The following is a 288,358-nucleotide window of genomic DNA, read 5'->3' as shown; positions in this document are numbered from 1 at the left end:
AACACAAAATAGATAATTTTGATTACATTAAGTTAAAAGGATTTTGTATAAACAAAATCAATGCAGGCAAGATTAGAAGGAAAGCAATATATTGGGAAAATATTTTTATATTCAAGAATTCTGGTAAAGGCCTCATTTCTGAACATATAGAGAAATTACTCAAATTAAGAAGAATTCAAGCAATTTTCCAATTGATAAATGGTCAAAGGATATGAACAGACAGTTCTCAGATGAAGAAATTAACAACATCTCTAGTCATATGAAAAGGTGCTCTAAGACACTATTGATCAAAGAAATGCAAATTACGACAACTCTGAGATACTACACACAGGAAAAGATAATGACAAATATTATAGAGAATTTGGGAAAATTGGGACTAATAATATTGTTGATGGAATTCTGAAGTGATCCAATCATTGTGGAAAGCAATTTGAAACTATGATCAAAGGCCTATCAAACATTTATCCAGTAATGTTTCTACTGGGCTTATATCCAAAAGAGATAATAAAGGAGGGAAAGAGACCCACATGTTCAAAAATGTTTGTGTGGCAGCCTTTTTTGTAGTGGCAAAAAAACCTGGAAACTGAGAAAATGCCCATCAGTTGGAGAATGGCTGAATAAGATAGTGTTTATGAATGTTATGGAATATTATTGTTCTATAAGAAATGATCAGCAGGATAATTTCAGAGTGGCCTGGAGTGACTTACATGAACTGATGCTGAATGAAATGAAGAAGAGGAAAAGTGATATGGAATGTGATAAATTACATTACATGAAGAGACCAAAAAGACCTATTACATTTGAGGGAAAGATGGAAGGCAACAAACATTGTTTGAAGTTTAATCTCATCAGATTTGGCTCAAAGAGAGAGTATTATATATATACTAAGTTTAGTATAGAAATTTGTCTCACCCCAAAGTGAAGTAGGAGGGGAAAGGGGAAAAGAAAGGGGGAGGCTAATAGAAAATAGGGCAGAAGTAAAATGAAAAAGGGATAAGAAAAGAAGAGGAGTTGAAAAAAGAAAGAATAGGTTAAGGTAGGTGGCAGTCAGAAGCAAAACACTGGTAAGGTGGGAAAGGGGGAAAGGAAAGAGAATAGTATAAAGTGAAAAGCAGGATGGCAGCAAATAGAGTTAGTAATTTTAAATGTGAATGGAATTATCTCTTCCACAAAACAGAAGCAGGTTGCCAATTTTAAGGGAATTAATGGGGAAAAATGCAAAGTAAGATGGCTTAGCTGTACCAGATTTAAAAATATAGTATAAAGTAGTGGTCATCAAAATCAATTGCTATTTCTAAGAGTAGTGGATCAGTGGAATAGATTGGTTCTCAAGACACAATAGTAAATGACTATAATAATTGGTTCACAAGAGACAATAGTCAATGACTATAATAATATAGTTGTTGGGAAACCCAAAGACCCCACTTATATAAGAACTCACTATTTGATAAAATCTAATGGGAAAATGAGAAAATAATAGGCAATGACCAACACCTAATACCTTATAGGAAGACAAAGTTGAAATGGGTTCATGATTTACACATAAATGGTGATATTCTAAGCAAATTAGGACAACAAAAGATAGTCTGTCTCTCAGATCTGTGGAGAAGAAGGAATTTATGGCCAAAGAAGAACTAAAGAACATTATGAAATACAAAATAGATAATTCTGATTATCTTAAATTAAAAAAAAAAGTTTTGTACAAACAAAACAAATGCAGTCAAAATTAGAAGGGAAGTAGAAAATTGAGAGAAAAGTTTTACATTTCTAATAAAAGTCTCATTTCTAAAGTACATAGATAATTGACTCAAATTTGTAAGAATACAAGTGATTCTCTAATTGATAAATGGGCAAAGGATATAAATGGACAATTTTCAGTTAAAAAAATTAAAGTCATTTCTTGTTGTATGGAAAAAATGCTCTAAATCACTGTGGATTAGAAAAATGAAAATTTATACAATTCTTATGTATCATTTCAATCATTTTAGATTGGCTAAAATAATAGGAAAATATTTGTCATTATATGACAAATGTTGGAGGGGATGTGGGAAAACTAGGGACACTAATGCATTGTTGGTGGACTTGTGAACTATCAAACCCATTCTGGAGAGCAATTTGGAACTATGCCCAAAGGGCATATCTTTTGATCCAGCAGTGTCTCTACTGGGCATTATGTTCCCAAAAAGATCATAAAAAAGGAAAAGGACCCACATGTGCAAAAATGTTTGTAGCAGCCCTTTTTTGTAGTGGCAAGGAACTGGAACCTTAATGGGTACCCATAAATTGGGAATAGCTGAATAAGTTATGGTATTTGAACATTTTAGAATATTATTGTTCTACAAGAAATAATCAACAGGCCAATTTCAGAAAGGCCTGGAAACACTTATGTTATTTGTAGTAGAACCAAAAGAACATTGTACATCACCACAGCAAGATTATATGATGATCAACTTGATAAAGTTGGCTCTTTTCAACACTGAGATGATGAGATGATTTAGTCTTGTGATGGAGAGAGTCATATTATGGAGATACATGTTATGTGTGTCACATAATGTGGATTATAACATATTTTTACCTTTTTATTGATGCTATTATTTGCTTACTTGTTTTTCTTTTGCTCATTTCCCCCTTTTTATCTGATTTTTTCTTGTGCAGCATGATAAATGTGTAAATGTGTTTAGAAGAATTGTACATTTTTAACCTATATTGTATTACTTACTATTTAAAGGAGGGAAATGTGGGGATAAGAGGGAGAAAAATTTGGATCACAAGGTTTTACAAGTGTGAATGTTTAAAACTATTGTTGCATGTATTTTGAAAAATAAAAAAAATTAAGAAAATAAACATTTCTTTTAAAAAGAAAACTAACAATGTTAAAAAATAAAAATATTTACAACAAATTAAGAAGAAATCATTAATTATTTTGTCCACTTATAAGCCAATTAAATTGATAGCAAATGAAATGGTGACTATTTTAATGTAAAATACCTAAATTGATAGAAAAAGAAATAGATAGTTTATATCTCAAAAAGTCAAATTGAAAAATAAATTGATGTGTATCTAATTTATATTTTAATATATTTAACATCTACTGGTTATCCTGCCATCTGGGGGAGGGGGTGAGGGGTAAGAGGTGAAAAATTGGAACAAGAGGTATGGCAATTGTTAATGCTGTAAAGTTATTCATGCATATAACCTGTAAATAAAAGGCTATTAAATAAAAAAAATTGAATAGGGGAAGCTAGGTCATATAGTAGATAGAGCACCAACCTGAAGTCAGAAGGATCTGAGTTCAAATCTGGTTTCGGACATATAGCACTTCCTAGCTGTGTGACCCTGAGCAAGTCACTTAACCCCAATTGTCTCAGCAAAGAAAAAAAAAAATATATATATATATATATATGTGTGTGTGTGTATGTGTGTATAATGGAATAACTCGAAAAAAAGTTGGACTTACAAATGGTAATAATTTAATTCATTTCAATGAGAGTGTACAAATGAACTCTCTCATTGAAATGAATTAAATTATTATTATTCAATTCTAGCATTATATAAAATGAAAAAAATTAAATAATGTATATTAGCAAATTATGTCTTCATGAAGTAAGCAAATATAGTCCTGATATCTAATCTAGGTGACGGTAAAAGAGAGAACCAAAATGAGAGAATATTATCTTTTTTTAAGGTATCAATGCAAGCATAATAAAGAAAATTTCACCAAAGAAAATATAGTAATTTATTTTAAAATATACAAGTATAACTAATTTAGATTTAAACCAAGAATACAAGTTTGATCCAATATTCAAAACTATAAACATATTTATTATTAATAGCAAAAACCAGTAAAATCACATTAACATTAACAAATAGATGTAGAAAAAAGTTATGAAAAACAATATTGTCATAAAAAGACAAAATCAAAATAATAAATTCATTATTCATTAATATGGTAAAATGAATCTAAAAAATCAACGGAAAGATTTATAACATAGCAATACTAAGGTCTTTCTAGCAGCAAATATTCCCTTTATTGCCACATATTTTTTATAATTCAGGAAATGCTACCAATATCACTGAGACACCCTCCCCACCAAAAAAATGGAGAAAAAAAATCAGTCCCTCTAGAAAAAATAGAAGCTATGTTGTAGTCTAACTATCAGTATACTCAAAAATTATACAAATACAACTATAAAGCATTCTTTACATAAACACAGATCTATATACTTGGGGAGAGTAATTGCTCCTACTTAGACCTTACCAAAATAATAAAAATAACAATATTATCCAAATTAATGCACAGATTGTCAATCAAAACTACCAAAGAGTTATTTTGTAGACTAGAAAAATAATAAAATTTATCAGTAGGAACAAAGGTCAAGAATCTGAAGGGAAATAATAAGGAAAATTGGAGAAAATGGACTACTGATATCAGATCCCCAAACTATACTACAAAGGTTTATTATTGCAATGATTTGGTACTGGCTAAAAAAATATCACTAAGGCAAAAAAATTCAGAAAAACAAGTAACAAATCACCAGAAATTTGAATACACAAGTATTTTGCATCATATACCAGAATATACTTTAAATGGAATACATGTTAAATAGACATAAAGGTAATATTATTTTTAGATAGAGGAAGAAAAAAAGATATGTTTTTCATAATTGTGGATATGCATATAATTAATGAGAAAGAGCTAAAGGAGATAAAATAGACAATTTTAATTTTAAATAATCAAATTATTTTGCAAAAATCAATACAGATATAATTTTAAGGGTGTGCTAGAATAAGGAGCAATCTTTGTAGTAAGTTGTTCTAATAAAGATCTTATAGGTAGTGAATGAAATGATGCAAATATGAAACAAGATCCATTCTCCCAAATAAAAGTTATCAGAAAATATAAACAATGATTCTCAAAAGAGATTGGAAACACTAATGGCAAAGAAAATTGGCAACTTCTGAAGGGGTTATGACAGAACATACACATAGATCTATTAGTAGAGCTATGAGAATGGTCAAACTATTATGAAAATAAATTCAATACTATACCAATAGTTTCTAAACTATGCCTAGAACTTTGATTTAATAATGTCTTTATTAATCTTATACACCAAAAAGAACAAAAGAAAAAGAAAGAATCCATATTACAAAAAGAATTATATCAATGCTTTTTGCTATGGCCAAAAATAGAACAATGTAGATTTCCATCAACTGGCAATCTCTGAACAAATTATAGTATATGCATGCAAAGAAGTATTGTATTTTAGAAAACAATAAAAGTAATAGAATCAGAAAAAAACTGAGAGGACTTAATTTTTTTTAAGTCTTTTGGACTGCAACAAGCAAAATTATACAAAGACTACAACATTGTAAAGAAAAACAACTTTGAAAGACTTGTGAGCAATAAGCAATGCAATGAACAATCACAGTTTCTTATAAACAAACCAATCTCTTATGGATTATAAAGATAATGAATTATTCTTCTTAGAATGATCAAGTTAAACTTGAAATTTAAGCAAACTATGTAGGCAGAATGGAGATTCATGGTTTCATATGTAGTCCTCTTTTTATGTGAACACTTTTTTTTTTTAACACTCGTGGCAATTTAATAAGCTACATATAATCTTCTATTAGAAACTTTTAAATTTATTATGCTTACATTAAGTATAATGATAACTTTTGCCCTAGTTCTCCAAGATAAAAAATTATAATATATAAGTATAAAATATGCAATGTATTCTACTTTCATTATGAAATTTATGTGAATTTATATACTCAAATTGCAAAAAAATATTACAAATATTTTATTTGGGATATTCTGTAGAAGTTAAAATAAGTAATCTAGCAAGATCCTATGTGCTGAAAATTATCTACTGGGCTTGTTATTAAAGTTTTTTTTCTCTTAATTTTTTTTAAAAAATAATATTTTAATAAATAAGTTAAAACTTGTTAAGGTGTTTAACACAATATAATTATTACATATCACCTAAATTTTTATATTTTTTTTATTTTGAACATTTAAAATTTTTGCTTCATATAATACATAAGTATGAGTAATATATAAATAATTCATAAGTAATAATTAATATATAAGTAATAAACTCATAATATATATGAGTAATATAAGTAATCCAATATCTGTTTACAAATTGAATTTATTTCTGTATCTTGTTTTAAAATTAAAAAAGGCTAAAAATGCTTATTCACAGTGCTACAAATCATAAAAGAATTTTACAAGATCTCTTGTGAAAAAAAGGATTTTTTAAAATTTTTGCCTGTGTAATTGATATGAATAGTCAGTTACAATTTAAATATGTACTTTTCTAGTGGCTAATGAAAAATTGTGTATTACAGGATAATATACCCAAAACTTAATTGCATACATTTCTTCTTTTAGTAACAATGCTTATATGTAAATTAACCAGGAACATCTTCAATCATTATCCTCTTCTCTTTTATCCCTAACTCTGGTTCCAACCCTATAAGAACTCTACTAAACAGTTAATCAGCATGTGTAAACTAATACATTTGAAAATATTTTAGATAGAAGAAATGTAACAGGTAAAGGATAAGTTGAAATTGGAAAAAAAATCTTATTGAGGATTTAAAATCATGATTGTCAGAAAGCCTAAAATTTTCTTTTATATATATATATAATTATAACTTTTTATTGACAGAACCCATGCCTGGGTAATTTTTTACATTATCCCTTGCACTCACTTCTGCTCCAACTTTTCCCCTCCCTCCCTCCATCTCCTCCCCCAGATGGCAAGCAGTCCTATATATGTTAAATATGTCACATTATATCCTAGATTCAATATATGTGTGCAGAACCAAATAGTTCTCTTATTGCACAGGAAGAATTGGGTTCAGAAGGAAATAACCTGGGAAGAACAGCAAAAATGCAAGCAGTTTACATTCATTTCACAGTGTTCTTTCTTTGGGTGTAGCTATTTCTGTCCATTATTTATCAGTTGAAACTGAGTTACATCTCTTTGTCGAAGAAATCCACTTCCATCAGACTACATCCTCATACAGTATTGTTGAAGTGTATAATGATATCCTGGTTCTGCTCATTTCACTTAGCATCAGTTCATGTAAGTCTCTCCAAGGCTCTCTGTGTTCATCCTGCTGGTCATTTCTTATAGAACAATAATATTCCATAACATTCATATACCACAATTTACCCAACCATTCTCCAATTGATGGGCATCCATTCATTTTCCAGTTTCTAGCCACTACAAACAGGGCTACCACAAACATTTTGGCACATACAGGTTCTTTTCCCTTCTTTGAGGTATAAGTATCTCTTTGGGGTATAAGCACAATAGTAGCATTGCTGGATCAAAGGGTATGCACAGTTTGACAACTTTTTGAGCATAGTTCCAAATTGCTCTCCAGAATGGTTGGATGTATTCACAATTCCAACAACAGTGTATTAGTGTCCCTGTTTTCCCACATCACCTCCAACATTCCTCATTATCTTTCCCTGTCATTCGAGCCAATCTGACATGTGTGTAGTGATATCTCAGAGTTGTCTTAATTTGCATTTCTCTGATTAATAATGACTTGGAGTATCTTTTCATATGGCTAGAAATAGTTTCAATTTCTTCATCTGAGAATTGTCTGTTCATATCCTTTGACTATTTATCAGTTGGAGAATAAGTCTAACCTTTTCATTGGAACAACACAAACATTTATATATAAAATATCTTAATTACATGATTATGCAGTTGATGAATAATTGCAGAAAACAGGGCAACAGGGAAGCTACTCTGGATAAAGTACGTAATGTAAATGAGAAAATGAATACTTGTGTGACCTTCCATTGTGAACTGATTTGCAGTAAAATGTGACACTTTGGAAACAATCTGATGAGAGTTCAAGAAACTGAAAGAACACTTAAAGATTGGTAATGGTCTGCATTTAATATGGTTGCTATACAAATGGTCATATAACCATAAGGGTTTTCAAATGCTACAGAAAAAAAAAAATCTATATGCTTCAAACAGTTGCCTAAAGGCAACTAAGTGACAAAGAAAATAAAATACATATGAGTGCAAATTTTGCCTCACATATTAACTTAGGACTCTATACAAATCCACAATCCCATTCCATCTCAGTTTCCTAAACTTGGAAATACAAATAATATACAATAACAACTACTGCCAGGCCTACTGTAAGGTCCAGATAAAATACTATTTTAATATGTTTAACATAGATATTTAAAGCTATTTTGCTTGTTTCCTTGCTTTCAACATGCACATGAATATTGTTGCAGAAGAAAAACATATGTTACATATTTGAACAATGATTTACTTTTTCAGACAGATTAAAGAATTTTTAAAATGAAACCCTTGGATAACTCTCATGGGTCTAGAAACATTAAATCAGAACTAAAAAATTAGTAAACTTAAGAAAGATCTCTTTTTGGAGGAGACAATTGAATTAAGCCTTGAAGGGAGCTAGGGGTACCAAAAAGTGTAATTGAGAAGGAATAGTATACTAATCATGAGGAAAGGCAAAGAATTATGAACTAGAATGTCATGGAAGAGGAACTTTTTTGTATCGCATAAGGAGAAAAGGACAATCTAGAAATAATCTAGGAAATTTTTCAATTAAAGATTCCAATGGAGCTCTGATGACAATGATGAATGCTGATTCTTACATATCTCTTTACAGTCTACAGAATAATTGAAAACAGATATAACTTGACTTATCCACAGCACATGATCTATACCTATGAACAATGAATAAAAGAATGCTTTGCATTATCATTTAACTTAAGCCATGTATCTTAAAACATGCTAGAAATTTCACCAGATAATATTAATTAAAGTAATACTAGAAAATCTATGTTATTGGTTTGACATGATATATAAAATAGCTTCATATATCTTATATTTCATGGAATATTTCAACTATTGGAACTCAAAATCCTTTTGGGAACTCCACACAAAATTGTGTCATTCATAGGTCCTTTTTATTACAATTTGAAATTGTTCCTTATCTAACTCTCAAAAATACTCTTTCATTTATTACTTTTATATCTTTATAACCTAGAATAAAAGTCTTTTATTTTTTATATGACTGGCAATGGCCTTTGTCCAAAATCAATGATATTCTTCTGAGAAATATAAATCAGTGAAATTCATCAAATTCTAGCAATTGTTTCAATTCAATAGAGTCAGCAATTTTCACATTATATATGCAATATTAAGTCTCCTTATATACCACTACCTCTCCCCCAAAAAATTCAGAATGCATATAGTTGTACAGAAATGTCCATTGCATCTCTTGCAGAAAAATTAATCTAATTCAAAAGAATAAAAAAAGAAAAACATTTTAAATCCCTTATGAGAAAGAGATCCTAAAATAAAAATTCTAAGAAACATTGAAGTGAAGTTATAGAACTGTTTGCTCAAGATAAAAATACTAGAAATGTCCAAAAAGAAACAAGTAAGAAATCAGGAAATAATAATTAGGATTACACAGGACTTAGCAGTTGCAAAATTAAAGGATCAAAGGTAATTGGAACATTATAAAAGAGCTATAATCAAGACTAACCTTCCAGGGAAAATTGAACATAATACTACAAGGGGGAAAATTCAGCCATTCAACAAAATAGAAGGATTTCAAGTTTTTTAAGGAAAAGACCAGAAATGAATAAAAAATTTGACCTCCAACTCCAAGATCCAAGAGAAATCTAAAAAGGGGAAAAGGAAAAGAAACATAAAAGATTCAGTGTAAGTGAAATGTTTACATCCTTACATAGGAAGAAGATACTTGTAATTATTAAAAAATAAGATTGAGGAAAATACGTAGTAATTATAGCTGTTAATGCAGCATGAATTGTCTAATAAAACAGAAGCAGAAAGTGAGACAATACCCATCATTTGGACAATGGCTGAACAGACTGTGAAATATGAAGTTATGGGATACTATTGTGCAATAAGAAGTGAACAGGCAGATTTCAGAAAAATCTGGAGATTTGTCCAAATGAATGGAAAGTGAAATGAGCAGAACCAGGAAAAAATTGCGCACAGTATCAGCAACATTGTGTGATGATCAATTATAAATGACTCTGCTCTTCTCAGCAAGTCAATGATTCAAAGTAGTACCAAAGTAAAGTGTTACATACATCTAGATTCAGAAGTGATGGACTCTGAATATGCATCAAAGTATATTTTTTTCATTTTAATCTTTTTTTTGCATTTTTTCCCTTTTTATCTGTTTCTTCTTTCACAACTGTGTAAATAGAAATTTGGAAATATCTTTTCCATAATAGTACATGTACATCTATGTCAATTTAGTTGCCATTTTCAAAAGAGTAGAGGGACTAAAAGGAGGTAGAAAAAATTTGGAAGTTAAAATTGCAAGAATGAATGCTAAAAATTGCCTCTATATATAATTGGGAAAAATACTATTAGAAAAGAAAAAAATGCAAAAAACATTTTGAAAATTGGTATTTTATATGCCACATAATAATTTTTGTGATTTCAGGAATAATAAAATAAATAACTGATAATGTTTAATAAAAGATGAAGCAAACCTTTAAACTGGAATGGCTTATAACTTTTTCAAAAATGTTTTTTTTTTCCAATTCCACTATTTACTTATCAGCTTTCAAAAAAAAAAGCAATTTGCTAAATCATGCAGCACACATGGCTTCGTATCTGGATCTTTCTCATTTGGATGACAATTTTCCTCTTTTTAGGAGGAGAATTTTATAATTATCTTTCATAATGTCTAAAATAAAAGAGAGATGTAATAACAAACACTTATAAAAAGAAATAGGAAGAAAACAGCAACTCTGTGCCTTTTTTCTACTTTAAAATAATTCCTAATTTTACTTAGTAAAGACAACAAAGACAGAAAGGGTATCAAGAATATGAGTTTAACCCCAAAAATGAAGAAAACAAAATAAATCTAATTCATTTCCACTTTTCAACTAGTGAGCTACTGTCATTTCTTCGAATATTAAACTCAAATGAGGAGGAAAAATATTTTCCTTAAAGCTTTGCCTCCCATTCACCGGCAAACTTCCCAAATGGCTGAAAATATTTTAATGTGATTGAGGAGGCTTCATCATTTGTTGGGAGTGGGGTGGGGGAGGAGAAAAAAAAACACCACAAAGCTAATTGTAACGCAATGGAGATGACTTCCTGCCATCCAAGAGTAGCTGGGAAAGATCTTTTATCCACAAAGACCTTAAATGAGAACTTTGAAAGGAGATGCTTTTATCCTACAGGATGGAATTTGATAACTAGATCTGTACCTCTTTCACTTGTGGGTTATTAGGTCTTTCTCACTCTTGGGATCTGTATATTGTATGGTATGGAGAGGAATAGATAGTTCCTGTCTCTGTTGTGAAGACAGTGTGGTTGAAGAAGCTCTCTTGGGATTCTTATAATGATCTGTACAGAAAACTCAAGTCTATCCTGGAGCGGGAAAGTGCATCGTTTAATGAAAACATTGTCCGTTATTAATAGAGTGATGGTGGAACTAAGGAAGAAATAAGCCTGGGGGTGAGGGGAGTCTTTGAAGATTTAGCTAAGTGTTCTTTCTTCTCTCTCTCTCTCTCTCTCTCTCTCTCTCTCTCTCTCTCTCTCTTTCCCTCTCTCTCTCTCTCTCTCTCTCTCTCCCTTTCCCTCTTCTTTTCCCTCTCCCTCTCCCTCTCTCTCTCCCTCTCTTTTATCTGCATTCCTTTTCCCTCTTTTTTCCTCATCTTCCTATCTCTAAAAATGAACAGTTAGAGTAACCTAAAGGAAAACATAGAATCAAGAAAAAGCCTAGAGCAAAAGCAAAGGTCTATGCCGTTTTTCAGAGGGGTCATTTGTAGTTCACCCAGCAAGGTTAGACAAATGACACTGCTCCAGGCTCTACATAAAGTCACTATCACTAAAAGTTAAATTTTCTTTTGAGTTATACATGTCTCAGTAATATCACATAGGGACCTGTGAGAATGTCTTGTTATTATGGTGCATTCTGTCATATGTTCTTTCTGTAATAAGCAAAATATTTCTTTGCCTTCCAAGAGTGCAACTTGCTATGGATGTTCTAGAAAATCAAATAATGTTCACTATGAGAAAGGAAAAACAAATAGAGGCTTTAAGCTTAGAAATTAAAAATAACATGCAACAGTACCCATTCTCCACCTGGAATGGTTAGCTTTCATTAACAGCTATGACACTGTTACCTAAGAGAAAGCCTTTCAGAGCAGAAATCATGCTTCTTACCCATCTGTATCAAAATATTTTGTGAAGCAAACTAAACATTGAAAACTCCGTTACTGATGCTGAGTAAAATGAGCAGGGCCAGGAGATCATTATATACTTCAACAACAATACTATATGATAATCAATTCTGATGGACCTGGCCATCTTCAGCAATGAGATGAACCAAATCTGTTCCAATGGTGCAATAATGAACTGAAACAGCTACACCCAGTGAAAGAACTCTGGGAGATGACTAAGAACCATTACATAGAATTCCCAATCCCTATAGTTTTGCCTGCCTGCATTTTGGATTTCCTTCACAGGCTAATTGTATAATATTTTAGAGTCCAATTCTTTTTGTACAGCAAAATAATGGTTTGGTCATGTATACTTATTGTGTATTTAATTTATACTTTAATATTTTTAACATCTACTGGTCATCCTGCCATCTAGGAGAGGGAGGTGGGGGGAAGGAGGGGAAAATTGGAACAAAAGATTTGGCAATCGTCAATGCTGTAAAATTACCCATGCATATAACTTGTAAAAAAAAGCTATTAAAAAAAAAGAAAACTCAGTTATTTTTTATAATGAAACCAATTATGATGAATCCATGGTAATCAAATAAAGAATGTTGAGGTATTTGTATATCCATAATTCAAAACAACTAGCTTTTTTAATAATTAAAAAAAACTTAAATAGTCAAAAAACATGTTAATCTGTGGATAGAAAGCTATTTATAACAAAAATGGAGTTAATGATATTGTAAGATCTCCTACTGAAAATATTGATTTACTTCATACAAATGAGCTACAGTTAGAAACTTGAAGATTATTTCTCCTGGTCCCCTCAGTTTAGCACTGCAAAAACTAAAGTCCAGAGAAAGAAAGTGATTGCTAAATATTATATATAGTTAGTTAACAGCAGAGATGAAATTGGAATCTTAATCATTTGACTCCTTATTCACCAGATTTTTATTTGACTCACAGAAAATCTCATGTGATAGTCTTTTTAAAAAAATCTGTTTTTAAAAAATGGACTGTATTGTGTAATTATGATAACAAAGCTTGGATCCTCAGAGAAAAGACAAAAATATGCAGCTCTATCCTTTCTTTGCAGAGGTAGGGGGCCATGGATATGAAACACTGTATATTATGAAATTTGATTGATTTATTGATTAGTTTTACTGCACAGCTTTTTTATTCTCTTTCTTTGTGATTCTTGACTCTTCATAAAGTGCTAGTATGGTACTCAGGAAATAGATGCAGGATCATGGTGGATTCCTCCCTGCCTTTCTAACTTAAAATCCATTGGATAGCAATTGATGATGCACCAAGACACGCCAAAGCATCAGAGTAGGACCTTTAATGATATCCATAGAACTTGAAAGAGTGCAGATAGGGAACTCTCCCAGTCACAAGGAAATAAATGAAATTGTAAGGAACTATTAAACTGAAATGCATGCTAATGAAACTGAAAATTTAAATAAAATAAATGAGTATAACTTGATTTAAAAATATGATGCCCTTATTAACAGAACAAGAAATCAAATTTCAAAAACAGAAATTAAGAAGGCTGTTATTGAATTCTACTCCACCCCAAACCCCTCCCCCCAAAAAAGACTTAATTGGACTTGCAAGCAAACTCTATGAAATTTTTAAAGAGAGACATACCCCTATTTTACATACATTGTCCACAGAAAATAAGGATAGATGTTATTTTTATCTGACCTCTATAAGAAGAATATGGTTTTGATGCTATAACGAGGGAGAATTAAAGTAGAAGAAAAAAATTATATATGAATATCCCAAATGAATACTGATACACACAAATATAACGTAGCTATGCAAACATACTGAAAAAAATTATTTTTATGATATGGGATTTATTCCAGGAATGAGAGCACCATCATAGAGGAGCAATAAGCATAACATTCCTATGTTATAATGCATATGTAATTTCCTGCAATGCTTTTCATCACAACTGAATTTTTCCTTCTCATCCTGTGTGACACTTGCCCATGTTCTTCCTCAAGTACACCACAGAGGAGACACATAAAGTTCCAAGGTCTCATTTCATTTTCTCTTCACATGAAAGAATACCTACTAGCTGACTTATAATTCAACTTTTGTTAACACATGGCCAACACACTTCCATTTTCAATCATATATTCAAACCTGTACAAATGATTACTTGTAAGATGTTGCAATATGCTTTTGCACTCCACAGATCTCTTTCATGTGCTCTTTGGTAATCCTCAGCATCAGTCCTTCAGAATTGTCCAAAGAATTGTAATTGTACTACATCAAGAGAAGACACTCCCTATTAGCACATACAAATAACAAAGTAATAATAAAAATTGATATAATATATAAACTGAAGGTCAAAAAAGCCTTTAACAAAATATAACATTCAATCCAGGTAAGAAATACTAAAACACATAGAAATGAGTCATTTTTTCTTTAAATAAGCAAAAAACAAACAGACAAAAAGTTGACATTATTTGCAATGGAGACAGAAGACCTTCCAAATGATAAGGGATAAATCAAGAATATTCTTATTGGTGATGTCACTAAGTAGAAAAACTGACTATACCTATAAGACAAAAAATAAGAAATTGAGGTTATAAACAACAAAAAAAGAGGTGACAAAATGCCTTTACTTTCAAATAATAAAATCATTTATTTAGAGGCAAGCTATAGTGCATAGACTAATTGTTCTGGAGTTGGAAAAAGCCTAGTTTAAATTTGGTCCCAGACTTTAACTGTGTGATCCCGAGCAAATTACTTAACTTCTGTTTGACTCATTTTCTTGTAGAGTTGTTGCAAAACTCAAATAAGAGAATACGTATAAAAAGTGTTTGGTGCAGTGTATAGCACATACTACTACTATATAAATGTCTATTATCTTTATTTAGACAAAAGATTTAATGAAAATAACAACAACCTATCCAAATCCTAAGAGAGCAAAATGTATAATAAACTCACTAGCTTCCCTGTATTTCATAATCCAAACTATATGTAGAAAAAATAAATTATATTCAAACAAAAAGATGCAATAAATCTGTTCACTCTCAGGAATTATAGAAAGGCAATTATTTAATTTATTTAATATTATTTAAATTAAATTTTATTTATTTAAACTATTTAATTTATTTAATATTATTTAAATTAAATTATTTATAATTATAAAATTGCTTTATGAAAGCAATATATTGTGATTGAGCCTGAAAAATATTTTAAATGGCAATACTATTAGATTAGTTTACTGATCTATTGTTATACTCAAACTGTCAAATAATTACTGAGACATCTAGATAGTATAGTTAGGTCCTATACCTACATTTCATAAGACCTGAGTTTGAATCCTGCTTCAGGCATTTGATAATAAGTAAATCATTTAACTCTTATCCTCATTTTCTTCATCTATAAAATGAAAATAGTATACCTATTTGAGCCTATTCACAAATATCAAGCAAAATTTTATACACATATAAATGTATAGAGTACTTTGTAAAATTTGTGCTATGTAAATATTAGCTATTATTTATTATTCATTCAACTAGAAAATAAAGATATTTCAACTGGAGAAGTAAGAGATTAAAGATATCAAGTGAAATAATGCAAAACATCCTAAAATTTAAAGCGCTAATCATCAAGATTATTTGATTATTTGGTACCTATTAAAAGGTAGAAAAGTCTATCATTGGAAGTAAATGATATCCAGGAGCAATTAAACAAGATATTCTTGTACTCAATAGATTCAATAGCATAACAGGAGAAGGCAATACAATAAAAACTGCTGAGAAACTTATAAAGCTATATGGAAGAAAATACATTTAGACCAAATTATATCACATACCACAGCAAACTGTCCATGAATATGATACGCCTGAGAAAACTTAAGGCTACTAGACCTAGGGAACACCACAAACAAGGCTGGCTACCTGGCCTTGGGAGTACCACAAACCATGCTGGCCAATCTGTTGGTGAGTACAACTCAGTGATGGGAACTAACCCAGCCATACCATTCCTCAACTGTACCTTTAAACCTGTGATATTAGCAAATCAACCTAATCTTTGTTTATCTTTTCCACAGAATTATCTCCTTGATTCTAATTTTTTGCCAGACTCCTCTGGAGCTTTAGCCTGATGTGGCACAGTGCAATTTCTTGTTTCTATCTCTTTGCTAAATTTCCTTGGAACTTTTATGTGCTTCAGTTGGTATCACAATTATACCCTTGATGCAGACTCTGCTAAATTCCTCTAGAATCAACCCACTGTCAAGCAGCATAATAAAATTTTGCCTCTTAACTTGTAGGCAAACTGTGTGTGAATTCTTCATCCAACCCATGACACTGATCAGGCGGACCCTAATCTTATTGGGGTGTCTTTCTCCTCAAGACATAATGTAACTTTAATATAAAATATTGCAACAATTTTTTTATTAATGGGAAATAGGAAGTCTTTCACAATTAAAGCTGGAATAAAACTTTTAAAACAACCTAGTAATATAAGTGATTACAGAAGATAATGCAGAGCATTTTGATTACAGAAATGTGAAAGTGTTAGGAAATAACAAATATATTTGATAAAATTGTGATATCTAAAACATATGATAAATATAAGAAATAAATTAAATATATATATACAAACTACTAACAATTACATAAAAATTCCAATATTTATATGATAATATAATAATAAAAAGATATGATGATAAATAATGATAAATGAAAGAAATACAAATTAAAATATTTCTGAAATTTCACCTCATACTCATTAGATTGATAAATATAACAAACTTTTAAAAAATAACCTTTATTTAGAATTCAATTATGCTCCCCTTTTCCCCACCCAATGTACTAAAAAGTTTTCCATAAGCATTAATTGTATGTAAACAATTATACACAGAAGATACACACAAAGAAAAACTGAAGAGTCTACAATTAAGAAATAATTTATAGATACCACTACACACCTGTCAGATTGGCTAAGATGACAGGAAAAATTAATGATAATTGTTGGAGGGGATGCGGGAAAACTGGGACATTGATGCATTGTTGGTGGAGTTGTGAACGGGTCCAACCATTTTGGAGAGTAGTTTGGAACTATGCTCAAAAGTTATCAAACTGTGCATACCCTTTGATCAGCAGTGTTATTACTGGGATTATATCCCAAAGAGATTATAAAGAAGGGAAAGGGACCTGTATGTGCACGAATGTTTGTGGCAGCCCTTTTTGTAGTGGCTAGAAACTGGAAACTGAATGGATGTCCATCAGTTGGAGAATGACTGAATAAATTGTGGTATATGAAAATTATGGAATATTACTGTTCTGTAAGAAATGACCAACAGGATGATTTCAGAAAGGCCTAGAGAGACTTACACGAACTGATGCTGAGTGAAATGAGCAGGACCAGGAGATCATTATATACTTCAACAACAATACTAGATGATGACCAGTCCTGATGGATCAGGCCATCCTCAGCAATGAGATCAACCAAATCATTTCTAATGGAGCAGTAATGAACTGAGCTAGCTATGCCTAGAAAATAACTCTGGAGATGACTAAAACCATTACATTAAATTCTCAATCCCTATATTTATGCACACATGCATTTTTGATTTCTTCACAAGCTAATTGTACAATAATTCAGAGTCTGATTCTTTTTGTACAGCAAAATAATGTTTTGGTCATGTATACTTATTGTGTATCTAAGTTATATTTTAATATATTTAACATCTACTGGTCATCCTGCCATCTAGGGGAGGGGTGGAGGGGTAAGAGGTGAAAATTGGAACAAGAGGTTTGGCAATTGTTAATGCTGTAAAGTTACCCATGTATAAATCCTGTAAATAAAAGGCTATTAAATAAAAAAAAAAGAGTTCTGATATAAAAAAGAATTCATTTTAAAGTTAACAAATTAACTTCAATTGTTGCAAAAGTTTCTGAAATGGGATGTGTAAATACATTGAGTAATTTTTTAAAGTACATAATAAATAAGTTGTTTATAATAAAAAAATAAGTATTAAAAAAAAAGAAAGAATTTATATTTTTTAAAGGGGAAAGGAAAAATTAATCAAAAACCAAATCTGGAGTTCCTCACCTATGCAAAAAGAGGGACATTCAATTCCTCAACTCTTCTGAAAGGTTATGTTTCATTATTTTAATTACACAGAATTCCATTTTTGTTGATGCTACTCTATTTGTATTGTTAGAGTCATTGTGAATGTATTTTTATATTATATAGATTATAAAGACAGATTATAAAGAAAAGCTTACTTTTCTTTTTTTTTTTTTTTTTTTTAAATTTAATAGCCTTTTATTTACAGGATATATACATGGGTAACTTTACAGCATTAATAATTGCCAAACCTCTTGTTCCAATTTTTCACCTCTTACTCCCCACCTCCCTAAATGGCAGGATGACCAGTAGATGTTAAATATATTAAAATATAACTTAGATACACATAAGTATACATGACCAAAACTATTATTTTGCTGTACAAAAAGAATCAGACTCTGAATTATTGTACAATTAGCTTGTGAAGGAAATCAAAATGCAGGTGTGCATAAATATAGGGATTGGGAATTCAATGTAATGGTTTTTAGTCATCTCCCAGAGTTCTTTTTCTGGGTATAGCTGGTTCAGTTCATTACTGCTCCATTAGAAATGATTTGGTTGATCTCGTTGCTGAGGATGGCCTGATCCATCAGAACTGGTCATCATCTAGTATTGTTGTTGAAGTATATAATGATCTCCTGGTCCTGCTCATTTCACTCAGCATCAGTTCGTGTAAGTCTCTCCAGGCCTTTCTGAAATCATGCTGTTGTTCATTTCTTACAGAACAGTAATATTCCATAATTTTCATATACCACAATTTATTCAGCCATTCTCCAACTGATGGACATCCATTCAGTTTCCAGTTTCTAGCCACTACAAAAGGGCTGCCACAAACATTCGTGCACATACAGGTCCTTTCCTTCTTTATAATCTCTTTGGGATATAATCCCAGTAGTAACACTGTGGATCAAAGGATATGCACAGTTTGATAACTTTTTGAGCATAGTTCCAAACTACTTCTCCAAAATGGTTGGATTGTTCACAACTCCACCAACAATGAATCAATGTCCCAGTTTTCCCACATCCCTCCAACAATCATCATTATTTTTCCTGTCATCTTAGCCAATCTGACAGGTGTGTAGTGGTATCTTAGAGTTGTCTTAATTTGCATTTCTCTGATTAATAATGACTTGGAGCATCTTTTCATATGACTAGAAATAGTTTCAATTTCTTCATCTGAGAATTGTCTGTTCATATCCTTTGATCATTTTTCAATTGAGAATGGCTTGATTTTTTATAAATTAGAGTTAATTCTCTATATATTTTGGAAATGAGGCCTTTATCAGAACCTTTGACTGTAAAAATATTTTCCCAGTTTATTGCTTCCTTCTAATCTTGTCTGCATTAGTTTTGTTTGTACAAAACTTTTCAGTTTGGTATAATCAAAATTTTCTATTTTGTGATCAGTAATGATCTCTAGTTCTGCTTTGGTCATAAAGACCTTCCCTTCCACAGGTCTGAGATGTAAACTATCCTATGTTCCTGTAATTTATTAATGATTTATTTTTATGCCTAGGTCATGAACCCATTTTGACCTTATCTTGGTGTAGTGTTAAGTATGGATCAATGCCTAGTTTCTGCCATATTAGTTTCCAATTTTCCCAGCAATTTTATCAAACAGTAAGTTCTTATCCAAAAGCTGGGATCTTTGGGTTTGTCAAAGACTAGGTTGCTATATTTGTTGACTGTTTTATCCCTTGAACTCTACTCTATTCCACTGATCAACTAATCTATTCCTTAGCCAATACCAAATAGTTTTGGTAACTGCTGCTCTATAATATAATTTTAGATCTGGTACAGCTAAGCCACCATCATTTGATTTTTTTTCATTAATTCCTTTGAAATTCTTGACCTTTTGTTTTTCCATATGAACTTTGTTGTTATTTTTTCTAGGTCATTAAAATAGTTTTTTTTGAGAGTCTGATTGGTATAGTACTAAATAAATAGATGAGTTTAGGTAATATTGTCATCTTTATTATATTTGCTCGCCCTATCCAAGAGCATTTAATATTTTTCCAATTGGTTAGATCAGACTTAATTTGTGTGAAAAGTGGTCTGTAATTGTGCTCATAAAGTTTCTGATTTTCCCTTGGCAGATAAATTCCTAAATATTTTATATTATCAGTAGTTACTTTAAATGGAATTTTCTTTGTAACTCTGACTGTTGGATTTTGTTAGTGATATATAAGAATGCTGATGACTTATGTGGGTTTATTTTATAACCAGCAACTTTGCTAAAGTTGTGGATTATTTCTAATAACTTTTTAGCAGAATCTCTGGGGTTTCTAAGTATACTATCATGTCATCGGCAAAGAGTGATAATTTGGCTTCCTCATTGCCTATTCTTATTCCTTTAATCTCTTTCTCAGTTCTTATTGCTATAGCTAGCGTTTCTAATACAATATTAAATAGTAACGGTGATAGTGGGCAACCTTGTTTCACTCCAGATCTTATTGGGAATGGTTGCAGTTTGTCTCCATTACATATGATGCTTACTGATGGTTTTAAATAGATGCTGCTGATTATTTTAAGGAAAGGTCCATTTATTCCTATACTCTCAAGTGTTTTTAATAGGAATGGATGTTGGATTTTATCAAATGCTAAAAGCTTACTTTTCTTTACATGAGTTCTGCAGCTAATCATTTTCATTATTTCTTATAATGCACTAAAATAGCTGCAATTTGTGTAGCTATTCCTCAATCTATGCATAACTAGTTCATTTCCAAGTCTTTGCTACAACAACTACAAAAAAAAATACCATTATAAATATGTTGTTGTATTTGGAGACTTTTTTTTTTTTTTTTAGCACTGTCTACCTTTGAATATATTCCTACCAATGGGATCTCTGAGTGAAAAATAGGATCATTTTAGTCATTTGTTCACAAAATTCCAAATTACTTAGTAGACCTCATCATATGAGTTAACCATTCTTTAATTTAGTTAGAATTGTCACCTTTATTTTATAGGCTTGGTCTACCCATGAACAATTAATAGCTTTCTTCTTCCTTAGTTCTGACTTTATTTGTATGAAAAATGATTTGTAATTATGTACATATAACTTCACATTTGTCTTCACAGATAGACTTCTAAGTATTTCATATTGTTTTCAATTATTTTAAAATGTATTTTCTCTTTCTATCTCTTACTGGAGTTTTTTGGTAATATATAGAAATTTTAATGAGGTATGTGGATTTATTTTATATACTGTTAATCTGCTGAAACCATACATTATTTCAATTAGTCTTCTAATTGATTGTCAAGGACTCTAAACATATCATATTGTCTAAAAAGTGATAATAGTTTAAACATTTCATTGTCTATTCAGATTTCTTTAATTTTTTTGTTATATTGCTATAGCTAACATTTCAAGAATATTAAATGATAGTTATGATGATGATGATGAGTATCCTTTCAGCCTTAATAATTTTGGAAAAACTGCTAGTTCATCTCCATTACTTATAAGGCTTGCCAATGGTTTTAGATAGTATTATTTATCATTTTAAAGAAAGTGTCATTTATTCCTATGCTCTCTAGTGGATTTTAATAGGAATGATTGCTATATTTTGCCAAAAGTTTTTGTTTTTATATCTATTGAGATAATTATGATTTATCTTGGCTTGGCTATTGATATGGTGGACTATATTGACAGATTTATAAATACAGAACTAGCCCTGCATTCCTAGTATAAATCCCAACTAGCCATATTGTATTCACTTTGTGATATATTGCTGTAACTTCCTGGTAATTTCTGATTTAAAATGTTTGCATCAAATTGGGCTATCTACAATTTCTCTGTTTTTGATCTTCCTGGTTTGGATATTATTTTATTTATTTTATAAAAGGAATTTGCTTAAAAAATCTTCTTTGACTATTTTAGCAAAATAGAATCCAGAAATTAATTATTATTTAAATGTTTAGATCCATCTGATCCTGGAGATATTTTCTTATGGGACTTGTTCATGGCTGATTCAATTTTTATCTAAGAGAAAAGATTTTTTTAAAAAAAGCATTCTATATTCTCTTCTGTTATTCCTGACAGCATTTTAATAAATATTCATTCATTTTATTTACATTGTCAAATTTATTGATATGTAATTGAGCAAAATAATTCCTACTAATTGCTTTAATTTTAGCTTTGTGATGGTGAATTCACACTTTTTGACACTAATAATTTGATTTTCTTTCTTTTTTTCTTTTTTTAAATCAAATGAACCAATTGTCTACTATTTTACTATCATTTTTTTCATAAAGTCAGTTTCTAGTTTTATGTACTAGTTCAATGATTTTCTTTCAATTTTATGAATGTTATCTTTGATTTTCAACATTTCTAATTTGGTTTTTAGTTAGTTATTTTTAATTTGTTGTTTTTACTGTATTTTTAGTTACATTCTTAATTCATTGATCTTAATTATGGATAGAAGCATTTTAGAAATATAAAATTTCCCCTAAAGTCTGCTTTGGCTGCATTCCATATATTTTGTCACAATGTCTTATTGTTGTCACTCCCTTTAATGAAATCATTTTTTCCTATGATTTGCTCTTTGAATCATTCATTCTTAGGATTAGATTATTGAGTTTCAAATTAATTTTAATCTATGTTTCCACTGCCCTTTATTGAATATAATTAATTGTATTTAATTTTTGTTTTTGTGTAAAGATTTGGATGTGTGAAGATTTGTTGTTGTGTGGTTTTTACTGTGACTCCATGATATTTGAATTCTTCCTTTCTGACCACTTTCCGACTGATATTTTCTCCTTGAAATGGGAACTCTGGAATTTGGCTATAATATTGCTGGCAGTTTTCACCTTGAGATCACTTTCAGGAGGTAATCAGAGAATTCTGTCAATTTCTATTTTACTCTCTGTATCTAAAAATCTGTGGCAGTTTTTCTTGATAATTCTTGAAATATGATGTCAACTTTTATTTGGAATCAGGGCTTTCAGGTAATCCAATTACTCATGAATTATCTTGCTTTGATCTATTTTCCAGATACGTTGTTTCTCCAATAAGATATTTCTAATTTTCTTCTATTTTATCATTTTTTTAATTTTGTTCCATTGTTTCTTAGTATCTTATGGAATCGTTTGCTTCTACTTTCCAATTCTAATATTCACAAAATTATTTTAAATGCATTTAATATTATACTTTTCCCAGTTACATGTAAAACAGCTGATCATCCTACAATGTTGCTGACACTTTGTACACTATAAATTCACTCTGCACCAGCTCATGTATAAGTCCAGATTTTTCTGAGAGCATACTGCTCATCATTTCCTACAACACAATAGTATCTGATCATAATCAAGTCATAGGACTGGGAGAAAGGGAAAGGGAGATGTAGAATGGGATAAATTATTTTTCATAAAGGAGACAAGAAAAACTTTCAGTTGAGGGAAAGAAGAGCAAAGGAAAGGGGAGCAAGAGAACCTTATTTTTATAAGAATTGACTCAAAGAGGTAATAACATTCACTCAATTGAATATACAGATCTATCTTACCCTACAAGAAAGTAGGAGGAAAAGGAAATAAAAGAAATGAAGGGTAGTAGAAGGGTGAACATATTGGGGGAGAGGCTAGTCAGAAGCAAAATATTTTAGAAGATAGGTTCAAAGCAAAGAAAAAATAACAGGAGAGAATGTAAGACAGAATGTAAGACAGAAGAAATACTGTTAGCAATAATTATTGTTAGCAATAATTCTGAAAAAATGGAAGCAAATTTCTCTGATAAAGGCCTCATTTCTCAAACATAAACACCTGAGTCATATTTATAAAAGAGTCAATCCTCAACTTATAAATGATCAAAAGATATGAATAATTTTCAGATGAAGGAATCACAGGTATGTATAGCCATAAGAAACATACTCTAACTCACTATTGACTGAAAAAATGTAAATTAAAACAATTCTGAGGTACTATCTTATGCCTCTTAGTTTGACTCCCTTGCTTCAGCTGATTGTAGCTGGAGTTTCAGCAGGAACTACAGAAACTATCCCCTCCTGGCCTATGTAAGAAATTTTGGGTCTGATTCTGAGAAGACTGTGATAACATTGGCTGATTAGGAATGCCAGACCCAGGGGGGGCGGAGCCAAGATGGCCGAGAAGACACACGCAACTTTCTAAGCTCTTCTCTTACCCTCTTTATCAATATTATATGGAGCCTCAAAAATAGTCTTGACTGCTACAATTCGTAAAGATAAGAAGTAGAACAACTCACCGGCTGAAGAAAATCTGCAGTCTCGCCAAAAAAGGTTGGTTCCGGGGCCAGGGGGGAGATCAGCGCAGACTGGGAGAGAAATTAAGTTCAAGTTCCAAGGAGAGTCTCAAACCGAAAGTGAAAGCACAGATCTGAGCACAAGCCCGCAGCCCCAACCCGCAGTACAGGGCTTTTCCTTGGGGCACTTGTGATCCTGCACAATAGGAGGACACAGCCCAGTTAGCCTCCAATCTGCGCAGTGGGGGGCTCGGCTTGGGGCCATAGAGCTTTTCCAGGGCCGATTTGCATCGGGCAGAGACACTGGGGCAGAGTTCAGGGCGGTCTGCAGTCTGCGGTCTGCGGTCAGCTGCTAATACTCACAGTCCCACAAGAGGCTCCGGCTTGGGGCAGTGACACTTTCAACACTTAGTCTCTAGCCGAGGGCAATCGCTAACCCACTCAGCCCTACTAAGCAGTTTGATAGCTCGGCCAGTGCTGAATCCCCTTCCTATTGGGGGAAGGGAAAACTCCACAAGGCCCCAATGGGAGCCAAAATCAGTTTCATCTCCCTGCCTGCAGAGGAAGTGGTAACCCGTGGAGACATACCCAAAATTTAAAACATGAATAAAAAGATGAAAAGAACGATCAAAGCTTCTATGAAAAAAGGGTAAGAAACCTGAAGGAACCCTCAAACAGCAAAATGCATCAGACTGTCCCCCTTAATGATGCCCTCATAGAAGAGACCATTAAAAGTCTCAAAAAGAGTTAAAGGTAAATGGGGAAAGGAAAGAAAGCCTAAAAGAGTTGCTTAGAGGCAACAACTTCCTGAAATGAATTAAAAAAGTAAAAAAAATCTCAGGAAAGTAAGAATTGTGAATTGAAAAATAAAGAATCAAGAAAGTAGGATTTTGGGAATGGAAAAGAAAAAATTTAAGAAAGAGGATCTGTGAATTGGAAAAAGAAAATAATTACTAAAAAAAAAAATTATTGAAATGGAAAAATCACAGACCAAAACAATACATTTAAAAACTTAATTGGACATATACAGAAAGAAGTAAAAAGCTAAAAGAAAATAATTTTTAAAAATTAGAACTGAACAAATAGAAACTAATGATTCATTGAAAGGCAAGAATCAGTCAACAAAAACAAAAATGACAAACTGAAAAAAAAAACCAGAATTATCTACTTGCAAAAACGAGACTTGGAAAATAGATCTAGGAGAGATAATCTGAGGATTATTACTTTCCTAAACTATGATGAAAAAAGCCTAGATAATATTTTACAAGAAATCATCAAAGAGAACTGCAGATGTAAGAACAGAAGGTAAAACATTGAAAAAGAATTATGAACACCTTCTGAAAGAAACCCCAAATAAAACCCCAAGGAAATTGGGCCAAATTTCAGAACTATAAGATTAAAAAAATTTTACAAGCAGCAAAAAAAAACCATTTAAATTGAGGTGCCACAATAAGGATCACCCAAGATCTGGCTGCCTACATTAAAGGAAAGAAGGGCCTGAATTGATATTGAAAGTCAAAGAATTGGGATGCAGCAAGAATAAACTCCCAGCTGGGACATTTTCTTCCAGGGAAGAAGATGGACATTTAAGAAACAAATGATAAAAAAAAAAGACCAAATTAAAACCCCAATCAAATACTAAATTGGAAATTTAAATTAAAAGGAGAAATTAAAAAATATTGAAAGAAAAACATTGAACATTAATAAAACTAAGAGTTGGTTCATGAAAAGCCAATAAAATAGATAAGCCTTGGGTAATTTGAAGAAAAGGAGGAGGAAAAAAATTATAGTCTTAAAAAATGAAAAGGAGAACTTTCCACCAATGAAGAGGAAATTAGAGAAATAATAAGGAGTTATTTTGCTCAACTTATAAATAAATTTGATAACAATGAAATGGATGATCCTCCAAAAAACAGACGTCCCAGACTAACAGAGGAGGAAGTAAATTGCTTGAATAGTCCCATTTTAGAAAAGAAATAGAACAGGCAATTAAACAACCCCGAAAAAAATCCCCAGGACCAATGGATTTTAGTGAATTTTACCAAACATTTAAAGAACAATTGGCCCCAATGCTATATAAAATTATTTATAAAATAGGGAATGAAGGGTCCCACCAAATTCCCTTCTATGACACAACATGGTACTGATATAAACCAGGTAGGTGAAAAAGAGAAAAGAAAATTAAAACCAATCTCCCCAAATATTACAAAATTTTAAATAAGATATTAGCAAAAAGACACAGAAAATCATCTCCAAGATAATCACTATGATCAAGTAGGATTTATACCAGGAATGATGGTTCAATATTAGAAAACTATCAAATATAAATAGTTAATAACCAAATTAACAAAACCATAGATCGCAAAAGAAAAGCATTTGATAAAATCCAACATCCATTCCTATTAAAAACACTTGAGAGAAGGAATAAATGGACTTTTCCTTAAAATAATCAGCGTCTATTTAAACCACGAAGCATCATATGTAATGGGACAAACTAACTTCCCAAAAGATCTGAGGAAACAAGGTTCCACTATCACCGTTACTATTTAATATTTATTAGAAATGCTAGCTAAGCAAAAGATGAGAAAGAGATTAAAGGAAAAGAATAGGCAATGAGGAATTATCACCTTTGCCGATGACATGATGGTATACTTAGAAACCCCAAGACTTGCAAAAAAATTATTAGAAATAATCCACAACTTTAGCAAAGTTGTTGGTTATAAAATAAACCCAATAAGTCACAGATTTTTATATCATAAAAAACCAACAGTCAGAGTTACAAAGAGAAATTCCATTTAAAGTAACTACGATAATATAAAATATTTAGAATCTATTCCAAGGAAAATCAGAAACTTTATGAGCAAAAACAGACCACTTTTCAACAAATTAAGTCTTATCAACCAATTGAAAATATTAAATGCCTTGATAGGGCGAGCAAAATAATAAAGATGACAATATTACCTAAACAATTATTTATTTAGCGCTATACCAATCAGACTCCCAAAAAACTATTTTTAAACCTAGAAAAAATAACAACAAAGTTCAATATGGAAAACAAAAGGTCAAGAATTTAAGGAATTAAAAAAAAAAAATCAAATGAAGGTGGCTTAGCTGTCCAATCTAAAATTAATTATAGAGCAGGACCAAAAATTTGGTATTTAAGGAATTATTGATCAGTGGAATAGATTAGGTTCAAGGAAAAACAGTCCAAATATAGCAACCTAGTCTTTGAAAACCCAAAGATCCCAGCTTTTGGATAAGAACTTACTGTTTGATAAAATTTAAAATTGGAAACTAATAGGGAAACTAGGATTGATCCATAATTAACCGAACCAAGATAATAAAATGGGCAACCCCAAGAAAAGAATGAAATTATTAATAAATTAGAGGAACATAGGATAGTTTACCATCAGACCTGTGGAAGGGAAGGTCTTTATGACCAAAGTAGCCAGAGATCATTACTGATCACAAAATAGAAAATTTCGATTATACCAAACTAAAAGTTTTGTACAAAACAAAACAATGTAGACAAGATTAGAAGGGAACAAAAACTAAAATATTTTTTTAAAGTCAAAGGTTCTGATAAAGACCCATTTTAAAATATATAGAGAATTAACTCTAATTTTAAAAACCATTTCCAATTGAAAAATGGTCAAAGGGATATGAACAGACAATTTCGATGAAGAAATTGAAACTATTTCTATCATATGAAAGATGCTCCAAGCAATTAATCAAAGAAATGCAAATTAAGACAACTTAAGATTTACTACACACCTGCTTTGGCTAAATGACAGGAAAAAATAAGATGATTGTTGAGGGGTGGGAAAATGGGACATTGATGATTGTTGGTGGAGTTGTGAATGAATCCCCATTTTGGAGAGTAGTAGGAACTATGCTCAAAAGTTATAAACTGTGATACCCTTTGATCCAGCAGTGTTACTATGGGATTATATCCCAAAGAGATTAAAAGAAGGGAAAGGGACCTGTTGGCCTGAAGGGGCAGCCCTTTTGTGGGCAAAACTGGAAACTGAAGGAATGTCCATCAGTTGGAAATGGTTGAATAAAGGGTATATGAAATTATGGAATATTACTGTTCTGTGAAAACCAACAGGATAATTTCAGAAAGGCCTGAGAGACTTACATGAACTGAGCTGAGGAAATGAGTAACCGGAGATCATTATATACTTCCAACAATATATATATGACTAGTTCTGATGGACCACCATCCTCAGCAACGGATCAACCAAATCTTTTAATGGAGCAGTAATGAATGAACAGGATGCCCAGAAAAGAACCTGGGAGATGACTAAAACCATTACATTGAATTCAATCCCTATATTTATGCACACCTATTTTTGATTTCCTTCACAAGAATTGTACAAATTTCAGAGTCGATTCTTTTGTACAGCAAAATAACGTTTTGGTCATGTATTTATTGTGTATCTAATTTAATTTTAATATATTTAACACAACTTCATCCTGCCATCTAGGGAGGGGGGGGGGGGAAGAGGGAAAATTAACAAGAGGTTTGGAGGACTGTAAAGTTACCCTTATATATCCTGTAAATAAAAGGCTATTAAAAAAAAAAAAAAAAATATAAAAAATTTAAAAAAAAAAGGAATGCCAGACCCAGCAGTGCTGAGGGGTGACCCTGGCGGTGGGAGAAGGAACCTGCACACCCATGAGCACAGAAGCAGGAGGGCAGGGAGGCTGCTGGCTGCAGGCACCTGCTGGAGAGTGAAACCCTTGGTTGGAGTTCCATGTTAGAGAGGAGAGTTAACCTGAAAACAGAGGCACCATCTCATCCCATCTCAGGATTGGAGTTTCTTACAATAATACCTCCTATTAAAAAATGGCAAAGAAGAAAGAACACCATCATAGAAACTTACTATGGGAACAGGAAGACTGGGGTCATCTTCAGAGGAGGACACTGAAGAAAAAAAAACTTTCTGCCCCCCAAAAAATGTAGCATGGCCCCTTGCCCAAAGACAATTTATAGAAAAACTCAAAGAAGAATTTAAAAATCAAATGAGAGACATTAAAGAAAAACTAAAAAATAAAAATAAAAACCATCCAAGAAAAAGATTATGAAAAAAAATTTACTGACTAGAAAAGGAGATATAATATCTCATAGATGAAAATAACTCTTAGAAAATTAGGAGTGGACAAGGGAAAATCAGGGAACCTATGAAATATCAAGAATAGATTATAAAGACAGATTATAAAGAAAAAAAGATCAGAATATGAAATATCTTCTAAGAAAAACAGCAGATCAGAAGTATATATCAGAAGAGAAAAACATAAAAAAATAATTTTACTGCCTGAAAGTTGTGACCAAAAAAAAAAAAAACCTTGATACAATAATGCAATAATCTGAGAAAATTGTCCTGGAGTGATAGAACATGATGGGAAAGTAGAAATAGAAAAAAAAATCAATTACCACTTCAATGAGACTCTTTATGGAAAACACATGGGAATATTATTGCCAAATTTTGAAACCTCCACATCAAAAAAAATATTTTGCAAGAAACAGATTTTCAGGATTTTCTATCAATCAAACCCAAACTTAAATTTAACATATAAGAGCCAATATCAAAGTTCAATTAGAAACTCAATATGGACAAATTGTTTTTTACAGGACAAATGTATACCATATGTTTAAGACTGACAACAATACAGTAGCTCAAAAGAAAGAATGGGATAGAGTTAAGGTAAAAAAATACTATTTACACAAATGAGGTGCAGAGGAAAAATAAACACAGAGTCATTAGAGAGAGGAGGACAGCTCAGAGTTCTGAAACTGTGTTCACATCAGGAGGTGTTAAATATGCACTCTACATATATAACATAAAGAATATAATTCCCTCCAAAATCTATAAAGAAATGAAGAAGAGATGGGTAGACTGGGATGCAAAGAGTGAGTGAAGAATAAACGGGAGGGATCCATGAGTGAGGGGAACTTAAATAACAGCAAAACAAATTAAGGAGCAGAATTAAAGCAAAGAATCAGGATGGATGGGAAATATATTTATATATGTGTGTGTGTGTGTGTCTGTCTATGTGTATCTACATATGTATCCCTAAATAAATCCTTTCTTAACTATATACTGCTTGGGAGTAGAGAAAGAGATGAAAGGAGAAACAAATAAAGTAAAAAAGCTATACAGCACTGAACAAAAGAACAATTTACAGAGAAGTAAAGAAAAGATGGACACTCATGAATATAATTTCTTTAATTCATTTATATACTATTTTGAACTGATAATTTGCTATTATATATTTTGAATCCTCCTTGATGTTCTGCTGGGCGTATAACAATGTTTTCTTTTCTTTTCTTTTTCTTTTCTGTTTTTTTATTTTAGTTCTATTTTTTTTTTGCTTTTTATTTTCAAGATAGATACATAGACATTCAGTCTTGCAAAACCTTATGTTCCAAATACTTTCTCCCTCTGTTCTCCCTAGACAGCAAGCAATCTAATATATGTTAGATATGTGCAAGCCTTCTACACGTTTCCACAATTTTCATGCTGTACAAGAAAAAATAGATAAAAAATACAAGAAAATGTGAAAGAAAACAAAAGGCAAGCAAACAACAAAAAGGTGAAAATACTATGCTGTGATCTACATGCAGTTCTCATAGTCCCCTTTCTGGATGCAGATGACTCTCTCCAATGTAAGTCTGTTAGAATTGGCTTGAATCATTTCATTGTTGAAAAAAGACACATCCATCAGTATCGATTATCACATAAACTAATTGTTATTGTGCACAATATTCTCTTGGTTGTACTCACTTCACTTAATATCAGTTCTTGTAAGTCTTCTCAGGTATTTCTGAAATCATCCTGCTGATCATTTTTTTAATTAAAGTTTTTGTTTTCAAAACATTTGCATAGATAACTTCCAACATTCACCCTTGCAAAATCTTGTGTTCCAAATGCTTTTCTTCCACCCTTCCTATCTTCACATCCTCTCCTAGAGGGCAATTATCAAATGTATGTTAAACATGTGCAACTCTTCTATATATATTTGCATAATTATCATGCTGCACAAGAACAATAAAAATGATTTTTCTTTCTTTTCAAAAAAGGGATAAATGAGGAAGAAAACAAAATTCAAGCAAACAACAACAAAAAAGTGAAAATACTGTGTTGTGATCCAAACTACATCCCCACCCTTTTCTCTTTGGGTGAAGATAAGTCTTTTTATCACAAGACCATTGGAATTGATCTGAATCACATTGCTGTTGAAAAGAGACACATCCATCACAATCCATCATCATGACTTCCAGGGACAGAGCCAAGATGGTGGAGAGGACACATGTTTCTTTCTGACTTCCTGCAACTCTCAAACTAATTAGCAAATCCAGCCTATGAATTAGTTCTGGACTGGCAGAATCCATGAATATTGGGAGTGCAACAAATTACCAGCAGAAGGTACTTTCAAAGATCACCAGAAAAGGTCTGTTTTAATCAGAAAGAGAGGGATGCAGGCCAAGTCCAAGCAGGCCGAGCACAGATGCCTGCACAGTCAGTGCAGACCCAGGGTGGTGCAGAATTCATGGGGCTGTGCAGACTTCGCACAGCAGAGAATCTGCAGGGAGGAATCTATAGCAGTATCGGCTACTCTGCCTTGGTTGCAAGCCAGTAGATCAGCAGGGAAGTTGTAAAACATTAAACACAAATAATTAACCCTAAAACGCCAGGATCTCATGGGACCTGGACATGCCCACTCAGCAGAGGCTCAACTAGTCACAGCCTCTGCTGCTTGTAGAGAAAGCCCTTGCTGCTTGTAGAGGAAGCTTGGAAAACCTCCCCTATCCTAAAAGCAGACTTAGCTTCAAAAAATGAGTAAAAAAGCAAAGAGAACTCTGAACATAAAATTTTTATGGTGAAAGAGAAGACCAGATTTCAAACCCTGAGGAGACTAAAAGGAGATTGTCTCCAGCTGGAGCCCCAAAAGGTGATGTAACTTGATCCCCATTACATAAGGTTCTCCTAGAAGAAATTTAAAAGGATCTGAAAAGAGAGCTATAAGAAAAATGGGAAAAGGAAATGAAAACTTTGCAAGAAGGTTTGGAAAAGGGGGGGCGGAGCCAAGATGGCAGAGAAGGTACACGCAACTTTCTAAGCTCTTCTCTTACCCCCTTTATCAATATTATATCAAGCCTCAAAAATAGTCTTGACTGCTACAATTCATAAAGATTAGAAGTATAACTCACCAGTCGAAGAAAATTTGGAGTCTCGCCAGAAAAGGTTTGTCCTTGGGGTTAGGGGGGGAGATCAGCACAAGCAGGGAGAGAATTAAGGCTCCGAGCAGAGCCTCAAACCGGAGGTGAGAGCACAGATTCGCAACACAAGCTTGCAGCCCCAATCTACAGTACGGGGCTTTTCCTTGGAGCAGTTGCAAACCTGCATGGCAGGAGGTCACAGCCCAAATTAGCCTCTAAACTGCACAGTGGGGGGCTCAGCTTGGGGAAATAGAGCTTTCTCAGGGCGATTTGTGTCTGAGCAGAGACTTCCGGGCAGAGACTTCCAGTAGAGCCAGGCTATCTGCTGGTCAGCTGCTAATACCCACAGCCCCATAAGGGGCACTGGCCTGGGGCAGTGACACTTTCACTGCTTAGTCTCTAGCCTTAGGGCAGTTGCTAAACCACACAGCTCAACTGGGTACTTCAATAGCTTAGCCAGTGTTAAATCCACCTCAGGTAGGAGGAAGGGGAAACTCTCACTCAAAGCACTCCCATACCTCAGAGCCGAAAGCCGGTTTACATCTCTCCCTGCTCTGCAGACGAAGTTGGTAACCCCCATGCCTAGAAGGCATACCCTAAAGGCTTTAAAAATGAATAAAAAAATGAAAAAAACAATCGACAGCTTCTATACAGAAAAAGAGCAGGTCTGCAAACCTGAAGAGACAAATAGCAAATAGGTACCAGACAATACCCCAAAGGGAAATGTTACCTGTCCCCTTTTACATAATGCTCTCATAGAAGAGACCATTAAAAGTCTCAAAAGAGAGTTAGAAGAAAAATGGAGAAAGAAATGAGAAGTTTTACAAGAGAGCAACAACTTCCTGAAATATGAATTGGAAAAGATTAAAAAAAATACCCAGGAAGTGCAGGGAAACAAAATTTGTCAATTGGAAAAAGTAAAAAAATCTCAGGAAAGTAAGATTTGTGAAATGGAAAAGACAAAGAACTCACAAGAAAGTAGGATCTGTGAATTGAAAAAAGAAAAAAAATAGTGAAATGGAAAAAAATTCAATAGAGCAAAACGATTCATTTAAAAACTCAATTGGACATATACAGAAAGAAGTAAAAAAAAGCTAATGAAAATAATTCATTAAAAATCAGAACTGAACAAAGAGAAACTAATAATTCACTGAAACAGCAAGAAATCAGTGAAGCAAAACGAAAAAAAAAAGACAAACTGGAAAAAACCATGAATTATCTACTTGCAAAAATGAGAGACATGAAAAATAGATCTAGGAGAGAGAATCTGAGGATTATTGGACTTTCAGAAAATTATGATTAAAAAAAAAGAGCCTAGATACTATTTTACAAGAAATCATCAAAGAGAACTGCTGAGAAGTAATAGAATGAAAAGGTAAAATAGGCATTGAAAAAATTCATAGAACACCTTCTGAAAAAGATCGTAAAATAAAAACCCCAAGGAATATCATGGCCAAATTTCAGAATTATCAGATTAAGGAAAAATTTTTACAAGCAGCCAGAAAAAAGCAATTTAAATACCAAGGTGCCACAATAAGGATCACCCAAGATCTTGCTCCCTCCACATTAAAGAATCCAAGGGCCTGGAATCTGATATTCCTAAAGGCAAAAGAACTTGGAATGCAGCCAAGAATAAACTACCCAGCTAAGCTGAGCATTTTCTTTCAGGGAAGAATATGGACATTTAATGAAACAAATGAATTCCATTTGTTTCTAAGGAAAAAACCAGAATTAAACAAAAAATTTGATCTCCAACCATAGGAAAGGAACTCTTGAGAATTGTATTTCTGTTGTGGATATACAAAAGACTACATGTATAATTCGATTTTACTGATATAACATAAAAAGGGAAGTAGATATGAAAAAGGGATGATGGCAGAAAAGGTGGGAAGGGGGAGATAAAAAGAAGGAAACAACATCCCACAAAGAGGCAAAGAAAACTTATCATATCTGAGGGAATTTAAAGAGGGGTAGGAACATTGTGTGAATCTTACTCTCATCAGAGTTGGCTCAAAGAGAAAATAACTGACAAACTTGTTTTAGAGAAAATTCTTTCTCACCTCATTAAAAAGGGGGAGAGGGAAAGGGAAAAGAAAAAGAGTAATAAGGGAAGGGTACAAAAAAGAGGAAAAGATTCAAAGGGAGAGAGGGAGGGATTCTAAAGAGGGTGAGCATCATGATACAAGTGGGGCACATAAGTTTAAAAAGGGGAAAGAGGGTTGGGGAGGCAAGAAAAAGTAATGCGTAATCTGGGGATATTAGGATCGCAGGAAATACAGAATTAGTAATTTTAACCATAAATGTGAATGGGATGAACTCTGCCATAAAGAAGAGGCAGATAGCAGGCTACATCAAAAGTCAGAACTCTATAATATGTTGTTTACAAGAAACACATTTAAAGCGGGAGATACATATAGAGTAAAGGTAAAAGGCTAGAGCAAAATCGATTATGCTTCAGGTGAAGTAAAAAAAGCAGGGGTAGCCATCCTTATCTCAGATCAAGCAAAAGCAAAAATTGATCTAATTAAAAGAGATAAGGACGGAAACTATATCTTGCTAAAGGGTAGCATGGACAACTAAGCAATATTAATACTAAACATATATGCACCAAGTGGTATAGCATCTCCTAAAGGAGAAGTTAAAAGAGTTGCAAGAAGAAATAGACAGCAAAACTATGATAATGGGAGATGTCAACCTTGAATTCTCAGAATTACATAAATCAAACCACAAAACAAATAAGAAAGAAATTAAAGAGGTAAATAGAATATTAGCAAAATTCAGTAAGATATATCTCTGGAGAAAATTGAATGGTGACAAAAAGGAGTATACTTTCTTCTCAGCAGTGCATGGAACTTACACAAAAATTGACCATATATTAGGACATAAAGACCTCAAAATTAAATGCAAGAAGGCAGAAATAGTAAGTCCTTTCTTTTCAGATTATGATGCAATAAAAACTACATTCAACAAAAAGTTAGGGGTAAATAGACCAAAATGTAATTGGAAACTAAACAATCTCATTTTAAAGAATGATTGGGTAAAACAGCAAATTGCAGATACAATTAATAATTTCACTCAAGATAATGACAATGATGACACATCATACCAAAATTTGTGGGATGCAGCCAAAGTGGTAATAAGAGGAAATTTTATATCCTTAGAGGCTTACTTGAATAAAACAGAGAAAGAGAAGATATATGAATTGGGCTTGCAACTAAAAAACTTAAAAAAGAAATTAAAATTTCTTTAAACCCCCAATTAAATTAAATTACCCCCCAATCAAATACTAAATTGGAAATTCTAAAATTAAAAGGAGAAATTAATAATATTGAAAGTAAAAAAAAAACTATTGAACTAATTAATAAAAGTAAGAGTTGGTTCTATGAAAAAGCTAATAAAATAGATAAGCCTTTGGTAAATCTGATTAGAAATAGGAGGGAGGAAAATGAAATTAGTAGTCTAAAAAATGAAAATGGTGAACTTTCCACCAATGAAGAGGAAATTAGAGAAATAATAAGGAGTTATTTTGCCCAACTTTATGCCAATAAATGTGATAACCTAAGTGAAATGGATGACTACCTCCAAAAATTTAGACTTCCCAGATTAACAGAAGAGGAAGTAAATTGCTTGAATAGTCCCATTTCAGAAAAAGAAATAGAACAAGCTATTAATCAACTCCCTAAGAAAAAATCCCCTGGAGCAGATGGATTTACATGTGAATTCTACCAAACATTTAAAGAACAATTGGCCCCAATGCTATATAAATTGTTTGATAAAATAGGGAATGAAGGAGTCCTACCAAATTCCTTCTATGACACAGACATGGTACTGATACCTAAATCAGGTAGGTTGAAAACAGAGAAAGAAAATTATAGACCAATCTCCCTAATGAATATTGATGCTAAAATCTTAAATAAGATATTAGCAAAAAGACTACAGAAAATCATCCCCAGGATAATACACTATGATCAAGTAGGAGTTATACCAGGAATGCAGGGCTGGTTCAATATTAGGAAAACTATCAATATAATTGACCATATTAATAACCAAATCAACAAAAATCATATGATCATCTCAATAGATGCAGAAAAAGCATTTGATAAAATCCAACATCCATTCCTATTAAACACACTTGTGAGTACAGGAATAAATGGACATTTCCTTAAAATAATCAGCAGCATCTATTTAAAACCATCAGTAAGCATCATATGTAATGGGGAAAAACTGTAACCATTCCCAATAAGGTCAGGAGTGAAACAAGGCTGCCCACTATCACCGTTACTATTCAATATTGTATTAGAAATGCTAACTTTGGCAATAATAGTTGAGAAAGAGATTAAAGGAATTAGAGTAGTCAATGAGGAAAGCAAATTATCACTCTTTGCTGATGATATGATGATATCCTGAGAGAACCCCAGAGATTCTACTAAAAAGTTATTAGAAATAATCCACAACTTTAGCAAATTTGCAGGATACAAAATAAACCCACATAAATCATCAGCATTCTCATATATCACTAACAAAATCCAACAGTCAGGGTTACAAAGAGAAATTCCATTTAAAGTAACTACTGATAATATAAAATATTTAGGAATCTATCTGCCAAGGGAAAATCAGAAACTTTATGAGAAAAATTACAAACCACTTTTCACACAAATTAAGTCTGATCTAACCAATTGGAAAAATATTAAATGCTCTTGGATAGGGCAAGCAATTATAATAAAGATGACAATACTACCTAATCAATTTGTGTAGCGCTATACCAATCAGACTCCCAAAAAACTATTTTAATGACCTAGAAAAAAATAACAACAAAATTCATATGGAAAAGCAAAAGGTCAAGAATTTCAAGGGAATTAATGAAAAAAAAATCAAATGAAGGTGGCTTAACTGTACCAGATCTAAAATTATAATATAGACCAGCAGTTTCCAAAACCATTTGGTCTTGGCTAAGGAATACATTAATTGATCAGTCGAATAGGTTAGGTTCAAAGGATAAAACAGTCAACAACTATAGCAATCTAGTGTTTGACAAACCCAAAGACCCAGCTTTTGGGATAAGAACTTACTGTTTGATAAAAATTGCTGGGAAAATTTGAAACTAATATGGCAGAAACTAGGCATTGATCCACACTTAACACTGTACACCAAGATAAGGTCAAAATGGGTTCATGACCTAGGTATAAAGAATGAGAAATTAAATAAATTAGAGGAACACAGGAATGTTTACCTCTCACACCTGTGGAAGAGGAAGGAATTTATGACCAAAGAAGAACTAGAGATCTTTACTGATCACAAAATAGAAAATTTTCCCTATACCAAAGTGAAAAGTTTTTGTACAAACAAAACTAATGCAGACAAGATTAGAAGGGAAGCAATAAATTGGGAAAATATTTTTACAATCAAAGGTTCTGATAAAGGCCTCATTTCCAAAATATATAGAGAACTGATTTTAATTTATAAGAAATCAAGTCATTCTCCAATTGATAAATGGTCAAAGCATATGAACAGAAAATTCTCAGATGAAGAAATTGAAACTATTTCTAACCATATGAAAAGATGCTCAAGTCATTATTAATCAGAAAAATGGAAATTAAGACATCTCTTAAATTAAGATACCACTACACACCTGTCAGACTAGCTAGAATGATAGGGAATGATAATGTGGAATGTTGGAGGGGATATGGGAAAATAGGGACACTGATACATTGTTGGTGGAATTGTGAATACATCCAACCATTCTGGAGAGCAATTTTGAACTATGTTCAAAAAATTATCAAACTGTGCATACTCTTTGATCCAGCAGTGTTACTACTGGGTTTATATCCCAAAGAGATCATAAAGAAGGGAAAGGGACCTGTATGTGCATGAATGTTTGTGGCAGCCCTCTTTGTAGTGGCCAGAAACTGGAAACTGAGTGGATGCCCATCAATTGGAGAATGGCTGAATAAATTGTGTTATCTGAACATTATGGAATATTATTGTTCGGTAAGAAATGACCAACAGGATGATTTCAGAAAGGCCTGGAGAGACTTACACAAATTGATGCTGAGTGAAACAAGCAGGGCCAAGAGATCATTATATACTTCAACAACAATACTATATGATGACCAATTCTGATGTACCTGGTCATCCTCAGCAATGAGATCAACCAAATCAGTTCCAATGGAGAAGTAATTAACTGAACTAGCTACACCTAGCAAAAGAATTCTGGGAGATGACTAAAAACCATTACATTGAATTTCCAATCCCTATATTTTTGCCCACCTGCATTTTTGATTTCCTTCACAGGCTAATTGTACAATATTTCAGATTTCGATTCTTTTTATACAGCAAAACAACGGTTTCATCATGTATACTTATTGTATATCTACTTTATATTTTAATATATTTAACATCTACTGGTCATCTTGCTATCTGAGGGAGGGGGTGGGGGAAAGGAGGGGAAAAATTGGAACAAGAGGCTTGGCAAATGTCAATGCTGTAAAGTTACCCATACATATAACTTGTAAATAAAAGGCTATTAAAAAAAATCAAACAGAAGATTTTATGTATGATCCTGAAGCAATATGGGGCCATTGAAATTTATTGATTTTGAATGTGTTTGTGTGTGTGTGTTTTGAGAGAAAGAGAGGGAGTGAGAGAGAGAGAGAGGAGGAGGAGGAGGAGGAGAAGGAGGAAAAGAGAAGAAGGAAGGAAAGAAAGGAGTGAGGGATGGTCAAACCTATATTTTAGGAAGATAAATTTGACAGTCAATTGGAAGATGGCTAAAGTTGAGAGTTACTGGAGTCAGGAAGATCAACCTTGAGGCCATCACATTTATCCAGCCATAAAATATTAAGGATAGAATGGTGACAATGTCAGAGGAAAGAAGACATGTATGAGAGATATTGTGATTTGATAATGAGGAAGGGTTATCAGAGAAAATGCTTTCAAGGATGACATTCAGGTTATGGGCTTGTGTGACAGGAGAATGGTGATGCTCTCAAAAACAAATCGGAAGTTAGGAAGAGAAGAGTTTTAGGAAGAGCTAATAAATTGACCTTTAGTAGATATATTGTGTTTAAGTATAGCACACTTAGTTTGAGATATTCAATAGGCAATTAGCCATTGAAAACTGAAGGAGAGTTCTTAAGTCCCTACTTTGTACAAATCAGTGTGGCAAGACTAACCAGTGAAGATAAAATAGTTACATTAAATTTAACTATAAAAATTATGTAAAATAATGTGTAACATCTTATCTAATACCTGCAAAGTTATTTCATCTATATTTATTTACTAGAGAAAGAAACTAGAAAATTCAGTTCTTCTTAACAGGAATGATTTGATAATGTATTTATAGCTTTGGAATTCTATTATAGTAAGTATGCCATATTACAAATACTTCACTAAAATTACCTTTTTGATCCAATCTCAGTGGTGATCCCACAGAATAACTTGTCTTCAAATAACTTTGTTAATTGTACTCAAATTCTGGAAACATCTTTATAACATATATCACTAAATTATTCATTTGGTTATACTGCAAATACAATCAAACTATTTGATGGAGTTATAATAAAATAGTAAAGAGGCGTTTGTATATCTTTAGATATGCCCCTATGTCTCTTCCACTTCAAAACAGAAAGTTTAAAGACATTTATTGCTTTCTTCTCCATTTCAGTAAAAAAAAAAAATTCTTCTATAATTTGAATCCTTTTATTGGGATTGTTCCTCTCCAAGTTTCTTTTTTCAAGGATATTTTCAGTGAGCTTGACAGATTTCATTGTCAAATCATAGGCCTAAGTCTTAGTTCCCCCATTCTTCCTAGTTGACATTTTGCCCCTGAAATAAGTTTCTCCTCAGGGCCACTCTTCTTTTTCCAACTGTCAGTTCCAAATATATCAAGATACAAAACTCAGACATCATTCTAACCTATTTATCTATACTCATTATGGAGAAAAAATTGTGCAGAAGAAATTGCGTAAAACATTTTCAGATAGATACATGCCTGGAGAAGAGGGAAGGCTGATCAAGAAAGAGCAAAGAATAAATGATAGATAGTACACAGGCTCCATTGATACCCATGAGATGCTGAAAAATCTAGAGGAACCTCAATCCCTCCCTTAATAAATTGTGAATGCATTCTCTGAGCACCTTTTACAGGAGAATACAGTTGAGAATTGTATAGCACGAGGAGAAAGGGAAGGTTGATTGAATATCTACACATATGGAAAGAATATCCACATTGTTGAAACCAAAGACCCATCAATATTTGGAGGTGGTCTTGGCAACTTTTGGACTTTTTCGGATTATGAAAAAGGTGAAATATATTTTTCTGTAGATGTTTATGATGAGTGGTGGCCATAAATAATTAGAACAAATTTCTTATTTCTAATCTTCACTTTGAGAACTGAAGAAATGCTGTATGTATCTTGCCATGTGATCTGATTCTTCTAAATCCAATTCATCTGCCTTAAGGAGGATTCTTTGAATCATGCTTAACACATAATTAATAAGATATCATATGTTGTTTGCAAAACAACTTTGTTGAATTTATTGAATAAAATTAACTTAGAAGGATTCTTTGCAAGGGATAGGAAAAAACTAAAGCAAAGTAAAACAAAAACTTTGCAGAATGTATCTGCTTTTCATTTGGATTATCCAGGAATTTTAGGTACTCCAGAACTTGTAATAGTTCTCACATTAATCAACATGTGGCAAGGATCAAAAGGCAGTGATACCTAAAATGGTGTGCTTATGAACTCTCTTCACAATTCATAACTGCCATTTTAGCCTTAAATCAAGGGGAGAGATTAAAGGGGAAAGCTGTCTTTGTGTTAAATCCAATCAGCTTTGGAAGCTTCTGTACATTCCCTCCGCTGATCTGGGACTCTATTGGCTAAACTATATTTTTAGTTTGAATTCAAGATTCACCTGATCTCCTGAGGTATTTTAGTCTGGTTTCTACTAAAAGTCTTCCCTCTAAAAGCTGTTCCAAATAGTATTGCAGTAAAGGAAATTTGCATTTGAGTAAATGATAATTGATTTGATTATATTCTTTTCTATTTTGAGTTATGGGGGTGATGTGTATGAATACAATAAATAATAGTATTTTATTGGTTGGCATATATGGTGTGTGTGTGTATGTGTGTGTGTGTTTGGAAATACAATGTGAAATATAAGAAAGAGTACTAGAATTTAAAAATTTGGGTTCAAATCTTGCCATCAGCTAGTTGACATGAGTCAATCAGACCATATGCCAGAATCTTAGTTCTTTCAGTTTCTTCTACAATAATTGGAACATTAAAGGAGTATACACTTTTTATCTCCCAGAAGACTTCTGTCTTTATATTCTAGATTGGGCAGTACAATAAATAGAGCTTTGGCCTTAAGTTATGAAGCCTCATTTTTTGAGTTCAAATCCATCCTCAGATACTTACTATTTGTGTGATCCTGTGAAAATCACTTAAACCTGTTTGCCTCCAGTTTCTTCATCTATAAAAGGAGCTGTTGAAGGCAATGGCAAACCATTTAATATTTTTGCCAGTAAAATCCTAAATGAGGCCACAAAGAGTTGAACATAACTAAAATCCAGTGAACAACAATGACAACTTCTATAAATGAAATCATTATTCTCTTTTCTGTATATATTCACATGTTGAATAGCATGACAAAGATGGAAAGCAAGCATTAGATTAAGTAAGGAGAAGGAAGAAGTTAAGGAGTGTGTATTTATATAAAGTCTACTATGTGTCTAAAACCATACTAAATCCTTTTTACACTTATTTCACTTGTCATCTCCATTTTTACAATTAAAAAACCCCAGACAAACAGAGCTCAAGATACTTGCTTCAGTTTACATAGCTAATAAGCATCTGAGGTCAAATTTGAACTCAGGTTTTTTTTTTTATTAATTTTATTCCATGCCCAGTCCACTATCTTTTGTGCCAACTGCTTTAGGAAGAACTAATTCAGTTCAAGATCCTGCCTCTAACATAAAGTAACTTTATCACCTCATACAAGTCATTTAACCTTTAAGTCTCTTTAGAAACTTTCTTGAGCAACTTTAGTGAGCCATCATTATGCATTTAGTGAAAGTTCCAGGAGTTCCTTACATCAATAGAATCATAGATTTCTATACCTTCTCCACTACACCCCTAAAATTCATTTTTGAAAAAACTATGATTCTTGTACAGATAATATAGAGAATGCATTTAGAGAACTAATAGGTATCAGGTACATACTGGGTCATTTTTCAGGTATCACTATATCAAAATCAATAAATTGTACTTTTATGGGCATATGACCACAGGAAGTAATTTTCTTTTAATTGCCTCTTGACTTGGTTGACCAGTATATGATTTAGCTTATCTCAAAGATGAGTTGCATTAATTTCCCAGAGTAGCATAATGGAAATTTTAGATTGGAATGATTACATGAGACATTCAGTGGTTACTGATACATTGGAAATAGAAAGGAGTAGAGAAGATGCTTTATTTGGTATAGTTTAGGATATTGTATTCTTCAGAGCTCAGCAGCTCAATTCAGCAATGAATGTTTATTAAATATCTACTTTAGACAAAGCATTATGCTTTATTCTGGGGATAAGAAATGAAATTGAATTGTTCTTGCCTTTCAGAAACCTACATCTTGTTAGTAGTAGTAAGAGCACATGCTCAAAAAGAAATATGAAATATGTGACGGGGTAATGCTAAATACTTTTCCTTATGGCTGTCAGTTTAGCATTGTGGATAGAAGAGAATTGATGTCAAAAAACCTGTGTCCTGTCTCAAACAGTGGCGCCTGGGCAATATACTTAAGCCCTGTCCTTTTGTTGTGAGGAACAAATGTGTAAAGGACTTCATAAACTTTGTAGAATTATAGCCATTATTATAACAATAGCACTACTACTTCTCTTTTCATTAATTAGAATAATAATGATTATTGTTAAAACTAGGTCCTGATTAATGCAAACATTTGATTTTTTTTAATTAATTGCTTTTTGGAATTAATACTGCATATTTTCTTTGAACTATAACTGATTAGCATATCCATATCTTACATTAGTAAACTATACATATGCAGATTCAAATAGATGTATTTTCAGATTACTACTATTACTTCTGCTACTACTTCTACTACCACAACTATCACTACCACAACCACTACTCCTACTCCCATTCCTATACCTCCTACTTCTGCTACTATTCATCACTACATCATTACTGCTGCTGGTGGTGCTGCCATTACTATCCCATTCTCTGCAGTTGAATATTGATAGGTCACAATCCATGTTAATTCTTTTATCTGCATTTTAGCAAAGATAGTTGCCATTATCTTGTTGATAAGACTATGATTTAGTGACAATTTAGATTCTTCATGTTATTTAGCATGTGATGAGAAAATATACTTAGTTGTGATAGGATGATAATTATATTCCAGTCACCTGTCCTTTCAATTCAAATCCATCTGGGTTTAAAAAGATTATCATATTTAAGAGGAAACAGTTGTTGAATTTAAAGGATAACAAACTATTATAGAACCAACTTGAGGAAAATGATCACTTTAACTTGTCCTGTCCTGGAAGCTTCTCAATTTAGAATGTTTGAAAATGTTGTACACTTAGTGGCATCCTGTATAGATTAAAACAGATCTCATGAAATTACACATTTTATATTTGCTCTATAGACCTTTATATGCATAAAAGTAAGAAAATCCATTTTGTTTAGTTTAATTTTTCTGGATGCTAATCAAAACTCAGTTTCTAAGAGTTGAAATAACCAGACGAAAACATCAAAATCATTGTAGTGCCCCATCCTAGGATGCTTAGATGATAATGAAGTGATCCACAATACAATGGGCTCCAGCTCAGCACATGGCATTGCTTTCTGATGATACTATGAGAAAAGGAACAACACATTCCCAGGAGAACTTTGGCTTGTCACACTGTATAAACAGCCACAGAAACATCATAGCCCAAATTCTGCTTTGCTACAGCACAGAAAGTGAATAAATTAGAACATTTCAAGGAGAATTTCTTAGAAAAAACTGCTATGAATGACCATTGCTGCTCTTTCTTATGGAGCTAATTATGCTTTTCCATACAGATAATTCAAAGCTAGACAAAAGCCAAGAAAAACCTTCTAATCAATACTTCTGCAATTTCCAAGGGAAGAAGACTTAAAAAAACTCTGAGTTTTGCCTCTAAATTTTTGATGTGTTCTATAAAAATAGCAGCAGTATTATAAGATTAAAATGGATTATTATGTTTTGCTGCCCATTTGGCCTCATTATTTTTTTGGAAGAATACTGAATTTTTTTGCATGAGAAAAAATGTAAGGCATCTTGTAATTTATTCTGAAGTGAAATTTGTTGATTTTGTCTTTGCTTCTGCTCCTTCCAAAAGGCACAGTTATTTCTTTTTAAATTTTACTTGGTTTGTTTTTACATTACAAATATTTAGTGATTATCTTCACTTTGAGAGATTATCTTAAATAACCAAATAAAACAGTTACATAAAACTAATGAAATTAGTGATCTTATCTAAAAATATATATAACAATATCCCACATCTGTAGCAACTCTACTTTTCTATTTTTTTTTTCATTTAACAAAAATCTATTTGCTCTCCCTCACATCTTCCAAACAACTAAAAGGAAAAAAAAAAGAAAACAAACAAATTTCTAGTAAGAAATATACACAGTCCAGCAGAACAAAATTGGTCACTGGCTGTATACAAAAATTGTATAGATGTCTCTTTCCACATTTTAGTCTATCTCTTCTCCAGAAAAAGAAGGATAGATTGTTATATCACTGGTCCATTGGAATTGTGGATGGTCATTCTATTGATCATAGTTGTTACAATTTTCAAAGTCATTCATCTTCATACTGTTGTGGTTATATAAGTTATTCTCTTGGGTCTCTTCATTTTATTCTTCATCAATTTATAAAAGTTTTCAAAACTGTTATATTATATTGATGTAATAGCATAAAGTGGTTGTAATTCTGCTCATTTTACTTTATGTCAGTTTATGTAAGACTTTCCATATGACTTTGAAATCACCTATTTCTTCATTTGTTTATAATACATAGTATTCTATAACATCCATAATTAAACTCTCAGAGAGCAGTTGTGATGAAAACACAGACTCTTTAAACATGAAAATGAAATGTTTGTAGACAACCTTGCACATTATAGTATTTTTTTAAAAGGAACTACACATCATATTTCCTACACATTCCATATGACTTTCTTCTGATGATATTTTTGATTTCTATGACACAATTATAGACACTTACAAATTTGGTAGGTTAAGAACCTCCAGATCTTGCTAATTTTACTGTAGAACTCTTGTAAATAGATGCTTAAGAACAGTAAGGCTGTGACTGAGTGTTTGAAACATTTAGTACTATAAATTAGATAAACACATAATAGTAATCTGATGACAAGCAAAGTTATTTTTATCTATAGAAATATTGTGAAATAAGAGTGAAATTGATTACTTATATTTCCAATGAAGGGTCTTAAACCTAGTATTGTTGAATCTTCCAGGACATTAATAACCAAGAGCTGCTTGAAATAACCATGGCAACAAACAGTGGCTAAGTACAGTACAATCACTATGATTACCATAGAATTAGCACAAAACAAATGTTTATTCTTTTCCTAAATAGATGTATTATGAAGATGATAACAGCTTCATATCCATCCCAGATTACATACCAGTTGCCCCTAAGCCAAACATTTTCCCAGTTTGGACATTTTAAAGCCCTTTTTTTTTTCAAAAAGGAAATGGGGCTGATGGACATTTCTTGAGGTTTTCTTTCCCTTTGTCCCTTCTCCCAAAACAATAAATTAAAAAAACATAAAATATAAATCAATTGATTATTCTACCACCAATGTGGGGGAGCATATCTGTTAATTAAGGGTACTGTGGTTTTCACCTTTAAAAATATAACTTGGACTTTCACATTCCATTAACCAACTGGGACTGGATTTTTTTGAAGCCAGAAAATTGTTGATTTGTTTGGTATCCAAATGGCAGGCTGCCCAAATGATTCACTTACAAAATTTGCCATAGAGATCAAATCAAAAAAGCCAACTATATACAGTGTGTGTGTGTGTGTGTGTGTGTACAGAGAGAGAGAGAGAGACAGAGACAGAGAGAGAGAGAGAGAAACAGAGTCAGAGACAGAGACAGAGAAAGAGAGACAGAGCACTATAGAAATATGGAAGGGATCTAAGGAGAACAGAAGGATGCACAACTCTGCAAGACTCTATAGGTTTCTTTTCTATATCTGACAAAGAAATGTATATGATAACTATCTCGATGCCCAGCAAGTTGAAGCTGAAATCTAGTCACAGCCTATCAGTTTCACATCATTGTGAGGCATAGTGACAGCTGGCAGTCGGCTGTTTTCACAAAAACCCTTTTACAGTATACAGCACCATGCTTCGACACACGATTGAAGTAATTAGCTGCCGAGCGGCTGAATGTACCCCGCAGAGCACTGGTGTCTCGTCTGACACATCTGGGCACAGAAAGTAATTGAAACAGCTGCTTCTGCCCATATGGCAGCAAAAGCTGGTGGTAGAGAGCCTGCTGCCTGGGCTGCACCAACCTCAGGCAAATTAGCCATCATTAATCCCAGAATCTGACCAGCATACGCGGAGCCACTAATCAAGACATCTGGGGAAGGGGGTGGGTGTGTGAAGGGAGACTGAGGAGAGGGGCCCTTTTAAGATTTCTAAATGGCATCCAAGTTAAAACTTCTAGTCCCCCTCCTCCTGCATACTCTTTCTCAACCTGCTTGATTAAGACCGCCTATCTCTGCTGGTGCTGTTCATTAGGCGATTACGAAAATAGCAGGGCAACTTTCTGAAAGTGTCACCCTGATGTATGCACATGTCTGGCATCATGCAGGATTATAAATAGCTACGTGTAAAGTGAGAACCTGGAGTATTTTTGCATCTCATGGATGTAGCACCGAAACACAGGGAAAGTACTGTATCACAACACTCTGCTCTGAGAATAGACACCATAAGAGTAAAACAGCAATGAGTGTGGGGAGCATCTGGCTCTCTAGAGTTTGTCTTCCGTTGTTGTTGTTTGGACTTTTTTAAGTATGCTAGAATGATTGGGTTAAAGTATGATTTTGATGTAGAATTTGGACCCTGTAACTTTGTAAGAGAGAGTTCATTGCTACATGATGTCCAGTCTACCCTAAGGAAGGTCAGTTGCCATCTAGTAGGTGAGGGAAAACACTCTCCTACCTAGCTGAGATAACCGCTTAAAGAGGTTTTATTGACTAGCCATCCACATTTTGGGATGTGAAGACAAGCAATCTCATTTACACCCTACAATTGATGTCACTATTCCAATGCTTTCTCATTATTTCTCACAAGAACCTTATGAGCTAGCCAAGGAGTATTATGCATCTGAGAAGGGAGGTGGAGAAGCAAGTTTATAATCAAGAAAGCCAGTCAGTTTTAGCTTTCAAAACTTCAGTGCAATAGGTAGAATGTGGCTTTCCTTTTATATCAACTGCTCTAGAGGAAGACTTTAGTTTTAGAGGTCAACTATTCTTTCTTTTAAACAGAAGGGATTTGGGAAAAAGAAATGTTTATTCTAGTCAAGATTTGATTTAAGAAAGTATGCATTATTAGCAGGTCTTGACAATTAAATCTGTCCTCATTTTTAATGGTTCTTTGGTGATTAATAACTTAATTAAGAAAGATGAGCTAATTCCATATAGAATTATATCTATAGAGTCCTTCATACAGTACCATCCAATGCTGGAATAGAAAGTTATATTAAATATGTAGAACATATGTAACTATTGCCAAAATAATCCAATATAATTCAATTCTACTCAACACAGCAAGCACCTACTATGTTCTTGCTACTGGACTAGACACAGAAGATAGAAAAATAAAATTTAAATAAACAGAGAACTCAAGGAAAAGACAATATTATAATGTAGAAAGAATAGTAGACTTGGAATCATGAGGGCTCAGTATAAACACTGCTTCAGATGTTACTAATCAAGAGACCTGAAGAAAAACTATTAAACTCCGTGAACCTCGCTACCCTTGCTTGTGAAATGAAAATAATAACAGCACATTTCACAAGGCTGTTGTGAATATCAAATCATACACATATATAATGCATATACATGGAGAGAGAGAGAAAAACATTCCTGTTTAATGCTTCACTTTCAGTAAGTTGTCCTGCTAGTTTGTGAAATCACCCAATATGTAATTCATAATTTCACATGTAAATCTATGTAAATAAATACTTTGCAAATGCATACTATATTCACATATACATATAATATGTATTTATATATAATGCATATTTATATATTCAACTCATATGCACATGGATGTAAACTTTCACTGACTTAGAACATTGCTATTTTGTGATTTTGTTTTATACAAATTTGTATTTGTACAATACACATGTGAATATGCACATATGTAGTATTTGTATATAAAGTATTTTTAAACCTGAAAGCATTATATATGTGTTAGTTTTAAGTCATATAAACCATAGCTTCCTTCGAAACTTAAGTACTTTCTCTTATAAAAAGGCTATCTTGATTCTTCTAGCTGCTATTGTCCTCTCTCTGGAAACAGCTTTTTAAATCCTATACTTAGTTTCTTTAAACATGTAGATATTGATTTCCTGGTGAATATAAGTTCCTTGAGAGTAGCAAGCCCTGAGCACATAATAAATCCTTGTTGAACAAATAAATGGATTGATTTGTGAGGATGCCAGCATGTATTAACTAATGAAAATGAGTAATGGTTGAATGAGTGAAGGCAGTTCTAAGTGGCCTATATATAAAATTTAAAATTCACAAATTATTTTTCATTTTTTCCCTCATCAAATTTTGTCAAACAATGAATATAACTGTCACCTATATCCTAGAGTAGAACAGTTTATTACTTGTATTTATTTATATTTCTCTTTATATTTCTTTTGCATATATATATATATATATATATATATATATACACATATACATGCATCAATGACTTTTTCTCGCTATTATACTGTCAATTCCTTGTGAATAAGAATACCTTAATTCACTGTTTTTTTCCCAAGAAGCCAGCACTGTGCCTGGCACACAGAGAAGGACTATTTTTTTAAATAATAGGTAATCTAGTTCAATTTAAGAAATATTTGTTGTGTCTAGTATGTTTAAAATAGTATACTAAGTTCTATTAATACAAATGAGGATGATAAGTTTCCTAGACTCAATGAACTTATACTTTATTGGAGGTCAGTGAAGAGAAGAAAATATGCATACATATATACATTTCAAGCTAATCTGTGATAAAAGGACAGTTATAAAATACTCTTAGAAAATTTGCAGGAGGAGAGTGAATGTTAAACTAGAAAAGGAGTTAGAAAAGTTTCATATAGAATATAGTACCTAAGCTAACCTTTAAAAGAAAAGATCTCAGCAGGCAGAGAGGTACAGAATATGTATTTCAGGATATGCAAAATACCTGAACCAGAAGAATAGAGGATACGTTTGGACAATATTTCAGTGTGATTCGAATGTAGAAAATGTGAAGTTGGTTTATTCAAAATTAGACAGGGATGACAGAATTGTAGGTAGGGTAGAGGGTTAAATAACAAGATTAAAGATTTTATGAGAAGAAAAGTATCATAGTACCTAGGAATCTGGCCTCTTAGTACTTTTCCAGAACTGTAGCCCACTGGCTGTATCACTCTGGGGAAGTCACTTAATCTTTTAATTGATTGGGAAATTCTCTAGGATTAACCATAAATTGGACTTTAATGAACAGATCTGAATTTATAAAGGAAGCTACTTACTGGGACCTCCTTATGAAGATGAAATCACAGGAAAATAATTAGTTTATCCTCTTTAAACTTTTTCTACTTATAACCCTTTGTGCTCAAGAAATTTTTATATGACTCTAGGTGTTTAGGTATACAAAATAGATATGCAAATCAAACATTTATTGATAATAAATCATAAAGAAATTTATTTTAAAACAATTCTTTGATATACATATAATTTTACTATTTATTTAAGACAACAGCAAATTTACATGCTAAATGTTCTTGTTTAATTTTACATAAATAATTAATTCTTGGTGGAATATTTGATACCTTCTATTGTTGTCAAATTTTTTATGATACTCTATGGGGACATGACCTACTTTAAAAAGTCTGCTGTAAGCAATACTACTGAAGATTCATTATTATTATTTAGTAATAGTAATAGTAGTAATGAAAATGACATATGCAGAGCCAAGATGGTAGAGTACAGAAGCATTCAGCAGACCTCTCCTAAATTCTCCTCCAAACAACTCTAGAATAATACCTTAAATAAACTTGGTACAGTAGAACAAACAAAGGTCTGGTGAAAATAATTTGCCAAGCCAAGACAATTGTCAGGGAGGGTTTTTCTTACCAAGGTGGTGGTTGATCCTGGAGTACAATATAGATCGCACAATTCGGGGCAACTGGGAAGATCAGTAACAGGCCTTGGAAGTGGCAGAATTGACAGAGGCAGCAGATTTGAGAGATCTCAGTTCTAAAGAAAGTGGGGGTAGAAGGAGGGTAACTGGTGAGAAGAAAATCATAGGAAATCCTATATCAGTAGTTTTCAAACTTTTGTTTTCAGTATTTTTATCCTATTAAAAATTATTGAGGATCTCTACAAAGCATTTTTATTTATCTGGATTATATTTATAGACATTTACCATATTGGAAATAAAAACTATTTTTGAATTTGTAGACCCTCTAAAAGGGTTTCAGAGACCCCCAGGATTCTCTAAACCATACTTTGAGAACCATTGCCCTATACTATCACTAGGTTTAAGACACAGTCGCATTGCCCACTTACAGTATCTGGTTACAATACCAGAACCAAAAGGAGTGATAACAATTACTATGACAAGATGGAGAGGAGAGCTTTTTGTGTCTCATGAGGAAGTAAGAATCCTGGTTTTCATTCCATGTCAAAGGGGATGACTAACCTTCATGGCTACAGGGAAGTGGGGAACCTGATCATAGACCAAGGGACCAGAGGAGTGTTACTACTGCTGACTACAGAAGAAAAAGGTCTCTTTTTAGATAAAAACCAGATTATAGGTCAGGAGAGCAATGATCATAGCTCTTCCAAGAACATATCATTTTGGAAGCACTGAAAACTTAGGGACCCCCAGAAACTACTGAAAACAGCAGCAATAAAGGTCTGAAATTTGGGACAGTGTTCCCTCCAGCCCAGGAGCAGAGCCCAACTTTAACATGAAACTAAAAGCCAAGAAATAGCCTGGAAAAATGAGTGAACAACAATAGAAAGTTACTGTGGTATCAAGGAAGATCAAGGGTCAAACTCAGAAGACAATAAATAAATACATGTAAAACCTCAAAAATATGAATTGTTCTCAAGCCATTGAAGTGTTCAAAAAGGGTTTTGGAAGTCAAATAAGAGAGATAGAGGCAAAATAAGAACGAGAAATGAGTGATCCAAAAAAAATTATGAAAAATGAGCCAATAGTTTGGAAAAGGAGATACAAAAATACTGAAGAAAATAACATTTTAAGATACAGACTAGGCCAAATGGCAAAAGAGGCACAAAAACAGTGAGAAGAATAGCTTAAAAAGTAGAATTGTCCAGGAAAGGAGGTAAAAACACTCACTGAAAAAATAATTGCTTAAAAATTAGAATTGAGCAAACTGAAACTAATGACTTTAGGAGAGACTAAAACATAATGAAACAAAACCAAAAGAATAAAAAAATTGAAGACAATATCAAATATTTCATTGCAAGAACAACTGACCTGGAAATAGATACAAGAGGGATAATTTTAAAATTATTGGACTATCTGAAAGTTATGATAAAAAGAGCCTTGACATCATCTTCCAAAAAATTATCAAGGAAAAGTGCCCTGATATTCTAGAACAAGAGGTTAAAATATAAATTGAAAGAATCCACTGATCACTTTCTGTAAAGTCCCAAGATGAAAACTCCCAGGAATATCATAGCTACATTCATGAACCCCTAAGTCAAGGAAAAAATATTGCAAGCATGCAGAAAGAAACCATTCAAGTTTAGTTGAGATACAGTCAGGATAACACAAGATTTAGCAGCTTCTACATTAAAAAATAAGGGGAGTTAGAATATGATATTCCAGAGAGCAAGAATCATCAATCCATCAAAAGTGAGTATAAGTCTTCAGGGAGAATATGGATATCCAATGAAATAGAGTACTTTCAATTATTCTTTATTTTTTTCTCTTTTATTAAAAAACAAAATAAGAGGGAGTGAAGATGGCAGAGAGTGACAGGAGTTTGTCTGAGCTCTTCCTGGTTTCCTTCAGAACAATATCACATCAAGCCTCTGAATGGGTTTTGAAGTGACAGATAAAGAATATAACTCCTTAAAAATTGATTATGGAAAAAGAAAACAATTCCTTAAAAATAAAATTTTGTGAAATGAGAAAAAAATTCAAAAACAAAATGACATTTAAAAATCTAATAGGTGTGGTGTTCTTTTTCTTTAAAATAATAATATAAGATCTCTCTGGGAGAGCAGGTTTCTTGGGGAGGTTTTCTGGAGGCAGCCTTAGTTTCAGTTAAAAGTAGTAATCACTCCAAATGCAACCAGGTGCTAAAAGTTTTGATCTTTTATTGTGTCCTTCAATATAGCCTGGTCAGTTTTCTTACAGGCCTCTCTCTCTCCTTGTTTCTAAAAGCTCTTGCAGCTTTGTCCTTTGCTTCTGCCTCTGCTTTCTTCAGCCTCTAGCCAGCACCAAGGTGAATCTGTCTTGCCTCCGAGAGAGGGCTTCTGGCTCTCAATCTCCTAGAGTGCTCTGTCTGTCCCAGAGTGCTCCTCTCCGACCCCAGGGAATGTTCCGAAGTAAATTCTGGAGTGGCTCACTGAAGTGCTATTTATGCTGAGTCTGAAAGGTTGACTCTGCCTTCTGGAGGTAGGGATTAAGGGAGATGTAAATTCACAAAGTTACAAAGTTAACTTTTGTGAATCTCGCAAACTTGTGAACTCCAATGAGTACTTAAATATTTCTTGCTTATACCTCTCTAAAGGTGTGAACACAAGCTTTGTTTCTATCAGTTGTACTTAGTACCTTGTGTCAAGTTCTGGCCCATAACATCTCCTGGTAGGATCAGATCAATCATACTGAACCATGCTAAATTAGATAATTATTGTCTCTATCAACTCGATTAACTTAACAGTTTTTAAAGAGTCCAACAAATAGGGGTTAAATGAAAAAAGGAGATTAAAAAAAAAGCTAATTGAAGGAAGTAATTCGCTAAAAATTAGAATTGAACAAATGGAAATAAATGAGTCAAGAATCATTCAAACAAAACCCCCAAAGTATAAAAAAAAATAATAGAAGAGAATGTAAACATCAGAAAAACAACTGATCTGGAAAATATATATCCAGGAGGAACAAACTAAGAATTTTTTTTTATTAAAGCTTTTTATTTACAAAGCATATGTGTGGGTAATTTTTCAATATTGACACTTGCAAAACTTTGTTTTCCAAAATTTCCCTTCCTTCCCCCACTCCATCCCATAGATGGCATATGTTAAAATATATGTTAAATTCAATATATGTACATATATTTATACAGTTATTTTGATACTCAAGAAAAATCCGATCAAGAGGAAAAAAAACTGAGAAAGAAAACAAAACGCAAACAAACAACAACAGAAAGAGTGAAAATGCTATGTTGTAGTCTACATTCAGTTCCCACAGACCTCTCTCTGGATGTAGATGACTCCCTTGATCACAATATTATTGGAACTGATCTGAATCATCTCATTGTTGGAAAAAAACCATGTCCATCAGAATTGATCACCATATAATCTTGTTACCATGTACAATGATCTGATTCTGCTCATTTCACTTGGCATTAGTTCATGTAACTCTCCCTAGGGATCTCTAAAATGATCCTGTTGATTATTTCTTTTGGAACAATAATATTCCATAACATGCATATACAATAATTTACCCAGCCATTCTCCAATTTTTGGGCATCTACTCACAAACTAAGAATTATTAAACTACCTGAAAATCATGATGAAAAAAGAGTTTGGATAACATCTTTAAAGAAATCATCAAGGGAAAACTACTCTGATTTCCTAGAATTACAGGGTAAAATAGTCATTGAAAGAATCTGATAAAGGCCTCATTTCCAAAATATATAAAGAATTGGCTCTAATTTATAAGAAATCAAGCCATTCTACAATTGATAAATGGTCAAAGGATACGAACAGACAATTCTCAGATGAAGAAATTGAAACTATTTCTAGCCATATGAAAAGATGCTCCAAGTCATTATTAATCAGAGAAATGCAAATTAAGACAACTCTGAGATACCACTGCACACCTGTCAGATTGGCTAGAATGACAGGGAAAGATAATGCACAATGCTGGAGGGGATGTGGGAAAACTGAGGCACTGATACATTGTTGGAATTGTGAATACATCCAGCCATTCTGGAGAGCAATTTGGAATTATGCTCAAAAAGCTATCAAACTGTGCATATCCTTTGACCCAGCTGTGTTACTACTGACCTTATATCACAAAGAAATTTTAAAGAAGGGAAAGGCACCTGTGTGTGCAAAGATGTTTGTGGCAGCCCTCTTTGTAGTGGCCAGAAACTGAAAACTGAGTGGATGCTCATCAATTGGAGAATAGCTGAATAAACTGTGGTATATGAATATTATGGAATATTATTGTTCTGTAAGAAATGACCAACAGGATGATCTTAGAAAGGCCTTGAGAGACTTACATGAACTGATGCTGAGTGAAATGAGCAGGACCAGAAGATCATTATATATTTCAACAACAATACTATATGATGATCAATTCTGATGGATGTGGCCCTCTTCAACAATGAGATGAACCAAATCAGTTTCAATAGAGCAGTAATGAACTGAACCAGCTCTACCCAGGGAAAGAACTCTGGGAGATGACTATGAACCACTACATAGAATTCCCAACTATTTTTGTCTGCCTGCATTTTTTATTTCCTTCCCAGGCTAATTGTACACTACTTCAAAGTGTGACTCTTTTTATACAGCAAAATAACTGTTTGGACATGTATACATATATTGTATTTAACTTATACTTTAACATATTTAACATGTATTGGTCAACCTGCCATCTGCAGGAAGGTGTCGGGGGAAGGAGGGAAAAAGTTGGAACAAAAGGATTTGCAACTGTCAATGCTGAAAAATTACCTATGCATATATTTTGCAAATAAAAAGCTATAATAATAAAAAAGGAAAAAAAAAACCTTTCTTTGACTATACAAACCTTTGTCAGCAACATAAAACCTCTCATTTTTAGAAAACTGTCCAGATTTGCTTTCCAGAAGCAACTGCTTTTTTTAATTTCATAGTTGTAGTCACTATCTGTAGTGAACTTTGAGCCTAAGAATATAAAATCCAATACTGCTCCCATTTATTGTCACTTTATTGGACAGGAAATAATGGGACTACTTGCCAAAATATTCAACATATCTTTATCACATCAGACTTTCTTTTTATTTTCAGACATATTCACAACTAAACTTCTTTCAGTTTTGACGCAGTTGTTTCTTTAATACTAAACCTGCTGGTAGTTGTCTTCTGTTCCTCAGCAATAGTTTACTGGATGCCTTCTGACCTGAGGGTCTCATCCTCAAATGTCATATATTTTATCATTTTAATATACCCTATGATGTTTTCTTTTCAAAGACACTGGAATAGTTTGATATTTTCTTCTCCAGTGGATCATCTTTTGTCGGAACTCTCTACTATGACCCATCCATCTTTGGTAACCCTGTATGTCATAGTTCATAGTTTTATTCAATTATGCAAGCTTTTCTGCCAAGACAAGGCAGTGATAATGACTATGATAAAAGCCAAAAGAGCTTGAAAAATTCCTTCAAAAAATTGGATTTCTTTGCCAAGGAGAGAACTTTGAAAACCAAAAACAATACCAGTTCATATATAAACTTATTTGTATAAGCTTATTTAGAAGTTAATGAAACATCTTGAGAAGTATCTCTTAATTTTTTTAAAGAAGGACAGAAAGCAGTGCAATATAAAAACCTGTTTAAACGTGTGGAAAGGATTCTGGGAAGATGGCAGAGTAGGTCAGAAGGTTACAAGGTATCCAGATTTCCTCCACAAACAAAAACAAAATTGTTCTTTGGGGCATAAATAGAACAGTGAAAAACAAATAAGACTAGAGGCAGAACAGAAGCCTTCTTGGGACAATTGGAGGACACTCCAGGGGAGACCCTACAATAGAGGTTTGGCCTGTATGCGGTGTAAACACCTCCAGGATAACTCTGTACAAACACAAAGTGGAGAGCCCTGGGGCTAGCTGGATTTACAGGTAGTCTCTACCTGAACCATGGGAACTTTGACTTCCCAGATAGCATGGGGAGTCAGGGCTCTGAGTCTGGAAAATTGAGGAAACCCTAGCTGATTAGGAACACCAGACTCAGATCCTGTTGGGAAAGAAGAATCCAGCACACCTGATAAGTGCAGAAACAGTGGAGCAGGGATGCTGGTGACTGTGGTCACATACAAAAGGGTGGACTACTTGATTTGGGGTTCCAGGCCAGAGGGGAGAACTGAAGTGAAGTCAGAGACACCATCCCTCCCAACCCAGGATTAGAAATGGCTATACTTAATAAGTTCTCACTACTAAAAACAATGAGCAGTAAAGGAGAAGAACCCAACTGTAGAAACTTACTATGGGAACAGGGAAGACCAAGGTTCATCTTCAGAGTAGGACATTGAAATAAAAACAAAAAAACTCTCATCTCAAGGGGTAATGTTAAATGACTGTCTGCCCAGAAATAAGTAATAGAAGACTTTTAAAATCACATAAGAGAGATTGAGAAAAAACTTTAAAAAAATAAATGAGAACCAAGAAAACTGTGAAGTAGCCTGGAAGCCTGGTAGGATGGTAGTACATTCCATAGCAATAGGAAAGTTTGGAAGAAGGATGGGTTTAGAAAGGAAAGATAATGTAATGAGATATGAAATGTAGATCACAACTTTCTGATCTTCCTACATGACTAACTATTCTACCCAAAACATAAAAAAGGGAGACAAGAGCTAATATTCTACAGTACAGAGCCCAACATTCAAGAGATTGCAACCAAAAATGCAAAGTGATTTCAAGGCAAAACTAATCAAGAATTTTCTCTTTGGTAGTTACAAAGTTAATAGCTGTGACTGGCCCCATATAAATACTCTAAGGAAATGGTCCCTGATTTAAGGAGAGAAGAGGTTGGAAGCTTGCACAGGAAGGATAGTGGGCAGAGTAGAAGACTGATGGTTTTAAGAACAAGTGTCTTTGTGGAGACAGTAGGAGGGAAGGGAGTATGAGTTGTAGCCCATCTTTTTACATCCTTTTAATTATCCAGGCCTCTTAGAGTAGATGATAGCTTCTACTTAGGGATTGTTATTTTAGAAAACTTAACTAGGTAATTTGAGTTAGTATAAACTCACATTTATCAGGAACAAGAGAAATGTGTCAACACTCCAAAATGTATATTTTATTTTGTAAACTATTCTTTAGTATGTCAGGGCACTTTACTAGTATATGACTGTATTATAGGTTACCTCACATTTAACCTGGAGAGTGGAAGTAACAATACAATAATAACTAGGGAAAGAAGAATGGCTTTGTATTTCTGTGGGTATTAATGTATGTACTTGAATATTATAGTACTAAAAAAACTTTGAAAGTTTTTGAGTCTACATCAGAATGTGCTTTTGAAAATGAGAGGACTAACATCTCAGTTTTTAATACTTATTTTTGTCTTATGACTGCAGGTGGTTGCTTTTTATTAATTTCAGTGAATTAAATGTTTTTAGAAGTTTCAATGTGTATATATATATGCATATAACTTCTTGTAAAAATGTGAGGACAATTCTTGGTAGGAGTGGAAAGATTGGTTTTCTACAAGTTTACAAGTTTGTTTTGGACTAAAATGGTTTGAGAAACTAAAATTCGGAAGAGTTATTTACCTAAAAACGTTTGTTTATAAGTCACTGGGACTTAATTATGAACATAGCAGTTAACTATATGTCAATCATGACCTTATAAATTTTCTCCTAAGGGGGGGGAACCACCTTAAACAAATGAGAAGATCTAAATAAAACAAGAATGTTATTAAAAGAAAGTCAGCCAGCTAGAAAAGGAAGGAGATCTATAGTCTTAAAGAAGAAAATGAATTTTTTAAAAATTAGAATTGGGCAAGTAGAAGCCAATGAAATATAAAAGACCAAGAAATAACAAAACAATATATAAAGAATGAACAAATAGAAGAGAATGCAAAACATTTTATAAGGAAAACAATAGGTTAAGAAGAAACATAAGAATAGTTAGACTACCTGAAAACTGTGACCCCCCCAAAAAAAAAACTGAGACAATAATACAAGAAATAATCAGAGGTATTTATCCTGCTATGCCCAAAGAGCTATAAAACTATTCATACCCTTTGACCCAGCATTATCTATGCTGGGTCTATATCCCAAAAAGATGATAAAAAGGGAAAAGATCACACTCATGTACAAATGATTGTAGGAGCCCTCTTTGTAGGGGCAAGGAAGTAGAAATTGAGTGGATTCCCATCAATTGGGAAATGGCTGAATAATAAGAATTAGTGGAATATTATTACTCTGTAAGAAATGATGAATAGGAAGGATTCAGAAAGGCATGAAAAGACTTACATAAACTGATGCTAAGTAAAGTAAGTAGACATTGTCCACAGCAACAACAAAATTATATGATGATCTACAGTGACAATATGGATCTTTTCAACAATAAGATAATTCAGGCCAATTTCAATAGAAACTTGATGGAGAGTTTATCTGCATCCAGACAGAGGACTATGGGAACTGAATGTAAATCATGACATAATATTTTTACCTTTTTTGTTGTTTTCTTTTTCATTGTCCCCTTTTGATCTGATTTTTCTTATGTATCATGTGTAAATGTTGAAATGTTTAGAAGAATTGCAAAAATTTAACCTATGTAGTATTACTGTCTAGGGGAGGAAGAACAATTTGGAACAAAAGTTTTTACAAAGGTTAATGTTGAAAACAATCTTTGCAGGTATTTTGAAAAATGAGAAGCTATTATTATAAAAAAGGAAAAAAAGGAAAGTTGTCCTGAAGTGATAGAACAGGAGGGTAAAGTAGAAATGGGAAAAAAATCCACTGATAATAATTTCAAAGATAACCTACAAGGAAACATGCGGGAAAATTATTGTTAATTCCAAAACTTCCAGATCAAAGAAAAAATTTTTACAAGAAGCAACATAAAAAAAAAGTACTTCAAATATGCTAAGGTTGCAATTCAAATTGTACAAGATTTATCAACAGATACGATAAAGGAATTTTATTATATTCTGGATATATTATTACAATTCAAATCCTCCAATCCAAAATTCAAGCTTCCTCTTAAGACTCTGGATTTGTTACTGATAACCATTCAACATATCTCCTCTGAGTCCAGACCAAACATGTTATTTCCCAACTATTTCCACACCATTCATGGATGCTTTTCCCCATTCTCTCTCAACTTCCAATTCAATCTCTGAGAAAAGTGATAAAATTAACACTGTCATTCCTGAAAAATAAATATCAAACAATTGCCATGACTCTAATCCCCAATCTTTTGACCTTTTGTCCAAAACACTCTTCCCAAAGCCACTAATCCACTATTATTTTCCATGAAGATATCAGTAATTTAAGGGGAAAGTCTGTATTGCTCTGTCTTGCATCCTCACTACTTAGCAGAGCATCTATTATACATTATGAAATTAAATGGATTTTTCATTCATTGACTCAAATTCTGTTCAAAATCACTGTGATATGCCCCCAAAATGAGAAGTTACCAAAGGGCACAATTTAAAATGCAACATAGAAACATTTTAGATAATAAAACAATGTATAAACAATTGGAGGAATATTCAATGTTAATGGAAAAACTACTCCATTAAACTATAGATTTAGCAGTACATCAGTAAAACAACTAATTAGTAGAACTCAACAAAATATTTTTAAATCATTTAAAGAAATAAAAGTTCAAGACTTTCAGGGACAGTGTTGAAAAGAAATAGGAATTAAAAGAAATTAAGATGATCAGATATTAAATTGTATTTCAAGGCAACAATTATCTAAATTATTTTACAATCTATAAATAGAGAATTACAAAGAGAGAGAAGCAAGACCCATTTAATCAGGAAATGGGTCATATTAAAATTCAAAGTACCCAATTGATACTTTAGAGAGTTAGACAGAATAATAGCCAAATTCAATTGGAGGAGCAAAATATATAGAATACCAATAGAAATAATTAATTTCTTTAAAAAAGAATAAAAGGTATTAGAAATTTTATATTCAATTACATTAAAATTAGTAATCACATTGAAAACTAATATAAAATGAAAAATCAGGGGAAATGTTCTAAATAATATAGCATAAAATAAATCACTCAAAATAAAGCATGAGGCAATAATTTCATATTTAACAATAATTCCTGGGAAAACTGAAAATCAGTCTGGAAGAAAATAGATTTATACCAGCAGTTTATACCACATAGCACAAGGAATTCAAAATAAAAATGTAAACTAAATAGTAAAGTTCATGTCCTCCCAAAATGTGTAGGAGTAAAATCTTAATCAAAAATCAATAACTCCATTTTCATGAGATTGAAAAAGCTTTTACATGAGCAAAATTAATTTAAATAGGGTAAGAAGGGTAAAAGTTTAAAATTATCCATATAAAATATTTGTTAAAATGTAATATGTAAGATACATGAAAATCAATAAAGACAAATAATCAAAGGATTATAAATAAATAATTCTCAAAGTAATTGCCAACCAACAATCATTTCAAAGAAAAGAAGTAACACACTTAAAAATTATTCCAGAGTTGTACCTCATATAAATAAATCGGAAGAGATGAGAGAAAGAAAGAGAGATTGGTAGGATGAAGGGAAAGAGAAATTGTCACTTACAGAAAAATTATAAATTGGTCTAAACAATCTGGAAAACAAATCTTAATTATATGAAAAAAGTGAATGAATTGTCTATACTCTGACTCAAATAATTTCTTTAGTTGAGAAGACTCCTACATATTAGAGAGGGAATTCTGCCAAAAATGATAAGCTTTTCTCTTCAATTTATAAAATTTGAACATTTTCTAAATAATTGAAAAGTCAAGTTATTTGTCTACATATGTCAGAGATTAGACTTGAATCAATCTCTTTCTGGCTTCAACAAGTTTCCAACATATTAAACAGTGCTGCTTTTTAAATGTCAACTAAATATAACTGATAATCATTGTTCCATAAAAAACAAAAATTTGAGGAATTGAGAGAAAAATGAGATTTCCATGAAGTGAAGTAGAACAAAGTAGCACTATTTATAAATGTCTTCAAAATTGCAACAAATAAACAAACAAAAAAAAAAAAGAACTACTAATACTAGAAAATTGCCATACTAAGAACAAATATTGTCACCAATGGTGAATCCAGAAGTCAAATAGTATAGCTTCTATATGACGCAAATAAGGGCAGACAGTTGGAGAATGGCTTGATATTTTATAAATTAGAGTAAATTCTCTATATATTTTGGAAATGAGACCTTTATCAGAACCTTTGACTGTAAAAATGTTTTCCCAGTTTATTGTTTCCCTTCTAAATTTGCCTCCATTAGTTTTGTTTGTACAAAAACTTTTCAATTTGATATAATCAAAATTTTCTATTTTGTACTCATTAGTAATCTCTAGTTCTACGTTGGTCATAAATGCCTTCCTCTTACACAGGTCTGAGAGTTAAACTATCCTATGCTCTTCCAATTCATTTGTAATCTCATTCTTTATGCCTAGGTCATGAACACATTTTGACCTTATCTTGGTGTACGGTGTTAAGTGTGGGTCAATACCTAGTTTCTGCCATACTAATTTCCAATTTTCCCAGCAATTTTGGTCAAATAAAGCATTTTTATCCCAGAAACTGAGGTCTTTGGGTTTGTCAAACAGTAGATTATTAAAGTTATTGCTGATTTGTCCTTTGAACCTAACCTATTCCATTGATCAACTAGTGTATTTCTTAGCCAATAACAGATGGTTTTAATAACCATTGCTTTATAATATAATTTTACATTTGGTACGGCTAGGCCACCTTCATTTGATTTTTTTTCCTTTTTTTTAATTTTTATTTAATAGCCTTTTATTTACAGGTTATATGTATGAGTAACTTTACAGCATTAACAAGTGCCAAACCTCTTGTTCCAATTTTTAACCTCTTACCCCCCACCCCCTCTCCAGATGGCAGGATGACCAGTAGATGTTAAATATATTAAAATATAAATTAGATACACAATAAGTATACATGACCAAACTGTTATTTTGCTGTACAAAAAGAATCAGACTCTGAAATATTGTACAATTAGCTTGTGAAGGAAATCAAAAGTGCAGGTTGGCATAAATACAGGGATTGGGAATTCAATGTAATAGTTTTTAGTCAACACCCAGAGTTCTTTCTCTGGGCGCAGCTGGTTCAGTTCATTACTGCTCCATTGGAAATGATTTGGCTGATCTCATTGCTGAGGATGGCCAGGTCCATCAGAACTGGTCATCAAATAGTATTGTTGTTGAAGTATATAATGATCTCCTGGTCCTGCTCATTTCACTCAGCATCAGCTCATGTAAGTCTCTCCAAGCCTTTCTGAAATCATCCTGTTGGTCATTTCTTACAGAACAATAATATTCCATAATATTCATATACCACAACTTATCCAACCATTCTCCAACTGATGGCATCCATTCAGTTTCCAGTTTCCAGCCACTACAAAAAGGGCTGCAACAAACATTCGTGCACATACAGGTCGCTTTCCCTTCTTTATGATCTCTTTGGGATATAAGACCAGTAGTAACACTGCTAGATCAAAGGATATGCACAGTTTGATAACTTTTTGAGCATAGTTCCAAATTGCTCTCCAGAATGGTTGGATTTATTCACAACTCCACCAACAATGCATCAATGTCCCAGTTTTCCCGCATCCCCTCCAACAATCATCATTATTTTTTCCTGTCATCTTAGCCAATCTGACAGGTGTGTAGTGGTATCTTAGAGTTGTCTTAACTTGGATTTCTCTAATTAATAATGACTTGAAGCATCTTTTCATATGACTAGAAATAGTTTCAATTTCTTCATCTGAGAATTGTCTGTTAATATCGTTTGACCATTTTTCAATTGGACAATGGATTGATTTTTTATAAATTAGAGTTAATTCTCTATATATTTTGGAAATGAGGCCTTTATCAGAAACTTTGAATGTAAAAATATTTTCCCAGTTTATTGCTTCCCTTCTAAACTTGTCTGCATTATTTTTGTTTCTACAAAAACTTTTCAGTTTGGTATAGTCGAAATTTTCTATTTTGTGATCAGTAATGATCTCTAGGTCTTCTTTGGTCATAAAGTCCTTCCCCTTCCACAGGTCTGAGAGTTAAACTATCCTGTGTTCCTCTAATTTATTAATAATTTCATTCTTTATGCTTAGGTCATGAATCCATTTTGACCTTTTCTTGGTGTACAGTGTTAAGTGTGGATCAATGCCTAGTTTCTGCCATATTAGTTTCCAATTTTCCCAGCAATTTTTATCAAACAGTAAGTTCTTATCCCAAAAGCTGGGGTCTTTGGGTTTGTCAAAGACTAGGTTGCTATATTTGTTGACTGTTTTATCCCTTGAACCTAATCTATTCCACTGATCAACTAATCTATTCCTTAGCCAATACCAAATAGTTTTGGTAACTGCTGCTCTATAATATAATTTTAGATCTGGTACAGCTAAGCCACCATCATTTGATTTTTTTTTCATTAATTCCCTTGAAATTCTTGACCTTTTGTTTTTCCATATGAATTTTGTTGTTATTTTTTCTAGGTCATTAAAATAGTTTTTTGGGAGTATGATTGGTATAGTGCTAAATAAATAGAATAGTTTAGGTAATATTGTCATCTTTATTTGCTTGCCTTATCCAAGAGCATTTAATATTTTTCCAATTGGTTAGATCAGACTTAATTTGTGTGAAAAGTGATCTGTATTTTTGCTCATAAAGTTTCTGATTTTCCCTTAGCAGATAGATTCCTAAATATTTTATATTATCAGTAGTTACTTTAAATGGAATTTCTTTTTGTAACCCTGATGGATTTTTTTAGTGATATATAAGAATGCTGATGACTTATGTGGGTTTATTTTATAACCAGCAACTTTACTAAAGTTGTGGATTATTTCTAATAACTTTTTAGCAGAATCTCTGGGATTCTCTAAGTATACCATCATATCATCAGCAAAGAGTGCTCTTTCTCATTCCTCATTGCCTATTCTTATTCCTTTAATCTCTTTCTCAGCTCTTATTGCCAAAGCTAGCATTTCTAATACAATATTAAATAGTAACGGTGATAGTGGGCAACCTTGTTTCACTCCTGATCTTATTAGGAATGGTTGCAGTTTTTCCCCATTACATATGATGGTTACTGCTGGTTTTAAATAGATGCTACTGATTATTTTAAGGAAAAGTCCATTTATTCCTATACTCTCAAGTGTTTTTAATAGGAATGGATGTTGGATTTTATCAAATGCTTTTTCTGCATCTATTGAGATGATCATATGGTTTTTGTTAACTTGGTTATTAATATGGCCAATTATATTGATAGTTTTCCTAATATAGAACCAGCCCTGCATTCCTGGTATAAATCCTACCTGATCATGGTAAATTATCCTGGGGAGGATTTTCTGTAGTCTTTTTGCTAATATTTAATTTAAGATTTTAGCATCAATATTCATTAGGGAGATTGGTCTATAATTTTCTTTCTCTGTTTTCAACCTACCTGGTTTAGGTATCAGGACCATGTCTGTGTCATAGAAGGAATTTGGTAGAACTCCTTCATTCCCTATTTTATCAAGTAATTTATATAGCTTTGTGGCCAAGGGTTCTTTAAATGTTTGGTAGAATTCACATGTAAATCCATCTGGTCCTGGAGATTTTTTCTTAGGGAGTTGTTTAATTGCCTGTTCTATTTCTTTTTCTGAAATGGAACTATTCAAGCAATTTACTTCCTCCTCTGTTAGTCTGGGAAGTCTATATTTTTGGATGTAGTCATCCATTTCAGTTAGGTTATCAAATTTATTGGCATAAAGTTGAGCAAAATAACTCCTTATTATTTCTCTAATTTCCTCTTCATTGGTGGAAAGTTCCCCCTTTTCATTTTTAAGACTACTAATTTCATTTTCCTCCCTCCTTTTTCTAATCAGATTTACCAAAGGCTTATGTATTTTATTGGCTTTTTCATAGAACCAACTCTTAGTTTTATTAATTAGTTCAATAGTTTTTTTACTTTCAACATTTTTAATTTCTCCTTTTAATTTTAGAATTTCAAATTTAGTATTTGATTGGTGGTTTTTAATTTGGTCTTTTAGTTTTTTTAGTTGCAAGCCCAATTCATTAATCTTTTCTTTCTATGTTTAATCAAGTAAGCCTCTAAGGATATAAAATTCCCTCTTATTACCACTTTGGCTGCATCCCACAAATTTTGGTATGATGTCTCATCATTGCCATTATTGTGAGTGAAATTATTAATCGTATCTATAATTTGCTGCTTCACCCAATCATTCTTTAAGTTTGAGATTGTTTAGTTTCCAATTACTTTTTGGTCTATTTACCCTTAACTTTTTGTTGAATGTAGTTTTTATTGCATTGTGATCTGAAAAGAAAGCATTTACTATTTCTGCTTTCTTCCATTTAATTTTGAGGTCTTTTTGTCCTAATATATGGTCAATTTTTGAATAGGTTCCATGAACTGCTGAGAAGAAAGTATATTCCTTTCTATCTCCATTCAATTTTCTCCAAAGATCCAACATACCTAATTTTTCTAATATTCTATTTACTTCTTTAATTTCTTTCTTATTTGTTTTGTGGTTTGATTTGTCTAATTCTGAGAGTGCAAGGTTGAGATCTCCCACTATTACACTTTTGTTGTCTATTTCTTCTTGCAACTCTCTTAACTTCTCCTTTATGAAGTTGGATGCCATACCACTTGGTGTATATATGTTTAATATTGATATTGCTTCATTGTTTATGCTACCCTTTAGCAGGATGTAGTTTCCTTCCTTATTTCTTTTAATTAGATCAATTTTTGCTTTTGCTTGATCTGAGATAAGGCTGGCTACCCCTGCTTTTTTGACTTCACCTGAAGCATAATAAATTTTGCTCCAGACTTTTACCTTTACTCTATTTGTATCTCCCTGGTTTAGGTGTGTTTCTTGTAAACAACATATTGTAGGGTTCTGACTTTTGATCCAGTCTGCTATCTGTCTCCTCTTTATGGGGGAGTTCATCCCATTCACATTTACGGTTAGAATTACTAAATCTGTATTTTCTGACACCCTAATAACCCCAGATTATGCTTTACTTTTTCTTGCCTCCCCCAACCCTCTTTCCCCTTTTTGAACTTATGTACCCCACTTGTATCATGATGCTTACCCCCTTTAGAATCCCTCCCTCCCTCCCCCCTTTGAATCTTTTCCCCTTCCTTCCCTTATTACTCTTTTACTTTTCCCTTTTCCTCTCCCCCTTTTTTAATGAGGCGAGTGAGAATTTTCTCTAAAACAAATGTCAATTATTTTTTCTTTAAGCCAACTCTGATGAGAGTAAGATTCACACAATGTTCCTCCCCCTCTCTAAATTCCCTCAGATATGATGAGTTTCCTTTGCCTCTTCGTGGGATGTGGTTTCCCTCTGTTTATCCCTACTTCTCACCTTATTCTGCCATCAGCCCTTTTCAATATCTACTTCCCTTTTTTATGTTATATCAGTAAAATCAAATTACACATGTATTTTTTATATCTACAACAGAAATACAATTCTCAAGAGTTCTTTTTACCTTTTCTGCATCTCTTGAGTTCTATGGTTGGAGATCAAATTTTTTGTTTAGTTCTGGGTTTTTCCTTAGAAACAAATGGAATTCGTTTGTTTCATAAAATGTCCATCTTCTTCCCTGGAAGAAAATGCTCAGTTTAGCTGGGTAGTTTATTCTTGGCTGCATCCCAAGTTCTTTTGCCTTTCGGAATATGAAATTCCAGGCCCTTCAATCCTTTAATGTGGAGGCAACCAGATCTTGGGTAATCCTTATTGTGGCTCCTCGGTATTTAAATTGTTTTTTTTTGTCTGCTTGTTAAATTTTTTCCTTAATCTGATAGTTCTCAAATTTGGCCACAATATTTCTTGGGGTTTTTATTTTAGGGTCTCTTTTAGAAGGTGTTCGATGAATTCTTTCAATGCCTATTTTACCTTCTGATTCTATTACATCTGGGCAGTTCTCTTTGATGATTTCTTGTAAAATAGTATCTAGGCTCTTTTTTTCATCATAATTTTCAGAAAGTCCAAATAATCCTCAGATTATCTCTCCTAGATCTATTTTCCATGTCTGCTGTTTTTGCAAGTAGATAATTCATGGCTTTTTCCAGTTTGTCATTTTTTTGGTTTTGCTTGACTGATTCTTGCTGTCTCAATGAATCATTAGTTTCTATTTGTTCAGTTCTAATTTTTAAAGAATTATTTTTTTCATTAGCTTTTTTTACTTCTTTCTTTATATGTCCAATTGAGTTTTTAAATATTATGTTTTGCTCTGTGGAATTTTTTTACATTTCTCTAATTTTTTTTAGTGAATTATTTTCTTTTTCCCAGTTCACAGATCCTACTTTCTTGCGAGTTCTTTGTCTTTTCCAATTCACAAATCCTACTTTCTAGTGAATTCTTTATTTTTTCCAATTCACAAATCTTACTTTCCTGAGATTTTTTTTTACTTTTTCCAATTCACAAATTTTGTTTCCCTGCACTTCCTGGGAATTTTTTATCTTTTCCAATTCATATTTCAGGAAGTTGTTGCTCTCTTGTAAGGCTTCTCTTTCCTTTCCCCATTTATCTTCTAACTCTCTTTTGAGACTTTTAATGGTCTCTTCTATAAGAGCATCATGGAAAGGACAATCTGGTCCATGTTTGCTGTTTGCTGTCTCTTCAGGTTTGCTGACCTGCTCTTTTTTTGAATAGAAGCTGTTGATAGTTCTTTTCATCTTTTTATTCATGTTTTAAAGCCTTTAGGGTATGCCTCCTAGGCAAGGGGGTTACCAGCTTCCTCTGCAGAACAGGAGAGATGCAAACCGGTTTCAGGCTCAGAGGTATGGGAGTGCTCTGAGTGAGAGTTTTCCCTTCCCCCAACAGGAGGTGGATTCAGCACTGGCCAGGCTATCAAAGTGCCCAGTTGGGCTGTGTGGGTTAGCGATTGCCTTAGGCTAGAGACTAAGGGGTGAAAGTGTCACTGCTCAAGGCCAGAGCCTCTTATGGGACTGTGAGTATTAGCAGCTGACCACAGACCTCCGATTCTACGAGCACTCTGCCTGGAACTCTGCCCCAACATCTCTGCCTGATGCAAATCGGCCCTGTGCAAGCTCTATGGCTCCAAGCCGAGCCCCCCACTTCATAGATTAAAGGGTTACCTGGGCTGTGCCCTCCTGCCATGCCGGTTCACAACTGCCCCAAGTAAAAGCCCCGTACTGCGGGTTGGGGGCTGCGATCTTGTGCTGAGATCTGTTCTTTCACTTTAGGTTTGAGAGTCTCCTTGGAACCTAATTTCCCTCCTAGTCTATGCTGATCTCCCCCCTGGCCCCAGAACAAACCTTTTTTGGTGAGACTGCAGATTTTCTTCGGCTGGTGAGTTGTTATACTTCTTATCTTTACTAATTGTCTTTCGGTTTGAGACTCTCCTCAGAACCTAATTTCTCTCCCCTTCTGCGCTGATCTCCACCCTGGCCCGGGACCAACCTTTTTTTTGGCGAGACTGCAGATTTTCCTCGGCCAGTGAGTTGTTCTACTCCTTATCTTTACGAATTGTAGCAGTCAAGACTATTTTTGAGGCTCGATATACTATTGATAAAACGGGTAAGAGAAGAGCTTAGAAAGTCGTGTGTGCCTTCTCCGCCATCTTGGCTCCCCATTTGATTTTTTTATCATTAATTCCCTTGAAATTCTTGACCTTTGTTTTTCCATATGAACTTTGTTGTTATTTTTTCTACATCATCAAAATAGTTTTTTGGGAGTCTGATTGGTATAGCACTGAATAAATAGATTAGATTAGGTAGTATTGTCATGTTTATTAAATTTGCTCGCCCACTCCAAGAGCATTTAATATTTTCCAGTTGGTTAGATCAGATTTAATTTGTGTGGAAAGTGTTTTGTAGTTTTGCTCATAAAGTTTCTGATTTTCCCTTGGCAGATAGATTTCTAAATATTTGATACAATCAGTAGTTACTTTAAATGGAATTTTTCTATTACATGGAAGTAGTTACTTAAATGGAAAAGTAATTCTAACTGTTGGTTTTGTTAGTAATATATAAGAATGTTGATGACTTATGTAGGTTTATTTTGTATCCTGCAACTTTGCTAAAGGTGTGGATTGCTTCTAATAACTTTTTAGTAGAATCTCTGGGGTTCTCCAATTATACCATCATGTCATCGGCAAAGAGTGATAATTTGGTTTCCTCATTGCCTATTCTTATTCCTTTAATCTCTTTATCAGCTCTTATTGCCAAAGCTAGTGTTTCTAATACAATATTAAATAGTAACGGTGATAGTGGGCAACCTTGTTTCTCTCCTGATCTTATTGGGAATGGTTGCAGTTTGTCCCCATTACATTATGATGCTTACTGATGGTTTTAAATAGATGCTACTGATTATTTTAAGGAAAAGTCCATTTATTCCTATACTCTCAAGTGGTGTTAATAGGAATTGATGTTGGATTTTATCTAATGCTTTTTCTGCATCTATTGAGATATATGGTTTTTGTTAATTTGGTTATTAATATGGCCAATTATACTGATAGTTTTCCTAATATTGAACCAGGCCTGCATTCCTGGTATAAATCCTACTTGATTATAGTGTATTATCCTGAGGATGATTTTCTGTAGTCTTTTTGCTAATATCTTATTTAAGATTTTAGCATCAATGTTCATTAGGGAGATTGGTCTATAATTTTCTTTCTCTGTTTTCAACCTACCTGGTTAGGTATCAGTACCATGTCTGTGTCATAAAAGGAATTTGGTAGGACTCTTTCATTCCCTATTTTTTCAAATAGTTTATAAAGCATTGGGGCTAATTGTTCTTTGAATGTTTGGTAGAATTCACATGTAAATCCATCTCACCCTGGGTATTATTTTTAGGGAGTTGATTAACAGCTTGTTCTATTTCTTTTTCTGAAATGGGACTATTTAAGCAATTTAGTTCCTCCTCTGTTAATCTTGGAAGCCTGTATTTTTGGAGGTAGTCATCCATTTCACTTGGGTGATCAACTTTATTGGCATAACCCCTTATTATTTCTTTAATTTCCTCTTCATTGGTGGAAAGTTCTCCCTTTTCATTTTTAAGACTACTAATTTGAGTTTCCTCTCTCCTTTATCTAATCAGATTTATCAAAGGTTTATTAATTTTATTGGTTTTTTCATAAAACCAATCTTAGTTTTATTTATTAGTTCAATAGTTTTTATTTATTAGTTCAATAGTTTTTTTTTTTTTTACTTTCATTATTATTAGTTTCTCCTTTTAATTTTAGAATTTCACGTTTAGTAATTGATTGGCGGGTTTTAATTTGGTCTTGTTCTAGCTTTTTAAGTTGCAAGACCAATTCATTGATCTTCTCTTTCTCCATTTTATTCAAGTAAGCCTCTAAGGATATAAAATTTCCCCTTATTACCGCTTTGGCTGCATCCCACAAATTTTGGTATGACCAATGGTCTCACCATTGTCATTATGAAATTATTAATTGTGTCTATAATTTGCTTTTCACACAGTCATTCTTTAAAATGAGATGATTTAGTTTCAATTACTTTTTGGTCTATTTACGCCTAACTTTTTGTTGAATGTAGTTTTTATTGCATTGTGATCTGAAAAGAAAACATTTACCATTTCTGCCTTCCTGCATTTAATTTTGAGGTCTTTATGTCCTAATATATGGTCAGTTTTTATGTAGGTTCTATGAACTGTTGAGAAGAATGTATGCTCCTTTCTGTTACCATTCAATTTTCTCCAGAGATCTATCATACCTAAATTTTCTAATATGCTATTTACCTCTTTAATTTCTTTCTTATTTGTTTTGTGATTTGATTTATCTAAATCTGAGAGTGCAAGATTGAAATCTCCCACTATTTTAGTTTTGCTGTTTATTTCTTCTCACAACTCTCTTAACTTCTCCTTTAGAGAGTTAGATGCTATACCACTTGGTGCATATATGTTTAATAGTGATATTGCTTCATTGTCTATAGTACCCTGTAGCAAGATATAATTTCCTTCCTCATGTCTTTTAATTAGATCACTTTTTGCTTTTGCTTGATCTGAGATAAGGATGGCTACCCCTGCTTTTTTATCTTCACCTGAAGCATAAAATTTCTGTTCCAGCCTTTGACCTTTACTCTGTATGTATCTCCCTGTTTTCAATGTGTTTTCTGTAAACAACCTATTTTAGGGTTCTGATTTTTGATCCGATCTGCTATCTGCCTCTTCTTTATGGGAGAATTCATCCCACTCACATTTATAGTTAAAATTACTAATTCTGTATTTTCTGCCACCCTAATATCCCCAGATTATGCTTTTCCTTTTCTTGCCCTCCTTACCCCCTTCCCTATTATTAAACTTATTGGTCCCTCTTGCGTCACGCAGCTCTCTCTCTTTACTATCCCTCTCTCCTCCCTTTGAATCCCTTCCCTTTTCTTGTACCCTTCCCTTATTACTCATTTTCCTTTTCCCTTTTCCTCTCCCACTTTTTAATGGGATGAGAGAAGATTCTCTGTAAAACAAATATGTCAATTATTTCCTTTTTGAGCCAACTCTGATGAGAGTAGGATTAGCACAGTGTTCCTCCCCCCTCTCTAAGTTCCTTCAGATATGATAGGTTTCCTTTGCCTCATCATCGCATGCAGTTTCTCTCTTTTTATCTGGCCTTTTTCCTTTTTCTGATGCTAACCCCTTTCCATTTCTACTTCCCTTTTTAATGTTATATCAGTAAAATCAAATTATACATGTGGTTTTTATGTATATCCACAACAAAAATTCAGTTCTCAAGAGTTCCTTTTACCTTTTTCTACTTGTCTTGAGTCCTGTTGTTGGAGATCAAATTTTTTGTTTAAGTCTCATTTTTTCCTTAGAAACAAATTGAATCCCTTTGTTTCATTAAATTTCCATCTTCTTCCATGGAAAAAAAATGCTCAGCTTTGCTGGGTAGTTTACTCTTGGCTGCATTCCAAGTTCTTTTGCCTTTCTGAATATCAGATTCCAGGCCTTCAATCCTTTAATGTTGAGAGATAGCAGGCACCTCGGTATTTGAACTGTTTTTTCCTGGCTGCTTGTAAAAATTTTTCTTTAGTCTGAAAATTCTGAAATTTGGCCACAATATTTCTCAGAATCTTTATTTTAGGGTCTTTTTTCCAAAGGTGTTTGATGAATTCTTTCAATGCCTATTTTACCTTCTGGTTCTATTACTTCTGGGCAGTTCTCTTTGATGACTTCCTGTAAAATAGTTTCTAGACTCTTTTTTTCATCATAATTTTCAGGTAGTTCAATGATCTTAGGTTATCTCTCCTAGATCTATTTTCCAAGTCTGTTGTTTTTTCAAGTAAATATTTGACATTTTTTCCAATCTTTCATTTTTTTGGTTTGCTTAACTGATTCTTAATGTCTCAATGAATCAGTCATTGCTATTTGTTCAGTTCTGATTTTTAGTGAGTTATTTTCTTCATTAGCTTTTTTTTACTTCTTTTTGTATATGTCCAATTGAGTGTTTAAATGAGTCGTTTTGCTCTATGGAATTTTTTCCATTTCACTAATTTTTTTTTTTTAGTGAGTTACTTTATTTTTCCAATTCACAAATTCTGTTTCCCTGAACTTCTTGGGAGTTTTTTGCCTTTTCTAATTCACATTTCAGGAAGTTGTTTTCTTTTTCTACTTCATCAAATTTTTCTTTAGTGAGTTAAATGTCTTTTCTGTACTCTCTTATATAGCTTCTCTTTCCTTTTCCCATTTTTCTTCTAGTTCTCTTTTAAGGTTTTTAATAGTCTTTTCTAGGAGAGCCTTTTGTATTGGGGACCAACAATTGTCTGGAGACTGTCTGCTATTAATCTCTTCAGGATTAAAAAGCTATTCTCTTTCTATATAGAAACTATTAATCATCTTTTTGATTTTTTTTACTCATTTTGTTAAAGCCTGTAGGGTCTGCCTTCAGGGACAGTAGGTTACCAGCTTCCTCTGCAGAGCAGTGAAAGGTGTATGGATGGATAGCTGTCCTGGTAGCTGACTACAAAAAGCAGCGAGGTACTGGAGTGCTCTAGGAAAGAATTCCCCTTCCAGAAGTAACTCAAGCTTGCAGGGCTGAGCTGGGAAAGTGCCCTGCAAAGAACACACACTGTATGAGATAACGACTGCTCTGGGACTAGATGCTGAGCAGTGAGAGTTTCACTATCCCAAGGCAAAGCCCACCCTGGGGCTGTGGGTATTAGCAGTTGAGCAGTGAATGGCTTTGCAGGGACCAGAAGCGTCTCTGCCCCAGGAAGCACAGTCCTGCTGGGGAAGTTCTATTGCCCCAGGCTGAGCCCCCCACTGTGCTTATTAGAGGCTGACCAGGCTGTGCCCCCCTGTCATGAAGATTTATAACTGCCCCCACAAAAGCCCTGAACTGCAGGATGTGGCTGCAGGGCTACATTCCAGTCTGCCTGAGTCACTTCTGGGTTTGAGTAGTTACAGCCAGATCTTATTAGGTTCTGGCGTTTTTTAGAGTACCCTCTATTTTAGGCTTTAATTTCTCTGCCAGTTTACTGCTTTGTAATCAAGGCAGGGCAGTTAGCCTATAGCAGAGTTGTCTCTATAATTTCTCTATCCACAGAGATCAACCCTGCCCCTAGTCTGCTCATGATGCTAGTCTCTTACTGCCTGCGCTAGTCTGTTCCTGGCCCCTCAGGACAAACCTTTCCTGGTGATCTTCCAGATTGTCTTTGGCTGGTAAGTTATAGTGCTTTGAAGAGTTATTTTTGAGACTGAATTAAATAGTTGGTTATGAGGGGAATGAGAAGAGCTTAGAAAGTCGCATGTGCCTTCTCCACCATCTTGGCTCTGCCCAGGTCCTCAAACTTTTTTCAATTTATTTTTAATACACATTTATTTATGAATCGTATTTGGGCAGAAGAAAATCAGAGCAAAAGAGAAAAACCATGAGAGAGATTATAAAACAAACAGAAAAAGAAGTGAAAATAACATGTGTTGATTTACATTTAGTCTCCATAATTTTGTTTTGTTTTGTTTTGTTTTGTTTTTCTGGATGTAGATGGCATTTTCTGCCCAAAGTCTATAAAGATTGCTTTGGATCAATGAACAACTGAGAAGAACCAAGTCTTTCATAGTTGATCATTACATATTCTTGCTATTTTTGTGTAGAATGTATTCCTGGTTCTGCTTGTTTTGCTCAGCATCAGTTCATGTAAATCTTTCCATGTCTTTCTAAAATCTGCTTGTTCATCTTTTTTTTTTTAAAGAACAATAATATTCTGTTATCTTCATATACTACAATTTCTTCAGCCATTTCCCAATTGATGGTCATTCACTGTTTTTCCAATTCTTTGCTACCACCAAAAGACCTACTACAAACATTTTTGCATATGTGGATAAATTTCCTTCCTTATGATTTCGTTGGAATACAGACCCAGTAATGGCACCTCTGGGTTAAAGGATATGCACATTTTTTTAGCTCTTTGGGCATATTTCCAAATTGTTCTCCAGAATGGTTGATCATTTCATAACCCCACCAACAAAGCATTGATGTCTCAGTTTTCCCACAGCCCCTCCAACTTTATCATTATCTTTTGCTGTCATTCTATGCAATCTGAGAGTATCTCAGAGTTGTTTTAATTTGCATTTCTTTCATCATTAATGATTTAGAGCATTTTTTCATATAGATGCCTTTAATTTCATCATCTGTAAATTGTTCATTACCTTTGACTATTTATCAATTGCGGAATTTCTTATCTTCTTATTAATTTGAAACAGTTTTTTATATATTTTTGAAATAAGACCATTATCAGAAACACTGGCTGTGAAAATGTTTTCCTACCTTTGTACTTTCTTCTAATCTTGGTTTTGTTGGTTTTGTTTCTTCAAAATCTTTTTAATTCATTGTAATCAAATCTGTCCATTTTATCTTTCATAATGTTCTCTAGTTCTTTTTCAGTCATAAATTTCTCCCTTCTCTAAAGATCTTAATGGTTAATTTTCCCTTGCTAACCTAAGTCGTTTATGGTATCATCCTTTATGCCCAAATCATGTATCCATTTAGACTTTATTTTGGTATGGGGTGTGAGATGTAGGTCTATGCCAAGTTTCTGATATTATTTTCCAATTTTCCCAGCAATTTTTGTCAAATAATGAGTTCTTATTCTAGAAGTTGAAGGTTGGGGGTTTATTAAAATTAGAATATTATAGGCATGATTATTATATCATATGTATTTAATCTATGTCACTGATCTACCACTCTATTTCTTAGCCAGTACTAAATGGTTTTGATGACTTCTGTTTTATAATATAGTTTAGGTTTTGTATTGGCGAGCGATCATCCTTTGTATTTTTTTAATTAATCCCCTTAATATTTTTACTTTTTTGTCCTTCCAGATGAAATTTGTTATTATTTATAGTCCTGTACAATAATTTCTGGCAGTTTGATTTATATGGCACTGAAGAAGTAGACCAGTTTAGGCAGAAGTGTCATTTTTATAATATTAGCTCAGCCTACTTATGATCTATTGATATTTTTCCAGTTGTTTAATTCTGACTTTATTTGTGTGAGAAGTGTTTTATAATTTTGCTCATACAATTCTTGAGTTTGTCTTGTCAGGTAGATCCCCAAGTATTTTATTTTGTCTACAGTTATTCTAAATGTAATTTCTTTTTCTATATCTTGCTAATTGGCTTTGTCAATAATATATAGAAATACCAATGGTTTCTGTGGGTTTGTTTTATATCCTACAACTGTACTAAATGTGTGAATTGTTTGAAGTAGGTTTTTGGATGATTTTCTAGTATTCTCTAAGTATATCATAATATCATATGCAATGAGTGATAGTTTTATTTCTTTATTGACTATTCTAATTACTTTACTTTCTTCTTATTGCTAAAGCCACATTTCTAGGACAACGTGGAAAAAGAGTAGGCATCCTTTTTTTCATCTGTGATTTTACTCGGAATACATGTAGCTTCTCTCCATTACAAAAAAAAAAAAAAAAAAAAAAAAAAAAAAAAAAAAAGCTTGCTATTGCTTTTAAATGAATACTGCTAATACAAAATTGGTAATTTTAACCAAAATGTGAACAGGGTAAACTCCCCCATAAAGAGGAAGCGATTAGCACAATGGATTAAAAGCCAGAATCCTACAATATGTTGTTTACAGGAAACACACCTGAAGCAGGGAGATACATGCAGAATAAAGGTAATATGTTGGAGCAAAATCTACTATGCTTCAGGTGAAGTCAAAAAAAGCAGGAGTAGCCATCCTGATCTCAGATCAAGCAAAAACAAAAATTGATCTAATTAAAAGAGATCAGGAGGGGCACTATATCTTGCTAAAGGATAGCCGAGATAATGAAGCAATATCAATATTAAACATATATGCACCAAGTGGTGTAGCATCTAAATTCTTAAAAGAGAAATTAAGAGAGCTGCAAGAAGAAATAGACAGCAAAACTATAATAGTGGGAGATCTCAACCTTGCACTCTCAGAATTAGATAAATCAAACCACAAAATAAATAAGAAAGAGATCAAAGAGGTAAATGAAATCCTAGAAAAGTTAGATATGATAGATCTGGAGAAAATGAAATGGAGACAGAAAGGAGTACACTTTCTTTTCAGCAGTTCATGGAACCTATACAAAAATAGACCATGTATTAGGACATAAAAACCTCAAACTCAAATGCAGTAAGGCAGAAATAGTAAATGCATCCTTTTCAGACCACAATGCAATACAAATTACACTCAACAAAAAGCCAGGAGAAAGTAGACCAAAAAATAATTGGAAACTAAATAATCTCATACTAAAGAATGATTGGGTGAAACAGAAAATCATAGACATAATTAATAACTTCACCCAAGAAAATGACAATAATAAGACATCATACCAAAATGTGTGGGATGCAGCCAAAGCGGTAATAAGGGGAAATTTCATATTTCTAGAGGCCTACTTGCATAAAATAGTGAAACAGAAGGTCAATGAATTGGGCTTGAAACTAAAAATACTAGAAAAGGAACAAATTTAAAACCCCCATTCAAACACTAAACTTGAAATTCTAAAAATAAAAGGAGAGATCAATAAAACTGAAAGTAAAAAAACTATTAAATTAATTAATAAAACTAAGAGTTGGTTCTATGAAAAAACCAACAAAATAGACAAACCCTTAGTAAATCTGATTAAAAAAAGGAAAGAGGAAAATCAAATTGTTAGTCTTAAAAATGAAAAGGGAGAACTCGCCACTAATGAAGAGGAAATTAGAGCAATAATTAGGAATTAATTTGCCCAACTTTATGGCAATAAATTCGACAACTTAAACGAAATGGAAGAATACCTTCAAAAGTATAGCTTGCCCAGATTAACAGAGGAAGAAGTAAATATCCTAAACAGTCCCATTTTAGAAAAATAAATAGAACAAGCTATTAACCAACTCCCTAAGAAAAAATCCCCAGGACCAGATGGATTTACATGTGGATTCTACCAAACATTTAAAGAGCAATTAATTCCAATGCTATATAAACTATTTGAAAAAAGAGGGATTGAAGGAGTCCTACCAAACTCCTTTTATGGCACAGACATGGTAGTGATACCTAAACCAGGTAGGCTGAAAACAGAGAAAGAAAATTATAGACCAATCTCCCTAATGAATATCGATGCTAAAATCTTAAATAAAATATTAGTAAAAAGATTACAGAAAATCATTCCCAGGCTAATACACTATGACCCAGTAGGATTTATACCAGGAATTCAGGGCTAGTTCAATATTAGGAAAACTATTAGCATAAATCAATAACCAAACTAACAAAAACCATATGATCATCTCAATAGATGAAGAAAAAGCATTTGATAAAATCCAACATCCAGTCCTAATAAAAACACTTGAGAGAATAGGAATAAGTGGACTTTTTCTTAAAATAGTCAGGAGCATATATTTAAAACCATCAGTAAACATCAAATGCAATGGGGAAAAACTGGAACCTTTCCAAGTAAGATCTGGAGTGAAGCAAGGTTGCCCACTATCACCATTATTATTCAGTATTGTATTAGAAACACTAGCCTCGGCAATAAGATCGTGAAAGAGATTAAAGGAATCAGAATAGGCAATGAGGAAACCAAACTATCACTCTTTGCAGATGATATGATGATATACTTAGAGAACCCCAGAGATTCTACTAAAAAGCTATTAGAAATAATCGACAATTTTAGCAAAGTTGCAGATTATTAAATAAATCTCCATAAATCCTCAGCATTTTTATACATCACCAACAAAATCCAACAGTAAGAGATATAAAGAGAAATTCCATTCAGAATAACTGTCAACAGCATAAAATAATTGGGAATCAAGGAAAGTCAGGAATAATATGTGCAAAATTACAAAAAACTTTCCACACAAATAAAGTCAGACTTAAATAATTGGAAAAATATTAAGTGCTACTGAATAGGTCGAGTGAATATAATATACAGAAAGAGAATAGATTTTCAACCCCAAGGACACTAATAGCAGACAGTCTTCAAGCAATTGTTGGTCCCTAACACAAAAGGCTCTCCTAGAAGAGACTAGTAAAAACTTCCCTGTACTTCCCTAGTATACTTCCCTAGTATCACAAGTTTTGGTATGTTGTCTCATTTTTATTACTCAACCATTCTCCAATTGATGGGCATTCATTCATTTTCCAGCTTCTAGTCACTACAAACAGGGCTACCACAAACATTTTGGCACATACAGGTCCCTTTCCCTTCTTTAGTATCTCTTTGGGGTATAAGCCCAGTAGTAGCACTGCTGGATCAAAGGGTATGCACAGTTTGATAATTTTGGGGGCATAATTCCAGAGAAAAAGAAAGAGACAGAAACATAGACAGAGAGACAGAGACAGAGACAGAGACAGAGAGACAGAGAATCATAAAAAAAAATATCCATTTTTGTTATTCACTTGGATGAAACTATGTATTGTTTCCATAATCTGTTATTTCACCAATTCATTCTTTACAATTAGATTATTTTATTTCCAATTGGTTTTTAGTCTTTTCCCTAACTTTTTATTTAATGTAATTTTATCACATTATGGTTGAAAAAGGAAGTATTTATTATTTTTCCCTTTGCATTTGATAAGGTTTTTATGTTCTAATACATGGTCAACTTTTGTGCATGTGCATGTACTGCCAAGAAAAAAGGTGTACTTTTTTCTGTCTCTATTCAAATTTCTCAGAGGTCTGTCATATCTAGGTTATCTAGGATTATATTAGTTCCTCCCTATTTTCTTTCTTGTTTATTTTGTAGCTATATTTGAATGAATTAGAGAGGGAATACATTTAGCCCCTCTAGCTTAAATTAGCATAAATCTAATAAATGCTAAGCAATTTTCTATAGCAAAGAGAGACAATTGACAAATACATATAAAATAAGAATTTTAAACTTGGGGGTTTTGAGTATTTTTACATTTTGTTAACTATTTACCTATAATTACTTTCTTTTATAATCTTGTGTATTTTATTTTATTCATTTAAAAACATTATTTGTAGAAAGGGATCCATAGTTTCAACAATTTGCCAAAGCAGTATAGGACATGCACAGAGATGAGATGGTCTCTAAAGTTCATTTCATTCTAAAATTCTTTGGTGCTGTATATCTTGTACTGGATTTGATGGTGACACTTAAGAAATACTACTGCCTTTGAATCATTACATGTGCTTCTGGTGTGTAATGGAATGGACAACCAATGGCATATGCAGTATGTAGTATATGGAGACATCTGTAGGTTCACTCAGGGAAAATAAAAATACCAAGGCTAAAGATAAGTGAAGTATAAATGCACTAGAAAAATGATCTTAAAATTTTTCATCAGTTCAAAAACATGGACTACAATGAATCAGATAAGTAATTTTTATTATTTCTTTTAATCATGCTCAAAAATCTTTATGTGAAAACCTTCTTTTATATGACAGCTAGATGGAATAGTGAAAGCTTAGACTTGAGCCAACAAAACCTAAATTCAAACTGTTTCAGATTCTTACAAGCTATGAGATGCTGTATGTTAATTTTTTCTCTTCGTAACTCAGTTTCCTCATCTATAAAGTGGGGACAGCACTATCTCCCAGAGATCCAGTGAAATGGCATATGTAAAACATTTTTTTACACTTTCACATGTGGTAAAGGTAGAAGCAGAATTAGAAGGAGAAGTAGCAACAGGAGGAGGAAGAAGAAAGGAGGAAGAGAAGTGGGAAGGCAAAAAAGGAGAAGGAAGAAGAGGAGTATTATTGGTTTACATAAGAATGTAATTTCTATCTAATTAACCACCAATAAGTTCTAGGCCAAGCCCCATTTGGTCATTGTATTGACTCAGATTGAATGTCAACAGTAGTCATCTCTGCCTTGTCCAGAAATCCTGAGGGTCTTTCCCTCCCAAATTCATCCATTCATTCATTCATTTATTCATTTAAATTTTTTGGACTAGAGGAAAGAAGAGATTCTTTACCTCAATTGGTATCTAGTCTTCATCACTTAATTGGAAGGAGGCAGCTTAGGCAAACTGAAAGCTGTTCCTTAGTTTAAATAGCGCAAGGTCTCCCATTTCATCCAGGACTATCTCGAGTCATTTTCATCTATATCTGACCACTGAACAAGATGGCTCTGGAGAGGAAAGTGAAGTAGCTGACCTTGCAGAACTCTCCCTCACTTAAATCTAATTAACTTGCATGTCATGACATCACTTCCTTGATGCTCTCTTTGAAAATGAAGGATGAACAAGAAGTATACTCATGAACTACAGGCTAATATCTATTTGAAATTTTGAGTTGAAATAAACTATTTGTTGCTAAAATTCTTGTGTCAGAAATTTTCACGAGGTGGAAAGCCTTTGTGTGAAAGAGCTTTTCCAGTTTTCTAGCTGGCTAACCATTTTTACATCCAGATAATCTGAAACTTTTACTTATTAAGTTTACTCAATATGCTGTCAATTGATAAATCAAAGAGCATTTTTAAGTGCTTAAAAAATTCCAGGAGCTGTGCTGGTTGGAAGGCATGCAAAGAAAAAATGAAATAGTCTCTACAATTAGTGAGTTTACATTCTTAGTGGGAACACAATAAATAAATGCAAAGAAAATTTAGGAAATGTAGCCACTAGCAGTTCTGGAAGCATGGGGGAGTTTTTATAAAAGGTATGACTTAAGCAATGTTTTGAAGGACACAAGGAACTTTAATAAGTAAAGTAAGATTAACTTCTCCTTATAACCATATTGTTAATAGGGTATAAAGGTATATAATAAGGTATAAAGAATAAAAAAGGATTATTTATAAATCAATGAGAACAGAAAATGAAACCTGGATCAGTGAACAGAGTAGACATACAATGCATTGTAATAAATAATAGTAACCTATTGTTTGACAAAGGTAAAGATTTAAGCTTTCTGGGATAAATCAGATAGCAACTCCTATATGACATCTTAAAATTTTTACCAAGATAAGGTCAAAATGGATGCATGATCTAACTAGAAATGGAGATATCAGAAGAAAAGTAGAAGAGCAGAGAACATATTACCTATCAAACTTATGGATAGAAAAATAATTTATGAATTAATAATAATAATATAATTTAATATAATCAATAATTTTGATTATATTAAATTAAAAATTGATTGTGGAAACAGAAGCAATATAGCCAAGGTTAGAAGGAAATCAGAAATTTGGAGAGAAATCTTTATAAGCATTTTTGGGTGAAGATCTCATATTTCAAATATATAGAGAATTTTGTTCAAATTTATAAAAATGAGAAATTCCCCAGTTGATTAATGGTCAAATAAAATGAATGAAAAGTTTTTCAATGAAGAAATCAAAACTATATTGGCCATATGACAAAAATGCTTTAAATCATTTTAATTAGAAAAATACAAATTAAAATAATTTTGAAATATTACCTCACACCTATCAGATTGGCTAAAATGAGAGAAAGAAAAAATGACAAATGTTGGAAGGATTGTGGAAAAACGGAGACATTAATATAATATTGGTGTAATTGTAAATTTAAGCTATGGTTCTAGAGAACAAATTCATAACCCAAAGGGTTATAAAACTATGTATACCCTTTGGCCAAGAAATTTCATTATTAGGTCTCCCCAAGATGATCAGGGGAACAAAAGAATCTATATCTTCTGAAATATTTATGGTAATTCTTTTTGTGGTGGCAAATAGCTAGAAATAGAGGAGATAGACATTGATTGGGAAATGGATAAATATGTCGTGGTATATGATTGTGATGGAATACTGCTGAGCTATAAGAAATGATGAACTTGTTGATTTTAGAAAAAAATATGGAAAGACTTGCATGAAATAATGAAAAATGATTGAGCACAATCAAGGGAATATTCTTGTCAGCAACAGCTACATTGTTCAGGGAAAAACTATAAACAACCAAGTTATTCTGAGTAATATATTCAAATCAAGTACAAAAGATCTATGAAGAAAGATGCTATCTAGCTCCAGAAAAAGAACTGATAAATAAAATTATGGATAGTATGGTTTTACATACTGTTTCAAACAGTGGCCTTCTATCTAACTCAGTTTCAATTGATCAAGGGTGGACAGAAGCAGCTACACCCAAAGAAAGAACACTGGGAATTGAATGTAAACTGCTTGCATTTTTGTTTTTCTTCCCAGATTATTTCTTCTGAATCCAAATCTCCCTGTGCAACAAGAGAACTGTTTGCTTCTGTGCACATATATATTGTATCTAAGATATACTGTAACCTATTTAACATGTATAAACTGCTTGCCATCTGGGGGAGGGGGTGGAGGGAGGGAGGAAAAAAATCAGAACAGAAGTGAGTGAAAGGGATACTGTAAAAAATTACCCTGGCATGGGTTCTGTCAATAAAAAGTTATTAAAAAGAAAAAACATTGGCCTTCTCTGGTTTATGATGGGAAGGAAGAGAGAGAGACAGATTGAAAACTAAAATGTAAACAAAAAATAAATTTAAATAAAAAAACAAGAAAAAATAGATTTATACTAAAAGACCCAGAATAGATCAATATTCTCCAGTGAACAGCCTTTATCTAGAAGACTATATCACTACAATCTTTTAAAGCTGTACAATGTTTAGGGTTTCCCAAATGCTAATAGAGTGACTTCCTCTTATGTCCCTAAATAGAAGAATGTAATGAGCAACCCAGATACAATTTCTTTTTATTTATTTTTTTTACAAAAATAAAATTTTAATTTTACCAAATTATGTATAAAGTTTTTAAAATTAATTTTAAAATTTTGAAAAAAAATTCTTTCTCTCCCTAAGATAGTGGGCAATTTAAGATAGATTATACATGTTCAATTTTGAAAAACATATTATTATACTAGTCATGTTGTGAAAATAAATATAGGCCCAAAGGGATAAAAACATAAAAAATATAGAAAGTGAAAAACAAGATAGTTCAATCTACATTCAAACTTCACCAATTCTCTCTCTGGAGATGTATAACCTTTTTCATCATGAGTTTTTTGGAATTTTCTTAGATCATTATATTGCTGATAATAGTTGTTGTTCACAGTTGATCGTCATATACTATTGTTATTGTAGACAATGTTTCTTTGGTTATATTCACTTCAATCAATTCATATAAGTTTCTCCAATTTTTTTTTCAGAAATCAACATATGCATAATTTCTTATTCCACAGTATATTTCAATACAGTCATGTACCACAACTAGTTCAGCCATTTTGCAGTTAATGGGCATACTCTAAAATATTAATTCTTTATCACCATAATAAGACCTGCTATAAATATTTTTGTACATATAGGTCATTTGCCTCCTCTTTTTTAATCTTGGTGGGATACAGACTTAGTAGTGATATTTCTCTATCAAATAGCATGCATAACTTTGTAGCTCTATGGACATAGTTCCATATTGCTCCCTAAAATAGTGGCATCATTTCACAGTTCCACCAATAGTACATTCAAGTTCCAATTTTCCCATATTCCCAAGTACAATTTCAAATAGCTTCCAAATACATTCATGTTTATATTTCAAAGTAGGAACCAAAGTATATGAAAATAAAAGAAAAAAATCAGTTATCTGTAGTTATGAAAAAATGCTTCAAATTACTATTGATTAAAGAAATGTAAATTAAAACATCAGTTGGACTTATATGTCCTGAAAAAGGGAAAATAATAAATGTTGGAAAAGATGAAGGAATATTAGGACACGATGCATTGTTGGTGTCTTCAGCTGATCCAACCATTCTGAAGAGCAATTTGGAACTCTGTCCAAATAGGCTATAAAATATTGCATATCCTTTGACGCAGCAATAGCACTATCAAGTCTATATCCTTAAAAGGCTCACAAAAAAGGGAAAATATCATCTTTTGTATAAAAATATTTACAGCAACTCTTCTTCTATTAGCCAAGAATTAGAAATTGAGAAAATGTCTATCAATTAAGGGATAGGCAACAAATTGTGAAATGTTAGTTGTCCTTCAGACTCAAAAAGGATCAAAAGGACACCACTATGCCATTGTCAAAATTAGAGCTTTACCATAAATTGGGCAAATGTATATGGAAACATTTGGAATGGAGATGCCTCTAAATCTGCACATCGATCATTTCTTTTGAACTACCGCAATCCTGCTTTACTCATAGAGCACAGAAACTTCTTTGATGTAGGTATTCCAGGTTGGGCTATCCTGTGCCAGTATCTCCTATCTCACAATCAGTTCCAAAATTCTCTAGAGACCCTGAGAATGTCCATGAATCACTTCTGAGATCTGTATTTCCATGTGTCATGTGTTAGTTCTCCATGAAATAGTCTATTAGGGCCCAAGATAGTGGAGAAGGCACAAGTGGCATTCTAAGCTCCTCTCATGCCCTCAGGACCAACTATTTTTTTTTAATTTTTTTTAAATTTTATTTTTTTTATTTAATAGCCTTTTATTTACAGGATATATGCATGGGTAACTTTACAGCATTAACAATTGCCAAACCTCTTGTTCAATTTTCACCTCTTAACCCCCACCTCCCCTAGATGGCAGGATAACGTAGATGTTAAATATATTAAAATATAAATTAGATACACAATAAGTATACATGACCAAACGTTATTTTGCTGTACAAAAGAATCAGACTCTGAAATATTGTACAATTAGCTTGTGAAGGAAATCAAAAATGCAGGTGTGCATAAATATAGGGATTAGGAATTCAATGTAATGGTTTTTAGTCATCTCCCAGAGTTCTTTTTCTAGGCATAGCTAGTTCAGTTCATTACTGCTCCATTAGAAATTATTTGGTTGATCTCGTTGCTGAGGATGGCCTGGTCCATCAGAACTGGTCATCATAGTATTGTTGTTGAAGTATATAATGATCTCCTGGTCCTGCTCATTTCACTCAGCATCAGTTCGTGTGAGTCTCTCCAGGCCCTTCTGAAATCATCCTGTTGGTCATTTCTTACAGAACAGTAATATTCCATAATATTCATATACCACTATTTATTCAGCCATTCTCCAACTGATGGACATCCATTCAGTTTCAATTTTAACCACTACAAAAAGGCTGCCACAAACATTCGTGCACATACAGGTCCCTTTCCTTCTTTATAATCTCTTTGGGATATAATCCCAGTAGTAACACTGCTGGATCAAAGGGTATGCACAGTTTGATAACTTTTGAGCATAGGTCCAAACTACTCTCCAGAATGGTTGGATTCGTTCACAACTCCACCAACAATGCATCAATGTCCCAGTTTTCCCGCATCCCCTCCAACAATCATCATTATTTTTTCCTGTCATTTTAGCCAATCTGACAGATGTGTAGTGGTATCTTAGACTTGTCTTAATTTGCATTTCTCTGATTAATAATGACTTGGAGCATCTTTTCATATGACTAGAAATAGTTTCAATTTCCTCATCTGAGAATTGTCTGTTCATATCCTTTGACCATTTTTCAATTGGAGAATGGCTTGATTTTTTATACATTAGAGTTAATTCTCTATACATTTTGGAAATGAGGCCTTTATCAGAACCTTTGACTGTTAAAATATTTTCCCAGTTTATTGCTTCCCTTCTAATCTTGTCTGCATTAGTTTTGTTTGTTCAAAAACTTTTCAGTTTGGTATAATCAAAATTTTCTATTTTGTGATCAGTAATGATCTCTAGTTCTGCTTTGGTCATAAAGACCTTCCCCTTCCACAGGTCTGAGAGGTAAACTATCCTGTGTTCCTCTAATTTATTAATAATTTCATTCTTAATGCCTAGGTCATGAACCAATTTTGACCTTATCTTGGTGTACACTGTTAATTATGGATCAATGCCTAGTTTCTGCCATATTCGTTTCCAATTTTCCCAGCAATTTTATCAAACAGTAAGTTCTTATCACAAAAGCTGGGATCTTTGGGTTTGTCAAAGACTAGGTTGCTATATTTGTTGACTGTTTTATCCCTTGAACCTAATCTATTCCACTGATCAACTAATCTATTCCTTAGCCAATACCAAATAGTTTTGGTAACTGCTGCTCTATAATATAATTTTAGATCTGGTACAGCTAAAGCCACCTTCATTTGATTTTTTTTTCATTAATTCCTTGAAATGCTTGACCTTTTGTTTTTCCATATGAACTTTGTTGTTATTTTTTCTAGGTCATTAAAATAGTTTTTTTGGACTCTGATTGGTATAGCGCTAGATAAATAGATTAGTTTAGGTAATATTGTCATCTTTATTATATTTGCTTGCCCTATCCAAGAGCATTTAATATTTTTCCAATTGGTTAGATCAGACTTAATTTGCGTGAAAAGTGGTCTGTAATTTTGCTCATAAAGTTTCTGATTTTCCCTTGGCAGATAGATTCCTAAATATTTTATATTATCAGTAGTTACTTTAAATGGAATTTCTCTTTGTAACTCTGACTGTTGGATTTTATTAGTGATATATAAGAATGCTGATGACTTATGTGGGTTTATTTTATAACCAGCAACTTTGCTAAAGTTGTGGATTATTTCTAACAACTTTTTAGCAGAATCTCTGGGGTTCTCTAATTATACCATCATGTCATTGGCAAAGAGTGATAATTTGGTTTCCTCATTGCCTATTCTTATTCCTTTAATCTCTTTCTCAGCTCTTATTGTTAAGCTAGCGTTTCTAATACAATATTAAATAGTAACGGTGATAGTGGGCAACCTTGTTTCACTCCAGATCTTATTGAGGAATGGTTGAGTTTGTCTCATTACATATGATGCTTACAGATGGTTTTAAATAGATGCTGCTGATTATTTTAAGGAAAGTCCATTTATTCCTATACTCTCAAGTGTTTTTAATAGGAATGGATGTTGGATTTTATCAAATGCTTTTCTGCATCTATTGAGATGATCATATGGTTTTGTTAATTTGGTTATTAACATAGCAATTATATTGATAGTTTTCCTAATATTGAACCAGCCCGCATTCCTGGTATAAATCCTACTTGATCATAGTGTATTATCTTGGAGATGATTTTCTGTAGTCTTTTGCTAATATCTTATTTAAGATTTTAGCATCAATATTCATTAGGGAGATTGGTCTATAATTTTCTTTCTCTGTTTTCAGCCTACCTGGTTCTTTTGCCTTTTGGAATATCAGATTCCAGGCCCTTCGGTCCTTTAGTGTGGAGGCAGCCAGATCTTGGGTAATCCTTATTGTGGCACCTCGGTATTTAAATTGTTTTTTTTTTGGCTGCTTGTAAAATTTTTTCCTTAATCTGATAGTTCTGAAATTTGGCCACAATATTCCTTGGGGTTTTTATTTTAGGGTTTCATTCAGAAGGTGTTCGATGAATTCTTTCAATGCCTATTTTACCTTCTGATTCTATTACATCTGGGCAGTTCTCTTTGATGATTTCTTGTAAAATAGTATCTAGGCTCTTTTTTCATCATAGTTTCGGAAAGTCAATAATCCTCAGATTATCTCTCTAGATCTATTTTCCAAGTCTGTCGTTTTGCAAGTAGATAATTAATGGTTTTCAGTTTGTCATTTTTGTTTTGCTTGACTGATTCTTGCTGTCTCAATGAATCATTAGTTTCTATTTGTTCAGTTCTAATTTTTAAAGAATTATTTTCTTCATTAGCTTTTTTACTTCTTTCTGTATATGTCAATTGAGTTTTTACATGTATTGTTTTGGTCTGTGGAATTTTTCCATTTCACTAATTTTTTTAGTAATTATTTTCTTTCAATTCACAGATCCTACTTTCTTGAGTGTTCTTTGTCTTTTCAATTCATAGATATACTACTTTCTTGTGAGTTCTTTGTCTTTTCAATTCCCAATCCTACTTTCTAGTGAATTCTTTATTTTTCAATTCACAATTCTTACTTTCCTGAGATTTTTATTTTTCCAATTCACCAATTTTGTTTCCTGCACTTCCTGGGAATTTTTTAACTTTTCAATTCGTATTTTAGGAAGTTGTTGTCTCTTATGAAGCTTCTCTTTCCTTTCCCCATTTATCTTCTAACTCTCTTTTGAGACTTTTAATGGTCTCTTCTATGAGAGCATCATGTAAAGGAGGACAGTCTGAACGCATTTTTGCTGTTTGAGGTCTCTTCAGGTTTGCTGACCTGCTCTTTTTCTGCATAGAAGCTGTGGATCGTTCTTTTCATCTTTTTATTCATGTTTTAAAGCCTTTAGGATATGTCTTCTAGGCAAGGGGGTTACCAGCTTCCTCTGCAGAGCAGGGAGATGTAGTTCGGCTCAGAGGTATGGGAGTGCTCTGGTGAGATTTCCTTCCCCCAACAGGGAGTAGATTCAGCACTGGCCGAGCTATCAAAGTGCCCAGTAGGGCTCAGTGGGTTAGCGATTGCCCTAGGCTAGACACTAAGGGGTGAAAGTGTCACTGCCTCAGGCCGGAGCCTCTTGTGGGACTGTGAGTATTAGCAGCTGACCGCAGACCACCCCGAACTCTTCCCCAGAGTCTCTGCCTGATGCAAATCGGCCCTGGAAAAGCTCTATGGCCCCAAGCCAAGCCCCCCACTGGGCAGATTGGAGGCTAACCTGGGCTGTGTCCTCCTGCCGTGCAGGATCACAACTGCCCTAGGAAAAGCCCCGTACTGCGGGTTGGGGCTATGCAGTTGTGCTGAGATCTGTGCTTTCACTTTCGGTTTGAGACTCTCCTCGGAACCTAATTTCTCTCCCCCTCTGCGCTGATCTCCACCCTGTCCCCGGGACCAACCTTTTTTTTGGGGAGACTGCAGATTTTCTTCGGCCAGTGAGTTGTTCTACTTCTTATCTTTATGAACTGTAGCAGTCAAGACTATTTTTGAGGCTCGATATAATATTGATAAAGAGGGTAAGAGAAGAGCTTAGAAAGTTGAGTGTGTCTTCTCCGCTATCTTGGCTCCGCCCCCAGAACCAACTCTTAAATTCAGCCTCAAAAATGGCTCTTGACAACTAAAATTCATGAAGATTAGAAGCACACAACTTACCAGCCAAAGAAGATTGCCAGAGCAGGTTTGTCCTCAGGGGTGGGAATAGACCAGCAGAGGCAGGAAAATATGAAAGAGTAGAGTCCTAAGCTGACCAGCAGCGGGAATGATCTCTGTGGAAACAGAAGTTATACAGATGACTCTGCTATATGCTAACAACTCTGCCTTGATGACAAAGCAGTAAACTGGCAGAGAAATTAAAGGCTAAAACAGAGGGTACTCTAAAAAAGGCCAGAACCTAACAAGATCTGGCTATAATCACCCAAAATTGGAAGTGACTCAGGCACACCTGTAACACAGCCCTCCAACCACATTATGTAATACAGGTTTTTGCTGGGGCAGTTACAAATCTGCAAGGCAGTGGGGCACAGCCTAGGGCACCCTCTAATCTTACAGTGTGGGGCTCTGCCAGGGGCAATAGAACTTCCCCAGCACTTCCTGGGCAGAGGCAATTCTGGTCCCTACAAGGCTATTCACTGCTCAGCCACTAATACCCACAGCCCCAGAGCAGTCGTTAAGCAGTACAGCAGGGGTTCTTTGTAGGGCACTTTCCAAGCTCAACTATGAAGACCTGAGTTACTTCCAGGTGGGGAACTCTTTCCCAGACTACACCCATACCTCACTGCTCTTTGTAGCCATGTGGCAGGACAGCTACCAGTCCATACACTTATCACTGCTCTGCAGAGGAAGTTGGTAGCCTCCTGGCCCTGAAGGCAGACCCTACAGGCTTTAAAAAATGAGTAAAAAAATCAAAAGGATGATCAATAGCTTTTATACAGATAGAGAATAGATTTTCAACCCCAAGGAGACTAATAGCAGACAGTCTTCAGGCAATTGTTGGTCCCTAACACAAAAGGCTCTCCTAGAAGAGACTAGTAAAAACCATAAAAGAGAACAACAAGAAAAATGGGGAAAGGAAAGAGAAGCTATGCAAGAGAACAACAATTTCCTGAAAGGTGAATAGGAAAAGGTAAAAAACTCCTAAGCACAGGGAAACAGAATTTGTGAATTGGAAAAAGAAAATAACTCACTAAAAAAAAAATGAAATGGAAAAAAATTTCATAGAGCAAAACAACTCATTTAAAAACTCAATTGGACATATATAAAAAGAAGTAAAAAAAAGCTAATGAAGAAAATAACTCACTAAAAATCAGAACTGAACAAATAGAAATGACTGATTCATTGAGACCTCAAGAATCAGTCAAGCAAAACCAAAAAAATGAAAGATTGGAAATAAATGTCAAATATTTACTTGGAAAAACAACAGACCTGGAAAATAGACCTAGGATAAACTAAGGATCATTGAACTTCACAAAAATTATGATGAAAAAAAGTGCTTAGATACTATTTTCCAGGAAATCATCAAAGAGAATTGCCCAGAAGTAATAGAACCAGAAGGTAAAATAGGCATTGAAAGAACTCATCGAACAGCTTCTGAAAAAGACCCCAAAATAAAAACTCCAAGGAAAATTGTGGCCAAATTTCAGAACTATTAGACTAAGGAAAAAATATTACAAGCAGCCAGGAAAAAAACAATTTAAATACTGAGGTGCCACAATAAGGCCTCAAGATTTGGCTGCTTCCACATTAAAGGATCAAAGGGCCTGGAATCTGATATTCCAAAAGGCAAAAGAACTTGAAATGCAGCCAAGAATAAACTACCCAGCTAAGCTGATTATTTTTTTTCATGGAAGGTGGACATTTAATGAAACAGAGGAATTCCATTTGTTTCTAAGGAAAAAACCAGATCTAGACCAAAAAATTGATCTTCAACCATGGAACTGAAGAGAAGCAGAAAAAAGGTAAAAGGAATTGCTGAGAACTGTATTTCTGTCAGAGATATACATAAAGTACCTGTATAATTTGATTTTACTTATATAACATTAAAAAAAGGAAGTAGAAATGGAAAGGGGATAGTGTCAGAAAAAGGGAAAAAGGGAGATAAAAAGAGGGAAACTACATGTGACGATGAGGCAAAGGAAACCTATCATATGTGAGGGAACTTAGAGAGGGGGAGGAACATTGTGCGAATCTTACTGTCATCAGAATTGACACCAAGAGGAAATAATTGGCATATTTGTTTTACAGAGAATCTTCTCTCTCCTCATTAAAAAGTGGGAGAGGAAAAGGGAAAAGGAAAAAGAGTAATAAGGGAAAAGTACAAGAAAGGGGAAGGAATTCAAAGGGAGGAGGGATACTAAAGAGGGAGAGCTGGGTCACACAAGTGGGACCAATAAGTTTAATACTAGGGAAGGGGGGTAGGAGGGCAAGAAAAAAGAAAAGCATAATCTGGGGATATTAAGCTGGCAGGAAATACAGAATTAGTAATTTTAACAATAAATGTGAATGAGATGAACTCTCTCATAAAGAGGAGGCTGATAACAGACTGGATCAAAAGTCAGAACCCTACAATATGTTGTTTACAGGAAACACATTTAAAACAGGGAGATACATATACAGTAAAGGTAAAAGGCTGGAGCACAATCTATTATGCTTCAAGTGAAGTCAAAAAAGCAGGGGTAGCCATCCTTATCTCAGATCAAGCAAAAGCAAAAATTGATCTACTCAAAAGAGATAAGAAAGGAAACTATATCGTCCTAAAGGGTACTATAGACAATGAAGCAGTATCAATATTAAACATATATGCACCAAGTGGTATAGCATCTAACTTCCTAAAAGAGAAGTTAAGAGAGTTGCAAGAAGAAATAGAGAGCAAAACTATGATAATGGGAGATGTCAACCTTGAATTCTCAGAATTAGATGAGTCAAACCACAAAACAAATAAGAAAGAAATTAAAGAGGTAAATAGAAAGAATATTAGAAAAATTAGGTATGTTAGTCTTTGGAGAAAATTGAATGGAGACAGAAAGGAATATACTTTCTTCTCAGCAGTTCATGGAACCTATACAAAAATTGACCATACATAGGACATAAAGGCCTCAAAATTAAATGCAGGAAGGCAGAAATAGTAAATGTATACTTTTCAGATCACTATGCATTAAAAACGACATTCAACAAAAAGTTAGGAGTAAATAGACCAAAAAGTAATTGGAAACTAAATAATCTCATCTTAAAGAATGATTGGGGGAAACAGCAAATTATAGACACAATCAATAATTTCACTCAAGATAATGACAATTATGAGACATCACACCAAAATTTGTGGGATGCAGCCAAAGAGGTAATAGGGGGAAATTTTATATCCTTACAGGCAAACTTGAATAAAATAGAGAAAGAGAAGATCAATGAATTGGGCTTGCAACTTAAAAAGCTAGAAAAAGACCAAATCAAAAACCCCCAAAGAAATACTAAACTTGAAATTCTAAAATTAAAAGGAGAAATCAATAATATTGAAATTTAAAAAAATATTGAACTGACAAATAAAACTAAGAGTTGGTTTTATGAAAAAACCAATAAAATGATAAACCTTTGTTTAAAATGATTACATAAAGGAGAGAGGAAAATCAAATTAGTAGTCTTAAAAATGAAAACGGAGAACTTTCCACCAATGAAGAGGAAATTAAAGAAATAATAAGAAGTTACTTTGCCTGACTTTATGCCAAGAAATTTGATAACCTAAGTGAAATGGATGACTACCTCCAAAAATATAGGCTTCCCACATTAACAGAGGAGGAACTAAATTGCTTAAATAGTCCCATTTCAGAAAAAGAACTAGAACAAGACATTAAACAACACCCTAAGAAAAAATCCCCAGGGTGAGATGGATTTGCATGTGAATTCTACGAAACATTTAAAGAACAATTAGCCTCAAAGCTATATAACTATTTGAAAAAAACAGGGAATTAACGAATCCTACCAAATTCCTTTTATGACACAGCCATTATACTGATACCTAAACCAGGTAGGTTGAAAACAGAGAAAGAAAATAAAATCTCCCTAATGAATATTGATGCTAAAATCTTAAATAAGATATTAGCAAAAAGACTACAGAAAGTCATCCTCAGGGTAATACACCATGATCAAGTAGGATTTATACCAGGAATGCAGGTTTGTTTCAATATTAGGAAAAACTATCAGTATAATTGGCCATATTAATAACCAAATTAACAAAAACCATATAATCATCTTAATAGATGCACAAAAAGCATTTGATAAAATCCAACATGAATTCCTATTAAAAACACCTGAGAGTATAGGAATAAATGGACTTTTCCTTAAAATAATCAGCAGCATCTATTTAAAACCATCAGTAAGCATCATATGTAGGAGATAAACTGCAACCATTCCCAATAAGATCAGGAGTCAAACAAGGTTGACTTTCACTATTACTATTCAATATCGCATTTGAAATGCTCACTTTGGCATTAAGAGATGAGAAAGAGATTAAAGGAATTAGAGTAGGTAATGAGGAAACCAAACTATCACTCTTTGCTGATGATATGATGGTATACTTAGAGAAACCCAGAGATTCTACGAAAAAGCTATTAGAAATAATCCACAACTTTAGTCAAGTTGCAGGATACAAAATAAACCCACCTAAGTCATCAACATTCTTATATATCATTAACAAAATCCAACAATTAGAGTTACAAAGAGAACTTCCATTTAAAGAATCTACTGACAGTATAAAATATTTAGGAATCTATCTGCCAAGGAAAATCAGGAACTTTATAAGCAAAACTACAAAACTCTTTCCACACAAATAAAGTCAGATCTAACCAATTGGAAAAATATTAAATGCTCTTGGATAGGGCGAGCAAATATAATAAAGATGACAATACTACCTAAACTAATCTATTTATTTAGTGCTGTACCAATCAGACTCCCAGAAAACTATTTTTATGACCTAGAAAAAAATAACAACAAAGTTCATATGGAAAAACAAAAGGTCATGAATTTCAAGGGAATTAATAAAAAAAAAATTCAAATGAAGATGGCCTAGCTGTACTAGATCTAAAATTATATTATAAAGCAGCGGTTACCAAAACCATTTGGTATTGGCTAAAAAATAGACTAGTTGATCAGTGGAATAAGCTAAGTTCAAAGGACAAAAATCCAATAACTTTAATAATCTAGTGTTTGACAAACCCAAAGACCCTAGCTTTGGGGATAAGAACTCACTCTTTCACAAAAATTGCTGAGAAAATTGGAAATTAATATGGCAGAAACTAGGCATTGACCCACACTTAACACTGTCCACCAAGATAAGGTCAAAATGGGTTCATGAACTAGGCATAAAGAATGAGATTATAAATAAATTAGAGGAATACAGGATAGTTTACCTTTCACATATGTAGAAGAGGAAGGAATTTATGACCAAAGAAGAACTAGAGATCATTACTGATCACAAAATAGAAAATTTTAATTATATCAAATTGAAAAGTTCTAGTACAAACAAAATTAATGCAGACAAGATTAGAAGAGAAGCAATAAACCGGGAAAACATTTTTACAGTCAAAGGATATGATAAAGGCCTCATTTCCAAAATATATAGGGAATTGCCTCTAATGTATAAGAAATCAAGCCATCCTCCAATTGATAAATGGTCAAAGGATATGACCAGTTCTCAGATGAAGACATTGAAACTATTTCTAGCCATATGAAAAGATGCTCCAAGTCATTATTAATCAGAAAAATGCAAATTAAGACAACTCTGAGATACCACTGCACACCTGTCAGATTGGCTAGAATGACAGAGAAAGATAATGCAGAATGCTGGAGGGAATATGGGAAAACTGGGGCACTGATACATTGTTGGTGGAGTTGTGAATACATTCAGCCAATCTGGAGAACAATTTGGAACTATGCTCAAAAAGCTATCAAACTGTGCATACCCTTTGGCCCGGCAGTGTCACTACTGGCCTTATATACCAAAGAGATCTTAAAGAAGGTAAAGGGACCTGTCTGTGCAAGAATGTTTATGGCACCCCTCTTTGTAGTGGCCAGAAACTGGAAACTGAGTGGATGCCCATCAATTGGAGAATGGCTGAATTAACTGTAGTATATGAATATTATGGAATATTATCTTTCTGTAAGAAATGACCAACAGGATGATCTCAGAAAGGCCTGGAGAGACTTACATGAACTGATGTTGAGTGAAATGAGCAGGACCAGAAGATCAATATTTACTTCAACAATATTATATGATGATCAATTCTGATCGCCTGGCCCACTTCAACAATGAGATGAACCAAATCAGTTCCAATAGAGCAGTAATGAACTGAACCAGCTCCACCTAGGGAAAGAACTCTGGGAGATAACTATGAACCACTACATAGAATTCCCATTCCCTCTATTTTTGTCTGCTTGCATTTTTGATTTCCTTCATAGGCCAATTGTACACTACTTCAAAGTCCGACTCCTTTTATACCGCAAAATAACTGTTTGGACATGTATACATATATTGTATGTATAACATATGTTAACTTATAATTTAACATATTTAACATATATTTTTCAACTTGCCATCTGGGGTTAGGGATGGGGGGAAGGAAGGAAAAAGTTGGAACAAAAGGATTTGCAACTGTCAATCCTGAAAAATTACCAATGCATATATTTGTAAATAAAAAGGTATTAAAAATAGTCTATTAGGCAAATGGATATGTGGCATTTAAACAACATAGCCAGTCCACTGGAATTGTGCTCTATGGAGTTGGGTTTGAATGCTTGTCAATTCACCTTGAAAAAGGCCTCCCATGTTGTTTCGTCTCAATTTTAGAGGCTACATTAAGAGCATAATCATCTATGACCAAAAAGTTATGCACCAAGTCTCCTTCCACTTTAGTCTTGGCTTTCACCCTTTCCAAATATTCAAGTTTTCAAGTCTTTTCAGTAATTTACTGTTAGTTTCAGAGCTGACCTTGATGCCATTTTCATCCTCATTGAAAATATCTGACAATATCATTTAAAACATCATTCTATAGTGACAATAATATTGTAAGATGATCAACTGCAAATGACTTAATTATTCTCAGCAAAGCAATGATGCAAGACAGTGCTAAGGGACTTTTGATGAAAAATACTACCCATAATCAGAAAAAGAACTAATGGAGTCTCAATATAGATCAAAGCATACGTTTTTCTTTACTTTATTTTTCTTGAATTTTTTAGTTTTTGTTTTCTTTTATAATCTAATATGGAATTATGTTTTGCATGATTATACATGTATAACCTATATCAAATTGTTTGCCTTTTCAATGAAGAAGGCAGAGGAGAGGGAAATACTTTGAAACTCAAAATTTTTTAAAATTTATGTTAAAACTTATTTTTACATGTAATTGGAGGAAAATAAAATAATAATTAAAAAGAAAATATCATGCTAAAAAGCATACAACCCTTCTTTACTGCATTGGTGACTACAAAAGTTGAAGAGCATCACCATCCATATTCACAACTCATGCCAGCATGCCATCATGGTAAACAGTACTAATGAACTTTTCTAGGCAACCAAAATTTGTTATGATTTGCCAAATCTCTGAAAGCTTCTGACTCCATTTTGCTCCATCATTGCAATATATATGTTGGTTCAGCTTTCCTTTCAAGATAACAACAAACTCTTCACACACACAAAGCCATTCTTATCTCTTAACCATTTCTAACACTTTCAAGTTGTGTGATTATAAAAAAGACACTTTTCTGAATCTGTTTTCCTATCTGTTAAATGATTAGTCCGATATCTATTTTTCTTTCTCCCAAAGACTGAGGAGGTTCTAAGAAAATGCCAAGTAGCAGGTCAAGTATGTCAAGAGAACAAATGAAAAAAAATGTAAATTAAGCTATATTATAAAGCAGCAATCATTAAAACCATTTGGTACTGGCTAAGAAATAGAATGATCCATCAGTGGAACCTATTGGTTAGGTACACAATACATAATAGTCAATGTCTATAATCATCTACTGTTTGATAAACCCAATGATTCCAGATTCTGGGATAAGAATTCAGTTCTTAACATAAATTGATGGGAAAATTAGAAGATGATTTGGCAGAAACTATGCATAGACCAACATCTCACAACAAGATAAAGTCAAAATGGGTTTATGATTTAGATATAAAAGATGATAATATAAGCAATTTAGAATATCAAGAAATAGTCTAACTTGCCAGTGGATTGCTATTCCAGAATTTGTTTGGGGAGTATAATTTTATAGTTATTTGGAGATGAATATGTGAGAATTATGGCAATGTATTGATTACTCTGGCAGCTTGACTCCTGAATTCAAAAAATTCAATTACAATAAATGCTCATTGAGTAACGTGGAATTCAATAGTTCGATCCAATCTAATTAACCAATAAGCCATAAGTATAACATATATAAAAGTACTCCAGTTCCTTAGGGGGAAATTAAGATAATAATTAATATTATAGATTTATTAACAATTAAAATTTAGTTCTCTTCATGAAAGAAAATGTATCAGGAAAAATGGGATTCAAGAGCAACAAATATATCACTCATGTGTTTATTTTTCTCAGATGTCTCTAATGAGCATTTAAATATATTAAAATACAAATTTGTGACATTATTAAATCAGCGACTCATAGACTTTGAGAGATTTTTTTTTAAAAAATAATTATAGCTTTTTATTGACAAAACATATTCATAGGTATTGACCCTTACAAAAACTTCTGTTCCAACTTTTCCTCTCCTTCCCTTCACCCCCTCCCCTAGATGGCAGGTAGTCCCATACATGTTAAATATGTTAAAGTATATGTTAAATAGAATATACTTATACATATTTATGCAGTTATCTTGTTGCACAAGAAAAATTGGATTTAGAAAGAAGCTAAAAATAGCCTGGGAAGAAAAGCAAAAATGCAAGCAAACAATAACAGAAAGAGTGTTAATGCTATGTTGTGTTCCACACTCATTTTCCAGTGTTCTTTCACGGCATGTAACTGCTTCTGTTCATTACTGATCAATTGGAACTGAATTGGATCATCTCATTATTGAAGATAGCCACTTCCATCAGAATTGATCCTCATATAGCATTGTTGTTGAAGTGTATAATGATCTCCTGGTTCTGCTCATTTCACTTAGCATCACTTCATGTAAATCTCTCCAGGCCTTTCTGAAATTCTCCTGCTGGTCATTTCTTACAGAATAATAATATTATATAACATTCATATACCACAATTTACCCAGCCATTCTCCAACTGATGGGTATCCATTCAATTTCCAGTTTCTAGCTACTACAAAAAGGCTGCCAAGGACATTTTTGCAAATACAGGAACCTTAATCTTCTTTAATATCTCTGGGATATAAGCCCAGTAGTAACACTTCTGCATCAAAGGATATGCATAGTTTAATAGCCCTTTGAGCATAGTTCGAGAAATGCTCTCCAGAATGGTTTTATATAGTCACAACTCCACCAGTGCCCCAGTTTTCCCACATCCCCTCCAACATTCGTTATTATCTTTTCCTGTTATCTTAGCCAATCTGACAGGTATGTAGTGGTATCTCAGAGTTGTCTTAATTTGCATTTCTCTGATCAGTAATGATTTGGAACACCTTTTCATATGAGTAGAAATAGTTTCAATTTCATCATCTGAAAATTGTTCATATCCTTTGACCATTTATCAATTGGAGAATGGCTTGATTTCTTATAAGTTAGAGTCGATTCTCTATATATTTTGGAAATTAGACCTTTATTAGAACCTTTAACTGTAAAAATTTTTTCCCAGTTTATTGCTTCCCTTCTATTCAACAAGAAATATTTTTAAAGATTATCCAATTCATCCCATTCGTTTCACATATGAGGAAACTGAGGTCTCCCAAATAGAAGTGATTTGGCCATACTCATGCAGATAGTAAATGGTGAAATGAGATCCTAACTAGTTCTTCAGATTTCAAATTCAGCATCTTTTTACTTTTCCACTGCTCAGTCCAAAGGAACTTTTTTTAACACTTCTGGTGAAAGATGCAAACTTTCATGACTAAAAGAAATCTAGATCAAAATGTGTTTTTCCTTCTCTGCTAAAATAATGTTGGTCCCTGTATTTGATCATGATTCTGTTGGCCTTTAATGTCATCTTTATTCCCAAGACCACAGGAGACAGCCAGGTGGTACAGTGGATACAGCCCTGAGTCTGGAGTTTGAAAGACCTGAGTTCAAATTCAATTTCACACACATTACTAGTGTTGTGACCATGGATGAATCATCTAATCTATTGTTTTATTTTTTTTTTCAGTTTCTTCAACTATTAGCTGGAGATAATAATATCACCTACCCTCAGGGTTACTGTGACGAATAAGTGAGATAATATTTTAAGTGCTTAGCACAGTGTCTAGTATGTAACAGAAATTATATAAATGCTTTGTTTTAGTTTCCTTCCCAGAACTTACTGGGTATAAAGTCACTATCATAGTGGGGTAATGGTATTTTATCTAGGCCATTAAAATTTGGGGATACAAACATTAAAAATATTTTTGTTATGTTCATATTATGATGGCACTTGTACTTTTTATATTGTACTCAGCAACTATTGAGCTTAACATCTAGTTAGAATGATTCATTTAAATAGAAAAGTCAAATGTCAAGCTTCTTTTCATATTATGTGTGCTACTACTTATTATTAGTCATTATTAATAATTAAAATTGTTATAATACCCTACAATTATATAGCCTATTTACTAATTTAAAATCATTGCATATATGTATATTTATTTAATGAACTATAGCTTACAGAAAGCAGTTGTCTGCATCATGGCTTTAGTGTATCTAACTACTATGCTTAGAGTTGTCAAAGTCATTCATTTTATTAGATCCATAAAGTGTTAGCAATATAGGAAATGCTAAAGTTCATCTAGTTCAATTTCCACATATAAAAGATGAGGAAATTGAAGCCCAGAAAGACTGTCCAAGTGATTTGCCCACATTCACACAGTTAGTTAGTATTAAAGCCAAGGGCTTGGGAACTGCAATCCAGATATTTTTTTCTAATAATTGATAGACTAATTCTTTTAATTAAGTAGCCAAGATCTGTAAATCTTTGTATACAATATAATTGCATCTTAGTTCCCAAATATGCTTTTTTTTTACTGATCTTTACTCTGAAGGTTTCTCTCTTATGTTCCTCACATTGACGAGAAGCAAAAGAATTTTTTTCAACTTATTGTAACCAAAGTGAAATTATTCCTTTCTTACATAACAAAAAAACCTAAGGAAAGCTGCAAAATATATTTACCCTCTGGGTTCCTTACAGGCTTGATATAAATTACAATGATTGAGAAGAAATAAAAAGCATAGGCCACTCTGAAAAATAAATTTCATCATATATGTCTGACAATGGTGTGTTCTCTCATATGTTTAGATGTCCTTTTCCCCCAGAAAAAAAAAATAAGGACTGCAGTCATTCATGTGGTTTCATTCTGTTATGTAGATTGCAATATCTCAAGGAGATTTATATGCTTTGTTCATAAACTTGGAGTTCCAGTAAATGAGTCCCTTTTTGAAGGTTAAATATTGATGTTCTTATTTCCTACCTGTTATAGTCAGCAAGAGAAAACATGCAAGGGGACAGAATAGATGAGAAGCATTAAAAATAAAAATAAATGATAAGGCACTGGAGCTAAGCTTCTGATTGCTACAGTACCCCATATTCTGCTCTAAACTGATCACGTTGCATATTCACCAATAAAACATCTTCAGATGGCTAGTTATGGATGTACTAGAAGTTATGATGGAAGACACCACTTAAGTCTCTCTAGGTGCCCTAACTGAGGACAGATGTTCTGAAGATAGCAACTTCTGCTATTGGGAAAGTGATAGAACCTCCTTAACATAAGCCAAGTTGGGGTTTTAGGATTATGGAAATTTTTTACCCTTTCCAAAATTCAAAATGTGTGTTTCAATATCCTCATAAGAGGTACATCTTCAATTCTTTAGATAACTTTATATGACCACAAGTCATAATGGAAGTTCTCTTAACTCATCAGATGTTAAAATGTACATATATTCAATGATGATTAGCACTTCAGAGGAGCTTTTGATTTAAATTATTTTTTGTACAAATACAAGAAAGTATTCATCCAGGAATGGTTGAATGGTATGGTACTCATGTAAAAGCTCTTAATACCAAAATGAACATCGCCAAAGCCCCTTGAGGTTTTCTCCTCTTGCTACATTCAATTGAGAGAATCCTGCAGTTTATTCCTGGAATTGTCAAAGGATAAATCCCATATGTCGCATTATAACACATAAGGCCATGACCAGCGACCAGAGAAGCTTGTCCTTGCCATGATAATATATAAGAAAATAGGTTTGAGATTTAAATTTACTTCACAAGATCATGTTATTTTGTTATTCTTGAGTCATTTCAGTCACGTGTGACACTTTGTGACTCTATTTGGGATTTTCTTGGCAAAGATCCTGATGTGGTTTGACATTCGTTCCCCAGCTCATTTTACAGATGAAGAAATTAAGGCAAGAAAGGATTGAGAGATTTGCCCATGCTCACACAGCAAGTAAGTGTGTGAGGCAGGATTTTAATTAAGGTCTTTTTGACACTAAAGTAGGCTCTCTAAACCCTGTACCAGAAGAAATCTGGGAAGATTTCATAGAAGGTGTTAAATAGAATTTGAAGAACGGGATCAGCAGGTGAAGAAAAAAAAAGATAAGACATTATAAGTGATAAGAAAATAAGCAAAAACACAAAAGGGAGAAAGCACTGGATGTATTTGGAGGACAGAGAGTAATCTAATTTGACCAGGGCATGGAGTGTGAAAAGATGAGTAATGCTCAGACCTTGAGATCACTGGGGCTGATTCATCTATGTGGTATTAATTATTTTGAGTTCATGCATAGTACATAGTCATGGACAACCAGAATAGGAATAAACTAAAGAACTTTGGAGGGAATCTCATAAAATGATAACAAGAAGGGAAATATTTGATGAAGCAGCTACTTGTGTATAGACTAAGGTTGTGGATCTGATAATTTCCTCTTAGGGGAAACTAGAGTGCTATTCATTTATGTACTTGATGAGTATTTTATTACATTTAGTGAGTTTTTTTTAATCTTCATTAATCTAGTCTCTCGAGATTACAAAATTGAATTTGAAGTGGATGTGTAAATAGTTCACCACAGGATCTTTAAATTTTAGGCAAAAATGTTTTAACTATATCAAGAGTCAGAAGCTATTGACAATTTTTGAATAAATGATAGGAAAGCACTGTATGCATAAATCATATTATTCTGGTAGAAGTTTGAAGGTTTAATTAGAAGGGCAAAGAGTAAAGGCGGGGAAATTAGTATAGAAAAAAAAAAAAAAACCAGGGAGATGGGAATAAGGGGACGTATTAAGTTGCAGACAATTGGAGTTGAATGTGAAGACAATCAAGACTAGAGTGAAGAACCCTAAAATTGGCCCATTCTGTTCAAATTCTACTAGCCTTATGCCTAACCCACAGCACTGAATTCTGATGCTGTAGGCCAGAACTCTTAGTCCCAACTCTGTCCATTTCCAAATCCATAAAGCACTAGTGGACTAGAATAACAGTGAAATGCCCAAGAATGCAATTTTTTTCCACTGATGAATATATTACCTATAAATAGCTGATTTTCAATTAAGTGTAAGGATTAAGGAAACTTTCAATAGCAGTTATTTCTTAACAAGAAAAGAAAGATTCACTACAATATTTAAATCTAGTCCCAGAGTTCTTTGATGCCAAAGATGAAATAGATTGTTGTTTCATCATGGTTCCCAAAAAATGTTGAGCACAACTCATTCTGGCCCCATTGGTGATAGAGAGTACTGGCATGACATAGAAACTAAATCATCCTTCTGAGCTGTATCCTGATCTTGTGTTTATTATCATAAACAAATTATTGGACAAACAAAGGATGCCTCTGTTCAAATTATGTGGTTCCAAAGATCAATAGAGGTCTTTCCTTTGTAAAGCAATAATTTTAGTGCTATTAAAAAGTCCAAAGTGCATTTACAAGGAGTAAAGGACAGTCAAATAGTGGTACTTTTGTTATAAATATGCTTATTTCTTTTTAATGTTTTAAAAATATTTCATTTTAATTCCAAGATATTTATTTCACTCCCTTCCAACCCTACATTAAAAAAGACCAACCATTGTCACAGATATGTACATAAAACTCCAAGGCATAGTTCCATATAACAGTTCTTTTTCTGGAGGTAGATGGTATCTTCCTTCATAGGTCCTTAGAATAGCTTAGACATTCACATTTACTCTTTGAACAATATTGCTCTTATTGTATGCAACCTTCTTTTGGTTCTGCTCATTTCATTCTTTATTATTTTATGTAAGTCTTTTTCATGATTTTCTCAAATAAATCTGTTCAACATTTCTTACAGCACAGTAGTATTCCATCTCATATATATACTATATCTTATTTAGCCATTTCCTAATTGATTCCTTTCAATTTCCTGTCCCTTGCCACCACAACATAGCTGAGAGATTAGTATGGAATGGTACAGTTATGGCTTGATATCAGAGTTCAACCCAGGTTGAAGCTGGGTTCAAATCATGTCTCAAACACTCCATATCTGTATGACCCTGCTTAAGTGCAGAAATTGTGCTAAGAATTAGGGAAACAAATAAAAACAAGAATGCCCATATGCTCAAGAAGTTTTCATGTAAAAATTCAATTGACCAAATGCAAAAGAAGATAGAAAACTAACTGAAAGAAATTAACTAGAAATTAGAATTGAAGAAATGAAAGCAAATGACTTAATGAAACATCAAGAATTGGTCCAACAAAACTTAAAAAATGAAAAATAGAAGAAAATGTAAAACACCTCATCAGAAAAGCAGTTGAATTGGAAAACAGATCCAGAAGAGACAATCTAAAAACTGAACTATCTAAAAACCATGATGAAAAAAGATTCTAGACAAAATCTTTCAAGAAATCATTAAGGAAAACTCCCCGATGTCCTAGAAACAGAGGGTAAAATAGCAATTGAAAGAATGTGTGTTAAAGGTTCTGATAAAGGTCTAAATTCCAAAATATATAGAGAATTGACTCTAATTTGAACTCTGAGATACCACTACACACCTGTCAGATTGGCTAAGATGACAAGAAAAAAAAAAATGATGAATATTGGAGGGGATGCGGGACAATGGGGACACTGATGCATTGTTGGTGGAGTTGTGAACAAATCCAACCATTCTGGAGAGCAATCTGGAATTATGCCCCCAAAATTATCAAACTGTGCATACCCTTTGATCCAGCAGTGCTACTACTGGGCTTATACCCCAAAGAGATACTAAAGAAAGGAAAGGGACCTGTATGTGCCAAAATGTTTTTGGTAGCCCTGTTTGTAGTGGCTAGAAGCTGGAAAATGAATGGATGTCCATCAATTGGAGAATGGTTGAGTAAATTGTGGTATATGAATATTATGGAATATTATTGTTCTGTAAGACATGCCCAGCAGGATGAATACAAAGAGGATTGGCGAGACTTACATGAACTCATGCTAAGTGAAATGAGCAGAACCAGGAGATCATTATATAGCTCAATAACAATACTGTATGAGGATGTATTCTGATGGAAGTGGATTTCTTCGACAAAGAGAAGATCTAACTCAGTTTCAATTGATCAAGGATGGACAGAAGCAGCTATACCCAAAGAAAGAACACTGGGAAATGAATGTAAGTGTTTGCATTTTCGCTTTTCTTCCCGGGTTATTTTTACCTTCTGAATCCAACTCTTCCTGTGCAACAAGAGAACTGTTTGGTTCTGCACACATATATTGTATCTAGGATATACTGTGACATATTTAACATGTATAGGACTGCTTGCCATCTGAGGGAGGGGGTAAAGGGAGAGAGGGGAAAAGTTGGAACAGAAGAGAGTGCAAGGGATAATGTAAAAAATTACTCAGGCATGGCTTCTGTCAATAAAAAGCTATAATTATTTAAAAAATATTTAACATGTAAAAAAAAAAGAAAGAATGTATGTTTCACAATACACAATTATCAAAGATTACAGTAATCTAGCATTTAATAAATCCAAAAACTCCAGCTTCTGGGACAAGAATTTACTATTTTGAGGAAAATTTCTGGAAAAATTGAAAAATAGTGTGATGGAAACTAGACATTGACTAGTACCTAACACCCTATAACAAGGTAAGGTTGAAATAGTTTCATGATTGAGACATAAAGAGTGATAATATAAGCAAAATTAGAATCATAACAGATACTCTGTCTCTTAGATCTGTGGAGAAGGAAGAATTTATGGTCAAAGAAGAACTAAAGTACAGTAAAAAATGCAAAATGGATAATTTTTATTATAACAAAAAGGTTTTGTACAAGCAAAGTCAATTCAGACAAGATTAGAAGGAAAGCAGAAAACTATGGGAAAAATCTTTAGATACAAAGGTTCTGATAAAAGCATCATTTCTAAAATATAGAGAGAATCGGCTCAATTTTTTAAGAATGCAATAATTGGTCAAAGATATAAACAGACAATTTTCAGACAAATTAAAACAATTTTTAGTCATATGAAAAGTGCTCTAAATTATTCTTGATAACATAAATGCAAATTAAGACACCTCTGTGGCTCCATTGCATATTTCTCAGATTGGCTAAAATGACATAAAAAGATAATAATAAACATTGGAGAAGAAGTGGGAAAACTGGGACAGTAATACATTGTTAGTGGAGTTGTGAAATTATCCAACAATTCCAGAGAAAAATTTGAAATTGTGCCCAAAGCATTATCAATGCTAAATACTCTTTGATCCAGCAGTGTCTCTACTGAGCTTGTTACACAAAGAGATGAAAAAGGAAAAGGACCCACATGTGCAAAAATGTTGGTAGCAGGCACTTTTGTAGTGGCAAGAATTTGGAAATTGAATGGATGCTCATTATTGGGGGAATGGCTGAAGAAGTTTTATGGCATATGAATGTTGTTGAATATTATTGTTTTATAAGAAATGATCAGCAGGATGACTTCAGAAAGGTCTAGAGAGACCTGTTGCTAAGTGAAGTGAGAAGAACCAAGAGAACATTGTACACAGCATCAAAAAGATTATGTGATGATCAATTCTAATGGTCATGGCTCTTTTCAACAATGAGATAATTCAGGACAATTTCAATAGGCTTGTGAAGGAGAGAGCCATTGTAAAACAGACAAAGGACTATTAGATCCAAATGTGATCTTTTGTTCTTCCAGATGAATTTTGTTATTATTTTTTTCTAGTTCTACAAAGTAATGTTCTGGCTGTTTGATTAGCATTGCACTGATGAAGTAGACCAATTTAGGAAGAATTGTCATTTTTATTGTATTAGTTTGGCTTAGCCATGAAGAATTGATATTTTTCCAGTTGTTTAGATATGATTTTATTTGTGTGAAAAATGTTGTGTAATTGTGTTCATGTAGTTCTGTGTTTGTCTTGTCAGATAAACCCCCACGTATTTTATTTTGTCTACAGTTAATTTAATTGTAATTTTTCTTTTTATCTCTTCCTAATGGGCTTTGCCAGTAATATATATAAATGCTGATGTTTTCTGTGGGTTTATTTTGTATTCTGAAACTTTGCTAAAGCTGTGAATTGTTTGAAGTAGTTTTTGGGATGATTTTCTAGGATTCTCTAAGTATATCATATCATCTGCAAAGAGTGGTGGTTTTATTTTTTCATTAACTATTCTAATTACTTTAATTTCTTCTTATTGCTAAAGCCAACATTTCTAAGACAATATTTGTAAAGGTCCTTTAAATGGGCAGCCACAGTGCAACAGGAGATTTGAATGGCCAAGAAGTAATCTCTGTGGGTAAAGACTGCCTCTTGTGTGGGATCCTGTCCATATCCAGATAGCTTCTTAACAGGAGAAAGCTCTCTCTCTCTGATTGGCTGTGTGTGATCTCACAGAACCTCTATAATTCCAATGTGGGTAACAAGTCGCTCTCTTTATCCTGAGGTAGCCAAGCCAAGTGTATGGATAGCCAAGAGAGGTAAGGAGGTTGATAGTGAACACGTGAGTCTTTGGACCAGGTGTTCACTAGGGAATTAACAAGTCAGGGCATTATGTGAGTAGGTATAATAAAGGCTTTAAGTTTGCACGTGGCTGGCTGTTCTTGAGTGTGCTATCGGTTATTAAATTACAATTCAAGAAATTGTGGCCAGAGGCCTCTGAAGGCCTCAGAGGAGGCAAGTTGGTAAAATTAGTTGACACTGCAAAGGTCAAGGGCCAGAACTACTCTGAGGGTCTAGGAATCAGGAGATACTGGTAATAGTAACTGCTATGAGAGCATGTTACAAGTGTTGAAACATCTTTATTTTGCCCCTGATCTTATTGGGAATGCATGCAGCTTTTCTCCATTACAAATTAGGTTTGCTGTAGTTTTTAGATAGATACAGCTTATTATTTTAAAGAAATATTTATCTCTATGCTCTCTAATGTTTTTAATAGGAGTGAGTTCTGTATTATGTCAGGAGCTTTTTCTGCATCTTTTTATATCATATGATTACTTTTGGTTTTGTTATTAATATGGATGATTATGGTAATAGTTTTCCTGATATTGAACCAGACTTGCATTCCTGGCATAAATTTCACTTGGTCATAGTGTATTATTCTTCTGATGAGATGCTATAATATCTTTTCTGGTGTTTTATCCAACATTTTTGCATCAATATTCATTAGAGATATTGGTCTATAATTTTCTTTCTCTGTTTTGATCCTTCCTGGTTTAGGTATCAGTGCCATATTGGTGTCACAGAAGGAATTTGGCAGTACTTCTTCTTTCCCTATTTTTTCAAATAGTTTACATAATAATGGAATTAATAGCTCTTTAAATGTTTGGTAAAATTCACTTGTGAATCCATCTGGAGATTTTTTCTTAGGGGGTTCATGAATGTCTTCTTCAATTTCTTTTCCTAAAATTGGAATACTTATGTATTTTATTTCCTCTTCTGCTAATCTGGGTAATTTACATTTCTATAAATATTCATTTATTTCATTTAGATTGTCAGACTTGTTGCCATGGAACTGGGCAAAATAGCTATTAATTATTGCTTTAATTTCTTTTTAATTGGTGATAAGTTTATCCCTTTCATTTTTGATGCTGGTGATTTGTTTTTTTTTTTCCTTTCCTATTCTGATCAAATTAACCAAAGATTTATCTATTTTGTTATTTTTTTATGAAACTAGCTCCTAGGTTTTTTATTAGTTCAATAGTTTTCTTATTCTCTATTAATCTCTCCTTTAAATTTCAAAATTTCTAATATTTACTTGGGGGCTTAATTTGTTCTTTTTCCAGCTTTTTTGTTGCATGCCTAAATTCATTGATCTCTTTTCTCTATTTTACCTATGTAGCTATTTAAAGATATAAAATTTCTCCTAAGAACTACTTTAGCCACATTCCATAGGTTTTGGTATGTTGTTTTATTAGCATTTTCTTGGAGGAAATTCTGGATTGTTTCTGTGATTTGTTGTTTGATGCACTGATTCTTTAGAATTGGATTATTTAATTTCCAATTGTTTTTAGTCTATCTTTCTATGACCCTTTGTTAAATATAATTTTTATTGTGCTGTGGTCTAAAAAGGAAGCATTTACTATTTCTGCCTTTTTGCATTTGACTGTGAAGTTTTTAATGTCCTGACACATGGCGAATTTTTGTGTAGGTGCTATGTACTACAGACAAAGGTATATTCTTTGCTGTCCCAATTCAATTTTCTCCAGAGGTCTATCATATCCAAGTTTTCTAGGATTTTATTAACCTCCCTAGTTTCTTTCTTGTTCATTTGGTAGTAGATTTGTCTTGTTCAGAGAGAAAAATTTTATGATCCCCACAAAAAAAATAGTTTGGCTATCTATTTCTTCTTGCAACTGGCTTAAAATCTTCTCTAGGTATTTGCCTGTTCTACCAGTTGGTACATACACATTTAGTATTGTTAGTACTTCGTTATTTATAGTTCCCTTTATCAAGATGTCAGATCTGAAATGTGGATCACAAGATAATATTGTCACCTTTTGTTCTTGGTTTTTTGGTTTTTTCTCATTTTTCTCCTTTGTAATCTGATTTTTCTTCTGCAGCATGATAAATGTGAAAATATGTATAGAAGAATTGTACATGTTTAACAAGTTTGAAACACAAAGTTTTGCAAGGTTGAATATTGAAAATTATCTTTTCATATATTTTGAAAATAAAACATAATTTTTTAAAAAGGCCATTTACTGCTAGATGGTGCAGTGGATAGAGCACTAGCCCTGAAATCAGGAGGACCTGATTTCAAATATAGCCTCAGACACTTCATACTTCCTAACTGCGTGATCCTGGGCAAGTTGCTCTACCCTAATTATTTCACAAAAAAATATTTTTAAATGAACTATTGAAAACTATTAATTTGGGGCTATACATAATGCAAAATAAAACTGTCCAGTTTGACAATTTTTGACCCAGCAGTGCCATTACTGATTCCATATGCCATTACTGAGTCCATATCCCAAGAAATAATAAAGAAAGGGAAAAAACCCACATGTGCAAAAATGTTTGTAGCTCCTCTCTTTGTGAAAACAAAGAATTGGAAAATAAGTAGATGTTCATCACTTGGGAATGAATAAGTTGTGATATATGCAGGTAATTGAATATTATTGTTCAATAAAAAATGATGAACAAGCTGATTAAAAAAAAAAAGCCTGGAAAGATTTACATGAACTGATGCTGAGTGAAACAAGCAGAATCAGAAATACATTGTACATGGTAACAGTAAAAATATGTGATGATTAGTTACAAAAGACTCATTCTTACTAGTAGTTCAGTGATCCAAGGCAATCTCAACAGACTTTGGACAGAAAATGTCATCTGCATCCAGAAAAAGAACTATAGAGATTGAATGCAAATCAACACATGATATGTTCACTTCTTTTTTCCATTTTTCTCTCTACCATAGTTTTTCCCTTTTTTCTAATTTTTTCTCTTCCAATATAAAGCATATGTGTAGCAAAATAAATAAATCAATATTTTTTTAAAAAAACAGAAGTCCAACAAATGAATTGAGCTGCGAATGGGCTATATTTATAAATATGAATTATTATTATATATAAAATTATACAACTGACTTAACAGCAATATATGCTACATTTTTTATTTTATACTGAAAAATAATATCTATCCTCTAGTTTATATGTCCAAATGAAAATCAACATGCATTTGTGAAATAACTAACAGTCAGTGCTAGTGGAAAATATTCTATTTTTCATGGAAAACAAATTTCTGATATCAACATTGCTATCATGACTTTCATCTTAATATCAATAATTCATCTAATTATATATAGCTGAATTCTACTTAAGCTATAATTTTATTAAACACTCAAGCCCTCACTGAAAGAAGAGAAAGCCCCAAATGTAAATCTATTCCCTATCACTAAAATACAAAAGAATACCTAGGTCAGAGCTTCAAGACAAATTTTTAAATAGGCAGAAGGAAACTTTGATTTCACCGATATTGTGAATTCCTGTAATACTAGAGAAACATAGCTCCAGGTTGGGGTGGGGCATAGAGACAGATACATCAGTCAGTACAGGGAGCTATAATTTTGTTGGAGTGGGGACTTTTCCTACCTATAAATATCATAATCCACCCATAACTTGCCTATATATATTTAATAGCTTAAGACTCAAAGAAACTGAGGGACTGTGTCCCTGGTCACATACATGAGTTCATGGATAACCAGCCCCCTAGTCAATATAGCATGCTGTCTCTCCAAGATATTCTAATGCTAACATATTATAATACTCATTGTTGATCTGTAAGGTAAAATTGGAACCCGAGAACTTGGCTGTAATTCACAAATTCTTTTTGGAGGCAGATGACTAGTGTTCACATTTCCACCTGAGTATGCTCAGACAATATAAAATTTCTTTGCCATCACCTGCAAATAAAGCAGTAGTACCAGTTAAAAAGGATATGTAATGAGCCCAAGAGAAAACAGCTGGAAAGGAAGTAGAAGGAAAGATATGTGACAGCAATTTTCCATCACAGAATAGATAATAACTCTAAAATTCGTCTTCCAGGTCATATTGTCTAATCACTTCATTTTGAAGTTTAGTAAATAAAGACTTTGAGAAATTAAGTGGCTTGTCCAAAAGTTCACCTGGGAGTTGATGGAATAACCAGAATCTGAACTCGAGCTATAATTCTAAATTCATTACTATTTCACTGTGACGCACATTGTCTTATTCAATCTCAGATGCCATACAGATCCACTTTGCTCCCTAGATGGGCCAACTCAAGACTTAAAAACAAAATTTTTCCACAATTAAAAATCCATCTACAAGGAATTGGGAATGAGTTATTAGGGGAAAAGCAAAGTTATTATGTATGGGCAATTATTTCAAGAAATTTGGCACTATGAATAGTAGAAAGATATGATAGTATTTGAGTGGAATAGAAGGATCAAGAAATGATCTTTATGGATTAGAAATATTTTAAACTATCTGTAGGCTAATAAAAGGGAGCCATTGGGGAATGAATGTTTGAAAATATATGAGATATACCATTTACTTGTCTGCAACAAGGAGGAGGGTATGAGATAAAGAGCTCACGTAGAAAGAGTTGTCTAACTTAGGAGTAATGATCCTTCTTTTTATGGAACCACAGGAAAGGAGAGATTAAGTGATGAAATGGAGAAAATTTGAGGGATATAAGGGAATGTGAGTTCCTCAATCCATCAAACAATAAGAAGTTATTAAATGACTATGCACTATATGTTTCAGGAATAACAATGAAACAATTTTCACCTACAAAAAGCTTATTAATAGTGATGATAACTCATCCATATCCCGCATTCCCAAAAAAGTTTTAATACAGTTTTAAGTTATCTAAATTACCTTTTGGACATTCTGTTTAAATAATAATAAAATAAATATGTAATATGAGTTTAGCAAGGCACTCCCTATTCTTTAGGCTTTATGAGGTAAACATATTATGGAGAAGGTATATGAATACTACTCACAACTGCAACTCAAATGGAAATCATTAACTTGCTCTCCGGAATGGTTGGATTTGTTCACAACTCCACAAACAATGCATCAATGTCCCCATTGTCCCACATCCCCTCCAATATTCATCATTTTTTTTGTCATCTTAGCCAATCTGACAGGTGTGTAGTGGTATCTCAGAGTTGTCTTAATTTGCATTTTTTCTGATTAATAATGACTTGGAGCATCTTTTCATATGCTTAGAAATAGTTTTAATTTCTTTGTCTGAGAATTGTCTGTTCATAACTTTTGACCATTTATCAATTGGAGAATGGCTTGATTTCTTATAAATTAGAGTCAATTCTCTATATATTTTGGAAATGAGGCCTTTATCAGAACCTTTGACTGTAAAAATGTTTTCCCAGTTTATTGTTTCCCTTCTAATTTTGCCTCCATTAGTTTTGTTTGTACAAAAACTTTTCAATTTGATATAATCAAAATTTTCTATTTTGTAGTAAATAGTAATCTCTAGTTCTTCTTTGGTCATAAAATCCTTCCTCTTCACAGGTCTGAGAGGTAAACTATCCTATCCTCTTCCAATTTATTTGTAATCTCATTCTTTATGCGTAGGTCATGAACTCATTTTGATCTTATCTTGATGTACGGTGTTAAGTGTGGATCAATGCCTAGTTTCTGCCATACTAATTTCCAATTTTCCCAGCAATTTTTGTCAAATAATGCATTCTTATCCCCAAAACTGGGGTCTTTGGGTTTGTCAAACACTAGATGATTAAAGTTATTGACTGTTTTGTCCTTTGAAACTCACCTATTCCATTGATCAACTAGTCTATTTCTTAGCCAGTACCAAATGGTTTTGGTAATGGAAGCTTTATAATATAATTTTAGATCTGGTATGGCTAGGCCACCTGCATTTGATTTTTTTTCATTAATTCCCTTAAAATTCTTGACATTTTTGTTTTTCCATACAAACTTTGTTATTTTTTCTATGTCATCAAAATAGTTTTTTGGGAGTCTGACTAGTATAGCGCTAAATAAATAGATTAGTTTAGGAAACATTGTCATCTTTATTATATTTGCTTGCCCAATCCAAGAGTATTTAATCTTTTGCTAGTTGGCTACATCAGACTTAATTTGTGTGGAAAGTGTTTTGTGGTTTTGCTCATAAAGTTTCTGATTTTCCCTTGGCAGATAGATTCCTAAATATTTTATACAATCAGTAGTTACTTTAAATGGAATTTCTCTTTGTAACTCTAACTGTTGTGTTTTATTAGTGATATATAAGAATGCTGATGACTTATGTGGGTTTATTTTGTATCCTGCAAATTTGCTAAAGGTGTGGATTGCTTCTAACAACTTTTTAGTAGAATTTCTGGGGTTCTCTAAGTATACCATCATATTATCAGCAAAGAGTGATAATTTGGTTTCCTCATTGCCTATTGTCATTCCTTTAATCTCTTTCTCAGCTCTTATTGCCAAAGCTATCATTTCTAATACAATACTAAGTAGTAACAGTGATAGTGGGCAACCTTGTTTCACTCCTGATCTTCCTGGGAATGGTTGCAGTTTGTCCCCATTACATATGGTGCTGACTGCTGATTTTAAATAGATGGTACTGATTATTTTCAGGAAAAGTCCATTTATTCCTATACTTTCAAGTGTTTTTTAACAGGAATGGATTTGCATTTTATCAAATGCTTTTTCTGCATCTATTGAGATGATCATAGGGTTTTTGTTAATTTGGTTATTAATATGGCCTATTATACTAATAGTTTTCCTAATATTGAACCAGCCCTGCATTCCTGGTATAAACCCTACTTGATCGTGGTGTATTATCCTGGAGATGATTTTCTGTAGTCTTTTTGCTAATATCTTATTTAAGATTTTAGCCTCAATATTCATTAGGGAGATTCGTCTATAATTTTCTTTCTCTGTTTTCAACCTACCTGATTAGGTATCAGTACCATGTCTGTGTCATTAAAGGAATTTGGTAGGACTCCATTCCCTATTTTTTCAAATAGTTTATAAAGCACTGGGGCTAATTGTTCTTTGAATGTTTGGTAGAATTCACATATAAATCTATCTGGTCCTGGGGATTTTTTTTAGGGAGTTAATTAATAGCTTGTTCTATTTCTTTTTCTGAAATGGGACTATTTAAGCAATTTAGTTCCTCCTCTGTTAATCTGGGAAGCCTATACTTTTGGAGGTAGTTAACCATTTCAATTAGTTTCTCAAATTCATTGACATAAAGTTGGGCAAAGTAACCCCTTATTATTTCTTTAATTTCCTCTTCATTGATGGAAAGTTCTCCCTTTTCATTTTTAAGACTACTATTTTGATTTTCCCCTTTCCTTTTTCTAATCAAATTTACCAAAGGTTTATCCATTTTATTGGTTTTTTCATAAACCAACTCTTAGTTTTATTTATTAGTTCAATAGTTTCTTTTTTACTTTCAATATTATTAATTTCTCCTTTTAATTTTAGAATTTCAAGTTTAGTAATTGATTGGGGGTTTTAATTTGGTCTTGTTCTAGCTTTTTAAGTTGCAAACCCAATTCATTGATCTTCTCTTCCTCTATTTTATTCCAGTAAGCCTCTAAGGATATAAAATTTCCCCTTCTTACCACTTTGGTTGCATCCTACAAAATTTGGTGTGATATCTCATCATTGTCATAATCTTGAGTGAAATTATTGATTGTGTCTATAATTTGCTGTTTCCCCCAATCATTCTTTAAGATGAGATTATTTAGTTTCCAATTACTTTTTGGTCTATTTACTCCTAACTTTTTGTTGAATGTCATTTTTAATGCATAGTGATCTGAAAAGTACACATTTACTATTTGTGCCTTCCTGCATTTAATTTTGAGGCCTTTATGTCCTATGTATGGTCAATTTTTGTATAGGTTCCATGAACTGCTGAGAAGAAAGTATATTCCTTTCTGTCTCCATTCAATTTTCTCCAAAGTTCTAACATACCTAATTTTTCTAATATTCTATTTACCTCTTTAATTTCTTTCTTATTTGTTTTGTGGTTTGATTCATCTAATTCTGAGAATTCAAGGTTGACATCTCCCATTATCATAGTTTTGCTGTCTATTTCTTCTCACAGCTCTCTTAACTTCTCCTTTAGGAAATTAGATGCTATACCACTTGGTGCATATATGTTTAATAATAATATTGCTTCACTGTCTATAGTACCCTTTAGCAAGATATAGTTTTCTTCCTTATCTCTTTTAATTAGATCAACTTTTGCTTTTGCTCGATCTGAGATAAGGATGTCTACCTCTGCTTTTTTGACTTCACCTGAAGCATAAAACTTCTGCTCCAGCCTTTTACCTTTACTCTGTATGTATCTCCCCGTTTTAAATGTATTTCCTGTAAACAACATATTGTAGGGTTTTGACTTTTGATCCAGTCTGCTATCTGCCTCCTCTTTATGGGATAGTTCATCCCATTCACGTTTATGGTTAAAATTACTAATTCTGTATTTCCTGCCATCCTAATATCCCCATACTATGTTTTAATTTTTCTTGCCCTCCTTCCCCCCTTCCTTAGTATTAAACTTATTGGTCCCACTTGCATCACGCAGCTCTTTAGTATCCTTCTCTACTCCCGTTGAATCCCTTCCCCTTTCTTGTTCCCTTTCCTTATTACTCTTTTTCCTTTTCCCTTTTCCTCTCCCACTTTTTAATGGGGTGAGAGAAGATTCTCTGTAAAACAAATATGTCAATTATTTCCTCTTTGAGCCAACTCTGATGAGAGTAGGATTCACACAATGTTCCTCCCCCTCTCTAAGTTCCCTCAGATATGATAGGTTTCCTTTGCCTCATCGTCGCATGTAGTTTCCCTCTTTTTAACTGCCCTTTTCCCTTTTTCTGACACTATTCCCTTTCCATTTCTACTTCCCTTTTTAATGTTATATCATTAAAATCAATGCATGTGGTTTTATGTTATATCTACAACAGAAATACAGTTCTCAAGAGTTCCTTTTACCTTTTTCTACTACTCTGGAGTTCTGTTGTTGGAGATCAAATTTTTTGTTTAAGTCTGGTTTTTTTCCTTAGAAATAGATGGAATTCCTCTGTTTCATTAAATTTCCGTCTTCTTTCATGGAAAAAAAAATGCTCAGCTTAGTTGAGTAGTTTATTCTTGGCTGCATTCCAAGTTCTTTTGCCTTTCTGAATATCAGATTCCAGGCCCTTCGATCCTTTATGTTGAGGCAGCCAGATCTTGTGTAACCCTTATTGTGGCACCTTGGTATTTGAACTGTTTTTTTTCTGGCTGCTTGTAAAATTTTCTCTTTAGTCTGAAAATTCTGAAGTTTGGCCACAATATTCCTTGGAGTCTTTATTGTAGGGTCTTTTTCAGAAGGTATTCGATGGATTCTTTCAATGCCTATTTTACCTTCCGGTTCTCTTATTTTTGAGCAGTTCTCTTTGATGATTTCCTGTAAATAATATCTAGGCTCTTTTTTTTTCATCATAATTTTCAGGTAGTTCAATGATCTTCAGGTTATCTCTCCTAGATCTATTTTCAAAGTCTGTTGTTTTTCCAAATAAATATTTGACATTTTTTCCAATCTTTCATTTTTTTTTGGTTTTACTTGACTGATTCTTGATTTCTCAATAAATCAGTCATTGCTATTTGTTCAGTTCTGATTTTTAGTGATTTATTTTCTTCATTAGCTTTTTTTTTGTACTTCTTTTTGTATATGTCCAATTGAGTTTTTAAATGAGTTGTTTTGCTCTATGGAATTTTTTTCCATTTCACTAATTTTTTTTTTTAGTGAGTTACTTTATTTTTCCAATTCACATATTCTGTTTCCCTGCACTTCTTGGGAGTTTTTTACCTTTTCCAATTCACATTTTTCCACTTCATCAAATTTTTATTTTAGTGAGTTATATGCCTTTTCTGTACTCTCTTGCATAGCTTCTCTTTCCTTTCCCCATTTTTCGTCTAGTTCTCTTTTAAGGTTTTTAACAGTCTCTTCTAGGAGAGTCTTTTGTATTGGGGACCAACAATTGTCTGGAAACTGTCTGCTATTAGTCTCTTCAGGATTGAAAAGCTGTTCTCTTTCTTTATAGAAGCTATCAATCATCTTTTTGACTTTTTTAATCATTTGGTTAAGGTCTGTAGGGTCTGCCTTCAGTGCCAGGAGGTTACCAGCTTCCTCTGCACAGCAGTGAAAGGTCTATGGATGGGTAGTTGTCCTGCTAGCTGGCTACAAAAAGCAGCTAGGTACTGGAGTACTCTGGGAAAGAGTTCCCCACCGGGAAGTAACTCAGGCCTGAGGAAAGTGCCCTGCAAAGAACCTACACTGTGTGAGATAACGACTGTCCTGAGGCTAGAAGCTGAGCAGTGAGAGTTTCACTACCCCAAGCCAAAGCCCACCCTGGGGCTATGGGTATTAGCAGTTGAGCAGTGAATGGATTTGCAGGGACCAGAAGTGTCTCTGCCCCAGGAAGCACAGTCCTACTGGGGAAATTCTATTGCCCCAGGCCGAGCCCCCCACTGTGCTTATTAGAGGCTGACCAGGCTGTGCCCCCCTGTCATGAAGATTTATAACTGCCCCCACAAAAGCCCTGAACTGCAGGATGTGGCTGCAGGGCTGCATTACAGTATGCCTGAGTCACTTCTGGGTTTGACTAGTTATAGCCAGATCTTGTTAGGTTCTGGCATTTTTTAGAGTACTCTCTGTTTTAGGTTTTAATTTCTCTGCCAATTTACTGCTTTGTAATCAAGGCAGAATAGTTAGCCTATAGCAGAGTCATCTCTATAACTTCTCTAGCCACAGAGATCACCCCTGCCCCTGGTCTGCTCAGGATGCTAGTCTCTTGCTGCCTGTGGTAGTCTGTTCCTGGCTCCTCAGGACAAACCTTTCCTGGTGATCTTCCAGATTGATTTCAGCTGGTCAGTTGTAGTGCTTCTGATCTTCATGAATTTAAGCAGTGAAGAGCTATTTTTGAGGCTGAATTAAATAGTTGGTTATGAGGGGAATGAGAGGAGCTTAGAAAGTCGAGTGTGCCTTCTCCGCCATCTTCCCAAAAGCAATAATTTCCTCCAATATGCTCAGCTTCCAAAAGCACATGCCAAACCTGTTTTTCTCCTGCCTGGGTGGAAGAAAAGACAAGAGAAATTTGGCCTTTAAACAATTCTCCTACTTCTTAGCTTAACTACTTTTCTCTTAGTTCTCTGCTCAGCTGGAACTTTTCTGAACCTGTTTCTCTTAAAAAGCAAAGGGACAGTCTCAGTTTTGTTTTTTCAGGTCTCCCCCTTCTTCAATTTCCCTGACTGATTCTACTTTCTCTCTGTTCTAATTCTGATTCCTTGGTTTCTATCTGACTTCTTCCTTAATGTAATATCTGCCTTTTTTTAAGTAGCTCACCATTATCTTAGAGTTTTAAAACATAATTCTTCTCAGACACACCAAAGATAAACAAAATACAATCATCCCAAATTCACCAAAAGATCTAGTTATCAAAGTTTTCCAGCTATCAACTTCAAAGTCCTCAAAAAAAGATATGTGTCCTTTGATAGATATAAAAGACAAATTTCCTGCTAGGAAACAAGATATTTTGGGCATCTTTATCATTTGGTAACTACTTTTCTCTGAGAGCTCTGTCCTCTCAGATTCTCCTAGAACTCTCTTTGTTTCTCCCAAAGAATTTTTCCCCTGTCAATATGTTCTATGAAAACTGTCCCTGTTTCTTCTCAATAAGTCAATAAACATTTAAATAACTATCACATGCTAAGCACTGTAGTAAACACTGAAGATATAAAAAGAGGCAAAAGACAAGCCATATGCTCAAGGAGATTATAATCTAATGGGAAGGACAACATGAGAACAAATATATAAAAAACATGTTATATACTTGATAATTAGAAGGAAAAAAAAGGGTGAAAACACTAGGATTAAGAGACATTGAGGAAAGCTTCCTGAAAAAGCTAGGATTTTAATCAGAAAAGAAATCAGAGATGTCAATAGTTACACTGGAGAATAGAAAGCACCCTAGGCATAAATGGAGAGGATAAAATTACTAAAAAATTACCAAAAGGGAAAATAATCTTTAAGTTCAGATAATAAATGCACAAAAATACAAATGAGCTGATGTTTGATAACTTCGGTCTTCTTTCCTAAATAGGGAGACAAATCTTGGAGTGAGACTAGAAAAGTTCGAATGAAGGCTATTAGCACAGAGAGGAAGATGTGAAGCAGCCACTGTAATGAAGTAGATATAGATAATGATAGATAGATAATGAAGTAGATCCTTTAACTACAGGAAGGCAGCAAGATTCTTCAGCAGGAATAAAGCCCATGGTAAGGCTAGAAACTATCCATTTGTAGTAGATGAAATAGACTTTTTAAATTCCTCTTTCAATACTCAATACCCCTGGAATAGAAGTGCTTAAATGAACTAGTAGAGTTTAACCATGTACTGAAGATAATCAGATAGGATATGAACTAAGTTCAGGAAGGCAAGGAGGATGAATCATTCAAGTGACAAACCAGAGAGTCAAGTAAAAAAAATATGGCACACATGAAATGGAAAAAAGATGTAAGCTGGGTCATACAAAGTCATGAGAATAAAGAATAGGTATGTTGTGAATGAAAGAAATTAAGAGATCCACAGAATATATTTGCATTTGAAGCATAAAGCATCCAAGTGTTGGACTGAGATGATATATATAAAATAGTTTGTATGAACTCATATATAAATATGCATATCTGTGACTAAAGTGTGGTATGGGGAAGAAGGCTTTGAAATATACTAGTTTGAAGAATGGTGTGTTCATATTTTTAGAGTAATTATTAACAAAGATGTTCAAGTCACCAAAAATGCTAGCAGGATGTAGAATAGAAAAATGAAAAAATCCATCAACAAGTATGCATTCAGTACTTGATATGTGCAATACTGTGTAAAGTACTAAAAATACAAAGAAAAATAATAAAAATCTTACCCTGAACTAACACAAATTCTAATAAGGAAAACAACATGCTTTTTAAAAGATTTATGCAAGACACATATAGAGTGAGTAAACAATAACCCCGGTATGGAAGATGCTAGAATGCAGCATGGGATTAGGAGAGACCAGAAAAGCCATTCTAAAGAAAGTGATATTTGAGATTAGTCTGTTAGCTGTTCAATATGTCCAAAATATTTTCTACCTCCAAATAATTTCCTTTCTTTGTTTTCTTTTTTCCAACAATTCTCCTTGTTCTCCTTGTCACCAAAGATCAAAATTACTTTTCCTATGTCTAATCGATATCTAAGTGCTGTGACTTAAGCACTCTACTATTTGTCACTTCTTTACCATCTCCACTGTCAGAGAAGAATCATTGGATTTAGAGCTGAAAGAGTCCTAAGAAATCATGCAGTCTAAGTTCTTCACTTTTCAAATAAAACTTAGTCAAAAGATGATATGACTTCTCCAAGGTCATATATGTCATAAGTAGCAGATCAAATTTTAATCTGATTTTTAGAACAGGAGCTCAAGTTTTGAATTATTGCTTTCTGTTAAGAACTGACCCTAAATCAAGTCTCTCTCCATTACAATTCATCTTATAAATCAATGCCAAATTAATCTTTCTAAGCCTTTCTTCATTGCTTCCAGCACTTGCTCCTACCTAGGGCCAGAGTCAACTGTCTGTCTGGTCCTTATATTCAGGGTAAGTTTTGGGATGTCTTAAGGAGGAGTAAAAATTTGATGACAGTTACAGCAAGGCAAGCTTATGAATATAGAGTAATGGGTCAAAAGTACGAGAAAGCAAACAAAACTCTTAGGAGGATGAAAGACTAGTCCATTTGCTCAGCACAGTTCATTCATCACTATTTCCCAAGAAGATATGTCAAGTAGCAAAAGTAGCCATTAATAGAAACACATAAAAATGATATTAAAAGGCTAGGTTTACTGAATCTGGCAATCTTTGGCATTCCATTTCATTTACTTTAGCAGGATAAAGAGCAGACATAATATATATAAACCTGAATCTTTATTGTCTGTGCTCTTTCCTAACCTGTGGCTTTGCCTATCCCATTAATCCTCTTTAGTATGTTTTTATCTAATTCTATCCTTTGCCTATTCCATTAATCCTCTCTAGAATGCCTTCATTTCCTTCTATCTTTCAAGGTATAATTTAAGTCTTCCCATGAAGCTTCTCCTATTCACCTCAATTCAATATGATGTCTCCCTTACCTATGTTTATCTCTATTATTCAATTTACCATTATATCACACTATTATTAAATCTTTTGTGTCTGTCAATCCTATCTTCTCAAGTAGATGTTAAACTTTTAAAAGTCAATGAAATGTGCTTTTCTTGTATCCCCAATGGTATCTAGGTTTTTGTTTTTTTTTTTTTTTTTGGTTTGGTTTGGTTTGGTTTGGGTTATGTTTTTAATACTCTAAACTGCTTCCTTGCTAAGATTAAAACTTTTAAAGACAAATAGAATTGTACAGAGACACTGTACTACTGAATCACTTAACAGCAAAACCTCATACAATAAATTATATCTCCAAAGTCCCCGTTTGTGTATATTTCACTGAAATCTATTGAAAATAACAGAAAGTGCATCCTTTGAACATTATCAGTTGCCATTTTGTTTCAAGATTATGGAATGATGTAGATTGGTTTTTACTTTCACAACATATGAACATAAAGTACCATGATTGATTTTGTTAAAAACATTAAAAGTATGTATGTTTAAATTATTGGTGTCCTTTAAAAGTGATTTGCTGAAAAAGTTATTCATAATCCTGCCATTACTTAAGATACTGATGCAGCTCTTACTTTGGAATATCTTCAAAATCGAAGGTACATCCTTCTGATTATAGACTAGGTTATCAAATTTCCATTCTTTAATGGTGGATTTGATACTTTGGATAGAGTCAAAATTTATTATGAGTCAAGTCCAGTAACTTGAAAGATTAAGTTTTGTAATCAAATTGAGGTAAAATTGTACCACTTAGAATTGATTTTCTTGTGTAACTTGTATACCAACTAAATTTTGACTCCAAACAATCATCTTTTGTTACACCATGGTCCTAAATGAACTTTAGGAAAATAATTTTGGCAGCTGACTTTGAATGGACAATAGATTGGAATGAAAAGACTTGGTAAGGAAGTCTAAATAGGACACTATTGACAAAGTGCAGGTGATGAGCATCTGAACCAGGATTGTGATTGTATGAGCTAAGTGAAAGTCATATTTGAAGAGGAAAGGTCATATTTGAGATATGTTGTAGAAATTGAATAAACAATATGGTAAATGATTGGGTTTAGGGAGGTGAATGGGAGTGGGAGTGAGAGACTCAAGAACTGCAACAAGGTTGAAAAACTGGTTAATTTAAAAGATGACAGGATTCTCAGTAATAATAGATAAAATTAGAAGAGACACAGATACATGTTTTGGTCATGTTGAGAAGCATATGTCATTGGAACATCCAGCTGAAAATGCCTTATAGAAAATAACAAAACATGAGAGAGGCTACCACTAGATATAAAGATTTTACAATCATCTCCATAGATTTAATTAAACCTATGGGAGCTGATTAGGTCCCAAATAACAGAGTGGAGTAGATGAGAGGAGAAAAGAACCCAGGATAGAATGTTGGAGTACAACCACATTTAATGGGCATAATAGGAATTATTCCAGAAAAAAGAGACTGAGGTGAAATCAAAAGATGGTAATGCAAAGAAAACTCAGAGAGGGAAAAAAATATCCAAATGGAAAAATTGACAATAACGTCCAGTTCAATATAGGAATCAAGAAGAATGAGAATTCAGAAAAGATCTTTAGAACTAGCAATAAAAACCTTACCTTTGAATGGAGGGAGGGGGAAATAGTCATTTCAATTTATTCAGAAGTCAAATTGCAGAGTATTAATTGAATTGGAGAAAATGAAAGTACTCTATGCTGATGACTTCTTAAGAAGTTAGGCTAAAAAATGAGAGATGTAAAATGATAAGTAGCAGGGATAGTAGAATCTAATAAAGGTAATTGTTTTTAATCATGGAAGGGACTTGGGCATACTTGTAAGCAGCAATCAAAGAATCAGTAGTTTTGGAAACGTGAAAATTAAAGAAGAAATATTATGGGGGCAATAAAATTAAAAATTTATTATTACAGGGAATAAAGTATACCTACAGAGAATTGGACCTTGATAAAGAGAAGAGTTACTCTTTCATCAGAGAATGGCCTAAAGCATGAAATATTTGGAGATGATGTCAAAAGACTGTCAAATGAGAGGCAAAAAGAACTGTATCTTATGATTAATGGGCTCAGAAACTATGAGAAGATACTTAGCTATTATGATGAAAATTTCTTGTGAGTTTACAAAAGATAAGCCTTCCAATCTTGATTCACTTGAATACATAACCAAGCAACAGGGAATTTTATGAATATGTAAAATGTACAAGGGAGGATTCTTTAAAAGATTTGATTCTTAGCTATATGTTAGAAAACTCTTTCAGACATACACATGAAAAGTAAACATTACTAGGTCACAGTTCACTTAGTTAGAAAAATGATCTTCTCATGGTAACTTTGAAACCAAACTATACCATAATTCACATGGTTAGAAATAAAGCCTATCTGCCCTTGTCAATAGAAATAACAGGTTGTTATGATGGTTGCTATTATTATTAGAAAGCCATAAATATAATGAGGCATGCTAGCTTCTGAAAGACAATCAAGCATTATCCCTATATTACTTTTTTTAAACTGAAGAATAACAACTGAGTAAAATAATTCATAAAAGATTAGAAATTAATCCTTGAAACTCATGAAATATAGAAAGAATATTGAGGTGATCTGGTCTATTACCTCAAGATGAGGGAAGTATGGAACTAGATCACCTGAGGTGGTTGAAAATGCTTCTTATTTCCATGGAACTCTTAAATAGGATTCCATAGTCTCAGTAATCTTCTCAGTAGTAATGACTTTTACTGTTAGATATTTCCTGGAACTCAGAAGAAAAAATGCTAAGTAAGAGCACTTGGACAGAAGGCTTAAATAATACAAATTAAATTCTAAGATTTGCCTATTTTCCTTAACATGGCATTCTTATTCAATTGTCATAAATATCCCCTTTTCTTAAATGGTAGAATACAAAACTTGAAATCATAAAATCTAGCCTTCAAATCCTGTCTCACACATGTATTAGCTGAGAAAACTTGGACATATTATGTAACTTCTTAGTTTAAATTTTCTTGTTGTAAAATGGGAATAATAATAACACCCACAAGAGAGTTGTTGTTGTAAGGCTCAAATGAGATAATATATTAAAAGTAATATAGCATTTTATTAATCATTACTAGTAACCAGACAATGCAATGGATATAGTATTGTGCCTTTAGCCAAAGAAAACCAAGTTCAAATCTTGTCTCAAACATATAGTCTGAGCAAGTCACATAACTTTCCTCAGTTTTAATTTCTCATAAATGGTGATAAAAATAGCATATAACTCACTGAGTTATTGTAAGTTAGATAATTTATGTGAAGTCATTTTCAAACTTTAAAGCCACATGTGTTAACTTTTATTACTGTTATTGTTGTGGCAGGAGATATTCATGTTTTAGAAATCTTTATTTCTGCAATCTTTATTTTCTTCATTCTGTACTTTTCTCTTCCTTCATTACTGGATAGCTATCATGCTCAAATAGTAGAGAAAATGTCCAAAAGAATTTGATCATTCCACAACCTTACATCATTTGTTTCTAAGGTACCTCCCATGTCCTCCAAACCTCTCTGAGTACAAGATTTACTGTAAAAAAGAGACCTACCTTCCATGAATTGGCGGGGGAAACCAGACTCATTTGAAACAAAAGGAAAAAGTCAATTTCAGCTAAGACCCTTTGCCCTCTTTGAGAATTTTAATGTATTCCAAGTAACTATGTAAGAGCAACTGTCTATCAGCTACTACAAGAGGCCTCTCCAGCCATGCTGTAAATAACAGTTAAAGAGGAAGAGATCTATTTTATCCTATACCAAGAATATTCACTGCAATATGAGAGCACAAGCCAATTGCGCATAGTAAAATTAAGATATGCTTCATATTTTTCAATGCTCTGATAAAAAGCCAACCCTTTATAAATATATATGTACATATTGTATGTACATATATTGTGTATATATGCAGTTGGAAATTATAGATGAATAATGATCTCCCAATTGCCCTTCACAATCATGATATAGATTGTAAAGTTAATAAGCCAACTCAGCCCCATGTCTGTGCAGACATTTTTTTTTCCAAATGAGTAAACACAAATAAATAATCAGATAAGAGATTTTTATTCTAAATTAGGCTTCTTGTTTGTAAACTGAAAGAGTACTAATGCAGTTCAAATTCAGCTGTGCACCACATATGCACACTCGGCCCAGGAGTATTCTAAAGAGTGGGAGAATAGAAGGTTTTGTTCTATTCTTTGGTCTCTTTCTATACGAGAGGGCCATTCATTTGATTCCTGTGCTTCTCCCTCTCCCTCTCCCTCTCTCCTTCACTGTTTCTCTGTCTCTCTCACTCTCCACTTCTCTCTATAATGCCAGCATTAGAGGCAAGCTGCTAGATGCAAAGTACTTTGATGTCGACCTCTCACTGGCATTGACAGACCTTCATTGGTGGGTGAGTAGTAGAGCAATAAGGGCATGTGTGGGAGAGAAGAGGATGAAAGCATGGACAGCAAGGAACTGATAATATGAGCAGATTAATGCCTGTTCACTTAGATTCTTTCTCTTAGAAAACTGTAGCTTCTGATGACAGAGGTTATGAACCAGTAAAACTTCAGAGTGACCATGAACAGCCTGCCTAACACAAAGAATCAGATTATTGTTCAGGCTTTTGGCCCCAAATGAAATAAGCCACAGTCTAGGCAAAAGTGATATAAAGACACTGAAAATTAATTCCTAACAGGGAAGTTAAATCCTAGTGAATGGTGGAGTGAGCAAAACCTCAATATAGATTCTGAGAGATGGAAGAAGTCACGTTTTCCAACTTTCAACTTTGGATAGTATTAGTTTGCTGATTTGCACCAGGTGTCAAGAATAAATCTCTTGTCATTATGGTAGTGTCACAGTCGTAACACAAACAGGCAACATATGAGAACTTTGGCTTAACAGTGTTTTCAGAAATTCCCCAAACAAGGTTCTGGGGTAGGTGGGGAGCCATAAAGGCATAAACTGAGATAGACAACTTTATTCCCTGCTTTGAATTCCCTGAATACAGAAACTACAACTGCTTAAAGAATGAAGATTTCTTGACTCCATTTGGCTTAAAAGATTATTTTTCATTGCCAAGTTGTTGGAATAAAACTGGCCTCCTCCAATTGCAAGTGATAATTGTTGTACCCTCTCTCCCCAAATGTTTGTTGATCTATTCACAGAATCCTCTCACCACTTGTGCTAACTGCCCCCATATCTAGTCTCAGTAAAGAAAATGACACTGGTAAACTAAGGTAAGTATATACTATTGAGGTAGGAGGAGAAGGGGAGACCCAGGAACATCATAAATTTAGATCAGGACTGAACAGAAGGATTTATTTAATTCAACATTTTCATTTAACAGATAAAGAAACCAAGGCCTAAAAGGGAGTATTGATTTACAGTCACAAAAGTTGTAAATGACAAGGCTAGGATTCGAATCCAGGATATATGATTCAAAACCCAGCCTTCTTTACACATACCCTTTTCCCAGACTGTTCTGTTCCATAGAAGGTTAGCAAAACAGCAAAATTAACTGAGATCCCAACTACCCTATATCCAGTCTCTAGTGCTTTTGAATGCACCTGGAACTCATTGCTTACTTGATGGACAGAAGAATCCTATTCTGACATTTGTGATATCTCTACCAGAAAGGAAACTGATTTATTAAAAAAAAATGCCAGAAATATTATGAATGGAAAGGATAAGGGGAAAACCCTAAATTTTTCATTTCAAATGCATTATAATTCCATTCCTGAAATTATGCCATCTGTTCTTTCATCTCATTTTTGTTGCCCTAAGTATGAACTTCCTTGAGAGATTAGGATAGGCGGCTTGTATTTACCTATTAGTCCCAAGTGCTCTTTGAATCTGTTTGTCAGTTCTAGCTACAAGCTAAACAAACTGCCCCCTGCCCATCTGAATACCTGACAACAAGAGGCCTTTCTCTTTTGAATGACACCACTATGCTCCTAATTGATCCTTATTTAAGTTGGTCTTTAATGTCTCTCCTCCTCCCCACCCCCCCACTGACAATCTGTTGCTAAGCATCCTTAGAAAATTTAGGAAGGTTACCCTGTGTTCTTATCACTAGGAGAAACCATGGAAAAATAAGATTGAATTGTACTCTGTGCCTACTGAGGAAGGGAGGTCTTCAGAGCAAAGGAACTGTTCAGAGACATTCCTTTGCTGAGTGAAAAAGATATTTGAATCTGGAAGATGCTCTTCAAGGGCTGATTCACAGCAGCGTGGGGTGTTTCTGCACTATCAATTGGGCCCATAATTATATAAAATGTTCTTTCTGTAGAATTTTCAATTAACCACACCTTAGGGGAGCTGGATAGCCAGTCAGGATTTCTTTTAAAAGAATAAAAAAGAAAAAAATCCCCAGTGATACAGTATTTGTTTGGGTAAGTATGGCTTATTCTCTGTGTCTAAGAGCTCTTGTTAGTCTTACTGTTCCCTGATCTGTCATTTCACTCTTTTGGAAATAATAAAAGAAAACAAAGAGGCTGGAAAATTACAGGAGTCACATCCGACCCCCTCAGAATGGCAGAAATCATGGAGGGTTCTCTTTGGTAACTTCCCCCCTTTTCACTCCACACACCTCAATTATGAAATCAGCAAAACCCTCAGGGGAAGAGGACCCGAAAAGAGCAAGTATGGCAGCAATAGATAGACAAATCAATACCTTCAAATTCTGAGTTTGTAATGGGCCATGTGGGTCTGTTAATTATCAAATAAAAATTCTGTTTCTCAAAGTGGGAGAATAATGCCTTTTAAAAGCAACTCTATAATTAACTACATTTCTTCGTGCTTCCTTGGTTATTTTTATGTTTATCTGTTTTCACCTTGATTTCCTTTAACAATATTCATATAAACTGGTTTAGAATTTTCTCTGCCTCTAATTATTTACTGTAACACCTTACAAGCTGAGAGAAAGATGACAAAGGAGAAGGATTTTTGTACAGAATGCCTTGACTCACCACTTTATTTTCTTCGCTACATTTTTGTTTCTCTTGCCTATAATTAAAATGTGTATGTAAAAATAATTTTCTGACTTTCATTTTAGAGTCATGGTTAAACTTTGGTCAGCTAGCTTTTAAGTATAAATGTGTGTATAAATATATACCATACATACAATCTCAAGTCAAAATGCAATAAAGTTTGAATCTCCTGACATGGATAAAAATAATGCTACATTTTTGTTTACTCTCTACATCTGTTTTTTTTTATTTTAGTTTTGCCTGTTATTTTCTCACCAATCATTTTCTTTTACCCTTCCCCCACCCTTGCAGGAAAACAAAGACAAAATTTAAGTAAAATCATCCAAAAGAGTGCTCATATCTGACAGAATATAGCATATTTAACATCTGTAGCCCCCCACTCCCATCTTTCTACTAAGGACATAAATATGTTTCACTATCTATGTCTTGGGAATAAGATGATGTATCACAATGATCACAGTTCTTCTGTCTTTTAGCAATGTTATCCATTCTCGTAAACAGGCAGAAAAAAACAAACATGGGCCAGGAAGATGATCTGCTTCTTACATTTACTTGTTCTGTGACTGAACAAGTAATTTAAAGTATCTGTACCTAACGTAACTCTGGGGATTTCTTACTGAGATATCTTTACATCAATAAATCACGAATTTGGTTTTAAATAATTTACATTACTGTATTCACTTTTTATATGATCCCACTATGTTCCTTATTCACAAAGCATCATTTCAAACAAGTCTTTCTGTTTCCCTCAATTGCTCTGGTTTTTAATTTCTTATATCTCAATACAACATCCCATTATAATCATAAGCCACAATTTTTTAGTTATTCTCTAAATGATAACCATTCATTTTATTCCCAACTTACTTCTAATGCAAAGAAGTACCTCATATTAAAAGAAGACTATTTTAAGAGATAGAGCCTTGATCTAGAAGCAATCATATTTTTAATACCGTTCCCAGGTTTAACAATCACTTAATTTTTCTGAATCAATTTCTCTATTTGTTCAACAAATAGTAAATGAGGAAAAATAAGGAATCAAATATGTCAGCTTCCAAAAATGGAAGGCCAAACACAGATAGAACTACTAGTATTTTCATTGGCAAGACAATATCACTAAAGGTTTCTTCTTGTTCAAATGAATCAACACAGGGATCTTATTAACTTACTTACATTTTACTAAAATACTTCTCTGTACAAACTAGCCACTTGGGAGGAAATGCATTTGTTCACTTTTTTTGCGTGCAATTTTAACACTATATTTCTGATGATTCTTTCCAAAATTCCTGTGAATGGCAAAGTATACACCTTGGAATCCTCATTAATGCCACCAAGCATTGAAAAAGAGGTAAAAAAACTACATAATTATGAGGAAAATTATGCTGGACATTGAAAACAACTGTTCTATGGATCAAGAAGACTCCCACAGTATGTGACATTAAGTGGTTTGTTGTTCAGATACAAGGGGCAATTGGAATGAGCTAAGTATTGAGTTCATTATCAAGTGGGAAGACTATTAAAGATTATGCTGGTGATATGGAATTTGGAGAAAGGAGACAGTGCTGAAAATAAAACAGTAATGATACAAAAAACCCCACTGCTTCTAGCATAGCATATATTCATTGAGAAAAGAGCATGTAATTTCTGGGCATTACTAGGATTATGGAACAAATTATTTGCTCCACAAAAAAAGCAGTGCACAATCATTCTCTCAATACAGTGTTAAAGAACAAAAAATATGTTTCTCTTCATTTCACTTCTAAATGTTATTGATGTTTCTTTTCAGTACAAAACCAACAATGTCCACATCATGGCCTTTGGAATACACCAAGTCACTTTTTTAGAGTTTACTATGACAGATTATATAATCTATAATATAGTTTACATAGTTTTCCCAATGCTTTTTTTCTAGAAATCTCAGTCTGGAAAGGTTTCCATTTTCCTTGAACTTAACTCCAGAATCTTCAACCTTATATGGGAAGAACTCAAAAAACCTTCAAAATAAAAAAATAAAATTGCTCTGTCCTCTGCAGTGGACCAAATAATGGTTCTCAGTAATAGCTTCTTCCTATGGTTTATTGGCTCATCTTATAGTTTATTAGAGTGAAGCTTTTGTCAGGATTTTATGTATAAACCCATATTTTTTTTGGATTGAGATATCAGTAATAAAATTGGGACAGCCAGGGGGCTTAATCTCAGCTTTAAAAACAGAGTCAAGGAGCTAAGGAGAATGTGCATATATTATAGTCACAATAAATGCCTTATAATTATAATAATTAATTATATATATTTTAAGGATCAGTATGTATGTGTTAAACAAGTATGTATTTATGCATATATGGATATGTATATAAATATAACATCATGAAAACAAAGACATGAATGAGTACTTAGACATCTTCTGGTCCAACTGCTTTTTAGAGCTGAAAAAATGGAACCAAGGCACTTGCTTAAGCTTGCACAGTTAATAAATAGCATCCATCTTTCTCTCTCTCTCTCTCTCTCTCTCTCTCTCTCTCTCTCTCTCTCTTTCTGTGTGTGTGTGCATGCGTTTGTGTATGTGTGTGTGTCTCCCATTAGTTTTCTTAATATAATCCTAGCAATGATGTTAGTTTTAATAAGTCTGCAATTGTCAGGGTTAGATCAGATTTCATTCTCCTTCATTTGAATGGTCCATTTCTATATCTTAAAACTATGGCCATGCCCCGGTCATTAACTTACTATTTAAATAACACATTAAAATTGATGTTTGACTTTATGTGAAAATCAAGAGAGAAGAAAAGTATTAGGGTTCTCAATTGTGTGGATTTTCAAGGTTCTTTTTTGCATAATAATGTGATGGATTGGCCATGTTAAAGTTGAAATGTTCAATGTGATCTCATTTTGGGTCCCACTATTGAATATATCAAAAATTTGTATTTGTTTGTATAATAAGCAGCCAAACTACTGAAAGTTGTCCAGAGCAATATCTAGCAAGAGCAGTATCTAGCAAGCCACAATAGTTATTTGTAAGAGACCATTCAAAATGTACATTCTCTCTACAGTACCCACAATAGAGAATGGTCTTAGCTTAAATCATACCACAGATTTTTTAAATGGATTTTTAAAAATTATCTACCTTTGCAATGCATTGTGAATGTTTCAGGGAAATTATCCTGAGATAATGCCTACAAATTGCTGCCGACTTTAGGTTTATAATTGCTCATGTTCATTTAAAGTTCCCAGCAGACCAGATCAGGAAATTCATTGCCAGGCAAGCCAAGGTTGATAATATACCGTAACCGTCTTTTTCTTATTAAATGAGCCCCCAAATCAGCTTTCATTTGGAGTAATAATTCTAATTAATAGAACAAAGATTTGGTTCAGATTCTTTACATTTTGACAATGAGATCTGAGTATTGAAGTTTTAGCCAAAGGGCAATTTTTTTTAAACTGACCTAGTATAGCAACAATGATTTTCCCTTAATATACATCAATTCTTCAATCATGACTCTACTCACATCATCTGCCCTTCCACCTCCAAAATGTGACTTTACTCTCTTCTGGGCAGGTTTATCAATGTGTCATAATAAATTGTAAATGTTGAATGACTGAATATATCATGGCATGTGAAAGAAATAGAATGTCACTACTGTATAAGAAATATTGAATGGGAAAAATTCAGAGAACCATGGGAAAAATTGTATGAACTAATTATAGCATGAATTAAAAAGGGAAATATACACAATGCTGAAAGTATACACTTAAAGATCACTTAAATCACTTAAAGGAAGACAAATCTTAGTTAAATAGTGAATCATAACTTCCTCCTCTCAGCTGAAAGGTGGATCACTACGAAGACAAAATGATATATTCACTTTGCCAGTTGTGTTTCCTTAAATACTCCTTAGTATGAGTAAAAATTCAATTTCAGTTTGATAGTGATTGGGCAGTAAGATTCATACTAATGAGTATATATGACTTTCTATGTGGTATTTTATTTCATAAAAAGAAATTAAAATAATTTAAATGCAAAAGATTGTCAATAAAACATATTTAAATGAGTCAGTGTTGTGCCCATATATACACAGATAGCACAGATAATAAATGTCAATTACAAAATAAATAATAAAAGTATATACCAAAGTCAGATTAACTGAAGCTCTATTTCCACCAAAAATATCTCTGAAATGTTTCAATGAAGTCAGCTTTTGTTACTCTTCTCTAGGCAGACATTCTTCTTGTCCTTAGCAAGGGCAGAATGATGTCATAAAAAGAACACTGTATTTGGAATCAGAAGACTTGGGTGACCTTGAACAAGTTGTCTAACTTGCCTGAACCTTAGCTTCTTTCTGTGTAATTCAAGGCAATTGGATTAGATGATTTCTAATTTTTTCCCATGTCTCATACCTCAGAAAGAAAATAAGGGCAGTATCTCCTGATGTACTCAGAGAGTGAAGAACGAAAAAGTTTTCTAGGAATGGAAAAGAACTGTTTGGCTATAAGCAAAAAAGTAATTTGTTGTAATCACTTGTATAACAAATTCTTAATCTCAGAATCCTAATCTATTGAATTTTTCTCCTGGATTTGTTAACTTCAAACATCCCTATTATCTGCCATCTCATGATTTCATCTTTCTTAACAGATTTCACCCAGAACAGGAAAACAATGTGTTTAAATACATTGTTGCCCATGATCTTCTGATCACCATCTCTCAAGAATTATCTTATTATTCCAATTAAGGTTTTTTATATCCAAGATTGGTTTGAGATTTAAGTACAAATGTGTCTATACCAACAGTTCATTAAATTACTCCCCTCAGGTATTCCCATATAATCATTTTATAAGTAGGATCACTTTAGTATAAGAGTATCTCAATACATTTGTATGTCATGTGATCCAGGACTTCAAGCTCAGGATTTATGCATATTAGATGCCATCCCCAAATAACTTTTTGGGGACATTCATCTGTTTTCATTCAGTGGTTTTCAAATGGAATCTCAGAATCTATTTCACGTGCACAAATTTAGTGATCTGGTATAGAGGAGGAGAAAGATCCTCAGTTTCCATACCATGCAACAACATAGTTCAGATATATGACAGCCTTTATTTCATTATTTTAAAAAAATATAAAAACAAACCAACAAAGAAGACACAAAAGACTCAGTAACAATCAAAACAAATCATCCCTTTTTACTGATTTGCAATGTCCTTCCACTCCCACCAAGGATTTTTGTTGCCCTTTTAAACTCATAAGGGTAGCTAGGTTGCTTAGAGGTTAGGATAATAGATCTGAAGTCAAGAGACTCATTTTCTTTAGTTCAAATCTGATCTTGGACATTTAGTATTTCAATGACCCTGATCAAGTCACTTAGCTCTGTTTATCTCAGTTCCCCATCTTAATGTGATCTGGAGAAGAAAATGGAAAAGCACTCCAATATTAAGAAAACCCCAAATGGGATCACAAAGAGTTGGGAATGACTGAAAAGAACAATAATTAGACTCACAGGCCTGTTTTTATACCCCCTCAAAGTGGAAAGAAATTTGAAGTTGAGACTCAATTCTTCACCTCCCAATGAACCTTCCAAATTCTGTAGGTTTCCTTATGGTCCTCTAAATTTATATTAGCATACACCCAGAGAAGGAACACTGGGAAATGAGTGTAAACTGTTGGCATTTTTGTTTTTCTTCCCAGGTTATTTTTACCTTCTGAATTCAATTCTTCCTGTGCAACAAGAGAACTGTTCAGTTCTGCACACATATATTGTATCTAGGATATACTGTGACATATTTAACATGTATAGGACTGCTTGCCATCTGGGGGAGGGGGTGGATGGAGGGAGGGAAAAATCGGAACAGAAGTGAGTGCAAGGGATAATGTTGTAAAAAATTACCCTGGCATGGGTTCTGTCAATAAAAAGTTATAATTAGTTTAAAAAATTATATTAGCATACTAACTATTTAGCATTTCTAGGGAGGGCAAACATTTTTTTCTATTAGGCCACTGTATCTTAAAAATTCATAGTTGTAGAAAGGACCAAATTTGTCCTTACCATCTCTGCAACATCAATCCCTTACATCCCTTCTACCTGCTGATTCTAATCACTACTATCCAAGGACACATCCAGGGGATCTTATCATTCCAATACTTTACCAAAATGTATTCACCCTTCAAGCCAAGTGGCTCCTACACCAGGAGCTACTTTGTTCATTTGCCAATGGCTATCATCTTTGGGTCTGAGGGTTTTTGTCTTTGCTCAATTACATCTAACTTCTTGAGATTCCCTGCCTACTGTTCTCAGTTTGAGGGGTTCTGCCAATACTTCACCACAATTACTATCTCTGGGGTTGGGAGGAAAAGGGTGGTTCCTAGAGAAGGGAGGAAATGTCAATACACAGGCTTCACTCCTTACAGACCAAATTCTGTTCTTTAGTATTCAAGTTCTGGCTTGCCTTGGTACTTCTCAAAACACAGGCACTGGAAGACTTATATGCTATCTTTTAGTAGTCTGTGGTTTTGAGATACAGAATGATAAGATTACAGATTTAGAATTAGAAGACATCTTAGAGGTCATGGGGTCCAACCAGGGGTGTGCTGGAGCCAGCTCTAACCAACTAAAAAGAGCTAATCGTTAAATTTTCATCATGAGCATTTATACCTTGGAAATTTGCTGTCACTATGAGTCAGGGCTTGATTTATTGTTTTATTGATTGTTTCTTCTTTAAAAAGTGACAGAGAAAATGTTATTAGTGCACCCACTGTCTGTATCCCACTTTTACAATCAAGCTTTGTTCTGCACTAGATAACTAACTGATCTGATATATGATTTAAGTGGTATTGGGTTAATATATTACCCCTCTCAAGTAATGTAACTACATTTTAACAAGAGCTTCCTGGAGAAATCATGCCTTAATCCAAAGGAATGAGAATAATGATGAAAATTTCATTCAATATGACAGGCTGGCAAGTGAGGTATTTTGAGACAGGTGGGGCCTTATGACACCCATCAAATCACAGAATCTAGTCAGCTGCTGATTTGCCCATAGGCAGAACCAACCCTGTTGTGGAAATATTGATAACACCTAAAAGTTTAAACATATATAGGAAAGCATTATGAACTGGAATTTCCTAGCATTTTACTGCATACACATGCACACTGTGATCTCAAATGCAATTACATGAAAGAAATTAGTTCCAGATTTCCATCCTATGTAGTTTAATGGTAATGGGATAGGGATCAGATCCATATGTATACACAGATGAAGTAAGTCATTTTGTTCAAACTCTATTGAGAGCCAGGATGAATAAAATATCCTTTTGTAATAAAGAACTAGTTCATACAAGTTTGGGTTGTCTTTCCAAATCGGCAATTAATAGTATCCTAAAAAAATCAGGTTGCCTAGAGGTAGAGTCTAACTTACAAATTATAAATAGTTCAAATAATCCAGTGTTTAGATAACTAGACATTAAAAGGAGATGTTTTTAGAGGATTTAAATGAACTATAGTGCACAGAACAATAGATAAGACATCATTAGAAGTGGGAAGGGCCTTAGTGATTACCTTGTCCAAACTTTTATCTTTTCCAGGAAAGGAAATTCAGAGGAATGAAGGGTCATACAGCAAAGGAGGTCGTGTGTATTTGTGTATTTAGAAAGAAAGCATATGGAGAGAACATATTGGTTATATCAATGCAATTAAACTCTTAGAAGTAAAATATCACATTCCTCCCCCAAAATTTATCCTTGGAGGTAATTGTGGTACCAGAAGTCATAGGGTTTCAGTTTGTTCTATTTATAAAAGCAACAAATAATATTTGGGAGTTATAACAAGTTTTTTTTTTTGTTTACTCCATGTTTGAATGGGTGCATATACACCCATACATATGAAACATGCAGACATATATATGCATAGACATGCTTAGACATGCATGACTACACATATGCATATTGCAGAATGGTTGAGATATATGTTTATAAATGGATAGATAAACCATCTATATATATAATATGCTTGTACTTACACACACAGTTACACATGCAAAGACATATCTTCAAGATAATATATGGAGCATTATATGTGTATGTATGTGTCTATATATAAATGAATATGTATATATTCAGAGATAAAAATATAGATTTGAACAAATCAGCAAAGGATTTGTGATTTGACAGAATGGAGGAAATCCCTGAATGGAAGGTCCCTCCATAGGACACTGAGCAGATTATAATTCATTTATGGTTTAGTTTAAAAGTCCTAAGGACTGCCTTGAGTACAGAGATTTTCCCAGTCACAAAGTTAATGAATGTCAGAGGTAGAACCTACATCCAAGTACACTAGCCTCTAAGACCAGCACTCTGTCTGCTATACCATATTGCTTTTAGATCTTCCAAATTTGTATGAAAATATATGTGACACCGAATGTTTGTGGCAGCCCTTTTTGTAGTGGCTAGAAACTGGAAACTGAATGGATGTCCATCAGTTGGAGAATGGCTGAATAAATTGTGGTATATGAAAATTATGGAATATTACTGTTCTGTAAGAAATGACCAACAGGATGATTTCAGAAAGGCCTGGAGAGACTTACACGAACTGATGCTGAGTGAAATGAGCAGGACCAGGAGATCATTATATACTTCTACAACAATACTAGATGATGACCAGCTCTGATGGATCAGGCCATCCTCAGCAACGAGATCAACCAAATCATTTCTAATGGAGCAGTAATGAACTGAACTAGCTATACCCAGAAAAAGAACTCTGGGAGATGACTAAAAACCATTACATTGAATTCCCAATCCCTATATTTATGCACACCTGCATTTTTGATTTCCTTCACAAGCTAATTGTACAATAATTCAGAGTCTGATTCTTTTTGTACAGCAAAATAATGTTTTGGTCATGTATACTTATTGTGTATCTAAGTTATATTTTAATATATTTAACATCTACTGGTCATCCTGACATTTAGGGGAGGGGGTGGGGGTGTAAGAGGTGAAAAATTGGAACAAGAGGTTTGGCAATTGTTAATGCTGTAAAGTTACCCATGTATATATCCTGTAAATAAAAGGCTATTAAAAAAAAAAAAAAAGAAAATATATGTGACACAAGTAGGGGAAAAATACTATGTTCCTCCATATTACTGTCGGAAAGCCATTCTTAATATAGGGCATCCCTTTATAATACTGGCATCAGGAGATATGACTGGTACCCATGTTAGAGGTTATGTTGTTTGAGGCTTTTGCTGTAAATAGTTCGTTTTTCAGGGGATATGTTCTGATTCCTGCTCTTTTCAGTAATTATATTATAAGGGCAATTTTACTAGACCTATAAAATCTTACAAGTGAAAATTTCTAGGAATTATTCTTACTCTTACAAATTAATAAAGTTTTATTATGATCATACAACAAATCTTTGAAATTGACTTGCTTTAAAATAGTGATATTTTGTGGCATTTATTTGAAATTCAAAGCCCAAAACACCAAATTCCTTTAAAGTGCAGCCTTTGAAGTCATATAATAGCTTTGGAGTAAATCACACTCTCCAAAGAACTTCAAGATCCCTCAGGTAAGACCCTACATCTCATTCAGGGCTTTGATACTTGTAGGATATACCCATTCATATCACTACTTATTCAATATCACCTTCTATCTAGGCAGCACTTACTAAATGTTGTTGATGGATTCCAGTCTAATGAGATGTTCATTATGAGTGCCATTCTGATGAGGTTTAAAATGGCCTTGAACTCAGCCAAGTCAACTAGCATCAGCATGAAATGGGGTAATCAAAAACCATTAGAGAGGGGACAGGAAAAAAAAAAAGTTCAGGTTACATGCCATTTTAAAGAACAACATACTCTTCAACAGCTCTTTAGGTTAGATACAGTTGCAACTGATAGCTCTGGGGCTATGGTGTACACTGAGACTGGATAGTCCTAAAAATGAAAAGGGTATCCTAGTTAGAAGGATACCCGGAGCTACACAAAGTACCACTCCTTCTCCCCACCTCTGTTTACTGCCCTGAGAAGAAATAAAAGTTAATACAGTAGCTTACCATAATTCTAATGTAGCCAATATGTTTTCTAAACCTGTTCCCTTTTAAGTGGTAAGATTAGGTAGGAGCATATAAAAGTAATCAAAACCATCAGTGGCAATAGCACATTGTAACATATACCTTAGCAAGCAAGCCTCAATAAAAGTTCCCTACTGCTTTGATCGGGGTGGGGGAAGGGAATCATCGCTTTCAAGCTTCACTATCTGTAATTCCCACAGGCCATTACCCAAAAATGGTCAACCTGGATAAACATTTGAGAGCAATGTTTTCCGGTTTGTTTGCTTCTCCTCCCCTATTCCCCCACATCGTTTCTGCTGATATTTTCTTCTGTTCTTGGTGGCTGACCTTTTGCAAATGTTGGTTTTGCTTCAGAAATGTCCTGTTGTAAATAAGAGGGCAGAAGTCATGAAACAAAGGTCAGCAGAGCAAGAAGACTCTATGTGAGTAGAATGGGCTTGTTTCATGCATTCCACATCCATTGTGGCAGAGTAAACCAGTCAGCTACAACCACCTCAGATTCAAGAATGAGGGCATCCGCCTGCTTTCCAATCATGCACTGAGAGCAAGTTGCTCCAAATGCAATTTTTCTATGTCTTCCATAGATCTCTCATGAGAAAATAAAGGAAAATTTTCAAAGAGAAAATAGGTAAGGTTAGGGGCACGTTAGTGCGAACTACTCTGTGCTAGAATTCAGTCAAGCTCTAAAAGGCATTGTAGGGTTTTCTTTTATTGTTTTTCCCCCTTTGGCCAGACCTAGGTAGAGTGGTCCCAATATGAAAATTACCTTAAATTGATTCAGAATGGCTCTTAATTAGTAATTTATAGTCATTGGAATTTCCCTGTGCACTACAAGCTTAAAGTGATTCACCTCTGATCAAGCAGATGAGAAAGAATTTTAATCCAACTCCTCGTAAATTTTTACATTAAGGTCAAGCTTGTGTCATACCACAACATATATCATAATATGGTATGGTTATATATAAATAGATGAATGTGCATTTGTGTGTATATAGGTACATATAGATATATAGATATGCCCAGGTTTTAACATGCATCATTCATTATAACATGTATATAAAAGACATATATATATATATATATATGCCTATATATACAGATTACAACATGCCTTATGTGTATATATATATATATATATATATATATATATACACACACACATATATTTATTTGTATGTATAAATGTACATGATATTTACCTGGAAGTATATAACATAAAATACAGGTAATATTTATATATTATAAATAAAGGCATATATTCTGTGAATATTGAAAATTCTGCATGAAGAACAATGGCTAGTATTTTATTAAGTATCAACATGATTGATATTTGATATAACACTGGCATTATTTCTGCTAGTGGACAGACATGTTTATGAATTATATATTTTCAACACTTCACAAAAGAAGATACACAAATGTGCTCATTGAATTATTCTAGTTTGCAAATATCTGGGAGGAAATAGTTTCCAATAAAGGAAAAAGAAAAGGAAAGTTGAAAAGAAATGTAATGATTCTCTTATTCTGTGTGCCTGACACCCTGATTGTTTCATTGCAATATGTGATGCATGGTTAAGTTAACAGAACTAAAAGTTCCTAAGGTGAGGTTATTTTCTATTCTTCTGAGGGATGTAATTTATATATAACAAGACAGAAGTTTAAAGAAAGGGATTGTTACATGCTTGGGAAGGAAAATTAAAGCAATAGCAGTGGCAACATTAATGTTTTTTTTTCCTTCTCTGAACCATACCTCTAACACTGTTCAATATCCAGGACAGTGAAGGTATAGATGAGCATGGGATGTGAAATTAGAATTGCTTCCTGAGACAATATATAGATGACTGTAACCAGCAACCATTTCAATGCCATCAAGTATCAAAGATTCACACATAAAGGAATGGAATTTCTCTCTACATTTTTAAAACTTCCATCTCAAGCCCTTAGAGTTAAGTTGAGTTCAGACTGTTTCTTGAAAGAAAAATAAGCCCAATATTTGTCCTTCAGAAATGGATTCCAGTGTGGGATGCTCTTCAAGAATTATCTTTATTTGGCTGCCTCTTTATTTCATAATTATCTTTGTATCCATCTTGCTTTTCTGATAGTTTAATCTAATGGCTTTTTAACCACAATAAGATTGTGTTTTTTTGCATTTTAATTAATATTTTGTGCTTTCTAGAGCTCCCAAGTTGGGGTGCCAAATTATGCTTTCTAGAGCTCCTACAGTAGGGTGCAAAATATACCGTCTGGACTAGCTCTCTGTAGGATCTTGGGACCAGCCCAAGTCCTTGATCTTAGTGGAAGAGTAATAAAGTGAGACTCATATGGATGGTCAAAACATGGAATCCTTTTATTCCAAATTCTCTCACCCTTATATACCCTAAGCCTTATATAACCAAAGCAACACTGCACATGTATTAACTATATGCTACACATGTGTGACCACATAAACAACTTGCTGTTGAATGTAGATGATTCTTTGCCACTTGGTATCTCTCTGCTTCAACTACAACACAGGTTGGCACCACCCCCTGACTTCTCAGGAAGGCCAAGAGCCCGTAGGGGAGATGAGGAACCGAATCAGACATTGTCAGCAGGTAGCCTCTGGGATGAAGAGTCTTATACCTCACCCAGAGTTCCCCCACTGTCTGTGGTCCTCTACAAATTATCATTTTGCTTTGGTTGTTGGGCCTTTACTTTGTAATAGATCCCTTTAAAGAAGTTGGGAGAAAATATGGCCTACCTAAATGCACCATGCTCAGTTTATTGAGAATTAATCTATATTGAGGGAGTGGAGCCAAGATGTTAGCATGAAGCCAGGAAGTTGTTCCAGTTCTCCCAGTTTCTCTCAAAAACCACATGAAACCAAACTTCTTAACAGAGTCTGATGGAATAAAACCACTCCAACTCAAGAAAGATTGGAAAAATTTCAAGAAAGATCAGCTCACTGGGGTGAAAGGGGTATTCAGCCCTGCTCAACTGGAGTCTAGGAAATACAGTGACAGAGTCTTAATCACAGAATTACAGCAGCTGAGACCATTGGTCCTGGCTCAGTAGTGGAGCAAACCACTGGGGCAGTCTCCAGTCCCAGTTCAGAAGGCAAATTCTGGGAAACCAGGGTATTTCCTGGAAATAGCAAATAAAACTATTATTTGCAAACACAAGGGGCCTCTGTGCTCAAAGTCAAGGCTCAGAGCTGCACAGTAAGCTTGGGACAGTGCCCTGTTTACCCGAGGAGGAGATCTTGACCACAAAGGTAAAATAAGAGGAAATACCAAAAGACAAGGAAATGAGCAAGAAATAGAAAAGAACCTTGAATATAGAAAATTACTATGGTGACAATGAAGACCAACACACCAATTTAGACAAGGACAAAATGTCCACAGAGTAAATCTCAAAGAGTGATATGAAATGGTCTTAAGCCTAAAGAGACTTCTTGGAAGTATTCATAAAAAAATTATCTTTATTTACACAACATCAATCCTTATACTATTGGCATGTGTATTTAAGATCCACTTGACTAAGTTCCTGGCTATTCTAAGCAAAGTGTGGGGCCCAAGACAAATCACAAATCATACTAACCCCATCTCTAATCTAACACCACCTATCCTTGAAACTTTATCCTTGAAAATAAATTTTAAATGATAATGAGAAACTACATATAAAAGAAAAGAAAGCAAAGGAAGGAAGGAAAAAGAAGGAAGGTAGAAAGAAGGGAAAAAAGGAAGGAAAGAAGGAAGAAAAAAAAGAAGGAAGGAAGGGAAGAACAAAATATATTCCAAAATAATTAAATATTAGTGATAACTACTAGTATAAGGATGGTTGGCATAATAATATGGTCAATGTTATAAAGAGTGAATTCTATCTAATTGTGTGGAGTTTGTGATGGTTGTGTATAAAAGTAGAGGGTAATTTTTCACACCAAACTTAAAACTTTCTTCTTGAGTGACTGCCTCTCTGAATCAATGTTCAGCTGAAAAGTATTTTTTTCTTGCAACTAAAGGTTCCATAAAGCCTAGGGCCCATATTAGGTGCCCTAATTAATTCCGTTCTAGTATTTAATATGCCTTTATCTAGATACTCAGCTCTATATAGTTAGACATTCTTTAAGTATCAACTCTGTTGATTCAATTTGAATATTCTTCATGAAACCATCCTTATCCAAAGAAATCCTATAAAATAAAATGTATAAAATATTCTGTTGACAGCTAATAAGTCCAAAATTCGCATTCCTATAGGATAATATAAGCACTGGAAAGTGTAACTTGTATAATTATGGATATTGGAGATAGATAACACATATACACACTTATGTGCAAATATATAATATTTTTGCAATAACCTGAAAAGGAAACTGGAAGATCTATAAGAAAATTATGCACATAAAGTTTCACTACAAAGTAATGTACTTATTTTTAAATTAACTTTTTATTGATGCTTCTTACTTTTGGATCATATTCACTTACAAACAGATTGCCACTACTTGAGCCTTCCCTTGTTAAAAAAAAAAAGAAGGAAAGAAGGAAGGAAGAAAAGAAGTTAAATAACATCTATCAAATTAGAAACTGCATTTGACAATATATGTAATTATCTAGACCTTTATTCTTCTTCCCATCTCTCCCTTACCTTGATACTTGATAAGATAACTATCTTATGCTTTCTTTTTTTTATCTAGGTCAAAAAATATATCATTATTCTTGCATAGTGATCAATTTCATTTAATTGGCAGTGTTTTTTTGCACCTGTATTATTATTGTTAGCACACATATTGTTTCCCTGGTTCTATTTATTGCCCCCCACATTAATCCTTGCAATTCTTCTCGTGGTTTATCTGAATTCCTCAAATTTATCACTTATTATCTATCAAATGTCATCTAATTAATTCCAAATACCATGATGTGGTTAGCCATTACCCAGGTAATGATAGCCATTTTGTTTCCCCAAATTTTTTTTTGCTCCCCAAAATTTCCTAATTTTAGATTGGGATGTCTAGGAGAGTTCTAATTTATGATTTATTTCACTAGGAACTTCTCAGTTGAGAAATATCTTGTAATTCAGACCAACAGTTATACAACTTGAACTGATTCAGAGAATATTTTAGTGCTCTGAGTCAAGACGTACTCAGGGACATATATGTACTATGTGCTCTTTAGCCAAACTTGAACTAAGTTCTTCTTTATTCTGAACCTGGTTCTTTATAGTTACTATGTAATGATAATTTTCATTATATAAATATTTTACTACATTCTGTACCTTTGTTTCTTTTTTAAGTATCTTTGGGGTATAACAGTAGAATCACTAAATATGAAGTTATGAAGTTTTGACATGACTTTTTTATCTAATATCTTAGAATGCATAGATTTTCCTCCTGAAAATAGTCACCATGGAAGTCAAAACTTATTTTGACATTGCAACAACTCAAGATGTGTTTTGAAATCGTTTTTCAGAATTCCTTAGATATGTTTCATTGATTTATCATTGTCCTTCATTTTGGATCTTAACAGGTATTTCTCAGATAGAATTCTCATTTTATTAATCAGTTTTGGTTCTGAATGATTGAGGTTGTTTCCAAAATATACTAAATTCTCAAAGGAGAAAGATTCATCAACATTAAGGTATCTAAAAGAATGAGTCACAAACTCTGAAAGCAATTTCAGAAGCAAAGTTTGCAAAAAATGTTTTGAGCAATGGCAATATCTATAGAATGGGTATTCATCATTTCAGAGAGTAATTCAAAGAAGAATGAATTCAGTAAGATATATCCCTTCTGGTAGGTTAGCTAAGAAATCAACCAGATTACTTTGTAGTAACATAACCTGAAGTCACATACAAGAGGCATTTCTCACCTCAAAAACTTCTAGGAAGTTCTTATAATCAAGGAGAATTTGCTGTAATGTTGTTTCCTACATTATAATTCCATTTTCCATGAATTGTCCCTGGAAAATGAATTAGATTCAATTGTACTTGTCATTTTTAGGAGCAAGATCTATCCCACACAAGATAGTTTTTTCTTTTAAAAAATATTGCAACCATCCTCAGGACTTAATTGGTGAAGTGAATTAAAGCTCTACAACTGATATGGCTTCCTGGGTAGTCAAAAAACAAAAATAAATGATGTATGAGGAGTCACAGTCTCAAACTTCAGACTTGACATACATTTCTGACCTGAGAACCAGCCAACCAAAAGCAAGGAAGATGAGCCCAAATGAATCAATGATATATCCCCACAAAAAATTCATTCCATACTGTAGCTAAGTGAATTTCCCTTTGCTAACTTCCAAAAAATGCCTACAAATGTCTCATTTCATTTTAATGCTAAAATACTAAATTAACCTGAATTAGGCCTGAATCAGAACAATTTTGGTGAATTTAGCAAGATGCCCTGCATTACAATAATAATGGACAATTTCATTTATCAGGTAATGAGAGTAGTTCAGAGTAGCTGTTCTTATAGATAAAAAGTAAATATCCAAAACATGACATATTTAGAATTTACAGAGGCCATTTAGTTAAGCAAGGATTAAAAAAAAGTAAGTGGATCATAAAGCTAAGGCTAGAAATTACCTTATTGTCCACATAATAAAATCACACTACTTTACAACGGGAAAAATAACTGAGACCCATAGACTTGACCAAAGTCACAAAAGTAATATTATCAAACAGTAGAGTTTTAATCCCATTCTTCTGATTCCAAAACTATTGTTCCCCCCCCCCCCATACTTCTTCCCCAGGGTCATACTAAGTGAATTCCATTATTCTTTATTTCCTTTTATTTTTAAATGAATCAAGATTGTCTTGTTCTAGAACTGTAAGATACAAGTAAATAGTAGAACTATCAAAAAATGTAGAATAAACCTTTGCTAGTCTCATACTGATAACTCAATCTTAATAGAAAATGAAAGAAATGGGATTGAGTCACTCCCCTAATGAGGGAGAAAAGAAAAGAAAGAAAATTTATATTTCAGGAAGCCACTTCCATGACTACTTTAAGGACCCAGTGTTGCCAATTCATGTGCTCCATGAGAACCAATAATCAATTGTCAAAAGGAGAAACCCAAGCTTCATTCAAACAGACCCTTTACCTCTGAGGTATGGCAGAAACAATTGTAATGTACCTATAATTCCCACCAATTATCAGGGCACTATTTGGCATGCCAAGAGGTACATACAAAAACAAATTAAGAGAGGATGGCATTCCTAGCATCCTACGATCTAGTCTGAAAAGAAAAGTGAGCCTTCTGCGGACAAAACCTTCTCCAGTGAAAAGTCATAGCAGGATGGAACATCTGAAAGTATTTGTTACAGTACAGATATTTCTCATTTAAGAGGAAAACCCATTTTCTTTATTTTCTCAGTGTTTACTGACGAAAGTAAAGTTGAGAAGGGTAAAGAAAAATTATTTTCCTGAGACTTTCATAGAATTCTGGATGAGATAGCAGGGAATGTACAGGATGTGATGCAGTGACTTAAGGAAGGACTTTAGACTGTAGTAAGATACTGACATCATCACAAAAGAGCCATAATTTCATTCTCACTCTATTCCTCCATCTTCTGTATGATGCTCATGTAAAATTGTGCTTTCAGTGACTGAACATTATTCCCATGTGGAAATTGTGACTCTGAAAACCTTCTTAAGGTTTTGCCTTAAGGCAAAGGACCATATGCCACTTTTTGATCACCCTTTTCAAGCAATTATCTAAGAAAATACCTCAAGTAGGAAGATATAAATAAGAGAAACAACACAGCTTAGGACCAGTACTTTATCTCTTTTACTGCCAGCTTACCTTGCAGATCCCTTTTTTTTTATCCCCCATCTATGGTATACTTAGGCTAATATGCCATAAGCTTTGCAGAAATGCCATTTTTAGATGAATAACTAGCCTTTCCAGTTATAATTTATTATACATTTAGTAACTGCCAACTATGAACATTTATTTAGGGAAATTAAATACTTGGCAATACCATATTCTACTATGGAGAGCAATGGCTATTTGGTGTTTTACAAGATTCTATAATCAGAAAATGAAATTTGAAAGATGTGTTCTCAGAGTTCAACAGGCTGCATTTATTCTGTAGTAACATGTCTATATACTATTCAATAGTTAATATTTCACCAAATGTTCAAATAGTGCAAGGGTTATTAATATAACAGTTATTAGGGTATATTAACCCTTTGACAAACAGTGCTACACAGTGATTGGAAAGATAACTTTAGAATCTAGAAGACCTGAACTTATGTTCAGCGTCTGACACATACTAGGAATGTGACTCTTAGCAAATCACTCAATCTTCCAACATTTTGGACAAGTCCTAAGGACTATAAATTACAACCAAATTGCCAATTGATATCAATAAACAGAGTTTTATCTCAAGGATTCCTTATATTATATTGATTAAACCATAGGTCTAGATTCTCCCACTCATTTCCTGTCCCTCAACAAAATAATCAAATTTTAAGATTCTCAAGTTACATACAATGGTTGGAAAATTATTGTTGAAGAGTAACTTCAAAAAGATCATAAAATGTCTAATTTCTACTCCGGAAATACCTAATCCCATAATCTCCTAAATAAAAAAAATTATTTATTCCAAAGTTCAGAGATCAAAGATAAGTCTTCAGCATAAGAAATAAGTAACTCATATTTGTCAAAAATGAAATGTTATCCAGATAATACAAGGAATAATAGATATTCAAGTAAATCTGGATATATTCCTTTTGGTTTCCCATCCATATAGCATATGACCATTTGTTATGTGAATCATTTCTGTATCCCAAATTTATACATCATATTTATGAATACTAATTGTGTGTGTGTGCATGTGTATGTGTAATGTCTTTCTGTCTATGTCTGTCTCTGAGTCTCTATCACGGTCTCGGTTCACTCTGTCACTATCTCTCCCTCCCTTCCTCTCTCCTTTCCTCTTCTTCTCCTTCTCCTGGAAGTATTGGTGGGGATGTCAGTGAATGCTAAGTTGTAAATCAATTGGAAAACATGTCTTGTCATTCACTATGCAAAATTTTCTACAATCTCCTTTTTGTCTTGTTGGAGCTAGATAAACTGGCCCAGGGTGTGATGACTAAGTTGAAAGTGAAGATTTACAACATAATAATAATGGCAAGGAATAGTATCAGCATTGAGTATTTCAAACACCAGTAATCCAAGTTTTGTTATTTAACTATTTGGATAGTCAAATATATTAGATTTCACCTGCAAAATTGCTATTAGCTGAAATTTGTCTATATATATATATATTTTTTTTTTTACAATTTTTAAGCATTTTTCACAACTACTCAATGAGTTACTTACTACAGTCTCTGTTTCTGCCTTTCTGTCTCTGTCTCTGTCTGTCTCTCTGTCTCACTCGGTCTCTCTCTCTTTCTCTCTCTATCCCCATCTCTCTCTTTCTGTCTGTCTGTCTCTCTCTCTCTCTCTTTCTCTGTCTCTCTCTCTGTCTCTCTCTCTCTCCCCTCCTCCTCTCTTTATTTCTGCCCCCCAAACTAATACAAGTGTTTGGAATCAGAACACCAGGAAACAGACCACAGCCCAGTTCTGAACCCACACTCAAATACCATAATCTCAGCACTACCAACAGAACAACATAACTCTAGGCCATAGCAAAATGATTGTCTCAAAATCTTGGGGAATAAGCTTTTGGCAATTCCTTATAGACACTGAGTACTGAGTACATAATGCACTTCTTTCAAATGCAAACTGTTACTCTGGTCTGACTCCCAGAATAAATTTCTATCAAAACTCCACAAGCTCAACATATTTCCATGTATGCCCAGATTTAACCCACAATACCTAATACCAGCATCAAGTATATGGGTTGACACCTCTTAAACGAGTCCACAAAATAAAGGGCACAGGCTCTAGGGCACAGCTATTCCTCTTTTCGACCCAGAAATCCCAAGATCCTTACACTTTCTTTTCCAAATACTAATCCAATCTCCATTCTGGCAATAAGAAGTTATAGTTATTTTTTTAAAGGGTTGTTTAGTAATCTGTATGACATATACAGTTTTATTCAGTGTAGTTTCTAGTCCTGATAGTAGTAATTAAAATAATTGCCACTTAATCCTGACTTTGTGGTGATCTACAAAAAAAGGCATGAGTAGTTTCAATGAAGCTCCTAATAGATACACTGCAATTGGCCATACAAAGAAATATTTTCCTAGTTTCCTAGTTCTCTCTAAAGAGAGACAAAAAATTGGATAGTCAAATATACTAGATTTCACCTGCAAAATTGCTATTAGCTGAAATTTATCTATACAGTTTTTATAGTTTACAAAGCATTTTCTCACAACTACTCAATGAGTTACTTACTAAAAGTATTATTAAATCCATTTTACAGATGAAGAAACAGTTAAAATTGGTTATTCAGAGTCACATAGCTAGAAAGTGATGGAGCCAGGCTTGAACCTAGCTCTCTCAGATACTAATACTATATTTGTATTGTTCTACTTACGGTATATTTGAGGATTGATGTGAATAACAGATAAGGCCAGGTATCTGTTTACCCAATTAGGTAATTGGCAAATTAGTTGAACATGGCCTAAGAAATGTTCTTTGTTTTTTTGTAGTACCTTGCACTTTGTTGGTGCTGATACTATTCCTTGCTGTTATTATTATGCTGTAAATCTCCATTTTCAACTTAGTCATCACTCACTAGGCCAATTTATCCAACTCCAACAAGACAAAGAGGAGTTCGTAGGAAGTTTTGTATGCTGAATGAGGAGACATATTGTCAAATTGATTTATAACTTAGCATTCACTGGTATCCCCACCAGTACCTACAGCAAGTTACTTACAGCAGTGTAGAATCTTCAATTGTTGGAAGTTTATAATAATATAGGGGATGATAGGCCACCAAAAAATTATAGAAATATACAAATGACACAATCCCAGACTTACACAAACCACTCACTGCTATAAGATTAATGATGCAAGCTTAATAAACATATACATATATGTATATGAATATGTATGTGCATGTATGTATGCATGGATGGGATTAGCTAGGTATCAATGAATAGAGAGCCAGATCTAGAACCAGGAAGAAATGAGTTCAAATTCAGCCTCAGATACTTACTAATCTGTTTGCCTCAGTTCCCTCATCTGTTAAATAATTTGGAATGATCTGGAATGATTTAGTATCTTTGCCAAAAAACTCAAATAGGGTCATGAAGAGTTGGGCATGACTGAACAATGACAAATACATGCATTTAAATGTTATGATGTGTCTATGTAAGCACCTCTGTGTTTATATATTCATACATGTATATATATATATATATATATATATATATATGTGTGTGTGTGTGTGTGTGTGTGTGTATGATGTGTCTTTAGAAGTATATGTATATATAAATATATATAATAGGTCCATATGATTAAGTACCTATATATGCATTCATATATTCAAATATATATTATATACATGCATATGTACATATATAAACTACTACACCCATGCCTACAATGCTCTCCTTCCTCAACTCCGGGCTTCACTGATTTCCTTTAAGTTTCACATAAAATCCCATCTTTACATGAAATTTTCCCAACCCCTCAGTTGTAACGTTTTCTCTTTGCTAATTATTCATCCTTGCATCTAAGGCCTTCTCCATTCATCCTAAGCTATATCTTGCCACTGGATTCGGATGGCTCTGGAGGACAAAGGTAACCTTGCACAATCCTCCCTTCTTTAAGGCCAATTGACTGGCAAACCATGGCATCACCTTCCTGATATCATGGTTTCCTTCAATAACAAATGAAAAACACCAACAACAATACTGTATAGAGTTCACTTTTTCTATATCTGTTTATGTGTTGTCTCCTTCATTAGATTATAAGTTTTTTGAAAGCAGAAATTGTCTTTTACTTCTTTTTGTATTCTCAGTGTTTATCACAGTACCTTGCACATAGTAGTTACTTCAAAATGTGATCAATTTATCTATCTAAAAATACTTAATAAATGTTAACTATTGTTAATATATTATGCCAACTGCCAATATCCATAGGCACCATTTAGTGTTCTCATTTCTCTTTGAGTTTGACATCGCTGACTTAAAAGAAGGCTAGAAAGCCTGATGTCTTGAATATCTTCTAATTGCTATGATGATAGGATCTTGAAAAATCTTTTATTTCTGAGTCTGAAGTCTTCTTAGTCTTATTATTAATATAAATGGTAGGTGTTGGGGTAGGTGGTGGTACCATGAATAGACTCACTGTCAAAGTACTTATCAATGAAGGTACAAAGTTTTAACGAAGTAATGATTAGCCCAAGTGGTCAGTAAGACAATATGAATAGTTTGAAATTATAACTAACTGGAGGCATAAACAAAAATTATAAATGAGTAATTTTAAATATGCATGATTCTGGAACCAGATTGCAGCAGGTGATAAAGATGAGGAAGTAGTCTCATAACACCATAGATTTTTAGAACTAGAAGAAATCCTAGAAGCAAAATCCATAGACTAAGAGGTCATCTCTCCGAACCCCTTCATTTTCCAGATAATCAAATTAAGGTCCAGAGAAATTAAGTGATTCCTCAACCTAGCAAGAAGCAGAGGCAAGATTTAAACCCAGGTCCCTCTCCTCCTGGTATGATTCTTAATACATTAAGGTCTGAAACTCATTGATAGAAATTATAATGTTTTATTTGTAGCAACAAGGTTTCTACGAATGAGTAAGAAAATGTGAATAAATCAACTTGTCATGTTATACATAAACTGTTTTTCTATGTTGCATTAAAACAGATATTTAAAGGCTTCATAAGGAAAACTAAAAACACTGCAAACTACCTTTGAGAAGGAATTTGACTAGAATAAGAAGCCAAACTAACTCAATGCTAATTAAACTAGAATGGAAGGGACAACAGGAATGAGTAGGTCTAACATTTAAGTTATATACAAGAATAAGACAAGAACATGCTGGGGGTAACCTTGGTCACTCCTCCTTAAACAATAGTAGAAAAAGGAGAAAGACATTTATCTTGAGAGTCTAAGTTATTATGCTAGAAGTTTCAAGGGAAGCTCCTGACTCAGAAATAAAAGATCCTATGATCATATCACCCCGGAAGAGATTCAATACACTAAGCTTTCTAACATCCATCTTTTAAGCCAATGGTGTCTCTGCTTTCAAGAAGTATATGATCTAATGGAGAAGACAAGGCACAAAAAAATACATAAAAAGTGAACTACATACACAATTGTTGTTGGTTTGTTGAATGAGAAGTGATGATATGATATGAAAGTGAATTGGGTTTAAGTGAGGGAGGGATGTACACAGTCACCAGCCTCTTTCTCCTCTAGAGCCACCTGGGTCCAGTGCTAACATATACATCATCAAGGGTACAAGATAAATAGGAAATAATTAACAACGAGAAGGCAGTAGAATTAAGAGGGGTTAGGAACAGTTTTCTATAAACTATGGGATTTTAGGTGAGACTTAAACGAAGTCAGCAAAGCCGGGAGTTGAGATAGAACATTGAAGGTATTGGTGTAGCAATTTTTGTATGTTCATATGCATGTGCATAATATACACTTGTATATATTAATATGTCTATCTGTACTTAATTATATACATATATGAATACACACATATACCTGTATGTATACTAAGATACATTTATAGGCACACACACATATATATATATATATATATATATATATATATATATATATACATGCATGTAATGGTTGTTGTTCAGTCATGGCCAACTTTTCATGACCCCATTTGGGGTTTTCTTTGCAAAGATACTGGAGTGATTTGCTATTTCCTTCTCTGGCTCATTTTATGGCTGAAAAAACAGAGACAAATAGGATTAATTTATTCGTCCAGGGTCTCATAGGAGGAAGTATCAGATGGCAATTTCAATTCAAAAAAATGAGTCTTTCTGACTCCAGGCCTAGGATGCTATTCACCAAGTCATCTAGCTACCCACATTAAAATTATCTATGTTCTATTTTATTTATTTTATGAAACATTTCCCAATTACACTTTAGGCTTGGGCCTTACTCTTGGCCCTTATAAAGCAATCACATCCTTTTGAGACTGAGAATTATTATTCATCCCACTGCTACCTTATACTTTAAAAACTCCTACTATTTATCATTCTTTTTTATACTATTCAATCAACAGCCACATAGTAGCAACTTATCCCCAAGTCTCTTCCTTCATTCTCTTAACCCTATAATCCTCAAATCTATTCCACCTGCATCTTATTCAACCCTGCCTATACCTTCCCCTATGTCTTTTGGAATATCCATTACATACTGAATATATTCTTTCTCCCATGTCACTAATTATCCCTTAATAGCTAATTATGATTAAATGTTTTTCTCAATTTCCATCTGTGATCTCTCTGCTACTTGAGAAATGTTTGACCAAAATGCTGAATTCTATATTCTATGTTAAATTTATATGTGTGTGTATGAGTTTCCTTTTTTTCACTTTTCTTAAAGCCCTTTAACTTCATCTATCACTCTTTCCTAGTTTCTGATACTGAGATGACTCTTCTTGCCAAAGACAATCTACTCTTCTGAGTACTTGTTCAATCTGCTACTATCTTCTCAAAAAGATTGTCTTTTCAATCATCCCTTCATCTCTCTAAACTAAAGTTGGACTCGTTATCTTATGGACCCTCTCTGCTGCTTTCAGATATGCACAGTTCTGTCCTATTCTTCACATTCTTCAGTAGAGTCTGCCACCATCTCAGGTCATCACCCTGTATTTCTCCTCCCTTAGCCAAATTCCTAGGAAAAGCTGCCTACATATATAGTTTCTCCATTTCTTCTGTTCCTTAATCCTACTTTTTCCTCAATTCTTAACAGTCTGGTTATGACATCATCACTCAACTGAAATTTCTTTCTCCCATGTCACTAATTATCCCTTAATAGCTAATTATGATTAGATGTTTTTTCTCAATTTCCATCTGTGATCTCTCTGTTACTTGAGAAATGTTTGACCAATATCTTCACCTGGATTCTTGATGCTAACAGTAGAGCTTTCTTACTGACTGTGTGGCCTTGGGCAAGTCATTTAGCAAGGAATTATATTATTCAGTGATAAAGGCAATTCTTTATATTTTTTACAGCAGTACAAGTACTAATCTACATTGATTCCATATATTGTAATCTCCTATATCAATGAAATTACAGATTGTCCTTATCCTTTCCCTACTCTTTGCTACATGATTCTTCTACACCTTCTCTCTTACTAATGACATCAACATTCTTCATCTCCTTTCTTGAATAATTATTTATATCATCTCCCTTAAATATATGTTTCTCAAATGCTTTGTCATCCGGGGAAGTTCTCTTTTCTCTAGTACTCTCTTGTAGTGACCTCATCAGCTCCCAGAGCTTGAATTATCATATTTATAAGTTAAGTAAGACATCAGAATTATTGAATCTTAATTTTCCCCTGCCTGAATTTCGGCGTTGCATCACCAATGACCTTCAAGTTATCTGAAACTGGATGTCATAGAGTTACCTCTAGTTCTTCATGTCCAAAAGAGAACTTATTATTTCCCCTCTCAAACCCATGCTCAAACTTTCGAACTCACCTATTCAATAAACTCTAGTGGTTTACTCTTGTCTTTAGGATAAAATTTGAACTCCTCTGTTTGAACCCCACAATTTGACCCCAACTCACTATTCCAAAGTCAATGCACATAATTCATCCTCCCATATCTGGTGAAACAAACTAACTGGCCTTCTTTCTTTTTGTCCCAAGTAACACTCGATCTCTCATCTCTGTGTCTTTTCATGGGGTCTTTCAATGCCTGGAATGGATTTCCTATTTATCTTTGTCCCACAAATTTCCTGTTTTCCATTGCTCAAGTGCCATCTTCCACACAACACTTTCCCTAATCCTCCAAGTCCTTTCCTTCCCTTCATATTTTGAATCTGTATTGATTTGCAGTTATTCTTTTTATCTTTAGTCTGCAAACACCTTGATGTACTTATTGTCTCCCCTCTTAGAATGCAATTTTCCTGAGAGTAGGAATATTTCAATCTATTTTTATCTTCACTACTTTGAACAGTACCTAACATATAGGAGGCATTTAATAAATGCTTTTTTGTTTAATTGATTAACATATCCTTTGTCTCTTAGTATCCTCTGGCAAGGGATTCCATTTAATGGAAATTAAGACAACTCTGAGATACCACTATATACCTGTCAGATTATCTAGAATGACAGGGACAGATAATGCTGAATGTTGGAGGGGATGTGGGAAAACAGGGACACTGATACATTGTTGGTGGAATTGTCAATACATCCAGACATTCTGGAGAGCAATTTGGAACTATGCTCAAAAAGTTATCAAACTGTGCATACCCTTTGATCCAGCAGTGTTACTACTGGGCTTATATCCCAGAGAGATTTTAAAGAAGGGAAAGGGACCTGTATGTGCAAGAATGATTGTGGCAGCCCTCTTTGTAGTGGCCAGAAACTGGAAACTGAGTGAATGCCCATCAATTGGAGAATGGCTGAATAAATTGTGGTATATAAATATTGTGGAATATTATTGTTCTATAAGAAATGACCAGCAGGATGATTTCAGAAAGGCCTGGAGAGACTTACATGAACTGATGCTGAGTGAAATGAGCAGGACCAGGAGATCATTATATACTTCAACAACAAAACTATATGATGATCATTTCTGATGGACGTGGCCATCTTCAGCAATGAGATGAACCAAATCAGTTCCAATAGAGCAGTAATGAATTGAACCAGCTATACCCAGTGAAAGAACTATGGGAATTGACTATGAAACACTGCTTAGACTTCCCAATCTCTCTATTTTTGTCTGCCTGCATTTTTTATTTCCTTTACAGACTAATTGTACATTATTTCAAAGTCTGATTCTTTTTGTACAGCAAAATAACTGTTTGGACATATATACTTATTTTGTATTCAATATACTTTCACATATTTAACATGTGTTGGTCAACCTGACATCTGGGGGAAGAGGGAAGGGGAAGGAGAAGAAAAATTGGAACAAAAGGTTTGGCCATTGTCAATGGTGTAAAATTATCTATGCATATAACTTGTAAATAAAAAGCTATATAATAAAAAGGGATACCATTTAAAGTATTATTAAGGAGTTTAAAAGATAACACAAATGACCCAGTGACTTGGAACACAGTCTGCCTCCTTATTATTGCTATCAAATTTTGAGGATTAGGTAGGGATGTTTGGTTGATATACCCAGAGGCTTTGTGAACTTAATCTTAATCTTAATTCTGAGAGAGAAAAAGTGGAATAACTCAGAAAAACAAGCATAACTTTTCTTAATTGGAATGAAATCTGTAGTATTATTGCTTTCTGGGTGTTTACCATAATATTCTTTGAGCTGTATTACACTTTTAAGTAATTTAGTGACCTAACATTGAGAACATTTCCTAAAGAACAATTTAGGGGCTCAACTTTTCTGACTAGCCTAAAAGCTGAGCACAAATAAGGTACCATGAAAAAATTTGAGTTAATAAGTCATTATGAAAATTTACACTTAATACCAAACCAATTTCGTGCCAAATTTAAATGAAGTTCAATAGCCTTCAAAAGCCAAATAACACAGATTCAACTGTCTAGGAAAATGGTTTATTTTTTTAAAAGCTTTCCAAACATTAGCGCAATTTTTAGTTAGCATTGATAGGTAGCATATAAAATTTGATTTCATTCAACAAATATTTATGAAGAGCCCTATACAAGGCTGAGAATGCAAAGACAAAAACAAAAATAGTTTTTATCCTCAAGGAACTCACATTCTACTAGCCATAACATTTATGTAAATAAGAAAATACAATATAATTAGAGCGTCTAGAAAGCACCAGAATCAACAGGGAGCAAGAAAGATTCTACTAGAAGGTGATACATAAAATTAATGTTGAAAGAATAAATAGAGGAAATGTAACAAAAGAGAAGTTAGAAGTATATCATCACAAGCTTTCATTGTAGAAGGAAATGAAATGCCAATTTAATGAAAGAGTAAATGACCACTTTATATTCAGAAGAAGCAAAGGGTATATGATACCAACAAATATTTTTTTATTTAATAGCCTTTTATTTACAGATTATATGCATGGGTAACTTTACAGCATTAACAATTGCCAAACCTCTTGTTCCAATTTTTCACCTCTTACCCCCCACCCTCTCCCCAGATAGCAGGATGACCAGTAGATGTTAATTATATTAAAATATAAATTAGATACACAATAAGTATACATGACCAAACCGTTATTTTGCTGTACAAAAAGAATCAGACTCTGAAATATTGAACAATTAGCTTGTGAAGGAAATAAAAAATGCAGGTGGCATAAATATAGGGTTAGAATTCAATGTAATGGTTTTTAGTCATCTCCCAGAGTTCTTTCTCTAGGCGTAGCTGGTTCAGTTCATTATTGCTCCATTGGAAATGATTTGGTTGATCTCCTTGCTGAGGATGGCCAGGTCCATCAGAACTGGTCATCATATACGATTGTTGTTGGAGTATATAATGATCTCCTGGTCCTGCTCATTTCACTAGCATCAGTTCTGTAAAGTCTCTCAGGCCTTTCGAAATCATCCTGTTGGTCATTTCTTTAAGAACAGTAATATTCCATATATTCATAACAATTTATTCAGCCATTCTCCAACTGTGGGCATCCATTCAGTTTCAGTTTCTAGCCACTACAAGGGGCTGCCACAAACATTCGTGCACATGCGGTCCCTTTCCCTTCTTTCTGATCTCTTTGGGATTAGGCCCAGCAGTAACCCTGCTGGATCCAAAAGGTAATCACAGTTTGATAACTTTTGAGCATAGTTCAAAGTACTCTCCAGAATGGTTGGATTCTTCACAACTCCACCAACAATGCATCAATGTCCCAGTTTTCCCATCCCCAACAATCATCATTACTTTTCCTGTCATCTTAGCCAATCTTACAGGTGTGTAGTAGTATCTTAGGTTGTCTTAATTTACATTTCTCTGAATTAATAATGACTTGGAGCATCTTTTCTAGGACTAGAAATGTTTCAATTTCTTCATCTGAGTTGTCTGTTCATATCCTTTGAACATTTTTCAATTGGAGAATGGCTTGATTTTTTATAAATTAAAGTCAATTCTCTATATATTTTAAATTAGAGCCTTATCAGAACCTTTGACTGTAAAAATATTTTATTTATTGCTTCCCTTCTATTCTTGTCTGCATTAGTTTGTTTGTACAAAAACTTTTCAGTTTAGTTATAATCGAAATTTTCTATTTTGTGATCAGTAATGATCTCTAGTTCTTCTTTGGTCATAAGTCCTTCCCCTTCCACAGGTCTGAGAGGTAAACTATCCTGTGTTCCTCTAATTAATTAATAATTTCATTCTTTATGCCTAGGTCATGAACCCATTTTGACCTTATCTTGGTGTATGGTGTTAACTGTGGATCAATGCCTAGTTTCTGCCATATTGGTTTCCAATTTTCCCAGCAATTTTTATCAAACAGTAAGTTCTTATCCCAAAAGCTGGGATCTTTGGGTTTGTCAAAGACTAGGTTGCTGTAGTTGTTGCCTTTTTTTCCCCTTGAACCTAACCTATTCCACTGATCAATTAATCTATTCCTTATGCAATACCAAATTGTTTTGGTAACTACTGCTCTATTATATAGTTTTAGATCTGGTACAGCTAAGTCACCTTCATTTGATTTTTTTTTTCATTAATTCCCTTGAAATTCTTGACCTTTTGTTTTTCCATATGAATTTTGTTATTTTTCTGGTCATTAAAATAATTTTTGGATCTGATTGGTATAGTGCTAAATAAATAGATTAGTTTAGGTAATATTGTCATCTTTATTATATTTTGCTCGCCCTATCCAAGGCATTTAATATTTTCCATTTGTTAGATCAGACTTAATTTGTGTGAAAAGTGGTCTTAATTTTGCTCATAAAAGTTTCTGATTTTCTCTTGGCAGATAGATTCCTTAATAATTTATATTATCAGTAGTTACTTTAAATGGATTTCTCTTGTAACTCTGACTTTGGTTTGTTATGATATATAAGAATGCTGATGACTTATGTGGGTTTATTTTAAATCCACAACTTTAGCAAAGTTGTGGATTATTTCTAATAACTTTTTAGTAGAATCTCTGGGGTTCTCTAAATATACCATCATGTCGTCAGCAAAGAGTGATAATTTGGTTTCCTCATTGCCTATTCTTATTCCTTTAATCTATTTCTCAGCTCTTATTGCCAAAGCTAGCATTTCTAATACAATATTAAATAGTAACCGGGATAGTGGGCAACCTTGTTTCACTCCAGATCTTATTGGGAATGGTTGCAGTTTGTCTCCATTACATATGATGCTTACTTATGGTTTTAAATAGATGCTGCTGATTATTTTAAGGAAAAGTCAATTTATTCCTATACTCTCAAGTGTTTTTAATAGAAATGGATGTTGGATTTTGTCAAATGCTTTTTCTGCATCTATTGAGATGATCATATGGTTTTTAATTTGGTTATTAACATGGCCAACTGTATTGATAGTTTTCCTAATATTGAACCAGCCCTGCATTCCTGGTGTAAGTCCTACTCGATCATAGTGTATTATCCTGGAGATGATTTTCTGTAGTCTTTTTGCTAATATCTTATTTAAGATTTTAGCATCAATATTCTAGGAGATTGGTCTAAATTTTTCTTTCTCTGTTTTTCAACCTACCGGTTTTGGTATCAATTACCATGTCTGTGTCATAGAAGGAATTTGGTGGACACCTTCATTCCCTATTTTATCAAATAATTTATATAGCATTGGGACAATTGTTCTTTAAATGTTTGGTAAAATTCACATAAATCCATCTGGTCCTGGGGTTTTCTTAGGGAGTTGTTTAATTGACTGTTCTGTTTCTTTTCTGAAATGGGACTATTCAAAGCAATTTACTTCCTCTCTGTTATCTGGGAAGTCTATATTTTTGGAGGTAGTCATCCATTTCACTTAGGTTATCAAATTTATTGGCATAAAGTTGAGCAAAATAACTCCGTAGTATTTCTCTAATTTCCTCTTCATTGGTGGAAAGTTCTCTCTTTTCATTTTTAAGACTACTAATTTCATTTCCTCCCTCCTTTTTCTAATCAGATTCACAAAGGCTATCTATTTTATTGGCTTTTCATAGAACCAACTCTTAGTTTTATTAATTAGTTCAATAGTTTTCTTTACTTTCAATATTTTAATTTCTCCTTTTAATTTTAAATTTCAAATTTAGTATTTGGTTGGGGGTTTTATTTGGTCTTTTAGTTTTTAGTTACAAGCCCAATTCATTAATCTTTTCTTTCTCTGTTTTATTCAAGTAAGCCTCTAGGATATAAAATTTCCTCTTATTACCCTTTGGCTCCACAAATTTTGGTATGACGTCTCATCATTTCATTATCTTGGTAAATTATTAATTGTATCTATAATTTGCTGCTTCACAATCATTCTTTAAGATGATATTGTTTAGTTTCAATTACTTTTTGGTCTATTTACTAACTTTTTTTTGAATGTAGTTTTTATTGCATCATGATCTGAAGAAAGCATTTACTATTTCTGCTTTCTTGCATTTAATTTAAGGTCTCTATGTCCCAATTATGGTCAGTTTTGAATAGGTTCCATGAACTGCTGAGCAGAAGTATATTCCTTTCTATCTCCATTCAATTTTCTCCAAAGATCTAACATCTTAATTTTCTAATATTCTATTTACTTCTTTAATTTCTTTCTTATTTGTTTTGTGGTTTGATTTGTCTAATTCTGAGAGTAAGGTTTGAGATCTCCACTATTACTGTTTGTTGTCTATTTCTTCTTGCAACTCTGTTAACTTCTCCTTTAGGAAGTTGGATGCCATACCACTTGGTGCATATAGGTTAATATTGATATCGCTTCTTTGTTTATTGCCTTTAGGGGATGTAGTTTCCTTCATATCTCTTTTAATTAGATCAATTTTTTACTTTTGTTGATCTGAGATAAGGATAGCTACCCTCCGCTTCACCTGAAGCATAATAGATTTTGCTCCAGCCTTTTACCTTTACTCTTATATGTATCTCCCTGCTTTTGTGTTTCTTTTAAACAACTATTGTTGGGTTCTGACTTTGATCCAGTCTGCTATCTGCCTCCTCTTTATGGGGGAGTTCATCCCATTCTCATTTATGGTTAGAATTACTAAATCTGTATTTCCTGCCATCCCTAATAACCCCAGATTATGCTTTACTTATTCTTGCCTCCCCAACCCTCTTTCCCCTTTTAAACTTATTGCCCCTCTTGTATTATGATGCTTACCCTCTTTATAATCCCTCCCTCCCCCTTTGAGTCTTTTCCCTTTCCTTCCCTTATTACTCTTTTCTTTTCCCTTTTCCTCTCCCCTTTTAATGAGGCAAGAGAATTTTCTCTAAAACAAATGTCAATTATTTTTTTCTTTGAGCCACTCTGATGAAGAGTAGATTCACACAATGTTCCTCCCCTCTCTAAATTCCCTCAGATATGATAAGTCTCCTTTGCCTCTTTGTGGGATGGGGTTTCCCCCTTTTTATCCCTCCTTCCCACCTTATTCTGCCATCATCCCTTTTCCCTATCTATCCCTTTTTTGTTATATCAGTAAAATCACATTATACATGTATTCTTTTTGTATATCCACAACAGAAATACAATTCTCAAGGTTATTTTACCTTTTCTACATCTCTGAGTTCTATGGTTGGAGATCAAATTTTTTTGTTTAGTTCTGTTTTTTTCCTTAGAAACAAATGGAATTCATTTGTTTCATTAAATGTCCATCTTCTTCCCTGGAATAAAATGCTCAGCTTAGCTGAGTAGTTTATTCTTGGCTACATCCCAAGTTCTTTTGCCTTTCAGAATATCAGATTCCAGGCCCTTCGGTCCTTTAGTGTGGAGGCAGCCAGATAGGTATTTAAATTGTTTTTTTGGCTGTTTAAATTTTTCTTAATCAGTAGTTCTGAAATTTGGCCACAATATTCCTTGGGGTTTTTTATTTTAGGGTTTCATTCAGAAGGTGTTCAATGAATTCTTTCAATATCTATTTAATCTTCTGATTCTATTACATCTGGGCAGTTCTCTTTGATGATTTCTTGTAAAATAGCATCTAGGGTCTTTTTTTCATCATAGTTTTCGGAAAGTCCAATAATCCTCAGATTATTTCTCCTAGATCTATTTTCTAATTCTGGTGTTTTTGCAAATAGATAATTCATGGTTTTTTCCAGTTTTTCATTTTTTTGGTTTTGCTTGACTGATTCTTGCTGTCTCAATGAATCATTAGTTTCTATTTGTTCAGTTCTAATTTTTAAAGAATTATTTTCTTCATTAGCCTTTTTACTTCTTTCTGTATATGTCCAATTGAGTTTTTAAATGTATTGTTTTGGTCTGTGGAATTTTTTTCCATTTCACTAAATTTTTTTTTAGTGAATTATTTTCTTTTTGCAATTCACAGATCCTACTTTCTTGTGAGTTCTTTGTCTTTTCCAATTCACCAATCCTACTTTCTTGTGAGTTCTTTGTCTTTTACAATTCACAAATCCTACTTTCTAGTGAATTCTTTATTTTTTCCAATTCACAATTCTTACTTTCCTGAGATTTTTTACTTTTCAATTTGTATTTCAGGAAGTTGTTGCTCTCTTGTAAGGCTTCTCTTTCCTTTCCCATTTATCTTCTAACTCTCTTTTGAGACTTTTAATGGTCTCTTCTATGAGGAAGCATCATGTAAGGAGGACAGTCTGGTGCATTTTGCTATTTGCTGTCTCTTCAGGTTTGCTGACCTGCTCTTTTTCTGCATAGAAACTGTCGATCGTTCTTTTCATCTTTTTATTCATGTTTTAAAGCCTTTAGGGTATGCCTCCTAGGCAAGGGGGTTACCAGCTTCCTCTGCAGAACAGGAGAGATGTAATCCGGTTTCCGGCTCCGAGGTATGGGAGTGCTCTGAGTGAGAGTTTTCCCTTCTTCCAACAGGAGGTGGATTCAGCACTGGCCGAGCTATCTAAGTGCCCAGTAGGGCTGTGTGGGTTAGCGATTGCCCTCGGCTAGAGACTAAGGGGTGAAAGTGTCACTGCCCCAGGCCAGAGCCTCTTGTGGGGCTGTGGGTATTAGCAGTTGACAGTAAACCACCGATTCTACAGGAATTAGGCCCCACAGTCTCTGCTCCAATGTCTCTGCCCCAACGTCTCTGCCCGAAAAATTGGCCCTGCGCAAACTCTATGGCCCCAAGCCAAGCCCCCCCACTGCGCAGATTAGAGGCTAACCGGGGCTGTGCCCTCCTGCCGTTCTGGTTCGCAACTGCCCCAAGGAAAAGCCTGGTACTGGGGGTTTGGGGCTGTGAGCTTATGCTGAGATCTCTGCTTTCACTTTCAGTTTGAGACTCTCCTCTGAACCTAATTTCTCTCCCAATCTATGCTGATCTCCCCCCTATCCCCGGAACAAACCTTTTTTTGGCGAGACTGCAGATTTTCTTTGGCTGGTGAGTTGTTATACTTCTTATCTTTACGAATTGTAGCAGTCAAGACTATTTTTGAGGCTCAATATAACATTGATAAACAGGGTAAGAGAAGAGCTTAGAAAGTCCCGTGTGCCTTCTCCACCATCTTGGCTCCGACCCCCAGTTTGATTCCTTTTTATCTTGCTCCAAATGCAATTATTTAATTTGGTGTTCAATAAAAGATTTATAATTAAAAATGATAAATTCAATATCTACCCTACTACTTTAGTTGTCATGTTTTCATAGAGGAAAAAAATAGGCAAGAAAGAAAATCTGCATGTTTATGCCTGAGATGATAGTAATCTAATTCACAAATGATAAACACACAGAGTATAAATATTAGAAATTTAGTATCAATTAGAAATAAAATATTATGAACCTAAAATATCCTGATTGGTGTCCATACCACCTAGTGGCAACTATCTTAATCACAGACCTATTGGATTAATAATGAGAATCTTCTGTAAGAAGTCATTGTATAGCCATTTTTAAGAACAGATTGCATTAACACTTTTCAGTGATATTATAGTGAGGAGTCATGATTAGTATTATGGTACAACTAGATGAACTCTAAGATCCCATCTAATTAGAAAGTCTATTCTACTGTTCTACACCCTGATTGTCATTACAATCTCTACCTATCATAGCTCTCAGAGAAAATATAAATAATAAAAGCTGATATCTATGTATGGGCAATAAAGTTTGCATTATCTCATTCTGCCTTGCAATCTTCTTTTGAAGTATATAAAATCATCATTGATGTTCACTTACATTTATGTAGTGTTTACAGTTACTAAGCATTTTGTCAAATGCTATTTCCTTTGATTCTTTCAACAGTTTAGTAAGGTGACTAGTGCAAGCATTATTATTCCTATTTTACATTTGAGAAAAGTGAGGCAGAAAAAAATTAAGTAATTTGCTCATTGTTGCAGAGGTAGAATCGAAACACAGTTCTTCTGATTTCAAGTTCATTCACAACATCATGCCAATTCTAATCTCATTCTAGGAGTGTATCTTACAAATTCAACCAATATTGAAGATGGTAAATGTTATTGCATAGAAGGGAAATGATTCTTTATAATACAACAGATAAAATCTATTATATCCTGACTAATGCAGAACTGATAGGCAAGTGAATGTGCCATCCTGTGGATGATGAAAGACAAAGAAGGTAATCACTGAGTTGAAAGGATAACAAGCAAAAACTGAAAAGTAAGTTTAGTTGGTACCAGAAGGTATGAGCATCAAAATCCAAAAAACTGAGAAGTACAACAAAAGTTTCAAGGAATGCTGATTTAAAAATCTATCTAGCTCTACCTTACTGGTATGGTCATAAATCAACACAAACTTCAGCGCATTATTTATACCTCACGTTCATGGAATGATAAAGAAATGGACTCTTGTTATTGTACATAAAATATTTCTTAGCTCCTTATACTTAAATTCCCAGTAAACATTGTTTTACTTTAAAGCAAATACTACAATGCTGAGAGTAAATGAATCATTTGATTTAGATGGCAAAAAGCCACAGATTACTTCAGATGTGAATTAGGAATCATCAGTGATAAACTGCTGATTGTATTCATTCATTCATTCAATGATCATATTTTAAGCATTTATGTGCTTGGAATTGTGCTAAGCAATGAGGATACAAAATACAAAGTAAAAATAAAATAGACCCTTACCTCAAAGAACTTATATTCTATTGGAGGACACCAGTAAGAATGCATATAAGGACATACAAATATAGATAGATAGACAGATAGATGCAAATCTATCTGTCTATCTGTCTATCTGTCTATCTATATGGACTCTCATAGAAAGTGATCTTTAAGTTGAACTTTGAAGGAATCCAAGAATCTGAAGAGATATGGCTTCAGGAAGGAATGTATTATAGGCACGGAGTATAAAAGCATAGAGATGAAAGATAAGGGCATACCCAGGGAACAGTCATGTGACCAATAACAGTCCTTTATGTATGACATACATAAAAAATGACATAATACAATACAATATGATTAGTGATGCATAGGAAAATCATAAACCATGTGAAATTTCACAAAATGCAAATGATTCCTATCAAATTATGATAGCATTAACTTTTAAACTGCATTCAGAAATGATTTTGTCTCTACCTTTTAAGAGGAATTTTTTTTTTACACTAAACTTTCTGTAAGATGAGATGAAGGGAAGGTTAGGAAGAAGGTGAAAGCACAGTTAGAGATTGGCTTAGAAAACCTACATCTGTTCTTCCTAGCAAAACTAGGGACCAAATCAGAAATATAAAAATCAATCTTTTCACTTTATTCTGTTATAACTGGCCATGAATGAAAACTGACAACTCTTGGGCTAAATATAATATTCCTAAAATCAATGGTTTTTATATTTGTATCCATTGGTGGGCCTCGGGTACTGACATACATCTCTGTTGATTTTCCCCTATGCCAAAAGATGAAATAGATAACAGGACTTGTGCTATTGAGGAAAGTATAGATGTCAAACATATCCCTATGGCCTGAATGAGATTAAAATGTAATTGTGAAATGTTTAACAAAATAAATGATTGTATAATATTGTATAGATAATGTTAATATGTGGTTTTCTAAGTCAATATGTAGCCCACAGGCATCCTTCTATGGTTTAGTGGCTCCTATATCTACCTGTTTGACAACACTAAAGAAGAGTATCATCATTGTAACCCCCAAATTAGGTATTTCTGTCATTTCACAAAGGTGCAGGCTCTTATCTGAGTTATGATATGAATTCATCGTCATTTTCAAAAGCCAACATTGATCAATTCTACTTAAAAATACAAAACTTTCTTTCATGAGATGTCTTTCATCTAGGAATAAACACTGACAGGTGACAAGATAAAGAGTGTAAAAATCTATATGGGAACAATTGAATAAACATGGATAGACATGAGCAAGAAAATTATCCCCTGAATCCCCTAAAATATTCACACACACTCGTGTGTTTATACACACATATACATACACATACCTTCTCATGTTCTAGTAAAGGAAGTTCTAGATAGATTTGCTGTTGTTGCTGGTGCTGCTGTCATTTTTAAGAATACTTCATACCTGATTTATAACAGGGAAGATCAAAGGTGATTAGTCCAGGAAAGAAGTGCCACCCAAAAGCGTAAGTTGAAATGAAATACTAAGAGAAAATAAGTCTTAATAAGGGAAAAGAAGGCAAAGATAATAGTATGAAAAGACCTTGTTGGCAAGACTACATGGAAGAAGTTATGTTGAGTACAAGTACCATTAGGCAGCTCTTTGAAGCCCAACATCTCTAGTGAGAGCTACTCAAATCTAGTTTAGGAAATACTCATCTAATAAAAGTGACTTGGCTTTCTCAGTTTGAAAAATGGAGAGAGTAAAAGGAATTTTCTTTATAGAAACAGTTAATCATAATGATAATCTAGGCCCACTTCAATACATAAGAAAAATATCATAGAGAATAGCAGTCCCAGGTTCAAGTTGAGCTGTTAGTCTCTATCTTCTAAAGCTCATGAACTCATAAGCCTCCATCATTGTAGTTATTTTCAGTGGCAAGCCAGAGAATACAGTCTAATAATAAAAGTAGAAATAAAATATTATCCCATAATTCTAGAATATTCATTATCACAACTACATACATCAATGAAAAGAATGGATACATGTGGGGATTACATAGAAGAAATATGTATATCTGGGATATATGGGAGACCAGGATACCTATGCGAGTGGGTAAGTTGTGCCTCTAATACTGCAAGACCAAGTACATCATCTACCAAAGTCATTACACTGATCACATCAAACCTGATATTGATATCTAAGTTTCCACCTGGTGCTACTTCCCCAGATGTTACTGTGCTATATATACTATATACTTATATACTGCAAATATAAGCTCTATCAGATGTTGCTCAGCTAAATGCTATTTTGCTGCCTTACAATTTCTGACTTAGCTGAAAAGTGTTGCCATTTCATTCACAAAAGGAAGAATGGATATGACAATATTCTTTAAACTAAAAACCTATGGATTTTTTTTGTTTTCTATTGCAGCTCATCCAAAAATGCAAAATTCATTGTCTACAAGTGGAAAACAAATAGATAAATTTAAAATTTAAAAATCCTACCCTCAGTTTCCCTCATTTGCTTTCCTCAAAGTTTTGGGAACAAAGTTTATATCTCCTCAGGAAAAAAAAAGATTCTCAGTCCCAGCTATTGAGATTTTTTAAAGATATAGCCAGGTTCTCCCAACTAGTGAATGTCCTCAGGCTTAATCTTTTTTTTTTCTTAAACTTCTTACTGGCTAGAATTGTGATCTACAAGGACAACCACATTGTAGTTTATGGGGAGCCTTTATATATTTTATAACCAAAGCTATAAACTAGATAATAGTAATTTGCCCAGTAACTACCGAAAAGCTTTGGACATTAACCCTATGCTACTTTCAATACTCCCATGTAGATGAGCAAACAGAGAAAAAGGCAGAAGGACAAGCTGAAATCTAGCAATAAGGTCATCATCTTTTCTGCTCACTTAGCTGAATTCCTAGCAATTTTAAATGCAATACAGCCAGTCAAATAAACTTAAAAGGGGTTTCAAGGCATGCTCTCACATCAATAAAGTACTTTAAAATATTTTTTTCCACTGGTATAAGGAATCCCTGATGAGGAAGATCCCACATCCAATACAGGTCAGCAACTATTCTCCAATTTATGGACTTACAGATTTAAGAAGCACTAAGAGGTTAAAGTGATTTGCCCAGGACCAGAGGTGGTGCTTCCTGACAGGAAGACTGACTTCCTTCAAGTCTTTCTGAATCTGTAGCCAGCACTTTATCTTCTTATTGCTTTTTTAAAAATCATTTATTTAATCTCTCTGTGCATTAATACACAAACATATACATATGCATGTGTATATATTATATATGTATATATTAGATGTACATATGTGTATGTAAAATGCATTTAAACATTTCTAAAACTAGATAGATAGGACTGACATTTTCTCCTTATTGTGTTAGAAACCTAACAGAAATTTCATTTGAAAACCTGCATCTCCTACAATATGAGTAAATGTATTCAGTATACTTAAATCCTCTGAGTATATAGCAGTTTCTTTGCTTTTTCCTGAGTCTTGTAAAGGAATCTCAAAACTGGAAACCTTGAAAAATGCCTCTGCTGGGTAGAGTTCATCCAAAACATATTGGATAACAAATTTTACAGTTAATTGACAGACTAGAGAATGAACGCAGAATTCATACTAAGGTGCTGCAAATTTGCCACAGAGAAGGCAATAAGAAACCTTTCTTAAGGTTTTCTACCTCAGAATCTGACATGACCATACCAAGCCACCTTTTTGTACCAAGTACTTCAACACTGGAGTCTGAGCAAACTACTTCAAAAAAATGAAAACTATCAGCTAAACTTTCAGAGGTCTGTAAAACTAACACTCCATGAATTCAGAATCATTATATTTAGATAGTACTACCTTTGAAAATACCAAAATACTTTAGAGTCAAGCTGTTGTTAGGGAATTTTCAACTTGGTTAAAGAAAGAAGCTGCAGGAATCATAAGGAGACTCATTTTACCTCTATAACCAGTGAAGTTGTTCAAATGACTTTATTTTAGCACATTATATGCTTTTTCTGGGGCCATGTCTTCAAAACAGAGCAGGAAATGTGTGCATGTTGAGGAATAAAATGAAAATGCATAAATAAATGAATGAATGAATAAAAAAGTAGAGAGTTGGAACATGGGTCCCTTTACTCTTTTTTCTCTGAAAAGAACAAGTTGGTTTTCAAAGCTCTCTCACATACACACACACACACACACACACACACACACACACAAGAAATAACAATGCTTTGTTCTCAGTTACAATACTATTGGGCTTTGGAATGACCTATGTTATACAGTGACACTGTGTGGCTTGAATTTTTACATACAGCTGCATAAAGCAATTTTCATGTAAATTTCTAGGTAAATCAGTCAGCATTTGGCCTATTACATGCACACATACCCAGAAATCATCAAGTTTGATAGAAGATTAGAACTTGCCCTTGATCATCCTTCTTATTTTTTCTCACTCCTATTTCATTCCAATAGACTGTAATTCTTTATGGATCTCTCTGTGTGTGTCTTTGTCTCTGTCTTTCTCTTTTTTTCTCTCTGACTTTGTCTCTTGTCTGTCTGTGTCTCTCCCCTCTCTTCTCAGTCTCCCCCCATTCAAACTAGAAATTTGAGAAGAAAAAACAAAGATATGTTAACATCGCATGTTTAAATTCCTTTCTTCTCTACTTGCATCTGCTCTAATATAAGGGTCTGCAAATTTAAGACATCTCAAAGGATCAGAAACTGCAAAACTTGATAGTATATCAACTCTCAAGTGAGCAAAGAGTTCCAGTTCACTCTCCTCCCTTGACGGGATGGACTTGGCCATTGACTGTTCTCCTTCCAGCTCTCTGATATCTGGGATGTAAATAAACAGCCATCCTGGTGGCCCCACTTCTCCCATTTGCTCAATGGGGGAGTTCAATTAGCTCGCAGCAGGTGGGGAGACTTTGAAGGTCAGAGATGCAGATCCATCCTTCAGAGGCACCTTTCTCTGGGACACTCTCAGGATTGTCTATGGGATTTCACAGCCAGCCCTCTCTGACCAGCCAACAAGAGGAGTTATGAAGCAGACACTGGCCATCTGGCATCAGCCTATCTGCACTCGACATCTAAATGTGTTCCTATCCAAAGGGATGCACATTTCTCCAACATGTTCTTTTAAAGCGATAGCTGCATAAAGCACAAAGGAAGAAATATAACCAAAACCTGGCCTAGGATGTTTGTTTATGCAATCTTTAAATAATTCATTTTTATCCCTATTGAGCCCATCACAGCATGTCAAAAATAAATGTGTCTTCTTGGCCTATTGTTTGGAGCTCAGGATTGTCAAGCAGGAGGGAAATATTACAGAGACCGAGGGAGATACACGGAGGAGTGTGACCTTTAACTGCACTACCTATAACCAATCTCATCAAATTAAAGCACTGTATATTTTCCTTAATAATCTCTGATTAGGCTGGGGGTATGAGTGGACACGAACATCCGCCATTGCTATGCAGCGGGATGCCTGCTTAGCACCAGCAAAGCGTTTGGGAATAAGTGAGCAAAATGCTTTAATTTGATAGGGTTAGAATCCTGCAGGCTCTGAGGTGAAAGGTCTCCAACAGCTCCGCTCACACTGAATATGCAGAAATAAAAAAGTAAATTGCTTACATCTGCTGCAGGCAGCAGGGAAAATGATCTGATTGGACAGTCTGAGGACTCTCCACCTCTTTTGGGTTAGAGAGAGGGTTTTGGAGCATCAAAAGCTCGTAATTGGAGTAATTCTGAATTAATGGACACATATACATTCTCTCTCTCTCACTTTCTCTCTCACACTCACACACATACACAGGCACACAAAAATAAATAAATAAACAAATTATAACATTATGTTTTGAGGCAGCTGGTTGCAGGATGCTGAATGTTGAGGAATGCTCATGAATTACAAAGAATTGGTTAAAAATATTCCCTCTTATGAAATGAACCCACCTATTGGTTTGATTTTACAACAGGTAATAAACACACAAGTATCATAATCATATATGGTCTTTCCATCTATCACCCATTTGGGGAATCTGTCTGAATTATATAGCTATTTATCTACTTTATAAATTTACCTGAAAAGAATAAATATGTATTCCAACTCTCACTCATGCATAAAAAGATGATCTGGAGAGAGCTTCTCTGGGACAGCTAGAAGCTGACATAGAATTTGTGGATTTCACCTTGCTGTGTGATGTGGGATTTAATCTACGTATTTGATCAATAAGAATCAAAGGCAGGCCTCAAGGTCTTTTGGGCACAAGCTGGTTCAGTCTCACACATGATGTCAGAAGGCAGGCAGTCTGCAGTGTCACCTTGATGAGCCTACACTAATCGGTAACCTGCTTCACCGATCGCATCAGGCTTCATTTGGTTTGGTACTTTTTCTTTTTTTCTTTCTTTCTTTCTCTTGGGTGGGGAGACATCGTCATTTGTGGGGGGGACTTACCCTGCTTCACAGATTTAACTGACATAGCTTCTGACCCTATCATCAGTAAATTATACACATATACAGAAAGAGAGAAAAAGAAAGAGAGCAAGAGAGCGAGAGAGCGAGAGAGCGAGAGAGAGAGAGAGAGAGAGAGAGAGAGAGAGAGAGAGAGAGAGAATTGTATCTCACTGCTGCAAGATCCCAGAGGGAAAGAATTATTTAAAACTAAACTGACCAAGGAAATGTACCCTACAAGGCAAACTTTCAAGAACTATTTCTCAGTCTAACATTATCTAGAGAGCCAGGCATGCCCAAACTCTGACTGAAGGCTAGACATCATCCCTATCTCCTTCTGGAAATGCTTATTCTATAGGGGAAGCTTAAGGCTCTTAAGGCATTGTGGCAAGAGACGAGACCATTCATATTTCATGCCGATCTAGAAATGTGAACAATTCTCATTGCTGCTGAAGTCCCTTAAACATTTTCTGAATTTCACCAGCCTATTTTTTTGAGAGCCTAACTCTCTAAGTACTATGCTCTGAATATCCTAAAATTTGGCTATATATGTAATTTTCCAGATAAGATTAAAAGAAACCCTTTTACATGAGCAAATCATTGAATTTTAGGACCAACTTGAATAACCAGAGGTTGAATTTTCACACCACATCCCCTGTAACGTTTATGATTCTTAGAGATAATGAAGTGTTTGGTAGTAGTGTATTCTATTTTGTTTTGTTATGGGTAACAGAGATAGGGTGCATACAGGGTATTTGGGGTTTTTTCTCCAAATATCTAAACTTAAAGAGGTCATATACCAGTTGGCATTCATAAGGTATTTAATTGGTTTCACTTAGAATTCTTTATAGAGAAAGCTGTTTTCTATTTAAGGTACTGCAGCTCTTGAATAGCTCAGCTCTGGTCTCTATCATACTGAAATCTCCTTTGTCTGCCTGGGTAAGCCTGCCACAGTCTATTGGAAGGTATTTGTCAACAATTATATGTCTATTAAGGACTAGTCAATCACTGCATGTGCAAATAGCCAGGCCTCTAGGGTCTAGCTATTGATAGGAACTTGTCAATACCCAATCCAGGCCTTTTTCTACAAAACACAAAGTCATACTCACCCAAATCATTGCCTGTCGAAATCTCCAAGGCCTGCTTTAGTTCCTGTATATTGGTCTTTCTCTAGTTCTTTGGTTAACATTCGATTTGAAGGAACAAAAGACATTTTAAAACAAGAAACCTGACTAAAAGGCCCTTATTAAAATGCTATTTAAACAGGGGATGGAGAAATGGGTAGTATTTAATGTAATTAAGAATATTACCAAATGATTGTTCATGTAGGTGGTTGCAATTAATCCTGAAAATTGTGAAACTAGAAGAAAATTAATAATGGAAACTTTAAATTAGTGTGACTATAATTAATATCTATAAATATCTATTCTTCCACCAACACAAAGTTTAAACTTATTTACACAATTTGTGATGGAAGGTTGTGATATTATCTAATATATTTTCATGCATATTCAATTTCTAAATCCCACAGTTGATTTTGTAATTATGATCATAAGTGACTTGTCTTTTTTTTTGAGAGAGAGACAAACAAGCAGAGACAGAGACACAGAGAGAATTTATAATGCCTATTTTAAGAGAAAGCTCCAAGCAAAAGCCACAACTTGAAAACAATTTGTACATAAGGCCAGACCCACTGCACTTGCAGCTTGTCTGTATCAGAAAATACAGTGGTGAAGTACAACAAAAGAAGACATCAAACGTTTTCCACCACAACTATTTAAAGCAGATGTAATATTTAGAGCTAAGGTATTGTATGATACACACTTCTGAAGTATATAGGAGTCAGACATTTTTTTTTAATTACAAAAACAATTTCATATTTTAATGTGAATATTTTCCTGACTTACTCCTCATTCCTCTCAGTTAGTAGAAATAAACCTAATCTAGGCAATCATGGTCCAATATCATAGTGACATGTAAATAAATTGGGAGATAATAGGTGATTAGTCATTTTCCTGATTATCTTTTATTCAATTTTAGTCTTTTTGATTGGGTATGCCAAAATCGCCTATATCCTGAAAAACAGACCAAAATTCATTTGAAGGCTGTCTCTGATGGCATAAATAAGATCTATGCATCTGCATAGGAGACATTGTAGATGGAATAAAAAAAGTATCATCCATCGAATAGAATTTTATTGGAAGAAGCATGGGATTCATTTTACTTTCCTTTGCTTAAGTAGAAAGGGGGAAGCAAAACAGGAGACATACAGAAAAATAAAATAAAACCTAACAGATTAAAAAGCTATCTTCTAAAAGTATCCAAACAAGCCCTAAACACTTAATATCATTTTATATCTTAACAGAAAAAAGGAGTTGGGGAAAGGCTGTTTTGAATGACAATTGTCTTACCCAGTACCCTTGCTGTTGAAAAAAAAAAACACCAATAGATATTCAAATTCAATTTTTCACATCAATTTAAAGTAGGCCCATGTAGGCATTTTTAGATTTTTCATATAGAGAAAGTATAACAAGACTTCACGTCTAAACTTAGCATACAATCTCTCACAGTACAAATGGACAAAGTGGTCTGTGTCAATGACCCATGGCATAAAGCATCCTGAGTAATCATTTATACAACAGATAGAGTCAACGTTTCAAGGGGTTTTTGATATGCTCTTTGCAAAGTTTCATTATCTGTATTTACAAAATAAACCATGTAAGCTTCTTCATAAATACCCTTATTACTAATATGCATCATGACAAGTCCCTAAATATATGATTGATAGAAGCCTGTCAGATTCAGCCTCATGTTCAACCATACACAATGAATTTCTTTTGAAAAATCATTTTGCACTTGCTTCATGAGTAAAGAGCAACAACAATAATAAAGTGTTATTCAAAAAGAAAAAGAAAAAAACTCCCCAGTGTTGGAATTCTTGGTTTTTAAATTAGATAAATCAGAAAGTTGAGAATCAGAGTGGGAAAATATAGTTTTATGTTCACCTCTCCCTTTATTCAGATAATGTAAGGGTTTGCCCATAACAGAATAAATAAGTCTGCCCAAGCTTCAGTCCTTAAATGCCATAGGATTAACAAAAACAAACAAAAAACAGAATGCTCTTACCAACAAGTGAATTATTTTTCTTCTGTAGTTCATGGAATCGATATATTAACTGAGTTGTTTGGTAGAAAATGTTTGTATATAATAACCTCCTGAAGATTTTTTTTCTTTATAAGAGTCTTTGCTCCATGAAAAATTCTTGTATAAATTAGCCATATTAAAAGAAGACACATCAAATGTTATAGATCCATAAAGTCCCCCGTGTTAAAATCCTCATATGACTAATATATAGTACCAGGTGAGCTTATAATCATTTTTCTCTATTACTATTCTATTGTACTAAATATCTAATTTAAGAAAGAGATCGAGAGAGAAAGAAACCCCACTATAGGCCAACAAAAGAACATGCTGTAACATTTCAAACTCCCACTGAGTAACATCCAGTGGAATATAGTTGAAAAATTTGGAAATGAATAATACATTAACAAAGATAAATCCTGCTCTCCATACTATGTATAGATATTAATTGCAATTTACACAGTTACAAAATGTCAAATTTACTTTATTTAGTATATATGTATGTATATGTATACATACATATATACGTACATATATATACACACAAACCATATTTTATATATACCATTATGCACATATGCTCACATTCCCTATTATATATCTATATTATGGAATACAGAAAATAGAGAAAAGCATTTCTATGTGTCATTGGCAGAAATACGGGAGAAGAGTCCATTTCTACTAAACATTTTCCTCCTCTGACTTTGAAGGGGAAAAAAAGAATTCTCCCTTCCCTACACCACCCTCATAGATGAGTCACTAATTGTGATGATTGGTAGTGACCAAAGACAATTACCCTGACACTTCAGTTTATTACTTTCTGTGGACACAGTACCTTTTCCAAAGGCTCTAAAATAACTTTTCAGACATTGTTTCATAAATTGCCCCAACCCTAGAAGCAGCGGGGAAGGGGATGAGCAAATAATTTGCTCGGCAAGTTGAGGCATGAGGAGGTTAAGGTTGCCGGGTAAGCCTGTGATAGAGCTGAAACACTACAGCTGCAGCTCGGTGTTCGTAGCCCACTCCACTTATATAGAAAGTAAAAGGATCCTATAAAGGAAAACATCTTATCCCCCGAGCAAGCAAACAAAACATATGCCGCGGAAATGTATCTCCAACCGTTTATTGTCTCAGAGTCATTTTATAAACCAATCTGCTTAATATATTCTCAGGGACCTCTCCCCCCTGAGGGATTAAGGTTCTTGGGCTTGGAGAGCTGTAAATGGTAGCAATCGGAAGCTGTAATTTACCTCTTCTCTTAGTAGCAGTGTATTTCTCACTCCAGAGAGCCGGTAAGAAGGAGGAAGAAATCCAATGTAAGAGTCCTTTTGCCGCTCTGAAACTGTTTGGGGATCGCAACTTTTTGATCAGTAAAGTACATGCCCAGAATATTCCAAATTTAAGACATTAAAGACGCTGCTAATGAGAGGCACTTGCCTTCTTATATTACCATCATGAGGTCCTGATACGTTTAAATTAGACTTAACTTTGTTCTCGTATCTAAGTCGCATTAGCTGATGTGGACAGCAATATTTTTCTCCCTCTTTACAAATTAAAGGATCGCATGTAGGCTAACTAAAGTATTTATGTTTGGCAGTTGGATATGATGATTCCTTTTCTAAGGGTATGGATATAAGTAGGGCCTTGTCTCACCGGTCTCAATCTATAATAAATTCAGATCTATATTGCAGAATATTTTCCCCCTTGGTGGGGGCAGGGAATGAGAAGAGGGGGAGTGGAATCCTGGATTGAAGAAAATCTCCTAAAATGAACATTCTCTGACAAAATTTCCTCCTTGAGCAACCTGCTATGAATTATGTTTGAAGAGAACCTACCTGCCTAAAGCAAAGTATAAAATAATACATGTAGAAAGGAAGAAAACACAATGTCTCAATAAACTGAATTTGAAAAGTATTTCATCAATATTTTGGTAATTTTAATATTAAGAGTAACTTAGATTATACATACAGACATATCCATGCTTTTATGCATCTTTAGGATTTTTCGTTAATTTTAGAATGTTTTCAGCACATCAGATCTTTTTGTTTTATCTACATAAATACCTATACATGCACAAACACATACACACACAAAAATAAACTCCCAGACTGCAAAATCCCTATCAGCATTAAAAGCAGATAGTTAGCAATTCAGTAGTGGTATTAATCCAGGAGGGGAAAAAAAGGATTTGTTAATTACCCATATCCATTTAATAACAACCAAAAAAAAAAAATCACTATCACTTTCTAAATTTTGAATCAGAGTCTCTTCTCTGAGTAAGATATTATGAGATATATCTTCAAATAATGATTAAAAAGAAATCAGGTAGTTCTATAATACAAGAAAGGAGATCCAGAAGGCAATGAGCCCTTACCTAAATATGTGGTATCCTAGCGCCATCTACTGCTGAGTATTAGAATGCCGATATGAAATATTAAACTTAATTTTGTAAAATCATATTTTCCCAGCTTTCAGAGGCTTAAAGTGCAACTTCTCTGGGAGAATATAACGCTACAAATTACATTCTCACTGAGGTATAAATGACTGATAAGTGGTCTTTGCTGAGAGTAGATTTTGACAGGGGAAGGAAAGCACTAAGCTTCTGAAAAGGAGTTTGGAACATTTTGGAGGAAGAAATAAAGAAAAAGAGATGAACATCCATATTAATAATTTGGCCTAAAACTGGCCTGGTATGGTTTGAGGGGGTATCAACTAGCCAAATTGCCAATAATATCTTTTCCTCGTTATGTTATACTATTACAAGTCAATTCCTGGAATTTTCATAATTGTGATTATTCTTTTTTTTTTACATGACCAAATTGTGATTATTCGTTAAAAATATGTTTGCATTTAAATTATTTTTGTACATTCTATTACCTGAGAAAAGCACATTAACTGCCTTATTTTACAGAGTATTTTCTAATGGGCAGTGGATAGAGTGACAGGCATGGAATCAGGAAGATTCATCTTCCCGAATTCATATTTGGCCTCAGACATTCAGACACTGAGAAAGTCACTAGATCCTGTTTGATTCTATTTTCATGTAAGTGGTGCAGTGGATGGAGTGCTAGGCCTGGAGTCAGGAAGATATCTCATTGAGTTAAAACCTGTGTATCTGGGCAATCCATCCCCTGAGTCTAGATTTCCCCAAATGAACATGCAGAAAATAGATGAAATGATTTAAAAGGTTTCATGCAAATGTTAAGCCATTATTTTTCATATGAACATATGCTGATTCTAAACCTTTCTTAGGATTGTAGAATGTTAGAGTGGTTAGATAGTAAATATTTAACAACCAGCTCTCCAAAAAAGGAAATGTATATGCAACAGACCTTTAAGTTTCATCTATATTATTAAAACTTTCTTTATCACTTTAATCCTAGACAATCAAAAAATTACTCATGGGTCACTTGTGGACAACCTCAGCTTAGAGGAGAGGAGAGAGGGCAAATAAAAAGAATTTTCTTGAAATAAAATCTGAGAAGAGGGGGGTGAATTAACTTCTTTTGCCTTAATTTGTTCCCACCCTATCATGTGAGAGAAATAAACAACTATCTGAAAAATGAATTTGAAAACCCTTTTCTTTAAGTATTTCTTCTATTTCCCCTTTAACCTATCATATTGCAGATTTCCAAAATATAAATGCTCACACTGAAATTTAACAGTCAGTTCAGGGTTTGTTTGTATTGACTCTACCATAGCTCTGGGCCTTTAGCAATCAACCATTTGCCAATACCTTCATTTTACAAGGAAGAAAACTGAGGGCCAAAGAAGTAAATGGCTCTCCACGTGAGATTAAATGGCATTGCCAAAATAAGGACAGAGTCTGTGTCAAATAAATTAATTGAAATAGTATTTTCATTTCACTTTTTTTCCACAATACTCTAGTGTCAAAACTAAACTTTTAAAAAAAAAAAAAAGCACATTTGACTTGAAAATAACTTGACTAAACAGAGGATACAAGTTTTCCAAATTTCACATTTAGAAGTCTATTTGCCTTTCATTAGTAGGCTATATTTTTTGACTCAAAACATTTGACACTGGATGAGAAAGGCTTCTGCCCCATTTACTTATTAAAAATAATTGTTATCGCTATCTTTAGTTTTTTACACATACTTTCTCACTGGGTGCTTTCTCAAAAGAAAGAAAAAAAAAGCAGATATGCCAAAATGACAGAGAAAACATGTTTGACAAGAAAGTGCAACATTTCACAACATCTATCTCCTCTATTAAAAGGAGGAGTATTCATGTCCTCATCTCTTTTACTAGTTTAACCTCCATTTTCCCTCTTCCATTGATTCAAAAATATGATAATGACTTTTCCTCCATTTTATAAGAAAAAAAATCATAAAGATCCAACAATTTGATGTATTCAGTAGGTAACGATCAAACTTCTCAATTTGGTACTTTACAATCTGTATCCAAAAATCTTTGAAAACATTTCATATTATAATCTAGACTATCACCTTATTATGAGAAGGATTCAAAGTGATAGGTTGGGCTTCTGACATGATTCCAAGTCTGAAATTTTATGATTCTAGTATTAAGAGTCTTATTAAGACTGAAATCAATTCCTCCAAGGAGGACTAATTCACTAAAAATCTCTCTCATCGAGCATATTTCAGAATCGAGTGAAAACCAGACATTTTATTACATGAAGAGCTTGAAAAATCTCTCTGGAGAGAGACAGAAGAGATTTAAAGAGAGAGCACAGTGGCAATTGGACAACTCTTCCCAGGAGACTTAAAAAGTTCTTAGAGCGTATAGCTTTTCCTTCCTCTGGCTGACAACTTGGTTGTTTAAGAGAATCTAGCACATGAAGACTGAACTCTGATTCCAAGGAGAAATCTCAGGAACTATGATGAACCTAGTCTACTCTGTGTCTTTCTTATATTTTATTTCCCAGAACAAATGACGCAAGGTTAATTACCAAATACTTCTTTAATATTTTAACAAGTTGCTTATTGATGGTTTAATAAAGAGGTAATAGCATTTCAATGGTATACTGAGCTTAGATTTTTCTATAGAAAGTAAAAAAGAGAAGAAAAACCTCTAGATGATTCTTAAATTGAACTGACTGGAACATCATCATCCTCTCTTGGCAATCAACAGATAACCTCAGGCTAGGTGCATTTTATGTGCCACAGTGACCTCTGCTGGATATCATTAAAATTGTATCTATCTGCCCACTATCTCTGGGAGATGGAGGGCTAAAATGATACCCTTTTTAAAAATAGGGTATATAAGGGTGCGTCATGGCAAACCAAATATCACCCAACTGTTAAAAAATAACCACATTTAAAATCTACACATCCTCATGGTCATTCCAAACCTCTTTGGGAATACTGTCCTCCTCAAAAATGAAATAAATTTTGATAGATGCCTAACAGGGCAGGAGTGAGAGTAGGTACAATATATAAAGAAATGTCAGAGGTTAATGGAGCAATTGAAGAAATACTCAAAGAAAAGAGTTTCTAAGTTCATTTTTCAGATAGTTATTTATTTCTCTCACATGATATGATGGGAGCAAATTAAGGCTAAAGAAGTCAATTCATCTCCCTCTTCTCAGGTTTTATTTCAAGAGAATTGTATCTATTTGCCCAGTCTTCTCTCTCCTGTAGGCAAAGGTTGTCCACAAGTGACCTATGAGTAATTAAAATGTGGCCTGTAGACAAACTTTTCCATTTTGATAAATAAATGTTGAAGTAAAGTAAGAGAATGAAGGAGGGTTTCCAGTGAAACTGCTTTTTCTTAAAACATGTTTCTTTATAACTCAATCTTTATGATTGATATTTATATTACTAATATAATTCTCATTAAGAACAAATATTTACAGCCTATCACTTCCACATAAAAAAATTGACCTAGCCCTAGAGATCATTGTGACAGGGCATTTGGACTTTTGTCTTAACAGAGAATTAGATAGTTTTTTCCCTAGTTGAAGAAATGTAGGAATTATCTAGAGAATGATAAAAAAAAATCATTTTAAAAACCATCTTCTTTTCCAGTTCCTACGTATGAGTCAGTACTCTAATCCATGTGTTCTCTGTGAAATTTCCACCCCCAGATTTTCTAAAGTGGAGGAGATATTTAATTTAGTCAATATATTTATTGGTCTCAAACTGAGTATATGTTCTGAATATATACAGAAAATCATTTGATTTCTATCAGCCTTACTCTTCTCATCTGTAAAACAACTGTGATAAAAACTCAAACTACCCCCCCATATAAGATGATTGGATCAAGAGAGTTGTATTTAAAGTGTTTCTCACTATTTAATCACTATTTAAATTGTAAACTAACAGCGTAGATTATAAATGTTTTAGATATTTGGACAAAGGAAATAGATCAGTAAGACTCAATCAATCAATAAGCATATTAAGTGTTTGCTTTGAGTTGTGAACTGATTCAACCATTCTGGAGAACAATTTGGAACTCTGTACAAAGGGCCATAAAATTGTGCATACCCTTTGATCAAGTAGTGTTTCTACTGGGTCTATCTATATCCCAAAGAGATCAGATAAGAGGGGAAAGGATCACATGTGCAAAATTGTTTGTAGCAGTTCTTTTTACAGTGGCAAATAACTGGAAAATAGTGGATGCCTATCAATTGGGAAATGACTGAATAAGTTATGGTATATGAAAGTAATGGAATATTATTGTCCTATAAGAAAAGATGAACAGACTGATAAGATTTACATAAACTGATGCTGAGTGAATCAAGCAGAACCAGGAAAACATTGTACACAGCAAGATTGTGTGGTAATTCATGAGCACAATTCAGTGATCCAAGGAAATTGCAATAAAGTTTGGATGGAAATGCCTTGCACATTTAGAGAGAAAATTATGGAGACTCAATGCAGATTTAAGTATACTATTTTCATCTTTTCTTATTTTTTGTCATGACTTTTCCCTTTTGTTCTAATCTTTCTCCCCCAACATGATTCATATGGAAATATGTAAAAAAGTGAACATGCATTTATAATCTAAAAAAATTAAAAATAGTTTACTCTGAGTCAGGTACTGTGCAAAGTAAATGTGAAGTGCTAGAGATACAAATAAAGGTTAAATATTATATATACACACATCCAGTTTCTATCTTCAAGAATCTTATAAAAATTGAGTTACATACAGAAAATATTTATGTATATATATACATACATACATATATACATATATATATACATACATACATACATACACAAATTGAGTTATATACAGAAAATATATATGTGTGTATGTATATATATATATATATATATATATACATACATACATACATACACACACACACAGTCAATGTGAAATAATCTCAGAGGAAAGGCACTAATAATTGGAGGACCAGGAAATGTCTCCTGCAAAAGGTAGAATATGAGTTGAGACTTGAAAGTTAAGAAAACTAACATGAAGGGATGAGAATGGAGAGAATTTTAGCAATGTAGGGAGAAGGTAAAAGAAGATATTTGATGCAGATGGAAGATGGAGTGTTGAATGCAGGAAACAGCAAGTATGTAATGTAACTAAATCATAGAATGTGTAAAGAGGAGTGTGAATTGTAAGATTTGAAAGGTATGAAGAGGCTGGGTTTTAATGAACTTGAATACTAAATAGATAATTTTATATTTTATCTTAGAAGTAAAGGGAGACTGCTGGAATTCATGCTCTTTAGGGAATTTACTTCAGCAATTGAGCAGAGAATCAATCAGAATGAAAAGAGAAGAATTAAAAGGCTGTCTCAGGAATCAAAATTAGAGTTAGTGACTTGATGAAGAGTGATAAAAAGTGGTAATGACAGTTAATGAACTAAGGTGGATCTCCAAACATAAGTATAGTTGAGTAAAATTTCTATAAAGTTGATGTACTCAATCTAAGCTATGATGTATTGACAGAATTTGGATAAGGAGATAGGAAAATGATAGATATTTCAAGTTTTAGGAGAAGATTGAGTAAAGACATGAAGGCATGGAGAATAATATTAGGGGTACTGATGGTTGGAATGTTAAAGAGCATTGACTTCTACAGTAACAAGATCAGAGAGATAGAGCTAGAAAGGCTCTCAAAGGCCATCTAATCTTACTAGATGGGGGATCTACTTCCCCTCAATTTATAGTGACTTGACCAAGATTACACATGAAGTATATAATAGTGTCAGGATTTATACAAGTTCAAAAGAAGCTAGGCATCTTCTGACTTTTGAGCAAGTCTTAATTCTACCTTGCTATATTAACCCCAATCATACAACTTTTTGGTCATATTTTCCTTAAGATTCTAGAGATAATGAATATTCTATATTTTTGTTAATTCCATTCTTGGCAGGTATGAACTGAGGACAGTGACTGTGGAAAATTAATGTTTTCAATCAATTGAAGATGGCACATATTACTTAGCTAGCTATGTAAAGATAGCTTCTATTGCCTTGCTTTGTTTAGTGCAAAAAATCAGGGGACTGATATATGAATATATTCATACTCCAAATGATTAACTCTACATTACCTATTTATTGAGATCTCCTTAGTGTGTTGCATATAGTAAAAACCTGGTAGGATTTTGTTGTTGTCAAATGAGTTCAGCCTATATTCTCTTTATCATTGTTAACTATACCGAATTGAACCTTGGATGTAGGTTCAATTCGGTATATTTAACAATGATTTTCTGATAAAGTGGCTTCAGAGGACTTGTATTCCAATTCTGTCTCCAAAATATTCTTCCTGAGTAACTTTGGCCATATCACTCTAACACCTTGGTTTTCAATTTCCTCATTTGAAAAATAAGAGGGGGCACCCTAGATGGATTCTGAGGTACTTTTCAGCTCTAACTGGCAAACTCTCTACAATACTCTAAGGTAAATTAGAACAAATTATTTAAGGTATTCTGATGTGCTAAACTAAAGGATGGCTTTTAAGTACATATATACATTTATTGATGCCAGGGTCTGTGCCTGCTGAAAAAGAATGGTAAATACAGCTTTGGAGTTTGAAGTAATTGAGTTGATCCATGCATTCTTACAGCCTTGATCCTATTCTCAGAAGCTAGAATGGATAGAACAGTCTTTACTCAGTGAAATTAAAGGTAGAGAAATGTATGTTAATAATAAGCAGAATGACCTCTAAATGAACTATATGATGTGATCATACAAGTGCTGGATTTTGAATTAAATGACCTCGGTTCAGGAGGATGCTGAGAATGTTTAACAACTAGATTGGGAAGGAGGGAATTTATATAACCATTTTCTCCATCTCTTTCTTATGTCTAGAAAATAAATCAACAATAACTAAAGTCCTCATTTGTACCCTTTGTTGATTTCTGTGATATAAATGCTCACACTAAAGATTTAACAGTCAGCTTTTTCAAACTGGTTCAAACTGGCTCCAGCATACCTCTGCTGTAGTTCTAGCCTGGGTCTAATATAATTTACTGTATGAATTTGAACAAATCACTTAAATCCTGTCGCCCCTAGTTTCTTTATTTGTAAAAAAATAAAAAAGTATAATTGAAATAGATTATCTCCAAGGTCCCCCAGCTCTATGAATCTATGTGGCAGAGCTACAAAGCAAGCTATGATCTTAGTACCCACAATTCAAAAAATAATCAATGCATAGCCAGAAAATATATATGCATTTTCAGTTTAAATATATAATGCCAACACAAAAAAATTTGTGGAAGTCCAAAAAACTTGAGTTTAAGCAATGAAGAGAAAGGTTTCCCTACAAGCTCCTAGAGTTCTTTTCATGCATTAAGCATAAGCTTCTGTTGTCACCAAATTTGGTAGGATTCTCCTGAATTGGACCAAGATCTCCCATAGAATTAGGTAAAAGAAATGTAAGCATTGTGTTTTAAATGACTATAAGAGCAGCTGAGTCTAGTGGGGAGACATAATCTTAAAGGAAGAGGAAGAGAGATTTCATATAATAGATCAATTTTACATCATTAAACTAGTTCACACTTTTATATACTACTTTACAGTTATTTCAAGTCATTAACTCTTTTCTGACACTGAAAATCATGAGCAGACTTAGCTTTTAATCCTAAAAGCATTTATCAGGTACTTGAAAACACACAAACATTCATACACACATGCACACACAACACACACACACACACACACACACCAACACAGTAGAATACAAACTCCCTGAGATCAGGGATTATCTCATCTCATACATCTTTATATTCTCATTCTCAATACCTATCAGTGTGTTGGGAATATAAATAATAATAGGCACTTAATGTGTTTAATTTACATACATATTATATAATGTATATAAATACATATATACTCATAGAGATACACATATATATATATATATATATATATATATATATATATATATAGAAAGAAATGAAGTTCAGTTGTTGGAAAGCAATCACTGCTACAAGCATTGGCTTAAAATTAAACAAGGATATTACCCATATGCACCACTCATATCACATAAGGTAGATGTTCTCTTCTCTAGCCTGAAAGTCTCTTATATAGTCCTGATCTAGGAATTCTTGCATAAAAGCCCTAGATTCAGGTTCACCTGATCCTGGAAATGTCAACTTTCAACTGGTCAGGCTGCAAGATCAAATGTTCAATGATGTGTACTCGTTTCTTTAGTCCTCCTGAAGGATATGATAGAAACCAGTTTTTCCTTCTATTTTCAGTTGTTAACATTAGTTATGCTCTGCTTAGAATAGATTTCTTTGTTAGTACAATACAGGCCAGATATCTGGGTAATTGTATGATAGTAGGTAGACCATAATCAATTCTGCTTGAGTTAGAGGCTGGGGGTAGTAGAAAGAGAGAAGATCTCTGGTTGGAATTATCCCAATGACAAAATTGAGTATCTGAATGCCTCAGATGTAAAAGGACTAGAATGTGCATGATGAATGCAATAAGGAAAAATGTTTATTATGTCAATTTTGCAAACTTTAAAGTACTCAATAGCTATTTGTAAGGATTGATCATATTAAAACCTACAATTTTGCTTACCTGATGCAATAGCTTAAAATTAGATTGATAGGAAACAAGGAAATTGAGATCAGAACCCAGGTTTTCAGATGTCAAGTCCAGCATTCTTTCTGTCACTCTCTATTGCTTTTTATGGTTTTGTCCTCCAGAAAATTTTCCTACCCAAATTATTATTCCTGTTTATTATTATTCCTATTTCTGTCCCCTCAATTCTGAGATGATAAAAAGGAGGGATATGAGTTAATACCCCCAATGCTATAAATCACATTGATGTTGATGATAAACGGACTGTGGCCTCATGTAACCATAGTATGCTGTTTGTATGACTTAAATCAACAATGATACAGAGAGCTCCATTAATTTGTATATCCTTTTTGCTGGTGATGAAAGCCTTAAAGCAGAAAATAAAATCAATTGCTCATAGTTACAGAAACCTCTCCCTGGACTGCTGGAGTAAGGGTCATTCAGCATCTCCATTACCAAAGATCCCTCCCTTTCTCTGGTTATATAACTCTCTCATAAAATTAATATGTGGCTGAAGCATGAAATGCATGTGTGATCTAAGCCTGGGAGAAAATGTGTTTCTTTCTGTACCTTTGGAAATAAGCTCTATGGATAGTTTATCTACTCAAAGGAAACAAAGTTTTCCTGCTTCAATTATTTCCTTTTATTTGTTCTTAAACAATTACCATTACTGGAAAATTAGCACTGAGCTATTTGTTTGTGGGGATATTTATAAATACCACATCAGCTTCTAATCATAAAAAATAGACCTTTAGAAATGTGCTATTTTCATCATGAATATAAAATGTTGCATAAGGCAGAGAGAAAGCATCCATTTAATGAAAAAATCATTTTAAGCATACATTATATCTAGAAGAAAAAGGCAAAATGGCAAACTGGATAGAGAGCCAGCCTTGGAGTAGGTAAGATCCAGGTTCAAGTCTTTACTGTCACACGTACTATATTACAACTTTTGGATGTTTCCTCTAGGTTTAGAGCTAAAGGTTTAAACTAGTGATCAACCTGCATATCGGTGTTAAGTTCCCACTTTTTTCACCTATATGCAGAAGTCCCAGCTCTGAACAAGTGGGAGGGGGGATGTAGGCTAGGGAGAAAATAAAGAAAAGATGAAGCTGTACTTTTTTACAAGGTCTGCATCAGGCTGCATGGAAACAGTCCTCCTGAAAAAAAAAAAAGATTGTTTTGTGTGTATTTTCAGCATTATGGATCTACAATAAGCAAGCATTTCTTTATAAATATGTATGTTATAATGAAGGGTAAAGTGATAGCTCTTGTGTATATATAAATCTATATTAAAAATAATACACAGCTGGCCACTGATTCTATATGAAATTAGCACTATCCTGTGTGATATGGTTTATACTGTATTTGGAGCTTTGAATATGTACTGAGTTTTAGTTTTCTCATGATGTCAAATCCTCTCCCTCTTCTCTCTTTCTCTCTCTCTCTCTCTCTCTCTCTCTCTCTCTCTCTCTCTCTCTCTCTTTCTCTTTGTTTCTGTTTCTGTCTCTTTCTCTCTCTTCTCTCTCTTTCTCTTTCTCTCTCTGTTTCTGTGTGTGTGTGTGTGTGTCTGTTTCTCTCTTTCTCTCTGTCTCTGTCTCTGTTTCTGTCTCTCTCTTTCTCTCTCTCTCTGTATCTCTCTCTGTTTCTCTCTTTCACTCTGTCTCTCTGTTTCTGTCTCTCTCTCTCTCTTTATTTCTCTCTCTCTTTTCCGTCTTTCTCTCTCTCCTCACACACACAGAGGGGAATTTTTACAGATTTATTTAGGGAAGAATTTGGGGGGAAAGGACAAACCTTTGTTTTTTAACAGAAATATAAATAAATCAATGTAAATTTTAATTGGCTTCCCCCAGGAAATCTTAGATCAGAGGAAGCATCTGGTATTTGGTGAGATTTCTGCTTTTACCCAATTTTCCAGCTGAATTGATTGAAACACAGGAGGTCAACTGAAATATCCAAGGTCACTTAACAAGTGAGTGTTTAAGCTTGGACCCTGTGGTCCCTTAATTCCAGGACCTATCACCAGGGACCTACTCTACATTTCAATTAAAACTCCATTATATAATATATTTTACTTTAAAACTGTAATATCTTGACTCAATTCAAAGGTAAACTAATGCACAGTAGCCACCTTTAAGGTGGGACTACTGCTGATATTTATAAGAAGAAAACAACATTTGATAGTTAAGCAAGAAGCTTATGCCAAAATCCTTCAAAGAGAGGAAATTCTAATGCTTTCATTGCTGGTTGGTTTATTTTAGATAAAATATGTTCTTCCTTTCCTAAATTTTCCATTCTGGTCAAACTGACCTGCTAGTTAGTCCCTATGCATAATATTACATCTCCCACCTCCATGAATTTGTACATATGGTCCCACTTATCACCTCCACCATCACATCATTTCCTATATGAAGACAATTCTAGAATCTATGCTACTATTTCTAGAAACTATGCTACTATTGCTCCTCTTGCTTTCTGTGCCTGTCTCTCTGTCTCCCCCTTTCCCATGTCTTTATGTCTATATCTCTGTCTCTGTCTCTCTGCCTCTGTCTCTGTCTCAGTCTCTGTCTCTCTGTGTATTTGAATTCTCTCTTCTTCTCTCCTCTTTCTTCCACTGGCCCTCTCTATTGTTCTTTTCTTCTCTTCCTCCTTTTCCTTCTCTCCCTCTCTTCCCGTCTTTGTCTATAGACAAACAGAATTCAACAAAATCTAGGGCCTTGAACAACAAATAAGTTAAAAAAAATCTCTACAAAAAAAAGCTCAGAGAACACCTCTTGCTTTAATGCTCCCTTCATACCCACTCTCACAACTCTGGAACCAATCTTTTCTTGAAACTATCACAACATTATTTTTGTGCTCTTGTTATTCATTTATCATTTTTATTTTCTATTATAATTATTGGAGTACATTTCTGACTTATACAAGATACTATACAACTCTCCAGGATTATAGGATTTAGAATAATGGCCATTCTACAATGATATTTTGAGTTTTCACTTCCTACATAGAAATCATAGATCTTAATTAAAAGAAAATAAATGATTTTGGGATAATGAAATTCTAAACTTTTTTTTTCACTTTTCATTACAAAGTACTAAACTGGGTAGAAATGATGGTCCTGAAGATTTTCTATTAGGTGCATATTCATTACTATTGATCCATAATAATTGATCCACAATTATTTCTTTGTAAATATAAATATTATAATGAGGGGATGAGGCAACAACACGGTTCTAATTTTGTCACTCTTCTGCTCAAAAAGTTTCCCAGTACTTCCAGAATAAAATATAAACTCCTTAGCCATGCAGCTTGATGATATAGTAACTAGATTCCTGAGCTTAAAACTAGAAAATTCAAATTCCCTCCTCTGTACTAATTGAATGATTCTGGGCAAGACATTTAACCTCTCCCATACTCAGTTTCCTCATTTATACAATGAGAAAGTTGGGTGTGATGCCTTCTAAGGCCTTTTTGAATATTAAATTTAATTCTATGATCCAAGGACAGCAAACACTGGTCTACAATATATCTTTCTAACTTTTTCACATCACTTCTATGTTCTAATCAAACTACAGATTTTTTCAAAACTCCTTTGCTTCACAGTGTATTTGTTTAGACTTTCCTGTACAGATTCTCTCCATATTTCTGCATATTGAAATTCTCTTCCATTCTGGCCCAACTCCAGTGTTAGCTCTTTCCCAGGCACTTCTTTAAGAAGCTATTCCTTCTGCAAATCCCATAGCCTTCTAATATTTCCTTTTCAATGAGCACACTTTTTAAAGTTTTAATTATCTTTATGCAGTCTTGTCCTTCTTAATGACAATCCCCTTCAGGCAGTAGCTGTGTTGATGTCCATTTCTGAATCCTCTGTGTCTAGTACAGGTGTTTGGTTTTGAGAGAGATACTGGGGCAACTTAGCTTCTGAATATTAGAGTAATTTCCTGGCCAATAAATAAAGCCTACTAGCAGCCTTAACAATAACTATATAAAAAAGGTTTGTTAAATTAAATTAAAAACTAATTGGGTATTGGAACCTCTCTTTTTTTCTCTCCAGCTGATTCCTACTTTGACATTAAACCGGTTAAGTAGTATAGTACCTAGTCATGGTTTCATCCTATCAGGTCTTGCTTCATTGATGCCTGTTGCAATCCCTCCAATAACTTTTCATCCTGTGTAATGATTCTTTGTGGCAATTATATTTATAGCTTACTTTAATAGTGAAGATTCATCTTCCAATTTACAAAATGGACCTGGAAAATGTCACTTTATCTTCCCACTTATTATTTCCCCAACTAAGAAGGATTAAAATAAGAAATCCATTTCCCCCCCCCCCATAATAAAAAAAAAAACAGTTTGAAAGTTTAAATTCTACTTCTAATTTCATTTGAAAGCAGATAATCAGGAACGTTTTTATCTGTACTTCTTTAACTATACTAACTTCACTTGCTTTTCAACACTGGGTAAGACAGCATGAATAACTTTGGAAGCAAATTTGAAAACGCACTTACATCTTTCTTTATATGATTTATAAAATAATGTTCTTTATTGTTTAAAAAAACCTGGAGGCCTTACTTACACATTGCAAAACATAAAATTTCCATTTATGATATTGGCAATAATTCATTGTATTTGAGGGTCATTGTATTTGAGGGATCCACAAACAAATTCACAGATAACAGACCTAACATAGAAATTCCCTGAAATGTAACTTCTCCCTAGTTCTACATCAAATTATCTTTTCCATTAGATTTGTGCAGATGCCTAAGGTGGAAAAAAATGTAGCAAAGACTGAAGTGGGGGGAAAAAACTCATGTTTTTATAAAAGTATGGATATTGTATTATACAAAAGAAGGAAACATGAAAAATATTATAGTGGCTAACACAGCTTGCATTGTTATTTTCAAAATAACCACAAGTTAGATGAGATTTTCTTCTTGTCTTTGTCTATAAAGAATATGTAAAAATAGGGTACTGAAAAATTGTTTTTTCCAGGATAAATTAGACATAGCATACATTATTATTCCTTGTTTATATGTGAGTCAAAGTATCATATAGCTCATACACAATAATATAATTCTCTGAAATATTAGGATGTGTGTGATAGAACAGCTAAAGAACAGAAAGTCAGGATATCTGAGATTAAATTTCTGCTACATCATTTATTCCCTATGTGACCTTAGAAATATCTTTCAACCTCTATGTGTCATTCACCTCCCTTCCCTGCCCCCAATTCTAAAATAATCTAATGATAATTCTCTTTTAGCTCTGATACTATAAGATTTTATTAAATGACAGTTAATAAAATCATAAATTGAAAGGTACATGAAAAAATTCCAAATGTGAATGCAAATCACATTTAGGAGAATGGCACAACAAACAAACAAAAAAGATGTACAGGTATAAACCAAGAAATATTTCCTAAAATAATGGCATAAAATAGGACAGTTTTCTGTCCTATTAAGCTTCATCTATTCTCAGTGGAATGGAGGAAGTAGGGAAGAAATCCCAAACTTGGAGATCTTTGTCCAATTGTTAAATGTTTTTGCCCTTTGTTTTTTTTTTAAACACACTTGAAAGAAATCCTTTATTGTGGCAATGTAGGTACGCCTTAGTCAACTCTACAAACTAGTGTCAGATCATAAACTCCAACTCATTCCAATCGATGGTCATCCATCACCAAGCTTTGGGGACCAGGAAGGAAACACAAGCTGACTAACAATTTGCCAGAATGATTTAAGGCCTGGCATTCAGGAGTTCCTGTTTCAATTGCTCTTTTGATGTGGCTCTTGGACCTTTCTCCAGTTATAGAAAGCCTTCCTATGTTAACTCTCAAATGGCTTGCATCTGGAAATGTAGTAAAAATAAAGATATCCTATCCAAGAGAAATATTGCTTTCAGATGAAGTGGACAATACTGTGTAAATGATATGATATTCTAAACCCCTGATGGACGAAAAAGCATCTTAATTTCATCCAAATTGGATATATGATAATTAGTCATGTATTTGTGATGTTCAGTTATTTAACATCACAAAGACATGACTGATTATCATATATCCAATAATAAATAACTGAATGAAAATTAACTAGATACTTTGCCTTACCATTGTCATTTTAGCTATATGTATTTTCATCATCAATTAAACAGAGACTGAAAATTGTTGATTAGAAACAATTTTATGGTACAAACTATGGACTAGTTAAACAACCTGATCTCTTTGATTCCTCCTACACCATGATCTCTTCAATCTTTAAGTTGTTTTGACTATATTTTGGTCAATCACTAGGGAAATTCTGAAGAAGCCACCTACACATACTCTATTTTTTCTGATGTTGCTTTCTGGACCTTTCATCAAATTATGAGCTGAAGAAATAATTTGATGAAAGGTCCAGAAAGCAACATCAGGATGATGAATTCTCTGGAAATTACAGTCTCAGAGATGATTTCAACTACTTCTAATTTTCAGTCTTTAAAAACGAGGACAGAAACCAGGTAATAGTTACTTATAGAATTAATAAAACAAAATAAATTATTTAGCTTTGGGGGGGTGTTAAAGTTCATGTAAATAAATGTATAGAAAAAAAGCAAAGAGATATAACACAGTATCCAAAGATACAAGAATATAGTCTCTCTCTTTCCTAGGTCAGGAGAATTCTTAGTCTTTAATATGCAGATTCATGCATCTTCCATATTTGAGGAGCTAAGGAAAGACTCAAGTGGAGGTATTCTATCTCCTTGTTCAGTGCTCTTTCTACAACACCTTATTGCTCAGGAAAACTCCAAATGAACAATATTTTTTCTTTTCTTCATGAATTCAGTTGTCTTAAGGATCAGATATATCTCTTGATTTCTCAAATATTGTTTTGCCAGAACTTTGATTCCAACATTTCTGAAAATTAGAAGTAGTTGAAATCATCTCTGAGACTGTAATTTCCAGAGAATTCATCATCCTGAACTGGTGGCAAGATTTTCTTTTCCTAATAGTTCCCTACACAAAGAAAAATATAAATCTCTATTCCCTAGACTATAAAATAATCATCATAAAAATACAGTGAGGTCTTTGACTAAGGGCTCTAATCCCTAGATGAGAAGGAGATGTATAAAGAAAAAAACTAGACCTAAGGGAATTGGTACTTAGGGCCAAAAAGTCTCTCTCAAAGAAGATGAAAAGTTTATCTCTATAGCCAGAACTTTGAAGGAACAAGACCGAGTTTTTCTGATGGTCTAGGTAAGATCTGGGATATAAAAAAAAATCTACCCCTAGATTTTAAGCTAAAAAAGTATTACAGCACCTGCTCTTAATTAATTTGAAGATTTCAGCTGGGCCAAAACTGAGATGGTAGGAATACACATCTCCAAAAGAGACCATTTTTCTCGCTAGAGTTTAGAGGCATTCTTACTTCCTATAATGGTAGAAAGAGTACTGAACTGGAAGTCAAAGTATTTGATTTGTAGAGATAGATTTGTAGAGCATTCAGTAGCCCAAGTCAGATGGCTTCATCTCTTTGAGCCTGTTAGCTACTTTGTAAAATAAGGAGACAAAGCTGAGTGCTGTAAATTCCCTTCTGACTCTGAAATTCTAGGATGAAAATCTAGTTACAGTCTTCCAATTCTACTAAAATGTAGACACAATTCTCTAATTCAAAACAATTAACCAGAATGACTTGGATTCTATGGACATATCAGAATCTCTTGAAGCAATGTTTGTATCAGTGCCTTTTATTTCATAAAAATAAAGATTAGAGTTATTAAAAACTAATTAAATACATCTATCTTCCATTTAAACAAAAGAAAATTGCATTTGTCACTGTAGCTCAGTATTTGTTTGAAAGGATATTGAAAGCAATATATCATGGGTCATATTTTGGAATTGGCATTAGGTTTCAATTCTGAATCTGACATATTTTTGCTGTTGTGGCATTGGGCAGACACAAAAGCTTCAGTGTCCTCATCTGTAAAATGTGAGTAAAACTGTGGATACCCTTTGATCCAGCAATGTTACTACTGGGCTTATAACCCAAAGAGATCATAAATAAAGGAAAAGGATCTGTATGTGCACAAGTGTTTCTGGCAGCCCTCTTTGTAGTGACCAGAAACTAGAAAGTGAGTGGATGCCCATCAATTGGAGAATGGCTGAATAAATTGTGGTATATGACTATTGTGGAATATTATTGTTTGGTAAGAAATGACCAACAGAATGATTTCAGAAAGGCCTGGAGAGACTTACACAAACTGATGCTGAGTGAAACGAGCAGGGCCAGGAGATCATTATATACTTCAACAACAATACTATATGATGACCAATTTTGATGCCCCCGACCATCCTCAGCAATGAGATGAACCAAATCCATTCCAATGGAGCAGTAATGAACTGAACCAGCTATGCCCAGCAAAAGAACTCTAGGAGATGACTAAGAACCATTACATTGAATTCCCAATCCCTATATTTTGCCCACCTGCATTTTTGATTACCTTCACAGGCAAATTGTACAATATTCAGAGTCCTATTCTTTTTGTATAGCAAAATAACAGTTTGGTCATGTATACTTATTGTGTATCTCATTTATATATTAATATATATTAACATCTACTGGTCATCCTGCCATCTGGGGGAGGGGATGGGGGGGAAGGAGGGGAAAAATTGGAACAAGAGGTTTGGCAATTGTCAATGCTCTAAAGTTATCCATACATATAACCTGTAAATAAAAGGCTATTAAAATTAAAAAAAAAAAAGAAGCAAGTAAAATGTGAGTAATCATGCTCACATGTAGTGTGACTGAAAGAAAGCACAGCAATTGCTGGGATTATCCTAGGAACCAAGAACATCAACACTAAGGTTCTTCTTCCAATATATATTGGCTGAAAGTCTATGGCCAGTTCATGTTATCTCTCAATAGTCTAGGCAGCTTTCTTTAAATATAATTTGCACGTAAGATGACAACATATAGTGGTAAATAAAACTTCCTCATCTAATAATCCCCTTTATAAATGAAAACATAGATCTTTTCTCTATTTCTCAATATATTATAAATTCCTTTCAAAGAAGTCTATTGTTCTATTTATGTAAAAGTATAACACATAAAGAATTATAAGAACTGTATATTATATGAATTATATGGACCGTTTTGGGGAAATTTTAGAAAGAAGATATTAAAGAGTTAGACATTTGTGAATTTGCAAAATTCACATTTTTGTATACTAAGCCACACCTTTAGTCATAACTAGAATTTTAATAGATAATTGAGTTTTGTTCTAGTTTTGTTTTGTTTTGCTTTTGTTTTTCTTTGTTTTTGGCACCCAAAAGCAAGCTGATTTGCCAAAGGGATGATATAAGAAAAAAAGAAGTTTCAGCTATAGGTTGTTTTTCTCCAAAAATGGATCACAAATATATTACATTTCCCATTAGTAGATCCTGCTCTTTTTTTTTAACCACACTAGTTCTATGGTCCACAAATATTTTTTATACCTACAAGGACTACATTTTATGTGCCCCAAATCAGATTACTTTGATAAAAGAATGCAATACCTGCATAAAGTCTTTCCAAGTCTCTCTTGTAATGAATTTGACGCCTTCTGCCCCACTTAGTACTTTGTTATATAGTTTTTTTAAAGTACCATTATCAGACCAGAAAAGGAGGTGCCCCAATAATTTCACAAAAGTAAGAAATGATAGGTAAACCGAATTCCCCATGTTATCAATGAAACTTTAAAAGAAATCCCTGCTGGAATACTATAAAAGGAATGGTTTACTTAGTATCAGAAAATGTAAGTCTAACTTCCATATTTTGTATTGATAATGCATGTGATTTTACATAGGTCACATCTCTCTGGGACTCAGTTTATCTGTAAAAAGAGATTCTCAGATTCCTTTTGGCTCTAAATTTGTGACCCTGTAATGCTACAAATAAAAGACTATGTATGCTCAAATATGCTAGATAGAACCTGTGTTGAGGATGTTGAAAAATACTTATTAAAGAATCTCAAAACGATCATAAAAAAGGAAAACGGACCCATATGTGGAAAAATGTTCATAGTAGCCATTTTTGTAGTGGCATGGAACTGTTAACTTAGTGGATGCCCATTAGTTGGAATATGGCTGAATAAATTATAGGATATGAATGATAGTTCTATAAGAAACTATCAGCAGAATAATTTCAGAAAGGCCAGGAGAGACTTACATAAACTGATCCTAAGTGAAGTAAGTAGAACCAAGAAAGCACTGTATATAGCAACAAGATTATATGATGATCAATTCTGAGGGACTTGGCTCTTTTCAACAGTGAGGTGACTCAGGCCAAGTCCAATGGTCTTGTGATGGAGAGAATAATCTATACCCAGGGAGAAGACTGTGGGGACTGAGTATGGATCACAATACAGTATTTCCATTTTTTAAATTTTTTTTCACTTTTTTTTCTTTTTGATCTAATTTTTCTTGTTTAGCATAATACATATGAGAACATGTATAAAAGAATTGCACATGTCGAACATATATTGGATTACCTGTCATTTAGGGGAAGGGGTGGGAATGAGGAAGGGAGAAAAAAATTGGAATACAAGGGTGTATTTGCAAAGTTGAATGTTGAAAACTATCTATGCATATGTTTTCAAAATAAAAAGCTTTTTAAAAAAATTAAGAATCTCGCAGGGTGGGAATGTGTGGAAAGGTTGCAATCTGTACCAATGAAAGGATTGTTTGTATCAAAAAGATCACAGACACATATTTGAAGTAATCATTATGTGTTTTACACCCTTAGAAACAGAAATCACAAAGTCCCAGATTAACTTGGTCATCTTAATGGTCACCTAATGTAGCTTTCTTATTTTATATATTAGGAAACTGATCATTAGAAAAGTTGAATTACTCATAAAAGTCATACAGATCATAAGAGACAGACCTGGAATTCAGACACAGGTCTTCTAATTGAAAATCCAGTCTTCTTTTCACTAATTCAGAAAATTTTTTATTGGTGAATATTACCTAGTGATTATAATCATTCAGTTCTGAAATCAGGGCCACTAAGGAAAAAATCATGCAATAGAATGGCTCTTCCTACACCTACACCCCACTATATGGTGAAATGATATCTTCAGTTAAATGCAGACTCTGACAGGGTTCCCACATGTCCTTGTGGGCTTCTACCCAATGAACTTCATTCCACTTTGAGTCAGAGTTTCTGCATTTATTTTCTCCCTTGATTCAGAAATATCATCTAATTCTCAGTACCTGGAACAGAAGAGTGTGGACCAAAATTAGCAGTTATAGTGCATCTCTGGGATGAATCTAAGCTGTGCCTACCCTTGAAACAGTTAACCTCCCTCTACACTTGAGACTCGGCATGGTGTTTTTCCTTGAGAACAGAATTAGGACAAGACATTTTTTTAACAGTACACAAGGTATGAAAAAAAATTGCCAGCCCTGCCCTTGAAGATCATAATAACAACAACAAAAATAAACAGTATGAAATTATAGATAGATCCGTGGCTTCAGAGTCAGGAATGCAAAAACAGCTTCTCACTGGTCACTTAGCCTCTCAGTAACTCAGGAAATTTAAGAAAATTATAAGTAGCAGAAAAAGTACAGATCTTCACAGATCTGGTCAAAAGAATAAATAATAATAAGAAGAAGAAGAAGCTCATGTTATGTAGAAACTTAGACCTTGCCAAGTGCTTTATATACATTGTCTTATTTGTTCCTGATGATAGCTCTGTAAGGTTAGATTTACAGATATTATATCCATTTTATAGGTGAAAAAACCATGGTTCAGAGAGGCCAAACAATTTTCCCATGCAAACACAGTTAATAAGAATTAAAAAGAGAATTCAAACCCAGGTTTCCAATGCCAACTCCAGCATTCACTGTAATGTATAATATTGCCATGTTTGATATGTCAGGCATTCTATTAGTTATATATAGGCCAGAGAATTTGGGCTTCATTTTAATGCATGCAATGTAGGTAACTGAGAATAAAGCTGGGGGCACTGGACAGGAACCTCAGAGACCATCTAGCCCAGCTACTTACTTTATTAATCTACTCCCAAATATATATATACATATATATATATATATATATATATATATATATATACAGAAATGCGCTCAATTCAGTTCCAATCAGTTTGGAGTACCAACTTTAAATTTTCATTATGAACATTTACATCTCAGAAATGTAAATACTGCTACAAATCAAAGGTTGATTTATTATTTTGTTGATTTTCAAGACTCAGGAAAGGGATGGGAAAAATGGTAATGCAGATTAAACTTTAAAATGTATCATAGGTACATTTTTCTTCTCCAAGGTCAATTGTTAATCAATCATTGGCATATTTTTATTTGTAAGACATGGATTTTGGAATTGGCATATAAGAATGCATTACAAATGGAATATTTAGTTTTGAGAAAAAGAGATTTGGGTAGGACTTAGCTCATATTTGTCTTGTGTTATTTGAAAAATTGTCACACACAAGAATCAAATGGTTCTGTTGTTCTTAGGGCAAAATTAGTTGTGGTTGGAATGGTTGGAGTGGGCTAGAGATTGTATAGGGGCAGAGTTTAGCTCAATATAAAGAAAACCTTTCAAACTGTTCACATGTTAAGTTAGCTGTCTCACAATACAGCAGCTTTCTTCTCACTAGGCATCTTCAAAAAAGGTAAAATGAATTTTATTCTGTTGAATGGGGGTCTATTTTTCAATTTATAGTGGACCAAATATCCTATAAAATTTCCTCTGATTCTAAAATTCTGTTATCCTTCCTGGCAATCTAAATTTTCTGCATTAATAAAAAGTCACCTTAAAAAATGTTTCACTGGGTGACTTGCCCTAGATAGTTAACTGCTTTGTTTATCCAGGATCCACTGAGTAATAACAACAACAGTAACAATGCTTTAAGCTTTGAAAATCATTTTTACCATTTTATCCTCAAAATATCCCTGAATGGATGAGTATTATTACATCCATTTTATAATCGAGTAAAAGAAGCAAACCGTGGTTAAGTAACTTTCCCAGAGTTACACAACCAATAAGTGTCTGAGGCGACATTTGAACTTGTCTTCCTGACTCCAGCTGTCTAGCGAGTTCTATCCACTATGCCATCTTATTGCATTGGGAGAAAAAATCTTGGTCCCAAATGATAACAAATATCTGCCTTAAGACAAACAATAAACCAAGCACAGTCCTTATTGGAAAATTCAGCATGTTTTCCTCTTTGGAATTAGCAAGTCTAAAAAAATTGAATCTTCCCCCCTAATTGTTATGGGCTATCTCTACTGGTAAATTAGACTTTCCCTCTTTTTTTTTCTCCTGAACACATAAGAAATGGAATACCTCACAAGATTTTTCCTGGAAAGCATCAGTTAACAACCGCACAGTAAAAGTTTATGCAACTGAATGAAGGTAATACTAACTTGCCAGAAAGAAGAGAGAAAAAAAAAAAGAAAAGAAAAAGCAGGCACCAAATGAATTGTGGTGTGAGGCAAGAAATGTCATTCCTGAAAAGTGCATGTGATATTGGAGGAGGGAATGCAAAAAACAGCAGTGGCCAGGTCTTGACCCAGGGGAGAGAAAAGAGTCCTTAAATCAAAAAGACATTCTGATGAGACAGTGTAAGCAAAGCACCATGGACAACAGTATCAGGCTGAGACAGCTGGTTGGGAAAGACACAGAAGCAGTTTGTCCAAGATAATAGCAGGGGGAATACTCAAACTGAGAACAAGAGAAATAATAGAGAACAGCTTTTCTGTGCACTCAAGAAAGACTCTAAACTCGTGTCCTAGAAGCATTGCCATCAAGAGAACAATATTGAAGGAACCCAAAGGAAATTCACTGGGGAATGCAATTTCTTGACCCTCCAATTCCAGGGAAATCTATTCTTTTAACATCAAAGACTATGCTAGAGATAGATATATTTACAGAAACTGCATCGGGTCTAGACATTGAATAAAGCACAAGCAACTGATTATAAAGCACTTTTGGTGTGCCTGAATTAAAAAGACAAATTCATAATAAATATTCAACCAAAATTAATGAGCATATTTAGTTGCATTAATCCACATATCTAAGAGCAAGAGAATTAGAAGTGGATAAAATGGAGAGAGATGGAGAAAAGATGAAAATGAATGAATCTACATCAAGCCAAGGGATGGAGAAAGAAGTTAGTGGTTAGCAACATATCTTCAGAATGATAATGTTTTAACATTGGTATAATTTTATTTTTCTGAATGTTTAAGTACAGATTCCCTGAAACAATCATTTTCAAAATAATCCTATTGGCATTTCTTCCATGTTCTGAAGGTCAGTAGGGAAAGGCCTGTTTTCATGAATCCTGGAGCTCTGTGGGCCTCAGGTTTTCCAGATCCCAAAGAACCTTTAAAATCCTGAGTATTTTTTTTAATTCATGCCTTTTGTTCATTTGGTTACCCACACATACACACTGCAGAAATTCTTTTTAGGCTGGAAGTATCACCTCTGAAGAAATTTTGAACATTGAAAGAGTTGACATGAAGAATAATTAATAGAAATCTGGGAGGACATCACTCACAAGAGTTAGTACTTTCCTTATAAGCCCGAGTGAATTAATGCCCAGCATGGGGCTTTGGAAATACACACTGTGCTTTTTCCTTTTGATTCAAATGTTCTCTCTCTCCTTTCAGTTGGGATGCAAACCCAAGGTCCTGAACCCTGATAGTCATTAACAATCCCTCAGCACTGTTTACAAAAGCAGAGAATTTCACCCCAATGTCTTGGCTATATTTCAATGCAGGTAATTGTACTTTGCCTACCTAGATCATTTCTTACAAATACAGTCATTATAGAATCAAAGACACTGTTCAGGAAAAAAAAGAATAGATGTGTTAAGTTAACCCTGGTGGCTTGGCCAAATGCCAGTTTAGGTCACTTTATTCTACCTAGCTGGAACAAAAGCTGGTGGAGATGATTGGGCAGTGTGCACTGGCTTCATATTTCAAAGGTCACAGGTTCAAATTCTATTGGAGTTCGACTTTCAATAAACCTTCTATTAACTTTCAGGGAGATGAGTAATGGAAACTAAGAGCACTTCTTTCTCCCCTTTCTGTGATTCCACAATGATTTCCCCCAGAAACATTAGCTGGTAAGATTACCCTTCATTTCCCTTTCTAACATGTGCCTGTTGGGTGGTACCAAGATTACCTTCCCTACCCCCTTCCTTCACTTCTGACCAGATGGTGATTCCATTTCAGGGTCAAGGGGTTCAAAGGGATCATTCTGTAGTCTTCATTGAAAAAAAAGGAGACCTTCAACATTAAAGGAGACCAGTGTAAAACACCTAATTAAATTTCACTTCTCTCACTATCTTACACAGCAGATTGTCATATTGTGCTGGTCTCGGAAGCAGAATGGTCTGGATTCAAACCTTGCCTCACATATTCCCAAGTTAGGCAGCACTGGGAAAGTCATTGACTCTCCCTCAAACTCAGTATCCTCGATTAGATAGAGAGAGGTCTCCTGGCATATCTAATAACAAATACCTATATGGAGCACTTCAAGGTTTCCAAAATATTTTATTTGTTATCTCACCCGATCCTCACAACAACCCTAGGAAGTGGGTGTTATCATCATCCCCATTTTACAGATGAGGAAATGAAGGTTTTGAGACAATAAGTGACTTGCCCAAAGTCAAATAGCTAAGTGTCTGATTTTGAACTGATTTTTCCAGCTCTTAAGTGTGGCTTCCATTGCACCATCTAGTGGCTCATAAAATGCAGAGAAGGCAGGCAGTGTGAGGAAGACTTGGTCTAGAGTCCATCTCTGATACATTTTGCTACAGACCATGAAAAAATCCCTTGAAGTCATAGGAATTCCAGGCAACTCTCTCAGATGGTAAACTACAGAGGGATTAGTAATATATGTGTGTGAACATATATATATATATATATATATATATATATATGTATATTATATATGTGTATATATGTATATGTATATACATGTGCTTGTAGATAGACAGATGTCAGTGGTGGACAACAATAAGAGATGTCCAAGTCAAAAAATTTATAAAGAGGAAATGAAGATGGGAATAATATCTTTAGCATTTATTTCATAAAGAACCAAAGAGATCATGTATATAAAGCACTGTATAAATGTCAGTCTTTAACGAGGGTGATAAGCATTGTCAAATCAGGCATTTTTTAAATATATTTGACCATGTAAATTACCACTCTTCAAAAATATACAGGAATTTATAAATTCAACCTCTTGAAATCCTCTAATGTGAATTCCTGGCTAATGTAAGCCATTTCTCAGTCTAGATTCTTCTGCAGTCTTAATGTCCTTTTGGAGGATCTTTCTCTTCTCTAAATTTTTAATGATACTAATATATCCTGTTTCTCCTCTCTGATCCATCCCAACCACTCCTTTTCAGGCTCCTTTGCAAATTCTTCATCTATGTTACTTTCATAATCATGGGTATCGCCTAAGGAGATCCTAGAGCCCCACTTTTTTTTGTGCTCTGTATTATCTCACTTAGTGAACTCATCAAACTCTCTCTTATCTCCAGGTGCCTCTTGGATAACTCAAACTGGATGTCCAGTAGGCATCTCAGACTCCACATTTAAAACAGAGCTCATTATTTTCCTGCCCAAACCTTCCTTGCTACTAAATGCCACTATTACTATGAAACATGCTATCCTTTTAATCACCCAAATTACAACCTTAGTGTCACCCTTGACTCCCTGCTCTTATTGACCTCATATCCAATTCAATGCAAAATCTTCTTACTTCTACCTCACAATCTCTTCCAGTTTTCTCAATTAGTATTCCATTTTAAATAATTTACCATTCCAATACATCCTTCAGAGATATACCAAGTGGGCTTTTCCATAGCATAAGTAAGACGACATGATGCTCCCTTCAATGACCTCTTCATCCCCATTGAAAGAATTCCAATGTCTCCTTATTACCTCGAGGATCACATAAAAATTCCTTTATTTGGCATTTAAAGCTCTTCATAAAGAATACCATTCCAATTTTGCTAGTTACCTATGATCTCTACAATTAAGCTATACTGCCCTACTTATAGTTCCTTGAGCATTATGTTCCCTGTCTCATCTCTGTGCATTCATAAAAGCTGCATCTTATGGCTTAATTAAATTGCCTCAGTTTCTAGGGCTCTCTTTAAGATAGCTCAAATTTCACTTTCTACAGGAACATCTTACTCTTTACCCCATATGCTAAAGACTTCTCTTTTCAGAGTGGCTTCATCTTTATCTATCTATCTAGATATATGTATGTAGATATATATAAATAAATATAGATATAGATATATAGAGAGAATTAGTTAGTTAGTTAGTTAGTTAGTTCCATGTTGTCTCCCTCATTTAAATGTATCTTGAGGAAAAGGATTGGGTTTTTTTGTTTGTTTTTTTGTTTTTTAAATAGGCCAATGCCTAGTCTATAGTAAGTGCTTAACAAATGCATATTGACTAATTGATTGAAAATTCTCCTCAATATCTCTGCCTCAGTCTTCATTTAGCAGACCAATAGAAATTAACCAGAAATACTGCCAACTATCTAACCCCCCCTGTTTTTATGCTTGGTATAATAATCAAAGAAATATTGCCATTGCTTACAAAAAAATAAACATGACGACCAGGTTATTCCATTCAAAATCCCTATCAATGACAATCAAAATCTTATTAATTTTTGTGTCAAAGAACCCTTTGGTAATTTGCTGAAATCCACATACCCATTCTCAAAATTCTGTTTTAAATAATTGAATGAAAGGGAATTTTCAGGTGGAGGTTACTAAAATAAAGATGTAATATTTTTCCCATGTAACTTTACTGACCAGCAAAATCAATCCATGGACCCTTAGATTGGATTCAGAAGCCCCAGTTTAAGAATAACTTACCTCAACAAAAACTACTTTCTCTCATCACCAATGCTCTAAATAACTTCTATCTTTCTATTGGAATTTAAGTGACTGGGGCTGTCTCACTTTGGTCTTTGTATTTCTAATGTTTAGTATACTGCCTGAGTAAGAATAGAAGCTGAATAAATGCTAATTGACTGACTAATTCTTATGAAATAGCACAAAAACCAATGTCATCAGTATTATTTATAAATATGGCAAATGATACTTGGAGGGGGAAATTATCCCTTTTCCCACAAAGTATAAAGTCACTATCCAGATGTATCTTTTGGATAGGGTTTTCTTTGGAGCCTTGAGGGTTACTGCCAGTGATAAGTGTTACAATGCAGCAATTGTGGGGAACTTTTCCAGAATAGCAAAAAGTCCCTGGAATGTGATCTTTTAAAAACCTTTTCTTGCATGTTATACAAACTAAAAGCCACTACACAATGGTGCCTCTTGACCGAAGAAATTAAAGGACAGAAGTTGTTCACAAGGGCTCCATTCCACCTCCCTCAGTGGGGCTTAAACCTATGCCTACGGACAATAGGATGGGATAAAGAGAATGAGTCACTAAGGCTAGACAGTGTTTCTAATAACTCAAGATAATTTTCCATCTTAGTATTAAAACATATGGAGTCACTAAAGGGGGCCTAAGGACCAATAAAGGGATGAATTAGTAGTAGACAGTGATCAAATAGGATGGAAAAAAAATGATTCATTTCTTAGAAGGGCTAAGATCTTCAACAATTTATTGAGAAGTGGTTGAGACCAAGAACCAGAGCTAGAAGGAATGCTTTAATTTAATCTATAAGTGGGCTTGTCACAGAAGCAAAAGCACTTGAATTCAATTGAAATTTTCTTTTTCAGCTGTTGCTACAATCTTCAGTCTGTATAATTTCAGAGATCTGTTTTTGAAATGAAAGTTAGAGGTTCCTGCAGAAAATGAAATTTTGAGTTCAGAGAAGAGAACATCAATTAATCTAAGCAACAATTACTTAAGGTAATGAGGATGAGAACCACATCTCATGACATCTTTTTGGTTTGAACCAGGCTTATTGATGTTATTTCTTTCTGACATTCAACTTTCTTGCTTATACATCTTCCTTTCTGCAGAGAAATTCTGTTTGTTCATCAAAGATGCAGCATCCTTTTCCTTAGGTGTTAGAGTTATAAACGAATGTGGATTGCCTTAATATGGAAAGTGACAGCCCTTGGCATCTGTCTGAATATTAATGCTGAAAAGGATGGAGAAGTCATTATAGTTCATGTATTTTTCTATTAAGTTTGAACTGGAAAAGGTTTAGATTTGAGCCTTGGTGACACTGGGCAACATTTTTGTAAATAAAAATTGATTTTAAAATGGTTTTTAGCAGGTCTTGCAAATAAATTCCCCTCTAAATAAGTGTTTGGATGTATGCACAGAAGAGAAAAGACAAGTTCATAATGGCAGGCTCTTTACATTCAGTATTTACTCTTGCTGCACTGAAATGTCTATAGCACAGAGATTTGGAGAAGTTCTCAAGGTTTTAGAGTATAGATTTAAGAAATGGAGAAACTAGGTCCTGACTATAGAGGAATATGAAAGTGAACCATTTTGAATTGGTGTCTTGCAAATAAATGCCTGGGATACTCACTAACTACAAAAAGAACACAATCTATTTTGATGTAAAACTTTGCAAACACATGACTGAAAATTATGCACAGTTGAAAGTCAATGGATCACAAGAAAAGGTAGAAAGGACAGCTTTGGGGTTTCAAAGAAAATGAAAAATGGTACTGGCAGACTGGTTGAAAAGAATGATTAAGGATGCATCCCCAAACTCCATGACTAAAAGGGGGTTGAAACTAACCAAACAGCACACAAAAAAGAGAAAGAAGAGCAACTTCAAATGACACACTTAAGAAATAACTGAAAATAGTCAAATTTAACTGTAAATTTGTCACCATATGTAGAGAAAGAATGCACAATGAGATACATTCCATAGCCTATTAGAATCTAGTTCAAAAAAAAAATCAACAAACGTTTATCAAGGGTCTATACTATGTGTAAGGTACTTCTGCTAAGCATTAGGGATCCAAAAAATGGCAGAAATAGCCCCTACTTTTGAAGAGTTTACAATCTAACAAGAGAGACCACCTGCAAAGATTATGTACAAATAAGATATAGATATATAGAAAGATCCATATCTACACATAAATCTAATTCCAGATCTATCAAAAGATATAGATATACATATGATTTGTGAAAAGGAAGGAAGACACTGATACTTGTTTTAAGTCAAAATAACATAAATCTTAACATTTGTCACCTTAGTTGACTTTGAATTCTAATATGTTGGCAGTATATTGGTTTCAGATGACCGATGATTAAATAAACTTTCTTCCTCTCAACAGTAAGGTGGAAAATTGTGGATACAGAGCATTGCATACAGTGATAGATATGGTTACTCTATCTATTGGTTTTGCTGTTTTTCCTTAATATAAAAGAACATATTATGGGCCAAAACTATTAGGTAGTAACTGGTCTAAAAAAACAGCATGAAAAGCATTTTTAAATAAATAAAATATATTGATTAATACAAAAATTCCTTTTCTCAATTAGATGAAGTTCAGAGACTGGAATATTTTGATTCCCTATGATTACTGGCTAACTCACTAAATTTGTGTGTGTGTGTGTGTGTGTGTGCCAAAATTTGTACAAAAATGAATCTTTGAGAATTCTTGTTTAGACAGTAATGAGTTGAAGACAATAAATCCATTTTTATTGCCTGAGGATTTTGAAAAATATTTTGATCCCAATTGTGGATATCAGTTCTCATCACCAAATCCTAAGAAATGAAAGGCATATGGAAATTAGTTTGAATGTTTCCTGATTGCTGAGATTTTTCTTTTTTCCCCTACATCTCTGAACTCCTATTTCCTCCTTATAATTTTTCTCACTTAATTAAAAATACTGTAAGTTCTGTTTAATTGGGGACCTGATTTTTGTAACTCTAGATAATTTTTATATTTAATAATGTCAGTCTTATAATAGTCTTACCTGCTTCTAAAACCTGACAATACATTTACTTTGTAAATAATGGGGGAAGAACTAAGCTTGCATAGATTTCATTTTCAAAATATCTATAAATAATAAGTTAAGAAAAACTTGCCTTTCTTTTTTAAAGGTCTAATTCAGATTCTATATCAAAATGATTTAAACTGCCTCTCTCACTAGGAAACCATATTTCAAAGTCTTTATTTATTAGACCTCTTGAAAGTGTATTTTTAATGCATATCCTGACTTTTTGCCAAACCTTTCTCCTCTGAAACACTAAAACTGGAGCAGTTCCTTTTTAAAGAGTTATATTTATTAGATTTTTACATATTGATACAGAACAATTTATCAAAATAAATCTTACTGAGAATTGGTACATAAATCTTCCAATCTTCCAACATTCTTTATATCTCCAGTGTCTACTATAATTTTCCCCTGATAAACGTTCAGGGAAGTCACATCGTGAAAACATTCTTTTCAAGAAAATCAAAATTGTAGCCTCAAGTGAGACTTTTCTGTGGCCCACTTTTAGCTGTCTTCATTCCCAGGGCATATGTGTATGTATTTCATCAGCAAGAGGAAATTAAACCTAATTGCATTTTGAATGTAAATAACTCTGAAAAGTTTTCAAGACCATTATGCCAAGTCCTAAAACAATGTGGAATCAGTGGAGTAAGTGATGGAAGAATTTAACCAATGCACCCTCTTTATATGTTAGTGCTTAAATTGTTTGGGATAGTTGTTCCAACGTTACTTGATATCAGCATAGTGAAAATAGCCCCTTCTCCAACACCAGAAAAGAAATTCAAATTTGCTGATGTTGTGCAAATATCTTAAGAGGCAGCAAAGGGGCACAATGATAAAGTGCTGGATTTGAAGACAAGAAAAATTGAAACTGAACCCTGCTTCCCTACTTAATAGTTGTGTGATTCTGACATTTAATCTCCCTAAGCCTCAGTTTCCTCATATGTGAAATGGGGATAATAATAGTTCCTACATCCTAGAGATGTTTTGAAAATAAAAATTGAGGAAAAAATAGTTTTGTGTGTGTGTGTGTTTTACCAACTTTAAAATATTACATAAATGTTAGCTGTTATTAATCTGTCTCAGTCTGTTTCCTCAAATGAAAAATGAAGGGAATGGACTTGGTGCACTCTGATATTTCTTCTAGTTATAGATCTATGATCCTAAATTTCAAAAACATGAATGTCCAAGGCTAGGTATCACAGAACTTTTAAGTTAAGAAATCCAGCAAAGAAGTCAGGGGAACCAAATGGCATAGAGGATTGAGCTATGGGCTCTACATTAGAAAGTAGTAGCTAAGAGCATTTCTAATGAATAATAAAGAATCTTAGAGTCATAGGAATTTTAGAGCTAGAAGGAGCCTTAAAGATCAGAAGACTCAAGTTGTCTTTTCATGCCTACTGATATTTCATATCCTGCTGGGATTTCTTTTCTTTCTTTCTTTTTTTTTTGCTTTAAAATATGGATTGTTACAAAGATATGTTTCAGATTTTTAAAACAGGTCAGTCTCTTCTACTCAACTGTATTTTTATAAGAGATCCACTTCAATGAATCTGTTCTCTTACTAATAAGAATATCCCTTCCAGTAGTGAAAATTGGACAATGTAACTAAATCTTCTCTCTTAGTGAAATTTTTTGATATATCTATCTGTAAATACCCCATAAATATTCTATTCAAGATAGAGAAAAGTTTCTCTAGAATTTTATAAATGGATAAATTTACTGCAATAAGACTTTTAGAACATCGTGTTATTATAAATATATAATGTAAATATATACATCTCATATATAAATAATGCATGTAATAATATGAATGTATGTATATAAGTGTATAAATAAATCCATAAAAGTTTATATACATGTGTGGAAACATATGATATTTGTGCTTTAAATTGCACTAAAACTTCTGGGACATGCATCTATACTTCATAGATATATTCTATGCATCACTTGAGTTTTCTCAATTGTCTTCTTTCTTTTTCACTACATACATGTCCCACCTCTTTTCTCAGTTCCATACAGATTATAGGATCGTGGATTTATAGTTGGAATTCACCTTAGAATATATCTGAAAGTGATCTAAAGCTCATGGTAATTCAATGTTTTACCCAAATCAGACAGCCAATAAGTGGCAAAGTCAGGATTTCTGGAGTAATGTCATATTTAGAGTATCTCAAATGTCTTAAAACAGTATTTATCTTTTAAAAGTTAAAACTACACTAAGTCTTTAGGGACAATCTGTACTGCTTCTTGCAATACAAGGAGGAATATGATGGTAAATGGCCTTCTTACCTTGGAACCTATAGTCACATATAAAGATACTATCTATTCTTGCTGAATCAAAAACAAGTACCTTAAACACTCCAGTCCTAAATCTATGTTCTCTCAACAATTATTGTGTCTAAATATTAAGTTTCTTGCTAATAGAACAAGGAATACTTGGCCCAAACAATAATTGAATATATTCTTCATTGTTCATATATCAAGATGAGGCAAATGGGTTGGGACCATGTGAAAAAGTGAATTGGACTTTGGAGCATCTATTCATTAGTCATTTACTTACTATTAGACTTGATCTCGCTGCTGCCTCACAACCATGTTAGGTCACCGCATCCCCATGCCCTATACATATTCATATGTTTGCTACAGATGCTACTTCCAGTTTTTCCATGAACTTCTCAACCCCTTCCAAACTGGCTTGCAACCCAGCCATTAAAGTGAAATTCCCCTCTCTGAGTTTTTAACAATAATTTTATTGATAAATCAGATGTTCTTTTCTTATAAGATGAAGATATTGTACTTTTTTTAGCATTTGACACTGTATATCCTTTCCTCTTGGACCACGGATGGAATTTGAAACTAGGAATACCAGAATTCAAGTTTGGTCCACTGACAGCTAAGTGGAACAATGGATAAAGTGCTGAGTCTGGGGACAGGATAACTAAGTTCAAATCCATTCTCACACAGTTACTAGTTGGTGACCATCAGGTTCAGCTGAAAATGGTCATAATGGTTTTGAGATACATATTTCCCATGGTTGTTTTGAGTATAAAAATGAGAACATTTTGAAGCAGTTAACCCAGTGCCTCACACGTAGTGGGTACTTCATAAAAGCTTATGTCTTCCTTCCAAACCTTTGCCCATCCTCCCCATTCCCAAATCATGACTCTTTTCTCTTTCCTCAAAGCACTCTGTATTTATCCATATTTACTATGTCCCTCATTAAATAAGATTCATGAAGGCAAGAAATGTTTTGTTTTTCTCTTTGTTGTCACAGGATTTTGAACAGTGCCTTTATTCACAAAATAATTTTTGTTATTATTGAATTGAATTAAATGTGATCCATAAAGAAAACCATCTTATAAGTTCTGTCTAAACTTGGTATCCTGGTATCTTCCAAAATACTAATAAGAATCATTGGTCAGATATGTCTTACCAAAGTGAGCTAAAATCGATTGCTTGATTTATCAGTATTGATGTTGAATTTTGCATATATTAAAATGTATATAAAATTATTTTCATGTACATTATTTCATCTGACCCATTTTACAAATGAAAAAGTGAGCTTCAGGTAAGTGATGACTTGTAGAGCAAAAATAGCACAGTCTGCACTCTGTCATAATTTTTTAAATATCATTCAATCCAATTTTCCTTAGGAATCTTCTGAATTTTCCTAAAGAATATATAGCCAGTTCTATATATGCTTTTATTGGGTGGTGTTTTTTTTTTAAAGATCATTAAAGAATAGAAGAGATGACTTTGAATTCCAACTCATCTACTCATTCAATAAATAATCTTAAACATTTTACCTTTAAGGCCTTAACTTTCTCAGCCATAAAATTATGAGATTATTTCTAAAATTAGGGTAACTTCTATGATCATTCACTTGCAACTCTACAGTCTATGATGCTACAGTTCTTACAGACTAGAAATATTGAACATGACATTATGCTCTGAAATCTCCATAATTAGAATCCACCTCCTTAAGTCAAAAAATTTAAAACAAGACATTGTTTCCAGAAAGCCATTTTTAAAATAGATACTATAATGTTTTTTATTGTTTTGTTTTGTTATTTAGAAAACAACACAAAAAATCTGAGGGACTGCCAGGAATGAAAAGTTGGAGGTTATGACAGTGTTTCCCTGGATAGGAAGAATAGGCTACAGAAAATAGCCTGAGAGAAATTTTTGTATACTGTACTTATTTTAGTATGTGTTGCTCTGCCTCCATAGTGTCATCTTCCTGAAGACAAAGATAATCTCACTTTATATCTCTAGAATTTAACACAGTGCTTGGCACATAGCATGTGCTTAGTCCATGTTTATTACAGTGAGCTGACTTGGAAAAACTACCCATAATAGCACATTCATTGTAGCTTTTGTCTTTTGATGTTGTTTTTGTCTTCTATCATATAGCAGTCATAACCTCACAAGAGGGTAAAAAGAGGCAAAAGAGAAAAACAAGGAAAAATAAGAGATGAGCAGCAGTGAATAGGACAATGTCTAATGAAGTAAAGGAGACATCCAAGGATATAGTCAGGGAGGAGAATATATCATTAAAAAAAAAAGAATAAAAATTTATTCCCCAATCGATGGGCATCTTTTCATTTTTCAATTTTTTGCCACCATAAAAGAGCTTCTACACACATTTTTATATATGTGGATCCTTTTCCCTCTTTTATGATTTCTTTGGAATACAGACCCAATAGAAACACTGATGAATCTAAGGTATATACAATTTCATAGTCCTTTGAACACAATTTCAAATTGCTCTCCAGAAGGCTAAATCAGTTCACAATTCCACCAATAATGCATTGTGTTCCAGTTTTCTCACCTCCTCTCCAACATTATCTTTTACTGTTATCTTAGCCAATCTGAGAGATGTGAAGTGGTACCTCAGAGCTGTTTTAATTTGCAATTCTCTAATCAACAGTGTTTTAGAAGATTTTTTTTTTCATATGATCAAAGATGGCTTTTATTTCTTCATCTGAAAATTATCTGTTATTTCCTTTACCTTTGTCAATCAGGGATTGAATTATAGTGTTATAAATTTGATTTCTCTATATATTTTAGAAATTAGACCTTTATCAGAAACACACATTGTCAATAATTTTCCTAGTTTTCTGCTTCCCTTTTAATCTTTACTGTAACCAGATGTTCTGCCTGTGTCCCATAGTCTTCATCCCTTCATCCTTACTATTGCCAGCATTAAGCTAAAGGTCCATGAATAAACCTCCATCTGTATTTTAAAGCATGAAAATTAACATCTAAGATTCCAAGATTATAGATTTATGCCTGAAAGAGACATAGATTGATTACCTAGTATAACTGACATTTTATAGAGGAGAGCCCAAGATCCAGAAGGATTAAATCACTTGTCTAAAGTCACACAGGTAATGAGTGACAAAACTTGAATTCAAAACCTGAGTTCAAATAGTAAAATATTAAATCAGATATTTATGAGTTGTGTGACCCTGTGCATGTTACTCAACCTCTCTTTATCTTTATTTTCCCCATCTGTAAAATGGGGATAATTATAGCACTGAGTTCCCATGGATGGTCTAAGGATCAAATGAATATGATATTTTGAAATGATAAGCACATTGCCTAGCAAACAGGAGGTTCTAAGTAAATGTTAGTTACTATTATAGTTGTTGCTGTTATTGTGATGATGATGATGATGATGACAAAGATATATGTATTTTGTCATTATACTATAGTGAGTGGCACATAATGTGTGCTTAGGTGATAACTGAACTGAATTAAAGTTTGGCTGATGTTTATATATTATGTGGGTGTGGGTGTGTGTATATATATATATATATATATATATATACATATATATACACCCACATATACATATGCTTATGTATGTATAAACACAAATACATATAGAATATTTATATGTGTGTATATGTATATATACAGACAGACAGACGTATGTACATCTATGTCTTTTATATATATATATGTCCATCTCTGTGTGTATGTGTGTCTATTTGGAAACTCAGAATATCTGGCAAATTGAACCTGAGGTAGAAAATAGAGGCTGGAAGGATGGAGTTTGAAAAAGAGGGAGTAATATGAAAAGTCATTTAAAAGTGAGAGAATAAAATCTACCAAGGGTTCAATCACTCAGCAAGGAGCCAGAGAAAGACAGAAGCACTTGCATGCAAATGATAAGATCTCTCCAGAAGAACTTCAGCCCCTATCTCCAGGATCTGATATCATCTATTATTTAACAGTATTCATCTTTTGTTTTTTTCTGAAGACTAGGTTACTACCTAGTCCCAGTCAGATCTTTTAAATGGTATTCAAGAGAGTGGATATTAGAGAATTATTAGAGAATATTAACACATTGGTTACACTTTGTGTTAATATTCTCTAATAAAATTCAAATGAATTAAATTTAAAAATAGATGAAATATAAAAATGCTAGTAAGATTTCAATTTCTATTTTTTTCTGAGATCTCATAGCACTATATCATTGAATTTTGTCAGTGGAGAAATTTCTCTTTTGTGTATTAGCCCAGTTATTGGTATTTCAATTTCATTAGTTTTGGAGAACCATATTACTCTCTAGAGCAAGGGTCTCTTACCAAAATAATAATATTAAAGTTTGTTTGCCCTAAATCTTCAACACCCAATTAGTCCTCAAAAAAAAATTTTTATATATTTTTCAAGTTTTTTTAAGTTAATGTGTATCAGAATATATACATTAAATATAAAATGCACATTAAAGATAAAAATCTTTCTTATGTGATTTTTGTTTAACTTTGCAATCTTTGACATATAAAATTCTCTGGTACTTCCTTAGGGATAGGTAAAAATGAATGGGGCTGTTACTTTATACTACTGATTGAATTGGTATAGTAAAATATATAAATAGATAGTGTGATGGAAATTGAGAGTTAAACAGAATATTAATATACTGGTGATAGAGAAATAAACTCATCCATCTGTTCTGGAAACCATTTTTGATTATGCTACAAATTTTACTAAACTATTTGTATAAACTTTAGCTCATTGATTTTACTACTAAGACTGAGTATCCAAAGAGTTGAAATTTAAAATCCAATATATACCACAGTACTCATACTTTTTTGTTTGTCAGGGTGGGAAACAAAATAGCTGTCTATCAGTTGGAAATGATTGAACAGATTGTGATATATAGGTGTTATATCAAATTGCTGTGCTATTAAAATAGTGATTATGAAAAAATTACAGAGAAATGTGAAGTCTAAGTTGATGGAAAACAAAAAAGCAAAGCCAGGATTAAAATACACAAGTGGCTACAATAATGTAAATTAAGATAGCACCAAAATATAAAAGATTTCAAATCAAATGCAGTGAGTAAAATTGTTTGTGGAGTAATGATCTAGAAACATCTTTTCTCTCAGAAGAGAAATAGGAAACTATAGATATAAAAAGTCCTTGTCTGTCACTTGAAGTTGCTGTTATCATATGGGTTTACTTCTCTCAGGGTTTCTTAACTTTTTTGTACATAATGATCACTTTTCGTAGTCTGGTAAAGCCTATGGAGGCCTTCCTAGAATAATGTTTTTAAATTCATAAAATATGTAGGATGACAAAGGAAACCAATCATATTGAAATAGTTCACACAATATTTTTCCTCTACAAGGTTATGAGAGGTGGTGATTCATGGACCCTTAATTAAGAACCTTTCGTTTAACTAGTTGCTATGGTTGTCATTGCTATTATAAGACAGGGCAATATTAGGAAGTTATTAATGCATAAAATGAAATTCTATTAATAAAGTTTTTTAAATAAATGTGGGCAATTTCTTCTCTTAAAATGATTATATAGATTTTTTTAAAAAGAGAAATTTGAGTTTCAGTCAAATTTGTCTTGGCCTGTTTAAGTTCAATCAAAATTAAAAAGTTGAATTGAAAGCTTAGCATTGCCTGGATAACTGGGACTGACCATGTTCATTAAAAGAGAATGCAATATATTTTCATTTCAAATTTCTGGAGTTTATTATGTATATAGCAAAGTAAAATTTCTATGCTTCTCATTTCACTGTTTAAGAAGCATATATAGAAACAGTATTCCAACAAGTTTAGAAGTTTGACTTATTTGTTTTTTTTATTACATATAGACTATGTATTATAGCAGGAAGAAATAATAGTAGTATAATATAGAGAGAAAAGAGTTCTGGTAAATCTAATGACCTTGACTAGTATTTACTACCTCAATGAACCTGATGTTTTTAACTTTCTAGAACTCAGCTTCTTCATTTGTAAAATGAGGGGTTTGGACATTTGAGGTCCCTTCCAGGGGACCTCAAAATTTATGATTCCAATATACTACAAACCTTACTGTAATATGCACTTAAATATCATAAAATAATAATTTATTTATTTTGATAATATAAAATTCATGCCTTATGATAATACAATTCTGACAGGTGAGTGCATTGCTAGGCAGTAAAAAGCATCATAATGTCACTGGATTTGGAGTCAGGAAAGCCCAAATTCAAATCCTGCTTCAGATACATAATAGTTGTGTGTCTTTGAGTGAGACACATCCTCTCTATGCCTTAATTTTCCCATTCATCAGATGAGGGTTCAATGGCCTCAAATGTTCCTTACAATTTGAAATCTATACTTTTATGAGAATATGCATATATTAATCTTTATTTTTAATATACTTTATTCTCAATCCACCAAAGTATATAAGAGAATTGGAGATAGACACACACACACACACAGGCAGACAGACAGACAGACAGAGATTAGTAAGCAGCCAACAATATCAAAAAAAAGAATTTTTTTGAATACTTTAGTGTGAGTAATGCATTACTAGGTACTTTAAAGAATAATTGAAGCATATATATTAGAAATGTACTTGGTACTTTTTTTCATAATGGGGTGGCCTGTAATGCCCATTATATGAGGATAAAAGCACTTCTCCACATCAAGTGATAGTTCAAAGGAAGGGAAGCTGAGTTGTCCCCATGCACAAACCACACCCCCCAAATTCTAAGAATAAGAATGTGAGGTCTGCATTTTAACTACTTCTCCGTGACATGAAACAATATTTCTGCATCTCCTACTGAGGGAAAGTCAGGTAGTCTGAGCTACAAAGATTTCCTTTAGGTTTCCACCCTCCACTTGCCTCCTCCCATTTCCGTTCTCTCTCAAGAATAACATGTCACTGACTAGTCCCAGGTCAGCCTAATTTAAAAACTAAATTCATCTGAGTTCCTTCTACTATTCTACTAATATGAACTTCTATAGTTCGCTCCCCATTTCTCCCTCCCCCCCAAAAAACCCCAAAGCATGTATATTTCCCAGTAGATTTCTGAGCCTATTTCCAATTTCAAAAGCAGTAAGTTTGAATACAGTTTGCTCATTCCTGTAACTTCTGCAGCTGCCCCTGAACATTTGTATTGGTACCATTGAAAATAATCACATGGAAGAGCACATAGTATTTGAAGCAAATTTCTCACTCTCTGGATGAGTCCTTTATTCTCCTTCTACTTTTCAAGATTTGTTTGCTGTTATTAAAACATCAGTCAGACTATCTCACTGCAACCATGTTATCTGTAAGTGCACTGGGAAATTCTATTAAATTTATGTTTCAACTCCAACTAATATGAATAATAACAAGAGGTGGGGAAAGGAAGGAGAGAAGGGGAGAGAGAAAGGGAGAGGGAAGGAGAAAGAAAGGAAGGAAGGAAGGAAAGAAGGAAGGAAGGAAGGAAGGAAGGAAGGAAGGAAGGAAGGAAGGAAGGAAGGAAGGAAGGAAGGAAAGAAAGAAGGAAGGAAGGAAGGAAGAAAAGAGGGGGAGGGAGAAAGAGAAGGAAGGAGGAAGAAGGAAATGAAAAGAACAAATAAACACAAAATAAGTTCCATCAATTCTAGCAAATAAAGCATTATGTTATTTCAACTTGATTCATATTTACAAAACAGTTTGAAATACCTAAAAATGACATTGAATACAAAGTAATTGACCTGTGATAACCGGGCATGCTTGATATGATCAGTGTTTTCAAAGTTTTCTGCTTTTGCTTCATTTTTTATGCTAATTCTGTATTGCCTTAATGATGCCAACATTCTAGACATTATTGCATAATACTAATTTCCTCTCTTCTTTTATCCATCACATTCTGAATATTTTATTGTTGAGCATCTTTGTGTAGACTTGCTTAAACTGATGCAGACAGAAAAAAAACAGAATTGGGAAACAAATGCTCAAATGATTATAACATAAATGGAGATAACATTAAAATACAGCAGAATTCAGATCCAATATAAAGATTAAAATTGGTTCTATAAAACTGATGATGAAACAATTTCCCTGTTAGTAAAGAAGTGTTTAGGGTTACTGGTAAGTAATTCCATACTTTCAATTGAGATTCCTAAATCAGACAATTCTATTTGTTATTGTGGAAATTAGATATTATATGGGAGAATACTATAAAAAATGAAGAGCATGAAAGGAATTTTCTTTTGTTTCTATCTTAAAATCCTACTCATTTACTATTTCTTCAATATTCATCTCCTTAATATATACCTTCTACAACCCACAAAGATTTCTTTTTCTTCTGAATTCAGGATACTTATTGATTACAAAACCCATCTGACACAATTTTTCAGTGTGCTGTAGCATTTTATACTGTTTTATAATGCATATTTAATTTTTATATTCATACATCCAGCCATTCTGGAGAGCAATTTGGAACTATGCCCAAAAAGTTATCAAACTGTGCATACCCTTTGATCCAGCAGTGTCTCTACTGGGCTTATACCCCAAAGAGATACTAAAAAAGGGAAAGGGACCTGTATGTGCCAAAATGTTTGTGGCAGCCCTGTTTGTAGTGGCCAGAAGCTGGAAAATGAATGGATGCCCATCAATTGGAGAATGGTTGAGTAAATTGTGGTATATGAATGTTATGGAATATTATTGTTCTGTAAGAAATGACCAGCAGGACGAATACAGAGAGGATTGGAGAAACTTACATGAATTGATGCTGAGCGAAATGAGCAGAACCAGGAAATCATTATATACCTCAACAACGATACTGTATGAGGATGTATTCTGATGGAAGTGGATTTCTTCAACAAAGACAAGATCTAACTTAGTTTCAGTTGATCAAGGATGGACAGAAGCAGCTACACCTAAAGAAAGAACACTAGGAAATGAATGTAAACTGCTTACATTTTTGTTTTTCCTCCTGGGTTATTTATACCTTCTAAATCCAATTCTCCCTGAGCAACAAGAAAACTGTTCGGTTCTGCACACATATATTGTATCCAAGATCTACTGTAATCTATTTAACATGTATAGGACTGCTTGCCATCTTTGGGGAGAGGGTGGAGGGAGGGAGGGGAAAAATCGGAACAGAAGTGAGTGCAAGGGATAATGTTGTAAAAAATTACCCTGGCATAGGTTCTGTCAATAAAAAGTTATTTAATTTAAAAAATTTATATTCATGTCTTATTCTCCAAGTAAATCACAAACTCCCTGAAAAAAGGATAATATTTTGTATTTCTCAATATCTCCCCTAAAGTCTAATACCAAGCTCTATACATTATAAGTATCCAACAACAAATATTTAGAAAGGGGTAGATGGAAAATGAAGAAAAATTAGTAATATGCAATAATGGCTAGGAACCTTCATTTCACCAAAGCAATACAGAGTTAAAATCTATATAAAATAAAGTCAAAAAAACTCTGGAAGAACTAATTAGCTCAAGCATATTGGGTTATCACTGATCAATTATTTTCTAATTCAAACTCATTTTTAAGTATTTAAGACTCTATTATATAGATGAATCATGTTGAAAGAACATATCATATTACTATTGGTTTATGATGCCAAAGTGATATCTTTTTTAAAATTTATAAGAAATGGCCAAAAAATAAACTAAATTGATGCTTAAACTTAATCTCACCTTTAATTACTCACACACTCATATGACCATCACAATGTCAAAAATTCTGTGAAAATATTCATGTAGTCATAGCTGAAGAGGCAGATACAGATTATAAGAACCATATTAATCTAATTACTTAGGATATTTTCCCTGTGAAAAAGACTTCTTAATTCACTCCCAAAAACTTCCACTCCTTTTTAAATCCTAAACTAAATTAGTAACCAAAAAAGTTATTTGTCTATAATATTTATAATTAAGTCACCATTAGATGTTCATTCCCAAGGAGCTAATCCTATTCAAGAATGTTGATTAGAAGTTATTTAACCTTAATACACCCAAGAAATTACACACTCTACCCAACATCAGAAAATACTTGGATAAAATGTCAAACTCTCTATGGTTATCATAAAAGTGGCAAATTCTATTCCTACTTGAAATTATCGATCTTGGTTATTCTGAAGATACGACCCACAGTGGATTTCTATAATTGATCTTATTCAGCCCTCATGTACAGTTTTGTTCTAATCCTGGGGTACATTATGAACTCTCATATAAATACATATATATATATATATATATGTATATATATATATATATACACACTCATATATGTTGTATATATATGCACACTCATATATGTTGTATATATGCATATATATATACACATATGTTGTATATATGTGTGTATATATATATATATATATGTATATTAGGGGAGACAGAAAGATAGAGACAAGAGAGTCATGAGTCAAACATAAAATCTAGTCAAGCTATGCTTGTATGTTCAAGTTTTGTCATACCATCTCACATGAAGTTCTTCTATACACATGCACACATATACATATGTATAAATAAATATTGATAATTATTGCAAATGAATTCATCATTTTTGAAATAATATGCATTTTATTTAAGAATATTATCCTGAGAATGGGTCCATAGACATGACCAGACTGCTAGTAGTGTTCATGACACACACAAAATATTTTAATATTCTGGTTTTAATGCTTGTATACAAATATCCCTATTTTCTGTTCCCAGTGAGAACTGACAAATGTTCCCCAGATGCTTTTACATTTAAGACCTCCTAAAAGATAAATATGCATTCAAAATGGAGAACTCAAAACATGTATACCAATTCCTTCTCTGGATATTTTTCCTAACTTCCCATTTTGCTAAAGGCTAAAACCTATACTTTTGCCCTTTTACTTTGCAGTATGATTTAATATCCATTGTACTTACTATAAAAGGTTCCAAGTCCACATGACTTGTTCATCACTAATGGCTGAGTGGAGTGAAAGGAGGTATAATATTAGAGACTGACTTCTCCAGTTGCTATTCACTCCCGTCCTAAAACTATCAATTCCCCAATTTCCATTTTTGGTAAATTTTCTCTTCAACTTTTTCCATAGTGTTTTAGCTTTATGGTAAAACCAACCTAATATATATAACCAAGAGCTAGTTGGCTGAGAAATAGATATAACCTTAATTACATACATACATATGAGTATATATGTATTGCAATGTATATTTACAATTTTACAAACATAATTTTAATCATTAAGTTAATTTTTTTTAATTTTAGGACAACAAATTTAAAAATTAACTTAGTGATTAAGAGTTATGTTTTTAAAATTGCAAATATACATTGCACATACATGCAAGGATGATATTAGATTTCACATGGTAGGTGGCCATAAAGTTGTGTATTTTCAATTATCTCAGATTTGGTGATAGCTCCACCATATACAAATGCAAATATTAATTTCATCTCTTCAAAAAATATTTAGTACCCTTCACTGTAATGAGTAGATGCATAAGATACAAAATAAGTATAAAATGGTTCTTATCCTCTGATAGTTTATTCTCTTTCAAGGAAAATAAGGTAGACATACATGATAATTCATGATTATACCAAAAAAAAAAATAAAAAGGAATTATAAGGATAATAGATATTCTAACAGTTTTGGAAAGAATGGTCAATGTGAACTTTCATTTATAAGAGAATTTGAACCAGAACTGGTCCTTGAAATATATAATAGAACATGTAAATATACAGAGATAAAAACGAACATGGTACATTCAGAGAAGAGCAAGACAGGCCATTGGCTTGGCTAAAGCTCTGTTTGCATTGAGGAATAATATTGTTCTGCTTTACTGTTGTTATGTTAATTTTTCTGGGACTTTGTGTATCTGTCCGAATATGTATATGTGTACATATACGTATGTATATGTATATGTATATGTGTGTGTGTGTGTGTGTGTGTGTGTATTTTTGTGTGTGTGTATTTTATCTGGAGAACAGTAGAACCAGTAGAAGTAAGGAAAGGGAACTGTTTCTGGGTTAGAGAAGAGGATCAGTTTCGGACATAGTGAGTTTGAACAGTATGACATCTAGTAAAAAGAAATGTGTAGTAAGCAATTAAATTAAAAAGATTTTCTGATAAATTCTTGTGTTTTTTTTTAAGTTAATGTGAATATTTTGTGGGGATTAGGTTCATGTTTGTGGATATGTGCATATGATTTGAAGTGTGAGACATGCTTCCTCTGTGTCAGAAAAAAACTTTTATAATTCCTCCTAGTGAACTAAACAATTGATAGATTAAATTATTCTCTTTTAGAGAAAATCAGAATGTTATCCAGCATGTTGGCAAGGGGTAGTATCCTGGGTGAGAGTGGAAATTGCTGTTAATTGTTGTCAATTACCAGCCCCTGGAAAAGAGAGGTATTTATCCTCAAGCTGCTGCTGGGGTCATTGTTTCCTCTTTCTCCTTTCTTTTTTACCCTTAAATTCTTGATCTCTCTTATTATTATTACTAAGGTTCTTGTTTGGCCCTCAGGAATTAGTCAGGAATTACTTCTTGTGACATAAGCTGGATTGGTCCTTTAAGAGAAGAAGGAGCCAGACATGAGTTAGGTCAATCCAGCAATTCAGACTGAAGGGTTAAAATGAAATAAGGCATTCATGCTCATAAAATTCAACAAAACCAACTTTATTTAACAAAGGATTAAAAAGAATAGGCTTCAAAGATAAAAAGATACCATCAAAATAAAATATTACTCTTTTTCTCTCTCAAAATCACCACAAAAACCAATTATGTAGATCATGAAGGTATTCCCCAGAAGGCAATAGAAACTCAAGTGAAAATTATTACTCTTATTTTCATTTCTTTGTCTTTTGTTGGATTGACCTAACTCATGTCTGGCCTAGAGTAATTGGAAAATTTAAGAAGGGTAGGACTAAGGATCATTTTAAATGTTTAAAAAGTGGAACTGGATCCTTAGAAAAAGGGAAAATTTGAGACGAATCTTTAAGAAAGTTAAGGACAGCAGGAGAGAGGGAATTACAGGCCTGGGGAACAATATTTCAGAAAGAATTATTTTCTTTGAGAAAGAATCAAATGTATTTCTAATACAAGAATCAGGATGAAAATGAGGGAACCAATTGCAATAATTTGAGTATAAATAATGGTCTAGAAAGGAAGAGTAATACAAAGAGGACATTTTGAATAAAGAATCAGCATGACTAATGGATTATAGAGGATAAAATAAAGAAAGATTCCCAGATTTTGAGCACAATTATCTGGAGAACAGTAGAACCAGTAGAAGTAAGGAAAGGGAACTGTTTCTGGGTTAGAGAAGAGGATCAGTTTCGGACATAGTGAGTTTGAACAGTATGACATCTAGTAAAAAGAAATGTGTAGTAAGCAATTAAATTAAAAAGATTTTCTGATAAATTCTTGTGTTTTTTTTTAAGTTAATGTGAATATTTTGTGGGGATTAGGTTCATGTTTGTGGATATGTGCATATGATTTGAAGTGTGAGACATGCTTCCTCTGTGTCAGAAAAAAACTTTTATAATTCCTCCTAGTGAACTAAACAATTGATAGATTAAATTATTCTCTTTTAGAGAAAATCAGAATGTTAATATAGGACACTGCTTCCTGCAGTGAAAGTAAAAAAAGTAATGGAAGTTAGAGTGCCTCATAAAGTTAGGTGCCTCATAAAGAAGAGAGGGGGTTAATACAAAGAAAATAGATATTTAAAATGTTTTAAATCAACTGCGGCTCAGGACAAAATAAATCCTGAGTAATTGATATTGACACCAAGAAGGCCAAGTGATTGGATTTATAAAAGGCCACAGAAAAGTTTAGAAGTCAGACTCTGAGATGTGAAATATGTATTAGCTGAAGGTAAGATTAACAAGAGGAACAATCAAAACCCATTGACTTGTTGCTTTATTAAAGCTTTATTTGAAATTAGAAGCAAAAGATAAAATTTATTTAATTTCTATAGACCTAAAATCACTGATGTGATGTTTATTTAAAAAAAAGCAGTAAGGATATTTTTAGTAGTAGGATATTTATGGAGAGCATCATCACCTCTTTCTCTCATACACAAAAAATAATAGAAGTCACCTTAGAATTTCTGCCTGAATTAAATGGCAGCTTCAGAATGATGCCTATATAAATTCAGAGTTTTAATACTGGCAACTTTTTGGTAATATATTATTAACAAGAAAAAAGTTAGTTCTCTTTACCATTAAAATACTATATGATATTTGTCTACATGTTTGTTTGTTTTTTTACTTTCTCATCCTTCTCTCTTTTTTGGGTCTTTTCAAAGCCTCTATTAAAAATCCACTAAGGAGAGTTCTTTCTTTCCACAGTTTTCCTTTTATCTCAAAACACTGTCATGTACTTAACTCTTTTTGGGGGAACAAAACTTAATCAATCAATGGTTTTCAATAATAGCATTAACACTTCAGGAGTACAGTCAATTTATCCACATATTCTTAGAGGTATAAAATTTTCAGAATCTTCCATTAGAGAATCATAGAAGTTCAGGTCTTGAAAGAAACCATAGGAGACTTCCAGCAGCAGAGCCAAGATGATGGAGACAATACACATTTCTCTCTAACCTCTAAAACCCTCAGATTAATTACAAAATAGTCTCTGAATTAGCTCTGGACCAGCAGAACCCACAAATATTGGGAGTGCAACAAATTATCAGCAGAAGATAATTTTGAAGATTGTCATAAAAAAGTCTGTTTGAATGGAAATGGGAGGGAGGCAGACTAACACAAACAGCTGACCACAAACGCCAGTGCAGATAGCAAAGGGTCCTGGGATAATGAAGACTCCACATTGCAGAGAATCTACAGGGAGTAATCTACAGGAATCTACAGCAATGTTGGCCACTCTGCCCTGGTTGCAAGCTGAATCAGCAGAAAAGTTATAAAACATCCAACACAAACACAAAAGATCAATAATGAATCCCAAAACTCCAGAATCTTAGGGGACCTGGTCATGCCCACCCAATACTAGGAGTGAATCAGCATTGACCCAGCACAGCTATGGTTGCTTGGAAAACCTCTCCTGCCCTATAGATAGACCTTAACTTTAAAAAAAATGAGTAAAAAAGTAAAGAGGACTCTGATGATAGCTTTTTATGGTGAAACCCATTCAAACCCTGAGGAGACTAAGGGCAGATTGTCTCCAGATGAAGTCCCAAAAGGTGATACAACCTGGTCCTCATAATACAAGGCTCTCCTAGAAGAAATTAAAAAGGATCTTAAAAGAGAGCTAGAAGAAAAATGGGGAAAGGAAATGAAAAATTTGCAAGAGTGTTTGGAAAAGGCAACACAGAAACTATCTGAAGAAAATTCACTACAAAATAGACTTAGTGAAATGGAAAAATCATATAACTCATTAAAAGATAGATTTGATAAAAATGGAAAAAAGAAGCAACCCACAGAAAAAAGAATTTGTGAGACAGAAAAAGAAAATAACTCCTTAAAAAACAGCATCTGTGAAATGGAAAAAATTCCATAGAAGAAAACAATTCATTTAAAAATACAATTGGACAAATACAAAAATAAGTTTAGAAAAGTAAATGAAGAAAATTATTCACTAAAATTCAGAATTGAAAATAAGAAATGAATGACTCAATGAGAAAACAAGAATCAGTCAAGCAAAACTAAAAAGATGAAAAAAAATATAAAAAATGTATACATAATTCGGAAAACAACCAACCTGGAAAATAGATCTAGGAGAGACAATCTAAGGATTATTGAACTCCCTGAAATGCATGATGAAAAAAATAGCCTAAAAACTGTCTTTCAGGAAATCATCAAAGAGAACTGCCCAGATATCATAAAACAGAAGGAGAATAACTATTGAAAGAATTCACCAAATGCCTCCTGAAAGAGACCCCAAAATTAAAGCCCCAGGGAATATTGTGACTAAGTTTGAGAACTATCAGATCAAGAAAAAAATTACAAGCAGCCAGAAAGAAAGAATTCAAATACCAAGGAGCAACAATAAGGCTTACTCAAGACCTAGCAGCTTCCACTTTAAAGATCAAAGGTCCTGGAATCTAATATTCCGAAAGGCTAAATGGTGTGAACTCTCCCACAAAATGTAAACAGATAGCAGACTGGATTAAAAACCAAAATTCTACAATATGTTGTTTACAAGAAACACATTTAAAGCAGAGAGATACATATAGAGTAAAGGTAAAAGGCTGGAACAGAATTTATTATGCTTCAGGTGAAGTAAAAAGGCAAAAAAAAAAGAGGCAAGAGAGATTCATCCTATCTTCTACCTTGGTGCTGGCTGGAGTCGGAAGGACAAACCTTTGGATTTGGAGACATTCGGGCGGAGCTCTTAGAACCAAGCAGAGAGACAGGCCTCTGAGCTAACCGGGCTATATTGGAGAAAACAATAAAAGATTTGAACTTTTATCAGCTGGCTATGTTTTGGAAAAAGAACACAACAAAAATCTTACATAAATATTAGCAAAGAGATTACAGATAATCATCCCCAGGATAATAAAACATGACCAAGTAGGATTTATACCAGGAATGCAGGACTGGTTCAATATTAAGAAAACTAATAGCATAATTGACTATATCAATAATCAAATTAACAAAAACCATATGATTATCTTAATAGATGCCAAAAAAAGTATTTGATAAAAATCCAACACTCATTCCTATTGAAAAACTAGATAAGAATAAATCAATTTTTTCTTAAAATAGTCAGAGGTATCAATTTAAAACCATCAGCAAGCATCATATGTGATAGGGATAAACTAGAACCATTCCCAATAATATCAGGGGTGAAACAAAGTTGCCGACTATCACCATTGCTATTCAATATTGTATTAGAAATGATAGCCTTAGCAATAAGAGAAGAAAAAAAAAGTAAAAGAATTAGAGCACATAATGAGGAAATCAAATTATCACTCTTTGCAGATGATGTGATGGACAACCCCAGAGATTCTACTAGAAAACTACTAGAAATAATCCACAAGTTTAGCAAGGTTGTAGGATACAAAATAAATCCACATAATTCATCAGTATTCTTATACAACACTAACAAAATCCAATAGCAAGAGATACAAAGAAAAATTCCATTTAAAATAACTGTTGATAATATAAAATATTTGGTAATTTATCTGCCAAGGGAAAGTCAGCAACTATATAAGCGAAGCTACAAAACACTTTCCACACAAGTCTGTTCTAAGCAATTAGGAAAATATCAATTACTCATGTATAGGTCAAGTGAATATAATAAAGATGACAATACTCTCTAAACTAATCTATTTATTTAGTGCTATGCCAACAAAACTCCAAAGAAACTATTTTAGTGACCTAGAAAAAAATAACAACAAAATTCATCTGGATGAACAAAAGGTCAAGAATTTCAAAGGAATTAATGAAGAGAAAACAAACTGAAGGTGACCTAGCTGTACCAGATCTAAAACTACATTATAAAGCAGAGGTCATCAAAACTATTTGCCACTGGCTAAGCTGATCAGTGGAATAGGTTAGATTCACAGAATAGAATAGCCAATGACTATAACAATCTAGTATTCGACAAACCCAAAGGCCCTACTTTTGGGAATAAGAATTCAGTATTTGGCAAAAACTTCTGGGAAAACTGGAAACTAGTATGACAGAATGTAGGCATAGACCCACACCTAACACTGGATACCAAGATAAGGTTTGAAACGGGTTCATGATCTAGACATAAAGAATGATACTGTAAACAAATTAGAAGAATGTAAGAGGATAGTTTACCTCTCCGATTTGTGAGGAAGAAGGAATCTATGAACAAAAAAGAACTAGAGATTGTTATTTTTCATAAAATATATAATTTTCATTATGTTAACTTAAAAGTCTTTGTGCAAACAAAACTAATTGCAGACATTAGAAGGGAAGAAATAAATTGTGAAAACATTTTTACAGTCAAAGGTTCTGATAAAGGCCTCATTTCCAAAATATATAGAGAATTGATTCAAATTTTTAAGAAATCAAGCCATTCTCCACTTAATAAATGGTCAAAGGGTACGAACAGACAATTTTCAGATGAAGAAATTGAAACTATTTCTAATCATATAAAAAGGTGCTCTAAATCATTACAGAGAAATGCAAATTAAGACAACTCTGAGATACTACTACACACCTGTCAGATTGGCTAAGATGACAGGAAAAGATAATGATGAATGTTGGAGGGGATGTGGGAAAACTGGATCACTGATACATTGGAACTGGAAATGGATCCAACCATTCTGGAGAACAATTTGTAACTATGCTCAAAAAGTTATCAAAACGTGCATACCCTTTGATCCAACAGTGTTAGTACTGGGCTTATATCCCAAAGTGATATTAAAGAAGGGAAAGGGATCTGTATGTGCAGAAATGTTTATGGTAGCCCTCTTTGTAGTGGCAAGAAATCGTAAACTGAATGGATGCCCATCATTTAGAGAATGACTGAATAAATTATGGTACATGAATGTTGTGGAATACTATTTTTCTTTAAGAAAAAGCAGCATGGTGATTTCAGAGAGGCTTGAGAGACCTACATGAAATGATGCTAAGTGAAATGAGCAGAACCAGGAGATCATTATACAAGCCACAACAAGATTATATGAGGATCAAATCTGAGGGAAGTGGCTCTCTTCAACATTGAGATAATTCAAACCAGTTCCACCCGTGCAATGATGAAGAGAGCCATCTACACTCAGAGAAAGAACCATGGGAACAGAGTGTGAAACCCAACATAGCATTCTCATTCTCTCTGTTGTTACTTGCTTGCATTTTGTTTTTTTCTCAGTTTTTCTTTTTCTTCCTTCTTGATCTGATTTTTCTTGGGCAACAAGATAACTGTATAAATATATATACACATATTGGATCTAACATGTATTTCAATATATTTAACTTGTATTGAACTACCTGCCAGCTAGGGGAGAGGGTGGGGGAAAGGAGGGGACAATTTGCAAAAAAAGATTATGCAAGGGTCAATGTTGGAAAATATTACCAATACATATGCTTTGTAAATAAAAATATTTAATAAAAAATGAAAGAAACCACAGTAAGCATGTAAATTATCAGATTCCTAAAAATGAAATTTCAGTAGAAAAAAATTTAAAATTACTGGCTCTCCAATTATGCTACTTATTATGTGAATTTAGGCATAAGCTTAGGCCTTAGCTTCCTCATTCATAAAAGAGGAATATGGATTACTAGATAACCCTTATCAACTCATACCATATAGTCATAGTTCCTTATGCAATAAGTAATAAAGGCTGGATAGGGCTTGTTTGAATATCTCCAATAGATGCAAAGAACTTGATGGTATAGATATACTTGTTTCATTTCATAAATGAAAAATCGAATAATTTTAAAGATGAATCAAATTTAAATAACATCAGGGAAAACCTTCCTAATACTTAAAGCTGCTGAAACATGTAAAAGGATACTCTAAAAAGTGAAATATTCTCTTTGCATTGAGGGGAAGCATCTGTTAGGAGTCAAAAATTCATGAGTTCAAATCCAGTCTTAGATTCTCCCTAGATGTGTGATCCTGGTCAAGTCATCTATAAAATAGGTATAAAAATACCTCCCAGTATAATTGTGAGGATCAAATGAGATAATAATTGTAAAACTTTTAGTAGAATACCTGGTATATAGAAAATATTATATAATTGTTAGCTATTATTTACAGCAACTGGGTGGTATAGTGTGCTAGGCCTAGAATCAGAAAGATCTGAGTTCAAGTTTGACCCAGACATTTACTAGCTGTGCAACCCTGGACAAGTTACTTAACAATGTTTGCCTTGCTTTCTTCATTTGTATGAGCTAGAAAAGAAAATGGCAAAGCACTCCAGTATCTTTGCTAAGAAAACTTCAAATGGGAATTTTCATGAAGAGTAAGATATGGCAGGATAAATAATATTATTCATAGATTATAACTATTTCATGAAAAGTCTGATTATTTTATTTGTTGAGAATCTAGATCACTAAATCCCAATTCACAATTCTTTAAATTTTAGTCTTGTATTTTTCAAGATCAAAGGGCTAAAACTTGAATAACATGTCCTGGAGCAACACTGATATCATAGACAACTTTCATCATAAGAAAATAATTTTTTTTTAACTTTGGTACATCAGTACATACCAATTAACTCCTCTCGATGCTTGTAAGTTGTTTGAAAATCACTTCTTTAGTCTCTCAAATTAAAGATTAAATATTTTTAAGTTTTTAAAAATGTCACAATTCTATGAACTGAAGGATTTTTATCTTTGGCACTAACAAATTATAAGAACAGAAGCTTAAATGAACAAATAAAAAGACATATATGAAAATGGTAAAGTATCTATCAAGTAAATCTTCAAATTTAAATGATAGCCCAAGACACAGTAGATGAAGAAGAGGATGGAGAATGGAGATTGGAGATGGGAAAGGAGAGAAAGCACCCAACAAATGTGATCCTTGAGTTTTAAAATAACTGAATTCTAAATTTATTTGAAAACAGGCGTAGAGACAACAAAACAGAAATTTGAGATCAATATAAGGAATGTCGGCACTGAGTTAAGTTAATAAGTTTAGCTAGAAAATATTGCTTGGGAGTTTAACTTAGTACAAATTAAAGAAATGCCAAGGAATGAGAATACAAAGCAAAATATTTTCTATTTAGGTCATGGGGTTAACAGGTTGGTATCCAACATCTGGAGATAATTAAGTATATTTTAGGTGGCAGGTGGCTTTAAGAAAAGAACCCTTGTAGAAAGTTTAAAATATTTCCCTCAGTAAAGTATATGTATTTGATTCTTTGTTGATTGTCCTTTTGTGGGCTGTTTAAAATGTGTAACTTATCTTCAGATGCATCAAAGTTATTTCATATGTAGCAATAGCAAAAATTCTCCACTCAGATAGTCAACTCTTTTTTGTTCACAAAAGTTTCCTTTCCAGCACTTTATAAGCTGAATGTGAACAACTGTAAAAATATGTTACTCAATTTTATTGTCATTTTTATTAAAAAAAGCTATTATGTATTGGTATTCTTTCTAAAGTTTAATTTGATAGATGTCAATACTTTTACAACCCAATTAGCTTCTTAGAAATGCCACAGATGTTAAGCCAAAGAAAATGACCTCAGTTTTGACAGTAAAAATAGCATATTGAAAACTAAGAACTTTACTTTTTTATATTTTTATTTTATTTGTTTAAATAATAGCTTTTATTTTCAAAATACATGCAAATTTTTCAGCATTCACTCTTGCAAAACCTTGTGCTCCAAATTTTTTTCTCCCTCCCTTCTCCCCATCCCCTCCCTTAGACAGCAAGTAATCCAATATATGTTAAACATGCATTCTTCTAAACATATTTTCATCATTATCACGCTGCACAAGAAAAATCAGAATAAACAGTGGGAAAAATGAGAAAAAAAAGCAACAACATGAAAAGGTGAAAATACAATGTTGTGATCCATATTCAGCACCCAAAGTCCTCTCTGGATGCAGATGGCTCTCTCCATCACAAGTCTATTGGAAAAAAAGCTATGTCCATCAGAATTGATCATCCCATGATCTTATTGTTGCCATGTACAATGTTCTCTTGGTTCTACTTACTTCATTCAAGAATCTCCAGGCCTTTCAGAAATAATCCTTCTGATCGTTTCTTATAGAACAATAATATTCCATAACATTCATACACCATAATTTTTTAATCATTCTCCAAATGATGGGCATCCACTCAGTTTCCATTTCCTTGCCATTACAAAAAGGGCTGCCACAAATATTTTGCACATGTGGAACCTTTTCCCTTTTTAATGGTCCCTTTGGGATATAGGCCCAGTAGAGACACTGCTGAATTAAAGGGTATGTACAGTTTGATAGCCCTTTGGGTATAGTTCCAAGTTGCTCTCCAGAATGGTGGGATCACTTCACAACTCCATCAATAAGGTATTAGTGTCCCAGTTTTCCCACATCCCCTCCAATATTTATCATTATCTTTTCCTGTCATTTTAGCTAATCTGAGAGATGGATAATGACACCTCAGAGTTGTCTTTATTTGCATTTCTCTAATCAATAGTGATTTAGTTTTCATATGATTATAAATGGTTTTAATTTCTTCATCAAAAATTGTCTATTAATATCCTTTGATTTATCATTTGAAGAATGGTTTGTATTCTTATTCATTTGAGTTGATTCTTTATATATTTTAGAAATGAGACCTTTATCCAAACCCGTGGATATAAAATTTTTCCCAGTTTTCTGCTTCCCTTCTAAACTTGTCTGCATTCTTTTGGTTTGGATAAAAACCAAAATTAACCATTTTGCATTTCATATTGTGCTCTAGTTCTTCTTTGGCCATAAATTCCTTCCAAAACTAAGAATTTAAAAAAAGTGCAATTTTAAAAAATAAAAAAAGATGTTGCCATGACATTTTTCTCTGGAAACTAGCTACCTAATTCTTCTTGCCAAAATGTCTTGATGTTTTTTAATGCTGTATTCAGGCTTTCTTTAGTCTAGTTTTATGTATTTCAAAATACAACTATAATTTCAAACAATGCTAAATTCATTGGATATTTATGGTCTGAACTGATGAAAATAAGTAAATTTTCATTCTTTTTCACCCCTCTCTTAAAAAACAATCAGTTTACTAAATTCCTTTTAAAACTGGTTGTCTCCTAAGTATTATACACTATACTGTCAGAACAATACATACTGATAAAATCAAGGATACTTGAAGTATGAACAGTTATTCCTACTCAAAAAGGACTGTGCAAAGAAACAGTTTTGGACATCCAGTTGGAATTTTTAATCAATTGTTCATTTAATTTGAAATGGATAGTTAACAGTCTTCAAAATTATCTGAGATCAGTTTCCTAGTGCCTAACTCATATATCTTTTTTTCTGCAGAAAATGCTTCTAGGAAATCTAGTCTTAAAAATCCTAAAAATTACTACAATTAAAAGAATCCTATGTTACATCAACTTTATATCCATCTTTCTTCTAACTAGTTTCTTTCCACTTTCTGCTTTTTCACAATAAATTAACCTTTTATTGGAACTTTGTGAACATCAAATAAAAAATCAAATTTAAAATGATTAAAAGAAATTTAAATTAGACTAAATAACACAGTAAAAAAATTCTAAATGATTAAATATATATCTATATAAGTTCTAGTATTTTTCTTCACATTTTTCCCAGCAATGGAAAGTCTCTTTTCAAGTAAAAAGATGACTCAAATCAATGGTATTTTTTTTTCAGAAAATGGGGGATTTCAGAGAATTTCAAAGCTATCAGAAAGACCTTGAAATGAGGTTTGTACCTTAAAATCAAAAATTTAAAACTGCTGTTTGGTTTAATATTTGTTTCTCTCTTTTCCAATTTTTTTTCTTTATCTTTTCACTTTATTTCACTTTATTCACAAAGCAGTACACATTTCCACTGAGGTTTTTTTGAGTCTTGTTATTCTTCCTAAAATAAATTACATTTCTTCTCATAGTAATGCAGGAAAGAAAGATCTATTGTAGTTACAAGATTTTTAGAGGTAAAAGAAAGATCATAACTTGAACTATTCAGCTTTCTTTGTCTTTTCTACCCAGTCAAGAACAATATAGACCTACAGAATCAGTGTTTCATGAGCTATAAACACTTACCCAAGGTGAATATTTTCCACCAGTAAACACCAGTATTTTTTAGTGGATACTCTATGTCTTTAAATAATGGAACCCAAAAATCTCTGAAGATTGAAAGTTTCAATTGACTCAAAAGTCAATAAGATAAGATGGGAATAAGTAGATTGCAATTAAAAAACTAGGATAAAAACATTATCCATGGTAGAACAAAGAGATGAGATGTTAGCACTGCAAGAGTAAAAAATAATGGATGGTCAGTACAGGTTCTATGCTGATACCCAGGAGAATGTCCAAAGATAGAGAATGCTTTCAGTAAGTTTAATTAGATCATCTATTGAGGGTTCATAGACAGAGTTACACAGGATCAGAATGTGTGGATGGATCTATTATCTATACCTCTTAAGAGAACAGACATATTGATAATAGATTTTGGTATTATATTTGTGTCAAAGGATTTTTCTGTATCTACTGATATGACTTATACTGTTCTGTTATTAATGTGATCAATTATACTGATAGTTTCCCTAATATTGAATTCATCTTGAATTTCTGATATAAATCCATTTATTCAGAATATATTATCTTCTTGATATATTCCTGTTATTTCCTTGTCGGTATTTTGTTTAGAATTTTTCCATCAATAATTCATTAAGGAAATTGTCCTATAAGTTTATTTTGATTTTTTGCCTTTCCTGGTTTAGATTTCAAAATAATATTTGTGTGATAAAAGAAGTTTAGTGGGGCTCCTTTTTTAGCTATATTTTTTTAATTCTCTATTACTATTGGAATTAATTATTACTTAATTCCAATAGTAGAAGAGCATTTGAAAATTTGATATATTGAAAATTTGAAGATTTGATATAATTCATTTGTAAATCCATCTGTTCTTAGGGATTTTTTCCCCTTAAAGACATATTCAATTTATTTTTCTAAGATAGGATTATGTAAGTACTGCATTTTCTCCTCTGTTTATCTGGGCAATTTATATTTATCTAAATATCTATCTATTTCACTTAGTTTTACTGACATATAACTGAGCAAAATAATTCCTAATAATTTTTTATTTTCATCTTCATTAGTAATGCATTTGTCCTTTTCATTTTTGATATTGGTAGTTTCTTTTTAATAATCAAATTAACCAATGGTTTGTCTACTGTAAAACTAGCTCCTAGTTTTATTTTTTTAGTTCAATGATCTTTTTCCTCTCCTTTGATGTTAAGGAATTCCATTTTTGTATTTAATTGGAAAAGGGAGTTAATATGTTCTTTTTTATATTTTTAAGTTTAATAACCAAATCATTGATTCTCCTGTTTTTTCTCCTATAGTAAGATATGCATTTTGTCATTCTTTATTTTATTGTTTCTATGATTTGTTCTTTGACCTCCTAATTATTTAAGATTATATTATTTAGACGAATGTTGGAGGGGATGTGGGGAAACTGGGACACAGATGCATTGTTGGTGGAGTTGTGAACAGATCAAACAATTCTGACTCTGGAAGTATGCCCAAAAAGTTATGTGCATACCCTTTAGTCCAGCAGTGTTACTACTGGGCTTATGTCCCAAAGAGATATTAAAGAAGGGAAAGGTACTTGTATGTGCCAAAATGTTTGTGGCAGCTTGTGATGACTGCGTATTTTAAAATCAGCCCGAGTCAGGAATTCAGGTTAAGGGAAAATCTTCAATCTTTATTCTCAGTAGAGGTGAAGAAGGATAGGAGGTTAAGGGGGATCAGAGGTGAAGGGGGATTAGCAATGTCAGCAGCTGCGTCAAGAAGCCAGTCAGACCAGAAGCCAGCCAGACCAGAAGCCAGCCAGCAGTCTCTCTGCCCCTCTGCCTCCACCCACCAAAGTCATTATTTCCTATTCAACACATCAGGACTTGCACAAAGAGTGGGCGGGGGCCATTCTTTCTCCAAGCATAGAGTATGGTCCAATTACTATTTAGCCTCACGTGCTTGGGACCTCAGTGCATCAACTCAAGCTTCAGCCCATTACAGCAACCCATTTTGTAGTGACTAGAAACTGGAAAATGAATGGATGCCCATCAAGCGGAGAATGGCTGAGTAAATTGTGGTATATGAATGTTGTGGAATATTACTGTTCTATAAGAAATGATGAGCAGAATGAATAAATACAGAGAGGCTTAGAGAAACTTACATGAACTGATGCTAAGTGAAATGTGCAGAACCAGGAGATCATTATACACTTCAACAACAATACTATATGAGGATCAATTCTGATGGACATAGCTCTCTTCAACAATGAGAGGATCCAAATCAGTTCCAGTTGATCATTAATGAACAGAACCAGCTACACACAGCAAAAGAACACTGAGAAACGACTGTGGACAAACAACATAGCATTTACACTCTGTTATTGCTTATTTGCATTTTTGTTTTTCTTCCCAGGTTATTTTTACCTTCTTTCTAAATGCTATTTTTCTTGTGTAGCAAGATAACTGTATAAATATGTATACATATATTGTATTTAACATATACTTTAACATATTTAACATGTATGGGATTACCTGTCATCTAGGGGAGAGGGTGGAGGAAAGGAGAGGAAAATTTGGAACAGAAGTTTTTACAAGGGTCAGTGTTGAAAAATTATCCATGCATATGGTTTTTTTTAATAAAAAGCTATAATTTTAAAAAAGATTATATTATTTAGTTTTCAATTACTTTTTAACCTACGTTTTATGGCCCTTTTTGACTATAATATAGTTGCATTATAGTTTTTAAAGGATGCATTTAATATTTCTGCTTTTTTGTATTTAATTGTGAGGTTTTTATGTCCTAATAATACATGGTCAGTTTTTGTAAAGTTGCCATATATGTACATTTGTAAAAACTTATATTCTTTTCTATTGCCTTTCAACTTTCTCCAGAAGGCTTTAATTACTATTTTTTCTAAGATTATATTCATCACCTTAACTTCTTTCTTTTATGTTTTATGAATATATGTATACTTAAGTCTGTGAGGGTAAAGTACAGGTCTCCTACCAGTATAATTTAATTATTTCCTTCTGTAATGCATTTAAATTTTCCTTTTAAAATGTAGATGCTATGCAATTTGGTGCATGTGCATTTAGCTCATATATTACTTCAATGTCTACAGTACCTTTTAATAAAATCATATATTACTTCATTGTCTTAAGTATCTTTTAACAAATCATACTTACCGTGCTTATTTCTTTTAACCTATTTTTACTTTTGCTTTTTCTGAGATCATGATTATCACTACTGTCTTTTTTACTTCAGCTGAATCATAGATTCTACTCCAGCCCCTTATTTTAACTCTATTTGTTTCTTTGTCTCATGTACATGTCTTATAATCCACATACTATTGAACTTTTATTTCTAATCCATTCTTCAATTTGTTTTTTTATGAATGAATTCATCCCATTCTCATTAGTCATGATCATTAACTATGCATTTCCCTGAATCTTATTTTTTCTGTCTATTCTTCTTTATCTTTTTATCATTTTTCCCTCTAAAGTATGTTTTGCTTTTCATTACTGCTTTCTTTTATCTGCACTCCCTTTTATCATCCCCTTTTATGTTAATCCATCCTCTTCCTACTTCATTGTTAGTTAAGAAATATTTCTATTACCATTTGAGTATGTAGATATATAATTTTTCCTTTTTGAACCTATTTAGGTATATGTGAGTTTCAAGCACTTTGTACTACCACCACCATTCCTCCCCTTTAGTATAAAAGTTCTTCCCTGCATCCCCTTTCTAAGTGAGATAATTTTCCCCATTCCTCTTTTCTCTCTTCTCAGAGGGCATTCTTATTTCTTGGTTATCCATTTTATTTACATCATCTCAACATCATCAAAGTTACATGTATCATCTTCTCATGTTGAAATGAAATGTAATTTTCAGGATTACACAGCATTTATTTGTTTATTTTAATAGCTTTTCACTTTTTCAAATACATGCAAAAATAGTTTTCAACATTCTCCTTTACAAAATCTTGTGTCCAAAAATTTTATTCTTCCCTTCCCTCCTCTCCCCTCCTTTAGATAGGAAATAATCTAATATTGGTTAAACATGAGTTAAACAACATTTAACCTTATTGAGTCCCTAATGATTTCTCAAAGTTTACCTTCTAATCCTTGTCTTGACATTTTTATTTGAAAGTCAGTTTTTTTTATTCAGCTTTTGTCTTTTCATCAAGGATGCTTGACTATTTCACTAAATATCCATATTTTCATTGGAAAAATTATACTCAGTTTTCATGGGTAGATTATTTTTGGTTGAAATCATAATTTTTGTTTTCTGAAGTATTATATTCTAAACGCTTCACTCCTTTAACATGGTAGCTGTTAAGTATTGTATAATCCATGTTTAACATATATCAGATTGCTTCCAATCTAGGGAAGGGGGTAGAGAGACAGGAGGGACATAAATTTGAAACACAAGCTTCTGCAAAGGTGGATATTGAAAATTTATCTTTGCCCGTATTTGGCAAAATAAAAGTCTATTTAAAAATAAATAAATACCTGTTGTGTTATCCTGATTGGGGCTTCCTTTCTTTCTGACTGCTTGAAGTATTTTATCTGATATAGAAGATCTGAAATTTGTTTGTATTATTCCTACAAGTTTTCATTTTGAGATCTTTCTGGGTGGAGGTCAGTGGATTCTTTCAATTTGCATTTACCCTCTTATTATAGTATAGTAGAGCAGTTTTTCTTTTCTTCTTTTTAAGTACACATTTCTTTATAAATCATATGGGGAGAGAAAAATCAAAACAAAAGAAAAAAAACCACGCAAGGAAAAAAACAGGAAAAAGAAGAAAAGATTACATAACTTAACAAGTATTGATTTATATTCAGTCTCCATAGTTCTCTCTGGATGCAGATTGCATTTTTTATCCAAAGTTTATTGGGATTGTGTTGGATCACTGAACCACTGAGAAAAACCAAACTTTCATAGCTGATCATTGCACAATCTTGTTATTACTGTATACAATGTATTCCTGGTTCTGCTTGTTTTTCTCAGCATCAGTTCATGTAACTCCTTTAGTCCTTTTTAAAATCAACTTATTCATTATTTTAATAGAAAAATAAAATTTGATTACTTTCATATTATATAACTTATCCAGAAATTCTCCAATTGAATGTCATCTACTCATTTTCCAATTCTTTGATCCCACAAAAAGAGCTGCTACAAACATGTTTGCACATGTGGAACTTTCCCCTCCTTTTTTTATCCTTGGGATACAGACCAATAGTGGCACTGCTGGATCAATGGTATACACAGTTTTATAGTCCCTTGAGCATAGTTTCTACAGAATGGTTAGATTATTCTACAACTCCAGCAACAATGCATAAGTGTCCCAGGATTTCTCTATCCCTCCAACATTTATCATTATCTTTTGCTGTCATCTTAGCCAATCAGAGAAATATGAGGTGGAATCTCGGAATTGTTTTAATTTGCATTTCTGAAATTGATAGTGATTTAGAGCATTTTTCATATGATGGCTTTTTCATAAAGATGGCTTTTATTTTATCATTTGAAAATTGTCTGTTCATATCTTTTGACCATTTCTCATTTGGGAATGATTTGTATTCTTATAAATTTGACACAATTCTTTATATAATTTATAAATGAGGCCTTTATCAGAAACACTGCCTCTAAAATTTTTTTCCAAGCTTTGTATTTTCCTTTTAACCTTGTTTGTGCAAAAAAAACCTTTTTTAAGTTAATATAATTAAAGTTCTCCATTTTGCATTTCATAATGTTCTCTGTTTCTTTTTAGGTCATAAATTCTTCCCTTCTCCAAAGATTGACAGATAAACTATCCCTTTTGAGCAGTTGGGCTTAATAAATTCTTAAAATAAGATGTCTAAGGGTGGAGCTAAGAGAGTGAAATAAAGCTGCTCAAGCTCTCCCAGTTTCCCTAAAAATAAATCACTTGAAATAAAACCTCTGAACAGAATCTGATGGAATGAAACGACTCTACAACTCAGGATATGTTGGAAAAACTTTAAGAAAGGTCAGTCTCACTAAGGTGAAAGGGGTGTTCAGCTCAGCTCAGATAGACTCTGGAAAAGTCAGTGAGAGGGTCTTAATCAAAGCAGATCAGCAACTGAGACCCTCAGTCCCAGCTCAATAGTGGAGCAAGCAAGTAGCATAGTCTCCAGTCCCAGCTCAGAAGGTAAATTCTGGGAAACCTAGGATGTTTCCTGCAAAGAGCAGATAAAGTTACCCCTGCAAACATAAGGATCCCATGTGCTCAAAGCCAAGACTCAGAACTGCCAAGGAAATTTGGAATAGTGCCCTTTTCACCCTAGAAGCAGATCTTGACAAGAAAGGTTAAAAAGAGGAAATACCAAAAGGGAAAGAAAGAAGATGAGCAAGAAACAGAAAAGAACCTTAACCACAGAATGTTATTACCATGACAGGGAAGACCAAAACACAAACTCAGACAAGGGCAGAATATTCATGAAAGAAATCTCAAAGAGTGAGAAAAATTGTTCTCAAACCCAAAGAGGCTTCTTGGAAATGCTCATAAAATACTTTTAAAAAGTAACAAGAGAGATAGAAGAAAAAGTGATAAAAGAAATGAGAGATATGCAAGAAATAGTCAACAGCTTGGAAAAGGAAAGCAATTTATTAAAAAGATACAATTGACCAAAAGCACAAAAAAATCCACTGAAGAAAACAACACATTCAAAAGTAGAATTAACCAAATAGAAAAAAAAAGATGCAAAAACTAATTGAAGGAAATCATGCAAAAAAAAAAATCTAGAATGAGATAAATGGACTCTAATGACTCTAGCAGTAGCAGTCAAAGAAACTAAAATGAATGAAAAAAATGGAAGAAAATGTAAAATATTTCATTGGAAAAATAGCCAACCACAAAAATAGAGCTAGAAGAGACCATTTAAAAATTACCTGTCTACCTGAAGGCCATGACCAAAACAGGAGGCTAGAGAGTATTCTTCAAGAGATTATCATGGAAAATGCCCCTAGACAGAAGGAGAAATTGTCATTGAAAGAATCCATAGCTCACCTTTGGAAAGAAATGGGGTAAAGCAAGAGGAGAGGATGCAGAGACAAGATGGAAGAGAGTAAACAGATCTCTCCCTTAGTAAAAGTCTTCCTGGCATTCCTCAGATCAACACCAGATTAACTAAACTGGAGTGCAACAAATTTCCAGAACAAAATATTTTGGAAGATCTTTAGAAAAGATCTGTTTCAATTGGCCATGGGGGAAGGCCGTCAAATGGAGGTGCAGTGCAGGGACACAGAGCAGTGTGGTGTCCATGTGCTGGGGAATCTACCAGGATCTACTAAGATCTGTGGAAATCACAACATAGTATTTTCACTGTTTTTGTTGTTGTCTGTTTATATTTTGTTACTTTCTTATTTTTTTTCCTTTTTGATCTCACTTTTCTTGTGCAGCATAATAATTGTAGAAATATGTATAGAAGAATTATACAAGTTTAACATATATTGGATTACTTGTCATACAGGAGATGGGGTGGGGTAAAGGAAGGAAAAAATGGAACACAAGATTTTGCAGGGAATTTTGAAAATCATCCATATATATGTTTTGAGAATAAAAAGCTTTAATAAAAATATTCAAAAAAAGGAGATCCCTTAGGGAAAATGCCAAGGAACACTTTTGTAAAACTTCAGAACTACAATCTCAAGGGAAAAAATGCTGCAAGCTGTCAGACAAAAGCAATTCAAATATCAAGGAGCAACAGGAAGGAATACCCAGGATTTGACAGCTTCTATAAGAAAGTATCAGGGGGCCTGGAATACCATATTCTGGAAGACAATGGACCTGGAGTTACAACCAAGAATTAACTACCCAGAGAGACTGAGCATCATCTTGCAGGGGAGGTGATAGATCTTCAATAAATTATGAGATTTTCAATCATTTCTATTCAAAAGCGCAGAACTAAACAGAAAGTTTACTCTTCAAACAGAGAATTCAAGAGAAACATAGAAGGGTAAAAAGAAAAACTTTATTTTGTAGAAATACAAAGTATTTAAAAGTTAAAGTATTTACATCCTTAGATGGGAAAATGCTATCTGTAACTATTAAGAACTGTATTTGTTACTGGTGCACACAGAAAGGGGTATTACATGGATGGTGAATGTCTTTGTGAATGTACTCTAATGTGATGATATCAAAGAAAAATACATTAAAGGGTGAGAAAAAGACTGTACTAGGAGAGGAAAGGGGAGGTATAATAGGACAAATTAGATTACATGAAGAGGCACAAATGACCTAATACAATTGAAGGAAAGAAGGGAGGGACATGAGCATTGTCTGTACCTGGATCTCATTTGTTTTTGCTCATTGAGGGAATAATTTTGTATTAACTTTTTATTTTAAAAATATATACAAAGGTACTTTTCAACATTCACACTTGCAAAACTTTGTGTTCCAAATTTTTCTTTCTCCCTTCCCCTTCCCCTCCTTTAGACAGCAAGAAATTCAATATATGCTAAAGATGGGCAATTCTTCTATACATATTTCTATACTTATGCTGCAAAAGAAAAATCAGATGATAAAAAGGAAAAAATAATGAGAAAGAAAAAAAGGAAACAAAAAACTACAAAAAAAGGTGAAAAATTATGTTATAATCCACATTCTGCCCCTCCATTTCTGGATGCACTGACTCTCTCCACAAAACTATTGGAATTGGCCTAAAACATAATGTTGAAAAGTATCACATGCATGAGAATTGATCAACCCATTATCTTGTTGTTGTTTCTCTTGCCTCTACTCACTTCATTGAGCTCAGGTGAGGTCATATGAATCTCTCCAGGTCTTTCTGAAATCATTTAGTCATTTCTTATAGAATTATAATATTCCATAATATTCATGTACAATAATTTATTTAGCCACTTCCTAAGTGATGGGTATTGCTCAGTTACCAGTTTCTTGTCACAATAAAAAGGGTTATTACAGATATTATTTTGCAAATGTGGGTCCTTTTCTCTTTTTTATGATCACTTTGGGATACAAGCCCCACAGAGATACTGCTGGTCAAAAGATATACACACTATGATAGCCTTTTGGGCGTAGTTCCAAATTGCTCTCCAGAATTGTTAAATCAGTTCACAAGTCCAGGAACAATGTATTACATCCCCTCCAACATTTATCATTATCTTTTCTTAGCATCTTAGCCAATCTGAGAAATGTGTAATGGTACTTTAAAATTGTCTTTATTTGCATTTCCCTGATTAATAATGATTTAGTTTTCATATGATTATAAATGGTTTTAATTTTTTCATCTGAAAATTGTCTGTTCATATCCTTTGACCATTTATCAATTGGAAAATGGCTTGTAATGTTATAAATTTGAGTCAATTCTCTATATAGTTTAGAAATGAAAATTTTATCAGACCCATTGGATGTAAATATTTTTCCCAGTTTTCTGCTTCCCCTCTATACTTGTCTACACTGGCTCTGTTTGTACAAAAACTTGTTAATTTAATATAATCAAAATTATACATTTTGCATTTCATACCATACACTAATTCTTTTGGGGCCATAAATCTGTTCCTTTTTCACAGATATTAAAGGTACACTATTCTATGTTCTTCTAATTTGCTTATACTATAACTTTTTATGTCTAAATCATGAACCCATTTCAACATTATCTTGATATAGGGTCTTGGTCAATGCCTACTTTCTGCCATATTATTTTTTCAATTTTCCCAGCAATTTTTGTCAGATAGTGAGTATTTATCACAGAAGCTGGGGTCTTTGGGTTTTTCAAACACTGGATATATATAGTTATTGACTATTGTTACTTGTGAACCTAATCTACTCCACTGATCAACTACTCTATTTCTTAGCCAGTACCAAATGGTTTTGATTCCCATTGATTTATTACATAGTTTTATGTCTGTTATAGCTAGACCATCATCATTTACATTTTTTCATTAATTCCATTGAAATTCTTGACCTTTTGTTCTTCCAGATGAATTTTGTTATTATTTTTGTAGCTGTGTAAAGTAGTTTCTTGGCACTTTGATGGGTATGACACTGAATAAGTAGATTAATTTAAGTAGATTCATTATTTTTATTATATTAGATTGTATATCTTTGAGCACTTGATATTTTCCAGTTGTTTAGATATGACTTTATTTGTGCATATTATATTGGAAACGTTAGCTTTAGCAATAAGAAAAAAAAGGAATTAAAGGAATTAGAATAGGCAATGAGGAAATAAAACTATAACTCTTTGCAGATGATATGATTATATACTTAAAGAATCCTAGAAAATCATCCAAAAACCTACTCAAAACAATGCACAGCTTTAGCAAAGTCACAGCATATAAAACAAACCCATATAAATCATCAGCATTTCTATTTTCAATGAAAAAGCCTATCTGCAAGAGATAGAAAGAAAAATTCCATTCAAAATATTTGGAGGTCTACCATGTACTTGGGTACATGATTTGGGAATAAAGGGTGATTCCATAAGTAAATTAGGAGAGCTAGGGATAATTTACCTATCAGATCTTTAGAGAAGGTAGAAACTTACTACCAAAAAACTAGAGAACATTATGAAAGACAAAGAGACAAATTTGATCACATTAAATTAAAAAGGTTTTGCACAAACAAAACCAAGAGACAAGATTCAAACATAAGTACAAAATGAAAAAAAAAAATTACATCCAGTCTTTCTGATAAAAATCTCATTTCTTTTTTTTTTTATTTAATAGCCTTTTATTTACAGGTTATATGTATGGGTAACATTACAGCATTGACAATTGCCAAACTTCTTTTTCCATTTTTTCCCCTCCTTCCCCCAGATGGCAGGATGACCAGTAGATGTTAAATATATTAAAATATAAATTAGATACGCAATAAGTATACATGACCAAACCATTATTTTGCTGTACAAAAAGAATCAGTTAACCTGTACAGGAAATCCAAAATGCAGGTGGGCAAAAATATAGGGATTGGAAATTCAATGTAATGGTTTTTAGTCATCTCCCAGAATTCTTTCGCTGGATGTAGCTGGTTCAGTTCATTACTGCTCCATTGGAAATGATTTGGTTGATCTCATTGCTGAGGATAGCCAAGTCCATCAGAATTGGTCATCATATAGTATTGTTGTTGAAGTATATAATGATCTCTTGGCCCTGCTCATTTCACTCAGCATCAGTTTGTGTAAGTCTCTCCAGACATTTCTGAAATCATCCTGCTGGTCATTTCTTACAGAACAATAATATTCCATAATATTCATATACCACAATTTATTCAGCCATTCTCCAATTGATGGGCATCCACTCGGTTTCCAGTTTATAGCCACTACAAAGAGGGTTGCCACAAACATTCGTGCACATACAGGTCCCTTTCCCTTCTTTATGATCTCTTTGGGATACAAGCCCAGTAGTAACACTGCTGGATCAAAGGGTATGCACAGAAAAATCTCATTTCTAAAATATATTAAAAACTGAAGTTTTTATAAGAATATAAGTCATCCATGGTCCTCTTCAACAATGAGATGAACCCAATCAGTTCCAATAGAGCAGTAATGAACTGAACCAGCTACACCCAGTGAAAGAACTCTGAGAGATGATTATGAACCACTACATAGAATTCATTGGTCAAGCTGCCATCTGGGGAAAGGAGTGGGGGGAAGGAGGGGAAAAGTTGAGACAAAAGGTTTTGCAGTTGTCAATGCTGAAAAATTACCCATGCATATATCTTGTCAATAAAAAGCTATAATAAAAAGAAAAAGAATATGTCATTCCCCAATTGATAAAGAGTCAAAGCATAGGAACAGACAATTTCAGATGATGAAATTGAAGCCATCCATACTTATATGAAAGTATGCTCTAAATCACTAGTGATTAGAGAAATGCAAATAAAACAACTTTGAGATTCACTCACATTTCTCTGGCTGAGATGACAGGAAAAGATAATGATAAATGTTGGGAGGAATATAGGAATACTGGAAAACCAATGCATTGTTAGTGGAGTTGTGAAATGATCAAACCATTCTGGAGAGCAATCTGTAACTATGCCCAAAGAGCTATAAAACTGTTCATACCCTTTAACCCAACAATGTGACTATCGTATCTGTCTCCCAAGAAAATCATAAAGGAGGGAGAAGGACCCAGAATGAGCAAAAATGTTTGTAGCAGCTCTTTTTGTGGGATCAAAGAATAGGAAAATGAGTAGATGCCCATCAATTAGGGAATGGCTTATCAAGTAGTGGTATATGAAGCTAATGGAATATTATTCTATAAAAAATGATTAACAAGCTGATGTTATAAATGCCTGGAAAAATGTACATAAACTGATGCTGAGTGAAACAAGCAGAAGAAAGAATACATTGTACACAGTAACAGCAAGATTGTGTGATGATCAACTATGAAAGACTTGGTTCTTCTCAGTGGTTTAATGATCCAAAGCAAATCCTAATAGACTTTGGTTAGAAAATGCCATCTTCATCCAGAAAAAGAACACTGGAGATTGAATGTAAATCACCACGTGCTATGTTCACTTCTTTTTTTGTTTTGTTTTGTTTTTCTCTCTTCCATTGATTTTCCTTTTTTTGTTTTGATTTTCCCTCCCTGCATGATTCATAAAATAATGCTTATTAAAAAAAATAAATGTTTTTTTAAAAATACAATGCCTATGTTCTTTCTTTGTTCATAACGTTCAGTTCTTAAATTATCTCTCCTCAATTTATTTTCCATATCCGTTATATTTCCAATGATATATTTCACATTTTCTTCTGTTTTTTGTCATTTGATTTTGTTTTATTCTTCTTGATGTCTTGTTGAGTCATTAGTTTCTATCTACCCAATTCTAATTTTTAAATTATTATTTCTTTCAGTGAGCTTTTTGTACCTTTTCCCCACTTATCCAATTCTTCTTTTTATGAAGTTATTTTTATCAGTAATTTTTTTACTTTTTTTTTCTTTTGTCAATTCTGTTTTTAATGTGTTGTTTTCCTCCATGTTTTTGTGTCTCTTTTGTCAAACTATTCATTGTCTTTTCATAATGTTCTTTATTTGTTCTAATTTCTTAGTGTTTTTTCTCTTTTCCACTCATATGTTTTTGAAATTTATTTTTTAGCTTTTTCCAGGAATTCTTGGGCTTGTATTCAATTGATGGTTTTAATGTTTTGTTTATATATGTTTTGAGTTAATTGTCTTCTTCTGAGTTTTTGTCTTGAACTTCCCTGTCATATTAATTTTTATCATTATATTCTTTGGTTATTGTTGTTTGCCCATTTTTCTACCCTAATTCATAATTTTTAGTTTTATGGTAAAAGTTGGGCTCTGCTGCTGTTGGGAGGAAGGCACTCCATGTTTCAGGATTTTTCAATATATATTTTCGAAGCTAGTTCTATGGGTTTGAATTTTGGTTTCTGGTGCTTCAAAGATCTTATGATCTGGGGAGAAGTGTGGTCATAGTTCTCCTTATCTGCACTCTGACCCTTAACCTGAAAGGGCTTCTGATCCCTTTGGACAAGAAGTAATTTTATTGGTCAAAAGCCATGATCTCTTGAGACCAAAATTGTACTTTCTGGCTTTGAATTATGACCCAGAAATGGCTATAGACAATAAAGTTTCCATCTAGATTAGCGTAACACTAAGTTACTTTGCCATCTCTTTCTGACCAATTGCATATTTGTTATAGTAAATTGTAAATTTCTGAGGCTAATGCTACTTCTATTACTACCCCCAAATACTGGTATATCATTCACATGGGCTCTAGACCATCCTATATCCCTATGTTATAAATCTCTTTTTTTCACCTCCTAGGTTATCTTGGACAAGAAAAAGTGTCACTCATTTTGTTGCCTCTGTAAATTTAGAATTCAATTTGAGGAATTATGTAAAGTTGTTTGGAGAGGAATATTAGGAGAGTTTGGCTGAGCATTTACTCTATTCTGCCTTCTTAGCTGCAGCCCTAAAGTATTCCAGATTATCTTTTGAAAGAAAGTGTCCATTGCATAAAGGCATATTGTAAAACTTCTGAGGAATCTACAAGTCTTTGGCTTTTTTTTTTTGTTTCTCAAGTCTTCAACATGTTTTTAGTCATATTCCTTCTTTTACCTTACTCACTATCACAATGAAGTTATTGTATCAAAGGATAGCTTAACTTAATTTAAAGGACTTTCTTCATGAAATTTTCCTGCCTTTTCGTTCTCTACAACAGATGTTGGTATATAAGATGCAATTGTATTCATGATGGTGATTTTTTTTTCTTATCTTGTCATGAATACAGCAGGCTGAGATAACCAAGTATTCTCTGAAATGATGTTTTCTGTTGCCTTTGGGAAAAGGATAAAAACTACCCTTGCCAAGTCTTTTATTTGCCTTTCTGAGGAGAACCTGTGAGTAATTTCTTCTATTTAGCAGAACTTTTCTTTCCTTTTCTTAATAGAGAGATTTTTCCATATTATGTTAATGTCAGTTCAGTTTTTCAAACGATATGTTAATTGGTTGGTCATTAGGCAGAGATGTCACAGTTCTGGCATTAAGCACGGTGTCTTACATATGGAAGATGCTAAACAGTTTTTTGACCATGTGACAGTATCTACAATTAAGTTAATGTTTTTAAAATGTCAGAACCCTCTCCCTCACTTTTAGTTACTCCCCCATTTTTAGTTATCATCATATTAATTATAAAATTCTCTGAATTTTTAGGCCCAAGACAAACTTAGTAGAAACACTCATGTCCAGGAGATATTAGATCTAAAATGATGAATTTTTTGGCCAAAGCAACCAAAGAAACAAAGCAAACAAAAAATTACAAACTTTTAAAGAGTATCTTATGAAAAATTGCTGTTTTTTTCTTAAAACTGTATGCATATTATTGTCATTTCCATTATACTGGTAGATATGTCTCTTCTAGATAGTATTATTTTATTATTGAAGCAGCATATGGAGACCATGTTGCTGGGGGTTGCTATGAAAAATATGTTGTTTGTGTTTAATGGCAGATTAAATAGGCATGTAAAACCTACATGCTTGCTTATAGTATAAATGTTAGTTAGATCTCTCTTGGTACCTTAGCACAATGTATATAGAAAGGATTCTAATTATTTCTTTAACTCTTTCATCTATCCACTATTTATGAAGCTATATTTCCCACTCCAGTTCCCTTTCGTTGTGATTTAGGAAAGAGTAGGGGGGAAAGGAAAAAAGGAAAGGAAGGAAATAAATTTGGTTATAGTAGTGACAAGTTTTTATGGATTAAAGACATTATAAAGCAGCTCTGAGTTACCTTCTTCCCATCAAGAAAAATTTCATTCTACCTATGCTCACCAAAGAATGAAAAGCTAAAATATGTGCAAAGAAGAGAATCATAGTAATGTATCCTCAGAACGCACTAGAAATGCAACAAAAAATGCTCCCTCTTATCCAAGCATATCAGAGGACTGACAGCAACTATCCAGATAAAATTATGCGAGGTCAGGGAAAGAAAATTTATGTTTATTCAAGTTACCTGAAAAATGTAAATGGTTTCTCTGTTATTTCTTTTTGTCTAAAGATTAGACATTAATAGTATATAAATCATAGAAACAATGAGTTTTAGTGGCAACAAAGCTGGTCTTGGAATTATGAAGCACTGGATTCAAACCTTACTTCTGGTGCATATTGATTATTTGATCATGATCAAGTAACTTAGCCTCCTAGTGCCTCAAATTAACCCTCTGAGACTAAGTTAAAGAGGAGCTGCCTACCTTCATTAATGACATCCTTCTTATTAATGAAATTGCCAATATAGACATCACTCCAATAGTCCTCCAAAATTATTTTTAATAATTGTAGTCATTCTGTTTTTCTGTTAGGTACATAGAATGAAAAGGCTAGAAGGAATCTTAGAGGTCATCTGATCTAACTGAATACCACCAGATCAATATCCTAGGTAAACTTCCTTACCAATGATAATCTAACTTTTATTCGAACACCACTAACAAGAAATTCACTAATTCACAAGGGAGTAGGTAATACAGTCAATAGAATACTGAGGCTAGAGTAGGGAAGATATGGGCTCAAATTCAGCCTTATATAATTAATAGCTATGTGTTTTTTCATCTGTAAAAAAAAGGATACAATAGCACCTGGCTTGCAAGGTTGTTTGAAGATCAGATGAGATAGTTTTTGTAAAGTATTATATAAATGCTATCCATTTTTATTTATTTTTGAACAGTTTTAATTATTAGGGAAAAGATATGTTGAACCAATTTACAGCCAAAAGGAGTACTGAAAATGCTCCACTAGTCAGGTAGTCAGAGTAAGAAAGTCAATCAAACATTTATTAAGAACTTATTTTCCAGGCACTGTGCTAAATGCTAAGAATACAAATAAAATCAAAATACTGCCCTCAAGTAATGCACAGTCATATGACAGATTTAAGCAAACAGATATGTATAAGCTAAAACCTGATAAATATGAAATAATCAATAGATGGACATAGAAGAATAAAAAAAAAAAAAGATTGAAAAAAGGCTTCTTGTAGACATTGCAATTTTATTTGCAATTTGAAGCCAGGGAAGCCAGGAGTTAGCACTCACAAAGGAGAACATTCCAGGCATGGGGGGAACTAAACGAAAAAGCCTAGAGCCAAGAAATTGTCTTCTTTCTAGAACAACAGAGGGTAGCTAGTGTCTTTAGCAGAAGTGGAAAGGGGAAAGTGTAAGGTATAAGAAGACTGTCAATATGGAGTAGGGTTTAAATAGTAAGTGTTTTGAACTATGAACAGAAAAATTTGTGTTTGAGATGAGAGGGAGCCTCTAGAGTTTATTAAGTATGAGGCTGACTTGGTCATTGTAGTGCTAGGAAAATTACTTTAGTGACTGAAGTGAAATGGGGAGAGATTAGTGGCGATCAGTGCAAAGAGCAGGGTTTTGCCATAGTCCAGACATGAGATAATGAGAGCCTGCAGTAGGGTGCAGACATTAGCAGAAAGAAGGGCATGTATTTGAAAGATGTTGCAAAGATAAGATTGGTGATCCTTGGGAAGAAGTAAAGGTGGGAAAAATGAGAGAAGTAGAGGATGATACCTAACTTGTGACAAGGAGAGTGAGAAGATGTTGATAATCTGAAAAGTAATAGGGAAGTCTGAAAGCAGGGAAGGTTTAGGGGGAAAATCATGAGTTAAAGTTTTGACATGTTGAGCTTAAGATGTCTACTGCACATACAGTTTAAGATGTCTGTTTGAGGTGTCTCCAGCCCTCAGATGAAATATGAGACCAGACGATATAGGGATGTTCCACATAAAATATTTTGGGATCACTAAGTTGTTAGCAGTTTTTCCGACTGAATTTCTTACTTCTGTCAATGGCGCCATGATTTACTTAGTCACCCAACTAAGAAATCTAGAAATCATTTTTTCTTAATCTTTTCTTTGACTCAAATATCTAATCAGTCACTAAGCCCTATTGATACTTCTTTGAAAATACTTCTCGGGTCTGTCATTTTCTCTAAATTCCCACTATCCTAGTCAAGATTTTCTTTACTGTTCACTTGGATTGTTGAAATGGCCTCCTAACTGGCATTCCTGTTCAAGACAGTAGAAAACATTCAATAAGTATTTGTTGAATGGAAATCAATCGAACACTTATTTAGATTTCTTTTTAAAACCTGAATATATAGCAAGAATTATTCTGAGTACAATTTTATATTCTTTGATCCATAAAGCACTTTGTGATCTTGTATTGTCTCAAGCTCTTTCCACTTTAAGGCTCAAGTCTATTCAATCAAATCTATACATAGCTGCCAGACTATGACAGATAGCACAGTATAATGGAAAGAACTATGGCTTTGGATTTGGATGTCCTGGCTAAAATTCTGATTCTACCCATAAATACCTGAGTTACTAGACATATCACAAATTCTCTGCGCCTGTAACAGGAAGAAATTGGACTATCAAGCATGCAATATTCCAAAGTACAGCCTAAACCAGATGAAAATGTATTGGGAGAAACTGAGCAAGATAAACAAAATACAATATAACAAAGATAATGTTGATATGTCGTTTTCTACTTGATTATGCAACCCACAGGGGCCCTTATGTGTGATTTAGTAGCTTTCATTTTTTTCTAAGTGTGACAGTAGGATAAAAATGAAATCTATGCTCTATATTATGCTCTCAATGGTTCAAAGTCATAATCAGTAACTTTCCTGCTGTCTTTCATCAATATCCTTCATGCCTATTGTCTATCAAATAAAACCCAATTTCATGAATAGTGATGGCAATCTTTAAAATCAAGTCCATTTTTTCATGTATTTCTAGTTTATTCATGACCTCTAACTTTATATCAATAGGGTTTCTTGCCATCCCTAAATGCTGTGCCATATTTTCCAACCTCTCTGTCTTAGTGTGGGTTATATACCTCCTGGAATTCCTCCTCCTCATCCCTGCCTATTAACTAAATAACCATCTTTCAAGGCCTGCTTCAAAGTATCTTCCAAGAATCCCTCCTTGGCTCCCAGCTAGAATTAACTTTTCTCATTCATTATAATGCCATTTTATTCTCCTTTATGTATATATAATTCTAATGAATTATATATATTTAGCTTTGTGAACTAATCAATAAACATGTATTAAGCACCTCCCATGTAACAATCTATTTTCTGGCAGACTGAGATTTCCTTGAGAATAGAGACTTTTAACTCACTATTTGACACAAATTTCTGGGAAAATTGGAAATTAGTATGGCAGAAACTAGGCATCGACCCACACTTAACACCATATACCAAGATAAGATCAAAATCAGTTCATGACTTAGGCATAAAGAATGAGATTATAAATAAATTGGAAGAGCATAGGATAGTTTACCTCTCAGACCTGTGGAAGAGGAAGGAATTTATGACCAAAGAAGAACTAGAGATCATTATTGATCACAAAATAGAAAATTTTGATTATATCAAATTGAAAAGGTTTTGTACAAACAAAACTAATACAGACAAGATCAGAAGGGAAGCAACAAACTGGGAAAACATTTTTACAGTTAAAGGTCTGATAAAGGCCTCATTTCCAAAATATATAGAGAATTGACTCTAATTTATAAGAAATCAAGCCATTCTCCAAATGATAAATGGTCAAAGGATATGAACAGACAATTCTCAGATGAAGAAATTGAAAGTATTTCTAGCCCTATGAAAATATGCTCCAAGTCATTAGTAATCAGAGAAATGCAAATTAAGACAACTCTGAGATACCACTACACACCTGTCAGACTGGCTAGAATGACAGGGAAAGATAATGCAGAATGTTGGAAGGGATGTGGGAAAACAGGGACACTAATACACTGTTGGTGGAATTGTGAATACATCCAGCCATTCTGGAGAGCAATTTGGAACTATGCTCAAAAAGTTATCCAACTGTGCATACCCTTTGATCCAGCAGTGCTACTACTGGGCTTATACCCCAAAGAGATACTAAAGAAGGGAAAGGGACCTGTTGTGTGCCAAAATGTTTCTGGCAGCCCTGTTTATAGTGGCTAGAAACTAGAAAATGAATGGATGCCCATCAAATGGAGAATGGTTGAGCAAACTGTGGTATATGAATGTTATGGAATATTATTGTTCTGTAAGAAATGATCAGCAGGATGAATACAGAGAGGCTTGGAGAGACTTACATGAACTGATGCTAAGCGAAATGAGCAGAACCAAGAAATCATTATATACCTCAACAACAATACTGTATAAGGATGTATTCTGATGGAAGTGGATTTCTTCAACAAAGAGATCTAATTCAGTTTCAATTGATCAAGGATGGACAGAAGCAGCTACACCCAAAGAAAAAACACTGGGAAATGAATGTAAACTATTTGCATTTTTGTTTTTCTTCCCGGGTTATTTTTACCTTCTGAATCCAATTCTTACTGTGCAACAAGAGAAATGTTTGGTTCTGCACACATATATTGTATCTAGGATATACTGTGACATATTTAACGTGTATAAGACTGCTTGCCATCTAAGCGATGGGGTTGAGGGAGGAAGGGGAAAAGCCGAAACAGAAGTGAGTGCAAGGGATAATGCTGTAAAAATTACCCAGGCATAGGTTCTGTCAATAAAAAGTTATAATTATGGGAAAAAAAAAGAGACAACCCCTTCTCCCTCATAAGTAAGTGTGCATATCTGTTTGTATACAGGTAAACACATAAGTGTCTTATTTTTTTATCTGAATAAAATGCAAGCTCCATAAGGAAAGGGTTATTGCCATCTTAAACTCAAAATAAAATGATTACTATCAAAAAAAAACAGAACAGAGACTTTTTATTAATCTTTCCTATATCCTCATAAATATCCATTGAATGAATAATCAATTTCATCATTTTTTACTTGACCAGAAAAGAGTATATGTGCCAGTTAATAGATTTCAGATAGAAACAATACTGGATAAAATAACTTCTGCTATTTCTCAACAGAAAGTGAATCCTTCTGAATAAAGATTAGCCTCTCCAGTCAGGACAGCATAGGATCAAGTCTTGTCTGACACATGATGCATGTTTGACTTTGGGCCAGTAACTTACACTCACTTTTTATGCCTTAAAGAGATCACTGGAACTCTAAAGTTCAGAATGGTCACTGATTTGAATGAGGAAGGGAGTCAATATAATCCATAGCCTTCACCAAAATTAATTAATTAATTAAAACAGAATAGGACAGAATAAAAACCTATTATAAGTAACAGACAAGAAGTAAATTTAATGGAATATTTCAAATATGACATTCTATATGACTGCAAATCAACATAATATCATCTATTTTACATTAATGGCAAAAAATAAATTTTGCAGTTGAGCGATTTTCAGCAAATCCATACAATGATTCTGCAACCTAGTCATTCAAATGTTCAATTAATATTCATAAACATATCCTAAAGGATTCCAAAAGCTTTACACTGTCATGTCATTACTAACATAAAAATCTTAACCTCCCCCCAGTCTTTCTATCATCTATTGCTATAAAAACAGTCCTCAGTTGCTTTCTGAAATACTCTACCTTCCACATTCATCTAGGTCTATTTCTAACTAAAGTCACTTTTATGCTTCCCTGAGTTTCTTTTAAAATCACTTTTCCCAGCACTGCTCCTCATTCTGATTTATGTGCTTTGGTTGAGCCCCAGGTATTTTTTTTCGTCACTAACTGTGTTACACTACTTTGTATTTTTATTAAAGAAATAGATTGTTTGGGGCAAATTTACATGTAGCTGCATAATGCTTGTCTTGTGGGTTTCGTATTAATCTATTTTGACACATTTCTTTTCTTTAGAAACTATACAGATACTTGGAATGAAATGTGGAACCTTGCAATGAATTTTTATAATAATCACTGCTAAGTCTTTCTCCAATATCTGTTGTAAAAGACAAAAAACAATCATTTGCAAAGCACAGGGAAATAATATATATTTGGATATGGAAGATGGATATTTAGGTTGGAGAATTGCAAGGGCAGTAATATTATAACAATAACAGTAAAACAGTGAATTTACCTATTACAGTAAATGAAATGATCCTTTCAGGAGTTTTGAAATGAATTTTAAAAAGAAAAAAGTTCCAAAAATTGTGTATGCACATGTATCTATTCATGATCTTACATTTTCGTCTAAGAGTCTCCATACACATAGACAGCCATATCTAGCTAGCTTGATTGTTTTCCTTCTTCAAGATTTCATTTGCTTTGTAAATACCAATGTAATAGGCATTTAAAGGGATATTTTTTAATTTGCCATCTCCTCCTGCCCCTTTCTCTTAGCATGAGTAATCTAATTTTTCTGCATAGCATGTTGCAGTTTGATAGACAGGTCTCTGAGGGGTGTCTTGTGTGTCAGCATCAGTGAAAATGAGTTCTGAAGCAAACTCACACCCCCATGTGCGTGTGGAATCCCAATCACCCCCGAGTTATAGATCTGTTTGCCCCATGCTTCACTGATGGATAATGTATTCATTTGCCTCTGGCTAAAAAAAAAATGAGAAACCACCATCGCATATTGATGTCATCCCTAAGAAGCTGTCATTGGAAATAGTGAAACATCGGCATGGCACAGGCCAGGAAGCTACAAGCTGCTGCCTACTTCTCTCACTCAACACTCAACTGAGGGAGAAGAAGGGGAGGGGGAGAGGCAATCCAAAATGTCAGTTGAGCTCGAAGCTATCTCTTGCTTTAAGGAGAAAAATTAAAGCCTATTTCCTCCACAAAAGATGAATGCAGTTCCAAACACTACTAAATATTATAGCTAAAACTAAGTATCATCCTATTAAGATAAAACCCCGAGGGGAAAATTCTTAGATTCAATGTCTACTTATGTTATGTTTATGTAATATGCAATATGTGTATACTCTCCTATATTTGAACACTGCATATAGACTCATAAAGAGCAAAATAACTCAGTGACTGGGATGTTTAAAGCATGGCACTCAATCCATTGAAAGAAAATTTAGCAATAAGCAATCTTTGAATTTCAGTTTATGGAACTGAATGGAGCTCTTCGCAGAATTTTGTACTAATGGCATCCCAGAAATAGTTGCAGAGACATAAAAACGTGAGTGACTTGAGAAAGAGTAGAGAGACTTCCACTGAGGATCCAGATGTGCCCAATTCCTCTTTCTCCAATGTGCCTTAGAAGACAGTTAAAAGAAATATCACTAGGTTCACAAATCACTAATGTCCCATCATATAATTTTGCTAAGGCTATCTAATGCTCCAAGTGCTTCAGAAATTACATCCCCTGATTTTTGATCATGCATTTTCCATTGTATGTGCTCAGGGCTAAAAATTTAATATAACCTTTTTGTTAAAAAAAAAACTTTCAGCATGTCTATCTAGCAACATTAATCACATGCATTAAACGTTTTCACTCAGATTCAATGATTTTGTTTTCTACTAAACAAATACAGTTGTCCCTATTATTAGAAGCCTCCATTTCACAGATTTCATTATTTCAGTTGAATAATTGTTAATGATTTAGAATTGACATTATTAATCATAATTTTTTCAGGTTATGTTGTTTTGTTTTAAAGATAAATAAACAAACTATGTTAGTATCAATTGATGTGCTTCTGAACAGGGGATTAGAAATTTTAGAGAAATCTTGAGATTAGCCTATTTTGTACTAAATATGAATGACACACAATTATGTTATGAGCTCATTTGTCATGGTCACTAAAATCTACTTGAGAAGCTAAACTCACAATCTAGTTTATGAATTCAAAGTACAGAGAAAGTTCTTAATGAGAGTCAATTGCTACCAAAGTAGAAATATTCAATAAAGACCTTAATTGGTTTTCTTAGGCAGTATGCTTCATTTCCTCCTTCTAAGTCCAGTGGTCACTAACCTCCATGCAATCTATAGAAATCATTAGATTAGAAATATTGTCCTTCATCGGGCCCTTATTCAAAAGCATTTCATGATGAGACAATTCAGTACAACTTATGCCCTGCTAGGAGAACCTTCAAGAATCAACCATCATCTTAACATATTAGAAAAGGAATTTAATGGATATTGTCATTTGATAGTACTATATAAATGTTATTAGAAATGGTGCCAAATAAACAATAAAATTGAATCAATAATATTGACTGATCAAACAAAAATGACTTTCTATTCAATTGTATGCATAGTTTATTCATATTCTAAAAATAGACAATTATAATATTATACACTTGGGACTTTCAAAACACTTTGTAAAATGTAAAGCCTAAAATATCTTTATTATCAAATTACTTATAAGGATCTTCTTATAAGAAGAAAATGTGAGTGTGAGAGGGTCAATGTTTTAGATATGATAATTGACATGCAAAAGAACCGTATGAAGCCAAAGCTTAATCTATAAGACTGAGTAGCACTAATTGGTAAGCACTAAGTCCTATCTATTGCTTATATGATATTAAGACAATTTATGACAAATAAGATTATCTAGATATCTTAGTCATTACAAAATTTCCCATTGAAGACTCTCTGTGTAACACAATTTACATGCTTATTTCAATCTACAAATTCTTCAGGATACAAGGATGTTTTGTAGTTATATATTTCTTCCTCTCAATCACTTGGAAAAAGACAGCATTGAGCAAAGAAATAATAATTAGTGCTAGGTTTTCCACAGAAATTCAGTCTTTTTTAATGAAGGACAGAAGATGGGAGTGTATTTTCTTATAGTAAAAAAACCCTAATTTTCTTTTAAAGAAAAAGCCATTTCTTTAAGGAAAACAAGAAATTTTCCTTATATTTTCCCACTTCTTTTGAATCGTTCTTTTCTTTTCTCAGATCTTCACATTTTTAGGTGAAGGATACTAAGAAGAAAGACTCCTATCTCTTGAGAAGTTGAAAATTTCATTAGAGAAGCAAGACATATATATATACATACAAAATAACCAACAGCAGGAGGCCCTAATAATTTAAAACAGGATTTATCCTCCTTGAGGGCAGATACTTGCTTAATTTTCCCCCAGACAGAGATGCAAAAGAGGCAAAAAGAAACAAAAGGATTATTTAGAGTTAAAATGTGTATATTGAGTCATAAAAATATTGTTTTATTTTCAATGAGGGAAGAAGAAAAAAGGCAAATTCTAAGAACAAAGGGAGAATTTATCATGATTTCTTTGCTTTTGAATTTTAGTTTCTCTTTTTTAAGATATACTCAATTCTAACATAAAAAGGTAAATCAAATAATGATTATTCACTTTACAGAAGGATTCAGACTTGACAACTTTGAAGTAGATAGTTTATGACCTGGTCCAGCCTTTCCTAAAAACAATTTGGAATTCTGCAAGAAAAATCATTATTCTGTTCATATCTGTGGATCCCCCTTTGGGCAGATAGACCTTTAAAATCCCAAAACAGAAAAGTCTCCTATATACCAAAATATTCATAGTATCACTTTTTGTGATAGAAGAAAATGAAAAAAAAGAGAATAATATATTTGAAGCATACAGATGTAATATTATTGTTCAGTAAGAATTATCAAATAAAATAAATTTAAAGAAACATGAAAAGATTTTTATGAGAAAATACAAAGAAATGTAAGCAATATTAGAACAATAAACAAAACTACCCTAATTAATGATAATATTTTAAACTCATAAAAAGTCAACTAAAGTCAGATTATTTAGTAATCAATCCTGAACCCAGGAAATAAAAATGAAACACCTTTCTCTCCTCTTAGTATAGAGGTGAGAGAATAAAAGGGAAAGATAATGCATACAATGTCAGATAAGGTTTCTTTATCATTTGATTGATTTAGCCTTGGTTTTCTTTGTTAAGAGGGATGGTTTCATTGGAAGATTATGTTGAATATTTACTGTGGTGTGAAAAACAAAGAGCATCAAGATAAATTCTCAAATTGTTTGTTTGTTTTTTTATTATTTTTTTAAGAAAGAAAAAGGGGACAGCTAGGTGGCACAGTCCTGAAGTCAGGAGGACCTGAGTTCAAATTTGACTTTAGACACTTAACACTGTGACCTGGGCAAGTCACTTAACCCCAGAAAGAAAGAAAGAAAAAAAGAAAGAAAGAAAGAAAGAAAGAAAGAAAGAAAGAAAGAAAGAAAGAAAGAAAGAAAGAAAAGAAAGAAATGAAATGAAATGGGGAAATTATTTCTTTTCTCCATTTTAAATGATAGTAGATGAAATTGATTTTATATACTTTTTCAGAAATCCAATTCTTGAATAAAACCAATTTAAAATTGTCTATTATTTTTTCACCTCCTCCAACCTAAACATACAAATACATCCTTTGATTCTTCTTTCCTAAAACTGGAATAACAATATTCTTAAATGTAGATGGAGACAAGATGTCAGAGCAAAGGCAGAAAGTCACCAAACCTCTCCCTCAAACTCTTCCATATACCTTTAAATAATGACTCTAAATCAATTTTAGAGCATCAGAACACCCAAAAAGACAGAGAAGAACGTTTTCCAGCTGAAGGAAACTTAGAAGGTCAGCAGAAAAGGTCTATGACAGCAAGGTGGCAGCGTAGTGTGCAGTCCTGGTGCAGGACATGCTAACAAAGCCCTGACCTCAAGCCCAGCCTGGTCCTGCTGTCACCTAAGTAGGACCTCCAAATCAGCAGCAATATTGGTGGCTTTTAGACCCCTCAGCCCAGAGACACCCAAAAGGACTTAGAGGTGGTGACAGGGTCCAGCACACAATGCCAGCATAGGCCACACCAGTGCAGCCCTAGCCCCATCCCAGAAATCAGCAAAGCAGGACTCTTGCTTCAGCACACTAGATCTTGCAGCTACAGTGGGGCCGGGACACTCCAACAGCTCCATGGTAGAAAAGAGTGTTTGTGGCCATTTCCTAGAAGGATCTCTGAAGACAACTGCACAAAACCTCTGAAGCTTAGGACAGTTCACTCTGCACCCTGGAAAAACCCACAAGGCAGATCAAAACACACTCAGAAGATGATAATGAAGTTAAAGCTCCTATATTCAAAGCCTCCAAGAAAAATCAGAATTGTGCTCAGGCCATGGAAGAATTCAAAATGGATTTTAAAAATCAACCAAGAGAGACAGAAAAAATTAGGAAAAGAATTGACAGAGATGTAAAAGGAAATGCAAAAAGCTAATAAGGAGAAGAATGCCTTAAAAAGCAAAATTGGTCAAGTGGAAAAGGAGGTACAAAATATCACTGAGGAAACTAATTATTAAAAATTAGAATTGAGCAAAGGGAAGCTAATGACTTTATGATAAATAAAGAAAATATAAAGCAAAACCAAAAAAATGAAAAAATAGCAGAAGTAGATGTGAAATATCTCATTGGAAAAACAAGTGAACTGGAAAATAGATCCAGGAGAGATAATTTAAAAATTATTGGTCTACCTGAAAGTCATGATCAAAAAAAGAACTCGAACTTCTTCTTTCAAGACATTATTAAGGAAAACTGTCTTATATTCTAGAGCCAGAGGGTTAAATAGAAATTTAGAGAATCCACCAATCACCTCCTGAGAAAGATTCCAAATAAAAACTCCCAGGAATAGTGTAGCCAAATTCAGGAACTCTCAGGTCAAGGAAAAAAAAAATATTTCAAGCATAGAGAAAGAAACAATTCAAGAATAATGGAAACAAAGGTTTAGCAGCTTCTGCAATATAGAACTGAAGGGCTTGGAATGTGCTATTTCAAGAGTAATGGAGCTAGAATTACACCAAGAATCACTTATTCAGCAAAAATGAGTATAATCATTCAGAGGAAAAGATGGTCATTCAATGAAACAGGATTTTCAAGCATTCCTGAGGAAAAGACCAAAGCTGGATGGAAATTTTGATTTGTATATATAGGATGCTGGATAAGCATAAGGAAATCATTAGGAAAGTGATATTATAAAGGATTTAATAAGGTTTCTGTTTACATTCTTACATGGGAGGATGATACTTGTAACTCATTAGAACTTTTTCATTATTATGGCAATTAAGAGTATATAGAGTCAGAAGGCACAGATGTGAGTTGAATATGAGGGGATAATATCTTTTTTTCAAAAAAATGATGAAATTAAAAGATGAGAGAGGAATGTACTAAGAAAAAGGAAAGGGAGAATTGAAATGGTGCAAATTATCTTCCACAAAAAAGAATCAAGAAAAAGGTTTTACAATGAAGGGAAAGAAGGGAAGGAAAGAGAGAGAGGGTGAACTTTACTCTCATCAGAATTGGCTCAAAGAGGAAATAACATGTTCAATATGAGTTTAGAATCTATCTTACTCTGCAGGAAAATAGGAGGGGAATGGAATATGGAAAGGTGTCAGGGTGATAAGAGAAGGTATATTGGAAGAGGGAGTGGTTAGTACTAAAACACTTTTGAAGAAAGACAAGGTGAAAAGAGATAAAGAATAAATGAGGGGAAATACGTTAGTAATTGTAATTGTAAAAAGAATTTCAAAGTAAATTTCTCTGATAAGGCCTCATTTCTCAAATAGAGGGAACTGAGTCAAATTTACTTTAAAAATAAAGAGCCATATCCCAATTGATAAATGATCAGAAGATATGATCTATGCCCAAAGGGCTATAAATTCACACATATATTTGACCTAATAACACCACCACTTAGTAACTTATCAAAAGACACTAAATAAAAAACAAAATGAACTTTTTATTAAAAATATTCATAGTAATATTCTCAGGGCAAAAAAATGGAAATTGAGAGGATGCCTATCAATTGGGGAATAATTCAATAAACTGTGGTATGTGTTTGAGATGAAATATTGTTCTATTGGAAATGATAAGCAGAATGCTCTTAGAAAAAATCTGCAAAGTCTTCCATAAACTCAAGCAAAGTGAAAAGTACTTTGAACAAAGTAATAGCAATATTCTGGGATGATCAGCTATAAATGACTTTGCTATTCTCAGTAGTACAATCATTCACAACTACTTCCAAGGACTTATGAGGAAAAATCTATCCATACCAAGAGAAGATATTGATTGTGTTTGAATACAGATTTAAAAAATTCTCTCTCTCTCTCTCTCTCTCTCTCTCTCTCTCTCTCTCTCTCTCTCTTTTCATTAGCATGGGAGATCTATATTTTCTTTCACAATTTGACTTTCATGGAATTGTTTTTCATAACTTCACATGTGATTTCTTTATTTTGAATAGGGATGAGGGAGAGAACCTAGAATTCAAAAATCTTAAATACAAATGTAAAAAATGTTTTGAACATAACAGGGGAATAATAACAACTATATAAATAAAAATGCAAAAAATAATATGCTTAAATGATGCAAGTGACTGCTCTTAAAATACATTAAATATTAAATACATTAAATATAAAATTAAAAATAAATCAAACCAAATTTATTAAGCAGCTATCATGTTCCAGGCATCCTGTCAAATGCAACTGCAAAGAATGAAAAATCCCTATTCTTAATGACCTTACATTCTAAAAGGGAAGAGAACACAAAGTACAAGTATAAATAGAACAAATTCAAGGATGTGAAACATAAAGCACATACAATTATTACCCGTCAGATGAAGAAACTGAAGCTGAGAGGTTGTCAGAGTCATATGGCTAATATTTCCCTAAGGCAGTATTTGAATTTGGAGCTTCCTGACTCTAAACCCCCCAGCTGACACACTGTGCTGGAAAAGTTTTTGTATTCTTTTGTTATTTCTGATGGAGGTGATTTTTCATGAAGCAGAGGAGGTACAAGGAAAGGAAGAAGAGTGCATTTTAGGTAGATTGCAGAGTGAGTGAAAGACTGGAAAGATAGATTGAAAGGTTTTGATATTGAAAGAGAAGAAAATATGAATTTCCTAACAAAAATAGCTAAAACACTCAAATGCCAAAGGTTAAAAATAATCAATCCAAATCTATAAATCATACAAGCTTAAATTACAAAAAGTCCCCAATCTTCCACCCTTCCTTTGGAATAGTTTCCATGGGAATCTGTGATACTTGCTATGCTCACCATTATGAGAAGTAGTAGGAGACTACTGAATTGAAAGATGATTGTAGGAAAAATAATGTAAAAATTCAAAGAGAGAAATTTCATTGGCTGATTTCAAATGTTGCAGAGCTTTTAATGATTTTTAGTGCCTTAAATATCTGTCCTTTTAAAGAACTAATAGCATTTTTAATGTCTAACTCTTTTACTTATAAATACATAAATAAAGTCACTGAGGTGGCACAATTGAGACAATGGTGGACCATATGGAATTAGTCCTGCCTTACACGCATACTAGCCATGTAGCCTTGAAATTTGATTTAACTTCTGCCTAGAATTTGTTCATCTATAAAATGGGAATAATACTATCTCCCTCCTAAGGTTGTTATGAGGAGAACATGGAATAATATTTATAAAGTTTTGCAAGCCTTAAAATGTTAAATGAATGCTATTATTATTAACTAATGTTATTATTATCATTACCTATTATCGATCATTGTCATTATTGCCATCATAACAACTTTGTAAGACAGTTAGGCAAAGGGAATATTTTTGCCCACTTACTAAACTCTTGTTTATTGTTTCCATAATAAAGATGCTTAAATAACAACATTAAACTTGTGGCTTTGAGGGAAAAGATGTTTTTCCTACTACCCATAATAGTAAACATAGAAAATGTATCTTTCTACAGTCCCAATGCTCAGTGAATATTCATACCTGTGTTTATATCTTGAGTGTGTGCCAGGTTGAACTTGGTGTATTTGTCCTTTACCTTGAAAGGGCTGAAAGCCTCTTGCCAAAAAATATCTAATGCTGTACATCTCTACTGTCTCAATGAAATGAGATTGCCACTTTTACAAGGAAAGTTCCAAGTTGTATGTCAACATTGATATTTGTTCACATGCCAAAAGGCAGCCAAGATTGTTTTGCTTTCACACAGTTGATTCTATTCTCATTTTTCACACATTGGGAAATATTGTTTTCACAAAAGAACAAGTGTTTTTGAATCAGGTCAGAATCAATGAAGAAAGTTGTGACTTTGAAAGAGATTATCTATAATCTTCTGAAGCCATATCCCATAGATGGCATTATGGTCCACCAGGTGAATATGAGCACTTGTGAACTATATGTATATAACTTATAGAAGTCAGAGGAATGGAAATAGATTGTATTTTATGTAACAAACATATCACATTCATTCAAAACTTGTCCTCTCTCCTCCCCCCTCTATATTATCAGAATCCTTTGTAACCAGCTGGAAATTTTCTTTGAGGGGTTGTTTTCTTGCCAGTTGACAAAATGAGCCATTTTCTCTCCACCCCCTGAGCCTGCCAGGGAACAATGTCAGCATGGTTTCCTGGCATCCAAGAGATATGTGTTGGAGCAATCTGACAATTTAAACAGCTTGATTTGTCACGTAAAAGTAGAAGTTATTAGCAGAAATGCTGTTTTGTTAGGAAAAGGCAGGAGGATGTTGCCTCAGATTGCAAAAGGACGCACTACCCCGAGTGCCTTCAGAAGTATGTTTTTTAGCAATCCATCCCTACCCGCCCCTATAAATCTGCAGTCTCCTAATTTGAGATAGTTTATTTTTCCCTTTTCTCTTTAAAGGAGTTGTTAATAATTTTCAATAGTCAAATAGATATTCTATGAATACTATACAAGTGATCTCTATTAGTCTCATTTATAACACAAAGTTCTTCCTATTCAGTGTTTTCATTATGTAATTCAACAGTTCTCACATTTTTGGTCCTAGCATTCCTTTACATTCTTAAAATCATTGAGGACCCCAAAAAGCTATTGTTATGTATGTTAAACCTATCAACATTTACTGTATCAAATATTAAGATTAATAAATTTTAAGATATTTATTAATTCATTTAATAATCACATTAAACAAATTGCATGTTAAATAAAATATTTTAGGAAAATCACTAAATTCTCGTAAACAAAAAATAGTGAGAAGAGAGGAAGTTTCACATATTCTATTCACATATTATATTTATATGTACAGCTTCACATAAAATAGTTGGCTTTTCATATCTGCTTCTGCATTCAATCTATTGTGATATATTGTTTTGGTTACAGTATGTAAAAAATATAACAAACCATAATTACAAATAATCATACTTATCAAAAAAGTAAGCAATTGGAAAAGAGAAGATCATTTTAATATAAATAAAGTCTTAGTACTTTGAGAATATTTCTGACCTCAATGATCCCATGAGAGTTACTCTTGGACCTCCAATTTTCTGAGCCCACTTTGAGAATTCCTAGTCTAATTTATCATAAGCTCTGAATTCAAATTCTGATTCTGCCAGTCACTATCTATATGATCTAGGATGTAACTCAGTTCCTTATTCTGTAAAATGAGAGAATCAAAGGAGGTATCCTCACCACCTCTACACTCTTTGATCCTGTGAGCAGTGGTCAGTATTGAAAAACTTCTATAGCCTTGCCCTTAATAGACTGAAAAATGAATATTTGCTCCAGTATATTGTCCATCAGAATCTTTAAAAATTTCAAATCCCCTTAAGAGAACCCCCACAATTAAGCATAAATGGTTAAGACTTCATAGATACCAGTACACACACGCATACACACGCGCGCACACACACACACACACACACACACACACACACACATATGCACACATGCAAAATATGCAAGTAAAAAGAAATCAAATTGAACACAAATCAAAATATAGATCATAATCATAATATCAAAGGTATTTCTATTGCCCAGTGTATTCACCTGTGATTTATTTTCACTAAAGCTTTTAGGGCAATAATACTAATAAGTCCCATTTCTATATTTTAAGGTTTTCAAAATACTTTCCTCACAACCACATGAGGTGGGAAGTACATCCCCATTAGATGGATGAAGAAATTAAAGAGTTAAAAGTGATTTTCCTCCTCTTATAGTTTACTAGGTATCAAAGTCAGGATTAAAGCCCTGATCACCTGACACCACATTCAACATTCTTTCCACTCTGCCATACTCTTCTAAATAAACAAAAATGATGACATTTAAAATGACACCATAATTAATCAGTTATAAATCTATAAACAAAATTTCTTGGAGAAGTACTACAAGCTAAAAGCATTTCCCATTTTTTAAAGTCTTTGAAAAACCTTTATTATCACACCATCATCTGATGTTATTTTAATTTTCTAATTTTTCTAATAATATAATATCTTTCTGTGACATGTTCAAATATATGACCTTAAAATGTATTATTTAAAAGCATAATTAGCTAAAAGTTTAGAGATAGTGGTACATACAAAAATATTTTTAAAAGAAAGAGAGGAGTGTTAGGTACTACAATTCATAGTTTAATCAAATTACTTAAATAATTTCATAAAACATAGCAGAAAAACTCAAATTTTTTAAAATGTGACTGCTGAGATGTTGCACAGAGATACATAGATCAATGAAATATACATCTTCAAAAATGGCCACAATATTTTTTACTACATTGCCTATTGGAATGAATCAAATTTAAGACAACCAGACCTCATTCTGATTTCATTTTATAGAACTAAAAAAGGACTCACCTCTCAGTAATTATATATGTAATAGTGTATGTTTTGTACATATACATATATGTATTATATACATATGTGATATGTGTGATATGCATTGCATATATTATAATAAATGCTTGTATCATATTGTGTTTATGAATAATATATGCGCATGCATAAGATATATGAATTATGTGCATATACATATATTATTGCTGAGATGCTGAGTACTTGGATTTATGAAAAACATATGTATATGTGTGTATTTTACTTTTATGTGTATATTTTGGGTGTATATGTGCATGTACACATATATGTGTATAAATATGCATGTGTGTGTATATTTTACATATATACATATGGATATATATGTATTTATATATATACACAAAATAGTATATATTTGCATATATACATAGATATATATATACAAACATACATATATGTTATATGTACATACACAAATAACATATATATTACTATTATATAGTATATATTATATTGCATATTATATAATATTAATATTATTTATATATATACATACATACATAAACATGCATATGTGTTTATAGAGAGAGAAAGAGAGAGAGAAATAAATACACATATATATGGCTGTATCAAGTTTGAAATGCTTATGAATGAAATCAAAATATGTGTTAACACCTAGGCATGAAACTAAGTCTTTGGAAAAAATGGATTGTCTTAACATATATCCAATTACTGTTGCCATTTCCTGTCTACCACAAGTGAGGTCCATGCTGTTCTCTCTTCAATCTTGAGTTTTGAAAGTATTTTGTTTCTTTTCATTGAACAGCACATTCTTTTTCTTGGCTACTTCTTCTAAGAAGACTATTCCCAAGTCCTTTTATGTGGCGCTCCAATATTAGGCACATTCAGTGAATTTTGAGTATTACCTCACCACTGGCTTAAGCACTACTTAAACAGATGAATGTTTGATGAAACAAAAGACAAAGAAAACTTTAATTCAGAGATAATAATACTCACATTGACTATGTAAGAGGTTTTGTGAGAAAAAGTCATTGTAACCTTAAATTGAAACAAAAATACGGAATATTTCAAACAAAAGTCTTATTTCATGTTACATTACTTAATAATTCACATTTATATAATATGTTAGGATTTATAAAACATTTTCCTCTCAACAGTCTTGACATATTAGTGATGCAAAAAATATATATATTCATAATCAAGAAGCTAGGTTCTAAGTCTGACTGATTCAAAAATCACAATTCAAGTATTTTTTGCATAATTTTTTTTTATTTTTCCTCAACTACATATAAAATAATGTTTTGTATTTGTTTTTAAAGATATGAGTTCGAGGGGACAGCTATCTGCAGTAGATAGAGCACTAGCTCTGAAGTCAGGAGGACGTGAGTTCAAATCTCACCTCAGAACCTTAACACTTCCTAGCTGGGTGATCCTGGGCAAGTAATTTAACCCCAATTACCTCAGAGGGAAAAAAAAAAAAGTCTTGAGTTCCAGATTCTCTCACTTCCTCCCTCTCTGTCCCATCCCACAAAATATTTCCATAAAAGTCATGTGTAGAAAAAAAACATAGATTTCCTTCCCCACCCCCCCCAAAAAAAACCTCAATAAAATAAGTTTTTAAAAGTATGTTTTTTCTAAAATATATAGAGAATTAACTCTAATTTATAAAAAATCAAGCCATTCTCCAATTGAAAAATGGTCAAAGGGGAACAGCAATTCCAGTAAGAAAGAAACATTTAGTCCTGAAAAAAGTCCGAAAAAGGAAATCAAATTAAGAAACTCAATTTCCACCTTGATTAAAAGGGAAAAAATTATAGGGAGGGAAAAAACCTTGAGTTTAGATTTTTATTTCGTCCCATTCAAAAATATTTCAAAAAGCAAACTGATCCCTTTCCCATTTCCCTTATATAAATTATAAAAGGAAAGGGACCTGTAGGCACGAATGTTTTGGGCAGCCCCTTTTGCTGGATGAAACTGGAATGGATGCCATCAGTTGGAGAATGGTAAAAAGGAAGAATATTTAAATATTCTTTCAAAAATGACCAACAGGATGATTTCGAAAGGCCTGGAGAGACCACTAACTGATGCTGAGGAAATGAGCAGACCAAGATCATTATAACTTCAACAATATATTGATGACCCAGTTCTGATGCAAAGGATCCTCAGAACGAATAACCAAATATTTCAATGGAAGTAATGAACTGAACCAACCCAAGAAAGAACTCTGGGAGATATTAAAAATTACATTGAATTCCCGCCCTATATTTGTTTCCCATTCATTTTTGTTTCCTTCACAAGTAATTGTAAATATTTCGAACTGATTTTTTTATAAAAAATAATGTTTTTTCTTATACATTTTACTAATTTATATTTTAATATATTTAACATCTATTCATCTCCTGCCATCTGGGGAGGGCGGGGGTAAAAAGTGAAAAATTGGAACAAGAGATTTGGCAATTGTTAATGCTGTAAAGTTACCCATGCATATAACCTATAAATAAAAGGCTATTAAATTAAAAAAAAAAAATAAGGGAAGGGTACAAGAAAGAGGAACGGATTCAAAGGGAGGAGGGAGGGGTCCTAAAGAGGGAGAGCTGCGTGACACAAGTGGGACCAATAAGTTTAATACTAGGGAAGGGGGGACAGGGTGCAAGAAAAAGAAAAGCATAATCTGGGGATAGGAGGCAGGAAATAAGAATTAGAATTTCAACCACAAATGTGAATGGGATGAACTCTCCCAAAAGGGGAGGCAGATACCAGACTGGATCAAAAGTCGAACCTACAATATGTTGTTTACGAAACATATTTAAAAAGGGAATACATAGAGTAAAGGTAAAGGCTGGAGCAGAATCTATTATGCTTGGTTCAAAAAACAGGGTTACATCCTTTCCAGATCAAGCAAAAGCAAAATTTATCTAATTAAAAGAATAAGGAAGGAAACTATATTTGTTAAAGGGGCTAAGACAATGAAGGAATATTAATAAAAATATATGCACCAAGTATAAGCATCTTTCCTTTTTTTTTTTTTTAAGCCTTTTATTTCAGTTTAATGCAGGGTAATTTACGATTAAAATTTGAAACCTCTTGTTCCAATTTTCACCTTTACCCCGCCCCCTCCCTAGATGGCAGGATGACCAGTGATTTAAATACATTAAATATAAATTAGATACAAATAATATACATGACAAAAATTTTTTGCTGTATAAAAGAATCAGACTTGAAATTGGTTTGTTTGAAGGAAATCAAAATGCAGGTGGGATAAATAGGGATTGGGAATTAATGTAATGGTTTTAGTTATCTCCCAAAAGTTCTTTCTCTGAAATAGTTGGTTCAGTTCATTACTGTCCATTGGAAATGATTTGGTTGATCTCCTTGTTGAGGATGGAGTCCATCAGGACTGGTCACTTAAAATTTTGTTCAAGTATATAATGATCTCTTGGTCCTGCTCACATAGCATCAGTTGTGCCTCCCAGACCTTTCTGAAACCATCCTGTTTATTTCTTCAGAACAGTAATATTCCAAATATTCATATCCAAATTTATTCAGCCATTCTCCAACTGATGGACATCCATTCAGTTTCCAGGTTCTAGCCACTAAAAAAGGGCTGTCAAAACATTTGTGCAAACAGGTCCTTTCCTTCTTATAATCTCTTTGGGATATCATAGTAACACTGCTGGATCAAAGGGTATGACATTTGATAATTTTTGAACTAGTTAAACTACTTCCCAGAATGGTTTTCACAACTCCACCAACAATGCATCAATGTCCCAGTTTTCCCAAATCCCTCCCAAAATCATCAATTTTTCCTGTCATCTTAGCCAATCCAAAGGTGTGGTGGATATTAGAGTTGTCTTAATTTGCATTTTTTATTAATAAAGACTTGGACATCTTTTCATATGACTAGTAGTTTCAATTTCTTCATCAGTTGTCTGTTAATCCTTTGACCATTTTTCAATTGGAGAATGGCGATTTTTTAAAATTAGGTTAATTCTTATATATTTTGAAATAGGCCTTATCAGAACCTTTGACTGTGATTTTCCCGGTTTTTTCCCTACTAATCTTTCTGCATTAGTTTTGTTTGTACAAAACTTTTCAGTTTGGTATAATCAAATTTCTATTTTGTGATGTAATGATCTCAGTTCTGCTTTGGTCTAAAGTCCTTCCCTTCCACAGGTCTGAGAGGTAAACTATCCTTGCTCCTCAAATTTATTAAAATTTTATTCTTTTGCCTAGGTCATGAACCCATTTTGACCTTATCTTTGGGTAAGGTGTTAAGGTGGATAAATGCCTAGTTTCTGCCATATTAGTTTCCAATTTTCCCCGTTTTTATCAAACAATTTCTTTCCAAAAAGCTGGGGTCTTTGGGTTTGTCAAACACTGGTTGCTTATTTATTGACTGTTTTATCCCTTGAACCTAACCTTATTCCACTGTCAAATAATTTATTCCTTAGCCAATACCAAATTGTTTTGGTAATTACTGTTAAAATATAGTTTTAGATCTGGTACACTGCCACCTTCATTTGATTTTTTTTTCATTAATTCCTTGAAATTTTGATTTGTTTTCCAATGAATTTTGTTGTTATTTTTTCTGGTTTAAAATAGTTTTTTGGGGGTCTGATTGGTATACGCAAATAAATAATTAGTTTTGGTAATATTATCTTTTATTATATTTCTCCGCCCTATCCAAGAGCATTTAATATTTTCCAATTGGTTAGATCAGACTTAATTTGTGTGAAAAGGGTCTGTAATTTTTGCTTAAAGTTTCTGATTTTCCCCTTGAAAAAATTCCTAAATATTTTTATATTATCATAATTACTTAAATGGAATTTCTCTTTGTAACTCGACTTTGGATTTTGTTATGATAATAAGAAGTGGTACTTATTGGGTTTATTTTATAACCACAACTTTATTTCAATAACTTTTAGTAGAATTCTGGGGTTCTCTAAATTAATCATGTCATCCAAGAGTGATAATTTGGTTTCCCATTTATTCTTATTCCTTTAACTTTTCTGTTTTATTCATAGCTAGCATTTTAATACAATTTAAATAGTAACGGTGATGTGGGCAACCTTTTTACCCACAGATCTTATTGGGAATGGTTGCGTTTGTTCCATTACATATGATGTTACGATGGTTTAAAAGATGCTGTGATTATTTTAGGAAAAGTCCATTTATTCCTAGACTCTTAATGTTTTTAATAGAAATGGATGTTGGATTTTGTCAAATCTTTTTCTGCATCTATTGAGATGATCATTGGTTTTTTAATTTGTATTAATTCGCCAAATATTGATAGTTTTCCTAATATTGAACCAGCCCTGCATTCCTGGTAAAATCCACTTAATCTAACTTCCTAAAGGAGAAGTTAGGAGCAAATCTCAATTTAACCTCTGATTTAGATAAATCTCACAAAAAAATAAGAAAAATTAAAGGGTAAATAGAATATTGAAAAATTATCTTGATATACCCTGTAGAAAACTGAATGGTGACAAAAAGGGGTATACTTTCTTTTCAAGGTTATGGAACTTCCCAAAATTAATATATTAGGACAAAAAGCCTCAAAATTAAATGAGGGAAGGCAAAAAAAAAATGTTTTCTTTTCGACTAATGCAAAAAAAACTACGTTCAACAAAAAAGTTGGGGTAAATGGACCAAAAAGAATTGAAATAAATAATCTTTTAAGAATGATTGGGTGAGGGGGGAAAGATGGCGGAGGCCCGACTTTCTAAGCTCTTTCTTACCCTCTTTATCAATATTTATATCGAGCCTCAAAAATAGTCTTGACTGCCAATTGTAAAGATAAAAGAGAACAACCCCGGCCAAAGAAAATCTGCAGTCTCACCAAAAAAGGTTGGTTGGGGCCAGGGGGATCGGGCGCAGACGGGGAGAGAAATTGGTTCCGAGGAGGGTCTCAAACCAAGGGTGAAGGCACAGATCCACAGGCCCGGGTCCCAACCTGGTACGGGGCCTTTTGGGGAGTTGGATCCTCAGGCGGAGGACGAGCCCAGGTTAGCCTCCCAATCTGCCCAGTGGGGAGCTCGGCGGGATAGAGTTTTCCAGGGCCGATTTGCATCAGGCAGAGAGTGGGCAAAGGTTTGTCCTGCTTCTGCAGTCGTCAACCACAGTCCCACAAGACTCCGGCCTGGGGCAGGACACTTTCACCATAGCCAGCGGGGCACCGATAATCCACCAGCCCCTACTAACAGTTTGATACTCGGCCAGTCTGAATCCACTTTTTGGGGAAGGGAAAACCTCACCCAAATCCCATACCTGGGCAAAATCGGTTTTCTTTCCCTGCTCTGAAGGGCTGGTAACCCTGCCCTGGAGACCACCCTAAAGGCTTTAAAACTGAATAAAAAGATGAAAAAGGTTGACAGCTTCTATGAAAAAGAGCAGGTCAGCAAACCTGAAGAGACCTCAAAAACAAAAATGATCAAGGTCCTCCTTTTTAATGCTCCTCAAAAGAACCATAAAAAGTCCCAAAAGAGAAAGAAGATAAATGGGGAAAGGAAAGAGAATTTACAAGAGGCAAACAACTTCCAAATACGAATTGGAAAAGTAAAAAAAACTGGAAAGAAAGTTGTGAATTGAAAATAAAGAATTACAGAAAGTAGGATTTGTGAATTGAAAAGACAAAGAACTCAAGAAAGTAGGATGTAATTGGAAAAGACAAAGAACACAAGAAAGTAGGATCTTGTTGAAAAAAGAAAATAATTCACTAAAAAAAATTAAATGGAAAAAAATTCCACAGACCAAAACAATACATTCAAAAAACTAATTGGACATATACAGAAAGAAAAAAAAAGCATTGAAAAAATAATTTTTAAAAATTAGAACTGAACAAATTGAAACTAAGATTCAGAGACGAAGAATCAGTCAAGCAAAACAAAATGACAAACTGGAAAAAACCACGTTATCTACTCAAAAACGACAGACTTGGAAAATAGATCTAGGAGGAGATAATCTGAATTATTGGACTTTCTAAAACTATGAGAAAAAAAGAGCCTAATACTATTTTACAAGAAATCATCAAAGAGAACTGCCCAGATGAAAGAATCAGAAGGTAAAATAGGCATTGAAAAATCACGAACACCTTCTGAAAGAAACCCTAAAAAAACCCCAAGGAATATTGGGCAAAATTTCAGAACTATCAGATTAAGGAAAAAATTTGACAACAGCCAAAACCATTTAAATACCGGTGCCAAAATAAGGATCACCCAAGATCTTGCCTCTACATTAAAGGAAAGAAGGCCTGGAATATGATATTCCGAAAGGCACAAGAACGAGATGCAGCCAAGAATAAACTACCCAGCTAAGTTGAGCATTTTCTTCCAGGGAAGAAGATGGACATTTAATAAAAAATAATTCCATTTGTTTCTGAAAAAAACAGAACTAAACAAAAATTTATTCTCAACCTAGAACTCAAGAGATAGAAAAGGTAAAAAACTCTTGAAATTGTATTTTGTTGTGGATAACAAAAAGAATACATGTATAATTTGATTTACGAATAAATAAAAAGGGAAGTAGATATGGAAAAAGGGATGATGGCAGAACAAGGTGGGGGAGGGATAAAAAGAAAACCACATCCCACAAAGAGGTAAGGAAACTTATCATATCTGAGGGAATTTAGAGAGGGGAGGAACATTTGTGAATCTTACCTCATCAGAGTTCCAAAGAAATAATAATTGACATTTGTTTTAGAAAATTTCCGCCTCATTAAAAAAGGGGGAGAGGAAAAAGGAAAAAGAAAAAAGTAAAGGGAAGGAAGGGGGAAAAGACCAAAGGGGGGAGGGAGGGAATTTATAAAGAGGATAAATCGATAAAGAGGGGTACATAAGTTTAAAAGGGGGAAAGAGGGTTGGGGAGGCAAGAATAATGCACAATCTTTAAGGGATGGGGAAAAAGATTTAGTAATTCAACTAAATGTAATGGGATGAACTCCCCCAAAAAGGGAGGCAGAAGCAGACTGGATCAAAGTCAAACCCTACAATATTTTTAAAAAACACATCAAAGCAGGGGGATTTATAAAAAAAGAAAAAGGCTGGCAAAATTTTATGGGTGAAAGCAAAAAGCCATCCATTCGATCCAAAAAGAAAATTGATCTAATTAAAAAGAGATAAGGGAAGGTCAATCCTCAAATAAATAAACAAGAAGCAATATCAAATTAAACATATATAACCAAGTGGAGGCACTCCTTCCTAAGGAAGTTAAGAGGTGCAAGAAAAATAACAACAAAACTGTAATAGTAGGAGATCTCAACCTTGATTTCAAGGAATTAAAAATCAAACCACAAAACAAATAAGAAAGAAATTAAAAAGTAAATAGAATATTAGAAAAATTAGGTATATTGGATCTTTGGAAAATGAATGGAGATAGAAGGGAATATATTTCTTCCTCAGCAGTTCTGGAACCTATTCAAAATTGACCAATATTAGGACAAAAGACCTAAAATTAAAAAGAAAGAGAAAATAGTAAATGCCTTTTCAATCATACTCTCATTCAACAAAAAGAGGAAATAGACCAAAAAGTAATTGGAAACAAACAATCCATCTTAAAAATGATTGGGTGAAGCAAAATTATAGATACAATATCAAGATAATGACAATGTGAGGACATCATACCAAAATTTTGGGATCCCAAAAGCAGTAATAAGAGGGAAATATCCTTAGACACTTGAATAAAACAGAGAAAGAAAAAGATTAATGAATTGGCCAACTAAAAAAAAAAACGACCAAATTAAAACCCAATAAATATAAATTTTTAAAATTAAAAGGAGAAATTAAAATATTGAAAGTAAAAACATTGAACTAATTAATAAAACTAAGAGTTGGTTCATGAAAAAGCCAATAAAATAGATAAGCCTTTGGTAAACTGATTAGAAAAAGGAGGAAAATGAAATTAGTAGTCTTAAAATGAAAAGGGAGAACCTTTCCACCAATAAGAGGAAATTGAAAAATAAGAGTTATTTTGTCAACCTTTATTTAATAATTTGATAACCTAAATGAAAATGGATGACACCTCCAAAATATAGACTTCCCAGATAAAAGGAGGAAGTAAATTTTTGACTACCCATTTCAGAAAAAAAATAGAAAGGAAATTAAACAACTCCTAAAAAAAACCCCAGGACCAGATGGTTTTATATGTGAATTTTCCAAACATTTAAAGAACAATTGGTTAATGCTATATAAAGTATTTGATAAAATGAAGGAGTCCACCCAAATTCCTTCATGACACAACATGGTATGATACCCAAACCAGGTAGGCTGAAAACAAGAAAGAAAAATAGACCTATCTCCATGAAATTGATGCTAAAATCTTAAATAAGATATTAGCAAAAAGACTAGAAAATCATCTCCAAGATAATACAAGTCAAGTAGGATTTATACCAGGTGCAGGGTGGTCAAATTGGAAAACATCAAATAATTGGCCATGTTAATAACCCAAATTAACAAAAACCATATGATCATCCCCAATAGAGAGAAAAAGCATTTGATAAATAACATCCATTCCTATTAAAACATTGAGAGTATGAATAAATGGGCTTTTAAAAAATCAGCAGCCTATTTAAAACCATCATAAGCATCATTGTAATGGAGACAAACCAACCATTCCCAAAAGATCTGGAGTGAAACAAGGTTTGCCCACATCAGGTTACTATTTAATATTGTATTAGAAACGCTAGTTATAGAATAAGAGCTGAGAAAGAGATTAAAGGAATAAAATAGAAATAGGAAACCTTATTTTGGATGACATGGGTATTTAAGAACCCAAGATTCGCTAAAAAATTATTAGAAATAATCCAAACTTTGTAAAGTTGGGGTTTATAAAATAAACCCATAAGTCATCAGATTCTAATATATCATAAAAAATCCAACAGTCAGAGTTACAAAGAAATTCCATTTTGGGAACTACGATAATATAAAAATAAGGGAATCTATCCAAGGGAAAATGAAACTTTAAAAAAACAGACCCTTTTCACACAAATTAAGTCGATCCAACCAATTGAAAAATATTAAAGTTTTTGGATAGGGCGAAAATATAATAAAGATGAAATATTATAAACTAATCTATTTATTTAGCCATACCAACGACTCCCAAAAACTATTTAATGACTAGAAAAATAAAACAAAGTTCATAGGAAAACAAAAGGTCAAAATTCCCAAGGGAATTAATGAAAAAAAAAATCAAATGAAGGGGTTTATTTAAGATCTAAAATTATATTATAAGAGCAGTTACCAAAACTATTTGGTATTGGCTAAAAGATTAGTTGATCATGAATAGATTATTAGGATAAACAGTCAACAAAATAGCAACCTAGTCTTGAAAACCCAAAGATCCCAGCTTTGGGATAAGAACCATTGTTTGATAAAATTGCTGGGAAAATTGGAAACTTATGGCAGAAACTAAAGATCCATATTAACCGAACCAAGATAAGGTCAAAATGGGTTCATGACCTGGCATAAAGAATGAAATTATTAATAAAAGAGGAAACAGGATGTTTACCCCGACTTGGGAAGGGGAAGGGCTTTATGACCAAAGAACTAGATCTTAATGATCCAAAATAGAAAATTCCGATTATACCAAACTGAAAAAGTTTTGCAAACAAAACTAATGCAGACAAGATTAGAAGGAAGCAATAAACTGGGAAAATAATTTTACGGTCAAAGTTTCTGATGGCCTATTTCCAAAATATAAGAATTAACTTAATTTATAAAAATCGCCTTCTCCAAGAAAATGGTCAAAGGAATGAACAGACACCCCAGAAGAAATTGAAACATTTCTAGTCATATGAAAAGATGCTCCAAGTCATTATTAATCAAGAAATCAAATTAAGACAACTCCCTAAGATAACCCTACATACCCCGATTCAAGATGACAGGAAAAAATAATGATTATTGTTGGAGGGGAGGAAAAACTGGGACCTTGATGATTGTTGGTGGGTGGGGAATCCAACCATTTTGGAGAGTAGTTTGAACTTCTCAAAAAGTTATCAAATTTGGAACCCTTGATCCAAGTGTTACTACTGGGATTATATCCCAAAGAGATTATAAAGAATGGAAAGGTACCTGTTGGCACGAATGTTTGGGCAGCCCTTTTTCGTGGTTAAAACTGGAAACGAATGGATGTCCATCAGTTGAGAAGGCTGAAAAATTGTGGTATATGAATATTTGGAAATTACTTTCAAAATGACCAACAGGATGATTTGGAAAGGCCTGGAGAGCTTCAGAACTGATGTGGAGTGGAAATAAGGACCGGGAGATATTAATACTTTAAAAATATTTAGATGATGACCAGTTCTGATGGATCAGGCCATCCTCAGCAAGAGATCTACCAAATCATTTCTAATGGAGAGAATGAACTGAACTAGCTATGCCCAGAAAATAATTGGATGATAAAAAACCCATTAAATTTAACCCTTTATATTTATGAAAACTGCAATTTCCTTCAAAGTAATTTAAAATTTGAGCTGATTCTTTTGTACAAAAATAATGTTTTGGTTTGTATACTTATTTTATCTAAGTTATTTTTAATATATTTAAACTACGGTCATCCTGCCATCTAGGGGAGGGGGGGGGAGGTGAAAAATTGAACAAGGTTTAAATTGTTAATGCAAAGTTACCCATTATATATTCTTAAATAAAAGGCTATTAAATAAAAAAATAAATAAATAAATAAAAAGAAATGACCAACAGGATGATTTCAGAAAGGTGGAATTCATAACTGATGCTGAGGAAATACGGACCAGGAGATCTTATATACAACAATATATAAGGGATGACCAGTTCTTATGGACCAGGCCATCCCCAGCAACGATCAACCAAATATTTCAATGGAGGAATGAACTGAACAGCTATGCCCAGAAAAAGAACTCTGGGAGAGATAAAAACCATTACATTGAATTCCCAACCCTAATTTATGCGACCTGCATTTTTTTCCTTCACTTTAATTGTACAAATTTCGAGCTGATTCTTTTTGTACAGCAAAAATAAGTTTTGGTCATGTATACTTATTGTGTATCTAATTTATATTTTAATAATTTAAATCTTTCATCCCCATCTAGGGAGGGGTGGGGGGTGAGGTGAAAATTGGAAAAGATTTCAAGAATGCGGGTTATCCAGATATATATCCTTAAATAAAAGGCTATTAAATTAAAAAAAAAAAATATTCCAAGCTTATTAATCAAGAAATGCAAATTAAGAAAATTTAAGATACTACACCGTGATTGACTAAATGACAGGGAAAGATAATCTGAATGTTGAGGGCATTAAAACGGACATGATTCATTGTTGGTAGTTGTAATCCAGCCATTCGGAGAGAATTTGGTTATTTAAAAACATAAACTTAACCCTTTGATCCAGAGTGTTTACTGGTCTTATACCCCAAAGAAAATAAAAAAAAGGACCTGTATGCAAATGTTTGTGGGAGCTCTGTTCATGGCTGAAACTGGAAAATGAAATGGATGCCCACCAATTGAGAATGGTTATAAATTGTGGTATATAAATGTTATGGAATATTATTGTTCTGTAAAAACCGAATGAATAAGAGAGGCTTGGAGAGACTTAATGAACTGTTGAGTGAAATGGAGAACCAGGAAATCTTTATACCCAACATCAATCAAATGAGGATGTATTCTGATGGAAGTGGATTTCTTTGACAAAAGACTAACTCAGTTTAATTATAAGGGATGGATAAAAAACTATCCCCAAAGAAAGAAACTGGAAATGAATGTAAACTGCTTGCATTTTTTTTTTTCCTGGTTATTTTTACCTTTGAATCAAATTTTCCTGTGCAAAAGAATTGTTCGGTTCTACAATATATTGTATCTAGGATACATTTGACATATTTAAATGGGACTGTTTCATCTGGGGGAGGGGTGAAGGGAGAGAGGGGAAAAAGTTTGGAACAAATTGAGTGCAAGAGATAATGTTGTAAAAAAATTACCCAGGCAAGGGCTCTGTCAATAAAAACTATAATAAAAAAATCTTTATGGGATACATGTCTAGTAGTAGTATTGTTAGGTCAAGGGATATACATGATTTTATAACTATTTGGTAATAGTTCCAAATTGATCAACAAAATAGTTGAATCAATTCACAATTCCATTAACAATGCATTAATGTCTCATTTCCATAACCCCTCCAACATTTGTTATTTTTCTTTTCTATCCCATTTTAATAGGTATAAAGTAGAACTTCGGAATTGTTTTTACTTTGCATTTCTCCAATCAATAAAAATTAGAGTATAGTTTTTAAATAGTTATAAATAAAATGATAACCCAACTATTCTGATTCCCTTCCTACTTTTATTCGTCCCTGTTACTCTCTTCAACCATGTATTACTTAGGTTGCTCACTGCTCAATGATATGCAAACAATAACACTTGCAACCATTATTTTCAGGTGGATCCAGTAGGAGAATAACAAACACACACACACACACACACCACCACCACCACCACCAACACCAACACCACTATCACCACCATCACCACTAACAACAACAACAACAAACAACAACAACAACAACAAAGAAAAAATTGAAATTTGGGCAAATAAAGTGAGGCTCAGATATAAGAAAGAACACAAATGAAGTGGCATGTAGGTAGCTAGTCATATGAAGTCAATCTGTATATTCTAGTCTTGTTCAGATGCTTGTAGTTTATTTTGCCCATCATTACATAAGTATGAGAGTCAGGATTTAAACTCGAATCTTGCCAATTCCAAATTCATCATCCTTTCTATTAAATAACAACACTATCTCCCTTCTATTTTGTTTTTCTCTAATTCTTGCATATATTTGTTGTTGCTTAATATGAATCCTTCTTGGCAAAGATACTGGAGTAATTTGCCATTTCCCTCCCCAGTGGATTAAGGCAAATAAGAGATTAAGTGACTTGACCAGGATCACACAGCTTGTCAAATTTGAACTTGAGTTTTCCTGAATCCAGACCCAGAATTCTATCCATTGAACCACTTAGCTGCCTCTTGAGCATAAGGACTCCATTTAATCAAGCTTTAAATTTCTAGAGTACAGGCAATATGTCTTATTTTCTTATATATTCCTTAGTATCTAATATAGGTTGAATCACACAGAAAGCACTAAAATACTTGCTGATATTTTCCCCTCATATAAATCAAATTTGCTTTAAGTTGTGACTTTATTCATAAGTTACTTGATTATGCCATGCTTCTTATTTACAAGCAGCTAGGTTATCCATAAAAACTACTTTGGGTCCATCTTCTTAGGGCATGACAAAAACTTCCTGGCAGCCTAAGAAATCAGCTCATCCAAAACCCTCATTATCAAATCCACATATATAAATTTCATGTTTGTGATATCAAACTCAGGGGTACTATAGTTATGAACAACAATTCAAAAGACCTAGTTGTAAAATAAGCTGCCTTCACTCTAAGACCCACTAAAACTAGTCATGAATCAGAAATTTGAAAATCCAAGTTTTCTTTGGGATCCTTCCAAGAGACAAGGACTGAAGGTCAAAACTGATCTGAAAAAACAAAACATTTGGATAATTAGGGGACAGAAAAAGAAAGAAGTTTGTACTATACTTTAGAATATGACCAGCACAATTTGTTCTGACTTCTAAAGGTTACTTATTTGTATTTTCTATTATAAAGGATACACTATCTCTCTGCTCCTGTCTAGAAAAATATATCGGATAAGGACTCAAAGTATATTTTGGTCAATCAGACTTAATATAACCATGTCACACAAAGCAATCTGGAAACACTGGTCACAGCACATTGCTGTCATTAAGATAGACCTTAGGAAGTCAAAAGAGCCTAAGTACATAGACTTGATCTTTTATATAGTTACTATATGAAGAAATTCATTAACATTTCTTTGGAAGAGAGATATACAAAAACGACTCTTCAGATAAGATTTAGCCTCAAATCCATAACTTTTTTCTACTCTTCTCTCAAATTCTGTAAATAACTATAAACCAACATTAGATTTTTCATTTTCTTATTAGTGGGATTTTCTCTTTCACTGAGAACTCATTAGACTTATTTAATCCTTAGGGAATACTTTCCACAAATTCCATAACTTAGAAGAAAGTTTTTGTTTGCAATTTATCTCTGAGAAGTGGTTATCCTCCATAATCTTATTTTGTTTGACACTGTGAACTCTCTTCCTGGATGCAACCACTCTTGAATGTATCATTGTGTACTCAGATGTTTGTATTTTATTTTCTGTGTTTTCTGGCAAGAGGAAAGGTATGCCTTTTGTATCTTTGAAGGACCTTTCACGTACCATTTATTCTCATTCCCTTTCCTTCTGCATGTTTCCCCTGATCTTTCAAATTACACCTTGTTTACTCAAAGAGAACAAAGTTCTCTATTTCCTATCCCCACCTTTCTCCACATCCCTACCCTTCACTCCCAAATTCTATTTCACCATTCAGTGGCTCTGGGCTATCTGTTACTGGAGACAGACAGCTGTTTTTCTTCTATTTTCCCACTATTAATGTTTACTTTTTATGTGAACTTTAATCCATTTAATTCAAAAAAGAATCAAGCATCAATACAAATGAGGCTACATCTGAAAACTTTAAAAATCATTTTTTTCTCTACAAGGTAAAATTAAAGATACCACTTAAAGAAATATAAACCTTCCTAAAAAGGAAATTACTTTTTTCAGGGATGAATGAAGGTTTTCTGACACATTTTTAATATCGGGTATACTGTTTTCACTATCGTTTTTTAAGCGACATACTAAAGACTGATTTGGAGGTTATTTTTACAAACTTTATATCCCTCTTTTGAGTAGAGGAAAAGAGCTCTATTTCCTCTTTTACAGATGTAGAAGCAGAAGAGCACAGAGCTTTATCTAGATGTCATTTATAGAAATAAAGGGGGGACTATTTTGGCCATACTCTTTATCTAGATGTCATTTAAAGAAATAAAGGTGGGAGTATTTTGGCCCTACTCTCCATTGTTGGGTATTAGTGAGGCACAACAATGTATTAGACAGTGTAGAAAAAAGAGATACAGATGGTGGAGGTTAATAAACCCAATTCATTTTTTTTATTTGATAGCCTTTTATTTACAGGTTATATGCATGGGTAACTTTACAGCATTAACAATTGCCAAACCTCTTGTTCCAATTTTTCACCTCTTACCCTCCACCCCCTCCCCCAGATGGCAGGATGACCAGTAGATGTTAAATATATTAAAATATAAATTAGATACACAATAAGTATACATGACCAAAACGTTATTTTGCTGTACAAAAAGAATCAGACTCTGAAATATTGTACAATTAGCTTGTGAAGGAAATCAAAAATGCATGTGTGCATAAATATAGGGATTGGGAATTCAATGTAATGGTTTTTAGTCATCTCCCAGAGTTCTTTTTCTGGGTATAGCTAGTTCAGTTCATTACTGCTCCATTAGAAATGATTTGGTTGATCTCGTTGCTGAGGATGGCCAGGTCCATCAGAACTGGTCATCATATAGTATTGTTGTTGAAGTATATAATGATCTCCTGGTCCTGCTCATTTCACTCAGCATCAGTTCGTGTAAGTCTCTCCAGGCCTTTCTGAAATTATCCTGTTGGTCATTTCTTACAGAACAGTAATATTCCATAATATTCATATACCACAATTTATTCAGCCATTCTCCAACTGATGGACATCCATTCAGTTTCCAGTTTCTAGCCTACTACAAAAGGGCTGCCACAAACATTCGTGCACATACAGGTTCCTTTCCTTCTTTATAATCAGTTTGGGATATAAGCTTCCAGTAGTAACACTGCTGGATCAAAGGGTATGCACAGTTTGATAACTTTTTGAGTATAGTTCCAAACTACTCTCCAGAATGGTTGGATCGTTCACAACTCTGCCAACAATGCATCAATGTCCCAGTTTTCCCACATCCCCTCCAACAATCATCATTATTTTTTCCTGTCATCTTAGCCAATCTGACAGGTGTGTAGTGGTATCTTAGAGTTGTCTTAATTTGCATTTCTCTGATTAATAATGACTTGGAGCATCTTTTCATATGACTAGAAATAGTTTCAATTTCTTCATCTGAGAATTGTCTGTTCATATCCTTTGACCATTTTTCAATTGGAGAATGGCTTGATTTTTTATAAATTAGAGTTAATTCTCTATATATTTTGGAAATGAGGCCTTTATCAGAACCTTTGACTGTAAAAATATTTTCCCAGTTTATTGCTTCCCTTCTAATCTTGTCTGCATTAGTTTTGTTTGTACAAAAACTTTTCAGTTTGGTATAATCGAAATTTTCTATTTTGTGATCAGTAATGATCTCTAGTTCTGCTTTGGTCATAAAGTCCTTCCCCTTCCACAGGTCTGAGAGGTAAACTATACTGTCTTCCTCTAATTTATTAATAATTTCATTCTTTATGCCTAGGTCATGAACCCATTTTGACCTTATCTTGGTGTACAGTGTTAAGTGTGGATCAATGCCTAGTTTCTGCCATATTAGTTTCCAATTTTCCCAGCAATTTTTATCAAACATTAAGTTCTTATCCCAAAATCTGGGGTCTTTGGGTTTGTCAAAGACTAGGTTGCTATATTTGTTGACTGAATAAACCCAATTCATTTGCTAGATTAATGATCAGTGTATAATACTGTAACATTATTATAGCCCCCACCATATGGAAGGCCAGATAAGTTACATTTCACCCTAAGCCCAGGGTTCTCCAGGTCCCTTAAGAAAGTTGGGGTCATCTAAGTTCTCTGCTAATGGCTCCTATCCCAACTATTGGTGTCTCACCCAAATTTAAGAAGTGGTCCCCATTCACCACAGTTCAATTTAGCCACTAACAATCCGATTCACTTTTAGAAAGAAATATTCACTTCAAAAGGTAAAATCACACACACAAAAAAAAATTACTCCTCCAATTCATGGGATACATAATTGATTTCCCTCCTATGCCATCTCAGTCTCAGAGAAGGAGAGCAATATTGGATTCATGGTTTTTGCTTGTTTCCTACAGAACATGGTCCTACGTCTAAGTCCCAAACTCCCAACAAGATATGAGTATCAGGTATAAGAACCAGGGAAGTACTAGAACCAGCTTCCCCTAACTTCCAGGCTGGTGGGTTGCACCATTCTTCCTGATATTCTAATTTCATGATGGCCATCATCTGGAACTAAGGAGATCAAAAAATCCACAACACAGAAATAAATATTTATTCCCCTTTCATGAAGCCAGGATAAAAGAGAAGGAGTCTCCTTCAGCCATCCAAATCATCGTCTCCTGGCTGTGGATGAACTGCGATCTTCACCCTCAGCATGTATCCTACAAGAGCTACAGAATAGGGAACAGCAGAGAAAGAGGCACAAAAGAATGATCATCTTGGTCTTGCCAGTTTTAAAGACTCAGGTAACCCATTAAAGGAGTCTTACCTATACTGACATTGTAGAAAATGCAAAGGACTCCACAGAGGCAAAGTGGTCCATGCTTTAAAGTCCCTCCAAGAGTGTCTTTATGACAGAAGAACCAGGCATGCCCAAAGAAGTTACACTATGGTTATCATTTTGTCTGCCATGCTTTATTGAAATGCTTGAGACATCCAAAAGGACCAGGTAGTTGTGTCATTAGTGAGTTTGTTTACCTATGGACACAGACTACAGTAAAATTACAAATGTAAATCAGAGCACTGTGTGTTACAGTTAAAAATAAACCCAACAACACAGATCTTGGGGATATTAGCCCAGATTCTAGTTGCAGCCTTGCTCCTTTCTATCCAGTTGTCCTTGAATAAGTTATTTGGCTTCAATGGTCATCACTTCTTTTATCTGTAATGCAAGGACACTAGATTATGTTACTTTCATTTTTCAAAGCCTAAAATTCCATTAAATATTTTTGAAAGCATTACATTTAAGCCCAATGACAGACCTACAATCTTCTATGACCTTGAATTTAGAGTGATGCAATAAGGTGCTTGATGAGAATGGCTAATGGGATAAATAGAGGGGAAGAACCCCCAACACTCTGGCCTCCTCAGTAAAACAGGTTTGTCTATCAAAATTCCTCTCTACCACATGTCTCTACCAGAGGGATATTAGACTCAAGGTCTCTTTTTTTCTCAGAAGTTTCTCTCCAAAGAAAGGCCAGTAGAAAAATTTTGATATAATTATGATAGATGGCTCAAAATTTTCCATAGCAGGAAAATTTGGTTCTTAGCACAGAGGGAAAGTGCTTAATAACCCTGTAGTTAGAAGACTGGAGGACCCAGAAGCAATTAACCAAAAGGTGGTATATATGGGCCACCACATCCCAAGAATTCTTTTTTTTTCTTTTAACCTAAGTTACACCACAAAGGAAAGGAAATGAAGACCTGACTAAATAAAGGCATTGGTAGAAATGGGGTATTGCATGAGATCCTAAATGATGTTCCCTTTCTGTTCCATTATCCCTACAAATAGTAATAGGAGTAGTAGTAAAACTACTTGGGGGGGGGGCGGTGAGTTCTGGGAGCAGAGACAAGATGGCAGAATGAAACCAGGAAGTTACTCGAGCTTTCCCAGTTTTCCTTGGAAATCATGTGAAATCAAGTCTCTGAACAGAGTCTGATGGAATGAAACCCCTCTCCAGCTCAAGATAGATTGGAAAAACTTCAAGAAATGTCAGTGTCACTGGAGTAAAAGGGACATTCAGTCCAGCTCAGATAGAGCCTGGAAAGCCAGTGAGAATGTCTTAGTCACCCCAAATCAGCAACTGAGACCCTTAGTCCTGGCTCAGTAGAAGAGCAGATTGGGGACAGTCTTGAGTCTCAGCTAAGAGGACAAAGTCAGGAAAATCAGGCTGTGTTCTGAACAGAGAAGTTAAAGCTACCCCCTACAAAAATAAGGGGCTCCTTAATGAGAGGTACGCATAAGAGAGTCAACAATTTGGAAAAGGAAGGAAAAAAAATTGTCTGAAGAAACTTAAATGGCAAAATAAACCAAATGGAAAAAGAAATACAAAAGATAACTGTAATGGGCTGAAGCTTGAGTTGATGCACTGAAGTCCCAAGCACTTGAGGCTAAATAGTAATTGGACCATACTCTATTAATATATATGGTTGGAGAAAGAATGGCCCCTGCCCACTCTTTGTGCAAGTCCTGATGTGTTGTATAGGAAATGACGATTTTGATGGGTGGAGGCAGAGGGGCAGGAAGAGAGGCGGGGAGAGACTGCTGGCTGGCTTCTTGGCATAGCTGCTCACATTGCTATCGCTATCCCCCTTCACCTCCCATCTCCCTTCACCTCCCATCCCTCTTCACCTTCACAAAGAATAAAGATTGAAGATTGTCCCTTAACCTGAATTCCTGACTCCAGCTGATTTTAAAATATGCGGTCATCACAGATAACTGAAGAAAATCACATATTAAAAACTAGAACATGGGAAATGGAAACTAGTGACTTTGTGAGACAGAAAGAATCTGTCAAACAAACTAAAGAAGAATGAAAAAAATGGAAGAAAATGTGAAACACTTCACTGGCAAAACAGTTGGCCTGAAGATCCAGAAGAGACAATTTTAAAATTACTGGCCTACCTGACAGCCACAACCAAAAAAAGAGCCTCGACAGCATTCTACAAGAGGTCATTAAAAAAGAACTGCCCCAGTATTCTGGAAACAGAGGGGCAAATACTCATTGAAAGAATATACCAATCATCTCTGGAAAGAGATTCCACAAGGAAAACATTGTTGTGACATTCTAAAACTATAAAGGAAAAAAAAATACTGCAAGCTGCCAGACAAAAGCAATTCGATTATCAAGGAGAAATAGTCAGGATTACATAGGATCTGGCAGTTTCTACAATAAAGGACTGGAGGGTCTGGAATATCATATTCCAGAAATCCAAAGACCTGAGGTTACACAAGAATCAACTCTCCACTGAAATTCAGCAACATCTTTCAGGGGAGAAGATGGAACTTCAATGAAGTAAGAAATTTTCAATCATTTCTATTTAAAAAAAAAAAAACAGAACTAAACAGAAAATTTAGTCTACAAATACAGGACTCAAGAACCACAGAAAGGTACTAAGATAAAAATATGTATTTAAAAGTTAAACTCTTTACATCCCTAGATAGAAAACAATATCATAACTTTTGACAGCTGTATCTGTCACTGAAGCAGAGGGAACGTGGACATGGACAGAGGATGTGATCATGAATGGACTCTGATGTGATAACAACAAAAAGACATTAAGGGTTGGGAAAAAGTATGTACTTGAAAAACAGGAAAAGGGTAGGTATAATGGGACCATTAGTTCATATGAAGAGGGGCAAAAGACCTATTACAATAGAGGGAAAGAAGAGAGAGAGATGAGCATTGCCTGAAGCCTAATCTCATCAGTTTGGGCTTTAATAGGAAACAATCATTAAGTTGGTATAGAAATTAATCTAATCTTTTAAAGAAGTAAGAAGAGAAAGAGGAAAAGAAAAAGGAGGAACAGGATAGAAGGGAGTGTAAAAACACTAGGAAAAAAAGTAAGAGAATGGGTAAGAGGTGATAGAATAAAAGGTAATGAGGGGGGTGGGTAAAAAGAACACATAACTGAGGACAGGGTGGAAAGAGAGAAGAAAAGTATGTATAGGGGAGAAAATAGGATGGAGTAAATACAGTGAGTGTTAATGGGATGAACTCTTCCATGGAAGATAGGAATAGCAGAATAGATTAAAAAACACAATCCTACAAAATTTACAAGAAACACATTTGATAGAGACACATAAAGAGTAAAGGTAAAAGACAAGGACAAAATTTATTATGCTTCAGATGAAATGGAAAAAAAATGGGTAGCAATTCTGATCTCAAATAAAGCAAAAGTGAAAATAGATCTTACTAAAAGAGATCAGAAGGGAAAGTACATCTTGATAAAGGATATTATAAATAATGAAGTAGTAATATACTAAATGTGTATGCACCAAGTGGTTGAGCATGCAAATTCCTAAAGAAGATATAAGCCAAAGAAATAAACAGCAAAACTATTCTACTGAGGAACCTCAACCTTCCCCTCTCTGAATCAGACAAATCTAACCACAAAATAAATAAGGGAAGTTAATAGGATCCTAGAAAACCTGGACTTCTAGAGAAAACTGAGTAGGGACAGAAAGGAATACACTTTTTTCTCGGCAGTACATGGCACTTACACAAAAACTGACCATATATTAGGATATAAAAACCTCACAATCAAATGAAAAAAGGCAGAAATAGCAAATGCTTCCTTTTCAGACCACAAAACAATAAAAATTATATTAAATAAAGGACCAGGGAAAGATATACTAAAAAATAAATTGGAAATTAAATAATTAATTCTAAAAAATGAGTGAGTCAAACAAAAA

The sequence above is a fragment of the Sarcophilus harrisii genome, chromosome 2 (assembly GCF_902635505.1).
Source record: "Sarcophilus harrisii chromosome 2, mSarHar1.11, whole genome shotgun sequence".
Lineage (NCBI taxonomy): Eukaryota > Metazoa > Chordata > Mammalia > Dasyuromorphia > Dasyuridae > Sarcophilus > Sarcophilus harrisii.
The sequence above is the reverse complement of the archived record's forward strand: the minus strand, read 5'-3'. Positions refer to the sequence as shown.